Here is a 208,330-nt window from a genome sequence, read left to right on the forward strand (position 1 = left end):
CATTGATCATTGGCGGACCTTTCTATACTTCCTCTTGATGGATTTCCTTTAGATTAATGAATGACTAATTTCAATATCATCATCATAAGAATTTAAGAGATAATAGATAAAAACATATGCAACCTAGCTTTTGCGCAATTTTCGCAAACACCGCTTGCAATCCTGTTTCCATTTAAAGTTCCGATTTTGATCGATAACATTCACGTTTATATTTATATATGTAGTTCATTCCATTCTTAATTTTTCATGAAAAGTGTATTCCCTAAAATGGTGTTTACTATAGATGGTACGTGAATAAAGTACAAATCAATTATATAAAGGGCACTGAGATAAATGATAAAAGTAATAAAGGTACTAAAAGTAAAACAAACTACAAAAAATGTGTTTAAGCTATCTCTTCAAAGACTTAAAAGAAAAAGGATCTCTTATCTTAAGCCAAAGACAAATTCTGATTTCGATGAAATCTATACTTTAAAGCACTTATATAACGAATCTGTTTTGTTGAGAAATTCAAATGATTGTCATTTATTAAACATCCTGCATGACAGGTACAGCTGCTTGAATTGATGACCGTCGGTGCCTGGTAAGATACGAATACCCACTGCGTGTATACATATTTTTTTTTTCATGAAAGCATGGCATTTCCAAGGAATGTATCTCAACAGGCTAGCGCAAACATCGTATTTTGAAAGAGTGTGTTGGGGGGGGGGGGGGTGGGGGGTGGAAGAGCAGACCGCCAGAAAAATAAGACGAAAAACAATTAATCAATTAAATTAATCAATTCACAAATTACCGAAATCCCAGTCTGTGAAGTGGGGGGGGGGGGGTGTCTCGTATATATGTATCAGAATTAATAGGATTTATTCACATACAGAATAAATCCGATTATTAAAGTAACGGCTCACACCGCATATACCCTGAATCCGCTCCTTAAGATCAGTGTTAAAAAACTTCGGGAAAAACAAATGCATCATAGTATATGTGACGTCAATCAACCTTAGTTGTGACGTCATATCGTCTACCGTTAGTATAGTTTATGTACTGTCAGATTTGCATTTTCCATCCCGTTAGAAAAACAACGTTTTTGTGAAAATGAGCCACGGCAGCCGTCGCATAAAGAGAAAGAGTTGACTGGGGGAAAAAAGCTGGTGGGGAGAGCTCGCCGCCCAGGAATCAAGAGGAAGAGAACCTCGGATGCGACCGCATTAGCACCAACTGAATTGGAATCAAAAAATGAAGTTCCTTCCCTGGATGAAGTTGTGTCGTCCTTGTCATCCAAAATCTTACCTGTGCTGGAACAAAAACTCCAGGGGGTTCGAGGCAAAAGAAACAGAAAAGAATGAAGGTACAAGTAACTGCTCTTACATCAATCAAGACTTGAATGTTGAATCCGATGTGTTTACATGTAATTCATTATCAATTACAAGTGTTAATGATGAATTAGGTGTTCACGTACCACAAGCAAGGAAAAAAAATAAATGAATGGCGAATTTGTTGAGCTACATTGTTTATTGAACAGATATACAGATAATGAATACCAAAATGAAAACAAAATCACTTTTACAAACGGGCAATTTACTGTAAAGCCGTTAGGTCATTCAAAAATCAACGACATTCAAACCTGGCTGGACGCATTTTTTTATTTTTTCAAGTGTGTATTTATGTTCTCATTCAGATCAAGCACAGCAGTTGTTGAAATACATGTCAATTATTAAACCTGCTGCTAGTCGTTGTTATGGATTTGGGTGGAGAGAATATGATTCTATAGTCTGTCCCAAGATATTTTTGCCGCATATTTTCTTAAATTATTCAATATTTATAAATACCTCTTGGTTCAGACGATGTTCATTCAATAGTATGAAAAAATCCCAAGATTTCCACTTTGAAACGCCCCCTCTAGCTTGCCGGGTATCAGTACACGGCTAAAAATAAAAAGTCTACGAGGTTTTTCCATTGCCAAGGAGATGAAGACGCCCGGATGATAACGTTGAAAAATTGTGCGAGGGGTCCCGAGTATTTCCGAATGGAGAAAAGATGTCAACATTCCCCATTATAAATCTCCGTAGGAAATCTGTTTTCGTTCCTGTGAATTTTTACGAGGGAAATATGATAATGTGTGAATGAAGTTATCTCGGGAATTTTCCCTTTCATCGATTTTAATTGCACTTCAGTCACAAGTATGTGTATTTTTATTAAAAATCGTTCAAATATGCAGCATAAATATCTTGGGACAGACTATAGGAAGTTCCGGATGAAAAAAGCAAAAAATACAACGATTACTTGGAATCATATTGACCAAGAATTGTGGTTACTTTTTGTAAACGGCAATCATAAACAAACATGGTCCAACCAAAATCAGAACACCTTTTCTAAGTCACAGAAAATGTGTTTTGATTTTAACAACACAGGGTATTGTGGTCGTCAACACTGTCAATATTCGCACAGTTATTTAAGTGTTTGCTGGTGCTGATGCTAAAACTTGCGGCTTATTAATGAATTCTTTTCAAAATACATGTAATTATTTTGGTATCCCTCTTGCAGATGACAAAACAATGGTTTCCTGTACAAAAATACTGTTTTAAGGCATTATAATTGACACTGAAAAATGGTAATATAAATACCAGATGATAAAACATCAGTCCTCAAAGAAACACTTGTCACGTTGTTATGTAAAGAAAAAGTGACCTTGCGCGAATTACAGTCGTTAGTTGGGTCACTAAATTTTTGCGCTAAGGCAATACCAGCAGCGAGGGCATTTAGTCGTCGATTTTGCGATTCTATGTGTTCAGTCACAAAACCTTTACATCACATTAGGTTAACAGCAGGTATGAAAAGTGACATAAGAGTTTGGTTGAATTTCATAGAACAGTTCAATGGAACATTAAAGAAAGTGAGCGCACAAGATTGTAAGTTTGCAGGAATCCTCGACACGAATCAATTGGGATTTAAATGTCTATAACCACGAAAGGCTATGTACAGGTTTCAACAAAAATATTTTATGTTGAGAGTCGAAGTACATGGCTATTCCGGTTATTAAAAAACTCACAAAGCTTTCAAAAAATGGCAATGAGAGGTAAACCGATAACTAGTTGGAAATGTTAATGAAAACGTTATTTAATGAAGTTATATTGTGTTATCCTAAAAAACTAGTAATAAGAAAAGAATTTTTTTATAGTGTTCATACAGCAGATCTAGAAATCAATAAAAACAAATTAAAATATACCGGTATATTATAATTCAACATCATGTTATAATAACATACATTTAAAACAAAAAAGTTTAATTTTTTTAAAAAGACCACCAGTTGGATTTGAACCCAAAACAATGAATGTATGTATTCACTAAATCCAGGACGAAACCACTGAGCCACGGAGACTTGTCAATATATGCTCTATAAAGTACTGTTTGAAACACCACTGTCATATCAATGGACTTTGTTTTTTATCCTTCAAAAACTAATTTGAAAAGTACATAATTAGTCATCTCTGGGTCATCTCTCCATCTTTTTTTAAAATGCGACATTTTTAATGTTGAAATATGTTACCTTTACACGTTTCAAATTTGTGGAGAGAAGACCCAGAGACAACAAAATCATTTAAAAACAGTTGTAAATAAGTAGGATTTTGCATGGATTGCATCGTGTTGCTATATTTAGACCCATATTATAATAAAACCTTTTGCATTTCAAATATTTTTCCACTCATTCCACATCCAACAGAAACCAAATAACGGTTAAAATTCGAAAAATATTCAAAATTAATTGATGAAATTTTCACTCTCCTTGTGCGCCCAGATTCCTGCCGAATCTACATCTTAAGCGCCCACATTCTTTTATGGAATTAAACTGGTCTTCGAATGAGGATCTAAATTTATATACAGATAGTGCGGGTAATAAAAATCTAGGTTGCGATGTTTATTTACAAGGCCACTGGGCTTACTTTGGTTGGCCAGAAAAGTGGCAGAGTTCTTCTTTAATGACTGATATTACTTTCTTAGAGCTAGCGCCTATAGTTTTAGCTATGTGCCTTTTTAAAACACAATTTTGTGATAGGAAAATTACTTTTTCATACTGACAACAAGGCGCTAGTTGAAATTCTTAATAAAAAGTCCTCAAAATCAAAACAAGTGATGCAATTGGTTCGCCCTTTAATTTTAGTGGCAATGCTAAACAATATTCATTTCAAAGCATTTCACATTGAAGGTTATAAGAATTCAATAGCAGATTCTATTTCTCGAAAACAGTGGGAAAAATTTTGGACACTTGTTCCGGAAGCAGACGTAAACCCGTTGACAATTCCAGAAGATTTTCTAGAGATTGTATCCGAGATGAAATTGAGCACTTAACACTCAGTTCCATAGCCCCTAATACAAAGCTGGTGTATTCAAACGGTTTGAATGCGTTTAACAATTTTAGAAATCAATATAATTTAGAGTCAATTTGGCATCCCCCTATTGACCAATTATGTACATTTGTTGTTCATTTGTCTCTTAGAAATACATCCCACAGTACAGTTTCTTGTTATTTATCTGTTGTGGACTTTCAGTGTACATTAATGGATGTAATCGACACAACACAAAAATTTTTATTGAGAAAAATGCTGGAAGGTATCAAAAGAACTAAGGGGAAAAAAGACTGTCGGCTTCCGATTACAAAAGATTTGTTATGTAAAATTATTACTACAACGTCGGCAATTTGCAATACCGATTTTGAAGCCAGTTTGTTTTCGGCGTCATTTCCTTTAGCTTATTATGCCTTTTTAAAGTTGGTGAATTTACTTATAGCAACGATAATAAATCGCATCACATCATTTCTTTACATGATATTAAGCTTACCAAGTTTTGTAAATCAAAGGAAATGGCTATTGAGTTAACTATACCAAGCTCTAAAGCTGATCAACTGGGCAAGGGTTGCAAACTGTTTATTGCACAGACCAAAGATTCTATCTGTCCTGTTAATCTTATTACAAAATACATGGCAGTTCGTCCAAAAGGAAACGGTCAATCTTTTATACATTTTGATACCAGTCCCCTCACGCGTTATCAATTTGTTTCAGTATTAAACAAAATTTTGAAATTAATTGGTTTGCCTAAATCCACTTATAAGTCTCATTCTTCTAGAATTGGGGCAGCTTCAGACAGTTTGAATATGGGAATTTCAGAATTAGAAATTAAAAGGAAGGGTAGGTGGAATTTGGAATTTTATAAGCGTTACATTAGAAATTGAATTTTCAATTTATCTTTTATTTTAGATCAAGAAAACCTGGTGTGGGTAATCGGCTCTTCCATCATAAAGTGGACTTTTTTCCGAGCCAGGAGATCTTTGTTTAGAGCTGACCTGAGCATTAAACGTTTTATGGGAGAATATTTTGGCAGGGGAAGGGAGGTATGTCATGGAAGGATTTGTTTCCAAAGGTCAAACTTCTTCAAAAATACGAACAAACTCCAAACATTTTAATAATACATTGTGGGGGAAATGACATCCGGAAAATCAAAATTAAAAATATTAGAGAAACTATGAAAATAACATACTACAAGCTAAAGAGTCTGTTACCAAACACTAGGTTTTGTTGGTCAAGCATTCTGCCAAGAACAAATTGGGGATATAGTAAAAACACTAAAGCTTTGAATTTTGCCGTAAAAAGAATAAACAGTTACATGTGTAACCTATTCAAGGTCAATGGGGATAGTTTCATCCAACATCCACAAATTTCATGGAATTTGAAAAATCTCTCTATGAAGGATAGTGTACATCCGTCTCAGCGTGGGAATGATTTATTTTTGCACAATGTCCAAAAACATTTGGATAATTTATTGAATAAAAATAATGTTTGGCGAGAGTGGGCCACGCCCATGGCCTGAAGCAACGCTCCCCCAATTTTATTGGCGGTGGTTGTCCATAAAAGGATTTATGTCCAACCATGTGGCGTATATTGCGTTGCTTCATACTATTAAAACAAGATTTTGCTGAGTATCTGTTCACCCAGTACCAGCAAATCTAAGAATACAAGGCCATGTATAATGTAATGTATTGTAATGTAATGTCATTATAATGATAATGAAAGATTCGCCTTTGGGCAAATCTTAAAGACATAATGTTTAATGGAGGTCTAATATTTGAATTAGTCCTCACGAACAATTTAATGTAATGGTATGGACAATTAATGTAATGCAATGTTTTATAATGATAATGAATGTTCAATGATTTACATTCATTTAACTATTACATTGAAATATAATGTAATGTCATTTATAACTATAATGTATTGGGGCCATCCTTCTGTGTAAGGTGGTCCAAATTTAGGCCGTGGCCTCTCTCGCCAACAATAAACTAATATATAACTTTATTTACTTTCGTTGTCTTTAATAATTATATATATAATTGCATACTTTCCCATAGGCATATATTGTTTTTGCACTGTAGAGAAAAATATGGACAGTTCGTTAAGAATTTATATTTCTATATTTGATTTCTATAAAAAAAGGTCGATTTTCAACTCCAGCCCTCTCTAATATTTATAATTAACATCATTCATTTCTGCGTAACAGATGGGTTCATTTTATCAGAGAAACCACTATACCACCATCCATTCGTTAGCTCACAAAAGGAGTAATTGTCCCAAAAATAAGAATCCAAATGTCTTTCACTCGAAATGTTTGCCGATTAAGCAAAACTATGCATATCACATTATACATTGTAATCAAACGCATTCTTCGCATTCATTTAATTTTTTTTAGATAACTTTTGATGTTTTCTGTTTGGTAATTTAAATATTATCAAATGTTTTTGCTGTAAGAAAATTCGTTATTAATTAACGTCGTATATGTAAACTCCCGCACTGCTTACTCATCTTCAACTATGCGGAAGTACTGCATACCTGCTATGAGGGGAAGATAATTCTTTCAGTAACGATAACTCTAGTTTATGGGAAGACCGAATAATAGACCGTGTGGAACGTGTTCTACGCCCATCCAAATTCATTTAAACAGAAAACGAACACCTAAGAATTCAAAGCGAAATAAGAAATTAAAAAACAAAAAAATATTTGTGGTACATTGCATAACAAATCACAATAGTTACAAGAAACACCTATTAACATTTTTGATGATTCAATTTATATAACAACAATGAGGCAAGTTCCTTTTACGGACATTATTCATATAATTACGGAATTATTTAAAACCCATAAGAGACAACAAGGAAAATAACTTTTCACAACTACTGGTATTATGAATTAAACATTACGTATGTGTGTGTATATATATATATATATATATATATATATATATATATATATATATATATATATATATATATATATATATATATATATACATGATGTATTCACCCGAATTTTTTTTACACAATAATGTATCTTAAAAAACAAAAGAAAAGCAGTGACAGTCAATGTGACAGCAAACCTGGTTTTCTTTTGTGTGAATAGTATTCATAATCAAATTGTAAACCCTCATTTGAAAAACACTACCTTTCCAACGAAATGAGTTCGCTATATGCAATATTTTACTAAAAATGAGTAAGTTCAATAGCTGGTATTTTTGCATAAATTAACAAAAATCGAAATTCAAGTAATATGCGCATCTCTCATGTACATACAATTGATCTGCAAACAAAAATTTCCTATTTTGTAAACTGTAGGAGAAGTTATCTTTACATAAGGAATACCATACACGTATGTACAATATTATGCCAAAAAATTACAAGTTCAACAGCTGGGGTTTTTAAAAATCAAAATCCAAGTAATATGCGGATCTCTGCTATATGTACAGTTGATCAAAACAAAGACTTACAAAATGTATCATCTTGAAAACCAAAACTGTAAGAGGAGTTACACTTTATCGGTCGATAGGGGTACTCTTTTGACATCCGCCCGCCAACCATTTTCACCATTATAATTACCAGATTTTTTTCTTTGGAAAACCAGGTTAAAAAAGAGTTGTCACTGAATGAAATGAATTCTTATCGACCGCTTTTGAAACCGAACTTGAAAAGACCAAGCTTTCCAACAATTCGAATTTGGGAATACATCCTAACAACGTCAGGGGTCTGGAGTTCAATCGTGGCCGTTGGGTCCCAGTCAAACTTGATTGAAATTCTGCGGGTTGACTGCAGCGACCTCTTTTAGGGATTATTACAAATCGTAAATTAATCAAATTAGGCCTTACAAGTACTCTTTTGGTGTTATAGTCAAGATGATGGATTTAGAAGTTGTAAACAGAGTTTGTTGTAAATTCGGCGTTAAATTAAAATCACTGAGCGGTCAACAATTTTCAGCGATTGGTGCGCTGTAGGGAGAAAACGACACATTTGTAGGAACAAAGATGGTAAGTTCATGGAAAATCCCTGGTGTATGAAAGCTCGCCAATTGTTCTAGGAGAGTGTGATTGCTCTGTACATTTTAAAGGGGGTTAATACATTAACAAGAAGGGGAATTTCGAGAATGGTTTGCACATATGTAAGAGACGCAATCTTTATACATTGGAGTCCTCTTTCTGGCGCTTACGGCTACATCTACTCCACACACAGGCGCCAAAGTATGAAGTATGGTTTTCGTAATCCATCTTGTGTAAATCTAGACAACCCCAACAGATCAAACATAAAATTAAATGTACTAAAAGTTAAACAAAATGCAGATTTAGAACTTACTAATGCTTTAGTTGGAAAAGGACAAATTTTGCAGAGACAATACGTCCACGAGTGGACTCAGGATTTCTGTCGTTGTGAGGATTGTACAAAGATAAGTAAAGGGATTATGGTTCAAAATATTGAAGTGTATTGATTTGTTGATGAGATAGGAAGGAAAGTGTGAGCAAAATTTAAATTACGGTATAAAATATAATTTGCAAACCATTATCAATATTTATACAAGATGTAGTCTCGGAACATAAACCCCAACAAAAACGTTCTTTAAAAAAATTTGTTTTGAAGATAAAGCAATCTTTATAGCTTTAATGGGATAGGTTCTTCGGACCATTAAGTAAAATGCAATTTGCGTTTCATTTGCCGGATTTTTTTCGCACATAGATGATAACTTAAGCCGACTTAAACATTTAATTTTTTTATAGCATCTTTAATGATATGCAACATTTGATTTTATTGCATTTAAATTGACTTTCTAGTATAGGAATTCTGGCTATAGGGTTTAGCTGAGCCACATCCTATTCCTATAAATATAAAATGTATATAAATTAGCCTTCAATCGATCATTTAACGGTTACATTTCACCCCGTCCACTTTTTGGGCAGCATCAGTCAAATAAGCGTTTGGTATTTTGCATGGCAAACTTGAGTGGCAAATGTGTTATACCTGTGTGTTAGACGGGCTGTTAAGGTATCCCACTCCTCAATGTTCTTGTATCAAGAATTTCTTGAGAAGTATTCTATTGAAATCTGTAGACAAAACACACTTAAATAATACAAAGATAATGGGAGGTCAGTGTTCCTCCCTCTGAGTAATGGTAAATTAAATTTGACCTTTTTGCACCTAAAATGCGATTTCAGCCTGATTAAGATTTGTTGTCAGAATTTTTGATTAAGCAAACTCTTTTCTTAAAATGTTGTTTTTTATTATGTACAATGGTCACACTGAATAGAGGGATTACGAAAAAAAATTTGCACGAAGCTGCATAAATGTTTGTATGACCTTTTTGCACTTAAAATAGACAATTTTTATAATAGTTACAATTTGATTTGAAATAAAAAACATTTTGAATATCAAGAATTTTAGAAGATTAATCCAGTTTGCCTACATATGTATTCAGTATCATTTTGACATAATAAAACATGGGGGTCAGTGATTTCAAATTTTAGATACATGGCTTTAAAGGTAAAATTATTGAAAAATTTGGCTTAAAAAATTTCAGACATTTTCTATATATTTGCATGATTTTATGCTAAACGTCTATCATTCTCTCAAAATTTAGTTTAGTGCAAGTCATAGAGAGCCTATAGAACATGTCACAAACCTATTAAATGTTAAAAATGAGAATAATGAATAAAGTATAATAAAAAGAAAAGTATATTGAAAATTCATAAAATTGCTTGTTTCTGTCATTTTCGACTAAAAAACCTTCCGCACGAGAAAATAGTTCCCCCCAAAACTTGTTCGTTTCTTGAATTCAAATGGATTTTCTTTTCGAATGTTGTGTAATTATGAAATGACGATCTTTTTGTGAGGTTTAAATTAATAAAATCATATTCATTTAAAATATAATGAACATCTGCGCAATGAAATCAAAACATGAGGAGTGATATACCTTAAGAAACTTCAGTTGTTATTCAAATCTTATTTGACCAGAAAGTGAATTAATCGCACACTAGTATTAGATTTCATTGTTTAACGAATCGGGTCATTAAATGGGTGTTAGGGTGAGTAACCTTTGAAGACCTGAAATTACCTATTACCGGGTGATATGAAGAACATTAACCTTATTACCTTAACATGAGTTTTCTCTGTATCATAGCTGCAGATGCAGTAGGGTACAAAGGGTACAAGAGCATTCTGCATTCTGATATGCTGGGATAGGGGTCTGTATTATGTTTTTGCTGTCAACGGTTTACATGGAGTTAACTCTTTTTTTTAAAAATCTCGACATTTTTTAAAATCTTTTTATTATTCCTCTCGAGGAGATAAGTCGCGATAGCAGGTTTAAGCCACCCCCTTTCCTTGCCATTTCACTTTAAATACCAGACTGCTTTATGATGTGAATATCTCACATTTTCCCCGATTTCTAACACTTGCTCTTCCAGTTGATTGACTGCTCATTATTTTTTGTGTTGGTAGAAAGTTTAAAAATCATTTTCCATTTCTGAAGCATTTGATTTTATCAAAACTAGTTTTTACTATCAAGGGTATTACAACAAATAGTCAAGGATTAAAATACATGTATTTTTAAATTGTTATTTCATTTACCGTTCCAATTTTTCACTTGCGCCAATCGAAGCTTTTGTTGCGGTCCATTCCATATAAATAAACACAGAACTTGAACCCCCCCCCCCCCGAAAACAAGAGGCCCATGGGCTACATTGCTCACCTGAGCTACAATACGCATGATTAAATAAACTTTATGGAGTCATATACAAAATATCCGGACAATGTAGTATAATACCCTGGATAATATATTGTTAATGATGTAAGACTCTTTTTGACAGGATTATTTTATAGTCATATCACATACTGAGCATTGCTGCCAGGGTTGCAAATAAACACTCGTCCACTCGCAAATGCAAGTAATTTTAATTTTGGGCGACTTTAACTTAAAAGTGTAAATTTTATCGGCACTTATCCGGAAATCGATTTGGTTTTACTCTTAATATATGCACTTTCGTTTTCATTGCTTCCGTTTTAACAAACTTTTAAAAGACTCTGATGCGTATCTTTGAGGTCATGAGTATTATTGAAGGTCAAAATACGGAATTACATACAAAACACCAAATAGAAATGAATATTTTGATGGTTATGAAAGGAAGGGAGCAAGAACATGTTTACTAAAATCGACTGAGAATCGGCCCTGGCTGGTAAATACGATTAATGGGATGACTTGCAAATAATGTTGGAAACATGGAACAAACAAGGACGACATAAAATCAAAATGCATAAATGCCTGAAAAACTATTTTTTATAAATTAGGATACATTTAACTTTGAATCCCTTGAGAGACCCAAGAATCATCTAGAACAAAAGTCTACACAATTTTAGAGAATCTAAAAATTTTGAAAGAAATGCTTGCATATAAATAAAACTCTATATCATAACATTTCCTACTCCTGAAGATTATGATTTAAACGAATTTAAATTTACACTTTCTGATATAAAAAATATTGCTTTCACTGAAGGAACAGTATTTATGGAAATAAAAGAAACCTAAAGGCCTATAACAACAATCCAACCAAAAAGAAAGACCCCATTTATATCAATGAGGCCCTTACACGGACCAGATCGGAGCTCTTTCGTAAAACAAGAGAACTTGTAAAACTACGGAAAATAAACAGCTCCTGGACCTATGACGGTCGTATATACTGTAAACTAAATGGTGTCAGTGGAAAAAAGGTTACCATATCCTCGGCTGAGGACCTCGAGCGCTTCCATGAAGACGACGACGACGAACACGAAGACAACACACAACAGCAATTCCTGGCGTCAACTCCAATAACCAACAACAAGTAAATTAACTGTCCGTGAATCCAGCCACCGAATGTTGTTTATAAACATTTCCACGTGCGTGACTCGTCGCTCTCACAAGGACGCTTTATTCTTGTGTACACAATAATCAACGTCTACAAAACGTTTAACTTTCACTTTGCAATCCAGTTCTATATATATATATTATCGGAACCCTAACCTATGCAGTCGATGTTCAAATGTATGTATGTATTCTCACACGCACTCTTCTTTTTATTTTTCTATTTTTTTTTTTGCAATGCATGTTAACTAGAGGTCATTTTCCCACTTTGACCAAGCATGCATATAGATGTAAATACCCACGTTGTTTGGGAAAGTCTCAAAGTATCTTTCATACCAACCTTATATTTCTGAAAGATTCTTTTTATTGTGATACAATTTGTTGTTTCAAGTTCATGTATATATTACCCAGTTTTTCTTTGTGTTTATTTTATGTTCTTTTTATGTTGATATATACAAATTATTGCCATACATGTGATTTTCTAATCATCAATACCCAGACCAAGTGGCGGCCTACCATACGCATTATGACTTGCTCACGTAATGTTTTAGACAATGGGTAACTCAATAGAACAATATCGAGCCGCCATAGGGTCTTTCTATATGAGATACCACAACATCTTTAAGAAATCTTACTTTACCATTTTCAAACTTGCTTATTTACTATATGCAGTCCAATCATTGTTATTCAAAACTAAACAATTATTCAAATTTCTTTCAAATTGGTCTATTACTTTCAATTTTTGTGCACAAATTTTTATATTTTGTGTTCTCTTGTTATCTGGAGATATTGAAACTAATCCAGGTCCCTCTGCTGAAAACTCTCTTGATATTATGCATATCAATATAAGAAGCATAAGAAATAAGATAGACTCCTTATTGTATTTAGTTCAAGATTTTGATGTATTATGTTTTACTGAGACCCATTTGGATGTAAATATTAGCAATGACAGTCTAAATATAGAGGGATATAAAACTAGCTTTAGGAAGGATCGCAACTCCTATGGGGGAGGTGTAATGATATATATTTCTGACTCTATAGTTGCATCTCGGAGGTATGATTTAGAACCCAACGGTACAGAAATCTTATGGATTGAAATACCACATGCTATTGAGAATCTTCTTTTATGCTGTGCATACCGCCCACCAAATTCTAGTAGTACTTTTTGGCAAAAATTTTCATGGTCGATTGAAAGAGCTAATGATATCTCTTCTAACATCATAGTTCTAGGTGATCTGAATGTCAATTTTCTCAACCTTATTTCCACACATGAGATCCACACAATTATGAACTCGAACAACTTAACAAATACAATACATACACCTACAAGGATCACTGAGCATACATGCACTTTAATAGATCCTATTCTTGTAAGCAAAAACATCAAAATCCACGATTCAGGTACTATTAGTCATACACTCAGTGACCACAAAGCAACTTACATTTACATACAACAAAATTCAAATGAAAATATTTCATACAAAAGAAAAATTTGGGACTACAAAAATGCAAACCTTATACTACTTAACAATCTTATCAAAGAATGTGACTGGAGCAATATCATTAATAATACAGATGACATAAATACTGCTGCAAACAATTTTACACATCAATATATGTCTATCATACACAAATGTTTACCAGAAAAAACTGTTACTATTAGGCCAAATGATAAACCCTGGATGGATTCACTTTTACGCAAAACTATACGTATCAGAAATAGGTTGAGAAAAAAAGCTCAGAAATCCTGCAAAGATTCAGATTGGTATTTGTTTCGGAAATTTAGAAATAAGGTCAACAACATGAAAAAATATGCCATTTCAAATTATTATGATAATATTGATTCCTATTTGAGTGATGCAAGTAAAAACAATCAAAAGCTCTATTGGAAGTGGATGAAAGATGTTTTTAACACTAAATCTACAACTGAAATACCACCTATGCATTACACAGACAATAATGGCACTGATAAGTTTGCATTCTCAGATAACGATAAGATTGAACTTTTAAATACATACTTTAGTTCAATTTCTAATTTAGATAATAACAATAAGGACTTACCTATTTTGCAACACAAGTGTACAGACAATTTTTCAAACCTTGTCATTCAAGAACACGAAGTTTTTGTCATTTTGTCAGTAATACCTGTTAATAAAGCAGTAGGCCCAGACAGTATAAGTCACAAAATGCTCAAATCCTGCAAAGAAACTATTTCAAAACCTTTGTGTCTTCTATTCAACAAATCACTAACATCTAAGACTTTTCCTGACTGCTGGAAATTGGCACATGTAATTCCTTTATTTAAGAAAGATGATCCATCTATCACATCAAACTACAGACCTGTGTCATTGCTAAGTTGTATTAGTAAAATTTTTGAGAGAATCTTGTTTAAACATCTATATAACTTTTTACACGCCAACAACTTATTTTATAAATACCAGGCTGGTTTTTTGCCTGGACATTCAACTGTTTACCAACTTTTAGAAACATATCATTCTATTGTGAAAAGTATTGACGATTGAAATTACTGCTGTATGATCTTTTGTGATCTTTCAAAAGCTTTCGATAGGGTCTGGCATAAGGGTCTAATTCATAAACTTAAATCGTATGGAGTCTCTGGGCCAATTCTTGAATGGTTTATTAGCTATTTAAGTAATAGAACACAGAAGGTTATGTATAAAAACAAACTCTCTTCCAGCCAATTCATAAATGCAGGTGTTCCCCAGGGCTCTGTTCTTGGCCCATTATTGTTTTTACTCTATGTAAATGATGTGGCTGAAAACATGAGATCAATATGTAGACTTTATGCTGATGATAGTTCATTACAACAGTGTTCAAACAATATTTCTGTCATAGAAGATAATCTTAATTATGATCTTCATGTACTGAAGGAATGGTCAAAGCAATGGCTTCTAGAATTTAATCCACAAAAAACAAAAGTTGTATTCTTTAGTTTTAAAAATGTTGAAAAATTTCCTAATTTGTTGTTTGATGATTGTACCTTGGAATATGTTTCACAACACAAGCATCTAGGAGTATTGTTATCTTCAAATTTAAGTTGGTCTAATCACATAGACATCATTGTTAAAAAAGCTTACAAAAAACTTGGTCTACTTAAAAAACTTAAATTTACTGTATCTAGAGATATTTTAGCACAAATGTATGTATCCTTTATAAGACCACAACTAGAGTATGCTGTTGAAGTTTGGTCTGGATGTACCCAATTTGATATGGATAAGCTTGAAAAGGTTCAACTTTATGCAGCAAGAATAGTTTCAGGTCTTTCAGTCATAGCCTCAAGAAATTCTCTATATTTGGAAACAGGATGGGAACCATTAATAACGAGACGAGACCGCCTTAAATTATCTACTATGTTCAAAATTCATAACAATCTTGTTCCTTCTTATCTAAAAGACATAACTCCTGGAATTAGAAATGTCACTTCCAACTATAATACTAGAAACTCCTCAAACTATTCTTTGCCTAGATGTAGATTAGAAGCTTTTAATAAGTCATTTTTTCCTGACACTATTCGTAAGTGGAATAGTCTGAATAATAATACCAAGGAAGCTACTTCGTTAAATATTTTTAAGAAATCACTACAGAGCAATTATACAAAACCTCCTAAGTATTTTTCTTTTGGTAAAAGATTCTTGAATATCATTCATACAAAATTAAGGCATAATTGTGTTCTCAATTGTGATCTTTATCGGTGTAACATAATAGCCAACCCGATGTGTTCATGTGGAAGTTTAGAAGATGCACATCACTTGTTCTTCGTTTGTAAAAAATATTCATCATTAAGACAATCATTTATGTATAATCTTTTATCACTGAACTTTTTGAATATAATTGATGTACATTTGTTACTTTGGGGTGACAACACTTTATCTTATGATGAAAACATAAAAATATTTAAAGAAGTTCATACATTTATACAAAAGTGTGGTAGATTTATCTAAGTTTTTAAATTATTTGCATAACTTTCTTATCCAACCTAATTCTAATTCTAGATTTAAAACTAATGATTTATTTGTATTTCATTACATGTTTTATAACTGTTATCAATGTTAACTGGCATTGTATGGCACTGTAATATATTATGTACAAGGAGAGGACATTCTAAGTTTTTGGAACTTGTGTCCAATCCTTTTGGCATTAGTCAATAAAATATGTTCAACACCAACAGCGTTTCTGGCAAATCGGTATTTAGAAGATTTTTCTATATATATTCCTTATGAAAAATTCATGGTCCCCGTGGGTTGAGTAGGGCCGCAATATGGTAAGGGGGGGGAGACTTTACATTAGAATAGAGAAAAACCTTTTAAAAACCGATTGGCCCGAAAAAGGGGAACTTGTGTGGAAGCATCCCCAGGTAGGTTGATTCAGGATGATGACTGGTGTAGGGTGGGGCCATAATAGGGAGATCGAATTTTATATCAGAATATAGAGGGGAAAATATTTTTATTTAAAAAATCTTCTTCTCAAAAACCAATAAACTAGAAAAGCTGAAACTTGTGTACAAGTATCCTCAGGTAGAGTTGATTTAATTTTGTTCAAATCATGATCTTCGTGGGTTGGGTAGGGCCACGATGGGGGTCGATTTTTAACCAATTTCCGTTAAAAAAGAGGGAATTATATTAACTGGATGTAGATATACATGTAAAATTAAAATACTGAAAGATAGTAACCTACCTTGTATTGATGTTTCGATTCATCATTGACAACAATAAAAGAGACTTCAACTTATAATTATATGTAATTTAAGGCCATTTACAATTCATGCAAACAAAATTAGATGGCAAAGAACGTGTGTTTATTAGACATTTAAGTCCACAAGAGACGAGTGTCTATCTTATAAAAGGTTTTGATCAATATTGAGGCACCTGAAATTCTAAACTTTGAACCTTAAATACCCAAACAATTTATTTGTTGTTTGAAAATTGCATAATAATTCCGACGACAATGGTTTAATAGCCAACAAATAAAACTAAATTTGATAATAAAAATTAAATTGATGTATCAAGAATGTGTTCAGAAATGAATTAGCTTAACTTCACTTGAGAAATACAAATATGTTAAAGTCAATTGAATTCTGAGTAGGTAAAATAATTTATGTTCTTTATATATCTAAAAGATAGAGAAATCATATTCCTATGAAGAACTGTTAAAAATGAAATGACTATCATTTTATTTGAACAATTAAATTTTTGCAATCTCCCCTACGCTCTTGTGAAATGCTTCAAAATGGGATTGATTTTTAACGGAATTTTTTTTTAAAAAATATTCTCAGTACTAAAGAGACACTTAGTAGTGAAATACATTTAAACACAAGTTTGATTATTTAGACACTTTCTGTAATATGTATTTAATATGCTTTAAGCTGCTTTTATGAAGTTGAAATATGTCGCCTTCTTAAACCTATAAGTTCATGTCAACCATCTGCCGTGATTAAATTTAAAAAACCTTTAGTTGTGCATAAAAATTATATAACAAAAGAAAATGATCTTTTATTTCTTGCGTGTATCTTTACAATTGACTAAGAATGAGAAATACCAACAAAAAAAAGACACCGTGAACATTTTAACAAAAGATGACAATTTGAAAAATTTCAGTTTAAACAGCATATACATATACTTGATTTAAAGTCACTCCAACTCCTTCACTAACGATTAAATGGGCATGGTCACGATTTCGGTCAAATTCTTCTTTTCTGATTTTATTATTCACAATGCTTTAAAAATGCATTTCTTTCTGATCAAATGAATTTTGAGAGTCAGTCGTAGAGTTATAAGCAAGAAACAGGGCTCACAATTCTTTGTTATTGTAAACAAGGCTCGTGCCCTGTTTTTGTTTACATAAGATAAATATGCCAATATAAATCTTTTTCAAGCTCATCTGTCTATCTCCTTATTCATTTCAAGAATAAATAAACAGTTCCTAACGCTTAACACATTTATTTCAGGTCTAAAAACTGAAATGTTCACTTCAACATTCAAATTGTAAACAAAAGCTTTGTTTACATAACAAAGAATGGAAAGCTCTGTAACACGCTTATAACTCAAAGAATGACATTTAAGCTTTGGTTGCGTACTAAAAATGCCTTACTAAAGAATTGTAAAAATTAAAATCGAAAAAATTAATTTTGACCAAAATCGTGACCATGCCCCTTTAAAGGAAGGGGGATAATATTCTTTTTTCGACATTTAAAAACAAGATGTCCACATGCCTTAACGGTCATCTATCATAGCCCGTAATTGGACTTGTCTGGGAGTGTCATGTTTGCTTTTTAAGCTTTTTTTTTGGATTCTTGGCCTTTATCCGAGACTCATCTTACTAGCACATCCGCTTTATGCTTTGATGTTTGCAAACATAAATTGAGAGGGGGAGATAGAGAGAGAGTCGATGGAATCTCGAATTATCTATATCCTCTCTGCAGGGGCCGAAGATTGTAAAATTCTAATTTTAAAAAAAAACAGCAAATCTTTAATGGTTAATTGTCAGTGAGTAAAATGAAAGTCTGTTTTCCAGACTTTTTTTTCGTTATGGTTTGCTGAATTGATTTGAAACTAGCTGTGATGCTATGTAATGAAAAGTTAGAAAAAGTGCGAGTTTTATTAAGATTCATCAAACAATAAAGAAATTAATTTCAAGAGGCCCATGGGCCACAACTCTCACCCCAGGAACAATAGGCATGAAATTAGCTTACTGGAGTCATATAGAAAATATCTGGACAATGTGGCACATGGATTTATAAACAAAAGTCCATTTTTCCCCTGGATATTCTTATGTTCATAATCAAATCTCTTTTCTTACAGAATGATTTCATAGTCATATCGCATGTTGAGCATTGCAGTTCTATAAAAGATCCGAAACAATTGTTTATATATGGGTTATAAACCTACATCAAACCCCTTGTGGGGCATAATCATCGTCCAGGGGCCATAATCTAAACAGTTTTAAAGAATCAGCAATACGTCAAACTGCTTACATGTACGTAAACCCACCTATGATAACATCAGTTTTTGGAAAAAATTAAAATGTTCTCCTTTGTACAATTTGATCTCTAATGTGGCCTCGCCCTACTCCTCACGATTTTTATTTTTACAAATTTTAATCTAAACTATCTGAAATTGCTTTCACTAAAGAAACAGCTATTTTTTTTAGTTTTAATAATTTTTCTCTATATATTTCTATGTAAACCCTCCCCCTGTTTTGACTCCATTTTACCCCCTGGGATCATGATTTTAACAAACTAGAATTTACCCTACTAAAGGATGCTTCCACACAAGTATCAGCTTTCCTGGCTGATTGGTTTCTGAAAAGATTTTTATAGATTTACTCTATACATTCCTACGTACAAATTTGACCCCGACATCGGGCCCTGTCCTGTCCCCGAGGGTCATGATTTCCACAACTTTGAATCTTCACTACCTGAGGGTGCTTTCACATAAGTGTCAGCTTTCCTGGCTGATTGATTACTGGGAACGATTTTTAAAGTTTTACTATATATGTATTCATTTATTAAAATGTCTACCCCCTTATTGTGGTTCCACGCTACCCCCAGCTTGGGGTCACGATTTTCACAACTTATATCTACAATACTTGAGAATGCTTGTACATAAGTTTCAGACTTCCTTGCTGATTGGCTTCTGAGAGGAAGATTTTTAAAGATTTACTCTTTATATGTAAAAAAAAAAAATTGACCCCACATTGTTGCCCCTCACTACCCTCGGGGGGGGGGGGGGCATGATTTTCACCATGTTACATCTTCTCTACCTGAGAATTCTTCCACATAAGTATTAGCTTTCCTGGCCAAATGGTTCTTGAGAAGAAGAGTTTTGAAAATTTCACGAAAAATATTCTCCCTTGTATAATGGTGCTTGGTGCTAAGTTTGGTTGAAATTGCCCTAGTGGAGAAGATGTAGAAAATGTGAAAAGTTTACAGACTGACATACGAACGACAGATAAAATGTGATCAGAAAACCTCACTTGAGCTTTCAGCTCATGTGAGCTTAAACGACTTTTAAGATTAATACTTATTGGCCTCGTTATTAAACAATCTTATAAACTAACATAATTAGTACAGTGCACAACTTCAATAACGCAAAGATGTTGAAAGTGTCGTAAATGTTGCGGCCAAATAATGCCAATATCGTATCTTTTTCTTTCTCGAGAACTATTTAGCACTTATAACAGCATTTTTTTTTAAAGAACTAGGTACGGTATATGCCAAAAATGGCCCTATCTCTAAATCGAACGATATTTTACTAAAAGGAAGACATTAATATGTAACTTCATGAAATAGAACGGTTTTGATAATTTCTTCATAATTTTTGTGTGTGCCACTGCTCTAATAGTGTGTCATTTTAGTCACGTTATAATGACGTCGCATTTAGCATCGTAACGTTATACACGTAAGCAATGGATTTCATATGAATCACCCCTCATAACAGTAACTTTAAATAAGACGTTAAGTTGTATAATGATCATTATTATATACATATGATTATTAACTTATATCTGTTCACAGTAAATGAAAAGTCCAATATCTCGTGTGCTTCTGGAAAGCTCAAATTATAGTGCTCCATATATAAATCATTGTTAACACATCTGCCTTTACAATTACGTTACATCATTTAAACATTCTCTTTTGAAATGGTTGATATCTTTTTAAAAAGAAATAAATATTGTAAATCATTATAGTCTTTAACAATTAAACATAATCTGATTAATTTCCGTATTTCAATTTGCATTCAAACTAGTTTCGTTAGGATTTAGGCTCGCAGTGTAGTTTCAAAATACGAAATCGGGATTTTCTTGAAAAAGTAACAACTTGTTTTTGTTTACGTTGACAATGGTTTTCTCGGGTGTCAACTGTTACCCCCCCCCCCCCCCCCCCCCCCCGCAACAGGCACTTTTTATATAATGTTCCTAATGAAACTCGAGGAAATAATTTCCACGTAAAATCACAAGAAACACATATCGCAGTTTTTAAAATCTCGCTTTTATTTTTATTTTTCGGACAGAAGTCAACTAGTTGAAACTATGATAAAAGTTTGGCGTTTGTGATTTTATATTCTCGCGATTTGATTGAAAACAGTTGAGTCGCGGAATGAAGTACTCACGTAAAATAAGGGATATACAGTATGTGACACAAAATGTAAGGGAAAACGGAACAGCACATACTCTTGATTTATAAAAGTAGTATACTAGTATTCAGTTTATTTATTCAATGAATTATCTGTATAGAACTTTAAAAGCATTACCTTTTTGATTACATTTACCGTTATCAAAACTAAAGACATGATCACAGACAGTTGTTCTTTCTTCAAGAGAATGATATAAAGTTTCATATATTTAGAATGAGTTTAAATATTTTTTTCTGTATTACTTACATGTGATGAACAATTTTTACCGCGCGCTGTATAATATTTTAGGTTTCATTTGTTCTAAGAAACAAACAGCTTCATTAGTTTTTGATAAATGATAGTCATTTTACTCTCAAATGTGCAATACAATGATTTGAAATATTTTAAAATCTTTATAATTAACCATAAATAATGCATACTGTGGTTTAATGATCCATCCAACTAAACAGTTTCGACCCACGTGTTTCACCTGTCAATCAAATCAGTCTGCGAGCTGCACCATGTGCACTTCCATTTTCGTTCAATTGTTTTTCATTTCAAGAAAAATGCTTTCAACGCATGAATATACATTTCACTTTGTAGACTATCATCGGCTTTATCGGTACACATATTAATATTAATAATATGGGACTTATTGTAGAAGAAATGACGTTCTCTTGCAATTGTGTTGTGTAAACAAATATGAATATTATGAGGTGGAAAAAGGTGCTACTTTGTTACGGAAGGCGTTTCGAGAGCTCGAGAGTGAAGTATGGCGAATATATATCTTGTTTTTAATCATTTGCCAAGTCGAAGAATCGTTTCAAGAAGCTCAAAGTATGTAGTGTGAATGAGGAAAAAACTATATATACAAAACGTACGTACAAAAAGGAAACATCAGTCAACAGTATACGGTAGGCCTAAATACAGTTGACGGTAGACCTAAAGTAAAAACAAAAATGATCACGTCCTATATTCATTATCATGATAACAATTTATCAGAACTTATTATAGATATCATTTTTTGTAATGAAAGTTACTGAAGATAGATTCATCTTATCTTGTCTAATTATTGTCATCGATAATTGATTATACAGCGAACTGCATTATAACCGCATCTGCCTGACTGAATCCACCACTAAAAATCGTCACAAAACGGGAATTCAACTATCAGCGCAAGCCTCGAGCAAAATGAATTCATGTTTAAATATTTTCTCTTTTTAATTATATTTTAATAAATCATGTTTCGTTTTGCTCGAGGGCTGCGCTCTATACACATTTTCAAATTTTATAGTAAAAATTGCCTTGAATATGTTAATTTCCGGTAAACATCGTGCATTTAGCGGATGCTTGTGTTGCTTAGCAACGCTTTGCACGATTATTTTTACGGATTTATCGCTTACACTTGACATCATATTCGTAATTATGCATTTATTTACTTTTCATAAACAACTTGAAAAATGTTGGAATTTTAGGCATTTATACCATTACAACCGTACCTAGTCCTTTAGGGTACACAGTAGGGTACAAGTTTTGCAAAAGCAATACCCTCAGAGTGCTTGTTATTGAAGAAAAGTTATAAAAAAATGCTTCAAGTAAATGTTCTTTTAATATTTATGTGCATTCTATGTGTATTTAAACTGTTTACTAGACATCAAGTCGCCAGTAGAAAAAACAAATATCAATAAGAAAAGTAAAAATACATCTACAAGTTTATGTATGTTTTGCCCTTTACTGTCTATATGTTGCAATACAGCCAGGTGAAGTACTAATTGGAGCAAATTTTTCATTTTACAAATAAAGCAACGAATTGGGTTAAACCTGTGGTTATATTAACCAACATAAACAAAATCATTTTAAATACAGTTCATGATCAGATTAATAATAGAATACGATGGAAAAGCAACATCTTAACATCGTTTAGATGGTTACGATTTCAAAAGGACCCGCTTTAGAGCATAAAGATGAAAATCATTTAAGGGATCGAACCTAACCTCCGACTAAAAAACTAAGGTTAAACTCATTGTACACCCATTATCCACCAAATACTCTGTGGGTGAAGCATAAGGCAGATAGGAAGAGGATGAAAAAAGTAGATTCCAAAAAAAATAAACAGAAGTTTATAATTCAAGGTCACTGCACAATCTTTATCTTCAAGCACCTCTGTGGTAAAGTCTGAGCAAGATTAAACCGAGGGGAGAACAATTACGATACGTTTTCTTTTCCCCAAAGATATTACAACCTTTGCCGATAGTTTTGGTTCATTATACCCCCGCTCTGAAGGAGAGGGGGTATACTGTTTTACCCTTTTGTGTCTGTCTGTCCGTCCGTAACAAAAATTTCTGTCGCATTTATCTCAGCAACTATTTATCGCAGATGCTTGAAATTTTTACACAGTGTTTGTTAAGGCATGCCATGTCGTGGGATATATTTTTGTACCAATCGGACGTCAACGTCCTGTTAAATGACGACTTTGCTAATTTTCTAACCAAAATTTTCAAACAAATTTTCGTAAAAGATTTCTCAGCAACTATTTATCGCAGATGCTTGAAATTTAAACACAATATTTGTATAGGCATGCCATATCGTGGGATATATTTTTGTACCAATCAAACGTCAACTTCCTGTTAAATGACGACTTTATTTTTAGCAAAAATTTTCAAACAATTTTTTGTCAAAGAATTCTCAGCAACTGTTTATTGCAGATGCTTGAAATTTTTACACAGTATTTGTATAGGCATTCTATACCGTGGGATGTATTTTTGTACCAATCGGACGTCATTTTCCTGTTAAATGACGACTTTGTTTATTTTTACCCAAAATTTTCAAACAAATTTTCGTTAAAGATTTCTCAGCAACTATTTATCGCAGATGCTTGAAATTTTAAAACAGTATCTGTTTTGGCATGCCATATTGTGGGATATATTTATGTATCAATCGAACGTCAACTTCCTATTAATTAATGACTGTGTATTTTTAGCCAAAATTTTCAAACAAATTTTCGTCAAAGATTTCTCAGCAGCTATTTATCGAAGATGCTTGAAATTTTAACACACTATTTGTTTAGGCATGCTATATTGAAGGATATATTTCTTTACCAATCGGATGCCAGTTTTCTGTTAAATGTCGACTTTGCTTATTTTGCATATTCACATCAGAGCGGGGGTATCACTAGTGAGCATTGGCTCACAGATATCTTATTTTCACTGCATTTACTTTACCTACAAGGCAGTTTTTGAAAGACTGAAAGGCAAAATTTCGCTAATTGTAGAGTATGTATTTGCACAACTGTATTTTACGCCTTAGATTAAACTGCTTAAAACTGCTTAAATATCACTATACACTTTACACATGTAATTTTTTAGCTAGGTACGCGTCAGATAGGACAGAAGAGCGATAATAATCGATACAATATGGAAGTCTCTGTACAACCCTTTTCCAAAGGTACATGTACTCTATGGGTGAAATATGAGCCCGATTAGGCTAAGGTGAGAGAATATTTGGTGCGGACAATTTTTTTAATGTACGTAGCTCTGCTTTAACCAATAATATTTATACACCCTTCAATCCAAAGGCACTTTGTTGATGAGGTCTGAACCGGATTATTCATGAAGAGAAAAAAAATAAGCTTCGGACACATGGACAGACTTACCACTACATGGCGAAGGGCGGGGCAAAAATAAACACAGAATTAAATGCAAAACACCATTAAGAAAGAATCAAATACAAATGTAAAGCAGTTATGGAATTTAGTTCACCATAATTTATTTGGCTGATGCAACAGTTGGGACAATAGGAGCTAACCTAATTATTTAATATTTCAATATCATGTACTTAAAAAACAAAAGAGTACATCCCGATAGAAACACAGCACATACTTTAAAAAAAGAGACCTTGTTGTGAATTACAAATGCATATTGTCGTTGAACTTACACAAATGAATTCATACATTTAAAGAAATATTTGCAGAATATGTTGTAATGGAAAGCATGAAAGCCTTTGTTAATTTTATACTTTATGAGTGACAGGTACATGTATAGTGTAAGGAAATGAAATGAAAACAATGTAATTACTTTTGACTGAGTCTATGCATAACAATAGCTTTACAAAACATTTTTCATGGTTCTACGAGTGATTTAATTATTTCAGCCCGTCCCCATTTCATTGAACAGAAATATTTTGTATTTCACCAATACAATTCGCAACAATTCAGAACATGGCGTATACCATACAATGGAACCTTTTATTTGTTGTTTGTAGATCCCCAGTGACGCAAAAATTTAAGAGCGCGAGTAAGGATCTACACAAAACATATTAAAGATCCCTATGTACGGAACACCCTGTGTTCTGAACATTTTAAAAGGATCATTCATAATCATTTCTTTGAGTGTGTAAATTGTTCGTTGATGAACCAAAAGCAATGAAAACATTTTCGAAATTTCTGCATGATCACACATTCAAAGATGGTTTACAGTTTGAAGAAAATACACCTTAATATATTGCACGCTGTTTCTTATCAAAGATAAACTATTTTTAAAGTTCCTGCCTATCGAAGTAGGTGTAAATATTATTACTCATAATAATAAAAACGTAAATCCTTGTTTAAAGATATTTTCGCAATAATCTGAATAGATTTACCTTGATGTGATGTTAAAATAACATTTTCAGCAATGCCAAAATGCACATCAATTTGCATTCACAATCTTAATTTGGTTTTCGTTTTTCACTTACATAAATAAAAAAATTGTCTTGTAAACAATGACCATGGATGTCTTGATTTAAAGTTTACTTTGAATTATTAGATTGACATCGTATACGATTAAATACCTCTCCAATTCTTATTTAACTGGACTTTTTCTGACCAATATTCCCAATACAAATTTTCCCAATATATAACCACATTTTTTGATTAACTTTTCAATCTAAAACAGATACAAGTTTAAAAAAAACCCTTAAATCGGGTTTAATGTAAGTAAAATTCGTGCAATAATTTATTTAATCAGTTGAGAAGCGTAATTTCGCATGTTAAAATAATAGCAAAGTCAGCCACTACTTGCAATACGTAAAGTTTGTTTCAATGACATAGAATAGCTTTAATTACGGGCCACTAGAAGGCGGTCCGTTATTTGATATACATTTTGATATTGTAACTGCGTTTCTGCGGGATAGTAGTAAGAACCAAACTAAAGAACTCTCTACCTAATGTTGGCTTTAAAACTTGTTCTGACACCAGATTGCAAACACAGCTCTGATGAAGACGACTTTTCTAGCCCCATTACTGGCCGTACTTACAAAATTTTCACAAATACTTCTTGTCGTAGTGACAATTGTATAGACCTCATTAATTGTAAATTCTGTCAGAAACAATACGCAGGGGAAACAGGAGACCTCCGCAGGCGCATCAATAATCATCGTTCCACCTTCAAAACTAAGAAAATTAAAGAACCCGTCGGGGAACATTTTAACTTACATTGTAGATGGATACAAATGGGAGGACATGATGGTTTTGGTTGTTGATCACAACCCAGACTCGACAGATGCGGAGAGAAGAAATAAAGAAAATTTTTGGATCCATAGACTGAAGTCATTCCGCCCTGACGGCACGAACAAATTAAGTGACTTCACCAAAATGAACATCAACTACGTACTGATTTTTTTTCGTAGCAATATCGCCATCATCCTTTTGGGTCCATGTACAAACTATCATTCATGTTAATTATTCAACTTATTAACTCGTTCCTTAATTGGTTTAATCTGTACGGGTTCTTTTTGTTTTCTTTTTTGTTATTTTGAATTGTTTTTATCCATTTTATTTTCTTTATTTAACTCTCATAAGTTTTTACACTCTTATGTATATTTATGTGGTCTTTTACAGAGACTGTCTTCCCTACAAACCTTCATCACGAATTATCTAACTAGTACAACTTAATTAACAGCAACCCCCAATTAGCAAATTAATTCGTTCGCGTTATCTTTCAGCACTTCTACACCGACCGTCCTGATTTTTCTTTCTCGGGCTTGAAATCTTTAATACGAAGATGTAGTTGCCACGTTTTGATCCGGTGTTTATATATTATTTAGTTTTTATATATTATTTAGTTTTAGATAGGGTTGGGCCACAATTAGGGGATAAATTTTTATACAGAAATATATAGAGAAAATATTTTTAAAAAATTCTTTTAAAAACTATTAGGCCAAGAAAGCTCAAATTTGAGTGGAGGCATCCTCAGATAGTGTAGATTCAAGTTTGTTCAAGTCATTGTCCCCGGGGGTAGGGTGGGGCCACAATTGGGGGATAAGTTTTACATAGGAATATATAGAGAAAATCTTTAAAAATCTTCTTCTCAAAAACTATTAGGCCAGAAATCTCAAATTTGAGTGGAAGCATCCTCAGATAGTGTAGATTCAAGTTTGTTCAAATCATGGTCCCCGGGGAAAGGGGGTGGCTACAATTTGGGGATACATTTTTATACAGGAATATATAGAGAAAATCTTAAAAAAAAATTCTTTTAAAAACTATTTGGCTAAGACAGCTCAAATTGGCATGTAACTATCCTAAGATAATGTAGATTCAAGTTTATTCAAATCATGGTCCCTGGGAATATTCGGGGCCATAATATGGGATGAATTTTTATATATAGACAAAATATTTAAAAATATTCTTCTCAAAACTATTAGGCCAGGAAAGCTCATCCCCAGATCGTATAGATTGAAGTTTGTTTTAATAATAGTCCAGGGGTAGGGTGAGGCCACAATGGGGGATGAATTTTATATATATATATATATATATATATATATATACACATGTACTGGTATGTACAATGCATGTAATATAATACCTCTGCAAAATATTATTTTAAGTTATTGTTTGTTTCTTATTATACTCTCTAAAGAAGTGGTGAATATGATGTTAACACGCTTCAACTACATGATGAAAGCCTAAATCTGGAAGAAGATGGGAGACCTATCGAGATTGTCCCAGACTCCTCAGTCCACTTCTTTTGATCAGCTATTCTAAGGGGGGGGGGGGGGGTCAGGTGAGGAAATTATTTATGATGACTTTGAAAACAAGTTAAACGCAGTAGCTGAGAAAAAAGCACTAAAATGCTTTTATATCACTAAAATGCATATAAACAAAAATACTGTATTAAACCATCGTGGATGGCAATAGAGACGCACGTATCAATGAAGACTTCTCCTGGAATTTCCTCACGGGTTGTTACATGTCCCAACGAAAATACTGTCACCCCACAAAATGTATTACCCGCACTAAAAGGACAATTCTTCACACTCCAACACCACGCAAATCCAAGGTGCATAATTATTTTTATAACACCAAAGAAAACAGTGTTGGAGACGGAAACTTCCTTTAAAAAGCGCCGGCCTCTACAATTGCTGTTCTCCCATATGAAAGAAAGGTACAAATGAATAATTTAGATAAACCCGTTAAACTCTGAGGTGTGCTAGTGGACCGAAGACACTTGGCTATCAAAGGTGATGGTGATTTAGACAACTTGGATTAAATCCTGAAGAATGAAAGTCAACGTTTTGAAGAAAAAGATGAAAGTAGATACCGTGAAAAATGAAAATGTTTGAAATTATTTTGGAAATTCTTTAATCAACCAAATAAAGTTTTTATACACGATTAATTTTTCAATCCATGCAGTTTATACAAATATGCTTTTAATTCCTTTAAAAACTTATTTATTCTTTGTGGACGTCAAATAGTTTGTGTGAAATGTGCATTAAGCCTTACTTGTAATAATTATATACTAGTACATGTATGCTTAGGAAGCAAATCCAAAAAAGTTCTCTAATGTTGAACATTCATGTTATATTGTACGTACGGCGAAAGTGGAAAGTATATATACTACGAAAAACGGATTTTTGCATGGTTCGATATGACCTTGACCTTTGATCTACAAACTTTTGTTTAAGGTCTCTGCACCCTTTGATCATAGATACTCTGTAAGTGAAGTACTAGAACTAGATTGGACGAAGAGCAGAGAAATATGCTTAAGTCAAAAAATTTATTTATAACTCTGCTATGACCTTAACCTTAGTCCTAGAAATACAGTTTAAGATGACTGCACACCCTTAACCCAAAAGCACTTTATGGGTGTAGTTGAGCCAGAATAGGCCAAGGGGAGAGAAGATATGCTCCGGAAAAGCGAATGCAGACAGACGGACGGACAGACAAACTGATCATTATAGTGCACTTGCAGAACAGGGCCCTAGTGAATCTAGATGCATAACATATATAATGTAATTTGTCCTGAAAATGACATTCTCCTGTTCTTTAAGAGTCCCCCTTTCCTTAAATCTAAAAAAAAAAACCAAATCTTAAAACTACCAGGAATAAAAATGTTTCTAATAGTTTTTTCTATTTCTTATGACTAAATACATTTTTCCACTTTCGAACATTTATTGATATACTTTGTGCATGTATTTACTTTTTCGTTTTAAAAAAATTGCTTGTCTCCATATACCTTAAATTAATGCAATCTTCATTAAATAAATACTTCTCGGGTAAAACTTCTTTTTTTAAAAAAAATCTCTTGGTAAATCCTTTTCATTACTGAAATGCTTCGAATTAATATCATAAATGATTAATATTCAACGGTGAGATATTAGGTCCTACAATGGATCGGATACCTTAAGACACCTAAATGCGCGTTCTATAGTAAAATGATACTCTTGTGCTTAAAACACGGTATGGAGTACATGTATTAGCCAACTTCTCAATGGATAAGCTCCGTCTCCATGAAAATGCCGATTGCCAAAAACTCTCAAGCCATTTCACCATATATCTTTATTTTTCAGCACACTGACAAAATGGCAGCTTCCAGGCCTTCCAGCAACACAATGAATAAACCTAAAGTCCTCTGTGCAAATATCTTGCAAGATCATCGAAAAAACTCTTTGTGTTGACAGATGTTTTTTGGCTTTTATTGCAATATGGGTACATGTACAGTACCGATCAGACCCAACCTAACACCAGAGTAAACCCCAACTAAACCCCGGGTTTACTTTGGTTCTACTTTTTGAAAATTTGGGTCCACTCGGGGTTTACTTTGGGTTTACTCGAGAATTGCTTTTGGAGTCAACTATACGCACTGAAGTGTGAAGCAGACCCGTCTTTTATCTTACCAACCTACTGCCTGTGATTCCTGCCCCTTGTATATTCCGAATACACATGTAGTGTCTGCTTTCAGGGTATACTTCTCATCGGGATCTACTCTCTGTGTCCACTCTGGGTTAATTTGGGGTTTACTCTGGGTCCACTCTGGTAAACCCAGAAAGTAAACCCAGGGTTTAGTTGGGGTTTACTTTGTGTTAGGTTGGGTCTGATCTGTACTGTACAATGCATCTACAGCACCAAATAGATTTTGAAAATTTGTTTTGATAAAACTTGTCCATTACTTCATGGCGCTCATTGGCAGAAGGGAGGACGATAAATGCTTGTTTGGGATTATAAACAAAACACGTCAATGGAGCGGGACTTAACTTTATCGTTGAGAACAATAACATGAGACCCAACGCTCACCCTATGAACAATAGGCATGATAAAAACAGCTTAATGGAATAAAACAAACTATGTGGACAATGTAGTACAATACATGTAGATCCTTTATGATAAAAATACTCTTTCCCCAGGATATTCTTATGTTTATAATTGAGTCCCTTTTCTAACAGGATGATTTTATAGTCATATCCGTGTTGAGCATTTCAGTTCTCAAAAAGACCCCAAACCCCTTTTGAGGCCCAAGAATCGTCGAGGGGCTAAAATCTAAACGATTGTAAAGAACCAAAAATATGTCAAAATGCGCATAAGTAAAACCATATATTATTACATTTCTGTTTTAGTGAATAATGAAAATATTTTTCTTTGTAAAATTTGATCCCCAATTTGGCCACACATACTCCTGAAGATTTTTATGGGAACGAATTTTAATCTACATTATCTGAGGTTGCTTTCGCTAAAATTACAACTTTTCTAGGCAAGTAGTATTTCAGAAGATTTTAAAAGATGTTTCTCTATTAATTCCTATGTAACCTCCCCCCTCAACTACTTTGTAACCCCATCCAACCCCCGGGGATTATGATTGAACAAAGTTAAATCTATCATACCTGAGGAAGCTCCCACATAAGTGTCAGCTTTTCTAGCCCATTGGGTTCTGAGAAGAAGATTTTTAAAGATTTTTGCTTTATATTTCGATCTAAAAATTCAACCCCCAAGTGTGGCCCTATCTTACCCCTTGGGATTCATGGTTTTTGCAACTGTGAGTCTACGCTACCTAAGGGTGCTTCCACACAAGTTTTAGTCTTCCTTGCTGATAAGTTTCTGATAAGAAGATTTTTAGATACACTTTATATATTAAATTCCTATGTCAAAGTTCGACGCTCATTGTAGCCCAGGGGTCGTATGCATAAAAATTCTAAGAATTTTCTTAAGTTTATGCTTAACTTTCTAAAGAATATTCTCAACTAAGCAATATGCTTAATTTACGTTGCATAAAACTTCTAAGCAATATGCTTAGTTGTTCTTAGCTAAGCATATCACAATCTGCTGAAGTATATCGTTGCTATGTCAAACGTCACTTCCGCTTTCACTTTACTGTAAACAAATAACGCATGTGGTTTTAGCCAAATCCCAACAATTTGTCACTGTATCATTTGAAAATAAATTAAATGTAATAATTAATATGTTTTTCTATATTTTATTATGTTATGGTTTTTGTAATACGGATAATCACTACGCGATATTATCGTCTGCTTTTGACCGGTGTTGAAAATGGCAGAAAACAAAGATGAGGGTCCTACATGTAGCGTACCGAAGAAGAGGAAACCAAACTGGACGACAGACGAATGTTTATATCTAAGCAAATTGGTTGATGAAAACAAAAGCGTACTTAGGTCTAAATTTGGGGCAGGGGTAACGACAGTTAAAAAAATGGAAACCTGGGGGAAAATTACAGATGCCATCAATGCCACCTCCTCTACCAAACGTTCGGTAGAGGAAATTGAGAAAAAGTGGCACAATATTAAGATGAAAGGAAAGGCGGAGATTGCCGACGCAAGACGCAGTGCCAAAAAAACAGGTAACGAAACTATACTGTATTGTATCATGCGCGGATCTCGATGGGGCGACCCCCCCCCCCCCCGGCAAAATTCATATAGCAAAATTAACAAGATTATGACCTATGAGTTTATTTTATAGTAGACTGATTAAAGCTTTACTCATGACAAGTAAAATGTTATTTCGTATGTGAATTATGTACGAAACTTTTGCATAACATCATAGACACATATATTAACGAATGTCCATGATGAAATAAAACTGATGGATTTCGTACAGTGCGTCGCTTACCGTGACAATTGTGATAGAATTTCCAATATGAATTCACTCACACTTTCTTTTTCCATTGCCCAAAATTCCACTTGTTATTCGTATTGAGTATTCTGCATCGTCATAGCCCATTTGCTGAATGACGTAATCAATATATTTAGGAGTTGTGCCCCTTAGTTTGTCCACCCCCCCCCCCTTTTCTAATTTCCTTAGGGTACAAATATTAAATATTTCCTATAACGGTCACTATTTTTATCGAATTTTGAAAACATCCTACTTGTGATATATATAGATGACCTTAATCTGGTACACTCTGTCTGCATTTAAGATATGGAGTTCTTGAAACTTACGAAGTTTGTGTTTTTGATGCATGGTTTAGCTTTTTTTTTACTGGCCGGGAGCGTTTCAGAAATAATGATGAATTTAGTATATTGTATTATCATACACCTTTGGAGACAAGAGACATGTGCCTTCAAAATACGTGGGGGGTCTAGTATGACTCCAACATTTCAATATTTCCGTCTTCTCAAGGTATATTTCGGAACAATTTTCTTTCTTGCGAGAAAAGGGGGGGGGGGGCTGAACCCTCTAAGGTGCTATGTGCCTAATGGTTAGGTCTAACTTATGTTGCAAAAAAGTGAGGGGGGTAAGCCCCCCCCCCCCTAGTTCCGACGACTATGATAGATAATAAGTCTCCAACTAAGTGGTCTGCATTGTCATTGTCGTCAGGTCCATCGTCACTGTCGTCTTCATCTCCGTGCTCCTGTGGTACGGGGATGTTAAACATCTTCGCAATATTGTGAAGAAGTCCACATGCTGTGATGATTTGGCTGACTCGGTCAGGGCTCTGTCGAATTTCACCATGGAGGATGTGAAATCGTCTCTTCAGTTGCCCGATGGTTCTTTCCACAATTGTTCTAGTGCATTTGTTCAATATCATGAAAGAGAGGTCAAATGGCTTTTACGTTATATCTGATGCATTAAATAATGAAAACATAAGAATTTTCCCGAGGTGTGTGTGTGTGTGGGGGGGGGGGGGGGGGGTTATTATGTTTTTGGAGGGATGGGGGGGGGGGGGGTCCGATGCCTATTTCGGTATCTTTACTATTCTGATATTGGTGGAAGCTCTTTACTGAATGGGGGGGGGGGGATACACAGGGACTCTAAAGATAATCGAACCCGGGTGGCGGATCCGTTAATAGTAGCATACACTTGCAATTTAAACTGTCGGGTTCGTTATTTCAAATAAATTTATTCATTTTTTTTATTTGGGATCGGAGAGTTTTGAGAAAATTGGGACAAGAATATAAATCACTCCGTGACTCGGGATGTAAAGTCCATTCATATATTAAGGTAAGCTGGCAAAAAAACTTACATGTCTGCTTAAAGCTGTATGAGTATGCGATTTTATCAGTAATGTGTAAACAAGATAATTGTATTTCAATACCTCGGTGTCTAAAACTTCGTAACTATTACGTTATTTTTGTTCTCGCACTGACGGAATAACATAACAATAAGATGACGTCATTTTTGTTGACGTTGCGAACGTTACGTTTAAATTCACTATGAAATAAATGTACATACTATTACATCGTTTGATGTAATCTGTTCAGTTAAACTCACAATGTCACTAGCTACTGTAATGATGTAATGTTATAAACAGTAACACTTTATCTATAACGTGTAGTGCAAACATATTAGAATTTATCTACTTCTACATATTTTCAGACCTGTTAAAACGAGACTGGTCCATTAGCTGGATTTAAAAATGGAGTCAACAGCCAGTCTTTTGCAGGGTATCCACTGTCCCCAAGGAGATGACACTTGACAGGCAAGAGACGTCTTTCAAATAGTTGGAAAAGTCCACTCTCTCGAAGGATCATCATGTGTCGCTCCAGGCCAGGTTGAAACTAAGTCAAGAATTCTATGGCTTGCATCACAAACAAGCTGGACATTGATGCTGTGAAAGTTTTTACGATTCACATACTCTGGGTCATGTTCAGATGGAGCCAGAATGCGTACATGGGTGCCGTCAATGGCCCCAATAACCCCCGGAAATTGTGCGATGCCAAAAAAATCAGCCTGGTGCTTCCTGATCATGTCTGGTTGTACTGGAAAGGATATAAACCTTCTACCAATACGAGGCTGTACGAGAGCAGTGGTCACCCTGTGAATTATTCTCGATACAGTGGATTGATGAATACCAAAATTGTCCCCACTGCACAGCTGCATTCGTCCAGTTGCAAAGTACCTCAACGTTACCATAACTTGCACATGTGCTGGAATACTATAATTTCTGTTTGTCGGAGGCTCAATAAAATCACAAATTACTGTGGAATCATTAGATTTCATGGTGGCTCAATTTTCGTGGAATTCGTGGGTACCTCTTATCCACGAATTTACATCCTCCGCGAATTAACAAATTGAAGTAATAAAGTCATGTTTCCTTTTGTAGATATAAGAGAATACACGAAATTACGTCCCAACGAACCTGTAAAATTCTAGCAATCCACGAAAATTGACCCCCACGGAAATTAATGATTCCACAGTAAATTTGTTATAAAGTCAATACCTTCTTGATTAAACCTAAATCTTGCCTGTAATTCTGCGGCCGACATGGATCTTAATGGATCAACTCTTGGCTTAAATGTTCTCTTCCTTCTTTCAGCCATTTTGGATTTACTTAAGTATATGCTTAAAAACTTATGGCAAGTAAATACCATGCTTAACTTTAAGAATATACTAAGCATATACTTAAGAGTTGAGAAGTTTTATGCAACATACTAAGCAATATGCTAAGTCAAATTTCAATCTGGTAAGTACAAATTCTGTACTTAAGAATATGCTTAAGCACTTAAGAATTTTTATGCATACGACCCCTGCCCTACTCTACCCCCAAGGTAATGATTTTCACAACTTTTAATCTAAACTACGTGAGGATGCTTCCACACAAAGAAGATTGGGGTGGGGGTGGGGGGGGGGGGCAAGATAGCACAAATGCCCATTTGGTAAAATACAATTTCAAATATATATTTCTTTCCAACCAAATATACTAAATGATGTCATATTACAAGTTTACAAAAGCACAATTTCTAACTACATTCAGTTTTTAATATATTAACAAATGATAAGAAAAAAAATTAAGTGTTGGTGGTATCGAATCCACAGCCTAAAAACCCTTGTTCTATAATGTTACCTAATGTCTGGTGCTATCAACACTAAGCCATTTCAGTCACAACAAACTTCATTGTGAAATGCTAAATGCAACTTCTACCACGAATTGATGGACTTGTAGTATTTCTCTAAAACATAAAATTGTTGGGATATGACGTTTTTCAAGTATAGTAGGTCATCTATCCACGTTTTGGTTGATTGAAATCGGTTTGATTTCCTTACACCTTGTATAGACTTTGACAAAACTAGAGGTACTGTGAGCAAGCTCACAATTGATACCCCCGCTAAGAAAATAATCATAACGCGTGTATTTTTGCTATTATAGAAAATATTGGATGAATCTATTTCACTGTCCATTTTCTATAAATAACAACTGCTCTATTTTTGAAAACTGTTAATGCTAATAGGAGTAAACAAACCAATTCCTATCCTTTAATTCCATTTTATTTCAAGTTAACTGTTAATACATGAGGACATTTGCATCCTTCCGTTAACAACCATGACTCGAATCAAACGAAATCCACATGTCAAGTAGCATTTAATATTATATTAATAAACGTTTTGAAATATTGGTATACTGAGCCCGATTTTTTTTTCCACACATTTTTTTTTTACAGAATTTACCACTTTTGAAACAATGACCTTGAACTTTCTCAACTGACCTTGGGTCAAGGTCATGACACACCCTTTGGTCATAAGCAATTTTTGTGTGAAGGAAGAACATTCAATGCTTCTCATTAAGGAAGATATGGACCGGACAAGAATTTTGCACTTTTTCTGCCAAAGTCATGTCAAACCCTTAGGTCATAAGCAATCTTAATGTGATGTAAAAACTTCAAATGTTTCCCCATAAGAAATATATGGACCGGACACGAATTTAGCATTTTCTCTGCCCTTGACCTTGCCCGAATGACCCTTGGTCATGGTCATGACACCCCCTTAGGTCAAGGTCATGACACACCCTAAGGTCATAAGCAATCTTTGTGTGCAGTAAGAATTTCCAATGTTTCTCCATAGGAAAGATATGGACCGGACACGAATTTTGCATTTTTTCTACCAGTGAACTTGACCTTTCCCGAATGACCTTGGGTCAAGGTCATGACACACCCTTAGGTCATAAGCAATCTTTATGTGAAGTAAGAACATCCAATGTTTCTCTTTAAGAAAGATATGGACCGGACACGATTGCACAGACGGACGGACAAGTTGATTCCTATATACCCCCAAACTTTGTTTGTGGGGGGTATAAATATGGAGCTAAGACCCACCCTATGAAAGAAAAGGCATTGAGGTTCTAAAGTTCTAAACATGACACTATTTTGGAGGTTTTGACGCGCATACGCCAGTTTAAATCAACCTATTCTATATATTTAACATATTTAAAGGTTATAAATATGTGTAATCGTAAATATACATTGTTTCCAATAATTAAGAAAGAATGAGATTTGTTTATATTTCAATTTTATTATATCCCCATATGGGCAGTTACACGCTTTATTCACCCATCTTCTTTCAGCTTTCCTGGCTGATTAGTGTCGGAGAAGATTTAATCTTTATATTCCTATTTTAAAATTCGCCCACATTGTGACTCAACCCTACCCCGTGGGTCATGATTTTCACAACTTGAATCTACAATACCAGAGGGTGCTTCCCCACAAGTTTCAGCGTTTAATAGTCTTGAGAAGAGTTTTGAAAAATTTTCATTTTTTTTTCTTCAATAATTCGTTATCATCCCCCCTTAAAAAATGAAGTGGTCCATAATTCTCACAACTTTGTTTCACTCTGCCCATTAAGGGTGCTTTGTGCCAAGTTTGGTTGAATTGGCCCAGTATTTCAGGAAACGTTTACGGACAGACGGACGACAAAATGAGAATAAAAAGCTCACCGGAACTTTTAACCGGTTATAATTACCAAAATATTCCTAATACTCAATCAGATGCTCCAACACCGGATTTTTCACTTTAAATTTCTGCTTTAGTTTTTCTAACGAGAGTTGTAAACCATAAACGGCTTTATTTATTGCTACTTACACAATACCACAATAGAAAAATTTTATGTTTTTTGTCGTATAAAAGGATATCTATAATTGTTTGGCAAATCAAGATAAGCGAGACAACTCAGCACTTTGTCCAGAAATATGTCAGATGCTTTCTCACATTTTGGCATAAACAAATAAAAAAGTCACAGAGTTAGTGAATATAAAAACACAGATAAAACTAGATGCTGCCATTAGACAGTAATATCCGTACCAAGTGTTTGCCCCTTAATAACACTGTTTAGTACCAGTTTAATTAAAAATGAAGCGTGGCCACATGCAACCTCCGGTAATACATTTAAAAATTATAATTTTCATAACTGAAGGATGAGATCCCTTCCCATATGATAATACACATGAGCATACACATACACATTATTACAAACAAAATTAAAAATTAAATAATGCCCCCTCCCGGTGGCGTTTGCCGGTTTTAGATTTGCTTCTGTGTGCTACATGTACATCATCGTGTGCACAGATTTAGAGAAGGGGTGGGAGTGAGGGGTCAAGACCACCCCCCCCCCATGAAAATTTATTTATTACCAAAAATACACTTTGGACCCCAATGCTCTTACAGAGCGCTTCAATTGTTAGGTAACATTATTTGGGGGGATGTTTAATTAATATTTAATATACTTTATTGTTTATCTCAATAGGAAGTATATATGTCACAATATGCAGGTGTCCTGCACCACCTTATAGCTGTTATTCACCTAATAAAATAGTGCAAGTGGATTTGAAGAATAGGTCATAAAAATACATGCATGTCACAAATAACTGATCTTTTTCTGAAGTTACGTACACAACACGGGTCTGCAGGTCTCATTAGCGGGTACTAGTTTTACCCAGCTCTTCGATTAGATGGGTTCACGTGTATATGCAAACATGTATGTGTTTTCCATATGCAGAAAAGGATTAGTTAAGATCAGCTAAAGGAATTCATTATTGTGTTTTAATTGGATTATCATTATGATTGACCAATATAGGTAAGCATAATACATGTACTAGCAGTAGCACAATATAATGAGATGCCAGCATACTTAAGTTCTACTTTCACTTTCTAAATGTGATCTCCCTTTGACAGCATACTGTATCATCATCTTTTAATATTTAAATAAGCTTATCATCGTTACCTATCCTATCGCATTTGTAAAGTTTCTGTGATTTTAATTGCAAAAGTTATTTTTTTCATTTGTCAGATTTGCACTATTGAATTGACTCCATATTGACCCTGTATAAACAATTTCGTATTAAATTTGTGTATTACATGTAAGTAAGTGTAGACACTTATCATTTTTAAATGAGTTATAATAGGAAGGAAGGAGTATTTCTTTCTTAATGTATTATAATGCATCAAATACAATGTAGGTCATGACCTTATGGGACTGTTCTGACCCCACGAAACAGGAAAATACAAAATATCTTCTAATGTCATTATGATGCATCAAATGGTGTAAAGTACATTGATGACCTCCAGGTGTTGTTTCCCCCCCCCCCCCCCTCCCGCCTTTATGAAATAAGGAAATGATGATACACTGTATATTTTGTTAACTTCTGAGATCTGAGATCCTCATCCCTAAACCATATAATTTATTCTAGCTCTGTGTCATTGCGCGTAAAATTGTATATAGATTATGCCCCCTTGGAGACTCACTCGGACATTCTAGAACTAGAAATAATAAAGTATTTTATCTTATTCATATGAGTGTTTGATCCATGTAGGTAATTCCTAGCCTAATGATGACACTGCTTTGTTTAGGAGACTTTATAATTGCCACAAATAGGTGAATACACATGCATATAACATTTTGTTTATAAATCTTAAAAACTGAATTAAGCAATTTCCAAAATGTTAATGTGCATCAGGAGAGAAAAAGCTATCAAGAAATGATTTAAAATTAATTGCTACTGTACACATGTAAGAATACATTGAGACGACTGAATCTTTAGACCAGGTTAGATTGGGGGGGGGGGGGGGGTGAATGTGAAGTATGAACATTTATAATTTGAATCATTTATTGTTATTAATTTTAACTTGTCAATGAATACTAGTTATTGATCCCAAGGTAGAAATATGACCTCTGATCATTTCTCAAAGACACCCAAATTATATTTTGATTCTTATAGATCATTCGACAATTAACGGGGGGTGGGGGGGGGGGGGGTGGGGGGAGAACTGTTTATATTTGAGTTTGTTTGGGGTTGGGGTTCGAAGTCATATAGTTGACAATTTTGTAATGTAATTTAAAATAAGACTAAGCCATACTACAGTCATGAACATGAATAGTATAGAACAAAACACAAACTAATACATGAATATATACATAGGAAGTATTAAAAAACATAGATGATTGATCTATATCTGGGTTCTTCAATTGAATCAGATATCATGTACATATTATATTATTGTTTCTTTGTTCAAGGCATTTCAGATGGTATGTAGGTCATGATCCCAAGTGCTCTTCCTGAAATTATCAAATAGCATAATTACCATTGAGATCCCCACCTTAATCCATAGATATTATTCCTCCTTAGGTCATGGCGCATCAGATTATTATGGCATGGAAGTCATGACCATACGGGGTCATCCTGACCCTCTTAGAATCAGAAATTGTTAATTATCTTTAAATTATTTATGTTTGATGATCCTATCTCTATTTAATCTTTATTACTAAGTCTCCCGAATGAAATTTGGAGACTTATTGTTTTTGTACGGTTCTTAATACATGTATTATTATTCTTCATCTTCTTTTTCTTTTTTCCCGCTCTGAACTTGTTTCTCAGAGATGGCTAAACAGAATTGTACAAAACTCTAGGATATGATAGGCCTGCATATGTAGATGTGCACCCTGGTTTGATTTTTCTCATTTTAGGTTAGACAACCACTTTTCCGGGGGGGGGGGGGGGTGTCAAAAGGGTGTGGGGTCTAACATTGAACCTTGTAGGAAGAATCGTAGACTCTATTGTAAATGGTAACTTGAAAACGGACAAAGATAATAATATAGGGTGTTCATAATCATATATTGACTGTTACTGGCAATATATAGGGTTTATTAGATCTGACCCCTGGGGTCATCCCCAACCCCCCCCCCCCCCCAGGAATTTGAAATAACCATATATCTCAGAAACTGTTATAATCATGACCCCTAAACCATATATATTCATGGTTCTGATGTCAAGGGGCATCAAATGTTTGTAGGTCATGGGCCCTGTGGGTGGTCCTGACCCCCTCAAACAGCAAGTCCCTTAATATCTTCAAAACAGTTGAGATCCCCATCCTTAAACCATATATATTCTTGTTCCTGTGTCAAAGGGCATCAAACGGTATGTAGGTCATGGGCCCCGGGGGTGGTCATTACCCCCCCCCCCCTCGAACAGGAAGTGCACGAATATTAAGGGCATCAAAAGTTATGTAGGTAATGGGCCTCAGGTTTAAATTTAATTTTTCAAAACCGTAATGCACATCTGTGGAACAGTTCCTATCATATCTCAAGATATGATGTGTCTATCAATTAAATCATAAAAAGAGTTCTAGGATCTATGTTTTTTTTAAGTGATAAACGTCAATTTTCTGCTACTTTTTGACTCTCTGGATGAAATTTAAATTTTTAAAACCTTATTGCACATCTATAGGACAGCCCAATTTATATCTCAAGAGATGACGTAGCTACTCCAAAAGTTGTTAGAGGAGTTCTGGGAACCATACTTTTTTTGCAAAAAAAAGTCATTTTTTGTTGCCCACTGATCCCCTTAATAAAAAAAAAAATTCTGGAACCTGATCACACCTCAATATGACACCTCCAATCATATTCTAGAAGATCATTTGGCTACTGCCCCAAAAAATGACGTTTTTGAAACCAGTTTTTTGTAAAAAAAAAAAACAAAAAACAAAAAAAAAACACGTTATTTTTTAGCCATTAAATGACCCCCAGGACAAAATTGAAAATTCCGAAACCTTATTGCGCATCTATAGGATACCCTAAAACATATTCTAAAAGATGGTTTGTCTACTGTTGAAAACGTAGGAGGAGTTCGAGGAAGAAGGTTTTTAGTGAAAAAACGTCATTTTTTTACCAATTATTTGACCCTCAGGACAAACAGAGAATTTTTGAAACCTTTTTACAAAACAACATGATACCCCAAAATCAAACTCCAAGAGTTCAGTTTGCTGGTTTATAAGATGTAAGAGCAGTTTGAGAAAGTAAAACGTGACAGACGCACGCACGGACGGACGGACGGAACAGGGTAACAACAATATACCCGAACTTTCTTTAGAAAGTGCGGATATAATTATTGCAAATGTTTTCAAAATATTAGGATGTTAATTGAAATGTTGAACATGGTTATTAGTTCTCTGGAAATATATTAATTCGCCTACCTAGCAATTTAAATTTCTTTCAAATTTTTTCATAGTTATTTGCATTGTGATTAAGAAGCAAGACGCATTTAAAGGGGCATGGTCACGATTTCGGTCAAATTTTATTTTACTGTTTTTATTATTTGCAATGCTTTAGGAATGCATTTCTAATGATCAAATGAAATTTAGGTGCCAGTCGTTGAGTTTTAAGCAAGATACAGGGCTTACATTTTTACTATTTGGCCATATTGGCCCCACCCTAGAGCCTGAATGCAAGGGGCGCAACTAAAGGTGCTCGCTAGATAGCAGATACCAGTTTTTTCCTCACATGCGTGGGAGTAGAGAAGAAGATTATTGAAAATTTGGCTTTTTTGCATATTTGGCCCCGCCCGTGGCACCCCAGGGGTGGTAGAGCCATAAATTTCACAATTTAGATTCTTCTTACCATAGAGATGCTTCACACCAAAAATGGTAACGATTGGCTTGGTAGTTTTCAAGAAAAACTTAAAAATGTAAAATTGTTAACACACGACGCACGACGACGGACGAAGACCAATTGCAATAGGTCACCTGAGTGACTCAGGTGACCTAAAAATTTAAAGAACCCTCTTCTTAGATATAATCAGCCAGGAAAGCTGAAACTTGTGTGGAAGCATCCTAATGTAGTGAAGATACAAATTTGTGAAAATCATGACCCCGGGGGTAGGGTAGAATTACAATGAGTGGGGGGGGGGTTGAACTTTTACATAGGAATATATAGTGTTAATATTTTAAATTCTTCTTCTCAGGAACTAATCAGCCAGGAAAGCTAAAACTTAATTGAAAGCATTCTTAGGTACATGTATGATAGATTGAAGTTTGTTCAAATTTTGGTCCCTGGGTGGGGGGGGGGGGGAGGGGGTCACAACATTGGGGGAGGGCAACAATTTACATAGAAATAGAAAAATTCTAAAATATCTTTTTCTAAAACACACTTGCCCAGAAAAGCAGTATTTTTACTAAAAGCAACCCAAGATAATGTATATTATACATGTAATTCTTTCAATTCAAAATCATAAGGAGTAGGGTGGGGCCACATTGGGATTCCAATTTTACTAAGGAAAATATTTTAATCATTCAAAAAAAGAAATGTTATGATAAATTATATGGTTTTACTTATATGCAATCATTTTGACATATTGCTGATTCTTTCAAATTGTTGATACTTTGGCCCATGGACGATTCTTGGGCCTTACAAGGGGTTCAGAGTTTGATATAGGTTTCTATCCCATATATAAACAAATGTTTAGAATCTTTTTAAGAACTGCAATGCTCAACAGGTGATATGAATATAAAGTCATCCTTTTAGAAAGGGAACTTGATTATAAACATAAGAATATCCAGGATAAAAAAAGGACTTTTATTTATACAGGATCTACATGTATTATAATACATTTTCCAGATAGTTTGAATTGTTACTATGTTAAGCTGATTTTATCATGTCCATTGTTGCTCAGGTGGGCAATGTGGTCCATGGGCCTCCTGTTCTTGTTTGTCTGCTTTTCTCACAGTTTAAGACTCATATTTAATGTCTGAGACTACGCCACTGCAAAAAGTACTGTAGAAGAACTGGGTGTGAAAGAGATTTTTACCCCCGCTCCGAAGGAGAAAGGGGTATACTGTTTTACCCTTGCTTGTGTGTCTGTCTGTTTGTCCGTAACAAAAGTTTCCGTCGCATTTTTCTCACTGTTCATTGTGGATGCTAGAAATTTTAACATACTCTTTTTTTACGCGTGCCATATATAATGGGATATATATTTGTACCGATCGGACGTCAAATTCCAGTTAAATGACGACTTTGCTTATTTAAGCCTAAATTTTCAAACAAATTTTCGTCAACGATATCTCGGCAACTATTCATTGCAGATGCTTGAAATTTTAACACACTATTTATTTAGGCATGCCATATGATGTGATAGATATTTTGTGCAAATAAGACGTCAACTTCCTATTAAGTGAAGTTTTTGCTTATTTTTAGCTTAAATTTTCAAAGATTTTTTGACAAACAATTTATCGCAGATACTTTAAATTTTAACACTCTCTTTGTTTACGCATGTCATCATACGTACCAGTAGGATGTCAACTTCACATCAGAGCTGGGGTATTACCGGTGAACATTGGCTCACATATATCTTGTTTGTTTTGAATGCGTGTATCGCTATTTGTTTCGGATAAAATGAAGAAAAAATGGTCCATGTTATGACCCTACCTTAACCCACTTCCGCCCACCCTCGAATCCAAAGCTTTTGTGTGATTTTAAAGAAAGTTGTTACGTTGTCCTAGCTTTATGCCTAGTATCCATACGTTTTCTAAAAATTATTCAAGGTTTATTATCAATACATTGATGGGCAGCATGATCATTTGAAGAACTTGTACAGTTCTTTTCACCCGTAAAACGTGCATCCGCCCTATCTACTAAATATATGTAAAGTTTTGGCGATTACAAAATTTAACTTCATTCCAGTTCGGATACTTTATGGACTTATTTTGCTTATAATTTATTTAACCTGAAAGGGAAGAACATTACTCATTGACATAACTAGGTTTTGTAAATTTTAATAATATCTATAACAATTGACAGTTCTCAGCCGATTTACCGGTACTAAAGCACAAAAATATAGGAGTACAGATAATAAGTAAGACATATTTTTTAATTACACCCACGTTCCAAAGGAGAGGGGGGGTACATCTATGTTGTTTTACCCCTGTGTTCCTGTCCATAAACATTTTTCGTCACAGATTTGTCAGCAACTACATGTAATTATCGCAGTAATTGAAATTTTAATGCACTTTTTGCTTAGATATGCCATATAATAGGAATCATTTTTTTTTTAGCAAATTCGATGTCAACTTCCCGTTTGATTTCGACTTTGCTTATTTTGCACATTCACAACAAGACGGGGGTATCACTAGTGAGCATTGGCTCACATATATCTTAAGATAGCTGGTATATTCAAATAATTTATTTTAACTGAAATTTAATGTGCAAGCTTCCATATTGGCAACAGGTTAAATATAATGAATTGAGTGACGTAAAAGTTGAAAAATTGGTAAGATGCTGATTGCAAAATGTTCATAAATATTAATAGAATTTTCTTTCGCAACGGGGATATCCGCCAATCGTTATGTTGCTCTTATCAATTTTAGATGCTGAATTTTAAACCAAAAGATAGCGTCTCAAGCCACGATTATGATGCTTCGTTTACACATGAAATATTAAACTTGAGTATTCATACGCAATATGTTACATTTTTCAATATGTTTACATACAAACTTAACAAGATAACAAAAAACGAAAAGTTAAACATTAACTTTATAAATCAATGCAAATGAAGTCTCAGGTCTTCTATAACATACGGCACAAGCAACTGTGATTATTTCTTTATTTATCAATAGCCATTAAAACGAGGCTATGCATATAAAACGTGGACAGTGAGTTTCCTCACTATGCATTATTAAGTGACAATCGATTTCAACTCTTTGTTGTAGCTTCACCCATGTATTGATAGGTTGAAACAAATACTGCTGTCGTAAAGTAAGCTTTTCTTAACGGAACCTCTTTCAAATTCGCCACTACAGATATCTTCATCTCGTGATTCTCATGAACAGGTTTAAGTCACTTTGAGCGAAAAGTGACTTCCGGATAATCAATATATTTTGACGTCGCTGAGGAAAGCAAGCAGTTCATCATTCAAAGGTAAGAACTCCTAACTTTTTTTTCGTGTTGAATTCAATTCAAAATATAAGTTAAGTCTATTATATTTATTTATTTTTGCTTTTATCGAATGTTTGTTATTGTCAAATTATAGTACCGAGGAGAACGGCCTTAAATAGATGCAGTTCAAATGTTATAATCAGAAATCATATTTGTGAAACTTTCTACTAATTAATAAGTTTAACAGTTATCAAATAAATAGAACAGTAGTGTGTGTGTGTGTGTGTGACAAAATCTTGAAAATATGCATAGTATTCAAATGAATTTCAATTAAAAAGGAAATGAATTCAAAAAGTACACAACATTAACATTTTGCCAACTCTATTTGATCCGGTTTTTTCCCATTTAACTATCTATCAATTGATCTGAAAACTACCAATTAGGAACATACATTGATGGTCATAAGAATAGGATTAGGATCAAACACAAACCAAAAGCAATCTCACAAGTAGCGTATAATGAGACAAAAACGAACATCTCCGGCGTTGCTGGTCTCTAATCTGAAAATAACTGCCTCTAAGACTCAAAGAAGACATTGTTCAAATCAGTCTACTTGTCGGCCTTCAAAACTCGATATCTGCAAAAGAAAGAGGTAATTATTCGCTGTACAATTTTACTTGAGTTTAACCAAAAGACAGAAAGTGGTTTTATACCACATTACACGTAAGAAAAGAGTTTTGGCGGTGATATGCTTAAGGTTTTGTACAAGGACCAGTAATTATTATAAAGTATATAATTAAACGTTTAGTTGTATTTTACGTGAGAGTATTTGCTAGTATTGATACAAAACTTTTAACTTCATGAACAATTTAAATGATTTTATGCCATTAGATGTTATAACAGCGAACCACATCTTTATCTGTTTACCTTTAAACACGGTGAAGAGGCCTTTGATAATAACCTAAAAATACTGATCTAAACAAGTGATAAATTGATAAAAGTAAAAGTTTATCCTTGACTATTTATAAGTTATATAAAGGTTAGCAAGCAAGTCTACATAGAGAAAAAAATATATATATATATTTTAGATCAATATGTTAAAAACTAATGTGTAAACCTATCATCGACAATTGATTGACCATAAATTATAAAGTTAATTTTGATACCGAGTGACACGACAACATTGATTTTTGTGACTTATAATCAATATTTCTCCTTTTACAAAGTATTTTCTCAAAATAAAACTGCATGCTAAAATATTAAAACACATGTATGCAACATCTGCGAATGAAAAATCAATGCGGCAGAGTTTATGAACCTTGCTTAATGATTTATCAGATATAGAATTGTGGATGAAATTGCAGTCAAATATAGATTGTATGCTTCATAAAATGTTTTATATACAGTCTTCCTTTATTGTAACATGTTTGCAACTTGTGTAATTTAATTTGTATGTATTATGTTCCGGTTCGATATTGGATCGGGATCGATCTTCAAATTAAAACTGATCACATTTATTTTCATACCACAAGTTAACAGTTACGCGTACACTAAAAATTATACAAGTTCCACCAGAAGATGTCTTTGTAAAACTCTAAATTATGTTAGTGGCGTCATCGTTGCTCAACCAGGTCCAGCAAACATGTTTCTGTTTTCTATTCCGCCCGATACCGGTGTATCTTAAGCTACTTTCTGATACGGCTGTGGGTACATTTGTAACATGTTGAGCTGTTGTAGATACTTTTTATTAGATCAGTATTTCAGAAACCTTATTATAGAGAAATAAACTCATATACTCGACCGGGTTATCTGTTTTTATGGAAATCTATAAGAATCCCGCGTGCAAAACAGAGTAGGATAACCATATATTAAGTTAATTTGTTACAGATCAAAACATGTAGATTGCTCATAGCAAAATCAATAACTGCGGCACAGTTTTTTGAAATCAAAATTCATTCGGGGTTTCTCTATTAAAGTATTATTTTTCGTTTTAAGTTTGGTCGGCAAAATATTTCTAAATCACTTCAAATCGATCTTCCATTTTTTATAAATAAAAAGCTGAATCTTATCAGACTTGATGTTCATTGGAAACCTAGATTTATAACGTTCTCCAAAGCAGGCAAAAAAGGAATGAACGAAAGCATGATGTTTGATATGCATTTTCAGAGCATAAAAATTTGTTTAAGCTCACATAAAGCGAAGATTCTTCAGTTGTGTATCGTCCTTCCGTCTAAAATCTCAAAAAAAAGTATAATTTGAAATTTTTACAAGTGAAAGTACAAAGCATTCTCGGCGTGTAACCGCCTTTCAACAGAGTTCTACTTGGCAATTACCTTACCGTATTTTTTTTTTTTACCTCGCGTTCACGGCGTGCTCTGCGCGCTGACTGCGTGCACAAGGCGTTCTTTACTTGTAGGTATGTGAAATTTTATTTGTACTATTGTACGGGAAACCAACAAAACTTTTTGCTTTTTAACTACATGTAGTTAAAATGATTAAAACATTTGCTAAAAAAAATGTACATTGTAATTTAACAATTCTACAAAAATTAACTGTTATTAGATGCAAGAAAAAAAAGAATGACTAGTAACATCAAAACAAAATGGCAAACCCTAGCCCTGTTCTCAGTTCTTCTTACTTCTCAAAATCAATTACATTATATTTAGAACTTGATGTTAGAAATACCCATTTTCTGCTTTAAGGCATGCACGAGTTGCCGTAAAAATAACACCAGTTGTGCTGAAGACTCCTTCTGACGTTACCTGCACACAACAATATTTAACTGCAAGCTTGGACAGTAGATTAGCTTTCCAGCACAACAATGGGTTTTCTTTCATTGTAGTTTGTTTCTTTTCACGGTATTGTTGCAGTTCTCTTCTCTGTTGCTGTTTTCCCTTGCAGAGAGTGTAGGATCCTGGCCTGTAATAGTGATGTTTTCATCAAACAGAGATTCAAGGGCTGTTATTTGCAGGTAGAGGCTTGTAAATCTGAAGGAAAAACATTAGAAATTCTACATTAGAATTGCATACACATACATTAATAAAATAACTCATGTTTTTGTTATTATTCTCAAAACTCAGATTTACGATCAATTTTTAATGAATCAATCTGATGGATGTATCTCAGAGTCTCAAATCCTCAGTTGCATCTTCCTTGTCCCCATCTGCCTTTTTCTTACTCTCATTCAACATCACAGGCAAAACAGGAGGAGCAGCAGAAATTTGAGAGATTCAATCACTATGAGTTATCTCAGATTTTACGGTAACTCCCTAACATCAAGAAAAGGCATTTTTCCTCAATCCTGTCCCATGTTTCTCACTAATACATGCTTTATTCTTTGTGCGTGGACCTTACGCACTGGCTTCTTTAAGAAATATTTTCAAGTTCAGATCTGTGTATCATGTAAGCAAATTTGAACCTATAGCATTTATTAAAGACTTCACAAATGTTGAATCATTTTCCTTTGCTTTAAAGTGGTCAAGTTAGCTTGTTCAGGAGTGGAACAGCTGTAGTCCACTAACAATCCTACTCTTGTCTGCTTTCCTCACCCTGTCATCCAGAAGAATGTCTAAAATTGCAGGTCTTTGCAGTCCATGATCAGCTTGTGTTTCGGCAATTGAAGGGCCACCAGCTTTTTCTTCGAAATTTCTGTAGCAATATTGCTTTTGGGAAATTAGGTAACAACTGAACGCACTTTGTCGAGAGAAGGCATACCAAGAGCCTTGTTAGAGGCCAAGTTCTGGGTATGTGCAAAACAACCGAGTTCAAATTAGCACCTGAGACTTCAACTGCAACTGTCATGTAACTTGCATTATCCACTGTAATCACTTCAACTCTGTGCATATACTATTTAGGCATAGTACATGCACAACACAACACTATTGTTATTATTATGCCGAGTGTTGTATATACTGACGTGCTTTGCTATTAGTAGCTGTGACGTTTGAGTGTTGTCTTGTCCCAAAAAATAATCACCGGAAAAGCTAGCGTTTGTTCTTCATTGTTTGTTCTTCTAATCAACAAAGGTTTATGTCCTTTTCAAGAAACGAGAGATGTTTCACCTTACCGAGAAAACTCGAAATGTTTAGCAGACGAAATCTCATTGAATTTTTTTTCTTGTACATTCTTTATCAAGCGTCATTTAAAAAATGTAGAATTTCTTTTGAAATTGTTTAATCCATTTGTTCAAAAGTTTATCAAAACATTAACTTAGAATAGCATAGAATTATCGTCAATAATGAGGTGATTTTGGAAAGATTAATAATTTTAAATGCTTGATGTCAATCGTATCTTTCTACGTTTTATATATATATAATTACAAACACATTATTGGCTGCAGTAGCGTAACGGTAACGCGTTGGACAACAAGACGTAATGCTTTTTGAGGCAAGAGTTCGAAACCCGCTGTCGGCGCTAGCAAAGTTTTCGTTGTAAACATTTGCCGTGCTCTATTTCAGCAGAGTATGCTTACGATTTATCAACCCATTGTAGTATTGTAGTAACTATGCGAAAATAGATAAGTATTGAACATATAGCAACAAACTGACAGGAGGCATAATAATTCAGAATAGTTTGGTTTTTCATTTTCATACAACGCAGGAATCAATTACTCAATTAGTCTGGACCGATTTGGGGGTTGATAACAGGACTCAAGTGTTGAGATCGTTTTCCTTAATAGGAAATTGACAAATTGTTATTAAAATAGGAAATAAAAAATATTAAATTTTAAGTGCTTTTGTTTATACATTTTCTTTCACAATTTTATAGCATTTAAAATATTCTTACCTAAAAACAATTCTCAATTATAGAAAAGGGGCGCAGATCATGAATGATGTAGTTTAAAATAGCCGTTCAGCTTTACTATTTCGTTGTGGTGGTGAAGGGCCGGATATATTCGTTTCAAACTTAAGTTGTAGGGCTAAAATAATATTTGTAAAAATTGTTTTTTAAAAAAGTTAATAAAAACAAATAATTGGTTTTTTTTTCGTACTAAGCTTTTATATTTTTATTAAATGTTTCGGTTACGATGATCTACATAGTACATACCGACATCTCCCTCATTGTCATGAAAGGAGTAGTTGTACTGCTCAATGAAATATTGTGATGTCTATTCAAAATGGAGTAATAAGTCACTACTGACGTTGCCACTTTACATGAACGAAGAATGCACTTCGCTTTTTTTTTTCTTTGCTGAAATAGTTCAAGCATTTTGATCTTTTGGACGCCATTACTAGTTACTAATTGTTGGGAGGTCAAACCCGATCAAAAGTACGCTAAACCCCCCGGTTTCATTTCGTCATGCGTATCAAAGGTTGTATACCGATATTCGAAACTTACTATAATAGGTAAGAATCGGTACGTATCGAGATCTAGATATATCGGTTCAACCCTACTATTTCTCGAGCCAATTTACATCGAGATCTCGATAAATCGGTTCAACCCTACTATTTCTCGAGGCAATTTACATTCGTAGTTTGCCGAAAAATCAGCATGTATGAGGACCTCGTTTGAAGAACTATGTGTTTTAAGTTCGTGGTAGTGTTGGCTTTGGTTTTCTATGTTAAAAACGTGCTGTTTAAATCTGGACATCTCCATCATGAACCTGTCTAATAGTTCATCTACAGTTTCATTTTCCTCCTTTTTTTGAATAATTCTTTTTCTTTTATGTTCTGCCATTTAAACCAAGACACTGCTTCTGTTCTTTCCATTCCTTTCAATTGTACCCTGATATCAACACATTTTTGACAACACCCATACATGCAGACAATGTTTTCTGTGTCACACGTGTACAACTCTATAATTTCCTGCAAGTTGGCTGTTTTTGCAATCCTTTTTATTTGTGCATAGTGTCAACAAGGTATTGAAGGTTGTCATGTTGCTTGCAAACGCATGTCTCTCTGTTAGAATCTCTAGGACGGGTAACCCAAAATGGTTTGCATCGCGAAAAGCTAGTATGGCTTATATTGATGTCGGGATTTTCTACAACAAATTTCAGGTAGAGTTTTCTTATGCTGTTGAGCATAACTCTCCTTTGTTTGTTTCTTTATTATTTGTCAAAGTTACCTTGATAACAGATGTCATTCATCTTGATATTTCTGCCTCTTCTTTAGGAGATACTATTGTCGTTTTTCGGGATCCATATCACTTCTCTGACGATATCGTCTCTGTTTTTCACCGGACGACAAAGCAATGACTCTGTAAAAAAATGTTGAGTTATATTTTATATTCTTTTCACAGTAAAGATATGATACAAATATAAAAGTACACGTAGTGTTTGACCAAATATTGCCAATGTATTCCGATTGATGAATTGCAATAAATGTTCAGAAATATACAATCGTTCAGTATCTACTCTGTACAATTTGCGGGGCCACAAGTCGTTTTGTGTTGTTTCTACTGAAGTTATCGTTAAGTATCAGAGCACTGTAATATTAAATATTTGTTTCATATCAAATTTAAACTCTATACACTTTAAATTTAACCTTTAAAGTCCATCATGTTACCAAAAAATATGGGTTTTTTTTTTTTTTAGCATTTATCCATGTGTATTTCAAAGGTGTTTATGAATATATATATCCTTTTTTAGACGGAGGCTCTATGAGCCTCCTCTATTGCTACCGGTCAGCTCACACGTGACGTCGATAGTGGATTTGACGGACACCACCTAGCGGCAAAAATTGCAATATTCGTTTGGGATTCATATTTCAACATTGTTATTGAAATAAATATCTTATTTGCAATTACAATAAATAGAACTATACATATTGCGATCAATAAACATAATTTCTCTCGAAAATTTTAGTCCATATGTCAAATTCCAAGTAAGTATGAATATGCATGAGTTTAAGAATAGCAATGGTGTGTAATCGTTTAGTGGCTATTTATACTTTTTATACAGCTTCCTGTCCGTGAAGTCAAATAATGAGGATTCCTCAAGAACCATCTTGTGTTGACCAAAATATTGAATAATTATGAGATTCAATGGATAAACACGGCGTGGTTCTTAGTCTGTATCGTATATTACTTGCGCATTATCAATGAATCTCCCGCTGAGATGTATAGCTACACTCCCGCCCCCGGCATCGATCCAATAAAATTGGTTGAACCACTGCTATGTGAACTTGAGTATTCCCCCAATTAAATACAGACAACCGTGATCGTAGCATGGCACATTTAGTTTAGTTTTACTGGGCATGCATGCTAAACCAACTATAAGGATAGCGAAACAAATAAATTAAACATCCAGATTACACCCTTTAACGCACCCCCCCCCCCCCCACACACACACATACACACATTCAGTGTGTGCATAGGTAGAGTACCCAGGCCACGTGCTGTGAAGCTTGATTAATCCTGCAATGTCTGGCCAGCACTGTCGATTTCAAAGTAAGTTGGGAAGTCAGTGTGTTTTTGCAAGCTGATAAGAGAATTTCGCGTGAAAAAGTGTAAAAACATTTGACAGAATGTACATATTTTCTTTTAAAAGTGAAGTACGGGGTATTACAAGAACTACCGCGGTATATTATTTTAAATTTAGCTTGAAAGTGATATTACAGCGAATTCTCTTCATCTTGGATATTTCCCTTTTTAAACATAGTTAGATAAAAGAAAAGAAGTCGTGCATATACTGAAAGATTGAATCTTTTTACAGCAAAAAAGCTCGCGATTGCGTGTTAAATATTTTTCCGAAATTCTAAATTTATATCTCTAAAATTTGTTTACACCACAAGTAAAATCTGTATAAATTCGTAATATTTTCATCCCTTGCAGAAAGTCACGATGAAATGTTTACAGTTGATGCGCTAAGCTGTTGATCAAAAGGCTGAGCTAGCAATATTTACTTTTTGGACCGCCTGAAATGATTAAATCAACGGTAATTTTGAGAAAAATTGAGCAAAATGAGCTGTAGCATCTCTTATATATAAATATTTTATCTCCATAACTTCTTGAAACGCTTAGAAATATATTTGATCACTATCTACAATCGAATCGTACATTCTGCAAAAGAAAAAGAACAAAAACTATATATGCGAGATTCAGATCATGCATGTATTACCTACATGTAACATTAGGGGTTTTTAAGCATGAGCGATTTTTTTCATATTAAAAAAGTTCACTGTTCAAAAGTTTTTATTGATTATATATCATACATTTTAGTATATTTTGTGAATCATTAGGTATAGTACTAACTAACAAAATATTTTTTGGTTGTAATTTGTTTTTGCATATTCCATAAAAGAGCATGAATATGTTAGCAAAGTAGTTTCTGTCCTGTAGTATTTAGTATTGCAAACTCTTAATTGATACTCTTAACCTTCTATACCTTAAAATTTGAAGAAGAAAAAAACCATTGTTATTTTTGGGAGTCGATTTTTATCAACTCTCCTATGCAGTTACTTTGGCAAACCGGAAGTGAAACTGTGTTTGGACCTAACCACAGATCATCGCCGCTGACAAGACCTTGTTCTCGAAAATAATACATAAATTCGATGTAATGCATTCTGAAGCATTAAATATTATAAAGTTAAATATTGCTTGGATCCATTAATTTTCCATAAATATTTACATTACTGATACATAGTTTGATGGAATTTATTCTATCTTAAAATATTACGCAATATGATTCATATGATGTTTTCCTAGAATTCTTAAAATTGTCGGAAAAGCCCGAAAATTCATATATGAAAATATGCGTTATTCGATTACGGATAAGAAACTACTTGGCATGCGAAATTACATATCGTTGATTTTAAGATAAATATCAATCGATGAAATCAACTCCCGTCGGTACTTTTATACTTGGAATTATTAGATTAATCTCCTCCGCAATGATGCCTCCGTCTCTCAGTACTTTCAGTACTTTGATTCTTATAAATGAGTGCACTCTTTTAAAGAAGTGTTTGTTTTATACACTGACAAGTCAAAACAATCATGAGTAACTAATTTTATTGTAAATAAAAAACATTTTTCGGAACAAATTTTGTAATTATTCATGGGATGTATGTGTCAACTTTATATCTCTTTGTAAATCAAGCTGGCATTATAAATGTATAATAAGCAGATGTACGCATGCAGGGGGTATATCCATTAACACCCCATGGTCAAGTTACCCAGGTTGTTTGATAGGCTGTAATTTGCATTTGCGCACAACAGGGTCACCGAGTGTTAGGTGTCAAGTATGTTTTCACCATAGTTCAATTAACACGTCTAGCATCGAATATCTTTATGTAATTATTGTCGTAATATATCATGTCAGATATGAATATTATCTCATTACTATTTTTTCTGTTCTGGCTGCTGGACGCAAGTAATTTTCATGAACCTTGTTTAATCCTATTCTTTGTGATCTCCACTATACACAATCTACGAACGTGATATCTTGGATTACAGGAGGAATTTCAATGGGTAGAAGGTATAGGCCACCCATATTATCTACCTATATGCTTAAAATTACATTTATAACAATGGTTTATCGAGTACTTATTGTGGGTCACTTTTTTATCCATCGTTTAGAGTCATTTCAATTTCAAAATCGTAGGTCGGGTTGGTACAATTTAGGCTTCGATGGTACAGAAATTCAGGTTCAATTTGCGGGTTTAGGTGGGGGAACATTGCGCCCGGGTCCAAAATCCATTCAATCGGAACTATTTATGCAAGTTTTTAATTCATATCAACCAACTTAAGTGGTGGAAATGATTTGTGTCTAGAAGAAAATGCGGAAAAATTAGCGCGTGATATAAGATCGTTTGCAGAATTCTTACTAGTTGCGCATAATGTTTCTCATGTTATAGTTGGTCAGTTACTGCCGATGTATTCCGATGGGATAAATCCTCGTTACAATGTCAAGGTCATTGAAGTTAACAAACAATTGACAACATTGTTCAAAGATAGAGACAATATTTCCTTCTGAAAGCATCGATGATTTTGGAAAAACACTGAGTCCTTGTTAACGGATAAAGTTCATCTTAATGATGATGGTATGCGGATATATGCGAAAAGTATTCGTGCAGCAGTCGGTCCGTTCAAAAGAAGGTAAAACAAATTCGGGTTAGAGTGTTGTATCGTTTTCATGCTTCATTCATGATTCATCAAGATGTTCAGTTACTATGTGTTTCGTACGGTAGTCCATTATTAGTTATATTGTTGGTAAGCCTCATGTTTAATTACAGAGCAACAAATATTTTTGGTTACAATCAATCATGACACTGTGTGAATCATATTGTTCATGGTTTTACTTTTAACATGATCAACAGATACATGATACATCTGTACATTTGTTTGCATCATTATGCACATGGTTTATTTATGGTTGAATGAAAACATAAGATCCTATCATACACGACGGTTGTGCTTTTACATTTTTATTCTGCTATTCATTTTAGTAGGGGCTATGTGTTGTCATCTATACTTAATAGTCACACTCATTATAGTGTGTTTATATATCATCATACACGGTACAACATGTACCTGGTTTTGCATCATTATGCAAATGGTTTAAGTATAGTTGAGAGCATATAAGCCTATCGTACACATTCAATGGTGTATTACATTTTTATTCTTTTATCAGGGGCGTATATGTGGTCTTCTGTACTGTTGTTGTACCATGTATGTACATACAAACACACTAATGAGTGTGACTCATTAGTGTGTTTGTATGTACATACATGGTACAACATGTACCTGGTTTTGCATCATTATGCATAGGGTTTATTTATAGTTGACAGCATATAAGCCTATCATACACATTCATTTGTGTATTTACATTTTATTCTTTTATCAGGGGCATATATGTGGTCTTCTATAATTAATGGTCACACTCATTAGTGTGTTTGTATGTACATACATGGTACAACATGTACCTGGTTTTGCATCATTATGCATATGGTTTATTTATAGTTGACAACATATAAGCCTATCATACACATTCAGTTGTGTATTTACAACCAACAGATCTTTCAGTTATATATCTGTTAAATGTAATCTATATACTTAACTTACACAAAACAAATATAAATCCGTTCAGATTAAAAAAATATGTTTTAATTTCAAAATTACTCCTGAGTTGATAAAAAGAAACCCTCTATGTAATGTCTCTGGTGTTACTTTTTATGTCTCTGGTGTTAGGTTTTTAGTGGTAACACGTTGGACAGTAACATCACAGACATACGTTACGTGATATGACAAAAAGACAAAATGGCGACTGTCAAGGACACCTGGTTGTGCTTCAAAATAAATGTGTCGCTTAAACATCCAAATAATTAGTTTTAGAAATCGGACAATATATTCATTAACATCATTATGTTAGTAACGCTAAGGACAACTTTCAAAAATACGGAAGTGCAGTGACACACCTTTTTGTTGTAATATTCTTTCCTTTCAACTTTCAAGTCTTCGCTGGCTGAAACTTTTCACATTCCGGATATGACGTACTCAGATAACAATTGCATAAGATGCACGAAGGGTTAAATTATATTTACTGCGCTCATTTTTGATAAGGTAACACGAAAGAAAAATATTTAAGGGCATGATAAAAATCATGGAAAAAATTAAATTGAGAGACAAAGTTCCAATTTAATGAGTATCATTAACTTCTTTTAAATAATATCTTTTTAAATTATATGCTTTTTAGGTCACCTGAGCCACTCAGATGACCTATTGCAATTGGTCTTCGTCCGTCGTTGTTCGTTAACAATTTTCCATTTATTCTTGAAAATTACAAAGTCAATTGTTACAAAATGTACCATTTTTAGTGTGAAGCATCTCTGTGATAAGAGGAATCTAAATTGTGAAATTCTTGGCTCAAACTCCTCCCCCCCCGGGGGGGGGGGGGGCAAAATATGCACTCACAAAAAACCACCAAAATATTCAAAAATTGTTTTCTCTACTCCCACATATGTGAGGAAAAACTGAATGCATGGTTATGATGTCCATGAAAACCTCTACCAAGAGACTGTGCGGTATGGTCAAATATCTGCCCCCAATTTTAACCCTTTCGCTGCCACGTCAAAAAAGACGCTATTACGCTTCAGTGCCAAGCATGACGTTATCAAATTCATGTTTTGACGTAACAATCTTACACAACGCGCCGTACCATTTTTTAGCGTTGCGGGATGCTGTTTTGCGTTCAATTGATAATTTCTAATGGTATTATCGAAAACAATGGCTTTTTATCTTTTTCTCTGTCATTTCAAATAAGACGTTATACGCCATTCTTTTTTTCTTTTTTTTTTAAGCGTCGCCAAATGAAAAAGAAAAGAAAAAAAACCACGTCTTTCAAAAAATATGAATTACTTCATTAATGATGCATGTTCCCAAGCTTTAACAAATACGTGCAGTTTTTAAAATAATCACTTTCTACAATCCTTTATTATAATCCACGCATACATGTGCATTTTTTATCATTGAAATTGTAATTAGTTCTATAAGATCTAATGCATATATCTCTTATTTCTTTGTTTGCATATAAATGAGACATAAATTTCACGATAAAAAAATCTATCTTATTCCTGAGAGAGAGAGAGAGAGAGAGAGAGAGAGAGAGAGATAAATTATTGGATTTCTTTTTTACTAGCCTTATGACATGCAATGCAAACTCAATCATGTTTTTCACATCAGAGTTTCCCTAAAATTGTGAAAAATGGAACTAAAAATGTTCAGTTGATGGGGCGGGATTATCAAATAGTTATCACGAAAGTATATGGTCTAAATAGCAATAACTAAGTTTTTCTCCCGAATAATGTGGACATTTATTTTTAAAACATCTTCATTCGGTCTCGCACCGTATGGGATTTACTGACCATGTACAAACCATATTAGATCAACAGTAAACTTTATGTGTAATTAAGCAAAACACCAAATGTTTTAAAGCGATTTTATATAACCAACTTACATTGTTTTATAGCCTGTATGCATAATTAATACAATATTTTTGTAACAATCATTGTCATTAATAGCGGATAATTTTCAAAAACTAATTAATTAGTATAACACAAATATGTAAGTGATCAAGAGGCGGGTATTGCTGACTGCAGCTGTTAAGGTTTATCATGATGCAGTTTAAGAAATTTGCAAAAAGGAATTGATTTTTAATGTGTGTTAGATACGCAGACAGACAGACAGACAAAGAATGACTGTGCTAGATTGGTTAACAATTCCTTGTTCGTTTTAATTTTTTTTTCTATCATAATTTTTCATTTCTATTAAATCGCGCAAGCATAAACGCCCATCCAAGTTTATGCTCGTTCAGTCATTTGGGGGTATTTCGAATCACCCCGGCCCTCGTTTCGTGTTTTAGAAAGTTTGATGTATCGCACTGCAATGTACAAAACATGAACAAGTGACACTCTTCAACAGTCACCACCGTTATTTTACATAGGCGTCGGAATCGGGGGGGGGGGGGGGGGGGCTAAGGGGGGCTTAGACCCCACCCCATTTTTTTACAAAGTTAGACCAATAGGCACATAGCATCATAGAGGGTTCACCCCAACCCCCCTTTTTCTCGCAGGAAACATAATTGTTCCTAAATTTACATTGAAATGATTAAAATATTGAGAAGTTGGAGTCAATTAAGAATTAATTCTTTTTTTGTGGAAGTATGCGTACCCCCCCCCCCCCCCCCTCCCCCCACGGATTAGGATTTTCATGATTTGGGGAATTATTTTTTTTTTCTTTTGCTTGTCAACATTTCTGAGGATAAGTCTAGCTTCCCCCCCCCCCCCCCCACTTTCAATTTGCTTCCGACGCCAGTGATTTATATATAGAGAGTTTAGAGAAGAAATGACATACATTAATAAAGGGAATTTGTATGATGAAAACGCTGTTTAATATTCATTTCTCATTACATTGTATGTTATTGCTTTATTGAGCGAGAAAATTGATACAGTGTACGTTTGTTACCGCATGCGCGGATCCAGAAAACATTTCCAGGGGGTATCCGAGGGATAATTTATTTTCAAAGGTTGGAGAGGGAGTTTTAGGCCTATTTCGGGAATTTTGCTATGTAATCTTATTAATTTGAATTTTCAAAGAGGTGGAAGGAATAGTCCATGCACCACCTTCTAGGTCCGCACATAAACGAGTATGATCTTTCTGTTGGACCAAAACAACGAACTGTATTAAACATGCGTTTTTACACATATTTTACGATCAAGTTGAACAAAATGTGTTATTCAAAATACCCCAAATGACTGTATTAATGATTTCGTAAATAGAATAATATATAGGCTTATCGTGAAATTTTTAAAGCTGCTATGCCCGATTTCATTTAAAATTTTGTGTTCGCTTTTATACGATGGCTATGCTAAGTGTGTGTATCATAATCGACATGGCAGTAGGTTCCAGGTCAATTAAGCCATATTTTACTGAAAAAGTGATGTACACAATTTATTTACAAAAACAAACGACATAAATTGTATTGATTTCTTTCGTCTCATAATAAGATTCGCTGCTGAGCTCAAGGCGGGTATGGTTGTATTACGACTATGAAAAAAATTTCAAGTCAAAAATAAACGTCGGTACATTTTATTCACTAATACTTGGAGAAGTGTTTTGTATACAATCGATACATCACATGCGGGTTGAATAAACCCAATCATTCGGGAACGAAACCAAACGGTTTCCGTTTCTAAACATTCCCAAAATGGAGTTCGTTTGTTTGTTTGTTTTCTGTTCTCATACAGAAAATTTTTTGTACTTTAAATAATTCAAACTTTGAAAGGAGACGGATTTTTCTTGTGTAAATAGGCGTATTTCTAATAGATTTGGTCTATATAGAAAAATATTTGATACTCTCATAGCCAAAAAAAAATCGGACTATGTCGTTTTAAATTATTTGTTTGTTTTAAAATCTTCCTTTTCTCGGACAGGTGAACACTATCTTAATTTTTACATTTTATTCCATACAAAGTAAAAACTTTTACCACATCATACGTGTAATATTAACAATCACGATCGTAAGTTGTAAACGTTTGACCTCTCGGAAAAAGACGTATAATATTGTTCTTAATGTTCTCTAATATCTTAGCTTATTTATCGATACATTTACGATTGTGATTTATATCATAGTTCTAATATTCAAAGAATCAAAAACAATATAGACCTAAGAAAGTTAACGATTACACATAGTTCATCATCATACGATGAAATATAACAGTTATGAAATGAAAAACATTTACGATTCTATATCTCGATTCGAGCTAAGGAATTTTTTTTTTTACCAACTTATGGTTTTACAGTTTGTTTTAGTGATTAAATCCGCTTAACCAACTGAGTTGTCTAAAATATGATAATGATAAAATTTTGTGATTAAAACATTGATATATTTTATATACTAAAATTATACATAAACTGAAAGAATAAAAAGTATTTTCATAAAGTATATTACAGTCCTCGAAATCTTTCCTTCGTTTACCGTTATATTTGCGTCTGTACACACAGAAGATGCTCTTTGTGACCATAAAACAGGTGATGACTTGAAAGTCCGTGCGGACAGAACCAAATTAAATGTCTATGATGTGCGGTGTCCAATTTTAGAGACACGGTTGAAATTTAGTTTCAAGAAAGAATATCTCTGTTTGAAATGCTCTGAAGAAGGAGACAGAAGATACGAAAAAGGTATCAATAGGACTTGAAGCCCGCGCGCGGGGGGGGGGGGGGGGGGGGGGGGGTTGCACTGAAGCCTTTATCTCGAACACGATCGAAGAAGCATCACCATTATATTCAAATAAGTTATTACATGCATTTCTTGTTTTTCTGTCCAAAGATTCAGTTTTGTTCTTTCACATGCATGAAAACTACAGTAAAATGTCACCAGATTGAATTCTTTTAATGTTGATCATCTGGCTAAAATTTTGTTCTAGGATCATATCAAAGTAATTTTTTCAGTGCCCCATTCCTCCTTATTTGGCATATCGCAGTTTATATTGCTGTTTATTAATTAACTCTGAATGAAAAAAAATATATATAAAGCACATGCTTCCTTTGGTGCTCTGTCAATATTTCTAAGTAAAAAAAGACACACGGTCTCCTTCAAGCGATTCATTTTCTCTCGATTTCTTGCATTTTAAACGATACCAGAGATCGATGCTGTATGTAGTAGCTTTTTACCCGATTTATGTTTTAAATTTAGAAAAAAAAAACGCATGGATAATACCGATGTGTTTTATTTGATTTTTTTTAATCAGCACTAACGGCAGGATGAAATTAAAAAAGTCGCGCACACTCGAATTATACTTGTCCTTCGGTGGCGGACTAAAGTAATAGCTTTCGCCATGTTAAAATTGGACTTAAGACCTGTATTTTGACAGTTTATAAGGTTATCCTAAGATATGACAATTTTATGAGCTATGATGAGATCTTATGAAAAGTTTTGGTCTTAGATAGATTTTAGTCAAAAGTCAGTTATGTTAAACGAGCCCCAGGTTTATATGGCAGATTAGGAGAAAGTAAGATTGGTCTTACTTTTGTGGGGGAGGGGGCATTTCCTTTGGTCCAGGTTGTGCATTAGGACAGATATTATTTTCCAGTTCTGACGATCTATTCACAAAAACCATACGCCAGCCATGGTAAAACGCAGACAACGAGTTGGCGCTGTGTGACGTAGTGACGTTATTATTATGATGTCATTTTTTTACGTTGTGACGTTATCAGCAGTATTTTACTAAACACATACATCATTCGATGTATATTGATACACATTTAAAAAATCAATAATGAAAAACAGAACCTGAATATATTTAATATTTTTTTTATTTTAATGTATATTTTTTCAAATTGCCATAGGCCCAAATAGGCCCTGTGGCACTTAACGTAGATATTCAAATAGGCCCAAATAGGCCCTGTGGCACAGAAATGGTTAACCAATTTTTAAATAGTGTCCAATAAAATTTAAATCTTCATAAATCATTGTACAGTGGATGCCTATAACTAAAATCATGATTTAAGTCATCATTGCTCATTTGCTATTTATCTATGACGTCAACTAAATGACCTAATTCCCGCAAATTTGCAAACAATTGAAAATATTTCCAATTTTGCTTTATATTTTGCATTCGGAAGTATAGAGCGCAAGTCTGCTCAAGTAAGATTTTATCATATGTTTTTCTTCTGATAAATATACACATTATACTAAAAAATGGTACTTGAGCAAGCCTGCGCTCGATGTTTCCCAGTCGAAAAACCATCGGAAAACACCCATATTTTGCTACAAAACATCAATATATCAAAATTAGGCAATCTTCATGACGTCATTTCTACATTATGACGTCACTGTGGTGATAATCTTTTGCACCCTTATTTTAAATATGATTCTAACTATCTTCTCTCCTCCCATATATATTTGAATAAAACTGAGTGCATGTTTATGATGTCCACAGACTCCTCTACCTAAATTTTGAAATTCGTGACCCCTGTGACAGGGCTTAAGGCCCTAGGGCGGGGCCAATTTAGCCATATACAGTCATTACATGCATATCTTTTACAATTTCATGCGATGCGATTTTAATGATATTCTATAAGATTTCAATGCAATGCTATGAGATTTGTATGCTATGTTAGGAGGAATTGAAATGAAGAGCCTTATGATAAGGCATGCTATGCTTTGCTATTCTATGAGATTCGAACAAAAACGCCTCCGTACAAAAAAGAGTTCCACATATTTCGAAGTAAAATGATAAGAAGCCAAAGTTTACTACTTATCTGCAATGTGAGCTTTTATTCTTCCAAATAAAAACATTTAAAACCGAGTTAAAATCATGTTGTATGCTATGCTATGGTATCCTATGACGAATAAGATTGTATGCTATGGTATGATATTCCAATGCTATGTCACGAGATTCCAATGCTATGCTATGAGATTTCAGTGCTATGCTATGCTATGGTGTATGTTGCATATTTAGAAAAAAAAATATCCTGTCATCTTTTATGATATTTCTTGTCACCTGCAGGTAAGACAAGAGTTATGGCTGGGAAGGGGGGTATGTATTTGTCTAACTTTATTCTGCTCGGGAATTTCAATGAAAGAAATGAGTTTATTCCTATGTTTAGAAAAGAAAAAATAATGAAGCTGTCAATCAAAGTTATCGATATGATATTGTGAAAGCATTTGGAAGGAGTTCAGGGAAGGGGATTATGACAGCTAATGGAGTTATCTTCCCTTGCTTCTTCCCTTCCTTCGCTTGTTCATATTTAGTAATTAATCATTAAATATAACGTAATTAAGAAGTTGTATGATCAAAATAGTTATGCAAGTATTTTATCATTTGAAACAAAAACAGTTTTTAAATTTCTTAAAGTAAACAAGTAGACTTGTTAATAGTAAAGTAATAAGTAGTAAACTAGCCGCTTTGTTTTAGTTTATCTATGAAAACATTTAAAAATAAAACCTATTTTGAAAATTAACATACCTGGGAAAAATACTTTGTATGGAAGCTGTGCTCCTTTTTAGTAGTAGGCCATGCACTCTGATACGAGCGATAGGTCTTGTGCTAAACTATATGATTAAGAGTCCTTTCCAAAAGAATTCAGGCACTGAAGGAGGAAACTCAATTATATGCATTTATGAGACTCCTCCACAATTTTGTGTATGGGCTATAGTACTCAGGTGACCGTTAAGGCCTATTGGCCTCTTGTATGGAATATAATTATATTTTAGCAAGATTATTGTTGCCTTAATATAAAAAAAAATACAATTTGAGACATGCAAATATTAAATGGAATTCTAAATTAAAATTTAAAAATATTCAATTCAAAAATGAAATATGACGTTTCCAGCATGTCAAACGTAGATTATATAATAGTTGAGTCAGTGACTTGTTTTAAGCGATAAAATTACTATCATTCACACATTAACTACCGTGATCGCAAAAAGGCGCCATTTAAAAAAAAATAAATCCATATATAAACGATTTATTATAATTACGCCAATCTTTAAAATCAATATCCGTTTGTGTGTGTTAAGGGGTCAGGTGTAGTGAGTATTTTTTGCTTATTTCCACCTGTAATTTTTTACTTGTTCCGATAAATGTGGTGATAGGGTGGTAGTTCATTCAAAAAGATTTTCTATATTTTGATTTATGAAAAATGTCTGTTCTCAACAAAAAACAAAATCGGAGGGCTGCAAACAAAATTGCTAACGACTTTACAGTAATCACTATACATGTTAGTTCAATTTCTTTCTTTTTTCCGTTCTTGTCATAGAAATATCATGTGTTGATGTGCAATATGTTGCGTGTCTTGCGATACTTCAGATCAAATGAGACAGTCTCATGTACCTTAAATTATTAAGAAGAGAATATGTTGGCAACGAAGAATGCATGAACAAAATACCTATCACATATTATTAAGCTTGAAATGTCTATGTAAGTTATGTTAACTGTGTGGTATACATGTTTTGAAAATTAAAACAAATATTTTAAAGAATTGCAACATTGTAACTGTTCCTCCTCCTTTTTCTGGCTTTTGCTAGCATGCAAAAATTGCTCTTTTCGCAAGTGAAATTATCAATTGCTTATACGATATAGCCATAGCACTTTGAGGTGGTGTTACGTGGGCGCTAGTGGCACTTGAAAATTGATGGTTCTTTCGCATTTTTGTCACGGCTCCAAAGAAATTTTATCGCCATCCGAAATTTAAAACTAATCGAACAGCGTCTGTTGCAAACAGACACATCCATAATTTTTCGACTGTGGGTTATATTTGCGTGCTCAGTGTACATTAGGAAATGGTGTTCTTTGGTTTGATTACAGTGCTTTAATAGATCATATTCTAATACATATGCACATCCGTGTGAAATGAAAAAATAATATTCCTTTGGAAAATATCATCGTGTACTTGGTGATTTTATATGTACATATATAAGAACAATGGATCATGATGTTGCAACGATCTGATTGGATATGCAAAAATATGTTCACTTAAAACGGAATAGCAAGAGCGAGTATATTTAACTGATCATAAATATAGGAATAATTCTCAAAAGGTCAATTAACTTACAAATTATCTCATTTATAGTCTTTTGGTTTCAATTCTCAAAACACCTAAAATAAAACTACAGTTGTAATAATTGCCTTCTTTTTTGTCAATATATCCTTTCTTTGAAAAAAAAAAAACAACAACAATTGCTACGTACCAATAATGCTAATTTCAGTAAACGATTCAAATGTTTCAAAACGCTATTCATAATATATTGTGGTTAGCATATATCGCCTTTTCAAAAGCTTAACATTTGATTCACGTATTTCATAAAAAGGGAAATAATTAGAGAAAGTGTTTAATTGATAGAAACATAAAAGCAATACAAACAAGTACATGTAAGTTAATGTAACACAAACAATATACAAATACCATTTTAAAGATTTTTTATCTATAAAGTAAAAACAACAAAATCTTTGATCTCTCTCTCTCTCTCTCATTAAATAGACTATGAGAGAAATAGACACACTAATAAACACACTACTGTACTTCTTAAAAAATCCCCATTAGACTTATTATATCCCCGCTCCGAAGGAGAAGGGGGTATACTGTTTTACCCTTGTGTGTCTGTCTGTCCATCCGCCCGTAACAACAATTTCTGTCGCATTTTTCTCAGTAACTATTAATCGCAGAAGCTTGAAAATTTAACACATTATTTATTTAGGCATGCCATATCGTGGGATTTACTTTTGTACCTATCGGACGTCAACTTCTTTTTTAAAAAATGACGACTTTGTTTATTTTTAGCCTAAATTTTCAAACATTTTCGTCAAAAATTTCTCAGGAACTATTTATTGCAGATGCTTGAAATCTTAACACATTATATATATTATTTGTTTAAGCATGCCATATTGTGGGATATATTTTTGTCAACTTCCTGTTAAATGACGACTTTGCTTAATTTGCATATTCACTTCAGAGCGGGGGTAATAATAGTAAGCATTGGCTCACAGATATCTTGTTACCATTACCTTAAGAACCTCAAGGCAACACCGTGGTTTTAATAGGATGGATATCGATTGCATTCAAACTCAAATGGACAATAAATAACGTACTTTTGAAAACAGGTTGCTAAATTGTAACTTTCTCGATTAAACAATATTACAGTTAGAATATTAGATCGATAGATAAAGACACCCAGATACCTCAACTTTAAGTTTGGATAACGCATATTTTAGGTTTGGAAAATGAGTTTTTTGTTGAAAGAGATTCAATTATTCACCTTCATTACACTTAATTTAATATAATACTCTACAGCAAATCGTTATTTATTTAAAAATATCTTTGAAAGACTTTGTTATTTAGTAATAGAAAGGGGTGATTAGGTTTCCTATCTCGCAGAAACTAAAGGTTCTTTCAAAACATCATATATTGAAATTCTTTTAATACTCCATATATCAGATTTTTATCTCCAAGGTTAATATCGACAAAGTTCTGTCCACTACTGCAATGAAGATGGGATGACATATGAAACTTAACAACTATCAAAATATATTTCTTTGACATCAATGAGAAAAACAAATAGCACCTCTGCCAAACAACAAAGAACTGATGGGTTTGAAAGTTGTATAGAGCATTGTAACATGATATATTAACATGAATGACAAAAAAACATCATTATTCCGTTAGAACTCCCTATGTTAAACATAAAATGCAATTAATTTTACATAAGTAGTTTATTAAAGTAACAACATCGTTAGACTCTGGGTTCGAAATTGCAAATCTGATACTCCAACCCATTGCGCTACGCTGTTAGACATTATATTTGTGAATCGAAATTAAACTACACCTATTCACTATGTATTTCGATAATAACGGTGTCCGAAACCTCTTCAAGGTCTGCAAATATATTTGGACAAAATAAAAAAGGGCCAAACCAAACAAGCACAGGGGAGATACCAACCTATTGGTAGAGAACCTTACAACAGGCTATGACAAATGCAGAAAATATATTATGATTACGTTTTCTGAGGTACGCAATGAAACAAGAAAACATAGATTAACTTAAAATATAAGCCTTTTCAAAGTCAATAGTGATTAGAAATAATAGAGTGTCGTTTGTTATATTAGTCAGTCGTCTTTTATTTAAGCCTTATAGACAAAAGATGATTTATATTTCGAGATATTTTTATTACACAAATTTATGAACATACAACATAATTTCGAGACAGACTGATATAATTTTGACTAATTGGAATGAACTTTATGGGAATTGGCCTATTGAGATGAATATAAAATTTTGAAATGTTAAGAAAATAATATAAATCAAATATCAATGTTTTAAATGGTGTTTCCCTTTATAATTATTTCTTTTGAAGGCAACATTTGCCATATAAATGTCCGATTTACATGCATTATGTTCATTTTTTGCTTTGAGCGTATAATATATATATATATATATATATATATATATATATATATATATATATATATATATATATATATATATATATATATAATCTTTGATATCACATGGCGTGCTTTTCGTCAATAATATATATATTTATAATCTTTGATATCACATGGCGTGCTTTTCGTCAATAATAACACTTGGTCTTATTGCATGCCACAAGGTTATTACAATAACACATTTGACAGTCTGGGTTTGTTTGCGTCTCCCGGGAAATTTCATTACAGATCGGATAATAAGAGTCGTATAGAGAGCGTTCTAACGGATCTTTCTGCCTCTGACACGCTCACAAAACTGACTTCTTTGGTGCTTCATGCAGGTATTTTATGACGATAGCTAGTATTGCAGAAAAAATACATAACACACGTAAGCTGAAAATAGAATATAAAGAAGTAGAGGAAAAGTACTTAGTGAACGTAAATATTCTAATATGTAGCCCAACCCAAGAAAATAATAAGGTAAACAAATAAGAATCTGAAAGTTTGAAAACCACACATAAACTAGACAACATTGAAATGGTGACCATCTCGAAGGGCCCCGATTAAATATTGACAAGATCAAAAAGATTTCTATACAATTTGGTTTGACATTGGTGTATAAATTTCCAGCTGGTACAGAACTTCTAATTCAATCTCATTACCCCTTACATACAGGTATTTTTGTTCAATCTGAGCAAGATTAAGCCGATGGGGAAATAATATATGGTCTAAAACTGATTAAAAAGCGATCCACCATGACCTTCAAATTTGTTCAAGGTCACTGCACATCATGACACCTCTGTAAAGTATTAGCCAAAAAGGGCTAGGTGGAGAGTATATACGTTCTAAAGAAAGGATTATTTTCGTGGTCTGTGATATGACCTCGATACTTGACGTACAAACATCATTCAAGGTCACTGCATATCTTTTGATCAAAGGCACCATGTGGTGACTGGTAAAAGGGGGGGGGGGATATGCCGCGGACAAAGATCTTGTATACGATTCTGCTAGCTATGGTCTTAACCTTAGACCTAGAAACATGGTTACTGTAAACTCTTTCCCCAAAGGCACTCTGTAGGTGAAGTATGAGTCAGATTGAGCTAAGGGGAGAGAAGATATGCTCCGGACAAGCAATCTCGGATGGACGGAAAGACGGACGGACACAGAGCGGAACCATAATTATTTATATTATTATGTATTACACCTGGTCACATATACATGATAGTATTTAAAGCTTTTCTTTGCTAATATGATTTACGGTGCTACCGTTCTGGCGAGCGAGCAAGAAATACACAAACCTTTACATCATTGTCAACCTAGTGTGAATTTTTGAGAGAGTATTGCTCTACAATAAGTATGTCAAAAGTACTAATTTTAATGATTAAGATACATAGAGCGCAACCCCCTACCTTGAGAGAGAGAGAGAGAGAGAGAGAGAGAGAACCCGGTCCCTGTTTATAGGTGTGTAATTTCCCACTTAGATTTAAATTAAATGGTCTGACTATATGCAATACCTACATAAATTTTTTAACTATTTAATTACTTTTTCATTTTATTCCTTTTTATTAAGTTCAAAATGTCATATTGTTTATTTCCTCCCTACTCATAAACTTACTGTACAAGCATGCACAATTATCTTACAAATGGATCGATATGACAGTAAAGTATGGCACATGCTAGTGTATATTTATATAATCTCTATATAAAATAAAATTAAAAACAAATCATATGTCAATGAGGCAGGTATCGCAGTCTATACTGAAAAGCTAACTCAAATACACTCATTACAAATGTTTGATCCACCTCTATATTTATCGCGGGAAATATAGCGCGAGAGCACTGTGACGTCATCCATGACTTTGTTCATCTTTGTTTACGTTTGTTTACTCAATGCGAAGGTATGGAAGCATGTAACAAATCTTTTGAGTCTCGCCAAAGTATATGCGGTACTCAAAACATGTCTTCAAACTTTAAGACACCGTAAATTACGAGTTAAAAGTCGGCCATTTTTGGCATAGCACCACGGGTGGAAACATTAGAGAGCACTATGGGACGTAGACAAAAAATTTTGTTTGATGAACTGTAGGTTTAGCTCGTTTTTTTTCCCGCGCACACTGGTTCTTAGAGCTCGCTTCTCTCGCCGGCGCGCATTTTTCCGCCCCTTTGTCTGTCATAGTACTACGAGTCAAATTTTTAACGCTTAGTTCAATACATATAATCAATGATATATAGTGGTGCGCAAGCGGACTTGCAGAATTACAAAAAATAAAAATAACATAAATGGCAATTAAAAAAAAATTTGGAACTAAAAAAAATCTATAACTATCACTTAAGTAATAAAAAACAAACTGTACTTTTAGCGTGATAGAAGAGATCAGTAACAGTATGCTTGAAAGATTTTAAAGTGCATTGAGATGCAGACATATTATTAGTTTTTGTTTTTAAATTCAATCCAATATACCAATCTTAACCTTTCCCTGTTATAGCTATGAAATATCAATAACATCGGATAATTCCCACGATTTCAGAGTAGTCCTGAAATGTAATTGTACAATCCTACTGAGAGATTTCTTTGCAAAGCTTTGGAATTCGAAATAAAGCTGTTCCGTTTAACACGATATCATATTTCTTTAAAAATTCATGTTTGTTGAAAGATAAGATGAACAAACTAGAATAAAAAGGGACAGTAAAATTGTATGTGAAAAGAATTTTTTGCACCATAAAATGTCAAGTTTAACACTAACCTTATTGTAAGAAAAAAGGTGTGACAAGAAATTATACAATAATGTACATAAGTTATATAGCGGATCCAGGGAAACAAAGACTTACACAACAGACATAACGAATGGAATTCTATTAAAACTATATACACTAAACAAAACTTCTACATTTTCACCTGAAAAATATAATGCTAGTAGTTCAAAATTCTGGGGAAAAACATTTTGCAGCTATTATGTCTTCTCACCAAAAGATATATAAAATAAGACAACAGTGATTAAAATTAATTACCGTAACGAAACGTCAAACATAAAATTGCTATTTTTTTTACGCATACTTAATGTAATTGGCAACTTTTTGTGATTGATATTAATCTTTAATATACCGGTATGTCTCAAAAGATAAACACTCAAAATGATAATTGAAAAAGCAACTAGAGCCATTGAAGTATTGGTTTCGGCATCGTTTCGAAGACAAATTGTACTCGCTCTAATTTTGCCGTTTGTTTTGTCCTCGACATTGTTGCTAATACTGAGCAATAAGAAGAACCTTATTCTCATATAATTTTTCTCTTCTATAAGTGTAACGTCATTTTAATTAGCAACCTAGATCAATCTAAAAGCAATGAGTGAAATTCAACCAAACCGGAAAGGTTTGTGATATTTAGCAAATGCCAAGGTCTTGGATCGCAATCTCAGGTCAAGATCAATGCATAGTTCATAACTACTTAGAAGTTAAGCGGAAATTAGTCACGGAAAAACAAATAAAGGTGTTTATCTCATATAGTAAATGATGTTTACTTGGTGAACACTTAGGACTTTGGTTTAGTGTAGATGAGCGAAGGTATTATAAAAAAAAAAAAACCTCCTAAAATACAAGAGGATGGGAGTATTGCTTCCATTTCTTATATTCACCTTAGTCAAGGCTATATATTTTTTTTTTAATTATTAATGATTTCTGTAGGTAGATTATTAAAAGATGAACTTATGCTATAACATACTTTTCATATGTTACACCATCATTGAAATATATCTTTACTATAAATATTCAAAACTCGTGGGTATAAAGAACGTGACACCTCATATTGATAAAAAATATTAAAGTTTTTCAAATGGGTATTGGTATGTAAGTGATAATATCACATTATGACAGTAATCTAAACACTAAGTATTACTTTCATAATGATATCTTAGAAAATGATCTTGAATCTTTGATTTCAGACAGTAAATTTGAAAACTGGTCGTCAAGAAATTGTGATGGCCTGTAATCAACACCAATACAATGTTGAAGAATTATAATTAAAGAATGTCTCCAAGAATACCAACTGATAGCCATCTTGTGGAAAAAAGATTTCTTCGATTATGAAAAGTCCGTTTCTCCATCAGACTTATTTTGACTGACATGCTTGTATACATCGAAAAACTTGGTAATAAAAAATCAATTTTCTCTCGTACTATTGTACGGCAAACTGATTTGACAGTAAATAGGAAGACAGGACTGGAAACTTTGGAAGCCGCAAGCAAAACTATCTATCGCATTCACAGAGACGAGTAACTTTGAAAATGAGTTCTTGATTATGTGTAGCGCTTATTGAATGCCCTTTGAAGGTTACGCGTTTTCAATGCTCTTCGGCGATGACTTAGAGAAATATAAAAGATGGAGAAAACAGCAAAAATCATCGACTAATGAAAACCCATAGTGCAGAGTTTGATTCATTTGAAATTGGAAAAAAAAATCTACCATGGAAAAAATAAAGGAAAAACTACATGTTCCCAAGGGAAATAATCCTCGATCTCCGGATGTTCGAAGACTTTCTGCAATTTTGAGGGATTCCATGTATCTAGCTTGGCCAGCCGCAAGTTTTTCAGAGGATAATTCAAGTGAAGCCAAGAAAAGGTTGTTTCGACAAAGTGCCACAATGGTCGGTGATGATGAGGATGAAGACTATGAGTAAGTATTTTATAATTCATCCCTTTGATAGATATTAATTTGAAATTGAATAGACTTTCAAAACTTTCAATCAGTGTTACTTTACATGTAACAGTTTTATTCAAAAGCATTTATAATCAGCTAATGTATGCATTCTGATAAAAATTATGTTTTTCATTATTTATAAATTCTCTTCCCCGATATAAACTGAGGCAAATACATGTAAATGTACTTTAAAAAACTATGATTTTAGAAACCGGAGCAATTTAAATTGAGCACATTGTTTTAAGTTTTAAAATTATGACCAACGTAATTATGAAATTAGCAATCAAACAATCGCGTTATATATTATTCATGTGATAATGATAATTAGTTAAAATTATGATGAAAAACAAGCTGTAAATAATTAGAGTGACATGTACACGTACGCGTATACTTTTGACTCTTCAAAGTGACGACTTATTAATGTATGCAATCTCTGGGCCTTTCGATGTTCTTAACAACTAAATTTAGTTTAATATTTGGCTTCCTATAAATATTTTCAAAAACCTTTGAAAAATTCACACTAAATGACGATTAAATATGTATAAAATGTATCTTTTTTTATCGGGGGCGAGTTGTCATGATCTGGGGCGAGATGTCCAAATGTGGGGGCGAGTTGTCCAGCATTCCTAACAATAACTTCAGAAAATATTCCTTACGGTCAGACGACACGTTCCTCGGGCATTGTTTTTGTATCTCTTCGTAATAAAGAGTTCCAAAAAAATTAATTTATATATATAAATGATTAAAATTTATTTGTATATGGACATATGCTTAGATGACCGAGTGGTTAGGGCCGTGGCCACTTACTGTCAGGAGTGTAGGTTCTAGAGGTCGTGAGTTCAAAGCCCGGCATCGGCCGAGATAGAGTTCCAATAAAGTGAATTTCGCTGTGCTGTATATTTCTTTATTTTGATATCAGCAATTCAAGTTTTATTTCAAGATTATATAGGAAATTGCATACTCCAGTATTTTGCAGAAATGACTGTGACTATTTTATTGCAAGAAAGCTTGTCAAAGTAGTAGTAAACCATTAACAAATTCCTGGAAAAAGTTATATAAAATTGAGGAACGTGTCGTTTGACCCTAACATTTAAAGTCTTTCAGTTAAGTTCAGATATTATTTGAACTTGACTAGCAGACTTCAAATGTTTTAGTCTATGACGGATAAGAATAACATGCACATACACTGTATGTTTAATTCTTGGAAGTAAAAGGGACCTAGACACTATTAGAGATGAAAAAAAGTATATTTAATTTTTTGGAATCAAATGATTTATTTGTATATTTTGAATGATTCACAAAAATGTCAATGCTGAAAATCAAGTTACAAGCGAGATATTGTGGAAAGAAGTCAGTGTTATGTAAACAAAGCTCGAGTCTTATATTTGTTTACAAATAATGTAAAAAAAAATTATCATTTCTTTAACAAAGTAACTTGTGGCAACAAGATAAACTGATTTTTTTTATACCCCCGCTCCGAAGTAGAGGGGGCATACTGTTTTACCCTTGTGTGTCTGTCTGTCCGTCCGTAACAAAAATTTCTATCGCATTTATCTCAGCAACTATTTATCGCAGATGCTTGAAATTTTTCCACAGTGTTTGTTAAGGCATGTCATATCGTGGGATATATTTTTGTACCAATCGGACGTCAACTTCCTGTTGAATGACGACTTTACTTATTTTTTAACCAAAATTTTCAATCAAATTTTCGTCAAAGATTTCTCAGCAACTATTTATCGCAGATGCTTGAAATTTTTACACAATATTTGTATAGGCATGCCATATCGTGGGATATATTTTTGTACCAATCAGACGTCAAATTCCTGTTAAATGACGACTTTGTTTATTTAAAGCAAAAATTGTCATACAAATTTTTGTCAAAGAATTCTCAGCAACTGTATATCGCAGATGCTTGAAATTTTTACACAGTATTTGTATAGGCATGCTATATCGTGGGATACATTTTTGTACCAATCGGACGCTAACTTCCTGTTAAATGAGTACTTTGTTTATTTTTAGCCAAAATTTTCAAACAAATTTCCGTCAAAGATATCTCAGCAACTATTTATCGCAGATGCTTGAAATTTTAACACACTATTTGTTTAGGCATGCCATATTGTGGGATATATTTCTGTACCAATCGGATGCCAGCTTTCTGTTAAATGTCGACTTTGCTTATTTTGCATATTCACATCAGAGTGGGGTATCACTTGTGAGCATTGGCTCACAGATATCTTGTTGTTCGTACAAATACTTTTTCAACAACAAGAAGCAACGTTAGAGTGAAACTCATACCAATACAATGCATATGTAAACAATAACAAGACTCGAGTTTTGTTTACAAAACAAAGACCTATGTAACTTGTTTGTAACTCTATATTTGACTTTCAAATTTTGACTCATCATTAAAAACATCCATATTATCCATTATAGATAATAAATATTTTTGAGCTCATATCGTGTTCAAGTGCCTTTAAATGTTCCGCCGCAATCTTATAAAATGGTATAAGATTAGTAAAAGAAAGAAAAAAAGAAACAATTGCATGAATTCAGTAAAATGCCTGCCACTGCGAAATCACTATATTATGATATAGTGATTAGATTTACTTTAAGGGATACTGGTCGTCCGTCAATAATTGAGTTTTCATACCATAGAGGGAGACCTACATAAGGTGAATGGTAACAATCTCTGAATCTTACAAAAAGAAATGTTTTTTTCATGTTACCAGTTAACCAAATTAGGCTTCCGCGAAACCATTTACCAATCTTACAAGAATATTGGGATGAAGTGGCAGATATTAGCAATAAAGGACCCTGTAAGTGGTGATTATATAGTGCAGGGATGGTCTTCTACACTTTGCAGATATTGTAGATAAGGAGGTAAGGAGGTTGTAAATCAACTTCCGAGACATTCTTAACAATCACGAAGAAAATCACTGTGTTGAAATAATCAAATGTATATATTTCTGTATGCAAGAAACTTTGTGATGAAAACGATATATTTCTATGACGTCATGGCTTGACTGTCGATCAAATAAATAACGGCCTCGGGCGACATAACACTCCAGGGCTTCCCTGTCACCTAGGGGCAAATATTCTTGAATGTCATCCCCAAAGCCATGTATATTATATGACTACAATATAGATTTTAACTATCTGACTATTTGACCCTTTTAATGTAAATACATATGCGAGGACAATAATGCATACACTGTTAGTTCATACATTGGTCACAGATTTATACACATTTAAAGCAGTTGGGTATATCAGCGTTTGACTTCCAAATCAATAGACCTTCCATTGAAAACAGTTTTTATAACACTGCCCATTGACGAAAACACTGTATGGATGTGTTCTCATCTCTTTCCTCTTTCATAGACATTTGCCCTCAACATCAGGATTGTTCTAGCATTTCATCTGTTTGGTCTCTTGTGTCTAGAATCTAAATCAATTCAGATAATAAGCTAACCTCGGGGACACTTTGCCTCACTTGGATTTTCAGATTTCGACGTTCTGTCAACACTTCTTATTGGAAGTCGAACAGAAATTGATGTTCATCACGTAATGCAATTTATGATTTTCCAAATGCCAAAAGATGGCAATGCTGTTTTAATTCAGTTTTACATTTCTTAAATTGTCTAACATACAAGGAATATTTTTACTTGATTGTTACTCTTTATAATTTATCTTATTCTTTTTTCATGGGCTGCTTCTAATTTTTTTCATCTAGTTTTTAATATGACAGAAGTAAAATATAATCTTGTTCATAGCGTTCATCTACGAAAATCTGACATCCTAGATATTAAGAAAAATAGAAAAACATCCTTCGATTTTCTTGTTAAAAGGAACTGAGCAGATAGGATTATCAGGATGATATCTTTTCACTCCTGAATTACCGCCAAAATTGAAACGCTAAGATCCGTGAAATTAAAAAAGAGTAATTTCTTTTGATATGTAACAAATTATATGAATGTTTTATATACATTGGGTGGTTTCATCAGTGGAAATAAACAAATCATATCATATTGACCACGGTTGTCAGTGGCGATGAAACTCTTTAACAAAAATATACATTACGAGGGAATATGAAGAAAGCGTATCACCAATGAATGAAAGTATCGATGTTCTCTTACACGTCGTATGCGTGTAGAGCCTCACAAAATATATTGATCTTCAAGTTTCGTACCATTCCTATATAAAACTATTTAGGAGTAGAACTTTTCCAAGGGAATTATTATCACAACTATTAAAATAAACAAAACAAAGTATTCATACAAGGTGACTTGCAAAAGATATTAATTAAAATGATATGCATAATTTACATTTTACTGTACTACACTTAATATACATTTATGTAGATATATTTTTATTTGCTCTTTTGCAAGTTATAAAATTTTGAACAAGCATTCTGAGAGTATTGCATAAGCAATACAGGTCCCCTACCGGTTTGTGGAAATTGTGAAAACAATGCACTGTTATGCAGAATATCGAACCCGAACATTAAAAAATTGGAATATAAAAAATTAATTTTCTCGAAAATATGTCAACCAGACGCTACAAAAGTGTAAACTTGTTCTAGTTTGACATTCATGCTAACTTAAAGTTGAACACTGCTTGTAAATAGGCACTGTTAAGAGTTTAAAGTATTTTGCTTTAGAAGTTTCACCTATGTGGGTGTACATCTTGTCTCGGTGTGTTACTCCGTCGGGATAAAGTCATTAAATTTTAGGCATTTTTTCAAGCCTTGAGAATAAACAATGCACTATTTACAAACAGAATTTGCACACAGAAAAATAAATGCATAAAACTCAAACAATACTACACGTCCGCCACAAGTGTCAGGTGTACAATCGGATGAAATAAAATCGAAGGGTTTATATGCCTGTGTGGCGGTGCCTATTTAAGAGCTTTCAGTTTCCCCAAGAATCCTGCAAACAATACTAACACTAATTTAGTATTGACATATGGACGATGACTTTGTTCACTACATGAACATAAGGCACCTCGGGTTTTTCGGTTCATTAGTGATAGAGAAACACATCCGAATTACCAACTAAGATTTTTACGGCAGCGATTTTATTTGATATTTGAAAAGTAGCTCTGAGATGAGCTTGTACAGAATGTGAAATTTTAAATATATTGGAATTGATGCTTTTGGGTTTTTTCTACTCGTTCGATGTAATGCTGAGCCAGTTGTTTTCAATAATGGTCCTGAAAAGCCATGATAAGATGTTTTGATGATCACTTCATCCAATTGTTGAGTGTAGGCCGATGTGTTAGATGAAAGAAAGTAGAGAGTGGCGTTCCTCAGCTGTAGATCTCGTTGGGTGCGATTAGCTTGTCCGTCAGTAGAATCTTTTTTTTTGTCAATCGCATCTTTCAGCCATTTCTTGAAGTGCACCTAAGTCTCAAGGTTATAGTCTTTCCAAGACATTTTGGACGCTAAACTTAAGTGATGAAAAATGGGTTGGTATTCGTTGTTTCTGTTTCATTGGGGTATTCGTTGTTCCTAAGAAGGCGACCCAAGTAATGAAGCGCATGTCTGTATGATGAGCTGACAAATTCGTTAGCCATAGGTAACGGGCGTCGTCCAACTGTTGCTTTGGATTTTGTGATCTGGTTGAGTTTATTGACTCGGCTAGAGCAGTAACCTATAACAGCCCTTCTGACTTCACAATTATAATTACTTCAGGTTAAACGTGAAAAACCTTTTAAAAAAAGTTTTACTTACAGTCAAGGCTTTTTCTAAACTCTTGCGTCCGCATTCACGCCGCGTAAACATGTTCTTCGGGACCATGGTGAGAAATTTGTAGATCACGGATCTACGCGCGTCATGGGGGTTTATGATCAATCTTGGAGCATGCGGTACTGGAGGAAGGGAAAAAGAAGTTGGTACTGCATAATAATGCAGGATCTGAATAATTTGATTTGAACCTCATTTTAGAGTCGAAAACACTACATGACTTGCTACAATCATCGTGCCGTCAACAAATTTGTTGGTTAGAAATACGATGCCGCAATAGAAACAATTAACTAATAATAAAAACCGAAAAACGGAATTCTTTCTTTTTTAAGCTAATCTTAAAGCAATGTCTCCAATACTTCTTGGGCTTATAGAGTAATGTATCTCTATTATTGTTGTGCCTAAAGCAGGTAGAAAATATGGAGGGTATGCTACAGTCTTTGGAGAACAGAAAGGAGTCTATAATTTTTAGCACTCTCTTTATCCTAATGTCCATTTATCCTCTCTCTCTCTCTCTTAAATATATGTCTTCATTTTAGAGCTTTATATCACTTTAATACACCAGCTTGATATGCCTCGTATCTTTACCTTAAAGTGATATCTCATCAACTTTTTGCTAAAACACAGATGTCTCTTTACCTTATTGTAATATTTCCTGTGCATCTTTATTACACGTTTACCTTTATGATGTTTCTAAACTTACCGTTTGCTTTTCTAGACAGATATTTTTAAAAGCTTATCTTGTCAAAGAGATAAAAAAAATTCAAAGAAATCTAGATGTAGTACACTAGAATTAAACCTGATCATGCACACGTTGATAAAGTAAATTAAGAGAATTTGAAGATTGAAGTAAATAATTTAAGTATTGCTACAGTCATGCCTTCTTCTACCACCCTTTATCTTAAAAAACTTTCCATTAGTTGACAGGCGGAGTTCATGGGAGAGTGTCCCTCACCTTGGCTGGATGTGTTTTTACATTTATTTATTGCAAATGAAAACAAAAAAGATGAAGGTTTTGATGTAGAATTACAGTAGGCTGTATTCAGTTTTCAAAAAAATATATTATACTTCACAGCAAGATCGCACTCCAGTTCTCGTAATACGATTTGTATTTTGAACAGGTCGATGTAATCTTCATGTCGTTGACTTGTGAATGTTTCAATAAAAGAGAAAACCCCGCGTGGCAACATCAATATACCGTTAACCTCCATACCTCATGTCGACAGGATTGATAGAAGTAAAATTGAAAATAATGCCTCAGAAAAGCAATAAAAAGATTTCAGGATATCAACATTTGAGATACGAGAATGTAATGCGAACAAGAGTACTTAGAATCTTTAAGCAGGAAATCAAAGAAGGATTAAGTTTTGTATTAAAAAAAAACCGTAAAAAAATAAAGAGGAAATATATAGGTATAGTGTAATTAGAAATGTTTTGAGTGCATGTATCAAAATGATTAATTATTAATTTTTGCTATGTGTGAAGGTTTAAAAAAATAGATACTTTAAAAAGTACTTAACATATGAGAAAAGTTTTAAGGTTTGAATGTTATTACGGAGGCTTGATTGTCAACAAATTTCCCATTAGATTTCCCTAATATTTTAAGATGTGATTTGTTTAGCAATCGACTATTTATTTTGGAAAAGAAAACGTCCAAATATTGTACTGTTAAATTTGGTTTTTTACTATATTTTTATTCAGAGCTTATCTTCTGTAGGAGATCAATACGATCTTAAAATGGCCCCAACCATCGGTCCCTCTTAATATTAAACTAAGTGAGGTTTTAAGTGTGTGACTTTAAAAATTGAAAAAATTATTATTACTTTATTCGCGAAAATGGATTTAAAGACGGTAAATTGTTATAAACTCTACCAGAATAAAGACTAACATTTGCTTTGAAGTCTATGTATTTAGCTAATAATTAACCTATATGTAGAATATGAATACATATAGGTATAATTTTTTGAAGAAGGCAGAATGGTCAACAAATTGTCCCTTAGATCTTTCAAAAAGTTTTGGACACGATATTTTAGCCAAAAATTGTCAATTATCAAAGTAAAAATATATTTCAGCTTCAAAATTCGAATGCTTTCATATGAAGTTTTATAAAGTTTTTCTTTTCAAGGAGATGCTAATTAGTCAAAAAATGGCTCCGACCGTCCAGCCCTCTTAACATTTCAATATTGGTATTTGTCCTGACTCAGTATAATGCATATTTCTGCAAGAATTTTGATTGTGTCTGCTAGAATTAGATGGGTTTCTTAATAGGTAATGAAAGAGATAACTTAAAAAAAACTGTAGAAACTTGTAGAGGATTTCTTCTTTATTATAACGGCGAATTCATATACGAGCAATGAGTTATCCCTCTTATTCTAGTACTCCTACTATCAGGAATTTTTTTAATCGATTTAAGCTTTCATTTGTACGAGTGTTAATTAAAAGGCGCTTGTGTCTAATAGATGCACTTTAATGTCGTATGAACCACCGAGAAATTAAGGGGTTTTTTTGTCTGATATTCTTTTAAACACTATTACTAGCCCCGTAAATTGAAGTGGTGCAGTTTGTTTACATGAAAAATGTAAATTTTTACTTACTAGATTTTCCGAGGTCAGTAGAGTGTTTTGGAGAAAGTCTGAGGCAAGTAAAAAAACGATATCACTAGTGAATTGAATGAAGAATTTAATTAAACTGTTTTCACAGAATTTGCGAATAATTAAGGTTAATCAGTCCAAAACTAGCGCATGTTTTCCTGCGCAATAAATACACAATTTTTCAATGGGTGGCACTGTATACGTTGTTCCCAGGTCGTCTATCCGAATTTTTTTTCAGACCGGGAGCTACAGACCTGCAGCTATAAAATTCATGGCCCTTGGATCAAGGTTCAGACGATAGAGTGGAACCAATATGGCCATATAGTAAAAAAAAATTAAATCTTTAAAAAATCTTCTTTTCATCCATATATATTCGAGAAAAATTGTTTCCATGGATCTAATGTCCGGTAAACTCTCAACCGAAAATGTATGAAGACTTATATTATATTCTTCTTTACTCCCACATACAATTGTGAAACTTAAATGCTTAATTCTAATAGAGTAAAAATATATTAATCCTTAGAAAATCTTACTTTCCATTTTTACAATTTGGAGGTAAATGGTTATAATGTTCGTGAAGCCCTCTACCTAAATTGTGAGATTCGTGGCAGGGGTCAGGCCCCTAGGGCAGGTCTAATGTCGTCACATAGTGAACATGTATTAATAATTTCTTCTGTACTATCACAGTCATGGGAAATAAACTAATTGCACTGTTGCTATTTCGCTTATAATGCCCTGTTTTAAATTGTAAAACTCACTGCCCATGGGGCAAAAGATTTACTTTTTATATTGGGAGTTTGGTTACATATATGGCTGTCTACTGTAATTTCCTGTGCATGCAAGTTGTTTGCATGTTTTGTTAATTATAAGTGAATACTGAAAAAAGATTGACAGTCAAAAGGCCTGCAGTTCTCTTTTATCAAAGGTATGTTTATTCAAGGGTTGAGGAAATATGAGATTCCTTCACTCCACTCTTCACCCCATCCCCATTTTTCTCAAACATCAAATAATGAAAGCAGGGTTAATGGTCAGAAGACTCTCATATTTGGGTTTAGACTTCCAAATAAAGCTTAAAGTGCAAACAGGTGACCCCCAAGGCCTGTTGGTCTCTTATTTATCTTATACGCCAAATAAAACTAAGGTAACTGTAAAAAACAACTTATTTTAAGATATTGGAACATTGGATTGTAACCCTTCGTTTGTCTTTCTTCACAGGTGCTCTTAGAAACCAAATGAAAGATAATTTTCTTTTGTATTTTTTTTAAAGAAATTGAGATAAGGGAAGACCTTTTCTAAAAAGCGCTTTTATCACATGGGAAAAGATCACATGTTCATAAAGCAAATTATGGAAGAAAAGTATTTCTGTATTCTTTAATGATATTGAATAACACTTATGCATATAAACAATGAACAAATGTAAAAGTAACCATCTGTGTATGTTAATTTTACCACTTTTACATCATTCTTTGCTATAGAACAATATAATAAGCGTACCTGTTGGCAAAGAATGGTATCGCTTCATTACTTACATTTTAATTATAGGCGAAAAATCTCGGCCACTTTTTTGCAGTAATAATCAAGAGAGTGCATATCACGGGAGATTACTCATAACTCATAATATGGACGATTAAAATTATTTATGTGCCCGTAATCTTTGCTACAGTTACTTTGAGGAAGTGACAAATACAGTTATTTTGAGGAAGTGACAAATTTAAGACAAACAGCCCCTATAACAATTAAAGATATTCAAATCTTTTAAAGTTTTCAAGTAGAAGAGGCAATGTAAGCTTTCTCAAACTTATTAAAACATCTTGTTATTTGTCTTACTATACAGAGTTCTCTTCATTACCGTTCGAAGAGGCGTTGTCCTAATACTTATGCCCATAAAGAAACATTAAAGACTCCCTGACAATCCGTTTACATCTGGAATTTTCCATCGACTACACGCATAATAAACTGCCAGGACTCTGACTGGCCAGATCAGCTATGCAAAGAAAAGCATTTTGTAAATCACTTTTTAAAAATCAAAACCATTCATTGTCATGATGACTAAATCAACACAGTAAGGATGGTGATAATCTCAAATGGCCCCGCTGTTAGAAGGACGTTATGATGTGACTTGGTTTTACAGGGCTAATTTTGAAAAGGAATATTTAGAAGTTCATGTATGTTTAGGAATAAGAAAAAATAATGTATGTAATTTTTTCTATTTTCTGACATTATAAATGACTAAGATTTATAATAAATTATCTTTGGTCACTGCACACCCCCTACACGCGTGCCATCTGCCGTAAAGATTTTGAGAGGGTTAGAGGGCATTTTTAGACTTTATCGATTTTTTTGAGACTCCTTACTCTGTATAAAGATACAACAAATTCAAATTTCTAATCTAAAATATTTGGATTTTTTTAGAAATAGTAGGGATTATGGCTTAAGTTCAAAGGTGTAACTGACGGGTGCTTTATTTAGTCATTTGGTATTAGTAAAAGTCTATTGATCGTGGTGTTTATGTACAATAAATTTTATAAAATAAACTACCAAGTATTTTGGTACATAATATTTATTGCGATAATCAAACATTAAAATTTCTGAAGAAAAAAATTTCGACCTAGGAACAGATGTTCTTGAGATTTCGTTGAGCTAAAGAACTAACATCTTAACCGAAAGATGCGATTTAAGTTGAAAGGCAGACCAATATACAAGTAAAATTTGCTTTACGAATCATTAAACCAACTGTGCATTGTTCATTTACTATAAGCTTTGAAATATTTAACTTATTTTAAGTTTGTTGTTATAATATCTAACCATATAACTGGCTTTGTTTTAATATTTAAAGCAATATGAGCTGCAATTTTCATGTTGAAAATTTTTTTGAAGCAAATGTTATTTTGTACTAAAATGACAAAAAATATCATGGTTTTAAAATTTGTGTTAGCTCTGTTTTTGTGGGAAAAGCCATTAAGAAGCCTTAATTGGAGCAAAATTGAATTATTGTTGTCCTGTACAATAATTGATCTGCTATATATTCCTTATAAGGGAAATCTTTCTTCGGACAAAAATTAATGATTTTTTTAAAATCTTATTGATCATATAGGCAGATTTATCATTCTAGCAGGTTTTTGCAGCAAAATAAAATTCTAAACTAGAGGTACTGTGAGCAAGCTCACAATTGATACCCCCCGCTAAGAAAAATTTAATATTTAAACATTTTGAATAATTTATTGGTATACTGAGCCGGATTTTTTCCGAAATTTTTTTTCCCACACACTTTTTTTTTCATAAAATAAAATTCATAGGGGCAGGCCATCTTCAGAGAGACGGGGATGAGAGTCTAAAAATAGTTTTTATGTAGCCTGAGACAGGCAAGCTTTGTGTAAAGTTTTAGCTTCTAATATTTCCATCAATACAAGACATGCCACAGACAGAATTTAGCATTACTTAAACAATGACCTTGACCTTGCCCGAATGACCTTGGGTCAGGGTCATGACACACCCTTAGGTCATAAGCAATCATTGTGTGAAGTAAAACTTCCAATGTTTCCCCATAAGAAAGATATGGACCGAACATGAATTTTGCATTTTTTCTGCCAGTGACCTTAACCTTTCCCAAATGACCTTGGGTCAATGTCATGACACACCCTTAGGTCATAAGCAATCTTTGTGTGAGGTAAGAACTTCCAATGTTTCTCCATAAGAAAATTATGGACCGGACACGATTGCACAGACAGACGGACAAGGTGATTCCTATATACCCCCCCCCCAAACTTTGTTTGCGGGGGGTATAAAAATACAGCTCATATTGCTTTAACCATTGACTATAAAAGTATTGATCTATCTAACTAGCTCTGATTCAAGACAAACTAGGCAGGTATCGCCTTATCATCATGCAACAATGGATGTCGTCAAGTTATTGAAGTGTTACGGGGGCCTAATCCTTAGAAAGACAGTGTTCTTGTATTCTAGCTTTAGATGGCGTCTACCTAATGTAGATGTCTGAAAATCTATTTTGGTTGAGACTCTCTCGGCACTCAGCTGCTAATCACTACGAACAATAGGGGTATGTGCCAGACATTTGTGTGATTGCTGAGTAGGAAACATAAATAAATGATAATGCATAAAAAAATATACAAAAACGAAATTCTTCAGATTTCATTTATATGAAAAATAAATACCTTAAGCTACCTATATACGTAAGAGAATTCATTCGTGATCACAATTTTTATTTTTGAAATAATAATCTATAATATATGAGTGCTACGTGAACGTTACTCATTCTAGAAAAGAAAAATGTTAAAAACGCACCTAGAACTTTCATTTATTTATCCACTCAACGGTTTCAGGCAAGGGCCTGAACATGACATATCTTTAGTGGTGCAAAAAGGTAATGATGATTTGTGATATGATTATTGTTCAGTATAATATTGCACAACTGAGGGAAGATCGCTGTTTTGTTTTAGATCATAAGACGACCCAAATGGCTAGCCAACTCCACACGTATCCAAATCACAGTAGCTTAATGAAGACTAAAGTAAAAGGGAAGGGTGACTGGGCTGTAAACATGTGTCGTAAATGTATGCTCTTTTTTCGTCTCAATCAGTAGGTTGGGTTCTTTTGCAGATCAAGATAGAAATATTTTGAGTTAAAGGCAGGAAAGCATTTAACAGAAATAAAGTTTTCCATTTCTGTATGACTGCTTATGGTACGCTGTGCATCATCGGTAGGTATTGATGTTAGTTCTAGAAATCTCTACTTTCTCAAAATATGTGCGAAGCTCCGCAATAAATCCAAACGGAAGTCATTCCCTTGTTAAAGCACACATTGGCTTCCTTCACAATTATGAATGTTTCTTCTAATTCATATTTGAGGACTTGAAAAATATTTAAAATATCATCTTGGTGTCTTAAGTGAAAGGGTTTTGGGGTTGCCAAGTGATATCCTGCTTGACATGGAATATTTTAACTCCTAGGTTTTCAACATCTTGTTGTACAGTAAAATGCAATGACACAGGTGCAATCACAGTACAAGATAAGTTTTTGACAAATGTACAGTAAAATGGTAAAGTTCATAACCAAGAGATTTGCCTTATCCAGTGGGTAAAAATGCTATTAATTCCGTTACAACAACAGAAGCACTGCGATTGCATTGGGCGTAGATAACTAAATTATGTGTTCAAAGATAGGCTGTATGGCGCCAAGTCTTTCTTTCCATTCAATATTATTTCTAAATACGTTTGGAATACTCTGTATTAGAAAATGGATTTGAAAGAAAATATACATATTTTTTTTACAATCGTCGTGCAGCACTCCATCCCACAACCCAATTTTTACCAAAACATGTTGATAGAAATGTATAATTTTGTTAATTAGAAGTCCCTGTGACCGCATCACTTTACCTCAAAATAACCACGATTAAATTATTCACGATTAAAAGGAAACATGTTAGTTCGCCATCAATGGCGCAAAATTATTCCGTATTAGTAACAAACCTTATAAATGGTTTTCCCGAAGACTATCAAATGAAACATTAAATACCGATGATCTTCAAAAATCCATGTAAAAGTGTCCTTATATCTAGTCTAGTTTAACATAGTCAAACTCTTCAAATTCTCATCTGTCAAATAGTCTTTGAAAATCTTCGCTGTACTTTTCTTCAGTTACAATGTTTTGTTGCTATTTCATTTTAAAAGTTTTCTTAATTTCCTCCGCCTAGGTTTAACAAAATATCGACGCTGCTTCAGACACAATAATGTGACAAGAATTCAAAGGCTAACTATTGTAATTTAAAAGAATTTTCAAAGGGCAACTACTCCAAATATTTTCAGAACTTACGGAAGGTGGTTTTTTTTTTTATTTTTTTTTAAATAAATTTATGAATTGTTTATATGAGTAAGTGAAGCACTGCCGAATATAAGTTTTCACCAGACGGACATTATATATCCGGCTGTCACGTGTCAGTGAAAATGTGACAATTCAGTTCGAGGGAAAACAAAACCGAAAAAGCTAGTCTCAGTGTAATTTTAAAAAATGATAACTACGACATATACTAATTCAATAATAATCATGTTTTATATAGAATATTATGAGAAAAAAAATTGTTTAAAAAAAACTTCATCTGGTCAGTTTTATTTTTTTGTCACCTTGATGATGACGTCATTTGTTAATGAGGCTGGATGGCCAGCAAATAACCAATCCAATCTATTTTAAAAGTTTTACAGAATGTTGTCTTTAGACATAAACTAGTATTTCATAAAGAAAGATTTCAAACGTTAAAGCTTTGAAATTAGATTTTTTTTATTCTTAATACATAGCTCGTCTTCTGAGGGAGATTAATATAGTTAATTAATATAAAATGACCACAACTATCCAGCCCGCTAAACATGTTATTGCTTTAACGACTCAATATCTGTAAGGAGTTGAATATTTTTGTCTCCGTTTGCCAAACATAAACAGTAACGATTCTTTATCTGTTTATATCTTATAAACTATTAATGCGTATTAAAATTCAATGAAATTATTACCTTTCTTTGAAAGAAGCCTGATTCTGGCATTTCTGCTGATGTAAATAGGTGAAATCTATTACTTAGATTGTAGGGAAAATTATTTAATAATATCCAAAATATATCTGACAGAACAGAGTAGAGAAATAAACCAGAAACAAGCATACAGGGCCCAGAAGTATAACACATATATTACAGGTAACTCATAATACCCGTTTATTTGACTGTTTGCATCAACAAGGCTCATACCTAATTTAACAGAATATGCACTATCTGTTCAGTGTTGTTTTAATCATTAATATAAAGCCCACCTAACATTAAACTGATTTTCCTTGACGACGTATATCGATAATTGTGTAAACAAACATAAACGAATCAATAATTTCTATTAATTTAAAAAAAGCATTTGTGCATTTAACTATACAAAGCAAAAACTTCTTTAATTTTATGTACTCTTCATTCTGATAAAAGGTATTTAATGTACGATCTTATTTTGGACCTTAATTAAAAATGATTGGTCCGATATTTTAAATCCTTGTATCATTTTTAACCTGTAACCATAGAAATAACTCAACCTAAGGAAAAAGCATATTCAAATTTCTTCTTTTTATCAAAGGAAGATAACTCTAAAAAATGTTTAGGGGCAAAATGGTTGGCTTCTTGTATTTCGTCAGTCTTGAGCATTTGGTTCATTTTACTTTCAATGTTATTACGCAATAAATGATAAAATAAAAAGGTTCAACACTGTTATACACTGAATACCTTAAATTTCACAATTTTTATTTTTTCTGATTTTCTATATTTCAAATAACTCTATATGATTAATGAAAACGGGATCCGGATACTACAGTTCCCAGTGATAAGTCATTTTATTTAGCAGTCGTTCTAATCTGGATCCTCACGCTGAGCAAACGTGATTTGAATTTAAGTAGTAAACATTTATATTTCAGATTTTTCCAACTTTTGATCGTGTAAATGAAATGATGTGTTTTATAATAATGCACAAGTAAAGACGTTCCAGGAAGAGGTTATTAATCCTTTAATTACTTAATTACATAATCGATTATGACTAGAACTAACTACAAAGGCCTCAGGGGAAGTAAACTTCCGATGTCTAGAAGATGGTCACGTCCTGCTGAGAGACAAAAGCTCAACAGTATTGATGAAATTCAGAGCAAGCACTGGCTTTCTATACTATGATGTACATAATATCTTATTGAAGCATAATGTCTCTCAATGGGTTTAAAATAATGCTCAGTTTAGCTCACCTAAGCTAAAAGCACAAGTAAGCATCTCTGATCACATTTTGCCTGTCGTGTGTCTACCCATAAATTTTTCACATTTTCAACATCTTTTCAGGAACCACTGGGCCAAATTCAACTAAACTTGCCACAAAGTATCCTTACGCAACGAAGGTTCAAAATTGAAAAAAATCAAGGACCACGGCTTTTCTCAAGGGGAACTTAAAAGGGAATATTTGAAAACAATTTAGAACTTTTCAAAAATCTTATTCTTAAAAACTATATCGCCAGGAAAGCTAAACTATATGTGGAAGCATTCTCATGTAGTTTAGATTTAAAATTGTGAAAAATCATAATCCACGGGGTAGTGTTTGGTCCCAATGAAGGGTCGAAATTCTATTAACTAGGAACAAATAGAGTAAATCTTTAAAAATCCTTTTTTCAGAAACTTATCAGCCAGGAAAGATGAAACTTGTGTGAAAGCATCTTCCGGTGGCGTAGAATTCATTACCCCCGAAAAAATGGAGGGTCAGCAATGGGCGCTCAAATTTTTACATAGGAATATATATAGTAAACCTGTCAAAATCTTCTTACAAACTAATCAGGCAGGTGATTCTTTAAAATTGTTTAGACTTTGGTCCTTGGACGATTCTTTGGCATCACATGGAGTTCAGAGTTTGATGTTTGTTTAGGATCTTTTTGAGAACTGCAATGCTCAACATGTGATATGACTATTAAATCATCCTGTTAGAAAAAGGACTTGATAATAAACATAAGAATATCAATGGGGAAATGGATTTTTATTTATACAGGATCTACGTGTATTATACAGTGTCCAGATAGTTTGTATTTTGACTCCATTAACCTGATTATATCATACCTATTGTTCCTCATGTATGCGGTGTTGCCCATGGGCCGCTTTGTTTTTATATTAATTAACAAGCGCTCATATATAAAGTTTAGATGGTACTGCAATGTTTTGCTGGAATTTTAGTTGTAATGAAGACTTCAAATATTTATTGTTTTTATTTTTTATTAATTTAAACAGAGTCAGGATATAAAATGCTAGGTGGTTTATCTCTGGAATTTTTCAACGACGTTGTTTTTGTTAATTAAAGGCAGTTGTTTAACTACCTCAGAAGAGTATTGAACATCAACTTAATGAATATAAAACAAGAAATTGGACGATGTCCTATAAATAATGCAAAATCAAAGCATAAAAGGAAGGATTGAGTTCAGAAATTTCTAACCAACACAGCTTTCCTGCCATTTAAGGTTTAAAGATCGGACAGGGTAATACCACACTCTGTTAGGGATTGTCCAACAATATTGAAAAACGTTAATGTTCAGTGACTAGTGACGTCATTAGGTGATTATTCATTGATTCCCACAAAATCAGGTGCTGTTAGATAATGAATGGTTGTGATCATTAAAGACGGGGCTCCTTGCGTAAACAGTAGATAAATGATATTGATAACAGAAAAGAAAACAATAAGAAATGTTTTATTTAGGGGTTAAAAGGTATGATAGCCTTTAAACAAGTACTATTCTTCTTAAAAGGGTAATAAAATACCTGATTCATCAGCAATTATCCTAGCGTAATAAAGTTATTACTGCATCTCGAATATTGATTAAATTGTCAATATCTTTTATCAACTGATTTGACTTTGCACGTCTGTTAGTTTTGTAAACTATTAATGATTAACATAGTGTAGACACCTCCTCAATTGTCTAAAGGATTGGTATTTATTTTTAAAATAAAAAAATTATTTCACCATCTGCTGATAAAGTACCTTTCTTTCAATGACAAAATTTCATTTAGTACGTATTAGTTGGTATCTATATTCTATCGACATGTTTTCAGTGTTTTAAATAAATGGCATAACATAACTTTCACATCATTTGAAAGCAAAAATGTATATGTTTGCTCTGTTCTTATTTGTTCTTTTGTTTTTGTTGAATACACTAGATGTCCCGCGCAAGCTCTCTACGAAAATTGTGAAATTCGTGGCCCTGGGTCAGGGGTCCAGGGCCTAGGGTGGGGCTTATATGGCCATATAGTAAAAGTTCATGAACTCTTCTCTTCCCCGATATACATTTGAGAAAAACTAAATGCATGGTTAGGATGTCGATGAAGCCTTTTACCAAAAGTGTGAAATTCATGGTCTTCCTGTTCAGGGGATTGGGCCCTAGGGAGTGGCCAATATGGCCACAGTGAAATCGTGTTGATTAAGTATTTTCCTCTGTACTATAACAGTTGTGGGAGATAAAGGCATGCAATGTTATTGAGTTCATATTGGATGAAATTCGTGATCGTCAGGTCATGGGGGAGAAGTTGAAGCGAGGGTGTAACTATGACCATATATTGAACATGTAATTGTATCTAGGATCACTGCTGTTTGTCATCCATTAAAAATTTTAACTTAATTTAGAACATTGCATTGTAAATTGTCACATGGCAATATTGAATTGATATGTGTTCTATTTTAGAAAATCTATTTTTCTTTCAAAAAATTTCTTATCCACTCCTATTCGTCTATAAGAAAAACTAAATTCATAATTATGTAGAGCAGGTAGCCCTCTACCAGATTGTAAAACTCCATGTTCCTTGGGAAGGGATTTTGAATCAAGGTTGGGGCCAAAATAGTCATAGTGTTAAATTAATCTATATAATAGGTGTGGTTAGGCTTAATATTATGTTAAACAGTTTACTTATTTTATACATTTCTTGTATTTTTATAAAAGATATGAGAACTTACTTGAAGCTGTCTATGAAAATTTCAGATATCACGAATCCTTTTGGCATGAGTTAGGGTTAGGGGTGTAACAGTTAATGGAGTTTTATTACTTTGCATATTCACATTTAATAATTCATCACTGTAAAATTCTGTGATTATGAAGTTATAAAAAATATTGAAGTAGACAAGTTTTTTTTTTTTGTAAAAGTTTTTAATGGTTGATAACAAAATAGGCAAAACATGATAATTGATATTACAAAATAACTTCAACTCAAATTAGTTCATCGTAATACTAATTTTAATGTAGAGGTCACGATATAATTAATGAAAAGAGCGAACCTACTTCCTACGGCAATGAAATTACATCCCCACGAACCATGAAAATTTTGTCTACCCAAGAACATTGATCCCCACGAATAGGAATGATTCCAAGGTAACCGAGATGAAATTGTTCAGAAGTTAGTAATAGTGGGAAATAGTGTTTTTACTGTCATTTTCAATTAAGACAGGTCATTACAACATGACTCATAATTTATAGGACACTACGTTAGAAGAGGGCGATTTTATTGAATATCATCATCGCTCTATGGTTATAGTATCGTACTTGTGAACCGCTTTTCAAAAGTTCGAATCTGCCTGGTCCTTTTGTTACGCCCCTCTTCAAAGAAGGGAAGGCATATTGCTTTGCAGCTATTTGTCAGTCGGTCCCCAAAAGTTTCCGGTCATTTTTTTCTCTGAGAATGTACATATTGCATTGAAATTTAGTATATAAATTTGTCATAATAATATCGAGGTCAAGTTCGATTTTGGCTAAGACCGAGCAATTTTTGACAGTTATGCCCATTAGACTTAGAAAAATTCCAGTTATTTGCAGTTTCCGTTCATTTTGTTCGCAAAGGATGCACATAATAAAATGAAATTTGGTATATAGGTTAATCATTATAATATCTAGGTCAAGATCTATTTTAGGTACGATCGAGAAATATTTGACATAGTTATGCCCCTTGGACTTAGAAAAATTCCAATTATTTGCAGTTTCCCTTCATTTTCTTCGCAGAGGTTGTACTTACTGAAATAAGATTTGTTATACAGATTATTCTTATTAGTCCCCTACCGGTTTCACCGGAGGGGACTATAGCTTTCCTCTGCGTCCGTCAGTCCGTCTGTCCGTCCGTCCGTCCCTCCGTCTGTCTGTCCCACTTCAGTTTTCCACACTTTTTTCTTTATGCATTTGAGGAATAATATGAAACTTGCTGAACAGCTTCAAAATGTCAAACTACAGACCAAGTTTACACTTTTGTAGCGTCTGATTGACATATTTTTGAGAAAATTAATTTTTTATATTCCAATTTTTTAATGTTCGGGTTCGTTATCGGGTTCGGTGTGTAACTGAATAAACGAGGTCAGTATGTAGTCAGTAATAATATCGTGCGTTACTTGAACCATTCCTTTTCCTGTACCATTCCTTTTATCATTTCTAACGAACAAATAAATTCTATAAAATAGTGTCAAGCATTGTGTTGTAAATTTAATCGGCAGGTTTTTTTTGTATTATTATTACAATCGGGTTCGTTGTCGGGTTGGGCTGTTTAACTGTTTGGTTTGATTCGGGGTACAGAAGACGGTAAGAAATGATATTGTGCATAACAGTGCATTGTTTTCACAAATTTTTACCAGCGAATACAGAATAGACTTGGCGAAATTACAGGAGATGAAATAAAGAGTATTATTTTACCTATTTCCTATTTAATTTCTATATCAACTATATAGTTTTAATTTCCTCTGTTCTTTTATCTCTGATTAAAGCATGACATCTCGTTTGCAATACCTCTGAAATAGTTGTGTGCTTGGAAGCTTTCAAAGAATAATACAAACCGGTAGGGGACGTGTATTGCTTATGCAATACTCTCAGAATGCTTGTTAATATCTAGGTCAATATCAATTGTGGGTACAATCAAGCATTTTTGACAAAGTTATGTGCCTTGGACCTAGAAAAACTTCCATTTTTTTGCAGTTTTCGTTCATTTTCTTCGCAGATGTTTCCAAGGGAGGGAGCATAAGTGTTTAACAGATCTCTGTTGTTCATTAATAAGTGAATAAGATGTTCGAAAATTATATTTTTTGAAATCCAAAATTATAACATTTTTGCGCCTATTTGAATACTAGTGTAAAATTCTTACAAAATGTTTGCATCATGCTATCTATTATAATCAAGTAATTACATGTTGAATTGGGAAACTATTTCAAGGTATAATGGACCACCTTAAATTTGAACTTAGTAACTTGTATTTGCAAAACTTGGGAGTTTTTTCCGGTGTCTTCGGATTGAAACATATTTAGAATTGCAGCAGTCTTCTCTAAACAATGATATTAAATGGAAGTATGTATCGGAATTATTCATCATGTGAATTCAAATTAAATGTCAACAAAATGTTTTGTTTTCTATAATACGATAACCGTATTCAGTAATCTACATTTATACAAAAATACCATTTACTTGTGATATAATTAGAAACGTACATGTTTTTATAATTATGTATTCAGTACTGTTTTCATTCTCCATAACCCAGAGCGACAAAAATAAAGCAAAGCAAACAACCTTAATAAATGACACTGCAAATACTATTATCGACCAGGCAACTTGACCTAGCGACAGTATGATTGCTTCCCTACCACAGAAGCTCAACAAATGAAGTCTTGCAAACTGCCTCAACACGAATTCTGGAAGACCGCTCAGATTGCCTGGCGCTTTAACCAGTAATCTTTAACTATGAAATAAATCAGAATGAGGGAAAAGCTCTGGAGACACAGGGTATCTGAAATAAAATAATGACACTATATTTTCTCTAAAGCCACAAAATCGATAAATGACATAATCTGATATTTTTGTGGTTTGTGCGTTTATTGTTGAATCGTTGATAGCAATACATCGTGATACAAAAAAGGACTGTTTCACCTGAAGAATCGATAAATGATGGAAATAAAATATGGTGAATATATATACCATTGTTAATTTTATTAGCTAATAAGTTTGTTTCTTTCGACAACACAATACAAAATTCTTCATATTTGTCCCCAAGATATTAAGCTTCAACCCTTGACCCAGGGGCAGTGAATTTCAATATTTAAAAAGAGAACGTAATGGATATAATACCAACGTATTAGGTTATATCCAAAAACAGTGAAAGTGAAGAAAAATTAATGAAACTATTAATGATTTCAACTATACGGCGATCCCACTGCGTCCTTAAATAATGTAAAACGCCAAGGTAAACGCAGTAGAATCTCCTCCAGCGCCGTAAGAACGCAAAGGCATCTTCGTCCGTCGCAGTGGGATCGCCTTGAACATTGAAGAACGCCATGCGACGTCGCGCACTTTGAACATGCACAAAGTACGCGCCGTGGCTCGGCGTTCTGATAAACACGCCGTAGAAGCGTAGTGAGATCGCCGTGACAGCGCCGTAAGATCTCCAACAGCGCCACGAGAGCTTTGTCGGCGCGTTCAAGGAACGCAGCTAATCGCTGTGTAGACGCAGTGATAAGTCAATTGCGCTTGCACGGAGACCTCAAGGAGTCCTTTGGGATCTCACTGCGCATCCACAGCGTTTGAACAAGTTGTTTTCCATTTGGCTGCGTTCACACAGCGACCCCAAAGAGCTGTTGCTGCGTTCATCGCGCTCTCGTGACGTTTCTTCTGCGTTTATATCGCGCTCCCACGGCGTTTCTAGTGCGTTGTCATCAAGACCACGAAAACTCGAAAAATGGCTGTTGTACGATAGCAAGCGATGTAATAATTAACAAACTGGATGTAGATGACTATGTAAAAAGTAGCATTTGCTAATATTCCAAGACCTATCAATGGACGTAGATGGAATTCATGCCATTTGGTTCAGATGTTTTCAAGTCTTTTGTATATTTTCTAACAACTAATAACGGATCTTTTTTGTAGACCTGACTACTAAGACTTTAATCCTAGTCCTTCACAAATTGTTTAGAAGTAACTATGTTTCAATTACAATGTACCTTTTCATAAAATCAAAACAATTTTTTAATAGTTTGTTTACTAGTTGTAAATTCTTGTTTCTTTCCCATACAATTGCACAAATTAATATTAACCTACCAAGAAATAAAGAACGTCTTGTGCACGCAGTCAGCGCGCAGAAAACGCCGTGGACGCGCGGTAAAATCTCCTAGCTCGCCATGAGCGCGCGGCGGAGACTCAGCGACAGCGCAGTTAATCGCCAAGTAGAACTCCGTGGAAACGCAGTTACACGCCGTGGGAGCTCCGTAAAGCCCCTTTCACAATTGGCGCACGACCATTTTACACCACTTTGCGATCGAAATTTTTTAGCTTCGCACGAGCTCTCGCATACGTTGCACGAGCCCTCGCTTACGTTGCACGAGCTCTTGCATTCGTTGCGTACGTTTTACTGGTCGCATCAAGTCTCCTCTGAATAGTGGACATGCACACTATTCAGACGCGACCGAACGCGATCCAAATTATCGCAGTGCAACGCACGAACATTAGTACGAACGTTTTACAACGTTTTGTGTACTCGCAAAAGTGATACACGATTTATAAAGATCGTAAGATAAATCGCTAGTGTTTATGCGTCTGTTTTGCGACCGTGAGACTGTTGTTCAACGTGTCTCATGTAATCTTGCAACGTTTTACTCTCATTGCACGACTTATCAGTCTCAATATGCCATGCTTTGCTACTAGTATATATACCCTGTATAAGTATCTCTGTTTCAGAACAAAAATTACAGTATACATTTATTGCATGATGGTAAGGGAAATACATGTATGAAAATTTATTCCCTAAAGAAAAATCATATTTCCCGAGGGCTTCACCCGAGAGAAATTTGTTTTTTCTGGCGAATAAATCTTAATATTCCCTGAACATTAATGCAATAAACGTTTTATTATACCAAGCAACATATGATTACACAAAATATGTTAATTTCTAAAAATGTGTGACTTTTCAACAGTCGCAACATTAACGTCGTGATTGTTTGATTTCCCATGTAACTGTTTCACTTTCATAAATCATAGAAAGTTAAGTTAGTTCCGAGATAGAATCATAATGATTAAATATTTTTGATTTAATCATATTTGTCTACACCGTATGCTCATACCGGCTTTTTTCATTCCTATGACATCGCCTGTCACGTGACTTTCTAGACCAATCAGTTATAATAGAATAATCATATTGAGGTATAATATTAAATGCTGCTGCATATCTGTATCTTCTTGGGCTGCATCTTTTCTCGATTTCAACTATGTCTACTGAATATGGGCGGTGTATATACCCCCTCTGACACGCACGATCATTCGTACCATGGAACGCATAATCGCACGTCCAATCACATTGGCGCACGTTCAATCGTCCGATCACCTAGTCTCTCGCGCGATCCTATCGCATTATCTTACAACAGTCGCTTTCATTGAACAACAGTCGCATATAGACGCAAGATATATCGCAAGATTTAATGCGTTTACATCGCACAACGCTCGCTTAAATAGTGCGAATTTCGTACGAATACTTTTTTCAAATGCGATTATTTCGGCAGCAGTTTACGATTCATATCTAATTTTATCGGTCGCACGAATATTCAGTCGCCTCTGCTCGTGCGCGAATTGTGAAAGGGGCTTAAGAAAGCCTCGGTCGCCGTGACGACTCCACTTGTAAAATTTTCAAATAAAACTGTACACTTTTTCTTAATTTTCCTTGCGATCCTACTGCGATTCCGTGAATTTTACAACGCGGTGGGGACGCAGCGTGGTGTGACAGGGCCTTTACAAAATTTAGAATGAATTTTTTATGGAATTGATAACAAGATTGTTTTTATTTTCGTTATATAATCATATTGGTTCCACCCCAGGTTGAACCCCCTGATCCAGGGCCTATGAATATATTAACAATTTTGTTAGAGGGCCTAATGGACTTTATAACCAAGATTTATTTAGGGTTTTTTTTTTACCACAAATGTGGGTGTAGAGAAGATTTTTTACAATTAGCCTTTTCTTTTGCATATTTGGCCCTGCCAATGAGGACACATGGTTGATGGTCATGAATTATCCCTTATTATAGAGATGCTTCAAACCAAAAATGGTTTTAATTGGCTCAATGATTTTCAAGAAGTTTAAAATGCAAAATTGTTGACAGACGATGCACGACGACGGACGAAGACATATCAATAGGTCACCTGAGTGACTCAGATTATCTGAAATTTAAAGTGTCTTCACACAGCATGCTGTAAGTACGCGTTTCGAAGACTTCAACAGTTCAAGAGCTTTTAATCTACTCGGCACAAAATTTAAAAAAGTGTTGGAGGGGGGGGGGGTTGTTGCTGTTTGGTGTGTTGGGATTTTTTTTTTTTTTTTTTTTTTTTTTTTTTTTGAACGTGTCGAGGGGGTTTTGGACCTCGTTTTAATAATAAAGTATATGACAGATAATTCACAACCCTACACATACACAATGGAATATCATACTTGATAACATGTACGATAGGATAAATCAAATTTAAAAAAAAAACAATGATTTACCATAAAACATTGAAAGAACTATATATGATAAGAGTTAAATTTGGCCCCCATAATTCGCCAATTTTTAAGTGTTTTGGGTACAATAAAATGTTAACTAATTTTTTAGAAGAGTTGATATAAAATATATTTTTCATCTATTTATTTGATTTATTTGCACTCACTGGCAGTATATGACGCCAGAAGTGACGCCATTCTTTAATTCAATCAAAATCAGCCAAAAATTGACATTTTTCTTATTTATTTACGAATAGGAAATATAGAGCGCATGCTTGAACAAGGAATATTTTTTTGTCACTTATTAGTCTTGGCTAGATACATGTCTGATTAAAATATTTTATTTGTTCAACAATGCGCTCTATGTTTTCGGAAGGAAAAACTGCTTGAAAACAAGCTGTTTTACGCAAAAAATGCAAAAATGGCGGGAAAAGGTTGTCTTTACAATGTCGTATTTCTAAATTGTGGGCACTTGAACCAAAATGAATATTATGTAAACACATCACATACATATCTGTACTAAGAAAACAAAGAATGATAGTAAAATGATGAAGTTCATTTTAGGGGGCCATTTTAGGCCCTTAACATATATAGTCCTTTGACAGGGTCTTTACAAGATGCAAGCATGCATACTTGTAGTTTTAAATGGTGTAGAGTGTCTCAGTTTTAAAATATTTGAAAATCAGTCAAGTACTTGTTGATGTCAAAATCCTATAAATCAAGGGAAATTACAGAAAAACCCATTAAGAAAGCCGTTAGAGGTTACACAGGACTGGATCACTTGCGATTGCCTTCAATTTAGTCTTCCAAGTTGATGAAAGGATGTTTTGGGATGTTTATTATTGAAAGATGACCTACATAGAAACAGTTTAGTTCTGGGGGTTTTCTCTATTGATTGGAGATCTCTGATGATAGACACCATGGCAAGCATTGATAATTTACATAGTTTCCTGTCTTACTAGTCTGTTGGCACAATGTATTCCAAACTGAGTTTCACTGAAGGTGAAATGTCCTGTTGCAACTTCAAAGAGATATGTTGGGTCCTTTGAAGAATGCGATAAAATTCTAAATGCTGAAAAAATTAGGCTTTTGGCTATTTAGATATTAGATATCGGGGATTTTTAAGTAGGAAATAGTCCTTGTCTGCGGAAAGGCGTTTTCATTTCGCATTCAAGATCACTTTTACAGAAAAGAATAAGCAATATAAAAAGAGATAAAATTTTGGCAAGGCTGAAGAATTAATGTAGGAAAAACCTATGTCCCCTAATATCTGATTTAAATCGGGGCATAGATCATGCTTCGTTTTAGCCAAATGTGTAGAAATAAAATAAATTTTCAACTTTTGATATATTTTAATATTCTAGTAATAGATCACACTTGTCTAGCATTAACTAATTATTTTTTAGTGTTTGTTGGCTGCATATTTTGGTAAATGCGGTTGTTAAGTCGATCCTTGATTAATTATTGCAGTACGTTATCTTTAATAACATTGCACTTATAGGACAACTGTCCACGAATTAAGTATACTAAAAGTGTCCTTGACTTAATGCGCAAAAATTTACAAGTGTGTTAAGGAGGCTGAGTTTATTTTTCATTGCGCATAATTTTGCGCTTTTCACTAAAACGTAGTTTATTCATACTTTTAATGAAAATTTTTCAATTTTATTTATAAGATTTGAAACAAACAAAATAAAGGAAAAATATTGATCTTTTTTAAGGAAAATTTTATTTTAAAACGCTTTTTTGTGGTACGGTAGGTGAGAGTTGCCAGTTAAAATGAAGCTTTGTACATGTAGGAGTGCGTTTTAAGAAATAGCATAAAAGAAAAAGTAAAAATCGTACGCCTTAGAACATCTATAGAATACCGCTATCCTTGGGAGGGTTTTTCTTGATTTTTAAATGAATCAATTATACCAATCTAGATTGTAATACTCCAAATACATGTATATAGCAAAATTATGGGTTTTCAAATATTTTGAGATGAGATGCATAGGACATTGAGATGTTACTTAAAGGTAGTTACAAAAGAATCATACATGTACTATGTCAAAATGAGAGACACCATATGACAATAAAATTAATCTGACACATAATATTTTTCAACCTGACCTTTAATTCAGAGATTGGTTCAATATCAGTACTTTCATTTCATTGGCAGCACTCCATTTAGAATGTTTCAACTGGACAGGGTAAAATGAATAGAAAATATATTTCAAACAAGGATTTTACACAAAATTATCGAACTTCGCCTTTGATCCAGAAAACTGATCGCTGGCCACTGAACGCCCTTTCCCCACAGACAAATATAGGTGAAGAGTGATTTCACCTTCGTCACAGGCAAAGTAGATAATATGCTCCGGACAAATCCTATATATTGACAGAGAGACGGATGGACATACTGATTATTACTTGGCACCCGCACAGCGAGGTCCTATCGAAATCATGTTTTTGGAAAGGAATAAATAAATGAATGTTTCATGTAATTGTCTTACAAAGTTCATTGTATTCAGTAAAGATTTCGTGCATTAAATTAATGAATATTAACTGATAAGGTTAAACATCTTTAGGATTAAAACTAAATGAGAAAAATCACACTTCCAGCAGAAAAAAATGTTTGCTTAAACTTTTTAGCTTAACAATGGAATAAAAAACAAGGGTTATATGTAATGATACATTGTACAGTGAAGAAAACGCCTATAGTGAAAGAAGGTGTGACAACTTGAATAATTAAGCTTAATTATAAGAACAATATTCTCCCTGACTCAATTAATGCTGCTGAGTAGCCATTTCACCCACAGTTAGTAGTTATTTCAACGATTTTTACTATATTCCACCTTTACAGTTACGTCACTTGGCCAAGCTTTTTGACATTTTTCCTCTCTCGGGACAACTACTGCTCAGGAAACATTGATAACAAGTAAGCTTGTAGGAAGCGTTGACGCATTTGGATATCCCTGGTTCTAATAAAAGGTCCTGATTTATTGGGTTAGTGAACATTACACTACGCATTCACTTTTGAAGAAAAAAAGTTTCAAGGGTTTTTGTTTAATCGCCCCTGTGGTTTGACTGACAACTAGGAGAGTTCTTTAAAAGAAATAACATGTATCGATAGCCTTGCTCCTACGTTGCTTTTCACGAGCACTAATCAATTTCAAATATGAAACAATGATAATTGAAATTGGATGACTGACAGAAAATGTTAGTATTTCGATAGCTACTTTCGTTTATTCCAATTTGAGTAGGTTTAAGACTTTAGTGCATTTTAAGCTCATTACATTCAAGAACTATACACAAGCCTTTAGATTTTCGTTGCCACAACTAACTTTTTTTATAATCAGGGGAGAGGATACTTCGCTGAAACATTTTCAAACATATGTTATAAAATGAGAATATTGTTCCTGTCTAGAAATAAATGAAGAAATTAACTTACTTGCCCAATATTTATGTGCGTTAAATTTTCACTTGATATGTGAATTTAGTTGAAACTGATGTGAATTCATAGAACAGTTGGACACATCATTCTCCTTTCATTTCCAACCACCTCCATAGTAAATAAGGAATTCTTCAAATAGGCGTATAGCTAAACACATTCGGTATAATGTATAGGAGGGTAAGCACATGTTTCAACGCAGTAAGATATTTATATCCCCATGCAAATAAAATAAGAATCACCTTGTCCGTCTTTATGTCTGCAATCTTGTCCAGTCCATATCTTTCTTATGGAGGAACATTAAAAGTTCCTTGTACTTCAAAGAAAGATTGTTTATTACCTGAGAGTGGGTCAGGATTTTGACCCAAGGTCATTTGAGCAAGTTCAAGGTCGTTGGAAGGAAAAAATGCATAATTCGTGTCTGGTCTATAACATTCTCATATGGGAAAACAATGGAAGTTCCTACTTCACACAGTATTAAGAATGCTGATAACCTGAGGGTGTGTCATGGTTCGATCCAAGTCATTTGTGCAAGATCTAAGATTTAAAAAAAATGCGTAGTTCCTGTCTAGGTCCGGTTTTGTAAAGGAAAATGATTAGAAGCGAAAACTTGACAAAGGTTATCCGTGACCTTAAAATATGTTTCAAATAGAGAAACACTTGAGTTATTATATTTTCTTATAGCGGGAGTATTATTCGTGAATTTGCTCACAGTACCTCTAGTTCCATGTTAGATAAGACGCAAAAAATTGTAGAAACGCGTTATGAAGAAAACATGACTACCACTGCACTGGTAAGGATTATTGGATGGAAGACTAAACGACCTGGAGTCAAGGCACAATATTCCAGAACGTTTCGATCATTGTCCAACGTTTCATAGTGTCCTACTTTTACTGTTATATCACCACATATGCGCAAACCATACACAGCAGAAGATTATGCATTGACCTTCAGAAAAGGGTCTGTTTATTTTTAGAAACTGATTAAACTAGAAACAACAAGATGTTACTATCATGGATTTATCATCGTTTTTTCCTATGTTAGATTCACTTCTGAGGCCTACAATATGGTGCAGACATTATACAATCTGTATGAGCGACACAGGTGTTCGATGTGCACGCGAATAAAGGCAGCACCTGTAAACAAAATTCCAGTGCATTAGCAGTTATTTTTAGAAAACAAATACCCTTTTATTTACTTAAGATTTTATTTTCTTGTTTTACCTTTATATTTTTAAACTTATTTATACAAACTATAGTTCATGCTGTCTAGATCGGAAAGCAACTAACCGTAACTCTAACAACGGGTTTTTAACATGTACACCAATGGCAGTTGATTACGAGGAGCGAAAAGTAATATAAACATTCCTTTAGTAATTTATGTCGGCTTTAATGAAAATTACCGGTTAGTATTTTCGTAAACGATTATTTTTATTACAATACTAACGATATATATATATATATATATATATATATATATATATATATATATATATATATATATATATATATATATATATATATATATATATATATTATACAAATATTGACTGGGTTTGAAGGCAACATTGATTATATTAGCCCCCGAATGACGAAATATTTTCGTCCTAGGGGGGCTAATATAATCAATGTTGCCACAGTCAACATTTGTTTTGTTATATGAAGAAACAAACCAAAGGACTATATATGATAAGGGCCTAAAATGGCCCCCTAAAATGAACATCATTTTACTATCATTTTTTGTTTTCTTAGTACAGATATATATGTGATGTGTTTATATAATATTTACTTTGATTCAAGTGCCCACAATTTAGAAATATGACATTGTAAAGACAACCTTTTCCCGCCATTTTGCATTTTTAGCGTAAAACAGCTTGTTTTCAAGCAGTTTTTCCTTCCGAAAACATAGAGCGCATTCTTGAACAAATAAAATATTTTAATCAGAGATGTTTTCCCATTCGTAAATAGATAAGAAAAATGTCAATTTTTTGGCTGATTTTGATTGAATTACAGAAATGGCGTAACTTCTGACGTCATATACTGCCAGTGTGTGCAAATAAATCAAATAAAAAGATGAAAAATATATATTATATCAACTCTTCTAAAAAATTAGTAAACATTTTATTGTACCCGAAACACTTTAAAAATGGCGAATTATGGGGGCCAAATTTAACTCTTATCATATATAGTTCTTTGGAAATAAATTGACAACAGATCGCCGAAATTTTCTCAGCTCAACAAAGAATTCACGAATTCAATTCAAAAGTTTATTTCCAAACTATCCTCAGCATCAAACGGTCACTGGTGATATTCCGCTGACCGTAAGAATTAACATACAGATGTTCTACCTGATTTTACTTCACAGTAATTCGCAAATCCTTACATCCGTTATCATAGCAAACCGTCGCATTGCGCGTCCGTTGTTTACTTTCCTTGACTGACTGTCTATTATGACGTCACCTTGTTTTGGAGTCGCGAAGAGTTATTTACGTCATCCTTTACGAATCAACAAATCAAATGCGATTATTTGAAATACAGGGAATGTTCTCTAGATATTATTCTTAGCCGGTCAATATAAAAAAAATATTGACCAGTCAATATTTAATTTTTTTAATATTACAATTATTGACTTCGTCTATATAGAGTTATATAGTGAGACTATACTACTGATTATAACAAATATATATATATATATATATATATATATATATATATATATATATATATATATATATATATATATATATATATATATATATATATATATATGAGAAAAAGAGTTACCAAGGAAACCAATATTTATATGGTAGATAGTATCGATATATTCATTAATCAGTAACGTCAAACATTGGGCATCTACATTATATTTGTCAATGCTGATGATATATTTACACGCAAATAAGAAATAATAGGTAATCATTTGATGTGATCTTATACACAAAGACAGTTATTTCAAATGAATCTTAAAATTAGATGGTTTTGTGTCCGAAATTAAAGGGAAAACCCAGAAGGATACATTTTGTGAAGTTCAGAGAAAACATTAAGAAACAGAATAACCCTCATATGCTCTATTAACAGAGCTGGTAAAGCTGAAATACCAAGTGATTTGTGGTGAACAATATATTGCCAGAATGATAAAATATGTTCAGTTACAATAAACAAAAGAGATAATTATCGATAGCAACCAACAACTATCAACAATTCAATGCGAATAAGAACAAAGGTTTATTATTAAAATCAAATGAATATAAAGTAGTCAATCGGAATCAATTTCATTACTTGTGAGTTGGAGATTAAGGGAAACTAAAGTCCATTCATTTAATTGCTGATTGTCTTCTCTTACCGGGAACCACATCGAGGAAATATTCCATAAAAATAGCGTAAATTGTTACACATTTCGCACATAGATACCGTTTCTCTCGGTGACAGTCTCTAAATAAGCCACAATCAGGGTATTTTATCAGAGAATCATTAACGACTGAACCTGTTACAATGCCTTTGTAGAAATATCGACACGCCGCCGAGTATTGCCCATCTGAAGGCTCTGTGTGGACTGTTGTATTCCACGTGGTTCATGATATTGAATTTATTTTCCCTACGCAACACATGTGCGGCTCAGTTATAAATACGGAATGAATTCACCAGTCTGTTCTTTTCCAAGAAGAGGTCATTTTTACAAAAGATCCTGATTTTAATAGTTGTACATTTTTGGGAAAGTATTCAGTTAAATGTATTCGATAGGGATATAGTGCGATTGCTCATACGTTGGAGGTTTCCAAGTCTAACCGGGTAACATTTCGTACTTTGAATAATTTGTTTCCATGAGTAGTGCAATCATTGCAAGCATGAATCGCCCAAAGGTACGCCATGAAATCAAAAGTTCAAGTTTTGACGGCATTCCCCGCCAACATTCCTCGTCCAGCTTGCTCATGCGGTAAGTAACATCCGTTTTAATGTACTTCAAATGAAGCAGTATCGGATGGATTTAGTTACAGGCATTGAATCAAAAATATAGTAGATCATTATTACTTTTAATTTATTACAGTTTAAGTAAATGTGCGTAAATTTTCTATTCATTATCATTTTAAGAATATTAACTTTCTAGGGTTTCCATGCACTTAGTTTAAGAGTATATGCATGTAAACCACTTTAAAAAGAATGTCACTTAAACATGTACTTGTGATTTGAGCGTAAAAAAGGAACTGAAACTCCGTAGAAAAGGAGTCGTTTAGGGAGTATTTCTACGTCCATATATAAACTGCAAATATGAAAATAAATTATACATGATTGTAATATTGCACACGAGAGTCGCTGTATTTTCTACTGATGTGGCTAGCGTAAACTACCACGTCTAAATAACAACTCACCAAACACCATCAGATTCCGGCTGCCTAAATTATTCCGACCGACATTCTATGTCAACCATTTCTTGCGTCATCACCAGCGTTCTTGACGATCGCTCTTTTGATTTGTCATTTACATGTTGGCGGTAGCCATTGACACAATATTGCCTTCCTAGCTGAAAATCAAAGCCATTGTCACCTCCATATATTCTTGCTGCATCTCTTTTTCTTCAGAAGCATTGTATATGTATGTGAAATGAACAGTTAATAATTCGATTATGTAAAATGTTTTGTAATTATTTCCATCCTTTCTCTCTCTCTCTCTCCCTCTCTCTCTCTCTCTCTCTCTCTCTCTCTGTAAACTGAAATCTTATAAGCATGATTTGCAACATTTGTAATTCATAATGGGTGAACAAGTTCATATTATGAATTTATGAATATCACTTTACATGTAATTTGTATTGTGTATATGGTCTTCGCGCATTGATTTTTGGGGTGAAATGAAGCAAGTATGATACAGCATCACTTTATTTGGCAGATAATTATAAAGTCTCTCTTGATAGAAATGTAAATCCGTTCACTGATCAAAATGTAAATTGACGTGCGAGCAAAACATAAAACATACACTGACACCGGAATCTGTGTTTCTCATTTCCAACCAATATAGAATTAATTTCCTTTCTCATAAGTTGCAAACAAACTATTCATAATTGTGATGTTAGCAAAAGTCCGAGAACAAATGTTATTAACTTGTACGTGATACTTGTTGTATAATATTCAGGTTTTAACCACAGTCGTTTATCACCTTTGTAATGTATGCTTTGGTTGTGAAGTAAAACGCTATACTTAAATATTACGTCCATCATCTAGTAGATTGTTTATTTCGTTCATGTCTATTTTCCTCCCTTTATAATGAATCATACAAGTAAGTTGTTTATTTCGTTCATGTCTATTTTCCTCCATTTATAATGAATCATAAATATCGTAAATATATGTACATCCTTTTCGTAAGACATTTTGTAATCATTGGGATTATGTAAAACATGATTATCCTTTCTTAAGAATATCAACAAATTCAAAATACTTATTTACGCCTTCATCTTTGGGAAGATTTTATGTTTGGGAATTTATTCATAATAGATCATTTTAACGAGGCCGAGTACAGAACGAGTACGCACGCTTTCGCGCAGCGTTTCATTTGTATTGTGACGTCATCTTTTTGCTTGGTTGACGCCATGGCGTGATAGTTTCAACTGCAGACATTCAGCGAAGTTTGTTAAAAATAGCTCGTTTGATGCGTAAAATTCATGTTATATTGTGGAATAAACATAAATGTCTCGAAGTATAAGCTATATTTGGGCTCGGGTGGAAAACGTGAATAGGGTTCAGCAAGCCTAACCCTCTGTCACGTTTTCTTAACCCGCCTAAATATAGCTTAATTCATATATTTCAAGACAGTAACCATGTATTTTATATAAATGACCCTTAATATGTGATGTTATATATTTTTTATTACTTAAATATGCCTGAATGTTTTAATAATACTATATAGATCACCTTTTCCGCCTTTGTCAAATAAAAAATAGCCATTACCTGACAAATCTGGGAAATTGGGCATACAAAATTCAACTTTGATAAGACCCCTTGAACAAACCAGGAGGTAAAAGGTTTTTTTTTATTTGACCATTTGATGCCTTTTAGAAATAACTTCAATATGTAGAACAGAGAAAGAAATCCCTAGGGCAGAAGTTTTTAAAAAATGTAAAAAATGTGCAAAATTGATACATTTCATGCAAAATCCCATAGGGGCCTATGTTAAAGATTAACAAATTTTGAGATGACCCCCTAAACAAACCGTGTGGTAAATGTCTTATTTTTTAATCTTAAAATAATAATTATATCAGTAGAAATTCATGTAAAAAATTTCATCCAAAAATCTAGGGCAGAACAAATTAGACCCGGCCTCGTTAAAAACCTTTCATCTATTACATTCATCACACATAAGGTGGTATGAGACATTTGTCGATATTAATGTGGATAAGAGTACATTATAAATAAAAGTCTTTGACTGGTTTAGAATTTTTAAAGAACTATATATGATAAAAGTTAAATTTGGCCCCCATAATTCGCCATTTTTTAAGTGTTTCGGATACAATAGAATGTTAACTAATTTTTTAGAAGAGTTGATATAAAATATATTTTTCATCTATTTATTTGATTTATTTGCACTCACTGGCAGTATATGACGTCAGAAGTGACGCCATTTCTATAATTCAATCAAAATCAGCCAAAAATTGACATTTTTCTTATCTATTTACGAATGGGAAATATAGAGCGCATGCTTGAACAAGGAAAAATTTTTTGTCACATATTAGTCTTGGCTAGATACATCTCTGATTAAAATATTTTATTTGCTCAAGAATGCGCTCTATGTTTTCGGAAGGAAAAACTGCTTGAAAACAAGCTGTTTTACGCTAAAAATGCAAAAATGGCGGGAAAAGGTTGTCTTTACAATGTCGTATTTCTAAATTGTGGGCACTTGAACCAAAATGAATATTATGTTAACACATCACATACATATCTGTACTAAGAAAACAAAGAATGATAGTAAAATGATGATGTTCATTTAAGGGGGCCATTTTAGGCCCTTATCATATTTCGTCCTTTACAATATTTTTCCAAAAAAGTGTTAAAAATTTTAAAAGCTCCCATCGTCAGCGAGATTCGAACTCATGACTTACAGAACTGTAGTGAATCCTCTAACCCATGGTTATACGCTTCGCTATTAGATGGCAATTGTGGAAAAAAAAATTATGTATAAAGTATACGTTTTATTGTTTTTAATATGATAAATAAAGTTAGCATAGGACGACACATCTGAGCTAAGGAATAGAAGAATCTCACTTTTTTGCCAATTTTACATAACTTTTAACTGATCGTGGTTTTTAAAAGGTACTAAGCATAGTTAGGTATTTAGTTGAAATGTTTATACATGTACTTTTGTAGAATTGCTTGTAATGTATCCTCGTCAAAACCACGGAAATATGCTCACTTTATCATATTTCATTACAATACAATCTTGTAAATATGTAAGTATTTTAAATTTATATATTCTGTTAGATAGCACAGTTAGTACATGTATATGTAAATAATGTAATTCAGTCCATAAACACACTTAAAACACAATCTTTAAATAAATGAAAAATTTGATACTCATCTGATTTCAATAAAAGTAGTATTTGGAAGGTTAACGTTTATTGTTTCATTTACTACCTTACATGCATTTACTTTTATTAAAAATTATATTTGCAATATAGATAATGCAACAAAAAGATTTTTATTGCAGAAATCGAAATCATTCGCTCTGGAAGTATTTAAAAAATTGCATATAAATGTTATCCATTTCTGATATATTTACATTCACATGATTTTTGTCAATAGACCATGTTTGTATCTAGAAAAATGCAACAAAAATCTACTTTGAATATTTCACTCTGTATATAATGGACAAAAAACAATTGCAGTGATGAAATCAATTCGAGTTTAATAATGTCCATTCCTTCCTCCTACCCAACCCACATCAGCTATAAGAAGACTTGCGGTGTTTTTTAATTGATCATGCCGTCGTGTGTGTCTCAAGATATCACTCGTTCATTTCACAGTCATGTTTGAGTATTATGGCTAGTCTATGTGCGAGGAAAATCCATAATTCACTTTCTCGGCTTGAAATCTTATATGGTTTTTGCATTTGAGTATGGTAAAATATCAAGAACTTACTCTGAGCAATATAAGGAAATATTCCTAGCGAAATGATGATTTGTTTATTCCTAGATGAATATCTCAAAAAATGTTATTAATATAATGCTAAACACACCTTATGAATATGCAATTGCCATATTAGTTTTCTCATCACCGATATTTGCATGGGTATGCTTTTTGTGTGCCTAATTGATCTTTTCTGTACAACACTAACAAAAGAGATTATGATTCAAATAATCGCCTTGAAATTAAAACACTCCCTCTCCCTAAATTCGTGTACATTTGAAAATCCACTCGCAAAACTACATGCAAGTCTTCTTACAAAACCAGTTATGCGGTTTGATAGATTGATGTTGATTTCTTCTAATCAACACAAGGTAAAGAGGAGTAATGCACTATTGTTTAAGCTGCTATATGTAGGTACGATTTTATATTTAACCCCTGAGCGCTATATATTGTTGCATTAAGTGTATTCAGCTCTAAGTTAAACGTTCCGACCATTTAAGGTGTATTTTCTATCAATAATCAAATGACATGAATTATGTTAACTTTATAAAATCATATTAACGAGATATTCTTTTTCCCATGGCTTTGGTTCCTCAGTTTTTGTTTTATTCTATACTTTTTGGGTTTTTATAAATAATTATTATTTTTTGCTATATTTCTGCTTTCGGTCTTTAAAGTCGTTTTATTTTGAAAGCTATTGTAATGTTGATCCTTTATTATATATTACACAAACTAATGAGTGGCATATTATTGACCCTCTCGTGACTTTATAATAAAGTTCTGTAGACGACACTTTGTGAAGACCTTTCAAGAGCGGAAGTAAGATAGCTGTGCCTTATGGCCTCCATTATTAGTTTATTACTTGCGGGGTTTTTTTCTGACACAGATTTCTGATCTCTGTTTATCTTTATTGACCTACATCGTAGTTCTAGCTTTGTGATTGAAAATCTAGTTTTTTTCTTTGTGGTAAATATAGATTGAATTGTAATACATCCCGTCGTCTGAACTAAACCGATCTAGACAGTACCATACAAGGTGTCATATTTTATTGAATCCAAGGTTCACTTGCTGAAACTACAGTGCATTAGACTTGCGTTATTGATTTGCTTTTAACGCAAATCTCTGCAGTGCTTAGCATTCCAAATTAAAACCAAACAATTAGATTTCGCTTAAAGAATGCATCAAGATAACCGAATAAAGCAATTCACAAATTCTTCATGATATGATTAAAAGCTTCCTTAAATTTGCATATGTTAATGCCAATTTTCATCAATTTTATTTAAACATTTTATTCAAGAGTTTGAAGATATTGCAAACAGAGACATACTGTCAAAAGCCATAAGTCTCAAAGCAACACTATAATTATTATCTGGTGATGCATACATCACTTTGGATTTAATATTTTCAGCGTTAAAAAGACATTTGGATACTACTTTAAACGAGGTTGATGTGTGAAGAATGATGCCATATTATCTTTTGGCATGGTTAAAATCACGCTACTTTTGCTGTCAATCACTAACAAAAAAACCCATAGATATGATTAAAAAAAGAGGATAGAGCTGAGCTATGCAAACCATAATAGAGTTCAAAGCTTTGGGCCGTCAGAAAATCGACAAATCCTATAATGGAAATGTCTTCAGAGATATGACAAGTTTTAAGAACAGGTTATGACCATTTCTTGACCGTTTTCTGGGATGAATAAAGATTCATACCACAGCTTGTTGCATGTTGTCTCTAAGATAGAATTAAATATAGAATATTCAGTAGATAAACACAAAAACGAGTCACGTATAAACTATGGAGGAAATAAAATGACTAGAATAACTGAAGGATATTTTCTGTGTCATAGTACAACAGAGAAGTTCATTGCTATGCCATTAAAGTTCTATGTAATTGCTATAATTTGGAAGAAAAAAAGTAGATGATCTTGACGTTTATGAATGAGTTTATAAAATCAATGATTATTTTTTTTCCTTTATTGAAAACATTTTAATAAAGCTGAACGGTTTTGCGTTTTATTCCCGAAATAAACAACCCGTCTCGAACATTTCGATATATGTTATTTCTTAAATGTATATTATGTATAACGTGTATTTTGCAGGAGAACAATAAAATAATTACACATACATTAACCCCGTTTTATGACTGATTTTCATTTTAAACTTTGCACTGTTATGGATCTATGCTATGATACCGATCGTCATCAATTATTCACATATGAAGATATAAAGCTAATTAAAACAAATAAGCTCGACTGTAATTAAGTAATATAATCTCCCTGAAAAATTTAATTACCCAGGAATCTGATCGGATTTTGTGATTCTGTAAGGGGTCTGAAAATAGAATATTGGCTTACTGTACATGGAAGTACCTTTGGTATGCAATATAACGAAGCACATATCTGATAGTGTGCAAAGCATGGACGGAACTATCGCGGTGAGGAGAGGCAAATTATCCAAACGGAGTTATACAATCAATACGAGGTGAGTTTGTCAATAACTATTTTAGCAGTAGGAACCAGCAAACACAAACAAATGTTGTAGAGGATTGTTTTAATTGCTTAATTGCAACCTCGTTGTAGTTAACGATTTTATTTTACCCGTAAGTTATATTTTGTTTCAGACGCAATCCCGTTTCCTTGTCCACATTGTTATTTTCAGGAAAATGACCATGAACATGTTTCAACCCTTTTCACCCGTTTTCCTTGTTATTGGGGAAATTGTCTTGTTTGATCTTTACTATGAGTAGGGTTTGTTTTGGTGAAAACCCCCAATCAATTCTACTTGGGTTTTTTTTTAATCTAATATATATCTGCTACATTATACGAAGAGCAAAGGATGAACGCAATTAAACAGCAGTAAAATAAACTTTAGGTTTATCAAACACAATTTCAAAGTTTACGAATGATTGGTATAGTTTGTCATATAGGTAAAAGATTGGGTCAATATTCACTGTAGAACAAATTACGCATAAGTTGCGTCTTGCTATAATACAGCATAAAGTCACTGATGTTTTGATGTATCTTTTAATGATAGTAGGTGTGTTGCTATAGTTCCATTAATTATCTGATGTTTGTTAGGCATGTTTGTCCAACAAGAGTGATTTGGTCGTGAGTCAGCCAGCTGATTTCGAAAAGTACGGTTTGATAAACATTAAGTAGAGGACATGTAGGAAAAGAGTGTTTTATTATATAAAACATGCAGCTATTTCAAACAAACACTGATTAGTTGCAGCCTCCATATGGTAGTGTTCTACCGCAGGAAAGATCGATTACTAACATTACTGTTTATTGCTTTTATATATTACGTTTAAGCACAATGCAAATCTCTTTTATGTGGTTTTGTATTTTATTGAAAAACTAGACAAAACCTTGCGCTATGAAAGACAAAATTGCACGTCTATCTTAGTGTAAGAATGTGGCATGAACCTCTTATTTTTTAAGCAATATATAAAACAGAAAGATCTCTAATTATATTTATTCTTTCATAATAGATTTAATATACATGTAACATGCAAAACAGTATGGTCCAGCTAGATGTCCAGAATATAAAAAGGGGGGATTCTAATCTTCTTCCTACCACCCATTCGAATCTTCCAAAAAAAATTTTATTCCATTTTACTTAGAAGGCGAAGATAATAGAAGAAAGTGTCCATCCCTGAGTTGGATGGTGGTTTCCTTCCACACATTTCAATATTTTTTGATATGCTTTAAAATAGTAATTGTGAGTATGTAAGATAGTTTCTCCTTTTCCGATCCCTTTCCGTCACAGTTTGACACCAGTTTCCAATCTAAAATGTAACCTAATCACTTTTCAATGGTGTGACTATGTCACTGAAAATATTTTTTAAAAATATTCAAGTGTGAATAGAAAGATTTTTTGTTTTTTTTTTTTTATATTAAATTTTCCCTATTTGTTATCAATTTGTGAAAAAAAGTTCCATAATATGATTCTTACTTAACCCACCTTTTAAAAGGTGAAGATATTGGAAGATAGTTCCCCTCCGCGCAATCGGATTTTCTTTTCATAGATTAAAAAAAGTAATTTTTGTGAGTATTTAGGATATTTTCTCCTTTTTCTACAGCTTTTTGTCACAGTTACAGACACCAATTTTTCAAACCAAACACTTTTCATTTGTGTGCCAACATATGTTCATCACTGCAAATGATATTTTAGGAAGAATGAATTGGGTGTGAAGAGATTGGTTTTTATGTTTGGAATGGGTTTTTTTCTTCACTTATTCTTTCAAATTCCACGAAAGAAATGTTCCATTTAATGTTATGGCTTTTTAACTTAATTTATCCCAACCCACCCACGAATCCAAAGATTATGTGTGAATTTAAAGAAATTTTTGTTACGCTATCCCGGTTATTTTCCTAGTCTTCATAATGCGTTCTAAATGTGTATAATTTTTTTTTTTATACATTGATGGACAGCGTGATCATTTAAAGAACTTGTGCAATTTTTTAAAACCAAATTCAAATTTATTCCGGTTTAAATTTCGGATTTTTTATAACTTGTTTTTGCTGAAACTTGACTTTAAATAATGCTAATCCAAAAAATTATAGTACAATGTTTATGTATATTATATAAATGATTGATTAAACTTATGATATTTCCCAGCCTTTTTACTGGTGATAAAGCACAAAAACTCGAGTCCATTATCCTAGTAGTATCGACGTACCTCTGGTAATAATGAACAGCGTTCATTTTTGAAATGTCTCAAAATTATAAAAAGGTTTAAAATATTACCACGTGTGTGTGTGTGGAGGGGGGGGGGGTGCTGTGATTATTATATATGTATATCTTGTGTGATACAATGATATTTCATGTATAAATATAAGATCAGTACTCTGGCTACATTTACTCAGAAAAGACGCCCATATAAAAGATTATAGTTGCTTCAAATCCTCTGCGAATAAAAGCGTCTCAACACATCGGTCTATCACGTAATTACACACCAGTTCTTTCTATACGATTCCTGCTGCTGTAAATTTAGCCATTGATCATAATTAAAGATAAGTAATGTTTAACCCTATATGTTTAAAAAATTAGAATGTTTAAAGTTTTTATGTTAATTTGGTTACACAAAAATTTGTGTGCAGTACAATTGGAAACAAATTATTTGGTTTAGTTACACAATTCATTTTTCCGACATACTATCTTTGTACAAACTTCAGAGTAATTAAATACTGTACTAAAAGTTTTATTTTAAGAGGGCGCAATGGCCTTGGACAGTTTAAAGCTGTATTGGTCTCTTTCAGAAGAAGAGTTTTATATAAATATGTGTGGAAAATTCCGGAATTTTAAAGGTAAAATATTAAGATATTGTTTTTACTAAGCAATTATTGTTTGGCCATAACTAACATTTTGTATGTAAATATCCCCAATATTTAAGCTTTCAAATTTGATAATATTCCTGAGTCCTTATAAAGATCTCTTCATCTGAATTACATTAAAATAGTTTTAAAATGACAAGGGCTATCGAGCCTTCTATATTCAAGTAGTTTTAGTCTATTGAAAAGAAAGACAACCCTAAAAGAGAAAAAAAAAAGAAGAAAAGAAAAAAAAGAGAAAGGCAAAACAAAATTAGTTTTAGCTAAACAAATCATATCTAAAAATTTTCGGTAGGTCCGATTGTTGACCATACAGCCTCCTTAACGCCAAAATTCAAACATCATTACTTACCACGACTGACACCTTGGCATTCCATTATAGTTTTGATTCAACCTAAGATAATTTTAAGAATAATTCATATTAGCAGATGCTAACATTATTTGATTTAATTAACATGAAATAAAATAAAACTTTATTCGAATTTATTAATTTAAAAAAAAAATCATTTATATGAATAGGATAATGATCATGTTACGATCCGTCCTAGTTCGTAAGGCTGTGTCCAATTAATACGATACTGGAGCTATATATACTTACATTTTTAAAAGTTTTATATTTTCTTATAGTCCCTTCTTTGGTTTTATAAACAGCTTTACATTTAAAGAAATACTCTTTGAAGGTTATTACCGTTCGATAAATACACTTCGTGCAACGATACATATAGAAGTATGTAAAAGAATATATACGTAACTCTATGTAAAGCATTCACGTCTTTTCTGGTTTTCGACTAGTCAAATGTAAATTTGATTAATTGTTCATTAAATCAAGATGATAGGAAATTAAAATAGAATATTTTTCTTTTTTTTTACTATCATACAACTTGGCATAGAAAAGTAATCAATGTTTAGAATCTAACAAGGACTATATTTTTGGCGCAATATTGGCATAGGAAAATATCACGTTTCGCAATTCAGAATTGCTGCAGATTAATGAGTTTGTTTTAGCATTTTAAAAACAATAACATTAAGGCCAAAATTAAAAATATTTATATTTCCCCTAACGCGATCGACCCAATTAAATCCCGCCGACTGAATTGGTATTTTTCACCACATTGAAAATACATTTTTTTTAATAAAGAAACCTAATTTTACCTTAAATCGTTTTAAGAAGACCCTCATCTTTTTCGTTTTCCAATCATTTTGAAAGCCTCGATCATTAAAATGAAATATATCTCCGACGAAAGAGAATGTGTTCTTAGTTCACAATCGTGTAAATTAACCCCAGAGACATTAAAATGATAATCATTAATTTAATTCAATAGACGTTTCCACAGCCTCAGTTAACCACAGTGACTTTTGTGATTAATCGATTGTCTTATCTTTTATGGGTATAAATAGGAGTGATGCAACATGTAGCCTACTCTGCATTGAAAATTACAACCGATGTTTATTACTTTTAGTGTTGATATTTAAATTAGTTGGTAGCTTGTAATTAGTTAATAACTGTACCAAATTAATGCTAAAATAATCAGAAAACCGTCTACCTACAGTTATCTTCAAAATTAAAATGATCCTCTACACAATGGTTATCATTGGGTCAAAAGATTTGACTAATACCTCCAAAATATACAGAAGTACAAAGACTGATTTCATTTGTCATTTAGCTACACGTAACACAATTACAAAATGCGGCTAAGCAATATCAATTTTAGTATAAATATTTATTCCAATTTAGTAGTATAAGCTGATAGACGTTCTGACATTCTATCATTTCATCGAAGAATAGAATCTTCAAATCTTCAACAAATATCTACAGAAGTGCAAAGAGCTACACTTATTTTTATCATCCTTTACGTTGAGAAAAAAAGGTAGTGACCTTAATTGGCCTGACCTTATGCGAAAACAAAAAAGTCAAATTTAATTAAACTGGTAGAATCATTTGGTAATATGATCCGTTTGACTGTGTCAAAATTTCATGAATTTCTAATATAAGAATTATGTTTGATAACGATAAGACTCCTTCCTTAATACATAGTTCTTTCGTAATATTAGAAAGTGTTTGTGACGTCAGGGTTAATTTCAGGATTATTGTTGTCAGTATTATAACGCTCCTGAGAATTAACTACGAGCAGTAGAAGTGTTATTTAATTACTTTTATAATGCAAGAAGTTCTTACTTTTCATTCTACTTCTTCTCCCGAGAACATGAAATTGGTAGTCATATGCAATTTTAACGGAATTGTGGGTACGATTCTGACGACAGAAAATTCAGTACGTCAAAGGGAGCAGTAGTTTGGATTTTCTCTTTCTTAGGCGTTGTCGTTACCTCGCGGCGCTTGCTAAGATATCAGTATGATTATCAGCAAAATGTAATATATCTTCAAGGTTTTTTATCGTTATTTTATGCTGTAACGTTAGTCGTATCTTATGCAATTGTTTATTTGATAATGTAACGATTTTTTTTAACGCTTTTAGTAGATCTTGAATTTATGAAATATGTAAGAACAAGAAAGATAACTTTTACGTGAATAGTTGCGCACATTTTTCGAGTTTTTTAATTGATTTTTATTCTGTATGCATAAAGAGTAAGAAAGAGAACTCTGTTTTGCCAAAGAAATGTTTGAGTATAATACCTTTGTCTATGTTACTCAAACGTAGTTTACAAGTTAGAGCTAAGATGCATCACACAAATGTTTCGATCTGTAGAATATACAGAATTTGAATCTTGAATATGCTATTGACAGATTTAAAAAAAAACACCAGCTTTCAATGAAAAGAAGATTTTAAAAACTGATTGTTTTGAGGAATTTCAAAATTATCAATTGATATGGAAATTTCAAGTTCTCAAAGGGGATGCGTTTCGATGCGTTAATATTTTATCATGCAAATGCGAAATAATGAATTTCAATGTTCAGAAATTTATTTTTTCAGCCAATTAATATAATCATCACCACCTCTAAAAACTGTGAAAGGTATTTTTTTTTGGGGGGGGGGGGTGTTTCGTTACTTTTTTTAGGGTTTTTTTTTACCTTTTAATTTTCGACGAATTAATAAATATAAACTCACATTTTATGTGTAGAGACCAATTAAAATCACACATTATATTTTTTAAAATCGAGATTCTTCATAAGGTCCCCTTTCTTTACCCGAAAAAATTAACAGAAAAAAACAATTTTCTATGGGATTTTACACGGTCTGAAAACATTTTTTTACACAGGTATTTTTATGTCGTTTGCTATGCAGTTTTCCCGTAGAACTTTTGTAGGCGTGTCCGTTACTTAGCGAGATACATGTGAAGACGATGTTTTAATATATTTATTTTTTAAATGGATATAGAAGTATATTTGAAAAACCGACAGAAACATCACTCTAATACAATGTGAATTTACATTTTAATTTGGATCCGGAGTCCTAAGCCACATTAAACTAATGATTGTTCTGAAACATTCTACACTCAAGTTTTAAACTGTAGTTTGGAGGCGTTTTTTTTTGGGGGGGGGGGGGATGACACCCGTCGTTTGAAAGAAATCAGCTTTATCTCTTTTCAGATTTATGAAAGAATGTTCTCTGTACAATAAAAATTTTATTTCAAAACTGGCTTTAATCACTTTACAAATAAACAATTTCGTCATTTCCTGTATCATGACTCGATAGAAAGTGAAATAGGAGGCCGTCACACACTTTGTCGCTTCCAATTAAATCTCCCCTGCAGTCATGTGGTATACACTTTCATTGTTCGTGGCATTCTTGGGAAATTACGGTCTTTTTGTATCGATTTCTGTGGTAAAGCACAACATCTAGAAAGGATCACTTTGTCTTGTTTTCTTCTTCCTTCTTCGATTTTTATCGTCCTATTCTTGCCTTTATCAGTACCGTTTTCCACTGATTAAATCATTGGGGGTCAATCACACATAAGGATGGAACCGTAGAACCTTAATTACGTTTTGTTAACGCAAAAAATTAAGTTTTGCTCTTCGGGGTTAAATTAATTTTTTTTTGGTAGGTACATGTTCTTCATTGTTACTGAACACGCATTTGGAACTTATAATTTGCCTCAGTTGGACCACTAATTGTATTACTTGCCCTTATTTTTAGTGGCGGCTTCAATGTACGTTTTATCTTCCAAAGGCTGTATTCATACGTGGAGGTAGAAAAAGCACACATACTAGGCATCATATGCAATACATGTAAAAAGTTCAACCCGATTAGTATAGAAAATACATATATTCATTTGCATAGGATATGAATTATATATGTAGTAAAATTTTATATATATTCAACTTTCAACACATTTTTTTTTATTGTAGTTGATACCCTAGAAGATAAGTCTTTTCCAGACTAAATCATTATTACAAGTTTTAAACCTAGATGATCAAATTTTGAATCTAAACTTTTTAATCCTCCGGTCATACAAAAATGACGGATCTGTGGGGTTTCGAGCCATACTTTAATTGTGCATGCTTATTTCATGATGCAATTTGACTGATATGATCAATGCAAAAAAGAAAGTTTTGTGTACATGTATTTGAACACGCCTTTATTTAATTGATATCGCTCTTCAATATTTACAAACAAACGCAAAATTATCTTTCTTGGCCTAATTGTTAACATCCTAGATTACATGTAATTAATATGTTAAGGTAAATCGTAAATGAAATAAAGCTGAACGGTCGTAAAAAATGTTTATAAGCAATAAACACACAATATGTTCAAAGTAATTCATGGACAGTTTTTGATTTTCTAATCGTTCTATATATATATTACATTATACATAATCATTCTTTTCATGGATATAGATAGATAGATATTTATCATTTAAACACTTATGATTCTGTTCCTTATCCTTAACCAAATACATGTAGACTCATTCATAACCGAGCCAAATACTGCAGGTATATCGCATTTTATAACATGGATTATTAGACCTGTGTAGGTGTATATTAGACATGGATGCAAATAATTAATCCTTATATTAGATTATACCTGTGAATATCCCTGTCAATGTTCGCCCTACGCAAACTATGTCTATTTCTTCCATCGATTGCCAATAACCTAATAGGATGATACTTCTCCAGGTTATTCACACTGCATGTAACTGACAATCCATGTTGATAATGTTCTCACTGCAAATCGTTTAGAAGACGATTTTGAACACGTCAACTTCCATTGCAAATGGCATATTCCGAAACTAGTACATTGACATTAACCTAGCCTCACTTTTAATCTCAAACTTGGCGTGGCCCCTTAAAAAATGGCCATCCTAAAATATCTACGAATACTTCTGTTTACTTTGAAACTTCGTGTTTAATGTAAGCGTGCATATGATATAAAGAAATTCAGGACCAAAAATTTTTGTAAACGCCAAATTTCATTTCATTTCATTTTAATATTTTAGGCAAAAATTCTTTATAAAAATTTATATTCTTTCAAATTAAACATGTACATGATTATATGTCAAGTCAAAACTTTATTTGAAAGAATATAGTCATTTTTTTAAAGGACACCAGGTCAAAAATTTATGCGAAACAAGCAGACAAACTTTATGTTTAGACAATATCAGGTAGAAATCAGGTATGCTATTTCACAATCAGCTAAAATACGATCATTTTTATGCCCCCTTTCAAAGAAGGGAGGGCATATTGCTTCGCTGCTGTCTGTCTGTCTGTCTGTCGGTCGTTCGGTCTGTCGGTCGGTCGGTCCACCAACAGTTTCCATTCATTTTCTTCGCAAAAGATGCACATATTGAAATTAAATTTGTTATTCAGGTTTATCATCATAATATCTAGGTCAAGTTTTATTTTTGGTGCGACCGAGCAATTTTTTTAAATTTCAATTATTTGCAGTATCCGTTCATTTTCTTCGCAAAGGATGCACATATTGAAATGAAATTTAATATACAGATTTATCATAATTATATCTATGTCAAGTTCGATTTTGGGTGCGATAGAGCAATTTTCGACAGAGTTGTGCCCCTTCGAAGTAGAAAAATTCCAATTATTTGCAGTTACCATTCATTTTCTTGGCACAGGATGCACATATTGAAATAAAATTTAGTATACAAGTTTATCATAATGATATCTAGGTCAAGTTTACTTGACTTAGAAAAAATTCAATTATTTGTAGTTTCAGTTCATTTTGCTTCACGGATGTTTCCAAGGGAGGGGACATAAGTGTTTTATAAACATCTCTTGTTTTACTAGTTTCTTTAACAAATAATTTCTTTATATATATATATTAAGAACTTGATATGTCTTTTAGAGCATTGTTTTCATTTTTAATGAGAAAGTTCAAACACTGAAAGACCTATCACTAATATGTTTGGTACATTCAAAGAGTAGGTTTATTTATACTGAAGATCCTTAGACCACGAGTACAGTACTCTGAAATGTGTTCAGTGTTTGACAACATTATTTCCAGGCGGTTTCAATATGGTTTAGAATGGTTTCAATATGGTTTTCTCCTGGTGAAGTCAATTAGTCAATATGAAAGATATCCTCAAGTTATTAATCTTTTTAAAAACATGAATCTGCTAAGTCTAGACTTTTTAAAATTGATAATTTGAATGACCAGACAAATTTTCAATTGAAATTGTAGATGTTTGTCCCGAAGGACTTAAAATGCATGCAATATTGCGAGTAGGAAGGTACATTTCACAATATATCTAAGGCATTTGTCAATAATATTATTACGGTGATGGGATGTAACAAGAAATGCTGTACTTTTTATGTTAATCATTGCGTTAAACATGAAACTTTTCTGTATATTTCCGTGTGCATATCAATTAAAATTGCATAAGGCTTGGTTTTCAACAAATAGACTCCATTTGTTAGTATAATTATATCAAAAGTATGTTTTTTTTAAAAATAACTTTCACGTCAAAAACGCAGACGTGTTTTTTTTTCAAATTAAAAAAGATATATCAGCTTTTGGGTCAGAAAATACATGTCTATTCTTTTGTATCGAACAAGGGTTCAATATAATTTGAATAATTCAATGACATACATGTACAAACTTTAGTGACTGACTATTCTGGCTTATTCTTAGTGGGTTTTTAGGAGAGAAGGGGTAATTGTTTTGTGTATTATACCAGTTTAAGGTCCTAAAGCCTACTTATAGCTTTATTTGCGTATACAGACCTTTTGTAACTTGTAAATACGTTGTACTTTTTCTTGCATGTAGTTATATACGTGTTTTCTTGATACAATTTCAAATGGAAGCATTTACTAATGGAAACAAATTAAAGAAGCTTCGTGTATCATATGTACTTTAAAAGAAAAGAACTGCTTGTTGCCAAAATTTGTATTCCTTTTATGTCCGCCAAAACCCCGTTCAGCAGATGTATGGTGGCGCCTTCAGTGCACTAATTATGGTAGCTTTGGGAGTTTTCATTTGTGCCAAACGCAAATAGACTTTATTCACGTAAATTAATCAAGTTACATTCTGATATTATACCCTAGCAGGACAAGAAGATACTATAAAAACAAAACCCTGTTCATTGATTTGTGTACTAATTAGAACATCTATATGCACATGTTTCCTTCTTTTTATGACAAAAGGCAGAAGAGAAATCTGATCTACAATACTACATGTAGGTATTTGAAAACTGAATAATATGTAATACATACCATAAATTTCATCTTAAGTTAATGATAACTTACTTTTGAAAGTAAAATAAAAACAGCACATACAAATACAAATACAAATACAAATATTTTATTGGCACAGACACAATTACAATAATTGGCAAAGGCCCAATGAATATATAAGAACATCATTGTATGTTTACAATAGTTGCATGTACAGTATATATATTTTTACTGATCTATATAGATCAGTTTAACATTTCCTTAGACTAATTGACATCTGTGTTCAAAGCAGTCATTAATGAATTTAACAGTAATATTTAAAATAGTATGTATTTCACTATTCAAACATACATATAAATTAGTACTCTACGGTACCTCTTAATGTACAAAACAAAGTTGCATGATAATAAAATTGAAAAACAGAACACGTTACATTATTAAATTAATGTTCTTTTCATTAATTAATGGACATGACGAAGACCTACAGATCTTGACAGATATTCCTCCTTAACGATCGCCTGAGCTCGTTTTATTGTCTTTGGAACCTCCAACTTGTAGCCGGTACCGGTGTTTCATCAAGAAGGATCAGATCATGCGATTAAAGTGTAAGACCGGCAATTAATGTCAATCTTTGATACAGTGACCACAAGTGTTGGGAATAATTAGACATTGAAATGCAGGCTCTAGCAAATCAATACCAATATGATACAGTGAATTTAACGCTTTGACACAATGGCATGTATGGTGAAAGGCGGCTGAACCATTTCAGCTGAACCATTTCCAAAGTCCTCAATGACCAACGATGGGTAGTTCTTTCGAGGAATTTGTAATACTACTATGTTCAAATGCTCTCAAGCGGATGATTATATGTAGTTCCTGTATACTGTCCCTCTAACTTTATTTTTATTAAACTTATATATAATGTATTCTTGTTGCAACGTCAGCAACAGAATGGTGCTTTGATTCATAGAGATTGAAGAGTAAAAATCACTAGCAGCATACCGAAAATCAAAGGTCTTTTCATTGCCAGTTTGGCATTGTACGCATGCAATGAGTATGGTCAATTATACATGATACTGATAACAATTCTAAAGCATTTTACCTAATAGAATAGAAAATAATGTTGTGTCTAACATATATTTCATCAACCTTTGTTGATTGAACCTTGTTCAGAAACGCTTTCACCTGCATGGTATAAATGATTAACAATCATACCCCGTCTTGATCATTACTCAAAAGACAATATTTATTTTTAAAATAGCAAAAAAAAGGCTCTTCTACCTCTGATGAAAGCAATCTACTTGAAATCCACAAACATAGCTTCTTTGAATAGATTTTAACACTTGCCAATGGCTATAATATATGTTCTACAATTTCTAGTTGTGTTTGTTTGATGTCTCTGTTTTCAAAGCTCATCTAACTGATTAATAGACAAAAAGGACATAAAGAAAACGTTTAATCGAGAAGTCCATTCGTATGGCAAACAATATTAAAAGACGAGTTTCGTGAAAATCACAATTTAACAGAAGCTACAAAGCAAGTATGATAGGAGTAATGTTTTGCATGTGTTTATCTGTATCACAAACCAATTCTTAATTCTGTGTTTAGTAGAATTTATCATATTTCATACAATGCCAAGTTCATAAGATTATAAATTGAAGAATAATTCATACTGTTTAATGTCATTGAAAGAATCCTCGGTGAATTTTATGAAAACGTTTTGCACTATTTTAAAATTCTGAAATTGTTTTGTACTCTTAAACATTTACATTGTACTTACATAATGGTGTTAAATCTAGTATGAATGTGATATATACATGTGCATATAAATATGTATAATAGTAACATACAAAGATACAGGTATGTGAGTCTGATGCATTTAAACGATTACCGTTTTATTCTGCTTGTTATAATGTAAAATAATGACTTGTACAAAATATATTCATACTAAAAGCAAATTGAATGGCCAAGTTGAACGTATTTTTTCCAACTTTTAGACAAAACTAGAAAATAAGACCTTGGTACAGAAACATAAGGAAATATTGTAAAGCTGGTTGTTTTCAATGTAACATTTGTCTTTTGCGTAATCTATTTTTATTGAACAGTCGTTTATGGAAAGAAAAAAAATGTAAAGTGTTAAATAAGCTGATATTATTAAGAGAAAATCTGATTTTTTTTTTTTTAGTTTTTCTCATTGAATGATTAGAAGATCTGTTGTTCAACGCATACAAAGTTAAAAGCTTTTCTGAAAAGAGTTAGCCAGAAACAAAAGCGTCAAGCGACATTTATTAATGTTAATGTTTTGCGTTGCTTAGACGTTTCTGTAACACTGTAATTCTACGAACGATTCCAAAATATCACATTTACACAGATATTAGATGGAAATGTGTATCATCAAGTAATGACAAAGCAAATATTGCATCGCGTTGTTTTGCAAGATAGTTTAGGTTTACCGGATTAAAACGTAATCCGACGTAGAGTGTGACAACGTTTCAAATAGATGTTTATCTTGTTGAATCAGATTCTTTGTATAGTTTTGAACTATTGTTACGTCAAACGCGTTGAAGGTCATCGTCTCTTGATAGCTCTGTTTGAGAGTTCCAAAGAATTTTGATTAATATTTAGTCATGAACGTATAGCATTACTATGTTTTAGCATTTCTCCTTAAAATTCTACGTTATATTTTGTCATGTTAAAGAAGATGAATTATAATGATAAGTGGAATTTTGCACCAAAAGAACTGTATTGAGCAAGGTGTTTGTTTCAGCTATTGGGTTATTACATATAATTTTTTTAATGACCAATATTAAAGAGGTTTGCTCCTTAGGGTTTTGGTTGCCATTTTGAGTCACCTCTTGTCTGAAAATTCTGCATCACATATTAATTCTAGTAGTATATTTATATTTCACAATGCCAAATAAACTATATTGAATAAAATTGTTTTTAAAAATTACATTTTTACAGAGTTTAGTAAGGGACTATATTTTGTGGCGGAAGGTGGCGCAGACAAAACTTCTAGATAGTTTGTGTGTTACGATATATTTATGATGTTCTAAAAAAGCTATTTAAACAATATGTGGATATTTCTATCAATACAGTTTGGCATATTTAGCTTATATTTCATAGAAGTTAAGGAAAAATTACTTCAATTTTGGCCTAAAATCAGCTTATTTCATGCTATATCTCAAATTTTTGAGATGTGACCCCTATTTGTTTTACTTTTAAATGAGACATTAAGTATGTCTATTTGTATGTAAAGTTTTGGAAGGATGACATTTCTATATTTTTTTAATTTGCGTTATAATTTGATTACTCCAAAATTTTGTAACATCTGTTGTTGGATTCATCATATATTAGCCTTTGAAGCCACTAGTAAAGCAAGAAGTTATAAACTGTGGCTTCGATTTTACTTTTATAATCACTACATGTGTTCAACTTCATACTGTATTAAAATCATAATTAAATGATAGTTCAAACCATAAATATTTGTTTGATTTCTTCAAATTATCAATTTCAATGTCCAATTTTAGCAAAAATTTCAGGGAAATTATCAATTCTGTTTGGGGCCCTATATTTCCAAAATATGGCATGTGACACGGGTCAAAAATAAAATAAATGAACATTAAAGGTTCTTATCTTAAAACAAGTGGTTTTCGGATGATTGACATTACTATTATTTCAGGTGCCAACCTTCATCATTAAAAAATCCCGACTTTTATTTCAGGAGCCAACCTCCTTAAGAGAGGGAAGTATAAATAAAATTTGAAATGTTTTCCATTTCACTTGCAGTTTTGTAAGGTTCTAACCTTTTATAGTCTTGTAAAGTATACTTTTTTATGATATACATCACTCTAGATCTCTGATCAAGCATATGCACTTCATGTTGAAAGGGTGTCACTCTATTTGACTTACCTTAATGTTGTATAATATATATATTGAACATTCCAACTGAAAAAGGAATGCCATTTTAGCAGAAATAATGTTCCTCTTAAATACATGTCGTCTTATCAGCAAAACAGTTTTTATTGATTCTAATATTCATACGCTCCAACTCTCAATAAGTGTCTTCTAAGAGCTAATGATTTTGATAAAGTAATGACAGAATATGTTTTCATACAATTTCCGATATCGTTTGCTCCTCATCTCAATGAAACGGTTAAAAATATCACAGTCAATGACGTTCGAGATATAAAGCTCCAACGATATGACAGGTTTCGTTATATTCTTATCTGGTTGAGATAGCACAGCGCATATCTGAGCAGATACTACTAGTCAAAGGACGAAACTCAATAAAGAAATTCGTTATAAGATAAGTGTGTTAAATGAAGATAAAATCTCTCCCAATTTAAAGGTTAGCTACATGTATGATAGAAATAAGGGTCATTAAAGATATACATATCATACATCTTCATACATGAATCTTAAAGATCATACGGAAATCAAATTAAATATTCCTTTTCTCGTTTTGGAAATAAAATCCAGGATGTCATTGCTCCTCTAAGAAAACACACTAATAGACTTGCGCTTGATTTAACATTTCGGTATTTTTTTGTTGGTTTACAAACTTAAAATACATATTAGGTTGAGAAACAATTTTACCGAAAAATAATTCCTGTTTGGAAGCAGCTGACTTTTTAAAATGGGGAGTATATTTCTTTTTTAAGTAAACATTAAGAAAATAATAAGATTTTATACCCTAATTTGAAAGCTGTCTCTCATATTTTGCGACTTGTGTTATTAATACATCTGCAGCTCTGTAAAATGCAACATATGTTGGGATGCAATAAAATTGTAATCAGTCTAGAATAAGGAAATAAAAATTCATAATAAACCATATATCGACAAAATGTGACTTGCAGCTAAGCTTTTTTTGTCCAAATTTAGAATTATTTACATTTATTTTGTAACATGCAACTTATTCATTAGTTAAATATGCAGTTATTTGGTAGCATGTCAACATTATTTATATTGTATTTCACATAAAAATACCTGTATGTTCATACATATATATTTACATTGAGTGTATATTTCCCTTTTCTTAGCATTGGAAAATCTGCCACGTTCAATTTGAATACACTTAGGCTATTCATGTGCCATGAACGCTAATATAAACGTCATCTCGCGTTTTGAGTATATTTAATAGTTAAAGATTAAATGAAACGTTCAAATTTTCATAACCAATTTGATATGTACTATAACAATAATCATTAAATCTACTCAATTATAAACAAGATTTTCCACTATAAAGTTTCTGACACTGTCATTTTAGTCGCGGAAGCGAACTGAATAACATGTTAATATAGCTGTTCCATGTACATCTAAATTGTACATCCCTGAGTAAGAGCGTATATAAAAGGCTTAAAAGCGAAGATACACTAATACTTTATACAAATGAACATCACTATGAATATTAGAAAGAATAATCTTACCGTGACCAGGCTGCGCTCAGGTCACAGTAAGAATTCGTCCCACATACATTGTACTTGCAATGTAGCAGCCGCGAAGCGGATCTGCTTCGCGTCGATTTTCAGTCTGTTAAAAATAATCTGCAGGGGACATGTACACTACAAACCTTTTTGAACATGCGTATATAGTTAAATTTTAAAAAAATCCATTTAATGAGTCATACCAAGGCATTTTTTAATATACACGTTTGAATTTGCCTACCATTTTGTCGGTAATCACACTCGGATTTTATCATTGACATGCCGACCGTAAACAGCGAATTTCCAAACGTGATGTGAAAAGTGGCAGTGACTACGTTGCAAAAACAGTAGTGTGGAAAAATGGGATTATAATAGAGCAACATTGTAGGTATTTGGTACCTATCATATGAAAATTTAGGCTCGATAGATTTTTTTTATTTGCTACGAAGCGAGTATATGGCACGAATTCTATCGTTAAATCGGGTCCATAGGACATCAGTCATTTTAACGATAGAACATTCTATCTATATGAATATGTGCATAAATATAAACATGGAATGCTTATTTTTGGATGTAGTTGGACCTATAACACACTGTGCCCTAAGGCCGTGCAGACAAACAAACGCACCTGTCGGTATTCCATTGGTCCGCATCTGTGTTATAGGACCAGCGACATCTAAAAATAAGCATTCAGGACTTAAATATAAATAATTTTTATGAATAAGTTGCTTTTCCTTAAAATAAGGCTGTGTGTCCAGTTATTTGCAAGTCACACGTAACTTAGTTGTATGTCGATGAATTTGTAAGTAATCGTAGTTGAATGCTGGATGACATATAAAGCAAAAATCAATTTTGTAGAAAAAGCTATCTATTCCTATCTAAAGAAATTAATGTTTTATATAGAATGTTGACAATTCCGTTGCACGTCAACAAAATGTTGCAAATTTACATAATATAATCTACAGAAAATTTGCGTGTAGATACATGGAATAATACATCGAATTATTTTCATTTTTAATGCAAATTTTCAACGAAATGTTTACGAAATCATATAAAACAATATTAAGTACAGCTGTTGAATCAAAGTAACAAATTGCGACCATTTTTCTCGAAGCAAGGTCAGATCCACGTCAATATCCTATTCCTCAACATTAATGATAAAATCTAGATATACAGCCAGTCATTCATTTTTTACTTTTAAGTAACAGGCGTGTGCTTTTACATAATACATGAATATCTTCTGATTTGGACCCCCCCCCCCCCCCCTCCCCATGATCAAATCTCATGCGACTTGCAGATGTGTATATGAATTACTACAGCCACGACTTAGTGTGTTTCCTCATGGTAGGGACTATCCCAATAATGACATGACGTTAGACATTTTGGCGCGGAAACGGCCCACAGCAACTTTTTGACACTTTGCCTCTACTAGTATCATTTCTTGTAGTTCGTGATTCAATTAATCTTGAATGCCATTATAATGTTACTGTGTATAATGTAACACTTCTCATTTTACATTTAATACTTACATTATTATTCAAGACAGATTTTTTAGAGATATTTTGATTAAGTTTTCGATGTGGATATAAATACCTGTAGGCGTCAGATGTACTAATCGAATATTTGTTTTCCGTACAGGCTAATTGCCAAGAAGTTGTGAATAGAACATTATCAATGGCATGCTGTCAAAAGGTTACCAACTAGATCAACAATTAGCGCACGAATCCATATTGAAAAAAAACCCTCCACATCAAATTCATCAATACTCACTGGTTGTGTTAGGTTGCATATGTTTCAAAAAGATGCACTTCCGGGCCACTGTAAAAATCATACAAATCTCCTCAAAAATGCCTTAAAATCACATTTTTTTCAAAACTTAATGAATATTAATTTAATCATTTACAAAGTTTAACTTGGGATACATTTTTCTTTCCGGATATGGTTAGCTATTGACGAATTAAGCCCAAACAAATCGACTCCACCATTATCTGATCCACGTCTCCCATCAATTCGTCAGTGTAGGCTCAGCTAGACAATGCACAACAGTTATTATTGATGAAGATTCATTCTTCATTAATAATTTAATAGGATTTGATGTTTTGGAGTGGATTGTGATACAAGTCACCACTAATATTGAACAATATTTACGCATGCCGTCAGATCTGAATAGGGAGTTCTGTGCAATGTGGGAATGCTTCATTTGAAGAAAGATGTCCATATACGTATTTATAAGCGAAAGAAGGATTTGATCAATGTTGTTATTTGATTAAGTCTCTGGCTGTGATATTTGATACTGTGTCATCTTTTTTTCATTATTTCGACCTAAAATTGAATTCAGATGTTCTTACCCAGGAAACCTATTTAATTCTGTGTCAGAAGGTTAGCTAGTCTTTTTATTTTAAATTTTGAATTGAATCAGCGGGTAAACATTTTTAAAAATTCAAATCTATTGAGAGAACTTCCTTATGGCCAAGGGGTATCGCTTTGCGCTTCCGTTTTGATTAAAATGTAACTAGGAAATGGAGATATATAATTACTACGACCTGGGTATGTTGACTAAGTGTACATGTGTGGTTTCTTTAAAAGAATTAATTCATATGTGAGAATCCGAGCGATCTTTAGATAAGCTCACCCTTCCCCATCGTACTTATGTTTCTGAAGAGAGCCACTTGGTTGCAAGAGAACGGATCAATACATTACCTGGTGTATACTGATCCTTTATATGTGGAATTCTCGTAGACAGTGGCATATAAGTGAGCTTCTACACGGAATAACCAATGCTTTTTATTGTAAAAGAAAGAACGTTCGGAGTCTGTCAGTAATATAAAGGCTGATGTTGTCCACGGTGACGCATTGTAATATCCGATGTTCAGCGGAAACATCTGCGGAAAAAACTGTTACACGAGAGCGATAAAATACTGTTTATACAATAGTTATTACAAAGCAAAGGAATATCTGCCTTTGAACTTGAACAAGTGTCAGGAGAATTTATTCAGCGTTTAAATACAGCCAGACGATACTGCGACGATGCTTTTAACTCCGTTTGACAAAGCCTTGTCAAGCTCTCTTCAGAATCTTCGAACTCAGGACGAGGAGGATATCTCTTTTAAGGATAAGCTCAAAAGATCTTTCTCGTCGATTAAGAGGCGTAAAAAGAAAGAAAGTCTGATGCCAACCATTACGGCAAAGGAGACATTAAAAGTACCGCAGGTGACGCACGGACATCGACCGTTAAGTGCTACAAAATCAAACCCCCTGTCATATTACGGGTAAGTTTATGTTCCGCAAGATACAAGTTTTAATCCAAATGGTTGACTTATATCCTTGTCCCTAATTGTTTTCTGATTTGATGGCTTTGAATATGGTTGTATGATTTGATACACGAAAACATTAAAAGAAACTAATCGGGAAAAGATTTCTTTTCTCCCCTCAAATCAGAAAATGCATGCAGATATTTTTTCCCTCATAACCAATTTTATCGTTGAAACAATCAAGGACAGTCAAAATTGCTTCCCTTATGTAACCAGAGTCAGTGATAGCAATATCTGCCCGTATTTTCACAGCCCTTATCTAATATTCCTTGCAATTGAAGCGTCGCCTAAACAGTAATTTGATAATCGGCGAGCTATTAATTTTGATACAGTTAGATGAAATTAAGATTCACTAATCGAAAATTAAAATTAGTTTCAAAATTTTAGTAGCATTTAAATGATAATTTACTGTTTGGGAAAACTGTAAGAGTGTCCAGTGGATACAAAGTTTTTTTTTATTTGATGCTCTTTTGCGTGAGTTTTAACGGAGAATTTTTCCATATTTTATTTAAATACAACAAACGCCAAAACACTTGCCCTTTCCAAAAATATCTTACTATTGTAAATACATTTTGTACAATGAATCATGTATGAGGATAATTTTATAAATCACGTAATATTTACACTTTGTATCAATTCCCCAAAACTGATGTCTCCATCGGGAAATAAAAGACGAAAAGAATGCATTTGATTTGTAAAATTTGGTCGTCATTTTGACAAGAAGGTTATCAATGTTGACTGCCAAATATATGCCGCTTAATAAAAGATAACTGAATTGGGTATATGTTAATTGCACCATTTCGTGGTACCCAGTAATCGTAGTAAGCGACCGAAGTGTTGCGTTTTGCTACTCCAGTAATGTTCTCATCTTGTGATGGATATCAATTTCCGTTTTATAATGAACATGAACATTTACCGCAGGATTTCTTCGGGTTGCATAAAATCAAGTCAAAGTAGATCTAATGAAAAGCATCAGAAGGGATTCATTTCTGAGCTTTAAAGTTGTCAAACACGGAAAACTGTCCAAAACGTTTTCAATCTGAACTATGATGTAGTGTGTGTCTGTCTCTTTTTTTTATAATAAAAGTGAGTTATTACTGGGATCTGATCAAATTTAATGCAGTAAATGTGCGTGTATCAGAGCTCTAGTTGTTTTTGTGATTTGTTTCTTTATTTGCATTGCAAGTCAAGTGAAAATCAATTCTTTAATGTCTGTAGTTAAGTTGTTTGATTGTTGCAAGAACTGTAAAAGTGATGATTGAGACTAGCTATTTACAGGTGCTATTACTTTGTAATATACGTGTATTTCGATTAAATCAAACTCGTCTTAACCCTTTTAGATTCTCTCTCTCTCTCTCTCTCTCTCTCTCTCTCTCTCTCTCTCTGAGATGACAGTTTCTTGGACATTTTTTTTACCTGTCTGGCACCCTTTGGCGCCATTCAATAAAACTCCCTTTAAAAATAAAATATTAGTGCATTTACGTGTATTTTTATGCACTGAACAATATTTTGTATGACTTTAAAAATCACAACGGTACTTTGATCGGTTACAAATAAACGTTTGATCTTCAACTTTTATCATATATTGACTTTCTTTTTTTCCCCTTAACGTTACATGTGCTATTTATTTGTATCAAAGCTTGAGCTTTTATATAAATATTATATTTTTATTACAAAACTTTAATCATTAATTGGAAACTTTAAGAAAAAAACATCCGCGTTATTTTTTTCTTTGTCACGTGCAAGAATGCTTTTAAGTTAGGACTGATCGATTGAAACATAAGTGGTTTGAACTATATGATTATTTATTAATGCATCCTTTTTTCACGGGTTTGCGGAATGTGGTCGAAAAGAAAGCAGCGTTTAAATTGTTCATTGATTGTATTGTTCTTGTTCAGTGACGATGGAACGTTTTACAATTTATAGCAGTTTAGCTGGTACAGATTGCATAGTTTACTTAAATCTCTGAAATGTTTGTTTCAATGTCATCAACTGTTAAAGTAATGTACGGTCATTGAAGACTATAAAATTCATGTAGGAAAGTACTTTAATTGATGGGGTTTTTTTCTGAACTTAAACACCGAACATAAAATGTACTTGTGTGTTATTCCAACAGATTTCTTACCCATTTCTATTCTTCCTCCGGTTTTTTGTTGTTGTTTTGGGGGGGGGGGGGGGGGGGTTCTTTTCTTGGTTTTTTTGTTTGTTTTTTTTTTTGGGGGGGGGGTGTTTTTGTTTTGTTTTTTTGTCGACTAACATAGTAATATTTACTCCAAAAAAGGAAAAAAATCAAACGCATTATTACTGCAGCGTTTCTATCAGAACAACGGTCATATAATGAATCAGATATAAACTTTCACACTAGTTACGTATCTTTGTCTCGGTTTACATAGACAGTGACTATCCTGATGAAAGGTTAATATAAATCAGAAGTGAAAGTGCTATTTATCCGTGAGACGTTGACGTGAGAAAGGCGAGTAAATCGCCGTGAGTAAATCGTGGCTATATTCCCCTCCATATTGATCGATTCCGTCATGGCCGCCGCCATAACTAGCGCATCCCTCCGCCCAAATTGTCACGTTCCTTCTCAGGATTAACTATCACTGTCCACTGGCTATCCTCTAATACACTATCTGAACTCCATACGTACCAATAATTGAATACGTACGCAGAGGCCTGACGTTGCTTATTATGATCAAACTAGACGCAATGCATATTAAACGAAGGCTTACAAACTTTATATGTCATTAAATGATGGCGTTATTGAATATCATTCGGAGGTTATGTCCAGATTTATCGAGTTATTTAGGTATTTTTTTTTGTCTTAGAAGGATCTGCGCAAGAATTCTGTTTTGGTCATATAATTGTATCTATTTCAGATATTTGGTTCTTAAATGTGATAGGTTCTTTATGCTTTTTTGTAAGCAATGAATGTACACACATTCTAAAAAACGTCTTAGAAGTGTAAACTGTTACGCGGGTTTGCGCAACCAAACTCATTCAATTAACTTGTATTGCTGCAGAGACAATTTGATATTGCTAATGTTGAAGAAAATAGTATATAGTATATATACTTTAATGATGTACCTTTTCTAGTAATTGTGCGTCCTGGATTTGGTACGATTTTTACATCATCATGGCCATCTTTGTTCCCGACTCAATACTAAAACATTATTTCTGGGCATCCTGGATTACAATTCAAGAAAATAAATCAAGATACACATAGTCATAGACTTTCAATTCATCCTTTTTTCAAGTCTTTTTAGGTCACCTGAGTAAACTCAGGTGACCTATTGCTATCTGTTTTCGTCCGTCGTCGTCCGTCGTGCGTTAACAATTTTACATTTTTAACTTCTTCTTAAAAACTACAATTCAAATTGTTACCATTTTTTATGTGAGGCATCTCTATGGTAAGAGGAATTTAAATTGTAAAATTCATAGCTCTACCCCCCCCCCCCCCCGGGGGGGGCACCACAGGTGGGGCCAAATATGCAAAAAAAGCAAAATTTTTCGAAAATCTTCTCTACTCCCACACATATTACATGTACTAAAAAACTGGTTGCATGGTGATGATGTCCATGAAGCCCTCTACCAAAATTGTGAAATTCATTGCCCCTGGGTCAGGGGTTCTGGCTCTGGGGTGGGGCCAATATGGCCATATAGTAAAAATGTATTGAATCTTAGAAAATCTTCTTCTCTACTCCCATATATAATTGTTAAAAACTAAATGCATGCTTATGTTGTCCATGAAGCTCTCTACCAAAATTGTGAAATTCATGACACCTGTGTCAGTGGTTCAGGCTCTAGGGTGGGGTCAATATGGCCATATAGTAAAAATGTATTAAATCTTTAAAAATCTTCTTCTCTACTCCCATATATATTTGTTAAAGACTAAATGCATGGTTATGATGTCCATGAAGCCTTCTACCAAAATTGTGAAATTCATGACCCCTGTGTCAGGGGTTCGGGCTCTAGGGTGGGGCCAATATGGCCATATAATAAAAATGTATTAAATCTTTAAAAATCTTCTTCTTTACTCCCACACATGGGGGCAAAAAAACTGAATACATGCATGGTTACGATGTCCACTGACTCCCAAAATTGTGAAATTCATGGCCCCTGGGTCAGGGGTTCAGGACATGGGGGAATATAGTGTGAATGCATTAATGTTTAAAAATCTTCTTCTCTGTTCCCACACATCTGTATGAAAAACTGACTTCATAATTATGTTTACCCGGAAGTCCTCTACTAAAATTTTATATTTCATGTCCCCTGGAGTACAGGTTTTGACTCTAGGGCAGGGCCAAAATGGATGTATAGGTGTTAATGCATATAATGTTCAAAAATTATCTTCTTTACTCCCACACACCTGAAAGGAATTCATGATTTTGTAGACCAGATCTTTACGGATTTATAATTTTTCTTCATCAGAATGAAAACTAATTAAATGCATATATGAGACTCCTCGACAAGTTTATGTATGGGTTATATGCTACTCAGGTGACCGTTAAGGCCAATTGGCCTCTTGTTCTATATGCGTGATTGTGAAATTCCCCCTTTCGGTTTTTCAGTCCAATATTTTGATAGCTGGAAGGGAAATCTTTGCAGCTAAAAGTGTCAACACAGTTAAATAATCTGATGCAAAGTGTAGCTTCATGTACTGTTAACGTCGATTTCAGTTTGTTTCCTGCGCTATATAAAAAAATAAAGGACTTGAGTACCGAGAGGAAATTATAAAATGTCGAAGCAAAATTAGCCATCGTTCATTTTACACGCAAATGTCTTTTGAAAAAAAAAATGGAAAAATCGATAGAAGATGCAGGCATTTTAAAACCCATAGTCAAATGAATTGCAGTAGAAGCCATAGGCATAGTTTTTATAAGAACATGTGATTAAGCAAAAATGTAAACGGATTGATCACTTGTATTATCATACAACACCAGCCATGCTTCTGTGGTTTACCGTATCTGCTATGTACATTTCTTTAGTACCGATTTAATTTCATTTTAAAACATCAATAAAGCAATGAAAAAAGCAGTATGTTAGTATGTTTTTCTCTAACCAGATTTTATCTTCATTTTCTTAAGGTGGCTCACTACACTGTGAAATATTTTCTCAAATCAGCAGAAAATTACTTGATTATGATAGAAATCATTATGGATAAGAAGTATTCAAGTCTAATAGGCAAATAAATGTGCAATTTTTGATGAAAAATTACATTTTCAAAAATTATATGACTAAACATGAACAAAAGCTCCAGGCGGATTCGAACTCATGATCTGCGGTTCAAAAGCCCAGTACTTTATCCACTAAGCTACGACGATATGCATCATAACTGAACGATATTAACAGTTTAACAAAACATTTCAATCGCCATCGTGTGACGTAATGTCTTAAAAAGTACAAGTGTAGGTGTAGTGAGGTACGTTAAGTTGTTATTATCCCCTTTGCTTTTATTTTTTTTTACCATTAGCAAACTGAATCTAAGGAAATATTCATTATTTTTTGTTTGATTGGTATTTAACGTCTGATGTTCTTGAATCGATCTTCACTGCAGGAGTATCAGAGTATTTATATAGGTTTATGAAGAAAAAAAACTAGGCCGTAAATCCATTTTCCCTGAAGAGTTTGCGTTCACCATTTATTTAATCCCGATTTTATCTCTTTATAACGATGCCACTGTATGATACTTTATAGCATTCGCATTCCACCAGATGCAGTCGGAGAAAAGCAATATCTGGACAAATTAAACATCGATTGATGAAAATTTTCTCGAGATAATAATTTATTGTGATAATTAAGAAAAGGTTTTTAACATTATTGTTCAGCAATGATATTTTTAGCCATAATCGATGATTTTGGGAGGTTTTGTATTTTTTTTTTTTTTGTTCTTGTCTTGTTTTTACATCACTGTTTGTCTTTCATAAACATTGATCTTTTTATAATTCTTGAAGTCAGAAACTTTAATTTGGAGAAGTTATATAGATATATATGATGAGAACATATAGTTGTTTTTTATATATTTTTTTTATTATTATTATTATTTTTTACCATAAACGTTCGCTCGTTTTATATAGAAAGCTTGTTTATTCTTATTTGATTGTATCAGGATCGATAAATTTGTTAAAGCCGTGTAAATGGTCGCCATCAGTTGTCAAAGGGAATACGTAAAGAAGGATAACTCTTATCAAAGTTATTCAAAAATTTATTGATTGGTCCATAAAATATTTTAATGCACAGTTGCAAGCATACTTTTACGGAAAACATCTTGAAATTGGTTTATGCATTAAGTCAATCTGATTAAATTTTCATATTAAATTTGATTATTTTGTTGGGGTTTTGTGTTGCCTTATATTCATATTTCATAATAAAATGATACGGGTGGGTATTAGCTGCAAAAACTTTTTTATGTGATCCCTAGATCAAATATAGAGGGCATATTGTTTGGTAGGTCTTTAAATCTCTTTTCTTGTTTGGGGGTGTTGTCTCCTTCCAAAAGTCTGCACCTCAGTTTTAGCTAAACTTGTCACAAAGCAACCTTCGATAATGGACTTTCACTTCTTTAGTACAATGTAATATTCAATGTAAACCAATGCCTCTTTTCATGGTGTGATAAAATGACTTGAAAAAATTTTGTGCTTTTGTTTCAGAAATTCAATATTCTTCTTCTTGCTTTTATTATACCCCAAACAATGAAGTGGCCAGGGGTATAATGTTTTTGACTGGTCCGTCAGTCAGTCAGTCAATCCGTCCGTCCGCCCTTCAGCCAAACAGTTAGCCGTCAGTCCGGGGGTATTTTTTGTACTTACAATTTCTCGTAAACCGCTGTATGTAATTTAGTGAAACTTTGTAGGCATTTAGGAAACAATGTGCAGATATGCATATTACCAGGAAATTCCGATTCCATAATTTTTCTGGTAATCTCGGCCTTTATGAACAATAGAATTTTGACTCTTTGTTAAACAGCATTGAACAGTTGTAAGCGCAACTTCTTTTTACCCGCTGCATGGAATTCAGTGAAACTGTGTAGGCATTTAGGACACAATATGTAGATGTGCATATTACCAGGAAATTCTGTTTGTTATATTTTTGTAAGAATTTTGGCTCTTTTGAACTTAGAATTATATTGTATACATTGTATGTTGTATTGAATATAGTAATGAACAGTTTGTAAGAGCAATTCCGCTTAAACCGCTGCATGGAAATTATAGAAACTTTGTAGGCAATTAGAACACAATGTGTAGATGTACATAATACCAGGAAATTCCCATTCCATTATTTTTCGGCCCTTATGAAATTAAAATGTTTTAGTTGTTAAAGACACAGAAATAATTTAGCATATTTGCAGGAAGATTTTTTTTTTTGCGAGTTATGCCCTTTATTAAATTATTTAGTGTATGTGAGCTTGCTCACTTTTTTCGTTCATTATTATAACCCTATAGAGATGTCTTATCCGCTGCAATGTTCGTCATGGCATCTCACTAGGTTGTGTTCATACAAAGGCCTTGTAAAATTTCTGGAATGGTCATTAGACCGCTGGGATATGTATTGATCAGGATTTTACATATTCAAAGAAAGTTGTCTCTCTTTGCAAGGAATAGTCCAAATGTCAAGGCATTTTATGTATATTGTTGCCGACTCGTAATTAGATTTATTATGATATTTATATACATTTATAATAAAATTATAGAAATTTCTTAACTAATTTATTGCAATTATTTGGATGCTATGGCGATAGAGATAGCTTAAGAAGTATAAATATGATTTATGGCACTATTTATTAATTTTATCGATTGTGAATGCGATTTTTTGTGCTCAAGCCCATAAATCAGGAGAAATATTCGTAATTATATTGTACATTGTACTTTGACATTTATTCTCATATATTAGCACTAATGAATTAAGAATAATTGCCGAAACCAAACTGTAAAAATAAACACTCTTTCGAACCAAAATTCCTTAATGAATTAAGTGGGCCCTTAGCCACAATAACACAAATATACGTACACAGTTTGCAAAGGAGTCTAGCTATTCACCAATACATTGGCAATAAAAAGAACTTCCTGAAATATAAACATATCTCTAGTAAAGCTGACGCCGAATGCAAGCGTTTAATGAGGACACTGTTGGTTGGGAGGGGAAGGGGGAGTTATTGTATAAATAAAGTACGGTAGACATACACTGTACATGTAGGAGGTCAGGATTAGTCCGTGCAATCTTGAGCGTGTTTAAATGGTGCATTAACACTAACACTAAAGCAATGTTATACTATAACTTGCTACATTTTCTGAAAATGGACACGAAACTGTACTTGCATGTATTGGAACTTGTTCTTGCAGTGTAGTCACTTTCGCTTAAGGTGGGGAATAGTGGGCCAGCATATATAGCAAAGAAACTGACATTTTATGTAGAAATTGAAAGTACATGGTCTGTTACAATAGAACCATTTTAACAAGGCCTTGGACTTTCAGCAGGACGTTACTATCTGTTTCTTGCGTGAAAAAAAGTTAAAATGACGCTGGTTGCAAGCGAAATATACATCGATTGCGTATTCTTCGCTCAAAAGCCAGACAAATCTTGTTGATTTCAAAGAGCCTTGGCTGAGGGGCCTTCAATGAAACAGACAGGTCTACGTCACATTGCCGTTTGACACAACTACCCAAAGTCAAAGCTCTTGTTAAAATGGTTCTAAACTTCCACGTAAGGAACAACAACTTTTATAAAAAAAAATTCATTTTTGATTACTGTTTCTTAATAATGTTACAGTTGTTTTGGCATTTAATTAAAGCTGAAGTTCTTAAGAAGACAAATAACAAACAAAACAATTGATGCATATTGACTTAATTTTAAAACAAATAACCGATATTATATCAGTTCCTGAAATACATGTATACATAATCATAGAATCTGTTTGATTCTTCAAACTGCACGTTTCTTCCATTTCCAATGAAATAAACTCGCAATACAAATTTTAAAAGTCCCCACTCTAGGCTAGGACTAAAAAAATATCTTCTTCATATAAACATGTTCTGTAAAAATCTTTTTAATTTTATGTTGATTTTTTAGAAATATTCAAAAAAAATTATTAAACGATTAAGCAATTTTAAGGAAGTAATAGAAAAAAAACTGATTTTCAGAAAATGTAGCGCAGTATTTGCTTAAAAAGGGGTAAATGCCGAAATATTCAGGTACAATGTACGTACAATACTTGGCGGCTTTGGTTGTGGCTAAAAAAGCATTCCTGCATGAGAGAAGTGGTAAACTCGAGTTATTTCGCTTTTCAGGTGGCTTTAATGTAAATTTGATATTTATTCAGCAAAGAGCACTGTCTCTTATCTTAATGAGTAAAGCGTTCGGTTTCGTCTGATATCAAATTATACTCCATTCAGTTTGCAATGTACAGTAATGGAAAAAGATAAAAAGCTTGTGTTTATTAGGCAAAAAGGGATAAGCATTATTCCACACAGGGTCAATGGTCACTCATTAAGCTGCCAGTAATCTATTCACGTAAGAAATGGCAATAACCAATGGAGATTCGTAGTAGTTCAAAAAGTTAATATGTGAATCGTAAATCTAATACACATAAATTGACTAAATCAATTGGATCACAGATAAAAATTCGAATAGTTTGAAGATATGAAAGGATGACTCTTGTAAATTTGATAGAAATTTTGTATTTACTACCATCCGGTATTCAAAATTTACAATATGTCAGTGATCAAAACCCAGAAATGTTGAATTTTTAAAACTTTCATTATGTATTTGGTCATGAATATTGGCTTATCTTTTTTACATGCAATTAATATCTCTACAGGTTGTCAACACCGATACGTTGAAGATAATTTCGTCAACATGAAAATGGAAGTTTATTATGATAACATGTGTTGCATTAAAAGTTTAAATTGATATTTTTAAAATTATGATGTAACACATGCACGTTTAATAACACATGCACGTTTAAGTTGTCTGATAAAAATGAATAAAACCTATTTACTTAATTGATTACAGTCCCTATGTGACGCCCCGCATGCATGCAATATGCAACTTATTTATGTCAACATGTGCATCCTATCATATTTGTATTGCCATGTAATTTACGCAATTTTTATCGGAAAAGGGAGCGTGAATAACCCTTGTGTGTCAATTTTAAAAGTTGCATGTTGACATAAAAAGATGTATGCCAACATACATGTATAATAAACATATACATGTAAGAATTATTTGGATATCGACATGAATAATCTGCATGGCGTATGTCACTTTTTTTTTTTACAACATTCGATATTTAGAACCATTTTAACAGGAGCTTGGACTTTGGGTAGTTGTGTCAAACAGCAATGTCACGTAGGCCTGTCTATTTCATTGTTAGACACTCAGCCACACCATAGCTCTGAAAGATTTTGCTGGCTTTTGAGCTAAGACTACTCAATCTGTGTATGTTTCACTTGAAACCAGCGTCATTTTTAACTTGTTTTGTCGCATGAAGAAGATAGTAACATCCTACCGCAAGTGCAAGGTCTTGTTAAAAATGGTTCTTATGTAATCTTGCTATCTGATTGCACGTTTGTATTTTCGTATTTTTGCATGTAAACATATTCATGTTGCATTTCTATACATGTATATCTATGCCGCATATTGTCAAAACATCTTACAAAATACATATGTCATAATTAAGCTGTAAGAAATAACTTGCATTGGCAAGTTGGCAGAGAGATGTCACCTGATAAATGAACAGTTTTGGTGTATTTTTTCTGCATGTAAAAGCTTATTGCTCCTATAAATGACACATTTTCCTAGATGGAAGTAACTTGCATTTATTGGACAGAAAATGTCAGCATAGTTAGAAATACTATGCACTCTTATTTCAGTGTGTATTATGCAAACACTTTTGTAAGCGTGTACAGTGTGATATCGTTTTCCTGGAAATCTTAAACTATAAAATGTCGTAATTGTGCTTCCTTGAAAAAAGGATGTTTACATTTTTTAATATATAATAGAATTAAAAACTGTTAGTGTGTGCATTTGTTTGTTCAAGTTTTTAATTTGATAATCCTAAGGCAAACGCTTTTTGACAGTCCAATTGGCGACATGGCATTATTTCGATCTAATGCTTAATTTTCTGCTTCCCATTTGGCCAGATGTTTAAAAGGAGTCTTCTTAAAAGAACCAGATGCTTATGAAATTCATCTTCACTTATAAGTGTTGATGTATTAGTTGTACTTAAAAATGACTTATAGGAACTCTTAATATACACTTAGTCTAGATATATATGCAGCTTTCTAAAAATGTTTTTGTTGTAGGCAATAAAATGAAAGATGGCTGTTTAACTCAACCATGATAACCCTTAATTTAATGGAGATTGAAATGACATACGAATTAAAATTGGAAAGGGTTCGCATCGCATTACAGTGTACATGCATGTACATAGTAAATGTACCATTATATTGTCCAAAATACGTTTGAATTTACTTGTCTTTACATGATACACGGACAAAAAGAAGTTCTTGATATACACATTTTAACATTCATAATGACTTGAACGTTTCGCCTGTGAAATATTTGGGTAATTGAATATTAACTTCCAATACCCTAAAACATTTCCAAAATATTATTTATAATATATATACAGTACCGATCAGACCCAACTTAACAGAAAGTAAACAGAAAGTAAACCCAAACTAAACCCTGGGTTTTCTTTGTGGCTTTACTCTGGGTTTACTCCGGCTTTACTAAAGTGGACCCAGAGTAAACCCAGAGTGGGCACAGAGAGTATACCCCGATCAGAAGTATACCCCTGAAAGCAGATGCTACATGTGTATTCGGAATATACAAGGGGCAGTAATTACAGGCATTTAGATGGTATGTCTGCTTCACACTTCAATGCGTACAGTTAACCCCAAAAACTATTTCCGAGTAAACCCAAAGTAAACCCCGAGTGGACACAATTTTTTCAAAAAGTAGACCCGGAGTAAACCCAAAGTAAACCAAGAAAGTAAACCCGGGGTTTAGTTGGGGTTTACTCTGGTGTAAGGTTGGGTCTGATCGGTACTGTACTTTTGCCAGTCTTTTAATCTTGAATAAATGATGTATTGAACAAAAATTCATTCTAGCGTCTCTATGACTCGTGAAAATGAGGCGTCTCTTCATTTCTTATTTCTTATTTCATTTAACATTCTCACAACTTTACGCTATACTTAAGGTACAATATATTTCAATTCTGGTTACATTTTTTTCAAAATAAATGAATTAGGAAGTGTCGAGGTGAAATTGATCATAATGCATAAAATTGTCGCATTTCTTATTTCTTTTGTCCTTTTTTTTTAAACAGAGGATGTATATGTATTCATGAAAAGCACGTACGCTTTCATTATATTTCTAAAAAATGAACCTATATTTTGACAGCATCGGAAACTCCAATGTCTAAATATCGAGAAGGAAGGAAAAGATATTGGTCTTAAGTTAAAAAGGAGAAGATTGTAGTAAAAGAGAACATGATCTTTGTCAATCTTGTCTATTTGACCTACTTTTTGCATCTGTCAAGTAGATTGACAATGAGTGTTTTAAAGAGAGTAGAAAGGTTTCTAAAAGGAAACTTTTATAAAAACCTTCCGGAAATTATTCATAATTGTGAGTATATATACTGTTAATAACTTGCTTAATTCAAGTGGTGAGTTAGCAGAAAAAAACAAGAGGCCAATAAAATGCCTAAACAGCTTACTGAAATGATTACCATGACTTTTGTTCAAATAATTTTCTTCCTTACCCCCAAATGAATAAATAAAAAGAAACTGGGACACAACAGCATCATTATAATTATTCCCATCAAAAATATATAATTAATTTGTATTGCTTCTAAGGAAGAATTCTTAAACAACTATATTTGTACTTTGAACATGTTTTAGGATAAATATATCCTAAAGAGAGCTAAATGGTTGCGGCAATTTTTAGACCATTCAAATCTCCTTAAAAAGAAATGGTCTGTTGAAGAATATAGGAAAAAATCAAACTTGATAGACTTATCCGATCACACCTCGCCGATTTGAACCAATAGGCGTCCAGCCGATAGAATGGACACCAAAACGCAATCCGTTTGTTGATGACGTTATAATGATGACGCAAGTCTTCCCTGTCAATGTTGGAGGCCTAATTGTCGCAATGGGTGAATTGAAGCGTTAAGACCTCCTAGCATCAGCAAACTAACAGAATTTATTGTTCAAGTAATTAACCAAGAGATAAATACGAAGTGGTTTTCTAACCGGTTACTAGTATTCTTTTTACGACTGGTAGTTTTCGGTTCGAACTCCAATCCAACGGCCATCAACGTTAACGAACTGTTTGAATACAGGGAAATGAATCGCTTGAGTTCCGCACAATTACAAACGTCTGCTTGATGAGAAATATTCTCATTTAAAGTTTTAAAATAATATTATGAAATCGTAAACTCCATTCAGCTGCTGTTTAGTTTTAATTTTTTTATGGTTATTTCCCCCCACAGTGTTTCTCGTGAGAGGTTCAGATGGAGACTTGATATATTCTGTGAATATTTTGATTTGTGGTCTTAGTATAGATACATGTATAGCGCTGAAATTAACCAAACGCAACGTCCTGTCTACCCCGGAAGCGATTCTAAAGTTCAAAAAATATTTTTTTATATTATATCAAGAATATTAGTAATTTGTAAGGTAAATGATAATTATATTGAATATGAACATATAATTCGGTTTTAAATCAAACCATGTATTATAGAAATGTAATTGTTAAAAATTGAATTTTCTGGAAAGTTCGGTTAATTTGAATAGTAAAAATAGAAATAATAATAGTAAAAACTCGTATCGGAAACAATTCGAAAAAATTGTGTAATGATTTTAATATTGTAAGGTCGTTCGTTTGATAATTCGGTTTATTTGTTGGATCGTTAATAGATTTTTGTTACATCGTTGTTGAATAATTCGTAATTTGGTTCAGTTCTTAAAATAGTTGATTTTTGAATAAACTATGCCTTTTTATGATATGGTCAAATTTCTGTTTCACTTTGCCTTAAAAAATGATGTTTCATGTCTAAGCACAAAAGACAAGTTTTATGTTCGAATTACAGTTGTTAATCTTAGAATTTATTTTAAAACTTTCACCTTTAATTGGACGCCTACTCGTTGCTTTGCAGCAAGCTAATTAAGTTGATCTAGTTCGTAAAAAAATTGTTAAAAACATGCAATCATAGCAGTTATAAAATTGTTCTATAAAATATTCGTAATTATAATATTCATGACGAGATAGTACTCCATGAAATTCGTTTTAAGGTATAACCGAATTTTGCTGCAATATTCAATTATATAGGAAATCGTGTTGCAAGTAGGACGAAATGAAGGATCTTAGTACATAAGGATAACTGCAGTCCGCCACAGTGTACCGCCCACTGATTAATTAATTCGAGTAGAATTAGTACTTCATTTTCCTAATTCGGTCAAAATAAGTCTTGTGTAACTATTTTCTTCTATTAATAAAAAGAATAGTTATGGTTTGTTCGGCGTGTGGCTGACACGTGGGTAAACATAAACCGTCTACCTTTAAACAATATCGAATGAATCTCGCGGTTCCTCTAGTATACCCTTTTTGCGTTAACAGAGCTTACCTTAAACCCTTACGTTTATGACAATGCATGTATGATGTATACATGTTTAAGTTAATTTTCAATTTTGAGTTATCTGCCTTTTAAACAGTGACGACAAGGATCTGCCAAATGTAGACCTGAGGCTTTTCACAAAAATTCTGTCTTGTTACACTTGTCAGGACCTTAAAGGAAGTTTAGGATCGAAACTTTAACTGAATAATGCACGAGTTTTCTTTCTTTGCTACATTATATTGGGTTTTATTTTTCAACTTTTAAATAATCAAACTATCTTCAGGTGCTAATGCCCCCTTCGCATAGACAACAAAAAAGCTTATCGAAATTACTTATGGGCATTGACCGTATATCGATCAAAAAACAACTGAAATGAAATATTCAGGTATATATGGAATGTCGTTACAATAGAGGTGATAATGCAAGAAAGCCTCGTGTTCGTGGTTTGCGATAGAAATCGATGTGCGAGACAAGCCTGTATATGTAATCACGGTAGTTTATACATGATTTTATTGCTAACATCATACTGTGGGATGTATTGGAAGTTTGATGCTTAATTCTGTTACTGTACTGTATTCTACCTGTAGGGTTATTTTGCTGTAGCATAGCAAAAGATAATTTCACGGATTATTTTATCATTATCAACACTATCTAAAAGTTTTTGCATTTAGTTTCATTATTTAGCTGCATCATCTGACGTGTATAGAACATTATAATTCCTGTATGTTTATGACCACATGTGATGTGAATGATTGCTGTGGTGCATCTCATTAAAACGTTATGGTTTTCACAATGAACGTGCACTTTACAACAATGATTTTTAAAAGAAAAAAAATTAGTCCTGCGTTATCCATTAATTATTAAGTATTTGATTGTAGTTTATAATTAATACTGATAGCTTGATATATCTGTCAATTTCAAAGTCAAAACAATTTTGTCACCTGATTCATTACACGTAATTCAATATAGGGCGTTTTCTCTGCATACCATTCAAATATTATATGGGATACATCTATCGTGTATCTTAGATTGCTTGTCCCTTTGAAGTGAAAAACTACCATAAGTGCTCGATTATAGATTACTCATCCCCAAACTTGCATTGTGTGCAACGCTACCATGTTGAACAGCACTGTATACGTTAATGCATTCATGTACATGTAAGTATGTATAACTGGGTTGGATGTCATACGTATGTATTTTATTAAACTGGAACGTCCGTATAAAATGCAGTGGAATCATTTAGAACCCTTTTAACAAGATCTTGGACTTTGGGTAGTTGTGTCAAACAGCATTGTGACGTAGGCTTTTCGATTTCATTGCTGGCCATTTAACCTTGGCTCTTTGAAACCGACAAGATTTGTCCGGCTTTTGAGCTAAGACTATGTAAGTTGTGTATATTTCACTTGAAACCAGCGTCAATTTCAACTTCTTTTCATGCAAGAAATAGACAGTTACATCCTACCGCAAGTCCAAGGTCTTGTTGAAATGGTTCTAAATTCTTGGGGGGGGGGCAATTTTTGTGGATTATGGGATTTTTTCTTATTCGCGGGGATGCAATTTCGTGGATTTGCCGGTTTTCAGTTTTAGTACGAAAACGAATACTTTATCAAAATTTGTTTTCTTCGAGGATGTAAATTCACGGAAGAGGGCTACCCACGAATACCACGAAAATTGGGCCATCACGAATTCTAATGTTTCGAACAGTTGCGTGTGGTTTTGTATGTTCTTAGATTATTACTTTTCTGGTAAAGTTACACGATTTATTAAATATAATTCCCAAAATGAAAACTGTACCTTAAATATTGGAGATTTAAAGTATTACACTCAACTTACGGTACATCAAGTACATGTAGGATATGCATTGAAAATTAAAGAGATTTTTTTCCTTTTTAATGTCAAGATCTAGTAAATGAAAGGTGCCTACATGTTTATGAAATTCATGATATAAATTCTTTTAATGATGCTTCATAACAATATCTTTGTTTCATACGGTGTACCGGGGCTTAAATTTTTGGTAAACATAATGAAAAATCATGTTTTAGACAACCATTTTCTATGAAATATGAAGGATAAAAATAACAAATCTCGGAGTTTTGTCCATTTTTGACTAATGAAATATATCTAGAAAGCCTACCGTCTCTCCAAAAACGGCATTGAACAAGTTCTTGACCTCCTCTTTAAAATGATGTTAAATTGAATATGTATAACAGGATTACTTTTCCTGTGATTAATAAAGAATGTCAAAATATTGTTTTATTTTTCACATAAGTTCTTTAACGCCGTAGAATAAGGAAAAGATTCATCAAATCAATTATGACGTCATAATGGTTCTAGCACCAAAAAGACACTCTGGAATCATTTACATGTACTAGATCTTGACCTTAAGACAGATCATTATATTAAGCACATGGCATATTTGGTATATTATGTACTTTTAGTAGTATACATGTACATATTGCAATCTGTTGATTTGATCAAATTTGACTATCTTAGAAGTTCATGAGTTATCATGTTTCATTGTCAGTTTATATCACAGATCGGTACCTGTGTTTTCAGAATTGCATGATTCATTAAGTGTCATTTTCTGAATCATTATCACATGATGTCATGTATCACGAGATGATACAATAAGACGTTGATGATGATATTCTTATAATGTACAGTTTGTACTTTAACATGATTAATGTTCTCTGCACATAAGCGTACATTTACAGTTTGTTTCGGTTCCATTAAAGTCCTTTATTTGCTTTTCTTGTTGGTCTTGGTTATTCTTTAATGTCTCCCCTTCCTCTTAAAAATCAATAAACAAACTCTTTGATCCCTTTTTGTCATTTTTTAAGAGAAAAACTAAATGTTTCAATTAAAATCATTACATTGACATCTGAACATGATATACAAAAACTTAAAAACGACTTTATGGAAAAAATAATTTGGTAGTCATGGCAACAACCAAACTGTAAGTTGACGATACTGAAGTAATCATACAAAAATAAACATTTAGTCTCAAAATGGATGTTACATGACTCCTAAAACCTTTTACATCAGTGATATTTATGAGAGTTTTGTCGCGGTGATGTTATTTCTGTTTTTACCTGTAATAGTAATACCTGTTGTATAGCCCACGTGACCCAAGAACCATTTTCTATTTGTCAGAAATTGATTGAGATTTTGAATTTTACCCTCGGGATGGAATTTTATCAAATCGCATAGAAAATGAATTATCCTGGGTTGAATTTTACAGGATCAGTGTTTTGTTTTGGTATTTTTTACGTTTGTTTTTATCATAACAATTATTATTGGGGAGGGGGGGGGGTGTTCACGTTGTTTCCGTGTGTTTGTATCCTATGTTCTTTGTGAAATATTAAATCGATTTCGGTGTTTGAAACAAGGAAGAAAGTTTATTTCATTAAAATATTTTTGACATTGACAAAAGTCTTTATTTCCTAAACATTGTCTTGAAAAAATGTTGTGCGCTCTCAAATTTATCCGTTTTAATAAATTAATTAAGTAATTGTGTATGAGTCTGTTTTTTGAAAAATATTCCATGCTCTAAAATACCAAAAGCAAAAGGCGTTACTGGTTGCCCTATCTCCATACTAAATACTTCCCGTCCTGGGCAAATTGTGGGTCATGTTTAATGATTACATGTAGCTACGGAATGCAAGTACGTCATTGAAACAATGAAGAAAAATAAAAGAGAAAGGTTATACATATAACAGTTTGAGAACCACAGATGCATATACTAATAATTCAGAGCTTTAACTTAATGCGTGTGTACTAACACTACCTTTTCACAGTTTTCAGACCATGATTTTCATATGCTTCATGCATCAATCCAAAAATTTGTGATCATAATTTTCTTATCATTTGCATACATTAACATAATCCCCTTTATTTCTGCATACATATCACAAATCATATCGTTCATTCGTTCCCATGTACCCGCAATCAAGCAAAAAAAACATTTTTAGAATTAATTTTTTTTACTGTGTTTGACATATTTTTTGATTCAGCATAAAACTATATACAACTGTTCAATCTCATTTCCTCCAATGACATAATTTTTATAACACTTGGGACGTTATTGACCTATGTCTGATATTATTTCACACGATGGCCTTTGATCGACTTATTTCTCACTCCTTCATCTCCGTTTATGAATGGGAAAAGGTAGGCTGTTGTAATGTCGACCTTTTGTGGCGGAAGGAGACAGCATATCGATTGAGATTCATCCGCCGCCGCATGCCTATATGTTTGACAGAAGAAAACAACGTGTTTAGAGTGAAATCGGCTCACGATGGGAGAGGATAGACAAGGCTAATTTGATTTGTTAGTATTTTATCAGATATTGCTCAATTGCTAACTTGTGAGAGAAAAAACGGTGTATATGGATTTGTGTAAATCCGTCTTTCCTTGCAGAACTTTTGAATTACGTGCGCTTTGTTGTGATGTAATTTGTTGATGTTAAAAAAACGTCTGTTTATTAGCATCTAATGCCTTGCGCAATGGAAGACTTTTTGTTCCGATTTCGTTCGAAATCTGTCTCAACGCAAAAAAAGAGATGTAGCCAAAGTCCCATCAAAGAGCAGAAACGGGTGACTTGGAAGGATGGTAGTGGGAATCAGTTCAGGCCTCGATGTTCCAGGTGCCTCTCTCTCTCTCTCTCTCTCTCTCTCTCTCTCTCTCTCTCTCTCTCTCTCTCTGTGTGTTAAGGGGTTTGAAGTCACCCATAATTTAATTTTTTGCAAAATATCTGCATTGCTGTCATGTTTGGTTAAAAACTTGTTTCCATCATGTGCATTTTTCTTAAAAGTATTTTCTTGAATCCAATGTGTCATTTTTAGTTCAATTAAGAAAATCAGTTGGCAATGACCAATTGCCTAAAAATGCAAAATGATTCTAATATACGTCAAATCGATATAACGATTTTCAGAAATTTCTATATTATTTTTTTTAGTTTTGCTTTAGGTTTTTTTCCTCAAAACTGTGCAAAGCAAATTTAATAAGCAAAAACTCTTTTAAAATATAGAATATGAAGAAGAAGAAATTTCTAGCGAGACGTTTATGTTTATTAAAAATCAGGACTAGTTTAAAAGTTTTGTATTGGGTTTTTTAAATTAGAGTTGACAAATTTATCATGCCTGTGTGTATTCTTTAGACTGAGTAATTAAATCTACGAATTTTTTCTATTTTATCTAAATTGCATTTTGTTTATTTGTATGACGAAGAGCAAGCGATGCTTCACTGAAGTTTTGTCCTCGGAATTTTAATATATTTCAATATACACATTATAATATGCAACTTATAAAATGTAACTTGCTGTACACGAGGAATTATAACGTGAACATGACCATGCATGCAAAGAAAAACGGTCAGTGATAAAAAAATTCAGGGAAAGCTGTTGTAGCCTTTTAAATTTGACAGTTCCCTTTTTTAAGTGATGATGAAAAAAAAAGTACACAAGGAAAACAATTATAAGTGTTCCTTAACGTGATGATGTAATGATCAGCATGCTTAAAATGTTAATTAACAGCATCCGGGAGGAATAAAGACGCTTTTATTTCACTTCCTGTAAGGAAACAATACGGTTCATTTCTTCCTTCATTAGTATAAGGTGGTTCATTTTTTAAATAGAAGGGTTCTTCAGTATAACTTCCAACGACTGTATGATTTTTTGACATACATATTTGGTGGTTTAAAAATATTCACCAGAACTGGTTTTTCATGTCTGGTTATATTCCTAGTTTGGTACATATCCCAGTGTGAAAGTCATGCGTCAATTAGATCGAGAAATAAACAAATGATCTCCCAGTCGTCAGTTAAAAACACAACAGAAGTCAACGTATTATTCATTGTTTTTCCTATATTTACACTCAACCCAGTTGAATATACTTCATCTGACATGGCGTCTGAAATAAGCACATACTTGTGCAGTATCTATGAAACCCTTTTAATGTGGAGGATAATCACTACAATTTTAGTATAGCCATTTCATTAAAAAGATCTTGTCTTGAAGTTTCATGTTACGTAATGGAGATATTTATATTGCTTCCTTTTGATAAAGAAAAAAGTATGTGATGTTCCTTCCTTTACTTGGCCTTGCTATATTATACTATGATTGCCGGAATTAAACAAAAATACAATTTGAATTCTAATTTTTGTTTCCGTCTTAGCTTTTGCACATAGTTTACATGTGTATTCGCTGAAGCACAGAACTTGGCTTAATAGAGTAGTAACTACAATTCATGTTTTGACCAATGGTAGGAAGGGTTTATGAGCAGAGTCATCAGACTGATTTACAGTTCTACTTTGCACAACATGTTGAGCCTCTCGTCGTTGAAAATATGGCTCTCTTGCAGTTGTTAACGTCACAGCAACTTGTCATAAGTATTGACTTTATGCAGCCATATGGCTATTTCAGCAGACCTCTCCTTCGCGTCATAATTCTTTATCTATATTGAGGGGGTGATTGAGTGAGTGAATGAATTAACTTTATTTTAAAACTAGTTATAAGACATTTTGATATGACACGGGTTTTACATGTACATGTAGTTGTTTTACATTGTACATCTATTTTTTTAAGCAATTCAGATAATTACACGCGAGGGTGTCGAAAGAGCAACTGTTATGAAGTTTATGGACAGTTACATGTTCAAAAATATGTCATACATGTATTTCATAGCTATATAGAGTAGGAAACATGGTACTAATTGCAGTTTCATGTAAAGAAATAAGGGTTGAAACATCTTAAATTGTCTTTTGTGCCATCTGTCAAATAAATACCACCCCATAACTATGGTATTGGCAAGAAATATTTCTGTAACTTTGGAACAGGAACAATTCAATCTGCTAACACACATTCAATAGACCAGATTTGTTTGCATGATGTTGTATTAACAGATTTGTTTGCTTTGCCCCCCCCCCCCCCCCCCCCCAGCAAAATTGTCATAAAGTGCATCTGTACATGTACTATCGCAATATTATGTATTGCTAATCAATAATTATATTTAACAAGCTATTAAAGAGGAAGGCGAATGTGAATGCGGCCTCAGCTTTAGACCAGACAATCCCTTTTTCGCATAAAGTGAAAGTTAAAGTGATAATGCTGAATATCATGCATTTTTACGAGAGTTTTCCAAAGTTTAATTCGATCTCTTAAGCCAAAATAGGATTGCTTTTATTATTTTTATTCAGCTGATTTTTACTAAGGGTGCCATTTTCTCATTACAACGTTATGCAGCTTTGTTTACGGTTTTTAAATCATATAAAGAAGGATATAAATATAAATATGATTTTAAACGGCCTGATTCGGTGCTTGAATAATCACAGGAAGCCATTATAATTATCAGGTTCATTTGACATCATTGTGTAAAGTGGAAAAGGGGAGGGGTATGTAATTGTATGTTCTCGCGATTCACGATAAAAGCTTACGTCATACAAACATTTGCGTAACATTTACATGTACATACGCACTGTTAATATGCCTGCCAATGTACATGTTTACTGTTGACCAAGCAGGGACTCCAAAAAGCCATTCTTTTTATTGAAGAGGCTGGATGGTCAACAGATTTAAGGGGCATGGTCACGATTTCGGTCAAAAATTATTTTTCTGATTTTTACGTTAACAATGCTTTCGTAAGGCATTTTCAATAGGCAACCAAAATTTGAGTGTCATTCGATTAGTTATAAGCAAATTACAGAGCTTACACCTACAATTCTTTGCTATGTAAACAAAGCTTTAGTGTACAAATTGAATGTTGAGGTGAAAATTCCTGTTTTAGCCCTAAAATGATTATGTTAAACGTTTAGGAACTGTTTATCTATGCTTAAAAGAATAAGAAAATATTACACAAATACCTTGAAAAAGATTTTTTACTGGTACATTAAACAAAAATAGGACACGCGCCTTGTTTACATGACAAGGAATTATGAGCACTGTGTCTTGCTTGTAACTCTACGACTGACTCTCAAATTTCATGTGATCATTATAAATGCATTATTAATAGTAAAAACAGAAAAATATAATTTGGCCAAAATTGTGACCATGCCCCTTTAATATTTAAGTATAATTTTGCTTGCCGTCAACTACGTGTTTTATTTAGTAAAGAAAGAAAAAATTATGTGCTTTGCTTTAGTTACACAGTTCTTCATTTCCAGACAATTAATCAAAATTGAGACTACCTCTATTAACCTAAAAAAATAGCATAGTTTATAACTAAAATTATATTAGTTGCGCCATTTTTATTCATTGCACAAATACGACTAGTGTGTGAAATAGCAACATTATTTTACTATATAATTGAAGTAAAAAAAACCCCACTTTCATTTGATCTTCAGGCTCCAATGGATGTTCGGATTATAAAGTATTTTGCTTAGATATTTGATCTAGATGTAGATATTTATATCACAGTGAATCGATCACACATAAATGTTGGGCTTTTTCCTGACTTGTATAACGTAAATGTTTTTTGACTTGTATAACATAAAATAAAAATGAGACTTATATATCTCATAATTATACGATAAGTAGATAGAAAAAGAAGTGACATGGAATGTCATGCATCTAGCGTGATCGTTCATAACCACTTGCTTGCTGTGATGTAGAACTGTCTGCAATAACTCAGGATCAGTCAGTTGCATTGACTTGCATGGATTTCCGGTGCCCGTGGTCGCTTCAAATATAATGAGTTCGCCTGATTTATTGAATTCTGTTTGAATATTATACTGACGTCGGAAATAACGTGCGACCAATAATGTCCTTTTGACTTTTGGAGACGTTTTGTTCCGTTAGACATTGGTTGCAAGAGCACAGTTCAATTTCATCGATGATTTCATGCAGCTCCAAGGTCTCTGTCATTATTTGCAAGGATTAATGCTTTTTTTGTTTGTGCTTTTTTTTTGCATGATCAAAATATAGATAATGAAGACAAAATATATGTCTTCCACGGTAATCAATTTTACAAAAATCGATTTATGTTTGCCTGTTGCGTGATTTGGGGAGAAGGAAATCAAATCGGGAGGGCAAAACAGATGTTTTGTCGATAAGAATGGCACAGGGACAAATGTTTCCGTACATTGGAGTGGTTCTTAACGACAAATTTCCTTTCTATAGAACAAAAAACTAAAAATGAAGAGCTCGATTCAATACCAATCAGTCGCTGACTTGCAGGATCATCCTACTAAAGTTTTCAAGAAGCGAGCAGTAGGCGAGTTCGGCTTCGCTGATAATCCACCATATCTACGTGTTACGATCACAGCGTACAACTAATTTAGACGGAGGCAATGCTCATAAAAATAAATAACATTCAAAATTCACAAATCTAACATGTGCAATCTGAAAGAGGTTTTAAGGTTCTTCAAAATATCGATAAGTTATTTTGGTTATTCCCGTGAGGGGAACATGCTTGGAACTGTTGGGCGCGATTGCTTCGGGTAATCGTCGTAAATTGGACTAATGTCGTAAACTCATCCGATTAGATTATCAATTGCAGCGATAATTATCTGGAGATGAATTAAACGATTTTTCTTTAATCATCATTTTCCCTTTATTCTTTTCAGCACTCCTACAACCGATTTGACTGTTAGGCGAGATGCTTTCAGCAGACGACAATATGGCTCCGTGGAAACGGTAAGACTAGATGTTTAGGTCTCCTGGTATCAGCAATAATGAGACAAAATGATTGCAAAAGGAGTCACACCTACTCATAAAATAGATATAAAGTTTAAATTGATGTCAGTTTTTTGTATTCTCTTTTTATATCTTTTCGATACCACGACCCTAGATGTAACAAGTTATGTGAGAAGTCGCAATGATTTTTCGATGAATTGCTCGTAATTAACGCTTGGGAACTCTATGTTTTGTCTTGCTATTAATTCCGATTTGTCTATAGCTGTTTTCTCGACCCTCTCTTGATGCAAAAATATTACAACTTTAGCGAATGCTTACGATAGCAGTATTACTTGCGTTTTTTATTTTTTCATTTTTTTTTTGGCCTGCATTTTCGCTTCTGTTGGAATCTGATATCTGAACGTTTTACGTTCTGGTCCTCGATGCAGAAAAGTATTCCATCGGAGAAAGATATTTGATTTTGACAGAAAATATGAAGAGTTACTTATTACATGATTTTGTTGAAACTAGAAAAGCAGTAATGGTTTTCCTGAAAATGATGCACGTCATATCAGTTCGATCTTAATGTAATAAAAATCAAATGTTTTATTTCATAAGTAAAAATGAGACATTATCATAATACTTTTTTGCCATGAACTGCAATTGACCCCAAGCCCAATCAGCATAAATCGACCTTGCTTCGAGTAAGAATTATAAACGTCGCCATACATCTTTCTTGATATGAACAAGTTTCGGATGTATTCTGATTAAAGGTATGGTAATGCTTAAAGATAATGATTAAACACGGGAGTGTATTAATGATAAAAGATAGAGATTGAAGCAGAGCAAAGCACCAAAAGCCTTTTATCTAATACCGTGATATCGTATATCTTTAGTATAAACCTTTCGTCGTAATTATTGGCCGCTCGGACCCCCAAGAGGAAACATCCTTATATTTCCTTCTTTACTGTTATCAACTATACATTCTTAACGTCGGATATCAAAACATACCTATATAGAGACCTAGGTTTATGCTAGGTTTAATTAATCGTAAAAAAAAAGCCACAACGCTTTGTGTATTTTATTTGAATAGAATACAATGATAATGATCATTGACCAAAACACGAATTTTCAAACAAGAAAAGGGGGGGGGGGTTCAAGAATAGTTACTCGATCGACCCCGTGACACCTCTTCACCCTTGTCGGATCCGCTTATCTCGTTTTTCTTACACATATCCTCCCACTCAAATGATTTTGAACCTATGCTGTACAAATGTGCAGATTATTTCGTTCATATCCCATGCATGCGTGTGTAAGAAATCAATGATACAAATTTATTGCAGCTGTTAGCTTGAGCGGCATGTAGAACATAAACTTCCTACTTTTATTTTTTTATCACTTATTCATAAAAAAAGAGAACCTTTTCATTTTGACAGCCCCTCTTTTTTGGAATGTTTGACAAGTGGCATTCTAAAGAAGCGTATTAGAATATACTATTATGTTAATGTATTACGAACAGTATTTAACTGATCTTGTAGTAGGTACATTAAAGATGTTTGTAAATCGGTTATGTTTAAAATGCCACAAATAATCAATTGCTTTGCGCCCAGAAAACTTACAAGAATATTTTAATATGGTGTGCAACACTACTCCCCTTTCATTATTTATTCCTGCAGGTTTATTTGGGGGGGGGGGGGGGGGGGTTGCTTACAAAAATGTCTGATAAGCTACACCCCCCCCCCCCCCCCCCACACACACACACACTCTCACACACCCACACACTTTTAAATCAATGCTTCTTGCCTCTTTTGACATATTTTGTTTCAAGCGTTCACTAAGTTTTACCAATGGTAATTCATTAAGAGTCGTTCGAACTGTTGAAGGTGTTATTGAATGACAATGGAATCATTTGTCCAAGTCAGCTTGGTTTTCTATAACAGAACGCCCCATTTCCCGTTAAAGTTTTCTCACTGGAATTCTTGTATTTCAGCACAATTTCTATTTTTCTTGCATCCATTGATCATAACTTAAATCATGTATGATGGAATTCATACAGGACGAGTGCTTTGCTTTTATACGGTTTAGTGTTACAATTAGCTTGCTTGTGATAAATTTTTACAAGTGCTTCGCGCTATACAAGGTTTTATTCGAAACCCAAAGTATCCTGGTATCCAAGTGCATCGTTTTCTGTCTAAACTGGATTAAATTGTTGTAATTTGAAATCCCCATTGAAAATTCAACCATCACATTCTAACGTCAATGGATTGCTATGAATAATACATGAACCCCATTTATTTGGTTCTGTTACAAATGAGTGACAATGGAAGAAATAAGATTACCATGATTCTGTTTTATAAACACCAAAACTTACTTGCCATTTATGAGGTACACACGTAGTTACATCATCTGAATACTAGTATTATCTAGTAAATATATATATATATATATATATATATATATATATATATATATATATATATATATATATATATATATATATATATATATATATATATATATATATATATATATATATATATATATATAAAACACTGATATGTTTGGCTTGCAACGTTCTCTGTAAGAAATCATATATCCCGTAAATTTGCTTCGTGTTCAATTTGGCAGCATATACATTTAGAGATGATTTTTTAAAAGTAGGGACAAAAGTTCTATAGAACTACTTTATTTCACGTTCCCTACTTACCCCAGGTCTTCACATGAAAACAAGTACCAGCCATTTGCAACGTACATGTATGTGATGCCATATCTAAGAATAATCAATCATATGTGCAATTACCAACATCATTTATTTAAGTATCGTGTTAAAGTCTCACAATGCAGAATCATAAAATATATATTATATATGTATACTAAAATTTCTGGACGAAGTTAGTAAGGAGGGGACAAACAATAAAACGTGGTCCTATACACAATCCTACAAATTCAAACTTTAGCAGTAATTATGAATCTCTGTACAGTAAAACTCGGTTATAGCGAAGTCCGTACTAAGTTTCCGGAATAAGAAAGGTACATTGAATTCTAGAAGGTGATTTTATTAACAATGAGTTACTGTAATAGAAAGAAAAAAATAAATTAATTATATATTCTCTTTTCAGCTAACATTAATGGACGATGATTGCAAGAGCCATTCCGCTGGCAGGTTTCGAATAGAATCTGGAGATTTAGAAGGAAGCGATGAGGTACGTAATTGTGTAATCACAATGTGCAAAACAAACACACTTCAAATGGTTAAGCATTGATCGATCAGATTTGACACAATAATATTAGAGCCAAGAGAACAAATAGGTATATTTTATGACTTTAATTTGTAAGATAGTATATCACAGAAATATATGAATGGATCATGATGAAAGAAAACAGTTGAAATCAAGAGTATAAGGTTACAAATACAGCACATGGCCCAGTGGTTATAGGTATTAAGCCAGTAACCAAAAGGTGGCCGGTTCGAGCTCAGCTGTGGTCAACTGGTGTTGTGTATTGTGTCTTTAGACAACTTGAAGACACTTTATGTACACAGTCTCATTCCACCCACCTGCAATTGGGTACCGGCTTACGTGATGGATTACACTGTGATGGACCTTTGTGATGTTCCACCAAGGGGGAGTCGATCACTCTCATCCTCTAAACACTACGAAAACCAGGGATAAGCACCGGCCCTATGCACCTCTTGACTTTTAGAAGAATTTTAAGGAGACATGGTCACGATTTAAACTGAAAATGCTCAAATTTTATTTTTGCATTTTTTATGTATATATTGTATCACTAAGGTATTTCAAATTGTCAACTAAAACTTGAGTACTAGTGTCAATCATTTGGTAACACATGTATTATGTAAGATAAAAAGCTCAGGTTATGTTAACTTTTTGTTTATATATTGAGAGCTAAATAGAAAACACAAGGTTAAAAACAGAATTAGAAGTAGTGTACAGTACATACTGTAGTACTCTTATATCTGTGTATGCAACACACTAGTAAATAGAAAAAAAAACCAGACCATTAATCATTTTATTGAACCAATAAAAGCAAAAATTGGCACGAGCGTTATGTACATAACAAAGCACTGTGAGCTCTGTATCTTGCTTATATCTCTGCAATTTGGTTTACCTTTACATCTACCTGTAGAAATGAAAAATTAAAATTTGAAAACATTCAGCTGAATTCGTGACCAATCTCCTTTAAATTTTTTCTTTACACGTGTTAAAAAATCAAAACTACATGTATAAAGTGTTCAAATATACAAGGAAGTTAAGGTAACAAGGATATGAAGTTATTTTAACTTAGTGTAATGATTCAATTTAGGTGGTCTATTGTAACTTCTTAGGAAGAACAAAGCTTACAACAAGTGATAGAGATACTGATCACAAGTGTGTGAAATTGTGCATTGATTTTTATTTATTTCTAAAAACAAAACAACATTAACAGACGCTACAGTTTTAAACTAAGTTAAAGTCGAACCTTTGTGTAGTAATTTGTCAAATTGACAAAAATGTATTTGTTAAAGAAGAAAGTGGAAGTAATTAGGCAAAACTGGGAGAAGGGCGAACGTTTCTAGATGCAATTTAGAAAATCACATGACGTTTTACGTAATTCAGGATCCTTATTTTGAGGGAAATTCTAGTACATTCTTATTTCCTTGTTTTCTTGTTTACAAACAACAAATTTTATTTCAAGCTAATCTTCGTTTGTATATTTGCATTATTCTGCTGTATCTGATATGCTTAAAATAAAAATTGATTGAACATAGCATATTGTGTATATGATAGGACTGTTAAAGTATTGTTTATGTAAACAACTGACTGACCATGTTGATAAGCTTGTCATTCCCATGCAGCGATTTGACAGGATAAGCTCTAATTGACCATTTAACAGTGTGGACAACGAGATAAGCGAGAATAATTGTACCCAACGAACTAACAACTTGTTTTCCATTTTCATTGCCTTTTGACTTTGGACAACAATGAGTGGGGGGGGGGGGGGGGTGTTAGTATATAGTATCTTGAAATTGAATACCGAGGTAGACGCTATAAGGTGAATTTCCTTTCTACTACTGTAAAACCATATTAAATTTTTGGAGTAAAAATTTTCGTGAGCTGACATCTTTTAAAATGATTTCGTGAATTGCTTGTACCTATAAGGAATAAAGAATTTGTTGGTGATTATTATATCCGTGGGCGGGGATACATATACCATCGTTATCCTTGAAAATTAAGTATCCACGAATTCTAGTGTTGCGATTGTAAACCACACGTCAGATAGATCTTTTGTTATCATTAATATTTGGTTGTACTTTTTTTTATTGTTCTAAACGTTCAACAACCTATCGGTCAATGACGGAACGTAATTATCCCAGAAACTAAATATCTCCGCAGTAAGCTACCAAGATTCTAACATTAAATTTCTTTCTTTAAGTCATGTTGGACCGATTAAATGACAGACCATACGTAATAAGCAATTCCTCGTTGATATAATTTCAAACGATAGTGTTGATTTGTTTTTTTTTTGTTTTGAAAGTTGTACAACATTAAAATTGGTAATGTGATATGCTTATCCTTTATTAAAGTGCGTATGATAATATAACTTTTTAAAGCTTGGTAAGGATTATAAAACAGTTTGACGACCATTTTTATGAACTAAATTTGCACTTAACTTGTTTATTAAATTCATGTAAATGCATTGGTTTTTTTTCAGGTCTCAAGTCCCGTTGCGAGTCCAGTCCATCTTGAAAACCCAGAATTTCAAACCCGATGGTATTTTAAATACTTTCTTGGAAAACGTAAGTAGATTTTCATCTCTCATAATGGGTTTCTGAACTATCAATGTCAGGTGATTTTTCTCTATGAAATTCCATTACAAAAAAAATTTTGAAATCAAACACAGAGCCACTAAAGGGAGCATAATGGTACGTGGTCTTAATCTTCACATGAATAACCTTGATGTATTAGTAAATAAATGAAACAGCAGGAGTAGTCTTCAGATGACACTAGAACTAATTAAGTCAGGCTCTTTTATCTATTATAATAAGAAAAACAAGAGATTAATCACCATGTTTCTTTCGAATTCTTTAGTTATATGTCGTGGTATTCACAGATAGGAAAATCTGTCAGGAAAACAATGAAAGCAAACTTTTATTAATGGTTACACATTTGATTAAACATTAACATGTAATCCTTATTCTCTACCTTTGTTCGATTTTCACTGGCTTTAAGGCATAAGTATATGCGTTAGTGACGCCAAAATCCCTGTAGATCTCTTTAACGAAAGGAAGGGTATGACGTTCAAATCACTCTCAATCACCGGAAGTGCATGCCCTCCCATTGTGTTACCCTCTCGGGATCTATTTTAAAGCAGTCATGCACTCTTGCAAAACGTATACAATGCAATGCCGTGATTAAATTCGTGCTGTTTTGTACTTTAGAATTTTTGATAGTTTATTCACCAATGGGACTAAAGTTTCGAAACTCCCATTTCTGCATTAATTTTTTTTCATCAATTTTTTTAAGTAGCCATAGCAACAAGACTTAAGAATTATTTTAAAATGGAAAATAGGAAAAACCCTTATTGTTTTGATAATGGTCTAACAAAGTCTCCGACACAACCTATAACCCCACCTCATCATTATATATCCATACAAGAATTGTATCCATGTCAAATCGACCATGTACATGTACATGTACCTTAAAGCCGTGCCCGATATTGCAGTCTAATTTCATTTCCAGGAATTTCTAACCTTCTGGGTTTCCTGGTTTATTTTTAAAGTAGCTTTTTGTGACATCTTCACAGATTTTGCATCAATCCGTAAAAATAAAATTACGTATTATACCTAAAATGATTAAACATAATAACAAGTGGACACCGATTCTATTGGTCTCGTGTCGTGTTTGATTATATGGAGATTAAGTTTAAAGGAAGCAAGGTACATAAATATGATCTTTTTTAATATCCGCTGTTATTATGGGTAATCGAGTTGTTAATATAAAGTCAATACCGACTATCCAATCGGTCCTTGCCTAATGATCTCTGAATCTGTGTTATCTGAAAAGTACAAACCAAAAGCAGGCCAGTTCTTTCGTTTAGTTCTAAGTCATCGACTTATTTACGACGCTGTTCATAGTCTATGAAACCCTTTAATGAGATAATGTAAGGCAATAACCTACTAGTTTTTGCTCTTTAGTATTGTTTACATGATATATACATGTTTCATAAAGATGAATTGTTTAGTAACAGTAATATACATGTAGACGTGGTCAATTTATGTAGTTTTTTAAAGGGGGGGGGTGTTTTTTCGGGGGAGGGGGCGCCAATACATGTACTGTTAAAAAAAAAATTTCCCTTTTTAGTAGGTTTTTTGATAAAAATTATCAACAATACTAACACAAGTTATACATTTTAGCATTTTCAGATAACTTTTCATACCTTTATTTGAAGAATATGACCAACAACTAAATTGCATCATCACAATGTATCTCTGTTTTTAGTGCACCAGAATTATGTTGGAATAGACACAGAGAAAGACCCGTTTATATTGTCTGTGGTAGTGACGGACGCTAACAACCACAATGTTCCACAGTACAGAGCTGTGCTATGGCGAAAAAACGTAAGTCAAATTGTGCTCACTTTATCATATGATAATCAGTATTGAAACCTGCCCATCGTTTTCGTCGGTCTGCAGTCTGCAACTTTTCCGAGCATAAGTAATTATGCAACAGTATATTTTTTAACTATAACGTGCCGTAGAAAGTTTGTACGTATTAGAACCCCATGTCCCATTCCTTCCCCACCCAAAACCACTCTGGTATTATCACAGAAAAACCGCACTTGTGCGGATCCAGCGGGAATGGGGGGAGGGGGGGGGGTCCGAGGGATATTTAAGTTTGCCAGAGGGGGGTCCGAGGGCCTAAGTTCAGTAATTTTACTAAGAAAACTTTCCTCTAGGTTTACGCATGACACCAAACGCCATCCGACACCGATTCTGGGCTTCCATATCCCCAACACTTTTTGAATCTTTACCACGTGCACGCGAAGCGCACCTGAGACCGATTACGTTAAGTATTGCTTCCTGTAAAGAAGCGTTTGGAGAGGGGTGATTGTTTCATACTCCAGCATTTTTCAAAAACAATGCATTTCATGAGTCACGCCGACGCGCAGACAACAATTCTTCTATTGTTTTAGTTCCTCGTTTTTACGTACAGGATGTATTGGATAAAGATGGAAATTCCTCTTGAGTTTTCATTCATAACAAATTTTACATGTATATACATGTATTTGTGTAATAAACATGTACTTAGTTGGCTACAAAGTGTATTATTCAAAAGGTAACCACATTTACCACAAGGCAACGCGTTTTCGAGAGAGTGTCGACTTAACCTTGCGTTTCCGGCCACACTGCCGAAGTTTAATCAGCGCCATTTCGTTATGAAATCGACCAATGAAATATGATTTAGTTTTCCTGGTTAATATCGAATAATCTTATCTTTTTATATTGAACACCGCCTATCGGTTTTTCAGAATTTTTTTTTTATCCGCATTGAAAAACAATGATAACTTGTTTTTACCAGAATGTTAACTACTTCTCTAGTAAATGAATTTTCATTCACTATTTAAATCAAATGTTTTACACACGAAAAATTTATATACATATAGTAAAAGTAGTGCTGGGCAAATTACAGCATATCATTACATCATATTTTAAAGACAGTTTATTGTATTTCTTTATTTTTAGATTTTAACCTTTTATTTGTACATGATAATTTATTCTAGGGAGCCAAGCGAGTTTGCCTTCCATATAATCCACAAAAACCTCAGACAGTCAAGGGCATTTTAAGGTACACTGATTGCTGATTTGTTGAATATTTTTCGATTGATTGATTGATTGATTGATTTTTTTTTTGTTGATTTTGATGTTCAGCATTGTGTTCTTCAGCTTTCTCATTTTAGCTATTTTAAGACTCGACATACATGTACTGAGTATATCGATTGCTGATGAACTTCAATTTAACTTTTGATAGACACTATTAATGAAGTACAGTGTCAGACGTTAAATCCCAAATAAGATACAATTATCCGTTAAAATGAAATTCAATTTTGGATAATTTGTTGAAACTCGGAGCTTTATCCGATGGAGGTTTCCTCATTGCAGCAACTTGGTGCTTGTTTTTGCGATCTCGTTTAACATTAATCATCAAAATACAGGGGTGCAATTCATTGCATTATTCAATAGGTCCGACTGCAAAAAGCCTGTAAAAGGGGAAGCTGTTGACATCTGATAACTTAATCTGTACACGACTTCCTCTATGAATGGCTGTCTAACAAAGCTAGAAATTTGAACCAATTGAATGATTAAATGGCGGATTGATCGTGTTGTCAATGTAGTCAATAAAACTAATCGTTTTAAAACGAAAAGGACACATTAGCCCTAATGCTTAATGATTTCACTGACCTTTGCTTGTAACGAGGTTACGTATATATACGTGTACATAATGGGCATCACTTTCACTTTTCGTAAGATAAATAATCAACGGTAAAGAATTTCAAACATACGACCCACTCTATATATTTTATCAAAATCCATAAAAAACAAAAAATATTCAGAAAGTTAATCGTTCAATCAATGAAAAAAATTACATTATCTCTTAAAAAAATAGACATTTTATCTCTTGTAGTCATTTTGAGCTGGAAAAATTCGAAAAAGGACCCAAAGAGATATTTGACCCAGATATCCAAAAAGACATTCTGGTACTGGAGGAGCAAGAGGTAACTAAAAGGATTATGCAAATCCTTCTGTCTTTATTAATAAACTAAATAAACATCATTTATGATTGCCTGGGGAAAATTCAGACAGATATATCAGACGTTATGGAGAAGCCTGGGTGGAACTTTTCTTTTCTTTTTTTTTGGCCTGGCCAGAAGCACTAAAATGTATATAAAAAAAGACGTATATTTATAAAATTGTAATACAGATTCAATTTTTTGCTCAAAAAGTTCATGGTAGCGGTGCCCTCCATCTATAGGCAGTTGATTAGTCTGTGAATAACGCCTTCCACTTATCTTATGATATATTCTCTATATAATTAACATGTTCCTTATGTGCTTTAATCAGGGTTCGATCAACTTCAAGTTTGGTGTGGTCTACGCCAAAGAAAACCAGGTGTCAGATGAGGAGTTTTATAGTAACGGTACGTATTGCTGCTAAAAATATCAGTATGACGTCATTAGAATGGCATGATTGCTTGCTGTCGATTATGGACAGTGTTAATACCATGTGATGACATCATGTTTTATTCTGTTCAATTAAGGAAATTGATGACAGTCAGCTGCTTATACATTCTTGAAATCACTGCTCACTTTCGATCAATAAGTGCTCTGAAATTTTGATAAAAAATGAATTACGCCAAAAGTAAAACACTGCAACGATTTTGATACAGGAATAAAACTGGAAATACAGAAATATTGATTTTTTTCTCTTCTCTTTGAAACAGAAATGAAATAGCCCTCAAGCAAATTTAACAATATTAAAAAATAATTCGTTCGAGGATTTTTTTAATTCAAAAACAAAAAAGGAGTAGGCTGTAAAACTTGTCTACGTTTGTCTTCGCCTTATTACCGGTATAAATAATACATCAAGTTATACGAACGGTGTTTTTGTTGCATAAAAAACTCGTATTGTTCAGGTTATTAACCCTAAAATTGGTGTCTCCTTATAATTTCACTTTTACAGATGACCCTTCGCAGTCGTTTAATAGTTTTTCAGACCTATTGGGAGACAGAATCAAATTAAAAGGATGGGAAAAGTTCAAAGGTGGTTTAGATGTCAAATGTGAGTGTAGTTTTCTTTAATCATTTTCTTTTGATATTTTTGCAATTTAACAAGGAAATACACTATGACGTCTCATTTTCAAAATATCCTTATGGTATATTCTTAAAACGGTGTCGTATGAAAAGTGTCTCAATCATGTAAATAGTGTACTATTAATATCTCGTTTCGGTTACAGCTAATGCAACTGGAACTGAATCTATATATACAGTTTACGAAGGCCACGAGATTATGTTTCATGTATCTACGTTGCTTCCTCATTCTCTTGAGAATAAACAACAGGTAATTGGTTGTTCCTAAAAAATCATAATCATATTTTCCCCACCAAAATCATAGTTCTTTTTTATTAAAAAAAAAATATGTAGTTTTGATATTTTTTTTTTTGTCATCTCACTGATAATCAGCATTAAACATGAAAATACTATAAGTTTTATTAGAAAAATTAACCACCTTTTCAAAAATTTCTTTTAGGTGGAAAGGAAGCGACATATAGGAAACGACATAGTAAACATTCTCTTCTACGAGTCTAGCAGTCCGGACCCTCAAGCATTTCCTCAGTTCAAGCCCTGCATGATGAGGTCACGATTTACTCGTATCCTTTTTCTTCTGTTTTGTGTTTCAATAATCAATCCGTTCTGTAGAGCTTCGTCAATATAAGGCAGCGTCAATGAGGCGACAGGCAGAGTTAAGGGGCTCACTCGCCAAGGAAGTGCCTAAGCACCCACATTATTGGAGAAACAGGCGTTGAATAAGACAAAATAATTGTTCGATCTAACCCGTATTTAGCTATTAATTTTAACACGTCGATTTTGACACACTCGACGCTATATATACGTATTGTCTATCTTTGCTATGTACGGATTTTGAATTAGAAATCATATGAACCCCGCTTGGTTCGTCTTATATGTTATTGACAATTTAATCACCATGTACTTCACGTGGATTTAAACAATGTTTGTTTACAGGAAAGATTTATAATGAAGAAATAAGCTGGTTATGACTTATGAATAAAAGGATTGGTTCTGCGCTTCCCATTTATCGTTGATGATGATAAACAAAAACAATCATTTAAAATAAAGTTATCTACCGATATTTTAATTACAACCACTGCGGATATTTTCCTCCATTTCTTCAATATTCCGATTGTGTGTAGACAGTCCTTAATAAAAATTTAATTTCTTGATGATAAGAATATGTAGACATTTTGATTATCGAGAATCTGCAATATACACAAATAACGATAATACTTGGTTTTATGATTACGATCTGATTAAGTCTCGTGCATTGTGTGTCGCAACTTTTATATCCATGTGAGCGAATTTTCTTTTATCAAAACGTTTTTGACAATGCTTTTAATTCTCACTGTCTTTCAAAAGTAAAGATATTCGAAAAGAAAACGTTGTTGGTCAATGGAGAGAAAAAAACGGGTTCAAAGTCTTTCGTCGATTTTTATGGTCCCAGATTGCCTTTTGAACATATTAAATTATTTATTTCAAGATCTTTAAGTACAAGGATACTGATGCTAATTCGGAACTAATCAGGCTGATCGATGGCTTAAGGGCTAGAGTTAGCGCCACTTCCTGTCCCACGCACTTCCTGTCTTAGCTTTCCCCTAACAGATCTATCACAGAGAGAGGACAGATGCTGGTGCATTTATAGAAAAGATGGAATGAAAATTATTAAAAAAAATACAAAAAATACAGTCAGGACTTATATCTCAAAATAAAATTCAGTTTTTAAAATACATTGGTATCTCTTTTTATGTTATTTTGTGTGTATTTTGTTTGATTGATGGGTTAATTCCTTAATGCACTTTAGATATATTTGCTGTTGTTTGTTACAATACATGTGATCGCTCTTATAGACTCAACGTCTTTTCCGAAGAGTCGGTCCCTCTTTTCGGACCGCCTCTTCCCTCGCCCCCTGTGTTCCATGACGCCGATGAGTTCCGAGAATTTCTTCTCGTCAAATGTAAGCACTTCTCAAATACATGTATTAGCTATCAAATAATTAAAATGAAGGATTAGCAAAAGATAACGTGTTATTCTGCTTGGCATGCAAATCGTCATCCAAGAAGCATTTCACAAAGTATTTCTTGATTTATTGGAATGTGTGATACATGTAAATCTACATATGGTCACTAATAGATGTAACTGTTTTATGATACTTTTGCATGGATGTTCACTTGTTTCATGTATTTTATATCGAGTGTTAATCGAGTGTTTTGATATATTATTTGTGCATGGGATATCGTTTCAGTGATAAATGGCGAGAAAGCCGCCGTTAACAATCCTTTGTTTGCCCAGAAACGAGAAAGAACTCTAGAGATGCTGATAAAGAATATACACCAGGGATATATGATGGAAACCAATAAGGTAACGTATATAGTCTTATTTTATGTTAGATATCACTCAATATTCTCTATTGATGAAAAAGAGCATCACACGTTCTGGCTGCAAACAGACAAAATATACAACGCAAATAATAAAAAGAAACGAAAACATTTCTGCTGTTAGCATGGAAACCGTCAGTTTGAAAAGAAAATTAGATTTGGATTTATAATTTGATCAAGGATAAAATATTAATTTCTATGAAACTGGAACAAGGGTTTTTATCTCCTTTCAAAGCGTAAAGATTGCAAAGGCCGGTAATAAAAGCCATTACTACGCACGTGTATGAAATCAATTTGAAATTAAATTTAAAATGAATGAAAATTTGATTTTTTTCCCCATAAGCTAAAGATACATTTGTTCAAAACTGTTTTCTCCGTCATTTTTATTAGCTGTACAGAAGAGCTTTTAGCGATGTGATTCAAGACGCCCACATCTCCAGAAAAGAAGAAGCTAGACGCAGCGAGTATGTTAGAGTGGGCCAGGTAAAAAGACTAATGTCGAAAGTCGGTGTGCATTTGTTTGGTTGAAATTAAAGTGTCAACATTTAGTTACGGTCGCAAGTCTTCCTTTCAGACCTTAAAAGTGAAAACGATTTTGAAAGGTGATGCTCCAACAAGTTTAGTCACAACCGGACTTCTTAAACGAGAGGCAAGTACAATCGACTGATTTTATACTCCATGTTATTTTTTCGCTTTTAAATTTCATAAGATTCTTTACGTGAATAATTTTATCTCTGGTGAATGGTATATATAGTGCGCAAATTACAAAACTTTTACAAAATAGTTTGTGAACTTATTTTGAACCTTTTCTTCTACAAGATATAAATCGCTGTCAAAAAAGCAAGGTCTCCCTGTCATGTGTTTAAAAGTGTATGAGTGTTTGATTGGTTCATTGTCTTTGTATTGTAGCCATGGGAACCGCAGTCATTCTGTATGGATTTCCCTCATCCAATTATTTGCGGCGATTCTTGGGGTACGTCGATCACACGCGACTTAAATTTGTTATTTGTCAAGGGCCTTTGTTTTTAAAGAGTTTTTGTGTTTGGAGTCAAGTTGTTATTCGAGAGATGTGAAAAAAAAAAATGAAGACAAATGCGATAGCACGTGTTATCGTGTAACACGTTGGTAACAGCCTCAACAAAATTTTATTTATGGCCGATCTGAAAAGAAGATTATTTTTTATGAAATATCTTAATGCGTTTCTGATAATAAACTTTCGGGCCCCACATCATTGTCCTTATTGATTTTTGTTTTCTTTCAGGGGACAACAAATTAATATTATCAACGGAAAATGGCACCTTTATCGTAGAAGGTAATGTTGCCGCGACGTCAAAGAAAAAAATGAGAAATGATTTCGTTGAAATCAATTTCAATTCATTCGTACAGAATTTTAAATCATCATCTTATCATACTGGGTTTTTTTCCAGAGGGTCTAAATCATCGATCAATATTTGATAAGTCTGTCCCTGTTAAACAGCTGGATGTTGTGGAAGCTCACAACCTTTTGATTTTTAGATGCGACAAAGGTACGGAGATCTATCAAATGCATATTAAGTATATTCAACTATTGATTTACAAGATCAGCGTTTTTTTCAATATTAATGTCCTTTCATCAAAACAGGTAAAGAGGGAAAGATCTACGTGTACAGATTGAATGACTTTGAAGGAGAGATGTTGGATAAAGTTACAAGGGGAAAGGCAGAATGCAGGGAAAACAGAATCGAGAAAACAAAGGGTATCGGAAGATAATTCATTCCAAACTAAAACAACTCTCAACTTTAATGCACCATAGTTTCACTTTTTAAAAAAAAATAAAGCTAATAGCATACATCTAATATCATACACAAAATAAATTCATGATTCGTTTTCTCGATGATTTCAGTTTGTAGTTATTATATTTTTTAAAGTGGGTGGTTTTATATCGCTACAAAAGGCGGATGTAGCACACATCTCCAAAGGTACAGTCACACAAAAATGTACTTTAAAATATGTTTAATCAGGTTGCCATCTGTACGCCCTGAGCAGGCAAGGGGCCAGCCATCTAAGAATGGTGGTGGCGATTCAGAAACGTCTCCTGTTGTTTTCCTGGAAGCATTCCGTGGCTTGGTCTACGTGGTGTCCAACTGTTGACTTCGAAATCGTGGATGGCTTCAACTTCGTTCGAGTACGTACAGTTTCCGAGTTATATTGTAAATAATGTGCGATGGCAAAAAAATAAATTAAAATTCTTATTCAGTTGATAACTGTTTACTATAAATTTTGCTGATCAGAATCATATCCCCCATGTATTATGAATGCTCTAGTGAATGATGTGTGTTTGTGTGATTACTTATAAATTGCCTGTTGCGTGTTTTAACACAGGAACTACAGGCCTTTGACTCGCCCCAACTGATAACGCTGATCGATGGCGTTCGAGATGACAACCAGATCTGTGTTGGATACAAGAACCAGTTTGACCTAATAAATGAGAAAAATGGAGACACTTTGCAACTGTACCAGGTGGAGGCAAATAAGGTAAACCCAATTATTCATTGTTGCCATAAATGAACGTCAGTGACATATTATATTTCTTCTGTTCTCGAGAAACATTTAGCATATTTATGATGGCCAATTATAAGGATAGCCTCAGATGCCATTTTTCCTAAGCCCTTAAACGCAACATTATATTTGTATTCATATCGGAATTCGTGTTGATACATAAAATCGTTACAATCTTTAATATTAAAAAGAAAATGCGCACTTTCACCTGGACGACGACGTAGAAGCTATATAATCAATTTCAAATCAACTTCAAAAAGGGTACAGTTGTATGATAAGTCTTATATCAAGACATCTCCCCTCATTAAAGCTGGACAGTTAAGTTGCAATCATAGCTTGGTTTAAGTGGACCGAATGATAAAAGGATCAATAAAAGCATCATAGTCTTCGACATTCAGGTCAATCAATTTGAAACAGAGTTATTAAAAAAATCTACTGAAATTGTGAATATGCCAATATGAAAGCAAGGGGGTGAAACAGATCATGATTTTTCTGGTATTCATACATGTAGAAAATTGGCTCATATGTATTTTTGTTTTTGTTTAAACAATATTTTATTTCAAAATGAAATAAGATCGGACAGCAGGCATAGCCTATTTTTGTCATTTCCCTTTACTTATATACATATTTTATATGTATGTTAGTTTACATATAAATCTTTTGCACCAGCCTGTTGATAAACAATCATCTGCTCCACCTCTTTCTCGGAATCGTTCATTGTTTCCTGTGTTTAGCATTATCTTAAATTTCAGCGAAAATAGCTGAAAACATACTGACATGCGATCAATTCTCGCCAAGGACCGATTAACCGATTTTTTGTATATTATTTTATGTATAATGACGCAACAGTGCACTGGCGAGAAGTGGTCCATGGCGAGAATTGGTCATGTGCCAGTATGGTACATTTATTATTTTTGTAAAGAAATAGTGTCAATATGACCATGAGTAGTCTAAGGGTGATTTGAATATGAATGAGTATGTTTTATATTACCTAGAATGTATGGGTGGTTTTTGGAACCATCGGCATTTTATATAAATGAAGCTTTGATGTGCACAAACTTCTGTTGAACAAGTATAATTATAAATTTCCACATGTTTGACAAGTTTGTTGTTTAATAATATTTTGTTAACAGATCTTGCGTAAACGGAAAATAGAGGTTAGAGCCTTAGCTGCAACACAAATGCTTCACTCTTTTGCGCATATTCTTCCGCAATGACACTAACATTTCATTTAAATTATATAACTAGAAATAAAACGTACCTGAAAGAAATGTGAAAACCTTAACGTAGGCAGAAGGCAAATGAAATTATCTAAGTAGTAGAATTATTAATAGTTTATTTATTCAACCTTATGCCTCATGATGAACTGAACTGAAACATTCTAATGAAACCAAAGATTATTTGTAAATACCTATTTAAAGAGAGTAATTTCCTTTTCTATATTTGGAACATTAATAAATAGTCTCTTTTTATTGGGGGCATTTTTGTTTCAACCGTAGTGCTCCATAGTGTGTTATATAAGCAGAAATTGCAATCTTTAGCCAGCTTGTAATACAGCATATTATACCAAGCGATTTTCATTAACATAGCTTCTTTTTATAATTTAAGCGAAGCTACTATGTTTGATTATAGATGTACTTAAAACGAATTTCTAGGTTAACTTAGTAGCAGCTTTGGATATATATGAAGATGAAGAGTCAGAATTACTTCTGTGTTACAATCGTGAGTAGATTTTGTGGTTAAAAACATTTTGGGAATTTTTAAACATATTTTAAGAATTACCAAAAGTTTGGCTATGACTTAAACTTATTTTGCAGATGTAAGTCATTTCCAAAAGCTCTCAGAGGAAACATCACATGATTTCGACTTCAACTGGAACTCGGAGCCAAGTGACATAGGTAGAGAAAACTTAGACTGAATAACTATAGTATATAATGTGGCCATCAGTCAATGACAATTAAGCTGAAACATTGTGTTAAAATGTGCACATGGTACATGTAATACCTTTTTTTAAAACCTTGCTTTACTTTCAGTTTGCGCATTCCCTTATGTGATGGCCTTTACCGCCGACTCCATAGAAATCCGCCTCATCATCAATGGCAACCTTGTCCACGCCATGTCTCAGCCTGGATTGTCTCTGATTACATCGAAGGTAACCAAGCATCATGCACATTCACCTGTATTCATCTCTCTCTCTCTCTCTCTCTCTCTCTCTCTCTCTCTCTCTCTCTCTCTCTCACACACACACACACACACAGACCTTTAATCACATTTTCAGAAAATAGTTCATTAGTTTATTTTTTTCAACCTGGCTATCATGATTATAGTATTTTATCTATTTTAATATTGATTTATTTGAATTATTGGTTCTGATACAAACATTCTGGTATGGCTAATTTTTGTCACTACAGTGTGATATCTACTTCTGCACGTTGGCTGGTCCGGGTGGCTCACCAAAAGAGAAATCGACAGAACAGAGATACACACCCCCTTCATCCCCATCTGGTAGGCTCAAATTAAATTTGAAATAATTTTTCTCACCAATTTGTTTTTAACATCGGAACAATGTGTTTTACACACCTTTTCGTTTTGTTTAGCCAAAACCCTGCGCCCTCCCCAATACATTTACAAAATCCCTCTCTCGTGCCTTGCTGGGCAAATGACGACAACTGACAAGTCCCCCATGAATCCAACGCCTCCTCACCAGTCTACTCTTCTGGCCCCAGTGGCTCAAAATGGCGATCGGTCACCTAGCAACAAGCGCCGAAGCCCTCTGTTGAGAACCAAGTGCATTCATCCAAGTGGCGAAAAGGTATAGCAGCTGTAGTGTCTCTCCTTGTATTTCTTGACAGTGAGTATAACCAAATATCGTCGTTAATAATATTCTGCTAATTGTCCTGTCTAAAGTTTTATTCTTGGAGAATTTCATCATTTTTACTTTTTGTGGTTTTTTTTAAAAACAAAGACTGCTAGTGACAGGCACGATTCGTCGGGATCCGATTCAGGAATATCCATTCTTAGACCGGGGAACAATAGTTCACCTCCTGACAGCCCGTATCAACAGACAATATGTACCCTGGACTTTACACAGCAGGAAACGGACCTAGTTTAGCACGTCATGGCGTATATATGTGGTGCAAGCAAGACATATTACGTAGCGCATTTTCATATTATGAAGGTGCATGTGCCTTAACCATGTTCAATCAACGACAGTGGATGCTAACTGGTACTGAGGCGTCAGATAAACAATATTCGGAAGATTACAAGGCCACGCGTCTAAACGAAAGCTACTGAAGGTTTCCGATGACGTTGCTCCTTATTTTCATTTGATACACCGGTGGCACCTGATCATAAATATTATTAATTAACTAAGATGAGGATGTTGCATTTGTGTTATTTTTGCTGGCCTCAGAGCGGATAACTGTATAGTTTTATAGATTATTTTCATTCTGTTTTCTTTCCATTGAATTATTATTAAAAAAAAATTTGAATTTTTTCTTGAAATATGGTGCTATATCTACAAATGTGATGTGATTAAGAACGGATCTGGAGAAGGGGAGCAATGAATTGAATAGTGTTTGAATAGATTTTTTCAATACCTCGTTTTTTTTTTTGCCTTGTAAGTAGATAGCATCGTTATGTATATATTACAGTATGACAAGTCAAACATTGGATATCGTACTTGGAAAAAGAGAGAGTTTTTTTTCTCCTTGAAAAGTTGGTGCAATATAGTAGGTATATAAATAATTAATTTTTTAAATGGTATGGTTTGTTATATGGATTTTTACTGTGCTTTCAGTTAATTGAAAGGGAAGGGATACTCGAAATGAATGAGATTTTCTAAAACCGATATATAAATGCGCTTTCAGCATTTTAAGAAATTTTATTGGATTTTACTGAAGGATGACCTAGCAGATGATATGTAGCTTTCCTTAAATGGATTTGACATTATCTTAAAAATTGAGCACTTTTTCTTCTCAAATCTTTCTAGAAATTTTTTTTTTAAGTTTCATATACACTTGGATTTTACTCATTTTGAATTTTAAAGAAAAAAATATTTTGATTTTTAAAGACGATTGATTCCTCTACATCATTTCGTTGTTCATAATACATAGGACGTTCAAGCAAATAAAATAAAGTGTTCAACCCTGTTCAATCATCGGATCGTCACATTATAATATTAAACATTTTGAAAAGTATCAGTATTAAGCAAAGAATAAATGCTTATTTTTCTCCTGTAGTTTTTTTCATCTACGTGCCGAGAAGTTAAGTCGTCAATTTGCCTTTTTGTTTCATATCCATGAAAACATTTCAATGACTCAGGTTCATAGAGATTTTTTCCTGTTATTTGCACATGAACGTCATAATATATATTTTGTTCCCTTCATATGTTGTTTATTTTTGTGTTCTGTTTTTTTCCTAGATATGTTTATCAGAAATAAATTTATTACATATGTTTCAATGTTTTTGTGTATTTTTTCTAATGCAAGTTTTACGCGGTATTCCGTATTCCATATAAAACAAAGAATACTAGTATATCACCGCTACATTGTATGTACATGTATTCCTCTTGTTGTTGATCCTGACTGATATATGTAATGGCCAAAACAAAGTATCACGCACTGAAGTAACATGGTCACGATTTGAGCCTAAATCTTTCTAAGCGCATCCCCCCACCTCAAAAAAAGATGCTTTACTAAGAAATTACAACAGTTAAAATTTGAAAGTTATTTGTCAAGTTTGAAGCGAGCTACAGAGCTCACAATGCTGTGTTTTGCAAACATAAACAACTAATAGCTACTTTTACACTGCATTTCAGTGACGTTTCCAGGACACCGAAATCTTTAATCGACGAGAATTAAGTTGTTTTGTACGATTTACCAAATTTCCAAGAAATACATGACAAGCACTTTAGATTGTTCTTCCTGATTGCAAAATTCAGTCAACTCATGCTCAAGATAATGAAGGATTTTCCGCTGGCTTACAATTTGACTCTTGAGCCGAACACACTTGGAATTCTGTTCGGATAATAATGGATCATTTCTAATCATTACCTCTTGTTGTTTAAGCTTTGATAGATCTTCTACTAAAACAACACATGTCCGCGTTAACTGACGTGACTTTATCATAAGAAAATCAATGTAACATGAATTTCGAATTTCTTTTATTTTTTATGATCAATCCACATCTCTGTAAATTGCACGATTCATTATGATGAATCTGGGTCTGTGCGATTCGAGTGTCCATAAACAATTTGCCAGTTTGCAGTCCTTTGAGAAAACCAGAAGTACGATCATGTTTATTATATTGATCAAATTACATATGTTTTTCGTGTAGGTATCATAAATATTAGGTTATAATTTTATCTAGAACAGTTCGATGTCGCTAAGAAACAGGTTTTTAGATCCACGATTTGATTAGTTGATTACGTCTTGGCTTTCGTAGGTTCAATTTGTTAGTTAATTTTGCTAACAAAGTCTAGTACACATATGCAAGGTTTTCTCTCACAGTGTTATAATACTTGAAAACAATCAATTCGCGTGGGGGGGGGGGTTACAATTTGAGGTCGCGCGTTGAAGTTTTTGAGGAAGACATAATTTCAAAATGAATTAGTACTGTCATTTAATGTTCGGTTTATTGCTGCTTTGTTGTCAATGAACACGATAATTCAATGATTTATTCTCAACAATATTAAGGAATGTATCTGAATGTTCACAAAGTCAAACCGATCATATAACCAAAAATTTACATTCAGTGTATATTTCCTCATATGTTTGCATTGGAAATCTGCGACGTTATGAATCTATGAATACACTTTGATAACTCATGCGGCATGTGCAGAAATATAAACGTCTTCACGTGTTTTGATTATATTTATTCTTGTAAAATTAAATGAACCGTTCAATCTTACATAACCAATTTGATATATACTTTTGAAAAATAATCATTAAATCATATCTAATCCTTACTAAAAAATAATTTTCTCTACAAAGTTTCTGGCACTGTATTTTTAGTCGCGGAAGCGAACTAAATAATATGTAAAATGGCTGTTCCATGTATGTTTCAGATCCCTGGCTGAGTGCGTATATAATGGCTTTAAAGTGACAATACACATATATTAAAAAAAAAAAAAAAGAGACATCAGTATGAATATAAATATAAGCATTGAATGCTTATTTTTGGATGTCGTTGGTCCAGTAACACAACATGCGGTACAGACAAATTGTTTTATACCACGCTAACGTGAGGTATTCAATTTATCTGCACCTCTTGGTGTGTTATATTAAAGGACCAACAACATCCAAAAATAAGCATTCAGTGCTTAAATGATTATATCAGTTTATTCAAATTTGACCATCTTGTTATCGCATCAAGGTCAGGACAAGGTCACGACCTTTTTCCTCAACTTAAAGGATGATAAAAAAAAATGTAGTTACAATGTATTTGCAGTTATGTAGACATCTGTTTAAGATATGACGTTTCTATTCTTCCATGAAATGATAGAATATCATAATGTGAATCAGCTAATACTACTTAATTGGAATAAGAATGTATTTAAACAAAAATTAATATAGGTAAGCCTGCATTTCCTCTATTTTGTCTTAAATTTTGAAGATATTTTTATTATGTTTTATGCTTCCAATATTAGAATATTTCTGATTTTTACATATTATGAAGATCTTTTATAGATATATAAATTGACAGAAACGCTAATATATTGACCATTCAATAAGAGAGAAAATCCGATTAAAGTGATTTTTTCACACAAATCTATTTATTATAATAGAATGAGCGCTTAAAAAACTAATGAAAATGTTATTTGATAGGCAAATCATATTTTAAAAATATATTCTGAAACCCAAATATCTTATCAATAGTTCACATTAGTTGACAAAATCCAACATTAATGTTATTGTTAAAAAAAAAGCTAAATGGACTGATGGATCTACAGCAATTTTGAATTGCAATAACATGTGAGATTTTTCTTTTTTTTTTTTTTTTTCAAAGATCCGCCAAAACTATAGTTCCTTTTAGATTCTAAACTTTGATTATTTCTATTGTATGATAGTACAAAATAATTTCTTAGTATAAAAGAAAGAAAAATATGATATTTTTATTTCATTTCCTCTTGATTTAATGAACACTTCATCAAATGTATTTTTCAAATGGCAATTCGAAAACCAGAAAAGATACATTTCTTAAAACCCAAAAGTAAGTTTGAAATTTACTATTACAATTTCAAGTTCATTTGTATATTAAATATTCTCGACTTGATACCAAATATTACTCCTTTGCACAACACAAGATTAAATTGTTGTAATTAGTTTAATTTCAGCTACAAAAATGACATGTTGATCTATAAAGAACACTTTCTTACGATCACTGTAAATACTTGTATACTAGTACTCTCACTTTGTTGGTGTAACATTGTCCCACAGAAATATCGTTCTCGTCATCCACCCACACACTAAAAGGCCAATATACCTCTTGTGGTGTGAGTAGTTTAGACAAGTACTGACCGTCCTAATCTATAATATGAACCGAGTCACTGATAAAATCAGAGACCAAGATGTGACCGATGACATCGGTAAATATACCCAAGGGACTAAACTCTGGCTTCTGACCTATGTAAGAGAACCTATATTGTCCGTTTTCACCACCACTATAGCATGTTAGTTAATATCTGATACACAGATATTACCATTGATGTTTTCTGTGATGTAGCGTGGATAACTATACAGTGCCTGTCCTTCGCTGTCCCTTTGTATGTTCTGTATTTCTTCTCCTTTCTTGTTGTACCTGGTGACTTTAGCCTCTTTACCATTTACCATCCCGACCAGTATGTCCCCGTTGACGTGGGAGGAGTGTATGCTTATTGGTGTCCATTGTCCTGTTTTAAGGAATTCAATTTCTGTATCATTTGAATACATTGTTATAGCTGTTTATGTAAGTATACATCAGATCCCCGTCTTGTGTGACTGTATGGTAGCTATGTTTACCACCGGTTTGTATCCTCTGCAGCAGATTTCCCTGTAGATCTGTATTGACAAGGTTACCGGTTAAATCACTTACCCAAAGTCTACCTGATTTATCTAGTGATATATGATATACACGATCTACACCTGGTACTTTGTACTTCCTAGCCTGTTTCAATTTCAATAATCGAATGTTCCATTTCGTTAACTTTTTCTACATTATCTGACAACATTGTATCCAGCAGACATTTTAATGATTCGGTTTCAGTCTTCATTGATGTTCTTATATCATCAATGATGTTTTTGATATCGTTGATATTTTCTTTTATATCTCTTCGCATATATTGTGAGTTTGCGATAAAAAGCTGATGTATTTCATAGATTTTTTCTGAATTTCTCTGAATAGATTATCTTTAAATCTTTTAGTTTGTGATTTCCGTGGTCTGGCATTGCACATTTGGAACATACTGGAACTTGACAGTCCCGACAAAATATGTCTATATCTTTATTTGGATGATCTTTGCATTTTTCCACAAGTAGTGGTATTTTGCGTTGTCGGTAAAGCCCCTTTCACAATTGGCGCTAAACTACTTTACACCACTTTGATGAAATTTTTTTTAGCTTCGCACGAGCTCTCGCATACGTTGCACGAGCTCTCACGTTCGTTGCATACGTTTTACTGGTCGCATGAAGTCTCCTCTGAATAGTGGACGTGTACACTATTCAGACACGACCGAACGCGTTCCAAATTATCGCAGTGCAACGCATGAACATTTACTTAGTACGAACGTTTTACAACGTTTTGTGTACTCGTGAGAGTGTTTCACGATTTATAAAGATCGTAAGATAAATCGCTGCTGTTTCATATATTCTCTGTTTAAGAACAAAAATTTACAGTATACATTTATTGCATGATGGTGAGGGAAATACATGTATGAAGATTTATTTCCTCAAGAAATATCATATTTCCCGAGGGCTTCGCCCGAAAAAAATGTTTTTTTTCTGGGGAATAAATCTTCATGTTTCGTGAACATTAATGCAATAAACGTTTTATTATTCCAAGCAACATATGATTACATAAAATACGTTGATTTCTAATAATGTTTGACTTTTCAACAGTCGCAACATTAACGTCGTGATTGTTTGATTTTCCATGTAGCTGTCTCACTATTCTGGCTTGGACAGTGCCATCTAAAATCGATATCTTTTTTTATCATTTTGATAAGTCACCTTGATATTGTCTATACCAGTAATGTATGATTAAAAGTTAGTACATATGAAAACCTAATTAATTATGCCATTGTATGACTATTTTGACATGAAAGACATGAATAACTGTTTAATAAGATATACTAGTACAAGTTATATTACTTTTATGATTCACCTTGTTTCGACAACTTTTAACATAAAGTCTCTTTTAATCAAAGTCGAACTCGGCGTAAAGTGAAACTAGACGAGATCCAAGATCTTAAGATACTTCCTAATTGTAGGTAGAAATAGACATATGGCCTTTGAACGGCAGATCATTCAGATCGTACGAATTTTTATTTGTCACATTTTATACCTATTGCAGATAATCAAAGGTGTATACGTTGCAGCTTGGCTAAATATTTTGATATATTTACATCAACCATGTATAATTACCTCTTTATCTTACGGAAAAATATAGTCAATTCATAGCTCTATAGAAACAGCCAAACTGAAATTTACACGCCCCATTTATCGATTGGTCTGAATCTACAGCGACCTAAGTAAACTCACGGACTGCACGAAATAATCATGATGATGCAAGACTCAAAGTCTCACAAGAGACGATTTGGCTGTTTCTTTTAGCTTACGTACTTATGTACATGTACATTTACAGTAATTTAGTGAATTTTACTAACTTTTCATAATCAAATTTTTGATTAGTAAAGAAAGATGTTAATATAAACATTAAATGCTTTCTTTGATGATTCATGCGGGTTATGAAGGTAGCGATCATTGCAGGAAAAATTAGAATAACCCGCTTACGCGGGTTATGTATTTTTCCTGCAATGTCGTTACCTTCATATCCCGAATGAATCACCAAAAAAAGCATTTTATTGTTTAAATGAATTTGAGTGCAGATACGTGTTGCGAACATTATTTTTTTTTTCGGATAAGAACTGCAATTTAACTTATACCGACGTATTAAATTGAGTTCAGTTCTTGTTATAATTACATGTAGAACTCATAACACCTGACTGACGTTATTTATTTTCTCGTAATCCATACCTAATAATACCAAGGTGTTATAAATGATTTGGTAAAGGGTATATTTTTATGCATTAATAGGTAAGGAGAAGATTTTTCATTCAGAAAATACATTACATAATGCAGTTGTCTGCGTTTGAACGATGCATAACGTTTTCAATGATATTTAGCGCAAATTAAGTGACCAATTTATGGCGAAAATATGTCACTTCTTTTCATAGCTATATGAAAAATACGCAATATACCTTTAACCAACATGTAAAATAAGGTAATAAAAGTAATGGAAAGGGTAAGTGAGTAGTTCTTGTTTCATTCAAACGAAAGTTTACTTTAACTTTACCGTCGCCTATCAGAGATCTAAAGAACAGTGTAAATAAATGAATCTGGGCGCATTTCACTTATTGTAAAACGTTCTGTTTTAAATCAACACTTTCTTTGTATTACGACGACTTAAATTAAAAATTACATATTATGAAATGTTGCAAAGATACGTCATTTGCAGCGCTATTATTATAAAATCATAAATATATTTAACACCTCCTGTAGTTGTGAGAGAATAATATAGAATACTTTCATATGATATATAGGTCATGTGAGCCAGATGTTATGTAAATCAACATTATATGAAAAGTTCCTGTTTGGGAGGGTAACAGTTGAAATTGTCACCCCGAGAGGCGGACGTTGACATTGGGGTCAGTTTCAACTGTTACCCTCCAAAACAAGCACTGATTATTTTATTATACCAAATATCTTAATTTAAAGAAAACTTTACTGCTTTTATATAGGAATGATGTGAATTTTACGGCAAACCTTACGCGCGTGATTTACATGTACACGCATGTAACAATTCGTTGTGTTAAACCGTTGCCAAGTGTGTTGCTTACGCTGAGGGTAATACAATGGATTATAAACTGCGTCTAAGCCAATCAGATTTCAGTATTTAACATTAAGTATAATAATATTAAGTGGCAACTACACTCTAAATACGTGCCACTATGATAAATACTTAAAAAAGAATTACAATTTATTAGCTGCAGATTTATACATGTCATAGACATGTCATCTTATTTTGGTAGCGTAAATCTAAATGTATTTGTAATAACGAAGTGTTGACATTAGTTTTCTTACAATTCAAATTTATACCAAAATCTTAAAAATTGTTTTAAAAAGCTCTTTCAGGATCGATTTGTCAAAAAAATAAAAATTATGTGAATTAGATGTTCATTTGCTCAGAATCTATAGAATTCCGGAGAATACTTTTAACAACATAGAGCATTATGCTTTAAAAATGTTGATTATCAAAATAATATCTTAGCTTTAAGTTACTTTCGTTAAATAAAATCCACTAATGTTTAATAAATGTATACTACTCTGCATGGGAAGCTGTTTTAAAGTTCATTATTGGCATAGTTTTAATTCACCATGTATACTGATCAATGCCATCTTGTTATTCCAATTATAAAAAGCTCCGAGTTTGTTCTGTGATTGCATGGTGGGTAATAGCACGATAAAAGTTTTTGAAGTCTATTGGATTCCAGCTATTTAAATTTCTATAGTAGTGAAATATTTTGAACGCCATAAAATCAATTTACCATAAAATCAACCACCTAAAATTTGGGGGGAGGGGGGCCTAAAAGAAGCTACATTAATATACATTATCGCTACAAATTGATCGCTTTGTAAACAATCAAAATGCTTGCACTTCCTTCGTTATTATGCAATCTTTCGCAACACTTACTATAATTAGATATGAATGCACCAGTAAAGTCAAACACTTATCCAAGTGTTTCATTTGAATTTGTATCTATTGTATTCCGGTATGCCTACTACATTTATATGTTACGCTTGTAGAAAATTAATTTTTATTAGTAGGTTAAGTAAAAAAATATCTGCATTGCTAGCTACCTTCATAGTCTAAATGAACCGACAAAACGGTTTACCGTTTATATAAATCTGCCTTTTAATTAATTATTCAATTCATCATCCATAAAAATGTGAGTAATACATGACAAGCACTTTATAGATTGCAAAATTCAGTCAACTCCTGCTCAAGATAACGAAGGATTTTCCGCTGGCTTACGATTTGACTCTTGAGTCGAACACTCTTGGAATTCTTTTTGGATGATAATGGATCATTTCTTATCATTGGCTCTTGTTGTTTAAACTTTGATAGATCTTCTACTAAAAGCAACACATGTCCGTGTTAATTACGTGACTTTATCATATGGAAATCAATGCACCATATTTTTATTTTTATTTTCTCTATTATAACTACTCAATCCCTATATCTGTGAATCTCTGTCCCTGTGATTTAGGTTAACAAATAAATATAAATATTCTTATTCATTTATAAATATTTTGCCAGTTTAATATTTACAATCAAATGAAAAACAAGTACATGTTTATTATATCAATTATCTTACGTATGTAATTGTATTTCTCAAATTTAAAGTTGTTAAACATATAATACTTTATATACTATTTTCGTTACCATGAGTAGGTATCTGTTTGTTATAAGGACAGTTGGGTGGATCTGTGTGTTTTTATGTCACGTGACATGGTCATACATGTACATGTATAAATAGTAAGTGCGCGCTTTTTAAAGTCCCTTTACCGCTCGTTGAAACGTAGCTATATTAAGTGAAAAATAGAAACCAGTACTTATCAATTATAAATTATTGGATATAAATAGTACAGTATGAATATAGAATAATAAATGTGTTGTGTTTTTACGGTATTTTTTTTTTTCGGTATAATAATTTTTGTTGTTGATGTGTTTGAAATTGTAATTGAAAATGTGTTTTAAATAAACGGTTTAACGAGAATCATTCCATGTCTTTGTTTTCTGTTGTTAGTTTTTTTTCGATTTATGGTAATACATATGTTAAAGACATAATTATTTTATATTCGGACGAACAGAGTGAGAAAAATTATATAAAAACCAGCCGCAATTCGCGAAGTTTGCGGTCGCGTAAACGTTTTTTAGGTTGTCTCAATACTTTTAAAATTAATAAGTACTCTCTTTTAATGTTTGATTTATTACTGTATTGTTGTTCTTGAACTTCGTACTTTATTTTTTTTTTATTCTCAATAAGAAAAGGATCTTTCAAGTCACGGTAATCACTAACAGGCAAGAAAGAAAACTATGCATAAAATCCAAGTTTATTTTTAAAACTCTAAAGTTGTTTGGAATATACTAATACAATTCTAAATATGTTCAATAATTCTGTTATTAGTTTGATTTTAGTTATATGAATAATATATAGATCCACATGCATGTATATAAAATACTTTTCTTAAGATCGCTGTAGATACTTATACACTGTCACTGTGGCTGTGAAACATCTTCCCACATGGATATTGTTCTCGTCATCCACACACACACTACGGGAACAAAATATTTGTTGTGGTATGGGTAATTTAGACAAAAACTGACCGTCTTGATCCAGAATATGAACTGTGTTACTAATAAAATTAGAGAACATGATGTGACCGAGGACATCAGTATGTATACTAACTGGGAAAAAAGAATGATTCCTGACATCTGTAGGAGAACCTGTGTTGTCCTAATTTATCTACCACCACTACGGCTTGTTCGTAGAAGTCTGATGTACAGATGTCACCATTAATGTTTTCTGTGATGTAGCGTGGACTACTATACAGTGCCTGTCCTTCGTTGTCCCTCTGTATGGTCTGTATTTCTTCTCCTTTCTTATTGTACCTGGTGACTTTAGCCTCAAACCCACCCTTTATCATCCCCACCAGTATGTCCCCATTGATTTGAGAGGAGTGTATGCTGATTAGTGTCCAGCTTCCTGTTTTAATGAATTCAGTAACTGTATTGTCCAGTGCTAACCTATTGATAACTTTGTTGACTCTGTCTGTATAGATCAGATCTCCGTCCTGTGTGACTGTGTGGTATCCTGTATCATTGCCACTTGTTTGTATCTTCTGTAGCTGATTCCCCCGTAGATCTGCTTGGATAAGGTTACCTTTATCATCACTTACCCAGAGGGTGCCTGATTTACCTAGTGATACATGATTTACATGATCAACACCTGGAACTGTGTACTCCTTGACCTTGGTGACAAACGTAGACAGAGATAGCATTGATTCCAATTGTTCCTTTGTATGTTTTTCAACATCAGAACTATCATTGACCTTTTCATATTGTTCCTTAGTATGTTTGTCAACATCAGAAGTATCTTTGACGTTTTCCAATTGTTCCTTAGTATGTATGTCAATATCAGATTTCTCTTTGACATTTTCCAATCGTTTCTTTTGTATAGTTGTCAATATTTAAATCTAGCAAAGTTGATGATAGTAATAAAACTACTAATAACATGAATTTATGATATAAATGTTTCCTTGTATTATTCTGTGTAGAGGCAGTCTTCATGGTTATTATTTTTCTGCTCATTGGTTTAGTGTCAGGGGAAGTTACTTTACCCAAAAGTTTGGTGACATCTTCCTTGCTGTATACACCAGCAGTAAATACTGGAGGGGCTGGTTTGATGGTCTTTGGTGTCGCTTTAGTTTTTAACTTGTCAGAAAGAGAGAAGATGATGAAATTGTTATAAAGTTTAGTAGAGGACAGGTAGCCATTGAGCTCTTTTGACATGGTCCTCAAGATAGGAGATGTAATCTTGACAAGTTTTTTCTTGACTCTGAAAATTTTCAATGATTGACTCTTCAATTTTGTTAAATTGTTCTATGTTATCTGACAACAGTATATCCAGCAGACATTTTAACGATTCGGTTTCAGTCTTCATTGATCTTCTTATATCATCCATGATTTCTTTCATATGTTTGGCATTTTCTTTTATATCTCTCTGCATGTCTTGTGAATTGGGAATGAAAATCTGATGTATTTCACAGATTTTTTCAAGACAAAGAATGAATTTTTCTGAATAGATTATTTCTAAATCTTTTAGCTTGTGTTTTTGGTGATCTTGCATTGCACATTTGGAACATACTGGAACAGTCCTGACAGAGAATGTCTATATCTTTATTTGGATGATCTTTGCACTTCTCCACTGGTAATCGTATTTTTCGCTGTCGGTAAGGAACCACTTCATGGTTCTTGGTTTCCGGACTCTTCTGATGTTTATCCCTGCAGTGTTTACACATCGGTCGGTGACAGGGATTGCAGTAAAACTGACAGTTCTTCGTACAGTCTTCATTACCACACACCAAGTAGTGCTGGGCAACCACTGGTAGGTCTGGAACAGTATTTGGAACATCTGGCTTGGACAATGCCATCTGAAATCGATATTTTTTCATAATTTTGCTGAGTCCATTTGATTTTGCAGTAAGATAAAATCGATTGTTTGTACAAATGAAAGCCTATTTAGGTAATTATGTGTGTACAATTGTATGACTATTTTTGACATTAATGATTGTTTCAATCGATATATACAAGTAATTAGTTTTATGACACACCTTGTTCCGACAAATCTTTACGTAAAGTCTCGCAATATCAAAGGTTAACTTTGCGTGATGCGAGACTATGCGAGATCTTTTGACACTTCCTATATGTATGTTAAAATAGCCATATGGCCTATTAAAGGCAAATCAATTAGATCGTACAAATTTTTATCTGTCACATTTTTATACCTAGTACAGATAATCAAAGGGGTAAACGGCGTAGCTTGGCTAATATTTTGATATGAATTAGAGTGCAGATATTTGTTGGGAATAAAAAAGAATTTCGGATTAGAACTGCAATTTAACTCATACCGACAGAGTAAAAAGTATTGTTATTGTTGTTACATATAGAACGCACAACACGTGCCTTGCGTTATTTTTTTTATGAAAAGAAAAAAATATATCTACACCTAATAATACTTACGTGTATATTATTATTTGGTAAAGGGGATATTTTTATATTTTATAGGGTAAGGGGTATATATTTCATACGAAAAAATTACATAATGCAGTGGTCTGCGTTTGAACGATGCATGGCGATTTCAACGCTACTGCGCACGAGCGCAAATCAGTTGCTCAGAATCTATAGAATTCCGGCGAATATTTAGTAACTACGAAGAGCAATATGCCTTAAGAATGTCGATTAACATCATATTCTCTAACTTAATTTTGAGTTAATTTTATTTTATTTTAATGTTTTAAAAACACTTTTTATTGCATATTACTCCACATGTGAAAAGAGTGTCTTGCATGTTGATAACGTTCAGATCAATGTTCATCATGTCGTTCCGAGTATGTTGCATGTTTACATGTTAGGTACTAGCAAGATAAAAATCTTTTGGATTCCAACTGATGACATTTCTGTAATAATGAGATAATTTGAACATAAAATCAATTTTTTAATTAATCAACCACCTAAAATTGGGGGGGGGGGGGGGGCAAAAAGCTACATTAATTTACATGTGCTTTAACCTTAACCTAAAAATTGAAAGCGTGTTTTATTTTAGTTTGTATAAATTTAATCCGTTGCACCTACTTCATGTGTATGTCACGCTTGTAGAAAATTGATTGAAACACTAACATTCTTTCTTATACACGATATTTTCTTTATTCTCAGCAAGATAAGGATCAAGATAAGGATCTTTAAGGCCTAAAAATCACTAAGATTTAAAAATGAAACATTACTATTACATGCATACATGTTTATATTTCAAAACCCAGATTTAAGTCGTTTGGAATGTACTATACGTATACGATTTTAACTTTGTTAAGCAATATTGAAACCAAATATTACTCTTTTGCAAAACACAAGATTAAATTTGTTGAAAATAGTTTATTTTAATTAGCTATATAAATAACATGAATATCATACATGTATGTATATTCAATACTTTTCTTATGCGAAATATCATTGTAAATACTTGTACACTGTCACTTTGTTAGTGTTACATTGTCCAACATGAATATCGTTCTCATCATCCACCAATAAACTTATGGGACAATCTAATTCTTGTGGTGTGAGTAGTTTTGACAAATATTTACCGTTCTGATCTAAAATATGAACAGAGTCCTCATAAAATCAGAGACCAGAATGTGACCGATGACATCATTACGTATACCATAGGGGGGATTTCTTTGACCTCTTTGACCTCTGACCAGTGTAGGAGAATCTGCGTTGTCCTGATTTATTTACCACCACTACGGTTTTGTTGTCATAATCTGATGTACAGATATCACCGTTGATGTTTTCTGTGATGTAGTGTGTTGTACCATACAGTTCCTGTCCTTTGTTGTCCTTCTGTATGTTCTGTATTTCTTCTCCTTTCTTGTTGTACCTGGTGACTCTAGCCCCTCCACCATCCTTTCTCATCCCCACCAGCATGTCCCCGTTGATGTGGGAGGAGTGTATGCTGATTGGTGTCCAGTCTCCTGTTTTAATGAATTCAGTAACTGAATTATCAAGTGTTACCTTATTAATGACCTTGTTTCTTTGTCCGTATAGATCAGATCCCCGTCTTGAGTGACTGTGTGGTAGCCATATTTACCACTAGTTTGTATCTTCTGTAGCTGATGTCCTTGTAGATCTGTTTGGACAAGGTTACCGGTTAAATCACTGACCCAGATTCTACCTGATTTACCTAGTGATATATGATATACACGATCTACACCAGGTACTGTGTACTCCCTGACCTTGATGACAGAGGAAGACAGAGAGTGTATTGGTTTCACTTCCAATTTTTCTCATCGTTTTTCAATTGTTCGCTTGTATGGTTTTCTATATTTGAATCAGGCAAGGATGATAATAAAAACAAAAAAATTATAGATAAAAATAAAAAATAAAATAAATGTCTACTTGTACTATAATGCTTTGTTGAAGCAGTCTCCGTGGGTTTCATTTTTCTGTTCTTTGTAGTAGTGTCAGGAACAGTTACTCTACCAAAAAGTTGGTGACATCCTCCTTGTTGTATTTACCAGCAGTAAATTCTGGAGGGACTTGTGTGGTGGTCTCCGGTATCGGATTGATTTTTAGCTGATCAGAAAGAGAGAAAATGAGTGGATTGTTACTAAGTTTAGAAGATGACAGGTAGCCATTGAACTCTTTGACACGGTCTTTAAGATAGGAGATGTAATCTTGACACGTTTTGTCTTGACATTGAAGATTTTCAATTGTTGAATGTTCCATTTCGTTAACTTGTCCTGTTTTATCTGACAACACTGTATCCAGCACACATTTTAGCGCCTCGGTTTCATTCTTCATTAATCTTCTTATATCATCCATGATGTCTTTTATATCTTTGATATTTTCTTGTATATCTCTCTGCATACCTTGTGAATTTGGGATAAAATACTGATGTATTTCATTGACTTTTTCACGACATAGAGTGAATTTCTCTGAATATATTGTCTCTAAATCTTTTAGTTTGTGATTTTCATGGTGTTCCTTTGCACATCTGTAACATATTGGAGCTTGACAGTCCTGACAGAGAATGTTTATATCCTTATTTGGATGATCTCTGCATTTCTCCGCAGGTAGTTGCATTTTGCGTCTTTGGTAAGTGACCACTTCATGATTCTGGACTCACCTGATGTTTATTTCTGCATTGTTCACACAATTTTCGTGGACAATGATTGCAGTAAAATTGGCAGTTCTTGTTACATTCCTCATTATCACACACCAAGTAGTGCTGAGCAACCACTGGTATGTCTGGAACAGTGTTTGGAACATCTGCTTTGGATAATGCCATCTGAAATCGATATTTTTTTCATCATCTTGCTTAATTACCTTTGGTTTGCATTTATCTATTGTATACTCTATAATATTATCATATATGTAATTGAATGTTAGTTTGTGTCAATATAGTGCTTTTTTAATAGCTACATGTAGCTATCTGTGTACAAATGCATGATCATTTTTTACATGGAAGACATAATCATTAACTGTTTCAATGGATATATTTTAAAACTCACATTGTTTCGTCAGATTTTCACACACATAAAGTCTCGCTTAATCAAAGTCTATCTCGGCATGAAGCGAGATTATACGAGACCTTTAGATACTTTTCTAATTGTAGGTTTAAAAAAAAGCCATATAAACTTGTAACGGCAGATCAATCAGATTGTAGGAATTTTATCTGTCACATTTTGTTTCTATTTCAGATAATGAAATGTGTGTAGAGCGTAACCTGGATAAATAATTTGATGAAAATTCCACTGCAGATACGTGTTAAAATGTGAATATTAAAAAAAATACCGATTACAACTGTCACAGTAACTAAATCGGCGCTGTTCTTGTTTATCATGTTTATGTTTGATCGCACAAGCGTCTGACTTTATCTATTTTGTTGTAAAGAGAAAACACATCCCTAATATATCATTAGGTAAGGGGTATATTTTTATGTATAATAATCAAAAAATGTGTTTGAATTTTTATTCCATTTTTGCATAATCGTAATCTCTTTATGAAATGTTGCTAAATTGCGTCATTTAAAATAATTATAAAAACAACACTGTCTACTCGTGTAATGTCTCTTGGTTATATCTTAATATCTTAAAGTACATGTAAGGGCCAGGTGTTATGGACATCATATTTAAATATTATAATGTAACTGCACTCTACTTTTGATATATACATTTCACTACCTAGTTACAATTTATTATAATTATATTTGTCAATTATTTAATGCTTGAGCAGTCAATAGACCCGAATATTTTCCCTTGGTGTAGGGAACAGCTCAGTATGATCTATTGCCCAAGGCCAACGGTCGAGGGCAATAGATCATACTGAGCTATTCCCTGCACCAAGGAAAAAATTCGAGTCTATTGACTGTTCGGGCATGAAATAATTGTTATATTACCTAATTCCGTTTTTAGTATTTTGTGTTCACAATGACAAATTACATACTGAAGGTTTTCATACCATTATGCATCCAGGTCATTGTTAATCAATGCCAAGATGACCTAAAAGATAAATTTAAAGAACAATAGTAAAAAAAATATATAGTTATCTTTTAATCTTGTAGCAATTAAACTTTTTTTTTCTAAAATACGTTGCCAGTGTAATAGACGGCAGTCTATTGACAGGTGGTCCAATAGATTGCAGTCTATTGACCGGCAGTTCAATCCTGAATACACATACAAAATAGCCGAAAATATTTAATCTGTTATAAAACAACATAAAATCCCTTTGATTAGGTAATAGTATATAAATAGTGCCTGTTTGAGAGGGTAACAGTTGAAATTGTCACCCCGAGAAAACCATTGTCAACCGACGCGAAGCGGAGGTTGACAATGGTTTTCGAGGGGTGTCAATTTCAACAGTTATCCTCCCAAACAGGCACTATTTATTTTGTTATACTGAATGTCTTAATTTTTAAGAAAATTTTACTGCTTTTATATAGGAATAACGTGAATTCTACAGCGAACCGTACACGCATAATTTTTGCGCATGTAACAATTTGTAATGTTACGCGTTGCTAAGTGCGTTGCTAACGCTGAGGGTAAAAGAACGGATTATGAACTGCGTCTTAACCAATCAGATTTCAGTATTTAACATGAAAGTATAACAAATACATATATTTACAGAAACCAAGTATTATTACTTCTATTTCCTACGGAAACTTATAGTTAAGAAACAAGCAGACTGAAATATACACGCCTCGTTTATCGATTGGTCGAAATATACGGCGGCTTAAACTGACAGGGCTGAAATTGACATGCCATGTTTATCGATTGGTCGTAACCTACAGCGACGTAAGAACAATCATGATCACGGACTGCACGAAATAATCATGATCATGTCAGAATAAAAGTCTCACAGGAGACGATTTGGCTGTTTCTTTTAGCTAACGTACTTATGTACATTAAAAGTAATTTAGTGAATTTTACTTACTTTTCATAATCAGTTTATTAATAAGTTAAAAGAAAAATGTTAATATAAACAATAAAATGCTTTCTTTGATGATTCGATCATGCGGGTTATGAAGGTAACGATCATTGCAGAAAAAAATTCTGCAATGTCGCCACCTTCATATCCCGAATGAATCACCAAAGAAAGCATTTTATTGTTTAAGTATATACATAGCATAGATATACATGTACCATCCATTTTTTTAGTAGATTTACGGAGCTACATAGTTTATGTGAGTATAGACAAGGTTGCAAGGACAGTAAATCTTTTTGAAAGAAATGTCTAGAAATGTGTACGATTGAACTGAAAGTCGATTTTTCACATCGAACATTGCAGTACATTCTTGGGAATGTCCGGTGTATGCCGACATGTAAAATATAAAATTTAGTGAGATTATTTTTGCACATATTAAACACTTTTTAGGGAAACTGAGAGGTTGTATGCCAACATGTATCTCAGACATGGCACAAAATGGATATAATACATTTCAAATAATCATTACTGATTTATTATAAATAAAAACAATTTAAATCTAACACGGAGGTTTCAGCTTCGCAATATTTTTATTGTTTTCGTCAAAAGTATATATATCAGCACTTCGTATGATTTGCGTCCAAAAGACGGTAAGAAATTAAATAACTAAGTATAATAAAAAAAATAATGTTATTTCTTAAAGAGCCAGAATACTAAAGTGTCAAGACTCAAAAGAATTAAATAAAATGAGAATCATTGAGCAATATATTATCAGAATATCGTCTTACTTACAATATAATTATTTAGTTAATTTCTTAAAAATGCGAGCTCATGTAGATAACTATGTATTCGGTCGAGACCCCGAAGACAATAAAGCTGTGTATTCAATAAACAACGTTCAGGTTTAGAGGTAAGAACTGGCATTGTTGTAAATAAAATACACACTGGTCAATGGTTATTATGTTGTTCAATATACTAGTCGGTGGGTGTGTTTGCATGTTAGGTACTGGCACGATAAAAGTCTTAGAAGCATATTACAGAATGCGGATTTAGAAAGGGGACCCACCCACACACACACCATATATTTGTGAGATAATTTGAACGCCAAAAAATCAATTAATCACCCACCTAAAAGTTGCCTATTTTCTACAATAATACGATATTTAAAAAAAAAACCACCACCAAAATGGCAACATTTATAAACATTGCTTAAATTTCCAAAAATTGAAAGTGCGTCTAAACCTGTGTATCTACAAGTTGATCGATTTATACAGAATCAATGTGTTTGCACTTCCTTTATTGTTAGACAATCTTTCTTAACACTTATGATAGGAATGCACCAGTAAACTCAAACACGTGTTCACGTGTTTTAATTTTTATTCGTTACATAAATACACGTATTCTGTACCTTGAGTCTTTAAACAAACTTTATATTAAAAATGCGTTCTATACATAGCCCGCCTTAGTTGGTTATGTACAAAAAATTTTCTACAACGCTATAACCCTCATAACCTGAAAGAAGCACCAAAGAATGCATTTACAGTTCTATAAATGTATTTTTTTAAATTATTAAATCAATCAACGAAACAAAGTGAGTTAAAGCACACAAGTAAACATTGTCGATAGAAAATGTTACACATCAAGAACAGCCAATTTCCCATATATGTGAAGGTCACTATGGTAACTACAGCTTCTTGAAAATTTGCTGAGTTCACTCAGTGCAGTTCCGTGGAGTTCGTGCTCCTAATGTAAATTAGTTTCGATCGATATAAACATATTCTACGAAATAATACAAACTGGACATCAATGAACGATTTAGAAATTATTTCATTTAATTTAACTTTAATTAAATTTAAAGTTGTCATTTAAAAATTAAACAAGGCATCTAAAAGCAGTTTAGAATGCGTATATTCATACGCTGGGGGCTATGTCACTTCACGGGATCGCAACGATTTCTGTCTTGCCATGCATGTATGAATACAATCATTTATTATAGAATAATGCGTTTGAATGTGGGATTTTTTTTTGGGGGGGGGGGGGGGGTTCCCACTGGTAAATTAATTTTATATTTTACCTCCGAGGTCATTATTGAAAAAAAATCTTTCATATCTATATAAATAATCAGGGACGTATATACTAACTGTTAGTATATACGTCCCTGAAATAATCATGGCTTTGCTGTTTTTAGGAACTTATAAGATTTTCAAATTTCCGTGTGAAAGTTTGTTCTCCATCACGCGCCTAACCCCTGGGGATCATGAGTTGAACAAACTTCGCTGTACACTACCTAGGGATGCCTCCATACATGTATACATACGGCTAATCATGTCTTTGCGTTCCTCTGGAGAATTAAGATTTGTTCACATTTTAACTGCATCCTACCCTATAAGGGTAACGATTTGAAATTTTTTTTTTAAGGAACAGTGTGTATATAGACGCATTATTATCTGGAAATGGCAGCTGTAAAGAAAGCAGTTCGTGGAAGACTGTCAAGTTAACTAGAAATACATGTCTACAGCTGCTGTTATGAGCTTGTTTGTGTTTTGAGTTATACTATAATCAGTTTGACAGCGCCTAACCTTACATTGTTGGGCATAATCAAAGTCAGATATAAACTAAACTCAGAAATAATTATATTTTTCTGAGCCAGAAAAAAATATGATTCCCGCACTTACTCATCCATTAGAATTTTAATCTCATATTTAATCAGATTCATCAAAAAAATCACTACCAAACACTAAATGAATGAATACTGTACTCTGCAAAATAAAGATGAACTCTATGATAACCATGTTTTTTTTCTATTTCAATACAGATTTACGAAACAGATACTAACTTCAGATTCTATCTTTATCTGACAAATATCTTGTGACAAAAAAAAAAACAACATAGGCGACATACTTTCATGATTTACTTTCATAATAACAATGATCAGAGATAATGATGAAAATATTTTCAAGTTCAGATGAGTGAAAATAATGAAACACTGATTGCTTGTGATAGCACTTAATGAGCACTTTAATCCCAAAGGCGTAGTGTCATGAAATCAGTAAAAATACAATCATTTTGCGGAGAAAATGAATAAATGACTCATTGTTTTTTTCTCTTGCTTTGAATGGCCTTGAATCTCATCAATGAACTAGTTCACTTGCACAGCATCATCAAACTAGTTCCTTGACCCATAGCACACTTGATGACACATCAATTGTTTACAGCATGTAACATGTCCTTGTTTCAGTAACTGTCCTGGAGTAAAAGATAATGTGGTCTAAGTTAAACCCTTGGAATCTTTGTTCAAACTGCCTGGACAAGTGAGGGGTCCTCTCTCAACAACTGAAGAAGGAAACTCCCGATGTCTTCATCCTAAAAAAAATAATATAAAAGTAAAAACCCCACTACTTTGGAGTACCACTAAATATTTTGTTGCATACAGGTAATGATCTTGCTAGTACTTGCAGGACTTTTCATGACAGTTTTATAGCACATAAATATTGGTTTATTTTCTTTTAAAAAATGAAAAATTTGGTCACATATTACATATAGCGTTTGGAAAAATTTGAATTCTTACTTATTATTACAGCTACTATAAACGACATATACGAGGGTCAATCAAAAAATACGAAGACAATGTGGCTGTCTATCATATATTTTTCATGAAAGCCATACTTAACAGATTAATCTGTGCACCAACACTTATGTTATTGATATGCGAAGTTTTAGTCCATTTGATGAAACGGTATTTTTGTTACCCCTTTTTAAAAACAACATGTTTTGTCACCACGGCGCACGGTAACGTTCAAAACATGACGTCAAGATTAAACACGCACAGTTTATAGATATATCCCATCTTTATATCACGCTTAGTCTCTTGTGCCCCTCTCCTTACAATTTACAATTGCACTAAACCACTTAACATCTTATTTGCACACATTTGTTCGAGAATCATAAGTTAGTTCTTCAAAGTTTTCATTTTCTAACCGTGTATTTCTTAGTTTACAGTAAGGATAACCCTGAACGTCGGTTGACATTACTCATTTTTTGACCAAATATTAACAGATATTCTACTCTCTACCGGACTGTTTTATACTCAAAATACAATTACCACCACCCCCACAAAATTTATTACAGTTAAACACAAACTTGCAAATAATTGTTGACTTATTCTTTGCACCATTGAGCATTTTCACAGCTTGTGTAGGCTTTTTCCGGGGTTAAATCCATTTTATTTGTACCTCTCGTTGCGCCGTGACGTCCGGCGACGTCGATGTTTTTAGTCAATTCTAAAGAAGACTATCTGTCTTTAGTTACTAATATCTGTTCGACAAAATAATATATCTTGTCAGTATTTGGAACATAGAATACCAAGACAAAACTTAATTTTAGGTTTCAATATTATATGGTTTTAAGCCCAATTTATAGAGATATTACTTTCAACATTGTATGGTTTATTGTTGACATAACACAAATTTTGACCGTGCGCCGTGACCTTATTTTTGCAGGATTAGATTCTAAACAATTCTTAGAAATAAAGGAATCTATTAACTTTTTTTCTTGCAAATTGTTTGAAACTATTGCTAAATTATGTCTACCAAATTTAGTAATGATATGACGTTAAGTAACATAACTATGACAAAAGTCTTCGTATTTTTTGATTGACCCTCGTACATTTCAAATGCTAGTTATAAGGTGGAAAAATATTGACTCACCTGGTGTGACCATGACACAAGGACTGATTTAGTCTCATCTTCATCTCCAGACACCTGGATCAGGAGAGAATCGGAGATGGATATGGAACCATCAGAAGAGTAGTGGATAGAAAAGTCCTTTAACTTCCTGACAAAGGAAAAACAATGTAAAGTCAATACAGTTGAGAGCAAAGCATTTGTATGTGATTCCATAAGCTTTAAGATTCTTGGCCCGGTAAATTTTAAAGTTTATTTCCATCCTAGAGATAAAAATTCTTAATACTCTACATGTTAATTGATATAGAAATAAATTTCACTACCCAGGTATTTTACAAAGTTACAGCATTTTTAATTATGCAACCATCAAAGACATTTATACAGCTAGATACCATATGTAAGGGAACTTGTTGGTGGCTTCTTAACTATAGTTTGTCAAGCTAAATTTCCATTAAATGTCGATTAATCCACACAGTTGGTGTACCTTTTGACCAGTTGGTAGATTTTCTCAGCCACTTTGTTGGCGGGCCCCTCCTCCTCTATGCTAATGGTGGAGGTGAACCTGAGGTGGTGCTCCTCGACCCCCATCTCCTTCAGGGCCTGGCTCGGGTCAATGATCTGGAGACGCTGGTACCAAGTAACAATATAAAGAGTTATACAGCACAACGTAATGAAACAGAGATATAGCATTAAGTGAAGAAACAAAGATAAATCATTACATGGTACAAGTATTAGGGAAACAGACATAGAACACCACATATATCCTCTAGTATAGCTATTAAAAGAAACATGGACATTGCACTACACTTCTCCTACTAACAAATTTTTTAAAATATACTTTACAAAAAGTTTCATCCTCATTTTTAAATGCAAAATGTGTCATAAACCAATATTAACAAATGTTTGGCTAAATGATTTGAACATTTTATTATTTCCTTATCGTCCTTTTAAATCATACTTTTCTACTTACATTTCCTCTCATTACCAAAGCTCCATGTAAAACTCTTGGTCTTTTGGCATCAGGGGGAAGTAATCCTGAAAATTCAATCATTCAATATAACTTTCATCAATGAAACTAAATATAAAAGGTTATGTATTGAAATTTCCAACACATATTCAATTTATCCAAACCTGTTTTAGATGCTTCCCTCTTTAACAAAGAAAGTGGAATATCAACATGGATATTGTGCGTTGTTTCTATTGTAACAGATTCTCCATTGGCTGGTTTGTAACAATCAATGCCTACAAATATTATACATATTAAAGTTAAAACTGATATTCAATTATTAATTAACATTATACATAAGTATACTCATATTCAATTAATAATTAACAAGTCACTGGCACTTCTTTTATATAATTTACCAGAAATTTGCAAATAAACTGTATACTGTATATTCCTAATTAAACATAAGCACTTAATATTCTCTAAAACGGTATGAAGCTTTCCTCATGGATTCTAAATTTTCACCATTATTTGTAATAATTGCAATTATTTCAAAAAATCAAATGCTTAAAATACCATGTTCTCGTAATTTGAATCATGTACAAAATATTACAATGGCAGAATGAAAAACTCCTGTCAAATTCTTTTAAAATAATGAATCAACAAAACTTTACCAAACTCCTGCTGGATTTTGTTTTTTAGGAAGTCCATCTTAGCCGCCTCTCCGTGGACCAGCATCACGTTCCTGGGCTCACACTGAGAGATCAGCTGCATGATTCCTTTAGCGTCAGCATGGGCACTGAAGGACATGTACTGCACAGAGAGCTTCACATCCAGCTGATACAATACAATACATCACAAACTAGAGAGCATTCATCACAAAGGGCCTATTGGCCTTAGATAAATAATTTCCCACTGGCTGTTCTAGGAAACTAGGGAAATATCCATATCAAAAATGTTACAAAGAATTTTTCTTTTAAAGTTTTCAAAGGTTACAAAAAGTCTTATTTAATTCACATGCATGTAATTTTGGATCTGATACAGAAATCCATGTACAATCTACCATTATCAAATATTACCACATGCTTATCAAGAAATAAGGGAAATACTGTAAAACAAAAAATAACAGACAATTCTGAGGCAAATAAATTGATCAATTTTTTTCATGTAGAGAACTGTAGCTCTAAAGTATGTCAATCCAAATTTTCCTATAGGGCTGCATTTCTATAGCTAGGCTAGACTTAAAAAGTCATCAAAGTCAAGTTCTACTTTCTTAAATGGGTGGTGTGATACTAGTACATGTACTTACGATTTGTTTGTTTTCTAATTCTAATTTCCGAGCTCCATTCAGAATTTTATGTCCCACAGTTCCTGCTACACAGTATCCAGGCATTATGACCTACAGAAAAATATGCTTGTACACTTAATGATAATAGTGGAAATAAAGCTGTGTAAATTAAATCTACAAGCAAAGATAGATTCTCTAAGCCCTGTGAATTCATATGGATTAATACCCACGATTTTATAAAGTCCAGTGTATCAATATTAGAACATTAGCAATGAACATACCATGTTGAGTTCATTAGGGGCCCATTTCTTGAAGATTTGTAGAGACAGACCAGCATGCAACATTCCAGGGGTAGCAAAGACCACCATTGGTCCTGGATTGTCTATAAAAGCTCTGTCAAATGGCTGATAAACCAAGCATATAATCACATGAAAACATTTTGTGTATAATGTAACAAGGTATTTCTTGATCCATTACAGTGAATGATAGACAGCAAATATTTTTTTAATAATGTTCAGGATTGCATGTGCATTGTTTAAAAAATATCACCAAAACATTCAATTTCATAAAAAGAAAATCTAACCAGTGTGATCATCTGATAATTAAAATGGTAACATTTAATTATGCTTTTACCCCATTATTTGAAATCATCAAAAAGACCTCTTTATAGTATGGTACATGCAGTACTGCTCTATTGCAGGACAAATTGACATAGTTTGGTGAAATATGATGTAGCGGCAGTCGTTTAATCTACCTCATCAAATTATCTACCAACTTAAACTTTGCCATAGTATACCAATGTGCTCTTCCAGAAAGCTATACCAAGATATATAACAAATTATATTGTAAATGATCAATGAAACGTGTATATGTCATAGAGGGTCAGAAGTACATGTACTGATATAAACTAGCTCAAATATTTGATTCCTACCTTGATATGCTTGAATTCAAACATATTTCTCTGTACAAAGGTTTTCTTAATCTTCTGACTTGTCCATGTAATAAATAACTTGTAGTAGTGGTTGGCCTGTTAACACAATCACAACTTTTATACACTAGTAGACAATAATTTCCAATATAATATACCAAGACATAAGCACCAAGGATTCAAAGTCTACTGGACCTGCAATAATGTTAGCCTCCCAAAATTTCTTTTTTAAATCAGAGGGCTACATTATTGCAGCGAAATCAATGCCAAACTGTTTTACCCACCTTTTCAGTGAGACCCAGAGAGAAGTAGATGGGGACTTTGATGTTCATGCGGTCCCAGTAACTCTCCAGCAGAATACAGAGTTCTTGTGCTCGGCCCAGAGCAAACACTGGAATCAGGACCTAAAATTTGTTTTCAAATTTGATATATGAATTCTAGATATATTTATCTACATTGATTAAAACTGACCTTTAATACATACACTGTATGACATTGGTATTTTTCTGGTATAATCTAATATAATTATTTTCATATTACATTATTACTGTAAATTGCTTAATTATTAAACGCAAGGAATTTATATCCGCGTAAAATTGCAAGAAGTCCCCCTCGCAGATTTTAAAACCTCGCCATTATTTTACTGAGTTGAGAACTGTAAGAAATAAGGATAATTGTTCCACGTTTGCGATTTTATATTCTCGCAATCAGCAGGATCGCGGAATTAAGTACTCGTGTAATATAAGGAATTTACAGTATAATTATGAAATTAATATTTTCTTGTTCAAGTGTAGGCATATTCTCTTTAAAAAATTTAAACAGAGATCAGATAAAAAAAAAACACCAAAAAGAATGCTTCATGTTGTCCATTCAAGAAATACATATACTGCCCTTTAAAATATACCAGGAAAATACATGTATTTATTCACAGAGAAATTTCTTCCTACACCATACCTTTCCACCTTTCTCCACACAGTCATGAACTTTTTTCAGGAAATCTCTCTCTCTGCATCGCTTGGAGTCGCGTATCGTCGTGGCATAGGTAGATTCTGTGATAAGCAGGTCAGGCCAACATTTATCAATCCAAGCCGCACCTAAATGTCTGTCTGGAGTCATGTTATAATCCCCCTATTATCAGATTTTAATTGACACATGTACAAATGTATACAATATAACACTATATTTATATGTGAAAATATTGTTTAAGAGGAGATAACTCTTTAATATTTTGGTTTTTAAGTTTACATCAATTCATATAACAATAAATTCAATAACAAAAATAAATCATAACAAATTTAATATTTTTATATTTAGATTATACATAGACTCTATTACAGAAAATCTTTGCACAGCTTAGAATATACATGTAACTACTGTATATACATTGTACTGTATGTATATTTTAGTTTTTAAGGAAACAAGTTAATATAAATTTTAAAAACTTTTGTATTAATTAAAATATATACGTCTTACGTGTACAACATATCAAGCTATGTGGCAGAAAACTTTGATAGAAGTTTTCCTACTAACCGTATACACCACTGATTGCTGGCCTACTTTGATGTGAAACATGGCTGCCCCTAAAACATGACCTGCATAGTAAGCTTTTATCTCCAGCTCTTCATCAACCTATACAAATAAAGACAGGAAACACTGTTCAGAGTCCACACATAAAATCAACTTTAACTTTTTGCTCTCTGAGTCTCAAAATGAAATTCAAAAATCATACATGATTGCATACTGTTCAACAAAGTGAGAAAGATAAATGATCAAACCTGTAAAAAGCAAGCCATATTGATAAAAAAAAAATTACACACATTATCCAATTCTGAACAATGAATACTAAACCTGTTTAGTTTCATGCAGATTGACCACCACCACTTTTTTCATGCAGTTTTTTATCATTTCAGATGTGAAGAAATTCTCTTCTCCTTTCCGCTCCACTGTTATTTTCCTGTAGTCTTCCTAGAAAAAGATAGGTTTGTTTTTTTTTATTACGAGTTTCATTAGCAATTTGTGCAATATGAACCTTTGTTCTATTTTGAGAAAAAAAATAATTCAACTGTTAAAGTACTGTTACTGTAACATTACTTGGACAAAATCACATGAAACTGATTTACAGAAAAATTACTTAAACACCCCCAATTACCAGCAATATGGGACAGATGGCTTTAGTTGGGTGAGTCATGTAGATGGGACCATCATAACCCACCATTTCCGACATGTATGGCAGTGCTCCACAGTGATCAAGATGAAAATGACTGAAATAATTATCACAGTTTAATATGAAAATTCACAAAATTTAAGAATTAATTTTTGTAATATTATGAACCTGCTGGTTCATTTTAATACCATACACATGTTGTCACTTATTAGCTCACCTAAAGCATAGAGGGGAGGGGGGAGAAATGGGATTGTTATTTTGAAGTCATGACTGAATAGGGGAAAAGTGGAATTATTAATTGTCATATGAATGTTAATATGAACTTTGACAGCATTTACAGGATACATATTTGCTCAATGTTATGACCTAGAAAATTGCATGAATGTACAATTCATCTTCATAAATAATTATAGCCTTTTGATGAGTTCAATACATAGTTTTAAAGAACTGATGAGGGTACTGTATACATGGCTATATTTTCGCGCAATGTAACTTTCGCTATTCTACACTTGCAAACAGATTCACCCAATCTTGAATTTGCCAATTAAAGACACAGTTTTATTTAAAGAGAGATGATTTGAAACATTGGAATTCAACCAGTCCTAAATTTGCCCACTAATAACAAGGGCAAAAGGGGCAAAAATAAACTGCGGGAAAATATTTCCCTGTATACAGTATAAAACATTGACAGTTACATACAGACTATACAATAATATACCTGTAAATATTACACTATAAAATTAATACAGATAATAAAGGGTTCAAAATGCATGGGCATTGATGTCACAACATTGCACGTGTATGACGAAATTTATTTTGTACAGAGTATCTAATTAAAGCAATATGAGCTGTAATTTTCATGCTGCAATTTTTCTTTTTTCACAAAAATGTTATTTTCTACTGAAATGACAAAAAATGTCATGGTTTATTTAATTCTGTTAGCCTTATTTTTGTGGGAGAAACTGTTAAGAAGCCATAATTGAAGCAAAATTGAATTACTGGTGTCTGTCCTGTACAAAAATTGAACTGCTATATCTGACAAAAAAAAATGATTTTCTCAAATCTTATTTATCATAAAGTTTCAGTCACAGGCAGACTTAGCATACTAGCAGGCTTTTACAGCAAAATAAAATTCTTAAAAATACAGCTCATATTGCTTTAAAATGTTCATTAAGGTTTTTCTTTTGAAAAATACAATACCATGACTATTTGACATTTGTTTTCATGCGTAGATGAAACACAACGTCTTACCTGATGATAACACAGTCCAAATGATCTGTCAATCTATCTCCTTCCTCATCAGTGATGTAAGTAAAATCTGGAAATCTTCGCTATAATTTAGACACATCAGTGTACCATAAATAAATTATAGTGGAATAAAAATGTTGTTCAATCAAATCATACAGGTTCTCAAAATGAATAATAATAGTAGAGTCAAAAGAGGTCACTTTTATCTTTATAATCTTTTTAAATGACTTTTTGGATTAGCCAATAACTAGTGGCAAATATTAGTATGTATAATGACATTAAATAATAAATATTAATGGAACAGATATGCATTTAATACCAAAATATTCATCAATTCTACTTACTTCATCATTGTAGCCCATGTGCATTCCACAATCTAACATGATGTTTTTTCCTCCAATTGTAAGTAAAATACAACTTCTCCCAACATCTGAATTTAATCATGAGGGTGTTTAAATCAGTACACGTAGTACAGTATTGTTTTTAAAGAGAATAAAAAATTGAAAGAAAAATCAAAGAGAGATAATAGTGAGTGCAGGTCACTAGTGTGAAGCACCCCCCCCCCCCCCCCCCCCCATGCAAGCACTGCGAGCTCTAACAATAAAGCTTAGGCAAAGAGAAAATTTGAACTATTGCTCCCTTTAGCATGTTTAGCATACTGAATTTCTTTCTCATCAGAATTGTATCCATTATTTAGTGTGTATTAAAAATGGCTACCAGTTTCATGTTCCTACGAGAACAGGTAAAAATGAATTTCAAGACCTTCATGTACTAAAAAAGTAAATAAAACATTCTGCTACTCATTGTTAATTCTCATGAAAGTTTTCAAATAGAAAACCAGATGTCAACAAAATTGATATGAAATGTAAATTCCGACATCCTAATCACTGTCTTAATAGGGAAAAGAACTCTATCTGCATTGAAGTAAACAAAACCGTTAAATCGTACTTGAGATGCAACTGTGATTACATGTTATTAACAAAGTTCTAGACTTCTACTCATTAATAAAAACATTGTGGTAATTTAATGCACTTAGATACTGGCGCGTAAAAGTTATCCTGTTATAGTAAAATAGTATTTTCAAAAAAAAAAAAAAAAAAAACCAATGGACAAACAAAATGTTTTACTTTTTTTTGTCACATTTATGAAAACCATTTTTTAAAAACTTTTTATCTTATCGAATCATGTTGCCCTCTCCCAAACGGTCGTAACCAGAATCATATCAATAATAACAGAATGTTATACGAACTAATGTCTGAACAAACTGTACTTACCCTGTCCTGCCCCTACAAAAAATTAATGATTCAGCTATCAGTACATTTTCATGTTTCTATAAAAAAAAATCACAACACATTTACAAAAAAAAGCATTCTTTCCTCTCTTTTTCTATATATTCAAGCTATTCTTTACCTAAGGGTGTTACTTTAATCTCTGATGCCATGTCTTGCTGTTCTAATTTCAAAGAATAATTCTAAATTGAAACTCTTTGCAGTAGGCTGAGTAGCTTCTTAAGAGACTTCATGGAGGGCGCCATGTTGATGTTGTAATGAATTCAGCACATCGAACCCGATGGTTTTTCAAAGAAAGGAAATGGGGAACAGGGTTGTGATTTTTCAAAAGTCGATTTTTTTTTTAATTTCAAGTGGGCTGAAAATCTAAATTTTAATTTCTTTGTTTTAATTATTTTTGTCGGTATCCGAAAAAAATCATCCAATTCACAAAGCGCTAAAGAGCTACAGTGTATATGATAAGTGATTACTTTTAAAATACTTTTTAAATAGGCCTAATGCTGAATCTATGTTTGAGAACATTAAGGAATGATGGAGAGCGGAAAGAAAATTAAATTTTCTGAAACACAATAGAATTGCAAAGAAAATCAACACACAAGTCACAGGCACTGTAATTTATTGTACATATAAATTAATATAATTATTTAGTATATGCATGTACATGTGCGTGTACAATTTAGTGGCCTTATTTTCTATACATTTCAAGAAAATAACGTATGTTGGACGGAATCTGGCTCCACTGTCACCAACTTTTCTCAAGTTAGATATAATACATCAAGAATTTGAGCTGAGGACTGAGATAAGGGATTTGTCATGTTGTAAATTTTGAATTTACCGCGTGGCAGTAAATTATCATGCTGTAAATTTTTTATTTACTGCCACCCGGTACATTCAAAATTTACAACAGTCATGACAGATTTATAAATTTTGATGACGGGGCTTGATTTGCTTTTTTTAACCTAATATTATGTAGCACTTTGTTAGTCATTTTACTTGACTCAGTAAAAATGACCCGAACTATTGAAAAAAAAAAATAAAAGTAAAGTATGTCTTTAGAGAGAGAGAGAGAGAGAGAGAGAGAGAGAGAGAGAGAGAGAGAGAGAGAGAGAGAGAGAGAGAGAGAGAGAGAGAGAGAGAATTTCAATGACAATATTAAGACTTTATAAATATTATCATTTACCTATATTTATTGGCTATGAAGACGATGGAAAGTTTTATTTTTCCCGACACAGCAACTATTTCACGAGGCGAACAAATTAAATTAAGTTATTGGACGCTGATTTTAACGTAGCGACTCGGGTTACACTAGAGGTGTCCGAGTTTAAAAACGGGGGAAATCGAATGCTGCTAGTGAATAGTTTCGACGACTATTCACCATGGGCAGATGATACGGAAACTATTAATTTCACGGTTAGAACGAATATTATGTTTATTCGTTCTAATTTTACATAAAAAAATATCCACAGAGGTATAATAAAAAAGTTATAACATAAAAAGAATAAGTGATATATTCTTTATTCAATTAGCTATTTGAATAATTCATTTGACCAGACAATGGCGTTTCATTCATAAAAGTCGAATTCAAAGTCGCATCGAAAAGTGCAATCATGAATCATGTTTCAAAGGCGGGTCTATACCCCAAGGAACATGATTAGCGAAATCCCTGACCTGTTATGGCGATGACTTCCATTGCGATACCGTTTGTTCCCACCACGCAAGCAATAATGTAGAAAACAATACCAGACAGGTTGAACCACTCGTCTGAACCCCTATCGATGTATGAGATACTAGTATTATTATCTTTTCAATGTATGATATTTTCGTTATATGATATTTTTACTGTGGAATTACCAAATGTTAGTTAAACGCAGTCTCGTGAACCCAAGTATTTGTCTACACATTGTTTTATAATTTTTATAAAGGTACATGTACATGTATATATGGCCTTAAAGACGCGCTTCATGCCACTTCTGATAAAATAGATTCTCTATAATATATAAAAAAAAAAAATGAAGGATTTTTCAAGCTCTCTTCAACATTACATCAAGTAAATTGCAGCGTTTACTCATCAATTGTCGAATTTTTCATGTTGCATTTTTGTCTCTGTTTGTCCCTTGATATATGTCAATATATCTAAGTATGTAAAAACATACCTAGAACATGCCCTTTGTTTTTGAGTACCTGTCGTCATAATGTACATTTTAAATTTAGTACATTTATCCAAAAAAATCCTATCTGACAATTGTGCTTGAATTGTTACAGGTATATGTTTGTGAGGTAAATGTATGATACTAAATATTTATAAAGAAACAATGATTGAATACATTTATATGTAATTTTACCATTGAAAGCAAAAGGTGTCAATTCCAATCTAACACCTGTATTGAAAAGGTACTTAATCAGTTTTGAAAAAAAAACTAGTTTAATTTGGTCAGGGGGGAGGGGCATTCACGCGAGGCACAATGTCCACCTTGTATGATTGATGAAGGCAGCAGAAAGAAATTTGCATCAATATTTTTTATTTTCTATGAAAAATATACGTAACGTGATATTATAAACTTAATTGTACAATGAGAAATATACAGCCGATCATGTAATAATGAAGTAAAAAAACGTATAAAACAGATACTAATAGTCATCGGAACAGAATTCTGGACAGCGGCGGAAGGCTCTTTTGATATCATCCATGTCAACAGTTCCCTGTGAAATAAAAATTTGCTTACTTCGTCATGTGAACACGGTTTATAACATAGACAGAAATTTCAAAAAAAGATTTTTTTATGAAGGCTCGGTGGTTAACGAATTAACTATCAGAGCTACATAATATTTTAAGATATGAATTTTTTGGCTATACACCATTAGAAATTCCACAAATTTTGACTTCTTAAAGGGGCATGGTCACGATTTTGGTCAGATTCTATGTTTCTGTTTTTATTATTTTATTATGCTTTAGGATGGCATTTCTAGCTATCAAGTGAAATTTGAGAGACAGTTGTAGAGTTATAAGCAAGATACAGGGCTCACAATTCCTTGTCATGTAAACAAGGCTCGTGCCCTGTTTTTGTTTACATAGGTTCATTATACCAGTAAAACATCTTTTTAAGTTGATTTGTCTGTCTACTTATCTATTCTAGGCCTAAGGATAAATAAACAGTTCCTAACGTTTAACACATTCATTTTAGGTCTAAAACTGGAATTTTCATTTCTACATTCAAAATGTAAACAAAATCTGTGTTTACTTAG

At 33.2% G+C, this 208,330-nt stretch overlaps 3 protein-coding genes, 1 long non-coding RNA gene and 1 pseudogene across 12 annotated transcripts; 2 read left to right on the forward strand and 3 right to left on the reverse strand.

The window, feature by feature from the left end:
• The first annotated feature begins 45,746 nt into the window (after positions 1-45,746).
• On the forward strand, positions 45,747-175,790 carry LOC128155182 (GTPase-activating Rap/Ran-GAP domain-like protein 3). Of its 7 annotated transcripts, XM_052816773.1 has the most exons (29): positions 45,747-45,980; positions 72,233-72,962; positions 155,712-155,781; positions 158,880-158,963; positions 161,473-161,557; positions 163,260-163,378; positions 164,542-164,606; positions 165,444-165,534; positions 165,881-165,956; positions 166,499-166,597; positions 166,773-166,876; positions 167,066-167,186; positions 168,413-168,565; positions 168,854-168,969; positions 169,377-169,469; positions 169,561-169,635; positions 169,896-169,959; positions 170,248-170,298; positions 170,414-170,512; positions 170,608-170,721; positions 170,987-171,150; positions 171,348-171,500; positions 172,658-172,681; positions 173,180-173,246; positions 173,342-173,422; positions 173,558-173,676; positions 173,936-174,029; positions 174,122-174,336; positions 174,490-175,790. In XM_052816773.1, exons 2-29 carry the CDS (start codon positions 72,754-72,756, stop codon positions 174,634-174,636), a joined length of 2,952 nt encoding a protein of 983 aa, XP_052672733.1. In that variant the 5' UTR covers positions 45,747-45,980; positions 72,233-72,753; the 3' UTR covers positions 174,637-175,790. The 7 variants fall into 7 exon arrangements, with proteins under 7 accessions (XP_052672733.1, XP_052672736.1, XP_052672738.1 ...); XM_052816776.1 differs by lacking the exons at positions 45,747-45,980; positions 72,233-72,962 and adding an exon at positions 105,383-105,702; XM_052816778.1 differs by lacking the exons at positions 45,747-45,980; positions 72,233-72,962 and adding an exon at positions 130,229-131,491 and having other exon boundaries at positions 174,122-174,375; positions 174,490-174,628.
• Positions 175,791-185,104: 9,314 nt separating this feature from the next.
• LOC128155186 (uncharacterized) lies at positions 185,105-186,997 on the reverse strand (annotated as a pseudogene).
• Positions 186,998-188,480: 1,483 nt separating this feature from the next.
• LOC128155189 (uncharacterized) lies at positions 188,481-190,092 on the reverse strand. 2 transcript variants are annotated; one of them, XM_052816791.1, is made up of 2 exons: positions 189,522-190,092; positions 188,481-189,091 (listed from the first exon to the last, which is right to left on the reverse strand). In XM_052816791.1, exons 1-2 carry the CDS (start codon positions 189,556-189,558, stop codon positions 188,772-188,774), a joined length of 357 nt encoding a protein of 118 aa, XP_052672751.1. In that variant the 5' UTR covers positions 189,559-190,092; the 3' UTR covers positions 188,481-188,771. The 2 variants fall into 2 exon arrangements, with proteins under 2 accessions (XP_052672751.1, XP_052672750.1); XM_052816790.1 differs by having other exon boundaries at positions 189,516-190,092.
• On the forward strand, positions 189,633-190,936 carry LOC128155191 (uncharacterized). Of its 2 annotated transcripts, none has more exons than XR_008239555.1 (3): positions 189,633-189,746; positions 190,083-190,192; positions 190,820-190,936. It is a non-coding gene; the product is annotated as an uncharacterized LOC128155191 (long non-coding RNA). The 2 variants fall into 2 exon arrangements; XR_008239556.1 differs by having other exon boundaries at positions 190,083-190,214; positions 190,820-190,923.
• Positions 190,937-195,436: 4,500 nt separating this feature from the next.
• Positions 195,437-205,339, reverse strand: LOC128155185 (integrator complex subunit 11-like). The gene is made up of 18 exons (XM_052816786.1): positions 205,209-205,339; positions 205,073-205,084; positions 204,143-204,228; positions 203,802-203,881; positions 202,536-202,647; positions 202,235-202,351; positions 201,917-202,015; positions 201,341-201,514; positions 200,671-200,790; positions 200,390-200,485; positions 199,740-199,862; positions 199,480-199,569; positions 198,845-199,007; positions 198,356-198,466; positions 198,195-198,259; positions 197,709-197,851; positions 197,249-197,375; positions 195,437-195,905 (listed from the first exon to the last, which is right to left on the reverse strand). Exons 1-18 carry the CDS (start codon positions 205,237-205,239, stop codon positions 195,837-195,839), a joined length of 1,818 nt encoding a protein of 605 aa, XP_052672746.1. The 5' UTR covers positions 205,240-205,339; the 3' UTR covers positions 195,437-195,836.
• Between the last annotated feature and the right edge of the window lie 2,991 nt (positions 205,340-208,330).

Source organism: Crassostrea angulata, chromosome 7 (genome assembly GCF_025612915.1).
Source record: "Crassostrea angulata isolate pt1a10 chromosome 7, ASM2561291v2, whole genome shotgun sequence".
Taxonomy (NCBI): Eukaryota; Metazoa; Mollusca; class Bivalvia; order Ostreida; family Ostreidae; genus Magallana; species Magallana angulata.

Coding starts and splice junctions, on each gene's coding strand:
- LOC128155182 (XM_052816771.1), top strand. CDS start 131,250: ATGCTTTTAACTCCGTTTGACAAAGCCTTGTCAAGCTCTCTTCAGAAT. Junction 173,247..173,341: donor ATTACTTCTGTGTTACAATC/GTGAGTAGATTT, acceptor CTTATTTTGCAG/ATGTAAGTCATTTCCAAAAG. Junction 174,337..174,489: donor TTCATCCAAGTGGCGAAAAG/GTATAGCAGCTG, acceptor TTAAAAACAAAG/ACTGCTAGTGACAGGCACGA.
- LOC128155189 (XM_052816790.1), bottom strand. CDS start 189,558: ATGAAACCCACGGAGACTGCTTCAACAAAGCATTATAGTACAA. Junction 189,092..189,515: donor AACAAAGCATTATAGTACAA/GTAGACATTTAT, acceptor TCATTAAAACAG/GAGACTGGACACCAATCAGC.
- LOC128155185 (XM_052816786.1), bottom strand. CDS start 205,239: ATGGCATCAGAGATTAAAGTAACACCCTTAG. Junction 203,882..204,142: donor ACATGGGCTACAATGATGAA/GTAAGTAGAATT, acceptor TCTAAATTATAG/CGAAGATTTCCAGATTTTAC. Junction 200,791..201,340: donor GTGTGGAGAAAGGTGGAAAG/GTATGGTGTAGG, acceptor AACAAATTTTAG/GTCCTGATTCCAGTGTTTGC.